This window comes from Schistocerca cancellata, chromosome 2 (assembly GCF_023864275.1).
Source record: "Schistocerca cancellata isolate TAMUIC-IGC-003103 chromosome 2, iqSchCanc2.1, whole genome shotgun sequence".
NCBI lineage: Eukaryota > Metazoa > Arthropoda > Insecta > Orthoptera > Acrididae > Schistocerca > Schistocerca cancellata.
This window is the reverse complement of record NC_064627.1, coordinates 1,054,512,641-1,054,789,790: the sequence shown is the minus strand read 5'-3', so window position 1 is coordinate 1,054,789,790 and position 277,150 is coordinate 1,054,512,641. Positions and strand designations below refer to the sequence as shown.

At 44.0% G+C, this 277,150-nt stretch overlaps 1 protein-coding gene and 1 pseudogene across 1 annotated transcript; both read right to left on the bottom strand.

Moving 5' to 3' along the window:
* Positions 1–46,107: 46,107 nt before the first annotated feature.
* LOC126163042 (sodium-coupled monocarboxylate transporter 1-like) lies at positions 46,108–187,803 on the bottom strand. Its single transcript, XM_049919925.1, has 15 exons — positions 187,367–187,803; positions 150,507–150,680; positions 137,559–137,887; positions 133,284–133,443; positions 122,324–122,441; positions 109,749–109,816; positions 104,202–104,356; positions 103,820–103,960; positions 92,327–92,435; positions 88,719–88,828; positions 81,373–81,559; positions 73,206–73,292; positions 69,925–70,145; positions 58,375–58,573; positions 46,108–49,000 (listed from the first exon to the last, which is right to left on the bottom strand). Exons 2-15 carry the CDS (start codon positions 150,564–150,566, stop codon positions 48,728–48,730), a joined length of 2,217 nt encoding a protein of 738 aa, XP_049775882.1. The 5' UTR covers positions 150,567–150,680; positions 187,367–187,803; the 3' UTR covers positions 46,108–48,727.
* On the bottom strand, positions 182,114–182,231 carry LOC126164322 (5S ribosomal RNA; annotated as a pseudogene).
* Positions 187,804–277,150: the final 89,347 nt, after the last annotated feature.

Below are 277,150 nucleotides of genomic sequence, written 5' to 3'. Positions count from 1 at the left end.
ATCTTCTTACCATACACACCGCATATGGTGACAATCTGGTGATGTACCTTTGAATTATACAAACTCACTACAAAAGATGAATACATGACCTGACCTGTATGGTAAAAATTAACATAATAACTAACTATTCTTCCAATTGTCTGATGAACCTGCTCCATGCTTCCGTTTGATTGAGGATGAAGTGGGCTAGTTCATAATTTATTCTCTCCCAGGAGCTGTCACAATTCTTTCATGAGGTCTGACATGAAGTTCATCCCATGAGTTGTAATTATTGTCTCTGGCATCCCAAACTTCAACATCCATGTACACTGAGGTGACAAAAGTCATGGAATAGCGATATTCGCGTATGCAGCTGTTGGAACTATTCCATACACAAGATATAAAGTGGCAGTGCAATGGCGGAGCTGTCATTTGTACTCAGGTGATTCATGCGAAAAGGTTTCTGATGTGATTGTGGCCACATGATGGGAATTAGCTTATTTTGAACATGGAGTGATAGCTGGAGCTAGAAACATGAGCCATTCCATTTTGGAAATCATTAGGGAACTTAATATTCTGAGATCCAAAGTGGCAAGAGTGTGCTGAGAATACCACATTTCAACATTACCTCTAACCACACGTAACACAGTGACCGAAGGCCTTCACAATGAGCGAGAGCAGCAGCATTTGTGTAGAGTTGTCATTGCTAATGAGCAAGCAACACTATGTGAAATAACTGCACAAATCAATGTAGGTTGTACAATGAAATGTACAATGAATGTATTTGTTAGGACAGTCTCACAAAATTTGTCATTAATGGGGTGTGGCAGCAGATGACCGACATGAGTGCCGTGGCTAACAGCATGACATTACCCGCAATGCCTCTCCTGGGTTTGTGACCAGATCAATTTGACCCTAGAAGACTGGAAAACTTTGGCCTGGTCAGATGAGTTCAGATTTCAGTTGGTAAGATCTGATGGTAGGGTACGAGTGTGCTACAGACCCCACCAAGCCATGAACCCAAGTTGTCAACAAGACACTGTGCAAGCTGGTGGTGACTCCATAATGGTGTGGGCTGTGTTTATGGAATGCTTGGAGTCCTCTGGCCAACACAACTCATCATTGACTGGAAATGGTTTATATTCAGCTATTTAGAGACCATTTGCAGCTGAATGATGATGCAATTTTTATGGATGAAAGTGCGCTTTGTCACCTGGCCACAGTTGTTTGTGATTGCTTTGAAGAAAATTCTGGACAATTCGAGTGAATAATTTAGCCACCCAGACTGCCTGACATGAATCCTCTTGAACATTTGTTGGACGTAATTAAAAGGTTAGTTCATGGACAGAATCCTGCTCCGATAACACTTTCGCAATTACTAATGCCTATAGAGGCAGCGTGGCTCAATATTTCTGCAGGCCACATCGAGATGCTGCGCTGCACCAGGCTAAAGGAGGTCTGACATGATATTAGGAAATATCCCATGACTTTTGTCACCTCAGTGTATTCACCAATGCTTTCACAGCTATGACTGCCTGCTGGTCTGGCATCAGCAACATCTCAATGTAACAAGAAAAATGGTCTGTTATAGTTGGCACAAAATGATTCCAGCAGAATGACCCTAGCATATCCACCCCAATAAAACAAAATTGTCCTGTCACTTCTGGCAATGTCTCCAGCAGGACTTTTTCCAACTCAAATATCCATTCTGTGCACCCTGTACACAGTTTTAGACATGCTGATTGACATCACTTTTCATTCCTCTATACCAGTACAATTCTGCCACCCTCTGATTCATCGCTCTGCACCTTCCATGGCCCAACAAAACATAATCATGCATTTCACCTAGCGCCTCTTCCCTTGGTTTCGCTGGTCCTGCCACTTGTGGCCCTAATCTCCTCCATACACAGTAATTTGTTACACATTTTGAACTGCTGCTTATTACTGTAGTGCTTGTATTCCCTGCCAGTGCTCTGTACTGCTTGCCACTCAGCAAGTTCTCGACCTAGTGACTTTATCAGCACTGCGTTGCTGCTTAGTGTGTTTAATTTCCATATTTATTCCATGGTTCATACTCAAAATTGTTGAGTTTTAATGCCAATTCATCAGCGTACTGGATGGGTCCTTCAACCCTAGTAATGACTTCAAACAGCATGGTCAGTCACTACTTTAAACTTCCTCCATTATAGGTAACATTGGAAATATGTACACCAGGCTAAGTCCTCTCTCTCTCTCTCTCTCTCTCTCTCTCTCTCTCTATGCATCTGAATCTGAGAGCATGGTTCGATGCTTCATATGATGATATAAATTCATTTCAAAAATCTGGCAACACCAACACTAGACTCGATGTCAGTACTTGTAACCTGGCAAATGCTTTCTGACACTCCTCAGACTGCATAAATTCAATATCTTTCCTTAGTAACTGCATAAGCAGACATGCTCCACCACAAATCCTCTCACTAATTTCCTGTAATAATTTAAGAGGCCCCAAAAAGAATGTAACTCTTTGCATGTTCCTGGTGCTGGAAAATCCCGCACCACCTATATCTTGGATCAGTCCTCACACCATTTTTACTAATTACATGACCTAAGTAATTTACTTTGTCCAAAACAAAGTGACAATTTTCAGCACTCAGTGTTAAATGAACTGCCCATTACCTCTTGAATACTTCCCTCAGTTGTTTCATATGTTCCTGCATATGTCTTGCAAAAAACACAATTATGTTATCCAGATACACTAAACATTGATGATCTTCATATATCCGTAATTGAAATGGACGACTTGGGACATCATCTTGTATAATATATGTTAGAAAATGACTACCACATGGAACACCCCTATCTCACCACTGACTACTAGTGTTAGACTCATATGGTTGCTGTCAACAAGTATGGGCCTGAAGATGACGATGTAACAACATCAAAACTAGTTGCCAATAAAACCAACGCCTTAATACAGCTGGAGGAATCTTGTCATTTTCTAACATAAGCATTGATGAGGCTTCAGTTATTTCAACACTCCATTCAACAAATGCTGAATTTTTGCTGGTACATTCTTTAAACTAAATGGAATTCTTCTATTCTGGTGGTGTCCCAAAGGCACTGAGCCACCTCTAATTGATGGCATGCACTCCTCAAGTCCACCATTGGAAAATACCACAACTGTCCAAGATTATCAATCATTTCCATGATGTTTTGGAATGGGGTAAGCACCTGTCATAGTTTTACTGTTGAAATGGCAGTAGTCACAGCAGATTTCATATTTCCTTACTGTCTGTGGACTTTGTCTGTACAGTTAAAACTGCTGCCCCTCCAAGGACTATTCTCTCTTCTGTTGTGTCAGCAGCCAACTGTTGACTGATAAACTCATTCAAAATCGGTTGCGAAGACGATGTTACTCTGTGCGACCTCTGGCACTCCGTGCTTCATTCCATCTGGGAATCCTGTGTTGCATCATGGGTAGTGTAGGTAACAGTCTTCACATAGAGATCAACTCTTGAAACAGTTCTTCCACCTGTGCCCTCTCTGTTCCTCTCAAATACAACACAACACAGTTTTAGTGACAGCCTTTGCTCTTTCATAGACTACACCTCCTGTGCTGCAATATTCCTTTTGTGGATTTCTAACATTGCCATTAACACTCCATTCAATGATTAACCACCTCAGCAGCAAAATTATTCACATTGATGGGTATTGCCTTCCCTCCATCCCTTTCCTGTACGCATATTATAGTAGTTCGTCTTACTAAACAACACCCTGTATCTAATACATCACTATCCTCCAGCAGTTCCACTATACACAACATGCCAACTGGTAAGTCAAGCTCTACATTCACCCACAGTGGCTTCCCAGTGCCACTCGACACATGATCACGTGAATTAGGTGGCTGGCCCGACCCGGTCTTGAACCATGGATGCAACTGGCAGTGCCTGCTCATCTCATCATCTAGTGTGGTGGTGGTGGTCTCTGAATGAACCTGCCTCAAAATTCACACCTTTTTATATTGCTTGTCCTATTACCCAGCCCCCAGTCATGTGGCTCACAACATGGGTCATGCCCGTGTGTGGTGACACCATCCAGCCTGTACAGTGCAGGTTTTGTCAAGCGCCGCTGGCCCATCTTGCAGTTCTTATGTGTGCATGTTATTCTGAGCAGATGTCACCACACTGTGCCTACAGGCCCATGGTTGCTACTGCAACACTTCACTGCAGCTTCCTCACAAACTTCACTAAAAACTGGGCAGCAACATTACATTGTTTATATGCCTCCATATTTTCTCTTTGAGTTCCTTCACTCTAGTCCTGAGTTCAGTTATATCTGTGACAATCCATTGCCTGCTGTAATTCTGTTTTTTCTGATAGGTTATTTTGGGGAAGACTAATGAAAATGGTGCAGTGGTGTGTTAAGAAATGCATCATACTTCTCATCTGGGCTTTGTGCTTGCTTTGTTTCAGTCCAATCTTCTTTCCTCCATGTTATTTTAAAAAAGACAGATAATTGACTTCCCTTCCATGTTACTTTACTTCTGTTTTCATTCTCCTGTTTTTGTAAATACAAAACATTAACCCATGATGATAAGAGATTGCTGTCAGCAGAACTTTTGCTTCACATTTACTATTTTCAGTATTAGTGATAATATCATTAATGGACTGACTTTGATCATTCACTTTTGTAGATACAATAGTAATATTATTATTATTTTCATATTACACTGTATAATGTTTCCTTTAATTCTTATTTTTTTCCAAACAATGGAAAGAAATGGGCGCAGGAGCAGATACATCGTCTCCCTCTCCCTCTCCCTCTCCCTCTCCCTCTCCCTCTCCCTCTCCCTCTCCCTCTCCCTCTCCCTCTCCCTCTCCCTCTCCCTCTCCCTCTCCCTCTCCCTCTCCCTCTCCCTCTCCCTCTCCCTCTCTTTTTTTTAATGAAAGGTATCAGTTTGTTACAGTTGGAATTGTGAATGAAAATATTTGTGACATCTCGTATATTTCGCATACTCATAGTAGCGGCTAAAATATATGCTAACAATCATCAATGTTGCTATGTAGGCAATTAATTCTGAGTAAATGTACTAGGTTGTGTTGTGACAATTTACTTATGCAGCCAACACATGGATAGCTCAAAAATATACATTGTTTGTTTAAAACCATAGTAGTTAATGTGTGATAAGTAACCATAGTTGCAGAGAGAAAAACAATATGATCACCTATGTAGATGCAATATTATTCTCAATGTTAGATAAATTCGTTGGTAAACACTGACCTTTTGTATTGGTAATTATGATTTGACTATTATTTACAGCAGCGAAAACAAGATTTTTACCAGTCTGCAATTTATTCATAAGCAAGGTTGAGCCTCATATTATTGTTTATTATCTTTGCATCTGTCTTTTATATTTAATGAAAACTTTTCTACAAAAAATATTTTCTCTTCCTGATAGTAAAATATTTAAAACATTTTTTCTTATTATCTTGTGGGTGAAGCCCGAAAATCATGTGAGTAATTATATTTTGTGTAATGGCTGCCAATGTGCCATTGCAAAAAAATAATGGCAGATGACCAATGATAAAACTGGAAAATTCTACCCATAATTAATTATTTCCACTTAATAACAATCACATGGAAGGAGAGGTATGAAATGCAGTTATAAGGATAAATACTTTTTATTCATATATTCTGAAAAAACTTAAATACAATTAACAAAATTGTGCATTCAGAAGCAACCTCATACGAAAGTGTCTAGTAGGTTTGAGAGCTGACACCAAAATGATCATTTTATACATACAAGTCTTTATCAGACAGTTATATAGAAATTCCATGACATTGTGTACTCATTGCCTTCATTATTATTAGTATTTGTTGCACAGAAATATGTTTATTATTAATGTTTTTATGTTCAACATACATAATTGATAGCACATTTACATAAAAACCATGCATAGTTTTTATTCAGTATTGACAGAGTTCACTTGTGGTTATTGTAACATGTTAATACAGTTTTTAGAAGACTTTCCAGGAGATGGTACATTCAATAGGGTGGATGAGGATATTGTGAAGGTTTTGTTGGCAGTGTAATACCACTGTGGTAGGGGTGGGAACTTTAGTGGGTAGGACATTCCTCATTTTAATATATGACGAGAGATAGTTGAAACCCTGGCAGAGAATGTGATTCAGTTGCTCCAATCCTGGGTGGTACTGAGGCACTAGGAGAATGCTCCTTTGTGGTCGGATGGTGTGACTTTGGTAGGTGTTGGCTGACTGGAGAGTTAAGGCATAGGAGATTTGTTTCTGTACAGTGTTGGAGGCTCATTCAGTCTGTGCGTCAGACCTTTGGTATATTTCAGGAGGGCTGCTTGTAACCACAGAATTGATGGCCATGGGTGGCTGGGCTGTGTGGGAGGGACTTCTTGGTTTGGAGCGGGTGGCAGCTGTTGAAGTGGAGGAATTGTTTGTGACTGATAGGTTTAATATGGATGGAGGTACTGATGTAGTTATCTTTGAGGTGGAGATCAACATCGAGAAAAGTGGTCCAATGGGTTGAGGAGGACCAATTGAAGCAAATATGGGAGAAAGTGTTGATTTTCTGGAGGAACGTTGACAGGGTGTCCTCACCCTCGATCCAAATCATGAAGATGTCATCACTGTATCTGAACCATGCGAGCGGTTTGGGCGATGTAGGGTTAGGAAGGATTCCTCTAGATGGACCATGAATAGATTGGTAGGAGGGTAGGCTGTGGGTAATAGGTGGGGTGTTGGTCTGCGACAGCAGAGATTCTCTCTGTGTGGGCAGAGGGGCACAATAAGTTGCCACAGTGGAGCATCTGGGTGGTTGGGTGTATGGACTTTATGAAACATGTAGATAGCAAGAGTGTGGGGAGGGGTAGGATTTTTGTGTGTGTGTGTGTGTGTGGGGGGGGGGGGGGGGAGGGAGAGAGAGAGAGAGAGAGAGAGAGAGAGAGAGAGTCCATGGAGAGGCTCTGGGATGGACCTAAGGATTTGAGGAGAGACTGGAGTCTTCTGGGATTTCTGGAATGGGGTCACTGTGGCAGACTTTGTATGTGGACAAATCTGACAGCTGGCAGAGTCCTTTTGCCAAGTAATTCAAAACCACAGTGGTGGACCCTTTGTTAACAGGTAGGATTATTAGTCAGAATCAGTTTTTAGATGATGGAGTCTGATTCTTTCTGTGAATGTTAGGTTAGCTTGAATGCTGAGGGGTTTGAAGATTGATGGTGAGGCAAGGATCAAAGTTAAGAAATTCTGGAAAGTTAACAGGAGGTGATTTGGGGGACAGTTGGGGTGGCTCATTGTTGGATGGAGGAGTTAACTGATACAGCCTTCAACATAGGTTTTGGGTTGAATATGGCTGGTGACAGAAAGTGCTTCCACTTTAGGGTCCGGGAGGAGGAGAGAAAATCTTTAACAATCCCAGCATGATAGAATTTGAGAATGGGACTAGAGGCAACGGCTTTGGAAAGGGCTGATACTTGTGTAGGACTAAGGGTTTTGGAGGAAAGGCTCATGACTGTGTTTCAGGTCTGTTTGTGTTCTGGTTTCTGTATGGTGATGGGAGGGAGTTTTTGAAGGTGTGGTAAATGCAGTAGGTCCATGAGACAGGGTTTGTCAGCTGTGAGATGATGGGAAGGTTTGGAGATGGTGGATAGTGGCAGTCCAAGGTGGGAGTTGGTGATGAACAGGATGGAGAGCTTTTTGAAGTAGTGTTGCTTATTCTGCTCTAGTTCCTGCTGTAGGGCAAGACTTTTCAGTTTGATAGTTGGGATACAGGAATTTGAGGTTACACCACAGGAGAATTTTATGGGTGGAGAGGAGGACAGCAAGGTGGTTTGAGCCTGATTTACATGGTTTTGCATGACTAGGTTAATGGGGACTAAGGATTGTCAGTATTTGAACAGATGGAGATAATTGTGGAAGGGAGGTTTGCAGCGAGAGATGCATAATTTGATGTTAAGGCCTTTTGGACGGACTCCATGAGCCAGGCAACAATGCAGGAACAGTATGTGGAACTGGGTTCTGACTAGAGATAATTAAATTTTTCTGTATTGGTGTAGATGGAAGGAGCAAAGCTCCATGGTGAAGGATAAAAATACACAAAAATACTTAATTCATATAGAAATAAGTATGAAAAAATTACAAAAAATGCAAAAAAATTGAGGGAAAAATCACAATAAGGACAGAACAGATGAAGTATGAGGAAACTAAAAACTGACCCTCATCTTATAATCCTACTTGCTAACAAACGTCCCAGCACTGTGATATTGAACTGCAAGAATTACTTGGTGGAAGGACTCTTCTAGCTGTCAGATTGGTCCACCTGCAAACCCTGCCATGGTCACTTCATTCCAGAAATCCAACAGGATCTCCAGTCTCTCCTCAAATCCTTAGGCCCATCCCACAACTTCTCCCCTGAGTCTATCTCTTTCCTCACCTCTACCGCTCCTGCACTCCTGTCTTCTACATGCTTCCTAAAGTCCATAAACTCAACCACCCACTACATCTTACTGTGACTGGTTACTGTGCTCCCACTCAGAGAATCTGTGCTGTCATAGACCAATGCCTTCAGCCTATTACCCTCAACCTACCCTTCTATATAAAAGACACCGACCATTTTCTCCTCTGATTCTCTGCAGTTCCTGTACCTTTACCATACGGTGCCCTGCTCATCACTGTTGATGTCACCTCCCTTTATACTAACTTCCCCAATGGCCATGGCCTTGCTGCTATTGAACACTATCTTTCCTAGTTCCCGACGGACTTCCTTCCTGGTCACGATGGCCAACTATATCCTAATCCATATTTATTTCACCTTTGAAGTAATCACCTACAAATAAATCTGTGGTATGCAAATGGACACTGGCATGGCACTATCCTAAGCCAACCTATTCATGGACCATCTAAAGGAATCCTTCCTGACCACCCAGAGTCCCAAACCCCCTCACATGATTCAGATTCAGTGATGACATCTTCATGATATGGATCGAAGGAGAGGACATCATATCCACATTCCTCCAGAACCTCAACACCTTGTCCCACATTTGTTTCATGTGGTCCTCCTCAAACCAACAAGCCACCTTCCTTGAAGCTGACGTCCACCTCAAAGATAGCTACATCAGTACTTCCATCCATATCAAATCTACCAACCACCAGCAAAACCTCCAGTTCGACAGCTGACACCCATTGCATACCAAAATTCTCTCTCGTACAGCCTAGCCACCCATGGCAGTCACATCAGCAGTGTCAAGCAGTCCATCTTGAAATATACCAAAGGTCTCACTGAGACCCTCACTGAAAGAAGTGTCCATCCCAACCTTGCTCAGAAACAGTTCTCCCATGCCCTCTCCCATGCCCTCTTTCCCCTCATGCCTTAGTACCACACGAATCTGGAGTAACTGAATCACAGTCTCCGCCAGAGTTTTGACTACCTCTCGTTGGGCACTAAAATGGGGAATGTCCTTCCCACCCCTCCTACATTGGTATTCCACCACCAACCAAATCTACACAATATCCTGGTCCACAAATGGTCCCAACAACTTGCCTAACAGCTCATATCCCTGTAATAGACATAGATGCAAGACCTGTCCCATACATCTTTCCACTACCATCAACTCCAGTCCGATCACAAGCATGACCTATTCCATCAAAGGCAGGGCTAAATGAGAAAGCATTCATCAGGTATACAGGCTAAGCTAAAACCACTGTGCTGCATTCTATGTGGACATGAGAACCAACAAGCTTTCTGTCCGCATTAATGGCCATTGATGAACTGTGGCCAAGAAACGCCTGGTTCACTCAGTTGCTGAGCGCACTGCACAACACGAAGTTCCTCACTTCAATGACTACTTTGGATCCTTCCTATCGACACCAGCTTTACTGAACTGCGCAGATGGGAACACTTCCTGCAATATATTGTATGTTCCTGTAATCTCGCTGGCCTCAGCCTTCATTGGTTGCTGTCCTTCATCACCTATTCCCTTCCTTGTTCCCACTCCAGCACTACACAGCTTTCTGTTCCACCAGTGCACCCACAGTCTTTTATTTCTCTCCTTCTCCGCTCACTTCCCTCCTCCCTGCCCTTAGTCTTACCTCCCAACTGCACTAGCTGACCTCTCCCATCCCCAACACATCCTTATAAACTCCCACAATCAGCACTTTACCTTCGTTGAACGCATAGTGCCTGTTCATTTGAAAGAACAGACACCATGCCGATCCTGCAACTGTGAAACATTATATCTAAATTGAAGGGGGTTCTGTGCTATCAGCTGCAGTGAGACATTTAGCAGAATCAGCGGCGATGAGCAAAAATGTGTACTGGACTGGGGTTCAAACTCAGGATCTTCTACTTGCTAGGCAGGTGTGGTAGGTGGCGCTTGATGGGAGTGTGGATTGGCCTTGAGGTGTACAAAGACAGTCTGTGCAGTTGCGATAGCACTGTGTCCTAGATGGCACAGTGGTAAATGTCTCGCTGCAGCTGATAGCAGTGATCCTCTTTCAGTTACATATAACTTTACCTTCCTCCACCTCTACTCTGCTATCTCTGCCCCAACCTCCTCTTTACCCTCACCACCCAGATTGCTTCTCCCATCATGCACAGTTGCTCACAGTCTGGCCTCGATGGCCAGAGACAGTGGTCTTGTGTGTGTGAGTTGTGCTTGTGTGAATGTGTTGTGTGTTGTCTACTTTGGATAAAGGCCTTTTGGCTGAAAACTTACCTTTTTCAGTGGTACTCTTTGTTTACCCAATCTATGTTATATATGTTACAACATCTTTCATTTTGAACTTCAGTAATATTCTTGCTAGTTTTCCCCCAAATGTATAGTACCACTTAGGGCATTGTATACATGGAAAATTATTAGTTCTTTACTTATTATGCCAGTAATTTCAAAATTGTTTTTAATGCATGCTGGAAGGATTATACATTTACAGTATACAGTAGACTACCAATTTTCTCCTTGTATACAGCAACACCTCCACCTTTATGTTCTTATCTACAGAAATAAGCAATCAGATCATAGTCTCTTAATTGTAGATTGCAGAGTTGTGCTTTGTTTGGGCCATGCTCATTAAGGCATAATACAGCTTGTTTTGTTTCACTCAGGAGCACCTGTACTTGTAGTCTTTTGTTGCCAAGGTATTGAACATTTTGCTACTAGACTTTAATGTTATTTTCCTTTTGGTGACCCTTGTGTTGTGGAAGATCTGTTGTAGTTGGAAAGTGAGATGTGACCACATCATTTTCATTATTATTTATCTTGTCCTTCTTCTCTTTCATTGGCTGTGGAATAAAAAGTCTTTTGGTAGGCGGTGGGGAACTGCTCATACTCTCTGCAAACTCTCCATTGGTTTCCTTTCTATTTGCACAACTTCTGAAGTCGGTGTTTGTTGCTTTTTCGCACCTTGATGTATTTCTTAGTCTTTAATGGAGTGCTGCATGTGATGGTTCAGTTATCTCAGTCAGTGGTGCACCAGCTGGTTCTTCTGTTAACACATTGTGGTCTTCCTGTTTTTTTGTGATGTGATGGTTCCCATACTACACTTAATGGCACATCTCCTTTTTCTGTTTTTAGATCCATGTGATCTCCCTCGTTTTTGGAATGTGATGGTCAAGGTTTCACATCTTTCTTGGTTTTTATTTTTGTAGGATATTTTTGTTGTAAAGTCACTGTGGTTTTTTCTGTGTTATATTGAATTTCAATTGTTATTGCACACTGTGATTCCCTGCAAAGTTTCATTCGTCTTCTTTTGCTTATATTCATTCCTTGGCATGTGAAATCCTGTCTTCGTAGTAATCCGTTTACATCAGCTTCTATGACATGGTTGTACTGTTCACTTGTTTTACGGTGCACTTGTTCAACTGATACATGATATCATTTGCCTGTACACTGTCATGCTGGTATGGAATTATACACAGTATCACCTTTTGTATAATGTCTTTCTGATTACTTCAGTTACAGCATTTCTATAAATATAGTTCTTCTTTCAATTACTACTTTTATTTGCTCTTCTTTTGCCCAGTGTTTGATTCTGTTATGAATATATCCAGTGACTTTGTTAAATACCCCACCTGGTTTAACAAAGGACATTACATAGAGAGTGCCTTGCAATAATTTATTTAAAGTGAATGGACACTTTCTGCCATTTTTGTCAGCTAATATGAGAATATTAATTTCTGGTACAGGTGCAGTACAGTGATTCCTAGTGTCATTTCTTGCTAATTCCATTGGTATTTGTCCTATATTTACATTTAGTGGGATGTCTGATGTATCACATTTATCAGTACTCTCATCAGTGTTGCCAGTGTGGTGTTTTCTACTCTTGCAAATTTGGCATACACTTTTCTATATCAGGATGAATCAATACACTGTTTGTCATAGTCACATAATTTAACTTTCTTTTAGAGTCTAAAACCATCATCAAGATGTGCAATTGCAGCAACTATTCACAAAATTTGGTCCTTCTCTGGTCCTCAGGAATCTCACCCTCAGTATCCATGTGTAAGATTCTGTCATTTGTTTGTTTTGTTGCTACCAAACAGTTTGACAGAGTGGTAGGAGCTGTGACATATTGTATTATTTCTGATCATTGATGAAAGGCCTAAAGACAGTTTTTTCCACACGATATTCTTCTTAATATGGTGCAATAAGAAGGAGACGATATACCTTTTTAATGTGTGAAGTGAGAATGTCCATTTGCTGTATCATCAGCTCTTTTTGCCTTCATGCGAACCACAAAATTGTCAGTAGAAGTGAGGTCACAGAGATTATCTACCTATAAAATATTCTGCAGTGGTCATATAATGGAATATGGAAACAGAGACTCCAAATTGAATAATAAAAATCATCAAATCCTTCAATCATAAATTATTTGGATGTGATGAAGCAAATACACTTTTCCTTCTCCCCCCAACTCTCTCTCTCTCTCTCTCTCTCTCTCTCTCTCTCTCTCTCTCTCTCTCTCTCTCTCTCTCCCCCCCCCCCCTCCCTCTCTCTCTATCCTTCTTTCTTCTCCCCCCCCTCCCCTCTGCCACTCTCCCACCCTCACCTTCACCCTCACTCCCTCTCCCGTCTCCCCCTCTAATTCCTTTTCTTACTTGAATAAGAGTACATCTACGTCTTTACTCTGTGAACTAGTGTGAAGTGCATGGCATATGGTACAACCCATTGTAGCAGTTTTAAGGGCCTTTTTTCCGTTCCATTTGAATATGGAGTGCAGGAAGATGATTGTTTAAATGTGCATATTGTAATTAATCTAATCTTGTTCTTATGATTGCTAAGGGAGTGATGTGTTTCATCCTAATGTGGATTTTTCAATCTCACGTTAATATAAGGATGGGTATGAAAAGTTACGTTTGTAACTAGTTAGTAGAAACTGTTGTATTTCCTGAGTGTCTAACGTCTGTTGCAGTGACATCAGTCCATGAAAAGGGATACTTGGACGTAACATTCAGCAACCAGTCCATCTGTCTCCTATTAGTTTCAGTAAAAGTGTTAACCATAAACACCATTGCAGACAATACGTATTTGCTCATCATAAGTCCCTGAAGAGGAAATGATCTTTTGTTGGTGACAGAATGTATATGATTATTGTTTTGGATTTGATCTTTAATATTACACATGACAGCCAGACCACTTGTGTCATGACTTGGTTACAACTTGGCAGCCTGGAGATGGTCTATGAATGAAACCAGCCATAACACAAAAAATGTGTAATACAAGTGAGATGGTTTGCATTAGTCATTAACAATACCTAAACAGCCTTCTACAGATACTTGCTTATCAACTTTACAAAATGTTCTTTCTACATGGTTCTAGAAAATTAATATATTTTTTTATCGTAGATGCGAGCACCATGAAATTAATGCCATAGGACTGTAGTTAGGGAAAATATACAAAGTATAGTAGCAATCCTGTTTATAAATCAGCATAGTGAAAAAATTTCTAAATGCAAACCAGGCAAAACTCAGGATTTGATTAATTTATCCACTTGGCAGAATCATCTTTGCTTATTATCTATTTGCATTCCTAGAATTTGCACATGGAGCCTCACCCATTATGTTCTATTATCTTGGAATGTTTCCCTACCTAACTTATGAGACTGAGTACAAAACAGTGAAATAAAACATGGTTGGTGCTACACAAAGAACAGTGTCCACAACTGGTTAAGAAACAACACATTTATTTGACAATTAAACTATTACAAAACATGAAAAAGTCTCAAAATTTGCAGATGTTGAAGAAAGTCACTTGTCAATGGGTTTGCACTAGGCAAAGGCATTGTGCATTAGGAATAGCAGACACTGAGTGAAGTCACAACATCATCCTTGACACCAATATTTTTCAATGCGAGGTGCAGAATTAATTGTGTCTGGCAGAAGACACGGCGTGAAACATTGACTTACATACCTAGTTGTGTAGAAAGTGCAGGCATGTCTTGATACTTCATGATAAGTGTCTCAGTACAAAGCATGTCTCCACATGCCATGCCTGTTGCAGCACAGACATGGAGCAACCCTGCACCAGTAGCCAGCAACCATAATGCAGTTGAGTGGCTGGATCTACAGCTTGGTATGGAAGGATATGCTTGAAGGAAGAAACTCACTGCCTTAGTGGACGACTATAGCTAACTAGGGATGCACAGAACTGCTGAGACAGATGTGTCACCCCCCCCCCCCCTGCCTCCCACCCCACTTGTGAGAGTGGCAATGGTGGCAATGGTGAAGTCTGGTATCGATGGAGGGATGTGTTGTACCAGTGGTGAGGATGTGGGCAGTGGCATCAAAACTGCAACTGCTAGTAATGTGATGGAAGCAGGTGCTGGCACCTGCAGGATGCTGGGTGTGAGTTGGGCCAAGTGGATGGCTGTCAGTAGTGCCAGTCTCCTGCATGACAGTGAGTAGTGGCATGGTACTAGCAGCAGGTGCAAGTGATGAGTAATCTGGTGGTGCGTGGGATGTGGGGTGCTGGTGTGGGCCTGTGTCCACTGCTGCATATGTGCGATGGTCAGGTGCTGGGTGTGGTTGCTAGCACAGTACTGCAGATGACTAACTATCTGTGAGGAGGGACTGACAGCCTGGAGACCACATTTGATAGCTGAAAGTGCACATACTGGGCGCTGTCAGTGTCAGTTTCTGGTGCCTCCAGTGCGAGGAAGGGCAGTAGCGAGTCTGGGATGCAGCTCTGGGAACACATGAAATATCACTGTTATGGAAGTGTCAGAAGGTACAATATGGCACTAGGGGCATACCTGGCTGTTGCCAGTGGCACAGGCAAAAATCACTGTGTCAGGCATAGGCTGCAGGATAGATAGAGGGGCCAGGGGTGTGAGCAACTTGCACTTCAGGGATGCCAGCGCCTGCATTGTCGATGACAGTGGGTTTTGGACAGTGCTGGCATAACATGATGGGTTTCCCTCAGCGTCCTCACTGTAAAGTGGTAGGCCAGTGTTTTAGGGACTTCAGCAGTGGGGGTGCTTGGTACAGTGTTATTGGTGGCATCTGTGGTAGTGGCATCATTGTCGTCTGCTTGTGTCTGCAGGGTTTGATAAAGATGGTAGTCGGGCTGGGTGGTGTGGGCTCAGGCAGCTTATAGGCAGGATTCAGCCTTTTTACTGAAATGCTGGTGGGAGTGCCATGGAGATGCAGGGTAAACATCTTGGAGTCCCATTTTATGACCTGATGTGGGCCAGAGTGGAGTGGGTGAAGTGGGCACTGGTGGAATTGATGCACAGCATAACATCGGTTTGTGATGCAAGGTCACCATCAATGAATGCTCTGGGTTTGCCATGGCACTGGTGAGGGGTGGGCTGCAAGTGAGCCATACAGCCCTGCAAGTTGCCAATGAAGTCAGGGATGACATCAGGTGTGGACAGTTGAGTGGGCTCCACAAAGTCGCCTGATACTGTGTGCCACTGGTCGTGAACAGCGCCAATGGCAGATGTCTCAAGACCAGCCCTGCGACTGACGCAGAGGCCGAGAAGTACCAGTGGCAGGGCAGCATTCCACCAGTTGTGGCAGATGAGGGTGGCCTTCGAGATACAGTGGAAGCATTCCACCATGTCATTGGTGACTGGATGGTAGTTTGATATCAGGTGCAGGTCAGTCCTGCAGATGTTTGGTGGCACGTGAAAAAGGAGAGATGTAAATTGGTGCCAATGGTCCATAGTGATCTAGCACGGGCAACTGAAATGGGCAGTCCACATGGAGATGAAGGTGGTGGCTACCATGGCAGTGATGGTGTTGAGTATTGGTGTTGCCTCAGGCCAGCGGGTGAATCTGTCCACCAAGGTGAGGAGATAGTGGCAACTGCCATAGGAACGTAGAATGCTGAGGATGTCCATGTGAACATCTTGGTAAGCGGTGATGGGAGCTTGTACACAGTGGCTGACATTGATGTGCTGACAGGTGAGGTAGGTGTGAGTCTGGGACCAGCAGTCTCTCTGAATACCAGGCCACGTGAAACACTGCATAATCAGGGTGATGGAAACGTGCATGCCTGGGTGCACCAGGTTTTGCAAATGGTCAAATGCGGCCCTGCAGAAGGCAGCAGGTAATAGGAACGGGTACAATGAGCTGGTGGATGCACTGCACTGGATACTGCTTTCTGATCCAGTACCTCATATACGTTGAAGTTGGAGTCTGGAAGTGGCATCCAGATGGTGACGGGTGAGTTCCAAATCATCCTCCTGGGTGATGCTAAGTGCTGTGTAGTTCAAGAACAATGTGACAGTGTAGCTGCAGCTGCTTTTGAGGAAGTCAGCAATGACATTGTCAGTTCTGGCAATGTGAAGTATGTTGATAGTAAATTCGTAAATTCGGAGATGAAAGACAGCTGCCAGAATTGATGTGAGGATCATTGGTCAACGTCTTTCATAAGGGCAAACATTACAGGCTTGTGGCCAGTGAAGACCATGATGTGACAGCCTCCAACAACAGCTGAAAGTATTTGATTGCCTCATAGATGGTGAGGAGCTCCCTGTCGTACATGTTTCAGCTCTGTTGAGTGGCAGAAAGCTTGTTGCAGAAGAAAGTGAGCAGCTGTCAGGTGTCTCATACATGCTGCTGCAGGACTGTGCCAGTGGTGGTCTGGCTGGAGTCAACCATGATGGCAAGTGGGAAGGTGGGTGAGGGTAGGCAAGCTGGGTAGCATCTGCCAAGTTGCACTTGTTGGCAGAGAAGCTGTCTTCCATTTGTGGCGTTTACAGCACAAGCGCATTGCCCTTTATTTTGTCATCATGAACGGCATTGATGAGTGGTTCCTGCATAGAGGTGGCATTCTTCAGATGGTGGCAGAAGAAATTTAACATGCCGAGAAAGCGGCACAGGCTGTTGAAAGTCTCTGGGTGTAGGAATGTGAGGATAACTTGTACCTTGTTGGGCAGGGGATGTGAACTGGTGGTGGAGATGACACAGCCCAGGAATATCACCTCACTGGCACTGAGAACATACTTTGCTGTGTTGATGATGATGCCAGTGTCCTGGAAGCATTCAGAAATACTGTGGAGGTACTCATGGTGTTCCAGGCTGAAGGTCATGAAGGCATTCTCATTGAGCCCCACATAGCATGACAATGGCAGTGTTCTGGATGTCCTAGGGTGTGACTGGAATCTAGCTGAAAGCCTTGTTGCAGTTGATCAGGCTGAAAATTGTAGCCCCAGCTAGTGTGTTGTTGTAACAGTGTTGGGGTGGCACCAGGTACCTGTCAGGGATGGCACAGTGTTTAACTCCTGGTAGTTGCCACGTGAGCACCAGAAGCCATTCTTCTTCTTGACAAGGTGAAGGCAGATGCCCACAGGCTCTTCAAAGAACACAGCATGCTAGCAGCGAGCAGCTCATCAAACTCGGTGTTGGCAAACTTGATTTTGTACGGTGGTAGGGGCAGTGGCCAGAAGAAGACAGATAGTCCATGGTTAGTGGTGTCACTGTAGGGGACAGTTGAATGGTGGACCTCCGAGGTGTGCTGGGTGAGTGTGAGAGATCAGGAAATTGTGCTAGGATTTCAGCATGTGGGCTGGAATACGCCACCTGCGTCACATTGAAGAGAACAGCAAAATGAGTGGTGCACTTTGCTGATCACCTGGTGTTGCTGTCAGTGAGGCACTGCCTGAAAACATCAAGTATTATGCAGTAGTGTCGATGAAGTCCGCTCCGATAATTGGTTCAGTGTCATGAAGGTTCTGTTACAGATTGAGGTCGATGACGGGATGATGCGCATCATGGGTGGTGGTCGAGGAGTTATTTGAAGCTGTCAGGAGGATGTCTGAAACAATACCAGGGTCCTGTACAAGCTGCCATGGGACGATAGACAACTCGGAGCTGGTGTCAATGAGGAATAGTGTGGCAGAGCGAGCGTCACAGATGAACAGGTGATGGAAGACTGAGGGCTTCCAGGTGCACCTAATCCTGATGGCTGTTGACATTCAGGTGTCAAGAGTAGGGCTTCCTGCATGTCATATCTTCTGGTCCAAAGTGCTTGTGGTACCAACAAAGGCCGGACATGATGCAAGAGGTGTTGGCAGAGTGGCTGGAGCTGTGGTGGAATTAGGCGTCATTGCACTGGTGGCTGGGGCTGTGTGGACAGTGGTGGCTGGATCAAGGTGGACCACCACTGTCTGCAGCATTGCCATATCTGCACTCATGTGTGTGAGGATGTCATATGCTCCTGGCTGCTGGGCACCTTGCTGCAGGCCAATTGGAAGCAGAGTGGCCAGTGACATCATTAGCAGTGTGTCGAGCGGTGAGGAGGAGTTTGTGGTGGGGTGGCTGGCAGAGTGTCGGCCAGCTGAATGCACCAGGTTGGGTGAGACTGGCAGATGGCAGAGGTGGTCAGAAGCAGAGAAGCAGAGAGGCCAACATCTCGTGCACCCTGTTGGCCATCCTGGTGGCGTCTTTGAGGGAGACGACAGCATATGTATCAGCGTCTATATCAGGGCTGGGAGGTGAGCCAATCAGTATTGTATAGGAAACCATCAGAGACCATATGTAGCTCAAGCAGGCTTTGCAGGTGGCACAGGAATTATGAGGGTTGTTAGACCCCACACTGCTCAAGGAAAAGGAAGACCCAAATGTGCCACATTTCGGATGCCCTGAGTTCCATTATGAGACAGTGCTGGAGTGTCTAGTTGTGGTCGGTGGTGATGAGATGACGTCACGAACTTCCATTGCAAATGTCAGTTTGAGCTGAATGATCACCACAGCAAACTTGCTGGCAGCCTGGGTGATGCTGCAGCTGCCAAAGATTGTGTCCATTAAGGAAAACCAAAGGTGAATGTCCTGCAGATTGAAGGTGTTGTGTCGTGAGTTCAAACAGTGTGGTTGCTGCAAGTGAGATGCGGCCACCGCCTTCTTAAGCACCATGTGCCAACACTCCAGTGGTGGCAGCATGGCATACTTCAAAGTGCTCACAGTGGGGGCACCACAAGAGATGCAGCAGTCATACCGCTGGAGTGGATGGAGCCAATCAGGGTGCAGCCCCATGTGATTAAGTCGCGTTGACACAGCCCAGAAGGCGAGTCATCTAGTGGGCCTCCTGGAGTATGGAACAGGTCTCCTCCCAGTCACGATGCTGTTACTGTTATAGAGCTTTTACAGGAGCTGAACTTTGGCTGCGGACATGGACACAAGTGATTATGTTTCACCTTGCTTTCAGACTAAATCTTCTAAGTTGCAATTAATTCCTACTTTCCATTTGGTAGATTGTATCTGGGACACAACAGAAGGGCAGCAGGTGAGATATGGCATGGTGGGATTGATTGTTGGTGGCATGCAAGGGATTGAGTGTCAGTGTGGTGGAGCTAGGGGAGATGGAAGTGGTGGCAGTAGAAGTAGGAACCTTTGTGGGTATTGGCATGGAGTATGGTGCTGGGGGTTGGTTTGCTGGTCGTTGCATCACTGCAAGTTGTGCACGCAGATTGGCATTGCAGCATTCCAGTTCCACGAGGTGCATGGTCAGCTCGATGATGATGTCATGGGGCAAAGGAGCAACAGTCATGTGCAGCAAGATGCCATTGGGGCTGGTGGCAGACTCAAGGTTCATTATGTTGCACAAAGGATGATGAAACACATGTAAGAGAAGCAGCTTGTGATGTAAAGAACACTGTTGTCTGTAGCACAAATACGGAAGTTGCTGATTGGGTGCACACATGGGTGGGAGTTGAAACAAGCACTAGCGGGAAAAGATGGCCAACAGCATGCCAAAATAGAAGATTAAGTCAACTGATTTTATCGTTGGTAGGAACATTGCCCTGCCTAACTTGTGAGACTGATTACAATACAGTGAAACAAGGCATTGTAGATGCCACACAAAGAACAATGTCCACATGTGGTTAAGAAACAACACATTTGTTGAATGACTATGTTACTACAAAAAACATGAAACAGTCTCAAAATTCACATATACCTAAGAAAGTCGCTCAGTGATGTGCTAGTTGTAGACAGTGGTGCAGTGTTGTAGGAATAGTGGCCAATTAGCAGAGTTGCAACCTTGTCCCTGATTATCACCAGCATGACACCAATATTTTACAATGTGAAGTGGGTAATCAATCATCTCTGGTGGAAGGCATAAAATGAAACACCAATTTACATGCCTGCTGCATAGCAGGCATAGAGATGGCGGAGCATGGACATGACTTGGAACATCATGATAAGCATCTCAGAATGAAGCGCATCACCATGTAGTGTGTCCATCACAATGCAGTCACAGAGCAGAAGCTGTTGTTGATGCTGAAAGGAGAAGGCAAAGAGTGAGAGTGAGGTTAGGCCCCTCCGGGGACTCAGCATTCATTTGCAGGGTATGGGCTTGGCGAACCCAGGGTCCCCAAGCTGTGGACTGGTGTGCGCTGTCAGTCCTCCGACACCGTAAGCTCTGGGCATGCTTCAGCGACCACCGTGTGGTGCAACGGTGGAACGTTGTGTGTCGCAGGGACCAGGGATCTTGGATTGATTGCCTGGATTGCGAGGATGGTACATACCTCAATAAAAAAAACCTTCAATCTTAAGGTGTGCTGGGCGCCGATAAGATGCATGGCTATTGAGGTGGAATAGTCGCTAGCAGGCGACCTCTGAGGAAACTGCCACATCTCAGCTGTATAAGGCTTACCCAGGCATGCAGGGCTCTGTCTGGGCAGACGTTTAGTTCCCTAGCTGCTCGTGGGACGCACATGGCAACCACGTATTTCCCTTCACCAACTTTGCAATCAGTAAAGCGCACGAGGGAGGCTAGTCCTCCAGATAAGCAGATAGAACAGAGTAACAGGGCTCATGGAGTCATAAATGACAATGTTTTCATCATGATTAAGAGGAAGGAGGGCTCATTTGAAAAAGTGTCTCCTTTCTATACACATAAAGGTTTAGAAGGACTCGCAGGTACACTGAAATCTATCAAACACCTGAGGAATGGTACCCTTTTAGTTGAGACTACTAGGGCAAAGCAAATGGAAAGCAAATTGAAAGTCAACCAAGTTAGGCGAGTATGATATTACTGTTGAGTTGCACAATTCCCTCAACTCCAGGAAAGGCGTTGTCACCTGTTGTGATTTAATGGATATCGAGGTGGAAGAGCTGAAGCAATAATGGGCAACACAGGGGATTGTAGATGTGGAACAACGGACACGTAGGAATAATGGAGTTGTAGAGAAATCTGCCACCTTCATTGTGACTTTCAATTCACCTGTCTTGCCTGAATACGTTCTAGCTGGTTTCCTCCGACTTAGGGTTAGGCCTTATATACCTAACGCTATGTGATGTTTCAAATGTCAACGATTTGGCCATACAACGATGAGTTGTGGTGGTGGTGAACCGACCTGCGGTCTATGTGGCAAGGCAGCTCATGAAGCTGGGACCAACTGCACATCTCCAGCACTGTGTATCAACTGCTCTGGGAGCCATCCCGTCTGGAGCAGAGACTGCCCCATCTTTGCGGAGAACAGAAAAATTCAGGAGATAAAGGTGACAAAGAGGATACCTTATGTGGAAGCCAAAAAAGAGTATAAGGTGACAAAACCCCCTGTCTTTGCCACATCCTATGCCTCCTTGGTGCAAAAAAGTGCGTCAAAAGTAGACGCTTTGACTCAGACCATGTCCAGTGTAGCAGTATCCTCCACCAATACCTGTACCTGCATTTGTACCTGCCAGAGCACAACCAATAAAGATATGGCTATTCAGGCTGCTCCGACTGAACCAAATGCTATTGCAGGGAAAGCTACAGTGATGACTTCGAAGGACCTCCAGAACCCGAGTGACCAGGGAAAGGGGCATCAAACCTGCCAAAGGCACCATCGGATGTCGTCATGGCATCCCTGACTGATGAGGAGGAAATCGTCATGGAGTTTGATACCTCTTCCCTAGAACCTGGCAGTCCCTCTGCTGCCACTCGCTCCACAAGTGTCTCACCAGCGTGGCGCAAAGACGGGGAAATCTAAACCGAAACGCTGATATGGCTCCCATACTTCAGTGGAATCTGAATGGAGTCAGAACTCGCTTTGAAGAATTGTGGCTGTTAGTACAGGAAAACCCCTTTTGCATCTCTTTGCAAGAGACACATTTTAAAGAGAATGACATGCCTGTACTTACAGGATATCACTTGTACAGGAAAGACGACCTGACTGGTAATAGAGCGCAGGGTGGGGTGGCAGTGTACATTAAGGACACATTCCACTCCTCACCTGTGCCCTTAACCACAACGCTACAAGCGGTTGCAGCTCGGATCCTGGCCCATGTTAATGTCACAGTGTGCTCCTTGTATTTACCACCCACTGAGCTCATTGACAGTGAAGCCCTCGCACAGCTCATTGATCAGCTACCCCGTCCATTTCTCATTTTAGGCTATTTCAATGCTCATAATGCATTATGGGGTTCAAACAAAACCTGCCCCAGAGGCCAGATGATTGAGCAGTTGATTAGGACTTTCGACATCATACTCCTGAACACAGGTCAGGCCACCCATTTTAGCACCGCTTCAGGTTCGTCCTCTGCCATAGACCTCTCTATTTGTTCACCTATGCTTGCGGACATTGCTCAGTGGGATGTGGACGACGACATTCATGGCAGCGACCATTATCCTCTCTGGCTCCATCTGCCAGTTGACATGGGTCATGTCGCAAAGCCGCCGAAATGGTTGTTCCAGAAGGGAAACTGGACACTCTACAGGCAGTTGGCTGTTTTTGAACAGTGTGAAGGCGTCCAGAAGTGGGTGGATCACATTACAGCGGTGATGCAACATGCCGCTGATGTATCCATACCAAAGTCAAAGGGAACACCTGTGAGGCAGCCTGTCCCTTGGTGGAATGACGACTGTCATACCACAGTCTGAGACAGAAGGGTGGCTTTGAGAAGATTCCATTGGTGCCCTACTGATGCGAATCTGGCAACTTTCTGAATATCACGGACGCGGGTGAGAAGAATCGTTAGAGAGAGTAAAAGTAGGTCTTGGCGAGAGTTCCTGAACTCCATCAATAGGTCCACATCTTCAAGCAAAGTATGGGTAGCCATTAGGAGGATCTTGACTGCCAATAGCAGCTATACGTGAGCGGGGGCATCGCCTAACATTTCCAAGAGACATCGCCCAGGCAATGGCAGAATCATTTCAAACTATTATGGCTGATTCTAGCCAGGACCCAGAATTTCATCGCTATCGGGGTACACAGGAGCGGGCTGGTTTTCATTTCCATTCAACCAACACTGAGGAATACAACCAGCTTTTCTCTTTGTGGGCGTTGGACTCTGCACTGTCAATATCTCGGGATACTGCACCTGGTCCAGATCTGATATCGTATAGCATGCTGCAACAGTTGGATCTGCGGTCAAAGGAAGTCCTCCTTCAACTTTTTAATGAAATTTGGAAGACAGGTGACTTTCCTAGTTCGTGGAAAGAATCGATTTTAATTCCACTTTTAAAACCAGGGAAGGATTGGACCGATCCCAGTAGTTATCGTAGCGTTAGTCTCATGAGCTGCGTAGGAAAGACATTTGAACGTATGGTCAATAGGCGCCTGATGTGGGTTCTCGAATCCAGATCCTTATTTACCTGCTGCCAGTGTGGGTTCAGGAGGTATCATTCCACCCTAGATAACCTGATCCTACTTGAAACAGCGATACAAAATGCTTTCCTATGTAAGCAACACCTTATTGGGGTTTTCTTCGATCTGGAGAAGGCGTACGATACTACCTGGAGGCATAACATTTTGCAGCAGCTTTATGAGTGGCGTTTCCATGGGCGTTTACCCACAGTCATCAGATCCTTTCTGTCGGACAGGTATTTTAGGTATAAGGTTGGGAATGCCCTGTCTGACCGTTTTAAGCAGGAGAACGGTGCCCTCGAGGAAGTGTCCTTAGTGTGACAGCTTTCGCAATTGCAATCAATAGCATTGCGTCCACGGTACGACGGCCTGTACAGTGCTCCTTGTTTGTGGACGATTTCTCTATTTTGTGTGTGTCTCCCTCCCTTACAACTGCGACACGCCAATTACAGCTGACAATCCTGCGATTGGAGGAATGGTCTAAGACCACAGGCTTTAAAGTCTCTTTGGAGAAGACTGTTTGTGTAGATTTTAACCATTCCCGTTCTCTTTTTAATCCCCCTGTTTTAAAACTAGGAGACACTGTTCTCACCTTTAAGGAAAAAGTAAAATATATCGGGCTTATTTTTGATGAGAAGCTCACATGGTTGCCACACCTAAAGGATCTAAAGGTCCGCTGTTTCAAGGCTTTAAATGTCCTTAAATGCGTCAGTCATAGGTCCTGGGGTGCTGACAGGGCACATCTGCTCCAACTTTATAAGGCCTTTGTGTGACCTCGACTGAAATATGGATGTCAAGCTTATGGATCTGCAAGACCTTTGTACCTCAAAATGTTGGATGTGATTCACCTTGAGGGTCTTAGGCTTTCAACAGGGCGTATCGCACGAGTCCAGTTGCTAGTCTATGTGTCAAGGCTGGAGAGCCTCCGCTGTCCATTTGGCATCTTCTCCTCATGGTATGGAAAGCATACAGGGCCAAGTCCACTCCTCTTTCATTGGCGTCCAACACCTTTTCACAGCCGGCACTGGAACGTCTCTTCCACCACCGTCCGAAGGCAACAAAGCCGTTTGGCATCCGTGCAAAGGAGAGTCTCGAGTCAGTACACCTGGAGGGCATTAAGGTCCTCCACCAGGGATGGAGTAGAGGATCTCCCTGGCTACTACAAAGGCCAAGATTACTTCTTGATCTGGCTGCTTACAAGAAGTATTGTACCCTGGACCACCTTTTTAAAATAAAATTTACTGAGATTTTAGACCGCCATTCAGATTTTATTACTGTTTACACGGATAGGTCTAAACAGGGGGATTTTATGGGCTGCTCTGCTGTGTTTCCCGATACTGTCCGTAGGATAGAGGTCCCAGAGCAGTTCTCAGTTTACTATGCAGAACTGTTTGCCATTCTGCAAGCATTAGAGCATATGCGACGATATCATGGCACGAAATTCATCATCTGTTCCAATCCCAAAGTGCTCTACACGCTCTTGAACAGATGTACTCAGCAGATCGGATGGTGCAAGAAGTGCAGGATGCACTCCTGCTCTTGCAAAAGCAGGGTAAGGATGCACTTTTCTGCTGGGTTCCAGGGCACATAGGGATTCCTGGAAATGAACTTGCGGATGCGACTGCCAAGGAGGCTTGCTCCATCCCACCTCCTGCTCGCTGTTCTGTCCCCCTGCAGGCAATAACATCATTCGTGACTTGGAAGGTCATGCGTTGGTGGGAAGCTCAGTGGCTGGAAGTAAGGGATAATAAGTTGCGAGTGGTGAAGGATTCTGTCTGACTGTGGCTCACCTCCTTCTGACAATGACGAGCTGAGAAAGTAGCCCTTACACGGCTTAGAATAGGACATTGTCCGTTCACGCATGGTTTTCTGTTACATCGTGAGGAGCCACCAACGTGTCAGACATGTGGGACACAGCTGTTGATATGACATATTTTAACTGAGTGTGTTTTATATGCAGGTTTGAGGGAAAATTTCAGTTTCTCACCAGACCTGCCCCCTATTTTAACTAATAATGAGGCGAGTGTCGCTAGAGTTTTACGTCTTCGTGTGATGTCTGGACTTCTTCCCAAAATATTGGGATTGAGATCTTAATGTGCTGTAAAGTGGTTTGGTCACCCATTATTTGTAAGTGGTCATTCAGCCACCATTAATTATTTTTACCTGTTTTGTACTGCTATTTTGTTTTTAGTTTTATCTACCTGTTTTGATGTGCTTTGTCCAATCTTGCAATTTGAGCTTTTACAATTCTCACAAAGATCGGCTCTGAATTGATCCTTGTTTAACAGATCTTGGTTGCACTCATCAACATTTCTTTTGGGAACCGGCGCTGATAACCTCGTTGTTGTGCGCCCTGAAACACTAATCATAATCATCATCATCATCATCATCATCATCATTGTGGGGTTAGGTTGGTAAAAACCTCACTCTGAACTGAGGTTGTCCTGTACCATAGTGAGCTATTGTAGCAAGCAGGTTTCTGGCCACGTGGCGTGATCGACACTTTGAGATGGAACTAAATGTGCGGAGGAAGATACCTGCAGCCTTAGCAGATGACTATAGAGAACTAGGGACTTGCAGAACTGCTAAGACAGGTTGCCATAATCTGTACTTCATGTTCCTGTAAGTCATTTTACATATTTATAATTACATTATAGATGTGGAATGGGTGTAACAGGCATTTATCTGCAGGACAACCAAATCATTTTGTGAAACGCCTTGACAGTGGCAGCTACCAACCAACAACAGTGCTCAGGGTGCGGCACAAGAGACTGAAGCTTTATGCTTAGAAAGTACAGTTGCTGAATGAATGAATGGTTTATTTGTCCATAATAACTTAACAGTCATGGACATAGCCAGTTTACAAATGCAAGAACATTAAAAACAGTTTAGAACTAAAGATAAATTATACACAATAAGATTAAAAATCATTGATAGAGTACAAACATTTATCAGTTAACAGCTGCTTTAATTTTGTCTTAAATATGTTTCCTTTTAATAATTTTATATTATTTGGCAATTTGTTATAAAAATATCTTCCAGCAGAAAATGGACTGTGATCTGTTGCTCTTTTGTTACTAAATTTTATGTGGTAATCCTCTCTTTGTCTTGTATTATAATTATGGATTTCACTATTGATTAAACTATGCTCCAAATTTTATTTTACAAAAAGTTTAGTATTGAGAACACACAATAAATACACTGTTAGTAAGTTATACTTAATGAAATATTCTCTACAGGATTGATGCTTATGAATATTAGTCATTATCTTAATTGCTCTTTTCTGTGCTCTAAAAGCCCTATCCATATACACTGTTGATGCCCACCCGAAATCTCGATACCATGTTGCAGGTGGGAGTGTATAATTCCAAAATAGATTTGTCTTAAAACAGGTTGCACTATTATGCTAGAAAGGCATTTTAGCAGGCACATGTTACAGCGGATTTTTTTTACACATGTAGCTGATGTGCTCCTTCCATGTAAGATGTTTGTCTACTATAATACCCAGGAATTTATGTTTATCAATTGTTTCAACTGATAGCTCTGGTTCTGTATCCACTTGTCTTGATTTATAATTTAGCAGAAACTCCATCAGAATTGTCTTGTGCTTATTTAGTGCCAATTTGTTTTTGATGAGATATTCTGTGACGAGGCTAATGTTCTCTGCAATATTTTGCACCACTAACTGTTTTGTAGAGCCCCAACTTATGAAGGAGGTATCATCAGCATAATTTACTGTGTTTGAATTTTGTGGAATTATTATATCATTGATGTACACAATAAACAAATACATGTGCTTCAGCCTGATGCAGGCCAAAGTGCAAAGCATTTGCAATTGAGATTCTGAGCCACATTGGTGATGGTGAAGACTATCAGAAAAAGGTAATGCTCATGGATGAAGCTTGATTCTGTGTATCTGGGAAGGTAAACTGACTCAATATGAGGACCTGAGGCTCTGAGGATCCCTACAATATGATGGAAATTATGCATGACAGTTCAAAGGAAAATATGTGGTGTAGTCTGCTTCATGACTGTATGGTTGGACTGTTTTTCTTAGCTTAGCCATCAATGGCCTCAATTGTTTATCTGAACATGTTGGAACCAATCATTACAAAGCCTTTGAACAACATATTTCCAGGGCACTGGATTGACAGAGGAGGACCCATTTCTTGGCCCCCAAGGTCTCTAGACATTACTAGATTAGTTTTTTTTCTTCAGGGCTATGTGAAGGATGCTGTCTAAGAGACCCTGGTGCAGGTCCTCAGGAACTTCAAGCTCACATCAGAGCAGCAGTTGCACTAATTAATGAGTACATGCTAGGCTGGATGTGGGAGGAACCAAAATTTTGTGAACACAAAAGTTCTGTCATAGTGCTATAAGCTTCAACAATTTCAGTGATTTGCAGCACTCATATCTGGCTTACCAAGCCACAACAAGACAGTTGCATCAACAATGAACAAGAGAGCATTTGTCTCAGGAAGTTGTGACAATTACTAACTACAGCTAGTGTGTAGGAAATAAACAGACACCTACTTGGTAAGAGGGAGATGTACCACAGAACAAATTAGTGTGGCCAACTGTGTGTCCGGTGGAGGACTGGCTGTCGCACTGTCTTGCAATATGTAGGTGAACCATCCCTAATTGTGTGCATGGAGCAGCAACCTGTCTGCAGGCTGCTGTAATACTTTCTTAGTCTGCTTGAACTCTGAAATATGTATGAGTTACATTGGAGTGCACCTTATCCTTTAAGCAATCACATATGAATATCAAGCAGAATGTGGCTTCCAGGAGTAGTTTTATCCAAAAACTGATGATATTATTTTGGGATGCACAAATAGAAACTGTAATGACTTCTGCACCACCTTTGTGCTGCTCTACAGCTGAATATGCATGCCAAATGGGGTACAAATCACATTATACCAGAGCAATGGATGTAGCAATAAAAATGCTGTATCACAGCAGGATGTCAATGGCCCACCCTTTTGGAGGAGCTATAGTATCTTCTCGAAATTGCTTCTCCTGACATTCAATGAGAGGTAGCGTCCATAAAAGAGAAGACCAAGACAACAGCATCAGAAGCTCACCAATGTTTAGTTTCCAGCAAGAATGTTCATAATTGAAGTTAAGAAAGAGTACCGTATTTACTCGAATCTAAGCCGCACTCGAATCCAAGCCGCACCTGAAAAATGAGACTCGAAATCAAGGAAAAAAAAAATTTCCCGAATCTAAGCCGCACCTGAAATTTGAGACTCGAAATTCAAGGGGAGAGAAAAGTTTTAGGCCACACCTCCAAATCGAAACAAAGTTGGTCCATTGTAATATGAGACACAATTTAGGTCGAATGAATGACAATACAGCTACAGTAGTTTGGTTCGAGTCGTAAGCTTAGCAGTTAAGCTTTACCACGTAGCCATTGCTATGCGTCAGGCGCTCCGTCCGTATTTATACGGGTACCCTTCCTTTTTCACGTGCTTCGTCTGGTTTGAATCGATTGCCTATTTTGCTTTGATCTGATAAGTGCCGTTTTGTTTGTTATAGGTGTTTGCATCACTCTTAAGCTGAAAATGCTTTACTGCACTGTGTCATGCATTGTTTGTCGCATTCTGATAGTGCGTGTTTACGGCCTGTCGCGGCTCGCGGCATGGCTTGCTTTTGTGCGCGCTACCGCCGCGTACAATTAAAACAAAAAAGAGAGGAATCGTCTCATTAGCGAAGCAATGGCAAGAGACTGCTATTTGTTGTTACTTACACTGCTGCTTTCTTTGAAAATGATCAACAAGAATCAAATAATAGACTGCGTATGATAGAACATCTTCTGAACGAGAGTTAGGCGAAAATTTTTCTCCGTTTGAAAATCTTTGCGGCCGCTTCTTTATTACATCAAATTCTGCACAGAAATTAGAGTCATCTTAGATTTAAAAATCTAGCCACTTGCCGTGCTTCATTTCAGACTGTATCATTATTAGGCATAAGAATAATACGAATATAAACATGACACGATACGTATATTCTTCCGCGTTTGCTGTTGTCTCACTCTAGTTTCGTAGTTTATTAGGCAGACAGGATTTAAATGAGATAGCAGCAGACACGAAAGAATACATGGCAAAATGTTTATATTCATATTATTCTTATGGTGAAGAGAATACTGTATGTGATTCAAATTTCATCAGGTTCCTATTAGCAACCATCTCTTCTCACAGATAGGAAAAAATTCAGAACGTGGAGTTGGCCATATTGACAAACATCCCAAACAGTCTTGCCAGTCAGATTTTTGTAGTACACTGAAATTGTGCTACATTCGAAGATGAACAATACGGAATTTGTATTTACTTCATTGGATAATGTATGAAAATGCAGTGGTCGAAACTCGTGGCGGAGAAAAAAAACTCGTTTTCCACTTTTTTTTTTAAAATTTATTTACTAATGCAGAGGTTGTGGCGCCAGTATTTATCTTTGTGCCTACAAAGCATGCCTGTGTCGCGCTACATATATTCGACGGCAGTAGTTAGTTGTGGCGGCACGTACCAACATTTTTCATAACTTCCGCTTGCTTTGCACTCGATTCTAAGCCGCAGGTGGTTTTTTGGATTACGAAAACCGGAAAAAAAGTGCGGCTTAGATTCGAGTAAATACGGTAAGATGCCTCAGACAAACATAACAGTGGAGACTATTAATTTCATGTGTTAGAGACCAGCATCTGGAAAGATGGATGATATCTGAAAAGTAAACTACATGCATCAAAAAAAGTTTTGCATCACCCCAGTTCCCAGAACTCCTGGAGATAGACATTGACTGTGGATATTGTGTCACAGACACAATCCCTTTGACTGTTCAGAGATGTCACTAACCCCACCCAAAGATATAACGAGCATGCATGATCAGCATGCAGAGGGGTCCGACAGCCGATCATTTCCAGTCATTCCACCAGGAACGAGGTACATGGCTCATGTTGTTTGTAGTTCAACTGTGTTTAGATGGTCAATACCATGGTTTGATTGCATCTGCATTATTACTTTGTGCTAGGAAGGGCTCTCAACAAGGGAAGTGTCCAGACGTCTCAGAGTGAATGAAAGCGATGTTGTTTGACCATGGAGGAGATACAGAGAGACAGGAACTGTCAATGACATACCTTGCTCAGGCTGCCCAAGGGCCACTACTGCAGTGGATGGCCGTTACCTATGGATTATGGCCTGGAGGGACCCTGACGGCAACAGCACCATGTTGAATAATGCTTTTCGTGCAGCCACAGGACTTTGTGATACGACTCAAACTGTGCACAATAGGCTGCATGATGCACAACTTCACTGCCGATGCCCATGGCAAGGTCCACCTTTTCAACCATGACACCATGCAGCGCGGTACAGAAGGGCCCAACAATGTCCCAAATGGACCACTCAGGATTGGCATCATGTTCCCTTCACCGATGAGTGTCACATATGCCTTCAACCAGACAATCGTTTGAGACATGTTTGGAGGCAACCCGGTCAGGCTGAATGCCTTAGACACATTGTCCAGTGAGTGCAGCTAGGTGGAGGTTCCCTGCTGTTTTGGGTGGCATTATGTGGGGCCGAAGTACACTGCTGGTGGTCATGGAAGGTGCCGTAATGGTTGTATGATACGTGAATGCCATCCTCTGACCGAGAGTGCAACCATATCAGCAGCATATGGGCGAGGCATTTGTCTTCATGGACGACAATTCATGCCCACATCATGCAAATCTTGTGAATGACTTCCTTCAGGATAATCACATCACTAGAGTGGCCAGCATGTTCTCCAGACATGAACCCTATCGAACATGTCTTGGGTAGATTGAAAAGTGCTGTTTATGTACGACATGAGCCACCATCCACTCTGAGGGATCTGTGCTGAATCGCCATTGAGAAGTGGGGCAATCTGGACCAACAGTGCCTTGGTCAACTTGTGGACAGTATTCCACGATGAATATAGGCATGCATCAGTGCAAGAGGACGTGCTACTGGGTGTTACGGGTACTGGTGTGTACAGCAATCTGGACCACCACCTCTGAAGGTCTCACTGTATGGTGGTACAATGTGCAATGTGTGCTTTTCATGAGCGATAAAAAGGACGGAAATGATGTTGATCTCTGTTCCAATTTTCTGTACAGGTTCTGGAACTCTCGGAACCGAGGTGATGCAAAACTTTTTTTGATGTGTGTATTTTTAAGCCACTCAGTCAGATCTGTTTTGATGTCACTAGGAGCAAAACTAATTTTCAGATATGGGACTTCACTATGATTAGGTGATTGGTTACATGTAGGTTTGAGTGAACGATTGCCAGCTCTGAGACCTCCACAGCCCCACCATAAAGAAATTTTAGAATAATTTTTGTGTTGAATTGGCTCAAATGGTTCAAATGGCTCTGAGCACTAAGGGACTTAACTTCTGAGGTCATCAGTCCCCTAGAACTTAGAACTACTTAAACCTAACTAACCTAAGGACATCACACACATTCATGCCCAAGGCAGGATTCGAACCTGCGACCGTAGCGGTCGCGCGGTTCCAGACTGTAGCGCCTAGAACCGCTTGGCCACTCCAGCCGGCTGTGTTGAATTCTAAAACTTATAGAATACTGCAATAGGTGAATAGGGCTGACAGATCACTGGGCTAAAGTAGGCTGATCCAGCCTCTCTGCAACAAACTAAAGCTTCCAGTGTAAAAGCTTAGACTGCAGTCCAGACACTGTGCAAAATTCTGAAAGTTTTCCTACACTTGTCATATCATCAACTAAAATAGAGGGCATATTGCCTCTTAATTTTTTTTTTCTTCTGATTAAAATATAAAACACATGCAGTTAAAATGTAACACATATTTATTTATAGACCACAGACCTCACAAACTGGGGAGTCTTCTTGTTCGAGTATGAAGCCATAAGTTGTTGCACTGTGTCCTGTTTGGAGGTGGATCAAGGTGACTTATTTAATTTTTATTTAATTTATTTTTGCTTACTGAAAGCCTACCTGCTTGTATGTCTGAAGCATATTCTGCAAAACATTCAGTACATGGAATATCTTCTGTGTATAAGTGTATTTTTTTAAAATTTTTAGCTCTACAAAATTATGAGACAGAATTGCTGATAAGTTCTTACCTTTAGGAGTTCAGATTCTTAGTACACATAAAGATAAATATAAGTTCTAAGTAAATGTAAAATGCAAGAAACTACCTATCTTTAAGAACTATTAGTTCTTTCCTTGGGGAAAAAAGAGGGATAGCTTGGGGAAGGTTTAAAGAGAAGGTCAAATGACTAAAGACATCATCAGACTGAGAGGGAGAGCTGTTATGAGGGTGAGGGATGTAAAAATCTTTATAGTATTTCCTTTTGTCTCCTCTCATTCTTACAACAAATTGAGCCCTCTCATCCTGGAATCTGAGTGGTCTGCTGTTTCTTTCTAACCTTCATGAACATATCTATCTGTCTATCTATCTATCTATCTGACAATGGAAACTCCAGATAGGAATACTTACCGTAAAGATGACATGTTAAATTGCAGACAGGAACAATTAAAAGACACTTACACATAACCTTTGGGCCACAGCCTTTCTCATTTTCTGATGAAGGCTCTGACCGAAAGCTTATGTGTAAGTGTCTTTAAATTATGTCTATCTGCAGCTTAACAAATCACATTTATGGCAGTTATCTGTCAACCTACCTGTATTTTCCAATGAAAGAACTAGTAGTTTCAAGAGCTATGATTATTTCATGTATGGTACTTTTATTTGTGTCTATCAGGAGTGCTAAAACTTTCTCTCCTAAAGGCAAGCACTGGCCAGAAATTTTGTTTCATTAAATTTAGTTTTCTCAAGTGAAGTTTTCTTTGGATGTGACACTAAAGATAGTTTGTAGTTCAACAGAAAGCAAATAAAAAAAATTGTGGGTAGTTAGGAAAAAATTGGAATGAAAGTAAATACTGAAACAGAAATGGAAGAGTTAATTTACTTTTCAAGTTTTCACCTACATATGTGGAATTGTTTTGGTACTCTTTGGTTTGCATCTACTGTGGTTTGTATTGAGTTTTGTCTACACTGAGTGGGAATTAGCAGATCAATGCATGGAGCACAGAAACACATAACAGAAAACAGCATTCATACTGTCTTTCGAGCACTAGCTCTTTTTCTAGCAACAGCACACACATTCCCCCACACATAGCCACACAGACACCCAAATGCATGGTCCTATGGCCATATGAGTGTGCATTTGGGTGTCCATCTGACTGTGTGTGCTATTGCTAGAAAAAGAACTAGGATTCGAAAGCTAATATGAATGCTGTTTTCTGTAATGTACTTCTGTGCTCCTTGCATTGATTCCCCATAGCTAAATGGTTGCCTTTCTCTTATTTTATGTATTGCTCCATCCAGGATTTTCCATGTTTGTATTTTTCTATGTTGTTCATCATAAGAATAAATCTGATGCAAACAAGTACAAAAGCAATGATTGGTCAGCAACCGTAGCACACATACACTGCTGTTGTTATGCTCTTGCAAGTAGGCTGTACTTCTGTATGGGATATCTTGTTACTATGTTATGGTAAATGAAATTTTATGATATTCTAATGCATTAATGGCCATTAACATTTTTGTTAAATATACTTAAGATAGTTTTTGTTTCATAAATCGATTACAGTCACAGTCTCTGTACTGTTGTGGACTATTGCACTGTTGATACATAGTGTGAAAATGGCTGATGCTGATTCCCGCTCTGTAGTGAAAGATGAACATGGAAAACCATTAATGAGAAACTAATTCTTGCCAAAGTTTTCAATAAGTTCACAGAAAAAAATCAGTTTTGAAGTTTTCTGAGGACATTATTCACTAAATTTAAGGTGTTACTGTAAATGCGATGCATCGTCGAATCAAGAGCATTGGAGAATTGTAATGTGGGATAGTCTAAAGAGAGATGGTTCTAAACCTCACGTTGGTATTCTGTCCGCAGCTCGTGGTCTCGCGGTAGCGTTCTCGCTTCCCGAGCACGGGGTCCTGGGTTCGATTCCTGGCGGGGTCCGGGATTTTCACCTGCCTCGAGATGACTGGGTGTTTGTGTTGTCCTCATCATTTCATCATCATCCAGGAAAGTGGCGAAATTGGACTGAGCAAAGATTGGGTAATTGTACGGGCGCTGATAACCACGCAGTTGAGCGCCCCACAAACCAAACATCATCATCAACATCATCACATTGGTATTCTTTTTTTTTCATTCAGTTTGCAATAGGTACATCTTATAAATATAAAATTCATCAAATATATGCTAATTAACACTCATGAGGGTCATTCTTAAAGTAATGCCTCCTATTTTTATTCATGGAAACTACAGGATATATATAAATCACAACAGCACAGCTAAATATAGCAATATTTTAGCTTCAGCCTGTTATTTTTCCCCGTAGTCACCACCATTTGTTATGCACTTTTGCCAACTATGAACCAGAGCTTGTATGCTGCACTTGTAAAAATCGGGACCACCTGAGGCTAACCAATTCCTTAAAGCTTTGACAACAGCATCTGAGTCTTGAAATGTTCACCAGGCAGTCCATCTGTCAGAGGCCCAAAGAGATGGAAGTCTGAAGGCACTACGTTGGGACTGTATGGTGGATGTGGTAAGACAGTCCAGCCGAATTTTGCAATGAGTTGTGTGGTCGCAAAACTGGTGTGGGGCCTGATGTTATCATGATGCATGTGAAAGCTGGGCTTCTGCTCTGGCCTTACACTGGAAATTCAGACTTTCAGCTTAGTCAGTGTCATCTTGTAGCATGCTGAACTGACAGTTCCTCCAGGCTCTAGGACATCCAAAAGAACCACACCCTGGCTATCCCAGAAGACTGTACACATCACTTTGCCTGCAGACAGTCTCTTGAGTTTCTTCTTTGACACAGAATACACATGTCACTGTTCCATGGACTGTCCTTTGGATTCTGGCTTGTAGTGGTGACACCACATCTCATCTCTGGTGATGATGCTATTTAGAAAATTGCCGCCTTCAGCTTCACATTAGTCCAGCAGGTCCTGACAAATTTCCATTCGGTGAGTTTTTTGTTCTTCTGTAAGCATCCGTGGGACCCATCTTACACACGCTTTGTAATAACCAAGATGTTCCAACATGTTTCCAAGGCATTACAGCTGACATTTAGCTTTGCACATAATTCTCTGTTTGTTATCCGCTGATCAGCATGGATGAGTTGATCAAGATGCTCTTCATTGCAAGGGACGGCAGCTGTGAAGGGTTGACTGGGCTGTGGCTTGTCATCCACACCCTTTTCACCACATTGAAAATGCCATACCCATCACCTCACATTGCTCACATCTGTTGTTTCGTCTCCATACACCTTTAGCAAGCATTGGTGGATTTCAATTGGCGCAATTTCATCAGCAGAGAGGAGTTCAATCACATGTCACTGTTTTATACATGCATCCATATCAGATTCCATTTTGGAACACTTCTCTGCTGGTGCCAACTACTGCAGAACAACAGAACCACCTGCAAATGAAAGAGGAATGTTCAAGCAGCACTACACCAATGCAGATGTCCAACGTTACCACAGAACGATAGGAGGCATTAATTTTGAAATGACCCTCATATCTAGTCATAATTTTTATGAAAAATGCATGTAATCTTGTTTCTAATTATGTGCTGCATGCAAAGTTCTAGTTTTAATTTCATAATAAATTCTTGATTGTCCGAGATTGTTTAAATTAAGAAAACATAACAAATTAAATTTTTAGGATAAAAATGAAAAATCAGATACTCTTTATTGTTTTATACTACAGATGTGGTTTCACATGAGCCAGAGTGGTAAGCATTGTAGAAATGTGGAAAACAATAATTTTTGTGGCATCAAGCACACCGTACAAACACTGCATTCTTGCACTTTCCACTATACCATTGTTGTGTGAACCCACCCAAACTGATCTGGGGCCATGTTAAGGGATTTGTCATGAGAAATAACAAGACATTTAAACTGTGAGACACACTGGAACTAATGCATGAAGCTTTGTCACCCATTACTGCCGAATGCTGGTGGGATACAGAAGATGGTGTCATGAAAGAAGAGGAGGAAATGTGGGACTTGGTTGGCATTATGGATTCCGAAGTATATCCTCTCGTTTCCAATATAGCAGGTTATAGTTCTGGTACTGAACTGTATTTTTTGGATTTAGAAATGGAAGGAGTTCAGAGATTATCAGACGAGTAACTGTAATACTTTCAGTGGCTATAATATTTAGCTGTAAGATGAAAGCCCTGCAATACGCTTTTGAGACACACACAGTCTGTGCAGAAAAATTACCCTGTCTTTAAGTTAGGAATTTTCATCTCTCTTGTTTTTAATTACAGTGTTATACTGTCTAAGAACAAGAGTGTTTTATGCTTTCCGTCTGGTCCCGCAAGGAGCATGCGGTATTGCTGGAGTTTTACCAAATATTTTTTCAGTCTGTTTAAAAATTAAATGACATTTGAAGCTATATTGTGTCTGCTTGTGTCTTTTTACATCTTAACTTCAACTGCTCACATCACTGCAGCTCAGTTTGACCAGATAGCTGGCCAGTCTGTGCTGTGCAAATTAAATGCACCGGTAAAGCTGTTGTATAATCACTCTATCGACATCCACATAATGTACTTCATAAAATGTATCCCTGTTATTGTACTTAACTGTAATTGAGACAACTTGGCTTCTGCTGCATGTGAAACTAAATCCAACAAAATTCCAGCAAACGCTGAAGAATACATAGTGTAATGCTTACATCAGGTTTATTCTTATGATGATGAATGGAGTATATTATGATAGCCATCTGGTTAACATGTGGCTTGTTAAATCTTGAGCCAGCCCAGTCTCATAGTGGTTTCATAGATGATCACTTTAATGGCAATGGCACGACACTTCCTTGTTGGTAAAGTACACTATTCTATTATTAGTTAGTAATTTATTTATAGTAAGCTTGTTTTACATACACCACTGTCGTGGCCGATCTTAACTGATCTTACAGTTTTCTACAATCCTGTTAACTTATATTCATGCAATAATTCACTGCCATGTACACTTAACATCATGACACCTTGTTCAAACTGCCTCTAGCTGCCTTACGAAGCTTAAGATATTTCCCTGGTGGCAGCCTGTAAACTGTCAGAACTACTAGCCTGTGTATTTCCACCAGCACTTTCATTTTTCTGTATGGTTATTAGTAGTTCATCTTTTTTATAATGAGGCCATGGTCAGTTTGATGGAAGATACTAAGTAAGTGTTCTTTAAGATTTATGGCTTCGTCAAAGCTGCAATATTTTGTTTTGCTAGTAGCTGTTTGAACTGCAGTTATATTTATTTGGCTGCTTTGTCTTTTGGATGAATTTCTCTTAAAAGGGCCTAGGAAACAGATTAGAAATCATTGGGATAGAATTGATTTTGCTTTGGTTTGACAGGATTCCTCTGATAATTAGCCATGCAGGTAATTTCATACTAGAGGTATTCAGATGCAAACCATGCTAGGTATCATATGACAGAATGAGGCATTTTCTGTGTTACACCCATGTTTGAACACCCCTGACTCTGAGAAGCTCTGCATTAATGTGTTCCATTGAGTGCTTTATCCAGGGCATATCGGGGATAAGAGTGGCCTGATCTTCACTCCACTACAAGTAGCATTTTCCATGAAGTGTTTTATGTCATCATCATCATCATCATCATCATCATCATTTATTGGTCCATTTCATACTTTAATAGCACATTTCATATAGAAAAAGACAAATTTGAGAAAAATGGGAGGAGGGGGGGATTAAAAATTACAACTTTAAAATGACAGTGCTAAATTACAAATAGTAAACTGCACAGTTCAAACATAATAAATTTAGTAAAGGCAATGTTGCATCAACAATGACTGAAACTTATCTTCAAAGGAATTTTTATTTTGTTATTGTTTTAAATGACAGCACAGTCTATTGAAAAATTTAACAGTTATGTGTGAAACACTCGTGTGATTCAGTGCTGTTCAGATTAATGTATCTGGAGTTCACTGTGTTCGACATACCACATTATGTTTGGGCTCAGAATGTATTATAGGATTCTACTACAAATAGATGTTGGTGAGATTGTGAATCACCTCTTGTACTCCGTTCATAGGTAAGTACCTTCTTCCAGTCACTGGGCACATTCAAAAAATGAATTATGTTATGCTTAAAATGGGGACCAAATCATCTGCAAATTCTATACAGAATATAACAGCAGTTTGGTTGGATCCATGAGCCTTGTGAAATTTCAGTTGTTTCTAAACACTACTGACACTAATAAAAGAAGGCATACCAGGTATTAAATTCAAAAGAGAAGCAGCATATGACCTAAGCTGTCTGACCTGGAAAAGAGCTAAAACACGGTAGAGCATAATTCACAAATGTCTTTCGGTGGCAGATGCGGGTGGCAGTCACATAGTCTCTCTATCACAGGTCCTGATTGGTTATTCAAAGAATGATGGCCTGTGCTGCATCTTAGTATAGGCTCTGTACTACATTTGGACTTTGGTCCAAAAATTCAGCATACCTATAACAGGACATGTGGCTGATAAGAGTGACTAATACTGAACGTAAAATCTGAACGGGATAGACAATAAAAATTATTAATTTTTGGAGGTCCACGTTTTGACTGACAACTGGGATTGTACACTTTTCTGTCTACACAATGCATGAAGAAATAATGTTAGATAGGAGTACTTGAAAATGGGAGGAGATTTAAAAGTGATTGTGGAGTCAAAAATATGTGTACAATGCAGCTGTGGTAATTTTATTAAAACAATGAACTTGTCAGAATTACATACAGCCACAGCACTATGGTTGCTACTTATAGACAGTTCCAGTTTTAAATGTGCATGCCTTGTGTATTTCAGGAGAAACTGCCTTCAGGTGAAGAGTAATACTGAGAGCTATTGAGAGCATAGGGTGAAACCTGCTGCAGATCAAAGTTACATTGGTGCCAATCTCATCTGTCTTTTGGTATCTGAGCTCATTTTCAGTTCTATCTGGAAACTGGAAGTAACGAAGACACTTTGCTGTCCGAGCACAGCTGTTGATACAATGCCATTCAAAGAACTGATAAGAGGTTTTTGGTTTGGAACCAATTGGAGTGACTGAACCAATTGGTTCATTGGCCTTGACATGCATTAGACTGCAGATTTCTTGACCTGAACTACAGAAAGGGAACTTCTACAGTTACACTTGACAGATCAGTGATGCCACATACACCAAAAGTCTGAGGTGGCAGAGTACATTGTTTTTAGAGAACATTGATTTTTAGATAAACTGAGATGCCAAAATCTTCTGGAATCTGCTGTCAGAGAGATGAATTATAAAAGGGGGTACGAGATCAAATATGGAGGCTCTACCACACCTACATATTGGATTGGCACATAAGTTAGTAGTGTTTTTCCATAAGTTTGATAAACACAACACATAAACACAACACATAAACACAACAGGTACTTTAGTCATCGATAATATATTTTCCTTTACTACTTACAACAGTCTGCCGACACTGGGGTAAGTTTTTGATTCAGCAACTGTAGAAATCACACGATTTTGAGGTGAAGAACTTGGTGAGCCATGGTCAGAGTGCATAAGGAAGTTCTTTGAAGGTTGTTCAATAGAGAGTGCAAAAGATGAAAATCTGTGGGTGAATAAAGTGAGTGTAGAATGACTTCCCAACCCAACTCCTGTATAATGTTTTTTGGAGGTCTAGGAGAATGTGTGTGGGCATTATATGAAGTAGCATCACATCACACAGTCTTTCTGGTCATTATTCTTAGATTGCTTGTGCAGGATGTCTCATTTGTTGACAGTAAACATCAGCAGCCATGGTTACATGTTGGGGGGAGCAATTCATAGCCCACTACACTGTCGCAGTTCCACCAGATGCCTGACAACTTTTTTTGAAGCATGCAGGTCTTTGTACTGGGAGTTGGTGCTTTTTTTTGTCTCAGCCATCCCTTTTTTCCCTTATGTTTGCATAAAGACACCATTTCTTGTCACCAGTAATGACACAGGATGGGAATGGTCAGTGTTCTTCATGAGCCCATTGGTGATGATCAGACAAAGATGCATGTGTGGCCATCCACTGATTTTTGTGATTTTGTCTTGGAGCATGCAGTACCCATACACCTGATTTTTGAACTGCCCCATTGCCTGCAAATATTGTACAGTGGTGAAGTGATTACAGTTTGTGACATTTGCCAGTTGTTGAGTACACTCATGTGGGTCATTGTGGATTAATGCATTGAAATGATCTTCATCTAATCCCGAAGGTCTTCATGAACATGGAGAGTCACTAATGTCAAAATGATCTTCCTTTAGATGAGAAAACCATTTTCTTGCTGTGCTCTGCCCAGTGGCATTATCCCCATTCATAGCGCAAGTGTTTATGGCTGCTTCTGCTGCTGTCACACCTTTATTGAAGTCCAACAGAAGAATATGTCAGAAATTTTCTGATTTCATCACTTGGCACTCCATTTTCTAGCATCCACAGTTTCACTCACTATCCCCAGATGACAAAATGACAATATGTAAACCCAAATCACAACAGTGGACTAAAAATAAAAAATGATGATCAATAAATAAACTCATAACAACTGAAATACCAACACGCAAACCAAAAATGCTACCAACTTATGCACCAACCTAATATTCTTGGATTAAATTGTGAAAAGCAAAGATTGCTACTCTCCATATAGCAGAGATGTTGAGCCACAGACAGACACAACAAAAAGGCTACTAACCATGTAAGCTTTCGACCAGGTCTTTTTCCGAAATAGACAACATACCGGTACACACACAAATTCATACAAATGAAGCTAAGATACACATGTTATCACTGTCTCTGGCTGCTGGGGCCAGCTTGTGAGCCACTGCACATGATGGGAGAAGCAATCTGGGTTGTGGGGGTAGTGGGGTGGGGAGGGGAAGGGAGAGCAAGGTATGGGTGGGGGACGGTGTAGTGCTGTTTGTGGAAGCATACAGGGATGAGGCAGAGAGACAGTAGGGCAACTAGGTGCTCTTGGGAGGTATAGGTGGCGTGAGGGGGGGGAGGGGAGGAGGGGGGCAGAAAAGGAGAGAACCTACACTATATCCACGTCCATCTCTACACAGCTGCAGCTTCCAGCCCTATTGCCTTATCATTCATATCACTGTAATACACCTAGATACAAGACTTGTCCTATATGCCCACCCACCACCATCTATTCCAGTCTGGTCACAAGCATCACCTATCCCACCAAAGGCAGGGCTACCCGTGAAACCAGTCAGAAGATCTGCAACCTCTGTGTTTTGTTCTACATGTGCATGACAACCAACAAGTCATCTGTCTGCAGGAATGGTCATTGGCAAACTGTGGCCAAGAAACAGCTGGACCATACAGTTGCTGAGCTTGCTGCCCAACACAAAATTCTTCATTTTAATGACTACTTCACAGCCTATGCCATCTAGACCCTTCCTAGCAACACTAGCTTCTCTGAACTGCACAGGTGGCAACTCTCCATGAAATATAACCTATGTTCTTGTAACCCTTGTGGCCTAATGCTTCATTAGTCATTGTCCTTCAGTCATCTGTCCCTTCTCTGTTCCCATTCCACAACCTTCTGTTTCACAAGTGCAAACTACAGTCTTTTTGCTTCCCTCCTTTTCAGCCCCCCCCCCCCCTGTCTGTACCTCCCAATTGCACATAGCTGCCCTACCCTCTCATCACCTCGTTCATATATACTCCCACAAACAGCATTACACGTTCCCCACCCGTAACCTGGTCTCCCTCCCCTTCCTTGACCCAACTACCTCCACATTTCCAGATTGTTTCTGCCATCATGCACATACGCAGTCTGATCCAAGCAGCCAGAGATAGTGGTCGTGCGTGTGTGTGTGTGTGTGTGTGTGTGTGTGTGTGTGTGTGTGTGTGTGTGTGTGTGTGTGTGAGAGAGAGAGAGAGAGAGAGAGAGAGAGAGAGAGAGAGTGAGAATGTGTGTGTGTGTGTGTGTGTGTGTGTGTGTGTGAGAGAGAGAGAGAGAGAGAGAGAGAGAGAGAGTCGCATTTGTGTTAATATGTGTGCTTATGTTGTCTATTTTGGGTGAAGGCCTTCTGGCTGAAAGTCTATGTCGTTAATAATCTTTTTGTTGTGCCTGTCTACAACTTAATATCTCTGCTATATGGTGAGTAGCAATCTTTCCTCTTCATAATATCATCATTATTCCATCCAGGATTTTCCATTGTTTTATTTTTGGGTTAAAGGAGACTACCCACTGAAATGAAGAAGTGTTGAGTCACTGATAGGCAAACAGTCAGTGGCTAGTTCTGGTTCCACAATTCACATTGTACATGGGTAAAAGGAAGCACACCTCCTCCTTTGTAAACCCATAAGGAAGAAGAATCACTGAACTACTAGGCAATGTCACAGATTTGGTTGATGTTCAGAGTGGCAGAACAAACGATGACAGATTTATTATTGTATCAGTGCTCACGAAAGGACTTACAGTATTGTTACCGGCATACATAATGCTGTCCAATAAATGTAGCTTGCAGATCATTAACACCTTCAGGTTGGATGTGCAGTGGATCACACAAGATTCTTTAAACACAAAAGCCGACTACACAGTCTCATGATCTTGGCAGATACACTTGTTACATGTATTCCACTGAGATGTAGTATTTCACTTTGGCTGAAGCAGGAATGTGAACAAAATGGTAGCACTATGCAGGATTCCACACAAAATGACACACTGAAATTAATCAAGCAACAAGGTCAGACATGCAGATGTTAATGGCATAAACTCCAGGCACATACTTTACTAACGCATAAGTGTTACTCAACTGCTGACTGGCCGTAAGCTCTGATGCAATCCGACATACAGTTGCTAGCGATATGTCAGCCAATCACAGGCTGCTGACTTTGGGGTAGGAGTGTTTATATCAAGACATGATGTGAATTTTCTGAAATAAGTAATGCTTTGAAATTCTGTTAGGTTAGATTCTGCTATTTGGTATGGACTCTAAGACTTTACTACTGTTTGATTTATGAAGAATGTTCCAGGTTAATAATCCACAAAAGTGTATGGAATATTACTATTGTGCTTCATCTGAGATACCCTATTTATGAGTATGGCGTCTATCCTGAACTAAATATTTTATGATTATGAATTATTCAAAATCTTGATTACAAATTGAATTAATTAATGAGAGATTCTGTCAGGTTTAGGAAAAAGCTATTCCAGCTGCAGTGGGGAAAATGTCAGACGGAATGGACCTCATTTCAGGGCATGATTTTAGAAGTCACAGGCTTGTTGAAGTAGCTGATTAATACATTCATTACCAGGACAGTACTGAGTTATAAGAAGTGTACTCATAAACTTTTTTTGGTGACATCAGCAGTACCATGATTAACTGTGATGGCTCAGGAAATCTACTTTTGAACTTGGCTTGTGGGATGGTTACGTAAAGTGAGGGCTGAGGTGAGAATGGTGGTATATTGCTGTAATGAATCTGCATCTGAACAAATATGTTTGTTTTGAATGCTAAGGCTATATTGGAGGGAATGTTCTACATGGAAAGAATGGCACCTGTCAAAGTATAAGTACTGTTGTTTGTTTGTAAGTTTGATGTGAGCAGGAGTGTGTAGCTGATCCTCAGTGAGGAAGAGGTCAACATCAAGGAAAGTGACAAGAAATTCGCAATAGGACCATGCAAAATATAATGGGAGAATGTATTTAGAGATTCCAATAATTTTAACAGATCAGCCTCATCATGAATCCGTATTGCAGAGATGTCATCATTGTATCTAAATCAAACCAGAGGGTGAATGCTTTTGGATCCCAGTGAAGCCCTCTACAGGCAACTTGTGAAATGGTTGGCATTTGGAGCCATCTTGGTTACCAAGGCTGTGTGGATGATCTGTTTGTCAAAGGTAAAGTAGTTGTTGTAAGTATAAAGTTGAGTAAGTTGAGCAGGAAGTATGTCATATAATCAGTTAGGTGCTGGTTGAGGTAATGTTCAACAGCAGACAGACTGTGTGTATGGGAGATGTTAGTATAGAGGGAGGTGGTATCAGTTGTGACAGCAAGGTGTGTGGTGAAAGTGGGACAGACACAGATTTCAGACAATCTAAGAAATGGTTGATGTTTTTAATGTAGGAGGGTTATCTTTATACTAGATGTTGCAGGTGTGATCAACTAAAGCAGAGATCTGTTCAGTGGGTACTTTGAAGTCAGCAACTATGGGACAGCCAGTGTGACTGGGTTGTGGTTCTCAGAAAGAAGTTAAAAGTTGTGTGTGGTTGCCTCACGTGAAAGGTAACTCTCTGCATGTTCTGATAGAAGAGACTGGATAAGAAATATCTATTGGCTGTTGAAAGTGACTTATTAGTTGAAACAAACCTAGCCACTAAAGGATTTATGCAAGTATTTGACTGCATAAACTTTATTATTAATAATTTTCTCAATACGTACAGGGTCTCTCTCCTAAGAGTTGTCAGACACATACCCAGTACTCCAGCAGCGACAGCATTGCCTTGCCCCCCCCCCCCCCCCTTTCCCCTCTCCCCACTGACTGCTACTGACATACAACAGCACACTGTTTGGTTGCTGCTGGAGTGCTGGTTATTTTTCATGTTTTACTGTTCTTGTTAATTCACAGTTCACAAATGACAAAATTAATATCACACTAGATTAATTTTGGGCCACTCTATTGAATGGGCACATTAAATTCCACATTGAAAATTACTTTGCTCGTAATGGAAAACAAACTGATGCTCTCTGTCAACACAGGGCATTGTATGGAGGGCATGATGAACAGTATGTGTGTGGGCTGACTACAGCTACACACTGCAAAAGATAAACTGCAAATATCTACTGAAACACCAGAGAAAATAAGCCTGATGACTCTTACGAGGGACACCGTGTATAAATGTTTTATAAAATATGGTTGGCAACACACTTAGACTATTTGCCATTAATGCCATTGGCCACAGGAAAGTGTCATCCCTCTATGATTATCATACCGGCACTACTGAATAGTGTAGGGAGTACCATAACAATAAAAAAGCAGCAGAGATTTTTTTTACTGGGAATCACAATTAAATAAACAGTGTTTACAGATGCTCTCTAAATTAATTTTATTAACTAATTTTTGTTACATACCTTTATGGTTGTACATTGTCTTATATAGTTTCATGCATACATATATTGATACTAAATGGCAAGACAAGAAAAGAGTGTGTAAACCTTAAGTTGACTTTATATTACTGTTTACATTTCTCTAATACTATTTCTATTTGCTTTGTACTCTTGGCTATCTAAATTATGTAGTGAGTATAGTCTTTCTAGACATAGTGAATGTTCTAGTGCAACAGCTACATGCTACATATATTAAAATGCAAGTATTCTACTAAATGCAAAAATCACTTCTAAATCTTCTAGATATAATTACATGTAACTTAATACTTTCCATTTTGTTCCCTTTGGTTATGGAGACAGCATCACATGTCAAACACATTATAGTATTTATAAAATTTCTTACTGTGTTTGTCTTGGAAGAGACACACAGATAAACTTGATCTTTTTATAACTTAATATCCTGAACAATTTATTGTGTTGTGTTATTTTGTTTTTATAACATGGCTAACATTCTTTGGTAATATATGCATATATTAGAGGAATTGTTAATGATGAATGAACATGGTTTGACAAGGAAAAAATAATGAAAGCTCAGGTGCATTATAGAATTTCAGAAAATTTACAAACTGTACAGCTGATAGTTACTTACATTTTCTATTAGTAAAAGGCAGTACTTCACAAAGATACACATATGGTAACATAGATGAGCGACAAGTGTATTTGTAGAGATAGTTCTTTGGCCTATTCTGCAATAATATTTTTAACAAACTATTAAAATCTTTCATAGAAAGAGAATAGAAACTGTTTTGATGAATTTCTGTTTCATTTATTTTAGAACTGTTTTTCTCACTTTACAAAGAATGCTCATGGTCTGGAATTGAGCAGCAATATGAGTGAGGCCAAGGAGATAAGTAGAACTGTTGTATAAATGTAAAGTACCTATGTACTGACATAGCCAATGAATTCAATTTTACCCTCTCAAACTGTGTAGTATGCCTGATTTTATAACTTATAGTAAGTTCAGTTTCTTCCATTTATATGCTCATAAGACATTTTTTTTTGTAAAGACATGAAATGATAACTTTCAATTTTATAATGAATCTATTTGACATTCTATTTGCAGTTATCACTGACATGTGTCCACTCTCTTTTACGTAGCAGTTCATATGAGTAACGACAGTGAAGCTAGCAGTGTTACCCAATGATGAACTTGCCTAACTCTATTACTACAGAATGCTAGGAACCAGTACCACTGACCAAGTTTCTTGGTTGTTAGAAACCACCCATCTATATCGACTGTAAGCTAGGAAATTTGTTATATCTATGAGAACCTTAAAATAATCTTAGAAATTATAAAAAAGTAAAGGAAAGTAGCAAAAATAATGACTGATACGAAACTATCACTTTGTTGTGTTATCCATATGGCAGTGAACAATGGGTACTAATAAAGAAGGGCACAAGCAAAGAGCTCAAGAGAAGCATTAGTATTAGAAATATAGTGAAATGGAACAGCTCAACATAGAGAGCTTGACATATAACATGATAGATTATAAACAAAAGTGATGGATGCCCAATGGAAGATACCTAAAACAATCCTCCATTACTGTTCATGAGGAAAATGAATTGCTGGTACTCAAAATAGGAAATAGATCTGAGAGGCACAAAGTTGAATCTGAAATAGACAATTAGTCTACCTCTTGATGAGAAAAGAATTACAACAAAAATAATTCTTTCCCAGTGAAATAGAATTGGAGAATACAACCTACTATGAATGAGTGTTCTAATTATGGTTTTAAGCAAAGGAGGAGTAATTACAAAAAGATGATATTTAGTTATGGATTATGATCAAATCACTGTTATTTCAATGTATAAAATTGTCAAATAGTCAAACATTACACATGTTTAGGAATTCAGTTTTTGTTCATGGCCACACAAGAGAAAATTGAACTACAGAAAATGACTCCTCATGTTCTTAAAGAAATATGTAAGTTACTTGAAGATGTATATGTATGTAAGACAAGTGACCCATGCAGAGTATATCTTGAAAGCATTTGTTATTCTTACAGAAATATTCTTATGAAAAAAAGATGTGTTGAAAACAAAACAGTTATGGCACATTTGGTATAAGAAGCTATTTGACATTTCTCACATACAGAGAGCCATGGTATACTTGAGACAGTAAGTTTTCATGAATGAATACAACTAAATTGATGTCAAACATTCTAATTTGGATCAGAAAGCATAAAAAGTGTCCCATGAACCATTACCACTGGCTCTGATGAGAACTAACAGGACCTGTAGAGGGAGAGCCAAATGCTGAGTGTAATTAGGATTAGGATGGTACAATGGAATTGCTACCTAGTAGAAACTAATAAGTTTTGTTAATTAGCAGTTTACAGGTGTGCTCAGAATAAAGCCAGTGCTCTGTTCAGTGTGTCCTCTCCCTCACTGTGGTCACGTGTCTTTTATATGTCAAGAGAGAGTGCACTCTCAGATGACAATTATACATGGTTCGCCTGACAGATAGTTGATTTTCAGTTAGCCCTCTAATGCTTGGGGTATATGATTCCATCCACCATCATTTTACTTTGGTGCTAAAGTTTAGCAAAGTACATTCCATTGTTGTCATTCGAAGATGATACTTTTTTTTGCGGTGAACCATCTGGCTGCATTTGCTGTGGCATTCCATTCAGATTGCCACCTCCCATTGAAGCCGGTGGTGGTGCTTGTGAGGAAGTTACAGTCGCTGAGGGAGGCACCACTGGCTTTTCATCATCCAGAGAGATACCAGCATTGATGATGCCACCACGGTATATGGACGAGACGCAAGGTGGTCGCACAGTGGAGAATCTGCGCTTGGACATGTCCTACAAGAGAAAGTTACATTGTCAAAATCAAGAAATAAAGATATACAATAATGTGACTAGAAGGAGTGTGACAAAATCAGAGTTTAATAAGTTGTGATTATAGACAGTGCACCATATTAAATGGGTGATGACAATTGTCGAGTTTGGGTGATCAGAATATGTGTCTTTTTCAAGACGTGTTTTTCTCTACATACACACTCTGGAGCCACTGGGCAATACTGGCCAAGTATACCTTGTATAATTCATCATGTATCTTATTTGTTCCATTCATGAATGGAGTATGGGAAAAATAGAATCATTCTGGACTGTTACAATCTGTTCTGGTGCTTGCAGAAAATAATGACCAACAGGATATGCCTAGCAGCAAGAACGCAGTTCAATGTTAGTAGATATCTAAACATGTTTTACTGTAGTTATAACTTCATAATAGAGTTTATTTACTTTCTTGACTATGTGGTGCTTTCATATGGGTTTTAATCTCTCGTGTATTGTTTTTACCATCATTTTGTGAGGTATATTCTAGTGGTAGGAGGACAGTTCAGTAGTTTGCTGGATTGTCTCAACTATTGTTTGTCTGATCTTTCCAAAGAGAATTCATGAGGAGGAAGTCATTTCTTCCAATGATCCTGTATAGTACCCTTGTTACCTCTGTAACAGTCTTACATTGACAGGATGTAGTGGTTATGAATACTGCACTGAACCTCTGAATTTATTTGATTCATTCTTTTAACATGACCTGGTTAAGACCCCAAGTACTTGAGCAACACTAAAGAATTGACTGGTCCTGGTACACTGTTTCCTCTGTATGTGTACTGCTGCACAATAGTGCTCTAGTAAATGTAAATCATCTATTTGTGCCCTTTTGCCCATAAAACTGATTTTATATCCTTGTCTCACTTCTTGCTAATTTGTACTTCTACATGTACAACAGATGTGTTGGAGTCATATTACTAATGCTGTACTCAAAAGCTAAGGAGTTTTTGCTAATGTCATTTGGGTTATCTTGCATTCATCCACATCTGAGGTTGTGGTTAACTTCTGAGAGTTAATGATTTATTGCCACATATTACATTACATTAATACTTGCATATATAGATATGTCAGATTCCCTAATATGTCCTGATCTTGGAACTGTTGGCAGCAAATAGGCAGTTAAGGTGTGGTAGTTGGGTTGGCAGGAGCACTGACAGTTCCGCCACTGTGTGTACCAAATAGTGTATTTTTGTGTCATGGTCCATGATGAAAAGGCAATGTCTGCTATTGTCAGGTGTAGCTGCTGCAGATACGCGCTCTGTATCACGTTTCCATTTGCATGGTGGCATACATTTCTGGGCATTGCTGCCAAACTTCTTATGGTACTGGCAGATATATGGCATGACAGGTGATTGATTGCAGCTTCGTGATGATCGATGACATAGCCAATTATGAGTGTGTGTCGTTTGCAGTGTTGTGATTTGTGTAGTCAGTTCAGCTAACTGCAACTGCAGGGATGAAAGAGTCAGTGCAGACATGTTATCTTATTGTGAAACTAATGTTGACATGCTTTTAGATGGATACATTTTCACTGCTGTCTGCTGTCTGTGCTAGCACATTCAAATCAGCAATGCAAACTGTTAAAATTTTCTGTGTCTCGGTAGGTAGTGAGGACAACTAGATGTATTATAGTACGTCGTCACTGACTGTATTACTCGCCAGTGTGGATAGGTGTCATAGGAGCTGCAATGGGTATGATAACCGAGCTATTCCTTCGCAAAAGTTTTTCCAGTTACTTCACTGATGATTGAGATATCCATGTCACTAAAGCATTTTTAACAGACACGTATCGTTCAGTGTTCAGGGGCGGAGCGAGAATGTCTTGCACTTCCGCAGCTAGATCTTCATTTGGTGGTGTGATGGCATAGCTGTATTTGGTTTTATCTGATGACATCTGTGATAACATGAACTGGCCTTCCAGTTGTGCGAACTGTAATACAGGGTTATTTTGCCAAAATCATGGGGTTTGATCACAATTCTGCTGATCCCACTGCTTGCAGCTGGTGCTACATTTATTGTTGAGTCTGGCATTTTGAGTGTGAAAATAAATGTGATGCAGCTGACTTGTTGCGATGTGATACAGTGCGTCGGAGCCAGCGTAATGATGTAAGATAATGTCGGAGTCACCGAAATATGTAGTTAACATCTGAGTGTTAATAATTTATTTTCACATATTACATTATATTAATGTATAGGTATGTCAGATTTCTTAATACATGAGGCATAGAATACTAAACTAACTTGAAAAATCAAAGAATAACACAACACATACATGTCACAGAATATTTATGCACACTGCCACTGGGCTTATTGTCATGGTGTGATGCTCTATAAGGTAAATTGCTCTTTATTTTACTGGCTGAACATTCTGCATAAAGTGTCTCCAATGTACTCAAAGTTAAATAAAAAAACTGCCTTGTTAAGAATATTAATTTTGTGCATACAGTTCAACTGTCATCAAATGATCTGAGTTTTTGTGCACACTATGTAGGATGTTGTTACAGGTTGTATCAGAAGTATGATTTACTCTTTCCAAAACAAGGAAAATAACTATATAAACAATCTCTGGAGGTACTGGTTCTTGATTTGCAACTTAATAATAAATGAATATTTTACTAAATTCTCAAGTTAGAAATTGATAACAAATGTTCAATGTCCCTCTCTCAGAATCTACACAAGCTTGCACCCTACAGAAGGGTGTGCCCCTGCAAACATGTGGTCCGTGTCTGATGTGACTCCAGCACTGTTTGAAATGCACTATATGTTACCTGTTGTAATGATACGTATGGAGGCGCCACCTGTTTTGTGGAGTGCATGTTTAACAGAATTTAACCATTTTTGTTGTTACCTATGGATAAAACAATTGGTTTATTCAGTAGACACTCCTATGCAATTACACTTCTTTGATATCTCATGGAAGACTGCAAAATCAGTCAACCGCATCCATTGGTGACTGAGGGGTGTGACAGTCCATGATCCTGTCATGTATGCAAGGGTTAAGTACACGGAGGACAGCTGAAATATTTGTTGCTGGTTTCTGACTTAACTACGTAACATGTTCTATTGTTGTTGTGGTCATGTCTGAAGTCTGGTTTGATGCAGTTCTCCACACTAGTCTATATTGGGCAACTCTCTTCATCTCTGAGTAACCACTGTAACCTACTTCCACTGGAACTTGCTTACTGTAGTCAAGTCTCCCTCTGCAGTTTTCACCGGTCACACTTTCCTCACCAAACTGATGATTCATTAATGCGTCAGTGTATGCCCTATGAACCAATCCCTCCGTTAGTGAAGTTGTGTCATAAACTTTTTTTTCTCCCAAATTTGATTCACTACCTCTTCATTAGTTATCCAATTTACCCACCAAATTTTCAACATTCTTCTGTAATTTCAAGATATTACATTCTCCTCTTGTCTGGACTGCTAATCATTCCCATTTCATTTTTGTACAAGGCTACACTCTAGGCAAAAATCTTAAGAAAAGACTTCTAAACACTTAAATTTATATTAGGTATTGAAATACTTCACTTTTTCAGAAGTATTTTTCTTGTTATAGCCAGTCTGCACTTGGTGTCTTCACCAGTCACAGTAAGTTATTTTGCTACCCAAATAACAAAACTCATCTACTGCTGTCAGTGGCTCATTTTATAATTCAATTCCGCAGCATCATCTGATTTAATTTAGTTGCACTTGTTTTATATTTGTTGATGGTCATCACATAAACTCCTTTGAAGACAGTATCTAGTCTGTTCAACTGATATTCCAAATATGTCGTCTTTTCCTAAAGAACTGCAGTGTCAGCAACAAACTCCAATGTTTTTATTTCTTCTCCCTGACCTACAATTCCATCTCCAAATATCTGTCTCATTTCCTTTACTGCTTCTCAATATACAGACCAAATAACTTCAGGGATAGGTTACAACCCTGTCTCACTATGCTCTCAACTGTTGCTTCCCTTTCAGTTTCCTCAACTTTCATAACAGGGGTCTCATTTCTATAAAAATTGTGTAATAATTTTTTTCTCCCTATACTGTTTCTCTGCTACATTCAGAATTTTAAAAGACTGTAGTCTAGTTGAAATTGTCAAATGCTTTTTGAAAGGGAAACTGCAAATGGATAAATATAGGTTTGCTTTCCTTCAGTCCAACTTCTAATATAACTTGTAGGATCACTATTGCCTCATGTGGTCCTACATTTCTCCAGAAGCCAAAGTAATCTTCCCTGAGGTTGGCTTCTACTAGCCATCTATGCTTTGGTAATTTTGCACTTTCTGTCAGTCTCAGTTTTTGGTGTCCTACATTTCTCCAGAACCCAAAATAGTCTTCCCTGAGGGTGGCTTATACTACCCTTCATTTTCTTCTGTAAATATTTTGCTACAATAACAAAGTAATTGTTTGGTAATATTCACAACTGTCAGCAGATACCTTCTGTGGAACTGGCATTGTTACATTGTACTTGAAATCTGGGGGTATTTTGCATGTATCATGTATCTTACACACTGGGAGGAATAGTTTTGTTATGGCTGGTTCTCCATAAGATCTTAATAATTGCAAAGGGATCCAATCTACTCCAGGTGGCTTATTTTGACTTAGATGCTTTAGTGGTCTCTCAGATTCTTTTCACAGTGCCATATCCACCATCTCATATTAATCCTCTTCTCATTCCATAATATTGTCTTCAAGTTCGTTCCTATGTACAGACATTTTATATAATCCTTCTAACTTTCACCCTCCCCTCCTTTGCTTAGTACTGCTCTGCTATCTAAGCTCTTGTTGTTCATACAGCTGCTCCTCTTTCCTTCTAAGCTCTCTCTTATTTGCCTATAAACGGCATCTACCTTTCATACATTCAAATATGTTTCTGAAGCTTTTCACATCCCTTCTAGCCATTCATTGTTTGTCATTTTGCCCTTTCTGTCAGTCTCATATTTTAGATGTCTGCCTGCTTGATTTACAGCATTTTTATATATTTCTCCTTACATTAATTAAATTCATAATCTTCAGAAAAGTGATCTTTCATTCATAATTAAAAAATCAAGTATTTTCTGGTATTTGTTTATATGTGTTTTTCTCTTTCATTACTGTGAGGAATGCAGCCCAGAGTTTATAAAGCTGTTTTTGTTACACCTGTTACTGAGAACAAGAGCTGTCCTACTTTCTGTGCTTCTTTCTAACAACCTCTCACATCTCACCATTTTGTACTGGACTTTATTACAGGGTCAAAAATTCTTCAAGTAGCTCAAATATATGTGAAGATATTTGATATGGCTGTGACTTTGATATACATTGACACTGTAGTACAATGCATATGGCATCTGCACACTTAAGAACTCTGTGTCTGAACCTTTTTATTGTTTTGTACCTCAGTTGGTCAAAATGGAACCCTTATAGGATCACTTTGTTGTCTGTCTGTCTGTTTGACTGTTCAAAACTCTTTTTTTTTGTGAACAGGTAGACATATCAAGTTGAAATTTATTTCGCATACTGAGATCTACGGTCGTGTGATGGTATAATAAATGTTTGGTTCTAAGTCAGTGCAATCAGAAGATACAGCTATTTATTTCACATATTTTGGTACTCGCAAACTCACTCATCAAAACCTATAGGGCATTCCCATCAGTTTAGAATCACAAAATTGGGCAAGAAGAAAACTTTCACAGTATAAGTAAATGGCTGTTTATTTGTGATTATACTACATGAAAAAGTATTTCTGTTGACCGTTGTTATCCTACTTCAAACATGAATTTAAAACATTCTTGCAAGTCTTGGAATCTCGCCATTATCACTGCCAATAACAGGAAAAAATCAATGAGACCCTAGATTCCCAAAATGGATGACCTATCTACATACATGATCAAGTTACTACAGAACCCACACTGTATGAGTCCTACTTGTACCTGGCCAGTTTTTCTACATCCTTAGTATGTGAGGTTTCATGAGTGAATAGCATAAACTGCTTTTAGAAAAGTTATACTTTCAAATTGTGTGCTCATTTTTTGAGAGAAGTTTTCTCTCTCTGGGTACCTGGTACATAATTAAAGCAGAGTTTGAAGTATGATTTACAAATGTACAACAGAACATTTTAATGATACTGGTCTATAATTTTGTACATAATGTTTATTAGCTATTTTAGTAGCAGGAGAAATCTACACTTTTCCAGTCACTTACTGGATGTTTGTGGGGGTTCATGATAAATGTAAGGTGAAATATAAATATGTGACATTGCTGGCTGAGATTTCAGTTTGGTATTCACCTGTCTGTATTGGAATGGTTTTGTTTTTTCAATTCAATGGTCAGTATTGATACTTGTGATTTGAGTGCCTTGCATTAATTATTACCATTTTATGTAAGTATTAGCTATGATTACAGAGAAGTGCCATGTTTGCTGTTTTTGATGAAGAAAGGAAAGAGAGAAGTTAGAGACAACAAGTGAGGAGGCTGTACAGCTTGCTCACATACCTTCCACTGCTCCATGCGGGATTCAGCCCAGGGCAGCGGCACTCAGTCTGGTGCTCAAAAACTTAAGGCACCATTTTTCCTGCCCTTCCTAGTCAGATACTCATGATTAAGATTTTTCCACAAACAGTATTCACTCTGGTTGCCTCTTGACCAAGTGTCTCCATCCTAACTTAACATCACCAGACAAAATGTAATTTGCCTCCTTAAAAGAGCACACTGGTTGACTGGGAGTGCTGCAACGATGTGGAGCTGGCATCATGCTTCTGTGCTACCCTCCACTGCTGAGCTAAGTCCTGACAGTGGACTAATACATGTGTGCCAGTCAGATGTGTGAAATCAGTGCAGTAAGACACGTTGATGTGGAGATATGACATAATGGCATGAAGGAATTATCATGTTTTGACATTGCAACTGATAGTGGCAGTAAGACTGATGAGAAATTTAGATATGCTCACGGGATTTTTCAAGCTAGAAAAAGCATAAAGCATCTGACAATGTGAAATACTGCAAGATGTTCAAAAGTCTGAGGGCAAAAGGGAAAGACAGAGATTAGAATGCACCCAACAAATAACTGAAGACATAGGTTGCACCTGCTACTCGGAGATGAGAAATTTGGCACAAGTGAGGAAGTCGTGGCAGGCCACATTAAAAATCATAACTGATGTCGACCAGAGATGAGTGTTACACCTTATCAGTGCTAATTAGTATCAAATCTGAGAGAATTTGTCATTGTCAGTGAATGCAAGTCCACTCCAATGAGTTTCCAATTGAAAATTGTATAGAGCACTGCATATGATGGGTATCTGGATCTGGGTATCTTGCAAAAGGGCTTTGCTTATAACAAGAGATGAAGCTGCACATTTCTGTTGGAACAAAGAGCATAGTAACCACACAGTAGCTGATTGGAGGTGTCCAGTGTGGTCTGATGAACCTTGATTTAGCACTTTTTTCAAATGATGCAAGGCGTACAATGCATAAACAGCGCAGTGTGCAGATAGTGTACTTCTGGTTGGATGTGGTTCTGTGAAGTTTCTTAGGCATTTTTCTCCCTATGACTTGGACCCACTCATTCAAATTACCATGTAAGTGAACCCGGGAGTTTATTGCAGTGTTATCAGTTGCCAAATGTTGCCCATTCTTCTACATCTTCGTGATGTGTTGTATCAAAGCAGGTGGATTCCTTCCAGCTATTATGTTTTTCTTCCCCCCAAAATTATTAATTTCTGCAAATTTTGTGGTATCTTCAGTATTTTCATTTATGTGGCATATTCACAATACCTAAAAATCTCAATTACTGATCCACAGCTTATCAAAACTAATTTTATTACTTATTACAGGCGTTTGGTTATCAGGAGTTAATGAGCTAATTACAAAATGTCAGTAATTTGAGATTTTGTTGCCATCATTCATATGTAAACATATACCTGATTACCAACTTCTTGATAAAGTAGGCGAAAAAGATACATAAATAATTAAAGTATCCCTACAAACAATGATGAAAATATGCTAGCAATGTCATGTTCAGTTCCACAGGAATTACTGTACCCCACAATCATGATGCAATCCAGGACAGAAAGGTCAGCATCAGTCGTAATTTCATCTGCCTTTTTTATTGTATTGCAGATCTAGATTTCAACTGATAGTGCAGCCATCATTAGTACATTATAAGCAGTCGTATAAACTCAACATAATTGTAACGATGTATGTTCCAGTCTAACTCAGGCATCGGAAGCAGCAAATTTAGCATCAGTTGGTGTCACAGTGACACAACAAACTGTTAGAAATCGGTTACTTCTAGGACAGTTCCAAGCCAGGCACCCTGTAATGTGCATTCCAGTGACCCAAAACTATCGCCATTTGCGACTTCAGTGACGTGAAGAGAGAGCTCATTGTAGGGCAGGGTGGAAATCTGTTGTGTTCTCCGATGAAAGCTAGTTCTACCTCGGTGTCAGCGATGGCTGTGTGTTGTTTAGAAGGAGGCCAGTTGATGGCCTGCAACTAACCTGTCTGTGACCTAGACACACTGGACCTACACTTGGAGTTACGGTCTGGGGTGCAATTTGGCCTCACAACAGGAGCACTCTCGTGGTTATCCCATGCATCCTGACTGCAAATTTGTACAGCAATCTGGTGATTCGACATGTTGTGCTGCCATTCATGAACAGCATTCTAGTGGATGTTTTCCAACAGGATAACGCTCTCCTACATACCGCTGTTGTAGCTCAACATGCTCTACAGAATATTGGCATATTACCTTGGTCTGGTCGATCACCAGATCCATCTCCAGTCGAGCACATAAGGGACAGCATCGGATGACAAACCCAGCATCATCCACAACCAGCATTAACTGTCCCTGTATTGACTGATCAATGTAATAAGCATGGAACTTCAGCCCAGAAACTGACATCTGCCACCAGTACAACACAATGCATGCATGTTTGCTTGCCTGAATTCAACATTCTAGCCATTACTTTTGTTATTAATGTACCAGTATTTCACATTTGCAATGACTTACCTTGCACTTACATTAAACAGTGATGTTGCAATGTTAATCAGTTGCATAAGTTGCTTAGACAAATGTATTCCTGCAGTTTCATTACTTTACATTAATTATTTTTTGTGTTCCGATTTTTTTCCGAAATTGTATTTGGGGTGGTGTGTTTGACTTAGCAATCAACATCTCACCAACTTGGTAGCTTCACAGAACTCACTCATCAATGAGGGGTCTCATCTGGACCTGGGATACCTGAAGAAATTTTGGTGTCTCTTCCTCTCACTAGATCATTATCAGGTCTAGAGGCATTATTAGGGGGCTATCTCCTAGGGTGACTAATCCCTCCCCTGGTGTGCCCGTGTTGGCGCCCTCAGGAGGAGGCTACTCACCCTGAGACTGAGGCGGTTGCGCAGGCTCTTGGGCAGGTTGTCGAGCAGGACGCGCACCGGTGGTGACAGCAGTGCCGGGTCCACAGTGGTGGGGTCACGCGGACCCGACACCAGGCTAACCACCAGGCCCACCACCACCGTCGTCACACAGCCGATGGCCGAGTACCACAGGTAGGACAGCCGGTACAGCACGAACACTCTGCAAACAGCATAGGTGGTTAATGACATGATCGACAAGAAGGAGCAAAGAGTCTGTGTGAAATTTTGTTTTCTGTTAGAGAAAACTGTAGCCAAGACCATTGGGATGCTTCAACAAGCCTTTAATGATGACGCTTTGGGGAAATCATAGGTCTACAAATGGCTTTCCCGTTTCATATCTGCTAACATATCAGCTGAAGACATGCCACGCCCCAATTGTCATTCGATAAGAAGGAATGACGAAAACATTGTCACAATAAAACGTACAACTGAGGAACATCCTCGAAGAACCATCGACCTAATTTCTGGGGAAACGAAAATGTCATGGAGCACGGTCCAGCCAATTTTAACCAAAGATTTGCACATGAGATGGGTGTTGGCGAAATTTATGCCTCACTTGCTCGCAGATGATCCAAGAGAAAACCACGTGAATGTTTGCCACCACTTGCAGAGCGAAGTACAGAACAATCCAAATTTTCTTAAAGAAATTGCAGTGAGAGTTGGTGCTACAGGTGCTCCAGAGTAGGAGCAACTGTCGGGCCAGTGGAAAACTCAAACGTCACCACGACCCAAGAAAACGCATCAAGTATGATTGAATGTGAAAACAATGTTGATTTGTTTTTTTATATGTCATTGGAATTGTCCACAAGGAGTTTTTCCCTCCAGGACAGACTGTGAACCAATATTTTTATCTGAATGGTTTAAGAAGGTTACGAGAGAGTGGGTGACGAAAACGGCTATAACGCAGAGAAATGGGAACTGGTTGCTCCACCACGAAAATGCTCCCCACACAGCTCTGACGGTCCGACAGTTCATGGCGGAAAACAACATGTGCTTGTGCATCATCCACCTTACTCATCCGATCTGGCTCCATCTGACTCTTTATTTTCACGGATTACGAATGAAGCAAGTTCTGAAAAGAAAGTGGGTCAGTGATTTGGATGACATCAAAGAAAACATAGTACCAGCTTTGAACAGTATCCTGCCTCAGGATTTCTAGAACAGTTTTCAGTAGAGACAAGGGCAGTAATGCACATGGACAATACTTTGAAAAGGGCTAAAATACTATGAATGTACAATTCAATAAATATGAAAAACAACAAAAGTTCCCGTTATTTTTGGGTGCCCCCTCATACTATGGAGGACTAATGTTCTTGGAATAAAGAATGTTACGAAGAAGTGCCTTAGACAGAAGAAATTTCCCTCAGATCCTAGGTTCAAGTTCGGATTCCGCACACAATTTTAATCTACCTGGAAGTTTCAAATCAGCGCAAATTACGCTGCAGAGTGGAAAGTCATTCCGAAATATATTCTTTGATATTTTCAAAATAACGGATGGTACAGGCGCTTTTTGGGGGGAAAAATAAATACCGTACATTTTGAGCTGAGAAACAAAATTTCACACACTGAAAGTAGAAACAACAATACACCACGCCCCAGATTATCGATGTACAGGTTATCCAGCTTTTGGATTGTCCAGCTGATTGATTATCCGCACATACTTTGAGGACTGAAAAAGCAATTAAAAGAATCCAAGCCTGAACTACTATGTTATAATTCGACCCAATACTTTCATGCAGAGTCCAATCTTCTGGTCGTGAAGACGTAAATGACGAAAATACTTGCGATTGGTTGAATAGTGATGCACATGAACGGGGATTTGAGTAACTAAGTGCACATATGGTGAACAAATTGTGTTTGGTAGAGGAAGAACGTGAAGACTAGGCGATCGAGGAACCCATTACCACGCACGTCGCGCCCCTGAGAAGCGTCGATCTATTCTCAGAGTGTGCAGGACAAAGTTCATGTGAAGCTACAGATATTTTGACTCTCCAGGAAAAATGAGAACCGTCGATGGAAGAAAAAAGAAGTGAACGAATAACAGAGTAAATTCCCGAAAATGAACTAACAGCAGGTGAAACAAATCAAAGCATGATGTAAGATTAATTTCGTGAATAAATTGTCAATTTTCGGCAAACAATGCGTTTAGTATTACAGTGGGCTTTCAAATGTGGCATCTAGCATATTTTATAAATCCAGTAGACAACAGGTCCGAGTAAAAATGTGCGTTTTTGGAGTACCCAAATTTTATGGTTATCTGTGCATTCTCAGGTCTGCACTAACCTGGATACAAGGGAAATTGCTGTACAAATTTTGTGCAGGTAGTTGTAGGAGTTATGGTAGTATTAATGGTGTTGTAGTTGTTGATGTAGGCGAAGGTTTTGGTTTAATGGGTTACGTTAGCTCTAGTGGTGATGGTGGTCCTGTCAAAAATGAAGTATATTACTACTACTATGACTACTAGCTATTCCCAGCCATTTATTGCTGTGGCTCAATCTGGTTAAATGGAAAAGAAAGGAGACAAAAATCATACATTTCTAATATGTACGGGAATGTTGGATATACGTTGTAATCTCCTTCCCCCTCCTCCTCCCCCCCCCCCCCGTTTTCTGTACATCACCTCATCCCCCGTTATTTGTCAATCTCCTGCTCCTACCCCCTCTATCTGCCCGTCACCTTCTCCCTCATTTCTCTGTCCTCCTCGCCGGCCGAAGTGGCCGTGCGGTTAAAGGCGCTGCAGTCTGGAACCGCAAGGCCGCTACGGTCGCAGGTTCGAATCCTGCCTCGGGCATGGATGTTTGTGATGTCCTTAGGTTAGTTAGGTTTAACTAGTTCTAAGTTCTAGGGGACTAATGACCTCAGCAGTTGAGTCCCATAGTGCTCAGAGCCTCTCTGTCCTCCTCCCTCCTCTCTCTCTCTCTCTCTCTCTCTCTCTCTCTCTCTTTCTCTCTCTGTGTGTGTGTGTGTGTGTCAGTCCCCTGCTTTCCGGTTTCTGTCTTCATTTCCTCGCACCTCTGTGTCCAACTCTTTCCCCCCCCCCATCCTCCCCTTTCTCTGACGTCGAGCCGTCTTAATTGTAATTGTTATTGTATATTCAGATTCTGTAATAGTATACTAATCATAAGCCGATAAGCCATATATACAACTTTCCTGTTTGATAACAACGTTCACTATTGTATATTTTACCTATATAAAGTATTTATATACTATATATATATATATATATTAAAAATATGTAGCTTATGTCCATCCAAATGGCTGTTAGAGTATCGTGTAAAAATTTAAAGTAATTTAGACAAGAAATTTTCGAGATTTTTGGTAATAAGTTTCCATATACAGGGTGATTCACGAAGATATGCAAATATTTTAATATGTTATTCTACAAGTAAAACTAAAGAAAAAAGTTCATCTAAACACAGGTCCGCAAATGTTTGGTTATGGAGCTACGGCTAATAAACGATTTTGACTGAAGTTTAGCAACTTCGCTAATATGATGCCATCAGAAAACCGTACGAGGTTAAAGTACGATTTCCATTTATTTTGTTGTTATTGATCTGGTGAATCTAATAAAACATGTCCAGACGTGTATCTGCAGTAGTTTTCCAGAACATCCAGAGAAGCAAAGAAGTAATTTCGCAAAATTTTTGATTTATTAACTACTTGGCCCTGTTTTTTTTTTTAATTTCCAGGCAATTGCACAAAGTTTTCAAGAGAAGTTGTAGAGAATATAATTTTGGAAAAATGATGGTAATAACGTTAACTGAAACTGTATGAATGTGTCAGATAATCAGCTTTTATTAATACCATAGCACACGTGAATTCATGTTAAACCGAAAAAAAAAACAAAGTTCAGCGTAAGGAAGTTGTACAGTGTACATACAATTTCACAATAAATGTTCAGAAATGTGTGCACGTGTATGAGCAGATTTTGTTGCTCGTTTCCGTTTCACAGGGTTGCTCTTATTGAATTCATAATGCGAGCAAGTAATGTCTCACAATCGACATTGTCATCATAAACTATGTCTTCCATTCATCCCCAAAAATCCGTTGGTATTAAATCGGGCGATATGGGCGGCCACAGACGTGTAGCAGCACGACCGATCCATTTCTAGGGAAAATGTGTAGTAATGGCGTTGGTGAAATGTGGAAGCGCGCCGTCATGTTGAAAACACATTTGCAATCGCGTGGCAAGTGGAACATCTTAGAGCAAGCGGGGGCATTTCTTCTTGAAGGAATTGTAAGTATGTTCCGCCAATTAGACGTCCTGGGAAAATGAATGGTCCAATAAAGCGTGTGTTGATTATACCAGACCACACATTTATACTAAATTGCTGCTGGAAATGCGTTGCACTGTTGCATGTGGATTTGCTTCAGACCATACGTGCTCGTTGTGTACATTGTTTACACCATCTCGAGTAAACTGTGCCTCATCACAATTTTAGGTTTGAAATGCCTAATCGTTGAGAGATACGTCGTGTTCAGCTACCTGGGCTACGTTGAACAGCATCCATAATTTCCTCATCATCGTCCTCACGTATCGAGCGCTCGTACTGATTATGAACGCTAAATAGACAACCTGTCTCTCGTAACATTCGAAATACTCCACTAACGGTTCGTGCATTCAGAATAACGTTGGATAACTGCAGCCGTAGCATTACCATCACATTTGCCATAAATAAACACCACATCGGCGTATTCCTCTGTCGTAAATATGAAAGGCATCCCTATTTCATAAATAATCTACAAACTACAACAGTCACTATGTGGTTTCACTTAAATACACTGTTATTATGTTCTTTCACTGAACAAGACAGAATACTAACTCGTTTCAAGGTTAGGAAACGACTGAAACAACTCGGTAACGGTTGCCAACATGACTTTAACGTTTCTATATTCTTATTGGAAAGTAAACAAATTTACTTGTGTAGTAATCTTTGCTTCTCTGGATGTTCTGGAAAACTACTGCTGATAGACGTCTGGGACATGTTTTATTAGATTCACCAGAACAGGAACAACAAAATAAATGAAAATCGTGCTTTACTTTAACGTCGTACAGTTTTGCGATGGGTTCATATTAGCGAAGCTGCTAAATTTCAGGCAAGATCTCCGTAACTAAACATTTGCGGACCTCTATTTATATGAACTTTTTTCTTTAGTTTTACGTGTAGAATAGCATATTAAAATATCTGCGTATCTTCGTGAATCATCCTGCCTATATTACACGTTTACTTACGGTGATTACAAAAACGTTTACAAACTGACACGGCACGTCGGGCATACAGCAAGGATCGGTAATGACATAGGAACCTGGCATCGCAAAGGCCATCCGGGAGTACGAAATGGCACTGCAGTTATTTAGTCACATGCTACAAATGGACGCCCAGTGCAAGAGATGCTCAGAGTTTTGTTCAGATGTACTGAGACACTGAGGCTGCACTGAATGGCGTACCATCTCAAAGTGACCTAGGGTATCTTGAAGACATCCTGCTGCCGCAGCAATCCTGCCCAATAGGTCCTCCGGCGTTGTAACAGGTGTTCCACGCGCAAGGCCCTTCAGGTACGCCCACAGGAAAAAATTGAGTAGGGACAGATCTGGAGATCGTGTTAGCCATTCGAATGGCCCGCTGCGACCAATTCAGCAGCCGAGTGAAGTTGCCTGCAGATGTGCCCTCACTTGTCTGCTGAAATATGCGGGGGCTCCGTCGTGCTGGAATCCAATGCGGCGATGAACAAGTACGGGAACATCATTCAGCATGTTCGGCAGAAGCGCTCGCAGCAGTACGATACACGTGCGACCATAAAGTCGGTCCAGGAGAACGTAGGTCAGATTAAACAGTCTTCGACGATGCCACTCCACACGTAACCATAGCACTCCCTCGTGTCGTTCGATCGTCGATTCCCATGTGTTTATTGATCTTTGTGGTATGCTCTATGTGCCACGTCAGTTTGAAAACGTTTTTTATTGTTCTGTATATTATATGCCGATGGGCCACGTCAGTTTGTAAACCTTTCTTATCATCTTATATATTACATATATATATTAAAAATAAGTATATGAAACACGCACGTATTAGAACGCAGCATTGTTTCATAATTTTGTAGCAATTCGTCAACAACTTTCCGAGATTTAACATTTTGAACAAACAAATATTTACATTTTTATATAGATTCCCTTATAATTGATACATACATGTTTATGTATTACATGTGCCGGTCTAGTAGGTATATAAAAACCCGCGCGTATTCGATCGCAATGTCGTGTCAAAATTTCAAAGAAATCGGGGAAGAACTTTCAGAGATTTAAGATTTTGAACACACGAACATTTATATCTTTATTTATATACATTATTATTGTTCAAAAAATGGTTCAAATGGCTCTGAGCACTATGGGACTTAACATCTGTGGTCATCAGTCCCCTAGAACTTAGAACTACTTAAACCTAACTAACCTAAGGACATCACACACATCCATGCCCGAGGCAGGATTCGAACCTGCGACCGTAGCAGTCGCGCGGTTCCGGACTGAGCGCCTAGAACCGCTAGACCACCGCGGCCGGCCATTATTATTATTATTATTGGTAGTTGTAGTGGTAGTTATAGGAGAAAGAGGAGGAGGCAGTGGATGAGGTGGAGTGGGAGTGGGAGGAGGAGGAGGAGGAGGAGGAGGAGGAGGAGGAGTGTAGTACGTCTATACAGAGGCAGGCCTGCTAACGAGAAGACAGTGAATATCGCCAGACAGCGCTGCCCCACGCAAGCCTGAACAGAAGAAGATCAACGACTCAGCGTGGAGTTTGCATATTCTCGGAGAGATATGAGCTTCACTCTGGAGTACTTTGACTAGAATAGTTGTTGGCAAGTGTGTGTGTTAGGATGGGAAAAGTGGGTATTACTCAGGATCAATAAAAATTTTGATTAATTACCGCTTGGCTGCTCTTGTAAATAATTTATTTAACGACCGGTTTCGTAGCTTAGACGCCACATCACCAGGTTAGACATATTAAATCATGATGTTGCGACACGGATGGGACAGAACATTTCTTGTCTATGAATAAATGACGCATTTGCTATTCGTCAGGTAAGCAGAAGGCATGGCTCCACGATTCCTCAAGCTTGCCTAAGAAATTTTTTAAATACATGAGTCCAGAAAGGACTACAGTAGGCCGAACATGATCGGTTAATCAGTAGATCGAGGGTCGCAGTCCATTAAAAGTGCCATAAATACAGCGGACCGCGATGCGTGGAGATACAAGCGAGAGAGTGCCCAGCTAAGGACTTAGCTACTAAGCCGGTCATTAAATAAATTATTTGAAAGAGCAGACAAGCGGTTAGTATTCAAGATGTCCACTTACCGCTGTGATTGTCCCTCATACAGGATTGTGAAATAAAAGTTGTGTACAAAAAATTCGACTCACGGAACAAATAAAATGCAATGACATGTCCACAGCGAATTCTGCAGAATTTCAAGGGAGAGAGAGGTTCTGATAAACTTGTATTGTGAGACACTTGACTGCTACACTCCTATGTGACACACATCAATTTATGCTGAAAAGTCGCTCAACAATTTGGTTGCGGGCGTAAATGGTGACCGCCGTACCTGTTGCTATTAAACGGCTGCTTCTTTCCCGCGGGGATGCAGCCAGGTATATGACAAATGCTGCCTGTCGTTTCTTAGGCAGAGAGTAAAAGCTACGAGTCATCAGCGTGACCACACTAACCACACGCCACTTGGCAATGAAATGCGCTAACATAGTCAAGTAAAATGCTGCGTGCCTATGTTTGTCTCAAAGTAAAAGTAACAAGCAGGAAAGCAACCCTGAGATTCTCAGTAATAAAATGAGAACATTTTTTTTAAATTAACTTTGATGCGTCATGGGCAGATGCAACTATTTTGGTTGAAGCACATTAGAGCTAAATTAATACTAAACTTCATAGTTGGTAACTAAAATCAATTTGGCCGAGGCCTCAGATTGACAACTCCATGGAAATAAGATTAATTACGATATACAGGGTGGTTATAAAAAAATTGACGGTGGAGGAGGAGATTAGTGTTTAACGTCCCGTCGACAACGAGGTCATTAGAGACGGAGCACAAGCTCGGATTAGGGAAGGATGGGGAAGGAAATCGGCCGTGCCCTTTCGAAGAAACCATCCCCGCATTTGCCTGAAGTGGTCTAGGGAAATCACGGAAAACCTAAATCAGGATGGCCGGACGCGGGATTGAACCGTCGTCCTCCCGAATGCGAGTCCAGTGTGCTAACCACTGCGCCACCTCGCTCGGTCTAAAATTGACGGTGTTCCGAGTACTGTAGTGCTGGCTGTATACATCGCAGGACGCTGAAACATCGTAGGTACGTTCATCAACATGTGTTTTGCACTGTCCACCACCAGGTTCAAATATGGTGCTGTAAACAGTCAGAATTTAATGAGAGTGCAGGAAAAGGGGAGGATTGACCAAACGCATGATAATGACGGTTCTGGTATATATGGTCACAAGTTACAGCATGTGTTGAATATGGTCTCCTGACTCAGCAATTAGCTGCACCCGTAACATGGCATGGTTGACAGTAGCTCGCAGCGTATGTGGTGTAATCACAACTAAATGCCATCATCGGAGGATCTGGAATGGGACTAGGGATGATGCGATCATTACCGAAGGTTTCTCCAAGAAAATCTTTCACCTGGCAAACGACATGTGCTGTTGCTCCACCGTGTCTGCAGCTAGTGGCCTAGTGGTTAGCGTTGCTGCCCCTGGATCACGGGGTCCCGGGTTCGATTCCCGTCCGGGTTTGGGATTTTTCTCTGACTGGGAACTGGGTGTTTGTGGGGTCCTCATCGTTTCGTCATCATCATCATAATCATTCGTGACAGTGGCTAGATTGGAGTGTGTAAAAAAACAGGACTGTGTAAAACTTGGGACTTTACACGGGCGCTGATGATCACGGAGTTGAGCGCCCCACAACCAAACATAATCATCATTATCATCATAATCATCATCATCATCATCGCCCCCTTCTTGCACGAAAACAGTGGTGTGGACGCAGTTGCGAAGGGAGCAGGAATATTGGGGTTAACGTCCCGTCGACATCGAGATCATTAGATACGGAGCACAGGCTCGGATTGCATCGAGGATGAGGAAGGAAATCAGCTGTGCCCTTTCAAAGGTACCATCCCGGCATTTGCCTGGAGCTATTTAGGGAAATTACGGAAAACCTTAATCTGGATGGTGTTCTCTCCTGGTGTCACACTATTAGACTTCATTTTGTGAGGTTACGACAAGGATGACGTGCACACAGCACCCGTCAATGATATTGCCACTCTTTGTCCATGAATCGATGAAGCAATAATGCTGACCAGTACACGGGCGTGTGGCCGTGCGGTTCTAGGCGCTTCAGTCTGGCACCGCGTGACCGCTACGGTCGCAGGTTCGAATCCTGCCTCGGACATGGATGTGTGAGATGTCCTTAGGTTAGTTAGGTTTAAGTAGTTCTAAGTTCTAGGGGACTGATGACCACAGATGTAAAGTCCCATAGTGCTCAGAGCCATTTTTTTAGTACACGGGCAGAACACAAATTTGCCTTGATTTCTATGAGGGGCGATCAAAATGTTTCTGTTTGAGGGTGTTGCTGCAGCGTATATGCATTTTAGCGCGATTCTGATGCGGGTATAAAAGCACTGACATGCAGACAAGGAAACAGTGTGGCATTCGTATATTTAGATTGTGTGTGTGTGTGTGTGTGTGTGTGTGTGTGTGTGTGTGTGTGTGTGTGGTAAATACGGAAATGTGAACTGTGGCTATATTATTATCAGATGCTTCCAAACAGGACCAATATGCTGTTATTCTTTTCTTGGCTGCCGATGGACAACTGTATGTAGAGAGTGAAGAATACGTGCAATCAAGGCGAAACGTTTGGGAAAACTCCGACAAGCAGTGCTACTGCTTCATGATAACACAAGTCCCCATATTGCAAATGTCATAACGGACAAGCAACGCCAACTAAAATGGGACACACTCGAACAGGTGCCCTATAGTCTTGGTCTCTTCCCATGCAATTATCATGCCTTCAGTACCTTAAAGAAGGTCTTGAAGGATCAACGATTCAAATTGGAAAAGGATGTGCTGCTAGCAGTTACGGACTTCTTCATGCAGCAGGATATGGTGTTTCACCAAATGGTTATCTTCAACCTCGTGCGTCAGTGGGGTGATTGTATAAGTGCTCACGGTAGTTTTGCCTGATTGGCATACCGAGTCTGTACCGTACAGACTTTGAATAGGAACTTTTTGTTGGCTTTTATGTGAGCAACGAATGGAGAGCATTACGATATTTATTCGCTGACCCCAGATACTTTGACATCAACTTTATTAGGTATAGAGATAGGCCTATTACTTGTTAGTGACACATGAATATTTATGCCGCAACGGGACTCGAACCTGGATTTCCCGCTTACCGTATGCGGACGCCTCGACCGCTTCGGCTCTCCCTGCACGCTTCTCGGACTGATCCGGACTTCCATATTCCATACAGCCTACATCCCTAATGCTTGCAACATTACATTGTATTCCTGCTATAGCGAGAATGAGACTACGTGTTCGACACTCGACTTCGTTGCTGAAGACGTTAACGCACGCTTGAGGGATGATACTCCGCCTGAGGTTCAGCAGGTTCGAATCCTGGCGCTGGAAAAACTTTCACTGCCAGTATCTGGCCGGCAAGGTGAGGAAATGTGATGGCGTAAAGTTCTTGATCATCAGACTTTGCGCCAATGTCCTGGTTTAAATACCAAATACTTCCACACTGTCTCATGAAGTGAATGCACGTGACAGTGTTGATGGTGCCCCATCTGTCGGATGGGGATATTAAGCTTGGTGGCCGCCTTGATGCTATTCTTGAGGAGTAGGCTATGTGCTGGCACCAGGTGTCACCTTCTCCCTCCTCTTATCGCCACCACCACCTTCACTACCACTACTACCACTGATGTCATCATGATGATCATCATTACACTCCACTCCACACACACACACACACACACACACACACACACACACACACACACACACACACATGTAGTATTGCGAATATGTAATGGAGCAATGTATTGGAGCATGATATAAATAAATAAAAAAAATAAGAAACTGCGTTTTCGATGTTATTTTTTTTTCGCTTCGTCCATGTACGAGACTGTAATGTTTTTTACAGCATCTGTTCCTTTAGACATGTAGAACGAAAAGACAGACAGACAGACAGACAGAGAGTGAGAGAGAGAGAGAGAGAGAGAGAGAGAGAGAGAGAGAGAGAGAGAGAGAGGGAGAGAGAGGTGAGGGGGGGGGAGGGGAGGCACATATTAAAAGAGTGGCAGAACAGAAAAAAAAACGCGTTGAGAGTTGCTAAACTTCTTCAAGAAATCACGACGCGCTCTGCCTCTAATAGTTTTGAAATGATAGGGGAACAGTACGGACACGCCGCTATATTCGAGGCTTGGATTTGCCGCTGGTCAGCAAGCAGTGTCACTCACGGCTCTTCTGGCGCTGTGGGCGACAGCGTGCTGGCGGCGGTGGTGATGCTGGAGGCAGTGGTGAAGTCGAGCGCCGCGTCGCCGGTGAGGTTGCAGACGGGGCAGAGGTCGGCCGAGGTGAACTTGGTGGCGTCGCCCGCCTGGTTGGCGCCCGACACCTGCGCTCCCACGCCGATCCAGGCGACCAGCGCGCTCGCCGTCAGCGCCCCGAGCATCGCGCCCTGAGGACGGCCACCACAACATGCAGCGAAACGCTCACTCACACCCTCCCACAAATCTGCGTGTGCAGCAGGCAGCAAAACTAATGTTGCCATTTCTCTTTACACGATATTTATACAACGCTGTCCGCCCCAGGCAGCTGAGTGGTCAGCGCGACAGAATGTAAATCCTAAGGGCCCGGGTTCGATTCCCGGCTGGATCGGAGGTTTTCTCCGCTCAGGGACTGGGTGTTGTGTTGTCCTTACCATCATCATTTCATCCCCATCGACGCGCAAGTCGCCGAAGTGGCGTCAAATCGAAAGAGTTGCACCTGGCGAACGGTCTACCCGACGGGAGGCCCTAGTCACACGACATTTTTATTTTACACATCGCTCCTGGCTGTCATCATTAGCAGTAGAACAAATCTTCCACTGCTCGCAGTTTGGACACCAACCAAACTGTGGACAGGATACGTTGCGCACCACTATAGTGACTTTTTGTTGGGGCCATTAAACAGTAAAACATTCAACAGAAATCCAAAACTAACAGAAAGCCTGTGCCGAACTGTAATAAGTTACAAGTAAAGAAAATGTCCCTCCACAAAAAGGGCTTAATATGCGACAATCTATGAGTAGGGAGAGAGCTTTGATCGAGAGTATCAGTGATGCTCTCGCACCCTGCTCCCCCCCCCCCCTTCCGTCCCAATAAAAATCTTCTCAAACCGAACTTACATTCTGCCCTGTCATACAGGCAGACGTATCAATTCAGTATCAGTCTGGAGAAACATAGGACATATGAAGGCTACCGACCAGTAGTAAGTGTAACCAGTGCCATTTGTTGTGAAAGCTCAAACCTGTTTTGTCTTTCAGTGTGAAAGTGGTATGAGTCGCCTGAGTATGTTCTTGGCATTAATATGTTGTCTGGTATCAATTAAATTATCCCCCTGTCTAACCTTTACTGCCTCCCTTGATTACACTGACCCAGCAGTTTGGTGCCTGCATCACGAAGTAGGAATCTTAGTATTTTATTTCATGATCATAGGTGGGGCGAAAGCTGATTAAAGCTCCACAACTGTAAATCATTTGGAAAACTCATACTTCAGAACCACTAAGAACTACTGATGAAATAATCCCTCGTTATTTTATTTTTGATGCCACGGTAAGAACGGTCCCGCGCAGTCTGTGTTTATGCCACGTGATGAGGATTCGTTGATCAAAATTGGTACTGGATGAATGTTTATTTCATCAGTACTTCTTCGTTGTTCTGAAATACGACTCTTTTTTCAAACAACTGATTTAGTCAGCCGTTCGAGAAGGGTGTAACTGTCGTTAAACAGTTCTTGTTGTCTTTCCAAAATACGACAGGCTACATTCGCAAGGTATGTGGTACAAATTCGAGTTTCAGAGCCATAAATTTTCTTTCTTACAGCTTAACGGACCGTTTCCTCTCCACGAATAATGCACCTTGTCGAAGTGTGGAGGCTCGCGTGCCTCAGCGATACGGATAACCATACCGTATGTGTAGCCACAACGCAGATGCCAGACTAACCCGTGGTTCTTGAAGCGAAATGGATACAGTCTACTCGGAAGGGATGCAGATACACTTGAACGGCCACTATCCCATTGTTTGGCGCCCATCCCGGGTCACTGAACTACACTTCGAGACACCCCTCAGACGTTGACAGATGGGCTAAGAGTGGCACAAATTCCGGTAAAACACATTGTTGAGAATTTGTCGCCATTACTCCTACCGCAGTGAACACCAGCCCCAAATTCAGAGGACTCGCAAAGTTCCAATAGTTGAACAATGCCACAATCAGGTCATATGTGTAGCTGATGTGCGTAGGTGAGCAGGGTCGCAGTTTCTGTCTTCGTGAGGAGATATATTCCTAGCTGTACCGGGAATAACGTTCTTCCAAAGATATTGTGACCAGTCCTCGAAGTGTTTTAAATTTTTTAAACCATTGTGGTTATTATTGTGGATATAGTAATTTATGGACCATGGTCAAACACTGTATGGCAATCAGAAATGTGGAACTGTTGAAGATTAAACACCTACATAGACATAGTGAAACATCGAATAGGGTTAAAAAAATCACTGTACCAAAGTTTTGTGCTGAACTAAACCGCGTGTCTAAACTTTGGGCGCTATAACTAAAGTATTAGTCACTATTTGAGCTTCAAGTAAATTCTGTGAGCACAGCCGGATAATGTTTTCGACATGGAAGAGTGGTATGGAACTCAGTTAATATATTAAAAGGTAGTCAATGGTGTAAAATAAATACACATGAGTCAATTCATGAATCTACTCATTCCAACAAGATAAATGTAAGCTAACATGCCACTAAAATTGAAATGGTACATTTTGGTTCCATATCGTTCTTCCAGTTCCTCCTCAATTCTGTTTCGTATCGTTATGAATGATGCTGTTTAAGTAACCTATTTCACTTTGTTACTTTGTAGTGATGACGATACAGTGTTATGCAAACGTTTCTCCTTTCCACGCTTCCCACCCTTCTCTATTTATAAACAATGGAATCATACCTTACATAGACTGATTGGCAATGCATATTTTCCTTCCTGTTAGTTAAATTGTGCACACAAAGAAGGGTTTATTTATTCGCTTTTAGCACAATTTTAGTATTGTTTCATGCCTATATTATTACCTCTAAGAGGAATGGTTTGTCACCTAGACTTACATATACCCCCATTTCATTCAAATGTCTGGTATTGATCTGTAATGGAAATAACCGTGTATATATAACCTTATTTGTACTTGTTTGTACCATATAAATTGCTAATGTCAAGGTAAATTGTATCTTAATGAAAATGAATGAAATGTGACTACTTGTAATGAAGTCATCCTTTATAAAATATGTTTATAATACTGTATATTTATTTTGTACAATAGCTCACAGACTACTGATGCCTCACATTGTTTGTTTTATGTATGGTGTGTTATATAGGGCCTGAAGATGGCGTTGACGCAACGTCGAAACTAGTAGCCAAATAAATATGAAAAGTACAGCTGGAGGAGTTTCATTCTTAATAAAAACTAGATAAATGGTCTCAGGGGGTCTTTACCTTGTTGTTGGCCCACGGGAAGAACATCCCCAGCGAGAACATGCCGAGCGTCACTCCGCCCACCATGCCGTTGAAGCTCAGCGCCACCTGTCACAACAGACGGAGAACAGGCGTTGTCAGTAAGCTGCAAAACAGTACCAATTTTGTACAAGGCTGCAGAATATCACTTTTACGTGTCAGAATTCGCTCACGTTTGGACAAAAGAAGGTGTTTCACATTTACTGTCCCAGCTGGCAAGAGCACACAGTGATCTTATCGGCTTCCAGTGACGAGTGACTTGACCAGACAATGGTCGAGCCTGGAGTAATGATGTGCCTCTTCTCTGCCGGCTAAAGCTTCAGTCCAAATGGCTCAAATGGCTCTGAGCAGTATGGGACTTAACATCTGCGGTCATCAGTCCCCTAGAACTTAGAACTACTTAAACCTAACTAACCTAAGGACATCACACACATCCAAGCCCGAGGCAGGATTCGAACCTGCGACCGTAGCGGTCACGCAGTTCCAGACTTAAGCGCCTAGAACCGCACGGCCACACCGGCCGGCTGCTTCAGTCCAGTTCGTTACACGGAGCATTCGAACCGATGGAAACCGATGTGTTACTGCTGTACGAAGCAGCTCCACCTGTCCCCTTGGACCATGTCGCGACACAGTAAATTGTCAGTATGGGTACATAGACTAGTTTTTTTCCTTAATTTATTTTAAACTTTGCTTTGACCTGCCTTAGTACATGCGCCACTGTGCAGTGAAAATTTTAATCAAGTAACAGATTTAAGTGATTTGTGAAAAGAACGGGACTTTGTGTGTAATTTATACAAATAGTAATATTCTATTTTTCTCCAGTAGTATAAGAAAAGCGCCATCTTGTCACAAAACGCATTTTGATTGGTGTTGGGTTCTCGGTAGTCTCTTACATGTCCCTGGACTTGACCCTCGTGCCAATCCACGGAGGAAATCTTCCAAATATGCGTTAGCAGATGGTGCTTGGTCTTTCCACCAAGATGTACGTACCTCTGGAGTTCCAAAGTTTAAAAGACATGAGACGCAGTTTTTGTCGATTACAGTTCTACAACTTAAAAATGCAATGCTGTATTTCTGTACTTGCATTATAGCAAATAAGACGTAATGCCACAGGATTAATGGCTCCGGGAACAAAAACATTTTCTCTTCTCTTTTGTCGAGGACTGACGTTTTTGAGACCGTGGCAGTGTACAAAATACACTGTCGGAAAAAATCCCAACACCAAGAAATAATTAATGTAGGGTAATGGCACTTCAGCAATACATTTGCCCAGGTGACATATTTCGGTGATTAACGTTGCAAGATGACAGGAAAATGTAAGGGCGAGAGAAGAGCCGCTGCGAATTTGAAATGCTGGTACATTAATAACCGCAGTAAAGGGCCAGAATGTTGAATGCAAGGATGAAAACATGCATTGAGTCGTACAGATGCCGATGTCAGTGTGCGGGATGGAGTTCAATGTCTGTTGCTCTTGATCGGTCAGCATAGAGCGCGCTGTTAAACAACCACATAAATTAATGCTGCTGTGGAGTTGTCGTCCAATGATGTCGCATGCATGTTCGATTGGAAACGGATCTGATGATCGAGCAGGCCAAGACAACAAGTAGACACTCTGTACAGCATGTTGGGTTACAACAGTGCTATATGGTCGAGCTCTATCCTGTTGGGAAACACCTCCTGGAATCCTGTTGAAGCGTGGCAGCACAGCAGGTCGAATCACGAGACTGGCGTACAAATCAGCAGTCAGGGTACATGGTATGACCACAAGAGTGTTCCTGCTGTCATACGAAGTCGCAGTCCGGACGATAACTCTAGTTGTAGGTTCATTGTGTCTAGGCCGTAGACAGGCTGGCTATAGGCGGTCTTTCTATGCATAGTGATTTGCCTAGAAATGAATAAATGATTAAAATGTACCAGCATTGCAGACTGTCCTTTTAAGTGTTTGGCTCCTCCTGTTGCCAGCTGTAACTTTAGGGAGAAAGTGAGAGCGTGCAATTTATGCCGAGATAAGAAAAAGCATTGTAGCAGAGAGAATTGCGAGGGAAGTCAGAAAGTGAGTTACTCGTTATTAAGACAGGCCAAGTAACTTTTATTCCATGCTGCGGTACACGTCAAAGTGATTCAGATACATGTCAACGTAATGAGCAAGTCGCTGTAAACAAAGGTCGGAACGTTCTAGCAACCGTTCACTTCGTCGACGACTGAAATCCGGTCTTCGTTACGGAGCGATTCGAGAACCACTGCGTGGACGTGCTCATGGTTGTAAAATCTTCCAGCTTGCCGAAAAGATAGAAATCACATGGTGTTACGGCGTAAAGTCAAGCGCCGGCACACCAGAATGTTAGAGCAGAGAGGGCTGTGAAGAAGACGTCAGCAAATTGCTCGCTGACTGTCCCCTCTCCAGGACGACAACGCGACGGCAGCGCCCTCTATGCAAACAGAACATAAGCGCTGCACCCGACTGGTCGCAGCCCAGTTCTACAGAAGCGCCAAGACGAACGACTTGGATAGACGCATCAATGTATTACTTCACTTGTATTGGAATCGTTATACTGGAGGACATTGATTGTACTGCATATCGCCATTTGCTTGCGACACATCTATGTATTTCTCAAAGTTAAGTATTGTCATTTATTTTCTGTAATGAAATTCATTAATACGATTTTCTTTAATTGTTGTCTAGCGGCCCGAGGAAGCAGGTTTCCGAGGCACCCCATGTTTGACGAGCAGGCAGGATACAACATACGGTGTTAGATCTGGACTTTCCTGCCGGCATCACTCACATCTGCGCAGTTTTGGCCATCTTGTCGGCATGTGACTACGGCTGGACGCTATACTGCATTTGGTGCACATACCGCCAGAATTTCAATGTGATTGTATGTGCTATTTAGACGTTTTGCCCTCAAGAATTGTACCGTTCCGCGTACTTTAGCTTTAGAGTACCTCTCCAGTTGCTCCACATTTTTACACACACACACACACACACACACACACACACACACACACACTTATACTGTGATGCACTTGTTTTCCGTAATGCAGGAGAACTGTGTCTGGAGTCAAACAGGAACATGTAGACACTTTGTGAATGTGTGCTACTCTTGGCACACAATGGTCTCCGCGTGGGACGACACGTGTAACGTAGTTTCTAAGTCTCTACGTACACTGAGCGACCTCATTACAGACAAACAGAGAACAAGATTATTTCATCAGCACGACTGCACTTCCAGCAAAAAGTGGCTAAAAGTGATTGTAATTTTGAGTGAAATCGCTTCAACTGAATTTAACTGACATATCTGCGGAAACTTAACTGTTGAAAGTTGCGAACAGATTTTGTAAAATAAAGCTAAGAATTTCGTGCCGAGATTGTTGTATTATTGATTCTAAAATTCAGTACATAGAGTTAGTGCTTTTCTCTCACGTAATAGATATGGCAATTAATCTGAATTTAAAGCCCAGCATAGTAATTTCTTACCCCTATAGGGACTGTGGCGGAGTGAAAATTCATTCTCGATAATTTTGCTAGAAATTTTTCGTTTATGTGTATTTTTTGTTTTTTGTTTATGGTACTGTAGTGTGCATATGTGGGAATGTCGTTCTTTAACACTGGCAGGTTATTTGTTATGAAACGTATTATACAAATAAAAGGGATTCGTAGACTTCTTTGTAAATCACTGATCACACCTCCGTCAGCGCTGATTATATTATATATCTTTCTAGTCTGAATGATTTTTTTTTTCGAAACAAGACACGCTAAAGAACCGTACTCCTTCAACGTGTGTTTGTCTTTCGCCTTTGGTCACCAATCCTTAGTAGGCAAGAAATATAAATTATAAAACTCGACGGCCGCGTTACAAGCATTTCACTTCTGCTGATCAGATATGCAGAAAGAAGAATGTCGCACGTTCATCAGAAACTGCCATGCTTTGAAGAACATCACTATTAACAAATTTTACTCAAGAGTAGCATCTGGAAGCATTAACGAAAGCAGTATAACAGACTATATATTCGCGGTAGTTAGTGTATACATTGCACTAGTAAATTTTTTTTACTTATTAATAAATCATGTAGAAGCTCTGTTCTGTTGTTTAACATTAACATAAAAAATAATACTTTCGCTACCGATTTATAAATCACTATCGACTCATGGACGCTGCTTGAGAACGTGCTTAAAAATGACAAATTGTTAAACTTCTCATTAAAAAGCAAGAGTAACAAACATATCGTTCCAAAATTTAGAAAGACGTAGGAAACCCTGCTTCCCTCCCACACTCATCACGCATACACATGCGCGCGTATACGCACATACTGATGGCATGGTGAAACTTGCACCCCTTGATCCACGGTTACATAAAATCGTTCCTGATGTGTGTGTGTTACTACTGCATGTTCCATGTACTGCAGACTGTCAAGCAGAGCCCGCTCACTGAGGTACCCTGGTAGACGCAGAGCGCCACAACAGCACGCCACGGAGGTGGGCAGTGCACAGTGTCAGACTGTTTGCTGCCGATGCTACTGTCTACAGGAAAATAATGTCGCAAGAAAATGCAGAGGCACAAAATTTCTACTTGTTGTAATGACTAACACCTCCGTTTAAACGTGGATAAATGCAAAATAATGCAGATAACTAAAAGAAAGAATCGGCCATTACACGACTACAGCATATGTGGAGAGTATATGGATCAGTTCACATCGTTTCAATGTTGAGAATTAATACTAAGAAGTGACATGCATGGACGAATAGATACGGGAGGACAAATGCCAGACTTGGATTTGTTGGGAGGTTCCTGACAACGTGCAGTACATCTGTGAAAGAAATCGTCTGCAAAATGGTAGGTCGACCAATTCCCCAGTGCTGTTCCAACGTTTGATTTCCTTGTCAAGTAGGCAGAGAGCTCCATGTCATATAGGCAGAGAGCTGAAATCGAACGAATTCTGAGCTACATGGCTAGGAACGTGACTGGCCGGAACCGCCCATGCGAAAGTATAACAGAAATTATTGAGAAACTGGAATGTGAATTCTTGAGGGAACGCGTAACACAACAACATTGACAGGACACCTAAAGATAACCGAAATTTACGATACCACCTTCTTTCGTAGTAATACTTTAACTACAATTCAGCTACAAATTATGTGACTCACATTTTACAGATATTTACGTTGTATATTGGTACATATGATGAGGCTTTCCATTCTTCCAAATTGGCACACAACATAACTATAACGTTGCTCATTTCTGTGAACTAATCTTGGGGGTAAGAAAACTAGTTATCCCATAAATTCTACTTCACCTGAGATACCAAAAGGCACGTACATTATTTCAGATTACTGACAATGGACAATTACGTAGTTGTTCATGAAAATGATTTATTCGTTAAGTATAAAACTGTTAGCCGCGCGGGATTAGCCGAGCGGTCTGAGGCGCTGCAGTCATGGACTGTGCGGCTGGTCCCGGCGGAGGTTCGAGTCCGCCCTCGGGCGTGGGTGTGTGTGTTTGTTCTTAGGATAATTTAGGTTAAGTACTGTGTAAGCTTAGGGACTGATGACCTTAGCAGTTCAGTCCCATAAGATTTCACACACATTTGAACATTTTTATAAAATAGTTATCATATACTCGAAACGGGCTTAATTTCTCATAAATACAATAACATGGTAGAAAAAGAGAAATATTCATTGTCTTAAGCACGTGACATATTTCGAATTCTTAAAATTTACTTTTAGTTAATTTAAAGCAAACTGTGTCACTAAATTTATCCTTGAATTTTAATAAACTCAAAAAAAAAGTAGCTTCGCTTAAATTACTGACTACTGAAAAATAGGAAATGGCAATATACTGTAATTTGAATCATTACCGTTTCTGTAAAATTCCAGAAATGATCTAAGATACAAAATAAAGTGCGCGCCACAATCGGCAGTCATTGTTGAGGTATGAGACTAGTGCGGGAAGCGTTTTCTCTTTGTCTCACATAGTTCTCCTGAAAGATGTATGTGAAAAGATTTCTTCTCATGTTTATATGCTTGATTTTGGAAACAGATATTAAAATGTAAAGGTTTTCTTTAGTGTGAAAAGAACTTTTTGTCAGAAATGCAGGAATGGCAATACGAATGAGATATGTGAAATAAATCAGTAAATCTTCAGGTCGAAGAAAAGCTTCTTTGCCATGGATCATCGAAATCTGGACTTATCCGTCGCTCCTAGACATCGAAGAACTGAGCCTCGTATCTGGAAGTGTTATACAGATGAGTACAACAACAGTCTTTCGTAGAAATTGCATTATGAGCTGTTAGTAATGTCCACCTTTCCGATAATATTATAAATGTGCTGTAGAAGACGTGTCTGTTTTTAAAAGGTACATGTTTTAACTGCATATTTAGAAAGGTGTTTATACTGCAGTAAACCGTAGGGAAGGGAACATTGTAAAAGGCGACATAGTTGTCGCGAAACCATGTTGGACAGATTTAGGGAATCCGTATTTGAGGAAGGCTGTGCAACATTGTGCTCCCACCATCCTCGTTTATCTGAAGTCTCGATCATGAGAAAAGACAGGCAACGCATTTGGAGAATCATACACTCTTGGAAATGGAAAAAAGAACACATTGACACCGGTGTGTCAGACCCACCATACTTGCTCCGGACACTGCGAGAGGGCTGTACAAGCAATGATCACACGCACGGCACAGCGGACACACCAGGAACCGCGGTGTTGGCCGTCGAATGGCGCTAGCTGCGCAGCATTTGTGCACCGCCGCCGTCAGTGTCAGCCAGTTTGCCGTGGCATACGGAGCTCCATCGCAGTCTTTAACACTGGTAGCATGCCGCGACAGCGTGGACGTGAACCGTATGTGCAGTTGACGGACTTTGAGCGAGGGCGTATAGTGGGCATGCGGGAGGCCGGGTGGACGTACCGCCGAATTGCTCAACACGCGGGGCGTGAGGTCTCCACAGTACATCGATGTTGTCGCCAGTGGTCGGCGGAAGGTGCACGTGCCCGTCGACCTGGGACCGGACTGCAGCGACGCACGGATGCACGCCAAGACCGTAGGATCCTACGCAGTGCCGTAGGGGACCGCACCGCCACTTCCCAGCAAATTAGGGACACTGTTGCTCCTGGGGTATCGGCGAGGACCATTCGCAACCGTCTCCATGAAGCTGGGCTACGGTCCCGCACACCGTTAGGCCGTCTTCCGCTCACGCCCCAACATCGTGCAGCCCGCCTCCAGTGGTGTCGCGACAGGCGTGAATGGAGGGACGAATGGAGACGTGTCGTCTTCAGCGATGAGAGTCGCTTCTGCCTTGGTGCCAATGATGGTCGTATGCGTGTTTGGCGCCGTGCAGGTGAGCGCCACAATCAGGACTGCATACGACCGAGGCACACAGGGCCAACACCCGGCATCATGGTGTGGGGAGCGATCTCCTACACTGGCCGTACACCACTGGTGATCGTCGAGGGGACACTGAATAGTGCACGGTACATCCAAACCGTCATCGAACCCATCGTTCTACCATTCCTAGACCGGCAAGGGAACTTGCTGTTCCAACAGGACAATGCACGTCCGCATGTATCCCGTGCCACCCAACGTGCTCTAGAAGGTGTAAGTCAACTACCCTGGCCAGCAAGATCTCCGGATCTGTCCCCCATTGAGCATGTTTGGGACTGGATGAAGCGTCGTCTCACGCGGTCTGCACGTCCAGCACGAACGCTGGTCCAACTGAGGCGCCAGGTGGAAATGGCATGGCAAGCCGTTCCACAGGACTACATCCAGCATCTCTACGATCGTCTCCATGGGAGAATAGCAGCCTGCATTGCTGCGAAAGGTGGATATACACTGTACTAGTGCCGACATTGTGCATGCTCTGTTGCCTGTGTCTATGTGCCTGTGGTTCTGTCAGTGTGATCATGTGATGTATCTGACCCCAGGAATGTGTCAATAAAGTTTCCCCTTCCTGGGACAATGAATTCACGGTGTTCTTATTTCAATTTCCAGGAGTGTATTTCCCTAGCTCGATATGGGAATGGAAGTAGTTTATATTGATACGAAATACTCTCCGTCCCACGCAGGTACACCGAGTTTCGATATGTATTTGCAAGTGGAGACCAGCGGGCAGTCCGAGCTAGACTCGGCGAGCAGCTCGAGGAATGGACTCACCTGGAGAACTCCGCCGAGGCGCTCGACGACGAAGACGAGGGCGAAGCTGATGGCGCCGAAGATGGCCGAGGCCCACTTGGCGGCGGTGCCGGCCTTCTCTGGTGCTATGCTGATGGCGGGGAAGGCGCCCAGCATGAAGTCGCTCACCGTGACCGCCGCCAGCGAGTTGAGCGCCGCCGCCACCGTGCTGCAACACACCGGACGTGCAGTGCCAGGGCTCTGCCGCCTCACTGGCAGGGGACGTCGTGTCGTGGTGTTAGCTGGGAACCCACGACTATTGGGCCGCGGTGTTGATTGGGGACGCAGAGGTGTCGCGTCTTGTTGTCGGCTGGGGCATGAGGCTATGGCCTCGTGTTATTGAGTGGAAACATGGGGATACAGAATTGTGGTGTTTGCGGGATGTACAAAGACATCTTATCGTTGTGTTTCTTGGGGACAAAAGGGATGTCGTCGTGGTGGTGGCCAGAGGAAACAGATATGGAGTCGTGTTGTTAGTCATGAACATGGGGTCATGGAGTCATCGTGTCAGGTGGGGACACAGACACATTGTTTCGAGGTGTTGTCTGGTAACACACAGACATGGGTTCAAATGGTTCAAATGGCTCTGAGCACTACGGGACTTAACTTCTGAGGTCATCAGTCCCCTACAACTTAGAACTACTTAGACCTACAGGGTGTTTCAAAAATGACCGGTATATTTGAAACGGCAATAAAAACTAAACGAGCAGCGGTAGAAATACACCGTTTGTTGCAATATGCTTGGGACAACAGTACATTTTCAGGCGGACAAACTTTCGAAATTACAGTAGTTACAATTTTCAACAACAGATGGCGCTGCAAGTGATGTGAAAGATATAGAAGACAACGCAGTCTGTGGGTGCGCCATTCTGTACGTCGTCTTTCTGCTGTAAGCGTGTGCTGTTCACAACGTGCAAGTGTGCTGTAGACAACAGGGTTTATTCCTTACAACAGAGGATTTTTCTGGTGTTGGAATTCCACTGCCTAGAACACAGTGTTGTTGCAACAAGACGAAGTTTTCAACGGAGGTTTAATGTAACCAAAGGACCGAAAAGCGATACAATAAAGGATCTGTTTGAAAAATTGCAACGGACTGGGAACGTGACGGATGAACGTGCTGGAAAGGTAGGGCGACCGCGTACGGCAACCACAGAGGGCAACGCGCAGCTAGTGCAGCAGGTGATCCGACAGCGGCCTCGGGTTTCCGTTCGCCGTGTTGCAGCTGCGGTCCAAATGACGCCAACGTCCACGTATCGTCTCATGCGCCAGAGTTTACACCTCTATCCGTACAAAATTCAAACGCGGCAACCCCTCAGCGCCGCTACCATTGCTGCACGAGAGACATTCGCTAATGATATAGTGCACAGGATTGATGACGGCGATATGCATGTGGGCAGCATTTGGTTTACTGACGAAGCTTATTTTTACCTGGACGGCTTCGTCAATAAACAGAACTGGCGCATATGGGGAACCGAAAAGCCCCATGTTGCAGTCCCATCGTTCCTGCATCCTCAAAAGGTACTGGTCTGGGCCGCCATTTCTTCCAAAGGAATCATTGGCCCATTTTTCAGATCCGAAACGATTACTGCATCACGCTATCTGGACATTCTTCGTGAATTTGTGGCGGTACAAACTGCCTTAGACGACACTGCGAACACCTCGTGGTTTATGCAAGACGGTGCCCGGCCACATCGCACGGCCGACGTCTTTAATTTCCTGAATGAATATTTCGATGATCGTGTGATTGCTTTGGGCTATCCGAAACATACAGGAGGCGGCGTGGATTGGCCTCCCTATTCGCCAGACATGAACCCCTGTGACTTCTTTCTGTGGGGACACGCGAAAGACCAGGTGTACCGCCAGAATCCAGAAACAATTGAACAGCTGAAGCAGTACATCTCATCTGCATGTGAAGCCATTCCGCCAGACACGTTGTCAAAGGTTTCGGGTAATTTCATTCAGAGACTACGCCATATTATTGCTACGCATGGTGGATATGTGGAAAATATCGTACTATATAGTTTCCCAGACCGCAGCGCCATCTGTTGTTGAAAATTGTAACTACTGTAATTTCGAAAGTCTGTCTGCCTGAAAATGTACTGTTGTGCCAAGCATATTGCAACAAACGGTGTATTTCTAACGCTGCTCGTTTAGTTTTTATTGCCGTTTCAAATATACCGGTCATTTTTGAAACACCCTGTAAATAACCTAAGGACATCACACACATCCACGCCAGAGGCAGGATTCGAACCTGCGACCGTAGCGGTCGCGCGGTTCCAGACTAGCGTCTAGAACCGCTCAGCCACTCCGGTCGGTGCACACAGACATGGGGTCGTGATGTTGGTTAGTGATGTGGGGTTATTGTGTCATGACGTTAGTGGTGCTATGGAGTTGTGATGTTGGCTGACGAGTCACAGAAATGGGGTTTAATGTCCCGTGGATGAGGAGGTCGTTAGTGATGGGCAGAAGCTCAGACTGAGGAAGAATGGATAGTGAAATCAGCTATGACCTTTGAAAAGGACCATCCTGATATTTACCTTAAACGATTTAGGAAAATCACAGAAAACCTAAATCAGGATGGCTGGGTGGGGATTTGAATATCTGTCCTCCTCAATACAAATCTGATGTGGTGTAGTGTGGTGTGGTGCGGTGCAGTGTGGTGTGTAGTGGTGTGGTGTGGTGTCATGTGGTGCAGTGTGGTGTGGTGTGGTGTAATGTGATGTGGTGTGGTGTGGTGTGTTGTGATGCGGTAGGGTGTGGTGTGGTGTGTTGTGGTGTGGTGCTGGTTGGCACAGGGGCTGCCAACGATGCTGACACCATCTACGGATGTAGACGAAAGGGCTGCTAGTACAAAGTAAAATTTCCATTGTATGTATTCCATGTCTATCTCGAACTCCACAGCGTGGAAGAATATATTAGTTTAAAAAGTGTCGAGACTGGGTTAATAAAGAATAGAGAATGATGATTTTACTGCTTCAGGTGTTCTACAGATTCTCTCCACCCAACCCCCCCCCCCCCCCCCGCCCTCCCTTGTGTACAATGTCCAGATCGTTCATGCAACAAAGTGAAACTGTCAGAAAGGTACTTATTTGAGATGCTGCTCAACTCACGTGTCACATTGGGTTGAACGTCGGTTATGTCGTCAAAATATTGATCTCTCAGTTGAATTTCTACAATGTCATTTTGTGATAGGTTTGTATTGATAACACGAAATCTCGTCACCCGTGATGATTTTATCCAGAAAATAATTCTTTGCATTTGAATTTCAATCGAGTCACGGCAGGCGTCGAGGCCTCGTTTTTGTTTGGGAGTCAAGCTGTCTGGAATTTTGGGCACAGCATTCTATTTTTCAAAATATTCTGCAGAATGTCCGGAACACTTGATTAGAGGTGTTGCTCCATTGTGATTTCTGCCACAAAAACACTGACATACCTCAGCTGCACTTCGACTACTTAGCACTTCCCACAAACAGCTGACTGGTCGAAAACGCATCTCTTGTTCGCAGTTGGTGGCTCAGCCTGCCATTACAGCTACTGCGCTGACGTCGCTTGTACGCCGGGAATAAAATCAGTCTCAGAACTTTTTATACGGACTTTGTATAGCAAATAATGGCTTGTACGAGGTATGTCATATAATGTAGAACGCTGATATCACGTGGTATTCTCTCTGTATGCTAATACAGTAACGCCCACGCGTATCAAGCCTACATGGATTTACCTCATTACTTCATAATGTAACAGCCATTTGAATTGAACTGTGAATATGTTTAGCTTCTAGCTAAATTATTCAAATATGAGTCCTATTGTAAATTTTAAGTAGTATCCTCATGAATCGAATCAGTTTAGAGGGCAGAGAGGAGACTGTTATGCGTGTTTTAAGTGACCAAGTTTAACTGCTGAATATAGGAGGGCAGGGAGAGTCAACGAAGGCTGAAGGTGGCGGTTTAAAGCTAAGTTTAACCTCCTGGCGCCTTGTTTGGAGCTTTCAGGGAAAGAGACACGAGTTGAAGAGGAAGTAGCTGCCTATTTCCCTTGTCAGGAAAGCTACTGGGAAAACGAGGCCATCATGTGTCCAGTAGTAGTGCTGCCTGTTGGTTTTCGTTGCCACACAATCGTTTTGGAAAACAAAAGTATTGTTTCGACTGTACAACGTTGCTCCACTAGGATCCTATTTAGGACGTCTTATCAAATGCAGAAATATTCTGTGTAGAAACGAATGTCAAGTTAAATAAGATCCAGAGGCGCTACATAAACTCCCACCCACGCACCAAGAGGTGAGAACGCAGCTGAGTGTGTATGAGGTGTCAGGAGCGTCACGTCAGTCCAGGCCACAAGGTGCCTGGACCACCAAGCCCTGCTGGGACAGAGCTGGACACGACTGGATGTGTGTGTGAAATCTTATGGGACTTAACTGCTAAGGTCATAAGTCCCTAAGCTTACACACTACTTAACCTAAATTATCCTAAGGACAAACACACACACCCATTCCCGCGGGAGGACTCGAACCTCCGCCGGGACCAGCCGCACAGTCCATGACTTCAGCGCCTGAGACCGCTCGGCTAGTTCCGCGCGGCACGACTGGATGACTGACGTGTATCAGAACTACTGACTTCTCACTTCTGCGCTCGTGTTTGCTTTTTACAGATAATCTTTCCACAGTGATCAGACAGCCAAGTGTCAAGGACAAAAGATCCTCAACTGCGAGCAAGGAGGTTGCAGTAAAATTAAAATTTCTTACGTTATCTGTGAGGGATGCGGAGCAGAAAGCGGGGTTGTTGACGATTCTGTTGCTAAGCTAAACTGCTTTATACTCCTGTGTTCAAAAGACGTATGTCGTCCTGTATAGATTTTCAGCCACTTGACGATTAGGGTACGTGCTACTGGAGCGTCACAGCACATTGTGTGCGTTAAAATCCTCTAAGGGAGAAGAATCGGGAGGTTGGTCCTAAACTTAGTGATTATTAAGGGGTTCATTTGGTGGTAGGTTAGCGAGCATACTAAAATGGAAGATGGAGTGCGACTGGTAGGAGTAACAGGCTGGGGTGATGGGCGATACATGGCAGCTGTTTCGGGCGAAGGCAGCGACTGTGCTTTTCGTCGTTTCGCCACAGAGGTAATTTTTTGTGTAGAGTCGGCAGTCACCTAATACAAGTGCATGGGAATCCTTAAAGTGAGTGTTTTGGAGGCATTAGCAGCTTCAGTTGTTTCACATCAGTCCTGAAGTCATTTACATTCCACTGTGCGAAGGGGATAATTTAACGGCGAGGATTTTGTCTTTTCATTCATTTTACCTTTCAATTTCGATGTAAAAACAAGCACGGGAGATGGAAGGCTAGTAAGATTAGGCGTTTAATTCATTGTGGCTTCGACAACTTCAGGTACTGATTCGTCGACATTAGGTTCATGGATGTAGTGAAAAGCGATGGTGGTGTCTTTTTCTCTACAAACCGGAATAGGGTTATAACATTTTATGTGGGAAATCTATGCAAATAATTTTTATTTTCATTTATAAGATTCACTTGTTCGTCCACCTAGTCTTATTAATTGCAGTTTTACGTGTCTAACCCCAGAATTTCGTTGAATGGGTTGTTATGAGTGCTTGTAGGTATGAGATATCGATACTGGACAGTCTGCCTGAGTTCTTGACGGTATCATGTGGTTGCTCGCGTACCGTGATTTTACTAAAATGTCGAAAACGTCCCGTGACTGATGACAAACTGTGACGTTCAACTTAACCCATAAAGACAAATGGCTCTAAGCACTATAGGACTTAACATCTGAGGTCATCAGTCCCCTAGACTTAGAACTACTTAAACCTAACTAACCTAAGGACATCACACACATCCACGCCCGAGGCAGGATTCGAACCTGCGACCGTAGTGGTCGCGCGGTTCCAGACTGTAGCGCCTAGAACCGCTCGGCCACTCCGTCCGGCTCCCATAAACACAGTTTCGCGAGAACTGTGGTCATTGATCGTATGCTTCCAGTCGAATTCTGTAACTGAATGTGCTGTGAACTGTGTTACGGAAGTAGACGAATAGTTTCGTGAGTGCTACGGAGTGGGAATATACGCACAATCAGGCTCCATAATTAACTACATGGCCTAATTTATGGTCACGCTGAGCCTGCCTTGAAAGCAGAAGCCTGTAATATTGAAGTATGGACGACAATAACAATGGGACAATAGTTGTAACATTACCTGAAACGGGCGGATGTGTAAAGAATTTCGACTCGCTATCTTCAAATTCAAGATGGCCGAATCGGCAGCCATTGCGGCTACGGAAGACTGGAATCCAACCACGAGGTAAAACGCAGCCAAACTGGTGTGACATATTGTTATGGAAAGCAAGCTCTGATATACGCAAATTGTGTAGTAACTGTTCTCTGTTTAAACATAGACAACGTTTCTTTTGTAATAAAACGATAATGGTGTTTGTGAGCATTGCTGATTTCGTAATTAATAACATTACTTTTATCTCTATCAACTAGCAGTGGGTACTGAAACTTAAGTAGTTCAGCATTGAGTCTTAAAATTAATTCTTTTCATGGTTCAAAACTGACAAGTAATAACTCTGCGAATATGTGAGCGTAATTCCACCAGTAGAACAGATCGTTAAACGCTTGTCATTAAAGTCAATTTGTATGAAACATTATTTAAAAATAATTTAGTGTCGCAATCAGGGACCAAACTGATACTAATTAGCTGATGTCGTTTATTGTCACTACTGTTGCGGGCTCACCAACAAAGCCCTTCACAAACTTAATGTTTTCACTCTTGCGTTTTATAGAATTTTTCTAATAATTTTTGTAATAGTAGCCACACCCACTAAATCTTACTCAGTGCAAATTACAAAATCGTCAGGTTGAAATTTTTAACATAGTAAATATTTCTGTAGTTGCTCCCCACCATTATACGTCGTGCACCCTAGCGTAACAAAATCTATGACACTTATCATTGTCTGACTGTGAGAGCTGAGCAAGCACAGTATTCAAACATGACATTGGTGGACCTCTGTCTTGCTGTAATATTTATATTTCACGCAACTTGTTATGTTTACAGAGTCAGCGTTCTCTCGTAACTTAACGCACTTATGAGTACACAAAATCATTGTGTTATATATTTGTGGGTTACTAAATATATCGAGTAAAAATGTCCTAACTTTTTGTTCCTTTTTTGCATGGTTGACGAACAGTTATGGCTCTTTAAGTAAGAATATAGGGCCGCTATACGAGTCACACAACAAATTATCAGATGAAATTTTCTTGTTTCCTTGTGTCATTCCATCCATTCGAGCTGATGTGCTGATGTGACATTGACGGGAAACTTACCCAAGAGAGGCACTGAATATCCCTGCGACGAAGAACCCGGCCACGCCCTTGAGATGGGCCATGTGCTGCATCACGTAGTACGGCAACAACTGGTCGCTGGCGGAGATGGCCTGCGGCGGAAGAGGGGTCCATCAGTGATAAACGTAAAAAAAATATAATTAAAAAATAGATGTATTAAAGTCCGTCAGCACGGCATACTAGAGCTACGGATACTGGGGACAAAGAGATTGGCAATCCATGTTTCACTCTGGTGTGAAATGTTTGCACGGAGCCACTGGCAGCGGTGCATGCATCATCGCTGACAGAGCTCACATATCAGGGAAAATATGATGCGTCAGGCAACCGCATCGTCAGCATGGTGGGCATTGCACCGTATAGGACTGCTGTGGGCTCAGAAATCCATGTACGATTATCCCAACATCAGATGGTGTCAACAGAATGTCGGATATTTGACCTTGCCCAAAATGGTCTGCAACAAGACAGCTGAGATCAACACAAAGGCATGGTCTAACTAGGTATTTATGCAGTGGAAGAATATCTAGACATATCTTCACAACTAAAGGTTTCAGAGCTAATGGAACGACATGGTCGAAGTTTCCATGATCCAGTGTAAGCTGGGGTCCTGTGTTATTTTCATGGGCATTAACGGTCATCCTCCCAGTACCACGAGCACTACTGAGGCAGAACAGAGACGATTTCCCTGGGCCATGCGTGGAAGGCGAGTTGAAAGGTACCATCATCTCTGAGACTTTGGGGTATACAAATAGCGCTGGGGAGGAATGGACCAATATACATACAATACTTCTTAATAACTTCAGGATGAGTGTCCCAGATATATACATATCGTGCACTTCTGTCTGTGGGTGGGTTGCTTCTAAATTTCTTAGCACGCATGAAATGCTAATTGTGAGTCTTCAGGTTTTCGCGGCGCAAAGACTGCTCCATTAAGTTTCGGGAATGCAGCCGCATGAATTCTGCTTCTTCTTCTAATATTTCGGCTGTATATCTTTCAGCCATCTTCAGAGAGAGCCGTATGACTGACGCTCCAGCGCTCGCTCCATCCTTTTAAACTCGCGGACCGCGCCACTGCGCATGCGGCCACAGATAAACAAGGCGCCAGTGATGTTGATCGGCGGCAAAGACGTACAATATGCATGAGTTACGTCTGTGGCTGCGCATTCGATTCATGCTGGGAAGTCGATGTATTACCGGGAGCTGAACTGTAGCGACGTCTTTGTAAGTTCAATATTGAAAGTGCCGGATTCCATGATTTATCTAATGTGAAACCGCTGTCTCTATTAATTAAATTCTTCGTCAAGCGGATTTCAATGGCCTCTTTTACTACGGAGTCCCAGAAAGATGACACAGGAGACAGAATTTCGACATTTTCATATACCATAGAGTGACCAGAATCAATACAATGCTCTGCCACAGCCGATTTACTGGGTTGTAAGAGCCGAGTGTACCTGCGATGTTCCGTACACCTCTCTTGGACTGTACGATTCGTTTGTCCGATATATGAGAGGCCACATTCACATGGTATCTTGTAAACTCTAGGCTTGCGGAGTAGTAAGTCATCTTTAACGGAACCCAGGAGTGCAGCCGTCTTCGCCGGTGGACGAAAAATCACTTTTACTTTATGTTTAGTGAGGATCCGTCCTATTTTGGATGAAAGGCTTCCCACATACGGCAGGAAAGCCATGGATTTAAATGTTTCCTCGTCATCTTCTGCATTCCTTATGGACACCTTAGATTTTATTTGTAGTGCCTTACGTATCTGTTGTGGAGAATACCCGTTGTCCTCAAAAACTCTCTTCAGATGTAAAAGTTCGTCTTTTAAACTACTTTCATCAGATATGACGTGTGCTCGGTGTACCAAAGTTCTTAGAACACTACTCGTCTGCGAAGGATGGTGACAGCTATTTGCATGTAAATATAAGTCCGTATAGGTCGGTTTCCGATATACTGCATGACCCAAAGTGCCATCTTCTTTGCGCCGAACCAAGACATCCAAAAATGGAAGACATCCCTCCTTTTCCACTTCGATTGTAAACTGAATTTGTCCATGGATGGAATTCAGATGGTTTAAGAAGTCCTGCAATTTGTCCTCGCCATGGGGCCACACTACGAAGGTGTCATCAACGTACCTCCAAAAAACTGTAGGCTTCAAACTAGCAGACTCCAGGGCCTTCTCCTCGAAGTCCTCCATAAATAAATTGGCCACCAAGGGTGACAAAGGACTACCCATGGCAACACCGTCAGTCTGTTCAAAAAAGTCGTTATTAAATAAAAAGTATGTGGAGGTCAACACATGGTGAAACAAAGCTAAAATCTCCTTATCAAAACTTTTTCCAATGAGATCTAAAGATTCAGAGAGAGGTACCTTAGTAAATAGCGACACTACATCAAAGCTGACTAATAGATCAGAGGTGTTCAGTTTCAAAGATTTTAATTTGCCAATGAAATCTGCAGAGTTCCTTGTATGATGATCACATTTTCCCACAAGCGGCCTCAATAGTGACGCCAGGTGCTTGGCACAATCATAGTTGGGAGAACCAATATTGCTCACGATCGGACGTAGAGGAACGTCTTTCTTATGGATCTTTGGGAGTCCATAAAGCCTTGGAGGCACTGCACCACTTGGTTTCAGTCTTCGTATGACTTCCGGTGGCAATGGGGAGGCATTCAAAAGCGACGCCGTCTTCCTTACCACCTTGTTGGTGGGGTCCTTACTGATCTTCCGGTACATACTATCATTCAGTAAGCTGTATATCTTATCATGATAGTCGTCACGTGACATTAAAACAGTGGCATTACCTTTATCAGCAGGGAGAACCATCGTTTCGGTATCTTGGCGGAGCATACGTAGTGCAGTCCTCTCTGCCACAGATATATTGCTTCTTTGTGGGCGAGCCTTCATAACAGCTCGACAAGTTTCGCGTCTTATTTCATCTGCAGATTAGATAAATCATGGAATCCGGCACTTTCAATATTGAACTTACAAAGACGTCGCTACAGTTCAGCTCCCGGTAATACATCGACCTCCCAGCATGGATCGAATGCGCAGCCACAGACGTAACTCATGCATGTTGTACGTCTTTGCCGCCGATCAACATCACTGGCGCCTTGTTTATCTGTGGCCGCATGCGCAGTGGCGCGGTCCGCGAGTTTAAAAGGATGGAGCGAGCGCTGGAGCGTCAGTCATACGGCTCTCTCTGAAGATGGCTGAAAGATATACAGCCGAAATATTAGAAGAAGAAGCAGAATTCATGCGGCTGCATTCCCGAAACTTAATGGAGCAGATAAAAATTGTCTCCAAGTGTGACTAGCTGAACTTTGTTGTCCAGCGTTATTCAGTGGTGGTAATTACTGTCATCATGCAGATACAGTCGGCGTCTTCTCGAGACCCTCACACGGTCTTTGGTGAAGCAATATTCTTGTAGAGGACAACACCAACATAGCATGCTGTTTCTGTTAACCCGTCTAGAGAGGCTCGCGTAGAATGGCACTGACCTTAGATAGCAGTCCCTTGTACACTCTCATGTGCTTATTAAGCTGGAAGCAGGAGAAAGCCTGTAGACTATATTCCGGGTTCAGAAGAGACTCACCTCAGTTTTGATGGGATCGCATCCATGGTAGTCAGCATAGATGACCATACCAGTATAGAAGTTGGCCGTGAAGATGATGGCCAAGGCGGCACAGCTCACCCACAAAGCCCTGACAAAACAAAGAGCCAAGAGTAACATTCACAACAATGGTTCTTTAAATCTCATGCGTCATAGTGTTAGGTAGTTGTTTATTTGTTTCTACCTCTTGGAATCGATGACACAGCATCATAGAAACAGTCATTACAGGTACAGAATTGAGTGATGCAACGTTGAACTATAAAAATACGTAAATAACCACAGCAACAATAATAATAGTAGTAGTAGTAAGAATAATACGGGGGGCGTTCAATAAGTAATTCAATACATTTTTTTCTGAAAACAGGTTGGTTTCATTCAGGATTCCAATACGTCGAATTATTCTCCATTCTTTGGGATACAAAACCATATACAGGGTGTTTCAAAAAGGATTTTACAACTTTAAAAATTCATATAAATATAGTGAAAGAAGATATAGAGCTGGATTTAGTGTTATTTTGTAGGGAAACACATCAAGTTTTTTTTACCTTAAACTAAGGATGTTGTATGTGGCTTCCGTTGGTTATCCTGCATACATCCCATTGAAAGTCGATTTCATCCCAAACTTGCTGTAGGAGTTCAGGCGTAACTTGCTCAGTGGCGGCGTAAATTCTTGCTCTAAGTTCAGGTAGAGAAGCCGACACAGGAGGTACAAACACGATATCCTTGATGAATCCGCATTAAAACAAAATCGAGTGGTGTCAGGTCCGGGGAACGTGGGGGCATGCAATTGGCGCATCACGGCCAATCCATTGACCTGGAAAGCGGTCCCTGAGAAAATCCCGGACGTCAGCTAAACAGTGGGTGATCATCATCGTGCATGAAGTAAACATTTCGTTCTTGGTCATCCTCATCGATCTGTGGTAACAAAAATTGTTGTAACATATCCTGATACACTATCCCGTTGATGGTTCTCTCACGGAAAAGAAAGGGGCCGTACACTTTATTTTTGCTCAATGCACAAAAAACGTTCAGTTTAGGACTACCACGAACATGTTGCAATGTTTGATATGGATTTTCGCTGCCCGAAATCCCACAATTACGTGTGCTGACCTTCCCACTTAAGTGAAAAGTCGACTCGTCAGAAAAGATGATTTTCTCCAAGAAATGTTCATCCTCATGTAATCGGTTTAACATACCCGTACGGAAGTTATTGCGAGCAATTTTATCAGTGTATTTTATTGCTTGTACGATCGTCAGTCTGTACGGTTTCAAATGCAAACGGTTTCACGAGACGGCCAAACAGTCGCGTGTGAGATTTGAAGTTCGCGAGATACACGCCGGGTCGATTTCGTAGGGCTGTCAGATGTGCTTGGACGACGTGATGATTGCCCATGTCTTACCGAGCACTCTGCTTCTGCAAAACATTTGTGCCACTCCTAAATTGTAGGCCTCCTAGGAGGAAAATTAACATACTCGGTATGGAAATTACGCTGAACTGTTGTCGCCGGTTTCGATTCTTCAAACCAAAACACACAGCTAGCACGCTCAGGTCCAGTGAAGGCAACCATCTTTAACACAACTGCCGCTAGCGCTCCTTACGGTGCGATTCGGCACTAACGAGCTACCCGAGAATAAACCTGATGTATTTCCCTATATATCGACACTACAATCACCTCTGTAGGTACTATGAATTAATTTATATGAATTTTCAAAGCTGTAAAGTCGTTTTTGAAAGCCCCTGTATTTCAACATAATCTACATTCAATGCGACAGTCTTACACCAACTTACTGGAAGGGCCTACATGCCCGCATGGTACCACTCTACTGGTCCACTTCGGCGCTAGTGTCTTGCTGCATCAGTAACCTCTCAATTGTCCACATAATGCGTCCCGTGGCATGCATCCTTCACTGGACCGAACAGACGGAAGTCGGAAGGTGCGAGATCCGCCGTGTAGGGTGGATGAGGAAGATCAGTCCAATGAAGTTTTGTGAGAAGCGCAGACTTGTGTGAGGCCTTATGTTGTCATGGAGAACAAGAACTTCCGTTGCATTTTTGTGGCAGCGAACGCGCTGAAGTCCAGCACTGTAGGAGTCACAGCTGACTGCGGCCGTCCGGCACATGTTTGCACCCTCTCATTGCTATGATGACAGACGCTTCGCTCAACAGCTAACCGTGCTTTTGTTCACTGCCAGGTCTCCATAGACATATAGACATTCTGCAAGCGCCTATGAAAATCTGCGATGCTCTGGTTTTTCACCAAAAGAAACTCATTGACAGATCTCTGCTTGGAACCCACCTCCGTTACAGACATTTTGAAGGCTAAGTATAGAGGCGTCAGCTAGCGGAACTTCACGAAACTACATGGCCTGTAGCCGGAATATTCTACGATGTCTCCTACCAAATTGCGCATTTTTTTTCAACCTAAACTAGTCGAGAAAAAAGTGATGCATGACTTTCTGAATGCTCCTCGTAATAATAATACTTATAAAAATTAATGTGTGTATGTGTGTGTGTTGTACATCTCCTCCTATACCACTTGACAGATCTCAACCAAACCTGGTACACATATCTGTTAGGGTCAGGCAACAATTTATGTCGGGGTAAGAACCATATACTTATCATAGTTCAGGAAATATGACGTCATAAACAATGAGTAAAAAAACTGTTGCATTTTGCATGACGTTTGCTTTTATTACTTCTATCTACTAACTCTACTCATCGTAGCCCCTGGACGTGTAACTACAAGTACCGTGTATAATCAAGTTCTGAGTCAAATAAACATTAGAGAGAATTTGTATTTTGCATGCAGTGTTTCGTGATGTATATACTGGACCTATACATTTGTACGTTATGCAGATTTCTTTTTACGACTGTTCCTTATTCGAAAGAGATTTTCACGAATACATGGAAATGAATTTTTTTCGATTTTATGCTAAAAAAACAGTTCTTTTTTGTTTTCGTTTCTAATAGGAAATTGGCAAAATGAATACCCGGCAATGCTGGGTTTGTGAGCTAGTAATAATAATAAATACAGAACGTAAGAATTGACTCCCTCTTTAGATATGGAGTGTTTCATGTGTTTTGCAAGCACAGCGCTGGTGTTGCGCATGAGTCAGTACCAGGGAGGCAGAAGCAGGCAGGTTCCCGCTGTGGCCAATTCTTGGCACTGTGGCAAGTGGCGCACCTGTTTTAACCTAACTCTGCGTGTTAGGAGCGGCTTTGGAAAGAAGCGCGAGAAAATCGCCGGGCTGTGTAGTACTTCAGGCTAGAGTGTCAGCAGCTCTTATTCACAAAGCTATCCACAAACTCAAACTGAAACCTTTCAAAGTAACGCATCCCTCAGTAAGCACTGCAGTAAGCACCTGTATGGACGTCAGATGTCACGTGATGCAATGAAAGACCTGTCGCTGACCAGGCCATATTTCGTGTAAAACAAGTTAACTGACGCTGGGAACCTAAGCAAACCTACTAGAGTGGGAAACCGACTAGAGTGATTTTTGTTACCTATGTGAAAACTGTCTGCAACTCGTGGTCTTGCGGTAGCGTTCTCGCTTCCTACGCACTGGGTCCCGGATTCGATTCCTGGCGGGGTCAGGGATTTTTCGTGCCTCGAGATGACTGGGTTTTGTGTGTCGTCCGCATCATCATCATTCATCCTCACGGAGGAAGGTAATGGCAAACCACCTCCACTAGGACCTTGCCTACGCTCCTCGGAGTATGGGACATCATCATCATCTGCAAACTAACAAACTCAAACTCTACAGGAGTGGGTGGAGGGGCGGGGGGGGGGGGGGTGAGGAGTTGAGAAAGAGATTGGAAGATAAATTGCGCCAGGTACAACTTGCACCATTGATGTCTGCTGTAAGAACGTTCTGTTTCTGACCAATGGCAGAAAAACGATGAATAGTGACCTACCAGAAAGTGCACAAAATGGAAAACTGAATAATTAAGAGGCTTTACACACAAAAGAAGAGAGATCGTAATGAAATGACGTGCCTGACATGACTCATCCGTAATCTTCACAGTCATCTAACATGGCTACATGCGTCATCACCCACTAGCAGTTCTTTGTGTGTTGTCATGCTCTGTGGACATTCAAAACGTGGAGAGAGAGAGAGAGAGAGCGATGGCTGACCCGCGGCCTGACGGCTTTACGACATCCTGGCTGATTCCAGCGACGTGTCGGACAGTTTTCAGCAGGAGAGTGGTGTTCCCCGGGGGAGTGCTTAAAGCGTCACCCTCTTTGCCCCCGCCAGTAACGCCATAATATCTCTGGTAAGGCGTTCTGTCCAGTGCTTCTTATTTGTGGAAGATTTTTCAGTTTTCTATTCCTCCTCCACCACTGCAACAGCTCGTCAGTTGCAACTTACAGTGAAGAGGTTGGAGAAGTGGGCACCAAAGACGGATCTTAACTTCCCTGCAGTTAAGTCTGTGTGTGTTTTGATTTCAATCGTTCCTGTCTTATTTTTATCTCACTTGCATATGAACGACAGCGTTCTTCAAATGAAAGACTCGATGCGCGTTTTTGAGCCTGATTTTTGATTCCAAACTGTTGTGGTTCCCATACCTGAAGGACCTGAAAATGAGGATCGAGGAAGCACTGGACATAGAAAGTGCCATAGGTCTTGCGGAGTGCACCGGCCACGTATGCTCCAGTTGTATACAGCAACCGTGAGATCGCGGCTGGACTATGGGTGCACAGTATATGGATCAGCGAGACCTTCTTACTTGAAGATCATTGATGGTATCTACCGTCACGCGGGTGGTTACAGGACCAGCCCCATACCCAGTGTCTGTGCTGCGGCTGGGGAACCATCACTCACCATTCGACGGCAAACCCTCTCGGTACGTCATGTCCTCGCTGCTTCCAACTCAGCAACATACCGTACTGTTGTCCATCCAGCTATGGGATGCCTTTTCTCCAATCGTTCACGAGGAAAAAAAAAACCGTTTGGGATCCGCGTGCAGTGTGTGTGCTCGAGTCACTTGGTGGGGGACGAGTTCAACACCAACTGCCACCTCTCGCTTCCCACGCCCGGGTTCCCGGGTTCGATTCCCGGCGGGGTCAGGGATTTTTCTCTGCCTCGTGATGGCTGGGTGTTGTGTGCTGTCCTTAGGTTAGTTAGGTTTAAGTAGTTCTAAGTTCTAGGGGACTGATGACCGTATCAGTTAAGTCCCATAGTGCTCAGAGCCATTTTTTGAGCCAACTGCCACCCAAGTTGCTGCAGAGGCGCACGATATATTTAGACAGCGGACGCTGCACTCCTGCATCTGTGTCCAATACAAAATTTTATGATATTTTAAATGAAAACTACAGCTGTACAGCTGTATTCTCGATGATTCTACACAGGAGGGGACTCCGCTGGTTTCTCTGTTTTCGCTGACCAGTTCCTCGAGATCCGGTTCCATCAACAATTCAGCATTTTCGATAGCGAATTGTACGGGATCCTGAGTGCACTGCAGCAGATGAGGTGTGTGGCGGCTGCCAAGTTTCTCGTCTTTTCTGACTCCCTGAGTGCACTGAACTCTCTACGACATTTGTAGCCAGCAGGTAAAGTAGTCCTGGATATCCAGGACCCTTTCCCACCCACATAGGCCGGAGATGGAGGTGTCTTTCTGCTGGGTACCAGGGCACATGTGTCTTAAGGGAAACGAACTGGCGGATGTAGCAGCTAAGAAGGCGTATTGCGATAATCCCCCCTCCATGCTATGGCTTCACTGTAGAGGTGCAGCATCATCGGTAGACGGGAAGAAGAGTGGTTGGAAGTGACAGACAAGAAGTTGCGCCTAGTGAAGTCCACAACACAAGTGCCTCCTTCCAGCCACGCAGACTGAATGACCGTGTTCAAACTGTACATAGCCCTATGACGCAGGTTCAAATTGCTCTGAGCACTATGGAACTTAACATCTGAGCTCATCAGTCCCCTAGAACTTAGAACTACTTAAATCTAACTAACCTAAGGACATCACACACATCCATGCCAGAGGCAGGATTCGAACCTGCGACCGTAGCGGTCACGCGGTTCCAGACTGAGGCGCCTAGAACCGCTCTGCCACACCGGCCGACTTCCTATGACACAGGGTTTCTTGTTCCCGTGGGAAGGGAAACCACTGTATGGTACGTACGAATTACAGGGCGTCACGTCTTTTGTTTTCCGACAAGAGAGGATCAGCCTATTTTCCGAGAGACTTGCCCTCTGATTTAAATGAAAATTAAACATATGTGGCAGAATTTTAATGTTTTGTGAAATGTCCGATTTGTTCCCAAAAATCTGAGGGAGGAGTTTTTAATGTGTTATCACGGTGACTCACTCATTCATGATTTTCTATAAGTGATCAGCCAGTCAACATTTCCTGTGTTATTATTTCAGCTTTCCACTTGTGTTACATGTCTTTTCATTGCCAGTTTTAGAAACATCTGCCCATTTTTACGCTTTTTAAAATATGTGACAGTGTTTGATTGTACGGATAGCAGTGATCAGGTTGGGAGAGAGTAAGTGTAATACTGTCGGACTTACTCTTACTTGTTTTATGAAGCTTTGGACATTTTAAGCACATTCGCTCCTAACAATTTTCATACGGTCTGTGACAACCACGCTGTTGAGCGCCATAAAAGCAAACTCACTCACTGACACACACACACACACACACACACACACACACACACACACACACAGACACCTAGCAATGTGACGGGCAATGAAGGCTACCTGTTGATACTATAATGGCTTTTCACCGGCGGTGACACCACTCTCCTCTGCACGACATACACAAGTCGTGTACCACTTGACTATGTAGGAGCTCTTATCGAATAATTGATATACATTTGATAACCTACATAGGGCAAATTACTCTGAGATGTCCCGGGTAATTCTTAAGAGCAGTGTAAATAACCTTTGGAGACACTGTTAAGAAGGCGATATTCCTCACCCATTATTTCAGGATCTGTTAAAAGCAGAGACTTGAAAGTTGTGCATTGCGTGCATTTAAGCATCTTATTGTTATTGACTTACTTTTCTAAAGATTTACATAGCAGAAAATGAGATAAATTTTTAAACTATTTTTTACCCTGGTTGTGGTAACTTTTCGTTTCGTTCGAAGGAGCTAAATCAAATGTACACCGATAAACCCTGAGTAACAGAGTGTTGGTGCCCCTTTGCAGCAGAACACAGCGTAGATTCTATGTAGCGGTAGGTTTTCGGAGGTATGTGGCAGCAGATGTCTATCTCTGTGCCGGCCACAAAATTCCCGTTAATTCCGTGCAGGTGGTCTGTGGGCGCGGAGCTGGCGCCCAATAGGATTTCAGATGTCTTCCATTGGGTTGAAATCAGGCGGTCATGAGGTCAACTTGAGTTCACTGTCATCCTCCTGGAACCAGTGTAGCACAATTCTGGCCCTGTGACGCCACAAGTTACCCTGGATGACGATGCCATCGCCGTCGGAAAGACATCAAGCACGAAGAGATGTAGGTGGACCGAACTGACGTTGAAATAGTCCACAGATCTCATGGTCCTTTCGATTACTACCACAGGTCCCGTGGAATGCCAAGTGGATGTCCTCCATAACATACTACTGAAACTACCGGCTGTGCCCGTGGCGTGGTGCATGTTTGTGGTGCATGTTTCGAGACGCCGTTCGTCTACAGGATGGCATACCCGGACACGGCCATCCATCTCTGCGTTCCAAGCTCTGTGATGAGGCGCGGGCTTCCGAAACCTTGTCGTCTGTTCGTGGTTTCACCGCACATCAATTATTGCCGTAGGTGTTCACGACAGCAGCTCGCGAACAACCGGCAACGTTCGCTGTTTCCGCGTTGGTCGTTCGCAGGCGCCGGCCCGTAACAGCCGGCAGTATCGTCGCTAGAATGAGTCCCCACTCGTCTCTGCTCCGTTTATATTCATCGCCGAGGCCCACAAGAAAGACAGGCCGCGACGCGTACATCACGGAGGTAGGCCTCAGCTCGCTCGATCGCTCAGCTCAGCAGACAAACAACGTTCTGCACCTGTTAACTCACAGCTGGGCGTGTACATACAAGCGAATATTGCATCTTCTACTGGTATCTGCTACAGAAGAATGCTGAAGATTAGATGGGTTGATCACATAACTAATGAGGAGGTATTGAATAGAATTGGGGAGAAGAGGAGCTTGTGGCACGACTAGAAGAAGGGATCGGTTGGTAGGAAATGTTCAGAGACATCGAGGAATCACCAATTTAGTATTGGAGGGCGACGTGGAGGGTAAAAATCGTAGAGGGAGACCAAGAGATGAATACGCTAAACAGATTCACAAGGATGTAGGTTGCAGTAGGTACTGGGAGATGAAGAAGCTTGCACAGGATAGAGTAGCATGGAGAGCTGCATCAAACCAGTCTCAGGACTGAAGACCACAACAACAACAACAACAACAACTGGTATCTGATAATACGAAGTCTTACTGATTGTTGTAGCTGTGGTCTTCAGTCCAGAGGCTGCTTTGATGCAGCTCTCCATGCTACTCTATCCTGTGCAAGCTTCTTCATCTTCCTGTACCTACTGCAACCTACATCCTTCTGAATCTGTGTAGGGTATTCATCTCTTGGTCTCCCTATACGATTTTTATCCTCCGTGCTGCCCTCCAATACTAAACTGGTGATCCCTTGATGCCTCAGAATATGTCCTACCAACCGATTCCTTCTTCTAGTCTAGTTGTGCCACAAATTTCTCTTCCCCAATTCTGTTCAATACCTCCTCATTAGCTATGTGATCTACCCATCCAATCTTCAGCATTCTTCTGTAGCACCACATTTCGAAAGATTCTATTCTCTTTTGGTCTAAACTATTTATCGTCCACGTTTCGCCTCCATACATGGCTACACTCCATACAAATACTTTCAGAAAAGACTTCCTGGCACTTAAATCTATACTCGATGTTAACAAATTTCTCTTCTTCAGAAATGCTAACCTTGCCATTGCCAGTCTACATTTTATATCCTCTCTACTTCGACCATCAGCAGTTATTTTGCTCCCCAAATAGTAAAACTCATTTACTACTTTAAGCGTCTCATTTCCTAATTATTACTGATTAACAAAATTTAATTTAAGATCAATGCTCGACATTAATGGTATAACGGCTTGTTTATGGCATTTAGTCTCTCCTGTTTAACACTCTTCATTTCATACAAGAAGTGGTGCCTTAAGCAACTGATAATCACTTTGGCACGATTTTAATTTTATTGTACCCCAGCACAGTCGTGACAAATTATAAGTAGGTCCATGGTCTTCCTATCATTGTAGGACTAATAACAATAAGACTCCATAATAGTTTGTACGTACATACGTAGTAACTAGTTAACAGGTGCAGAAACGTAGTTTGTCTGTTGAGTTGAGCGAGCGAGCGAGATCAGGCCTACCTTCGTGACCGCGGCCTGTCTTTCTCGTAGGCTTCGATTCTTCGCTTACCACGTCACATGCTAGCAGCGCCATGAGCCGGCATTCGGTATCGCGGCGGGCAGTGGGCATAATGCTCTCGCTCATGAGAGTACTTGTTCAGATGCGTGTCTGAAAGAACAGACACTGTTGATCCATAGCTGTACGAAACATTTTTCGAAATTAATTCGCTGGCTCTGAATTCCTTGACTTGAGCTGTATTACGTATAGATCTACTACCCAATAGTGACGTATGGTTGAGGCGACAGCCCGCGATAAGCGGGAAATTCGGGTTGGAGTCCCGGCCCGCCACAAATTTTCATATGTCGATCTGTACCTAGTATAGTGTACTTACTGTTCTTCACCCACAGAGCCCCATTAATGCTCGTAACTTATGGTAAAATAGTGGCCACCCCCGGTATCTGAGTGGTCAGCCGGCACGGTAGCTCAGCGTGTTCGGTCAGAGGGTTTAGCTACCCTCTGTAATAATAAAAAAAAACTGAGTGAAGGGATCAACGAACAACCTGAACGAGTGTCATCGGACGTCCGCCACGAACAAATTCAACGAACAATATAGGACAAAATGAGATAAAAAACAGTCATCGGCGCGTCAGAATGTCAATCCTAAGGGCCGGGGTTCGATTCCCGGCTGGGTCGGAGATTTTCTCCGCTCACGGACTGGGTGTTTTGTTGTCCTAATCATCATCATTTCATCCCCATCGACGCACAAGTCGCCGAAGTGGCGTCAAATCGTAAGACTTGCACCCGGCGAACGGTCTACCCGACGGGAGGCCCTAGTCACACGACATTTACATTTATTTTTATGGTAAAATAGTCATATGTCTAGAAACCGATTCAGTTAACAAATAAAAGCAATTTTCCGGAAGTAGCAATTGAAAAACACAAACAAAAATCATAGTTACAAGCACCAGAAACAGCTAAAATGCACCACCATTATTATCTATTAATTAGTGTTCTACGCTGACCAAATAGTCTTCTTCTGTCCGTGGATGTTGCCCACTAGGTCATATTTTATAGTTCTGTAGCTTTGCTCTTGTTAATGATTGCTGATTCCCAATCGTCAAGAAGTATCGCTGTATTCCAGACAGCCTTTGGTCGTAGTTGTTCCATCGCCCTTTTTCCCATCAATTTGTCTCGTTAAAGGCGATGGTAGAATTATGTACTTCATTCTTGAGTGTCTGATATCAAACAAATACGCTCTTGGAAGTCGTGACTAAGTAACGTTCTTGAAAGAATCAACGACTTTGTGAATTTTTACTGCCAGGTATTTTTAACGGATCAGGGTTTGCTCTATAAATGGGCTTCATTAGCTCCAAGCCAGCAACTGTAGGTTACAAGTTGTGAAGAGGATGCTTGTCAGTAGACGTTTTGTGCAAGCGTGTCATCTATAAAACTCGAGTCCCACGGGCCATTTGGTGTGTCACCCCGTGGGACCTGAATCCAGGTTGCATCCAGTCTGGTTTGACTGTTCTTAATATCTTCGTCACAGTGGTCTTACAATGAAAATGCAGTTCATTTACATTATTGAGCAAGAAAAAAGTAATATGCATTGTACAAAGTTTTGAGGAAATGGCGGCATTCAGAGCCAATACTCGCATCAACAGAAGACAAACAACCACTTAAATGGGCGCCAACATGTGCACATAAATGACTTGCGAAAGTACTGCCTTTTATATTACGTGGCACCAGAGACAAAACGTTTTAAGTGAGCAAAGGTGATTTTACATCAAGAAATGTCATTGTGCATCATAATAATAAACGATTGATTAAACGTAGTTCTAGCTCAGCAAAAGTAGTAAACCGCATGCAAAATTAAAGAGCAGATTCCATATTATAATTTGTAAGCAGAAACAAGAAATCGAATTTTTCACCCATAAAGCAATTTTCAATCCCCTTTATTTCCTTGTTTTATTGGAACTACAAATGATTGAAACATTTACTTGTAGTAATGTATGTGGTTCCCTATTGAGCACTGCACCACAAGACACTTGCTACGCTAGTTGGTGACCGCAATGAAGAAGTCGATTAAATGCAGAAGCTTGTACTCACGTCCTGGCCTGCTTGATGGTGGCCACAGACATGTACTTCTGGACAGAGGCCTGGTTGGAGCAGAACATGGTGGCCCAGTAGAAGCTGCCGCCCACAACCACGGACCAGAAGCTGTGGCGCACCGTCGGGTCCGGGTTCAGGCTGCCGGCAGAGTGATGCCGTGTTTCAGTACTGGCGGTAGGCACACTGGAGGTAGAAGTGGACGTGAAGCGCCCGATGGAGGAGGAAATGACGGACGTAGAGGAGAACGTGGTGCAGGTGGAAGCCAAGGGGAAGGAGGAAGATGTTAAACAAAGAGGAGAAGACACAATTCGAATTTCGGTGGGCTACAGTGTTGGCTAAGAGCGGCTAAGGAGACTGGCCGCACGCTATCAGGACTCACTTGAAGAACTCGAGGCGCTCGGTGAGGGAGCTGCGCTGCCAGACGACGGAGAGGCCGCCCACGCGGTCGTTGCCCAGCGCCAGCACCACGAAGATGGAGCCCATCAGCACGGCCGCCTGGAACGTGTCCGTGATGATGACGGCGCGCATCCCGCCCTGCAACATAGAGCGCTACGTCACCACACGGTAGCCCAGGCTCTGGAGGAGCTGCTTGTAAATCTGAAATCTCGATAAGTGGATTTTGTCCGGTGCATTAGTAACCCTAGCGAGTTTTGCCTCCTGACTGCGAGACTGTTATTCTAGTGTCGTGCAGTAATTGCTAACCATCTCCGCTTTCTACATCTACATCCATACTCCGCAAGCCACCTGACGGTGTGTGGCGGAGGGTACTTGGAGTACCTCTATCGGTTCTCCCTTCTGTTCAACTCTCGTATTGTTCGTGGAAAGAAAGATTGTCGGTATGCCTCAGTGTGGGCTCTAATCTCTCTGATTTTATCCTCATGGTCTCTTCGCGAGATATACGTAGGAGGGAGCAATATACTGCTTGACTCTTCGGTGAAGGTATGTTCTCGAAACTTTGACAAAAGCCCGTATCGAGCTACTGAGCGTCTCTCCTGCAGAGTCTTCCACTGGAGTTTATCTATCATCTCCGTAACGCTTTCGCGATTACTAAATGATACTGTAACGAAGCGCGCTGCTCTCCGTTGGATCTTCTCTATCTCTTCTATCAACCCTATCTGGTACGGATCCCACACTGGTGAGCAATATTCAAGCAGTGGGCGAACAAGCGTACTGTAACCTACTTGCTTTGTTTTCGGATTGCATTTCCTTAGGATTCTTCCAATGAATCTCAGTCTGGCATCTGCTTTACCGACGATCAACTTTATATGATCACTCCTAATGCCTACTCCCAGATAATTTATGGAATTAACTGCTTCCAGTTGCTGATCTGCTATATTGTAGCTAAATGATAAGGGATCTTTCTTTCTATGTATTCGCAGCACATTACACTTGTCCACATTGAGATTTAATTGCCATTCCCTGCACCATGCGTCAATTCGTTGTGATCCTCCTGCATTTCAGTACAATTTACCATTCCTACAACCTCTCGATGTTCTACAGCATCATCCGCAAAAAGCCTCAGTGAACTTCCGACGTTATCCACAAGGTCATTTATGTATATTGTGAATAGCAATGGTCCTACGACACTCCCCTGCGGCACACCTGAAATCACTCTTACTTTGGAAGACTTCTCTCCATTGAGAATGACATGCTGCGTTCTGTTATCTAGGACCTCTTCAATCCAATCACACAATTGGTCTTATAGTCCATATGCTCTTACTATGTTCATCAAACGACTGTGGGGAACTGTATCGAACGCCTTGCGGAAGCCAAGAAACACGGCATCTATCTGGGAACCCGTGTCTATGGCCCTCTGAGTCTCGTGGACAAATAGCGCGAGCTGGGTTTCACACGATCGTCTTTTTCGGAACCCATGCTGATTCCTACAGAGTAGATTTCAAGCCTCCAGAAAAGCCATTATACTCGAACATAATACGTGTTCCAAAATTCTACAACTGATCGACGTTAGAGATACAGATCTATAGTTCTGCACATCTGTTCGACGTGCCTTCTTGAAAACGGGAATGACCTGTTCCCTTTTCCAATCCTTTGGAACGCTACGCTCTTCTAGAGACCTACGGTACACCGCTGCAAGAAGAGGGGCAATTTCCTTCGCGCACTCTGTGTAAAGTCGAACTGGTATGCCATCAGGTCCAGCGGTCTTTCCTCTTTTGAGCTATTTTAATTGTTTTTCCATCCCTCTGTCATCTATTTCGATATCTACCATCTTGTCATCTGTGCGACAATCTAGAGAAGGAACTACAGTGCATTCTTCCTCTGTGAAACAGCTTTGGATAAAGACATTTAGTATTTCGGTCTTTAGTCTGTCATCCTCTGTTTCAGTACTATTTTGGTCACAGAGTGTCTGGACATTTTGTTTTGATCCACCTACCGCTTTGACATAAGACCAAAATTTCTTAGGATTTTCTGCCAATTCAGTACATAGAACTTACTTTCGAATTCATTGGAAGTCTTTGGCTATGTTTATGTTTGCTGTGAAGTTCCAAGATCTAACCAAACTCTCCCCTGATTGGCCCGCTACCTTTTGAAGGCTCTGCTAAAGGAGCTGAGGTCGTTAACAGACGCATGTATGGTGGCACTCTACTCTGATGCAGCGGGTTTTAGTACTGGAGGTGTAAGAACTTTTCACCTACAGTTTCCGCCGGAAAGAGGACAGATGGTCGCGTACAGTTCCTTATAATGAGAGTCTGTGCCAAAATCTGGGAAGAAATTCCAAACCTCTGCATAATGTCTCATGGCGTGAGGGCATGTGCCACTGTTGATGGTGATCCGTCCGTTGGATGAGGGCTGTAAGCCCGGAGCCTTCCTTGGTGTCACTCTAGAGGAGTGGGTTATGTACTGCTCTCCCTTCTCTCATCATCATCCAACAACATGTCACCATACTGTACATACTTTCATCGCTGTCATCTTCACTCAACAGATGCGCTTAAAACACAACTCTCACACAACACGAGGAGTGGGGCCATTCTGTGTCGTGGCAGGGACGCTAACCAATTAGGTGGCTGGTCCTGTCTCTTGGTGCCTCTCAACGAACGTTGCCAGACGAATCCCTCTTTCTACCCCGAGGAGAAGGCTATGTCGTGGTTCCATCCTGTCCCTTGTCAAGTGCGCACCATTGCAGCAACTCCAACACAACTCTACATTATCTACAAACCCATCACACTTGTCTCGTATCATGAGTTACGCCAAAGATATTTCCACTACTGGTATGAAAATATGGTGGCAGTTAGCTCGTGTGCCAATTCGAAGTCTTTTACACTGAAGCGCCAAAAAAACTGGTACAGGCATGCGTATTCAAAAACAGGCAGAATATGGCAATGCGGTCGGCATCGCCTATATAAGACAACAAGTGTCTGGCGCAATTGTTAGATCGGTTACTGGTGCTACAATGGCAGGTTATCAAGATTTAAGTGAGTTTGAATGTGGTGTTACAGTCGGCGCACGAGCGATGGGACACATATCTCCGAGGTAGCGATGAAGTACGGATTTTCCCGTACGACTGTTTCACGAGTGTACTGTGAATATCAGGAATCCGGTAAAACATCAAATTTCCGACATCGCTACGAGCGGAAAACGATCCTGCAAGAACGGGACCAACGACGACTGAATAGAATCGGTGCAACCCTTCCGCAAATTGCCGCAGATTTCAATGCTCGGCTATCAACAAGTGCCAGCGTGCGAACCATTAAACGAAACATAATCGATATGGGCTTTCGGGGCCCAAGACGCATTCGCGCACCCTTGATTACTGCAAGTCACAAAGCTTTACGCCTTGCCTGGGCCCGTCGGCACCGACATTGGACTGTTGATCACTGGGAACATGTTGGCTGGTCGGACGAGTCTGGTTTCCATCATGAACCCATGGATCCTGCATGGCAGCAGGGGACTGTTCAAGCTGGTGGGCTCTGTAATGGTGTGGGGCGCGTGTAGTTGGCGTGATATGTGACCCCTGATACGTATAGATACGACTCTGACAGGTGACACGTACGTAAGCAACCTGTATGATCACCTTCATCCATTCATATCAATTGTGAATTTAGATGGACTTCGGCGATTCCAACAGGACAATGCGACACCCCCCGCGCCCAGAATTGCTACAGAGTGGCTCCAGGAACACTCTTCTGAGTTTAAACACTCCCGATGGCCACCAATCTCATCAGACATGAACATTATTGAGCATACGTGGGATGCCTTGCAAGGTGCCGTTCAGAAGAGATCTCCACCCCTTCGTACTCTTACAGATTTATGTACAGCCCTTCAGGATTCATGGTGCCAATTCCATCCAACACTACTTCAGACATTAGTAGAGCCCATGCCACGTCTTGCTGTGGCACTTTCGCGAGCTCGCGGCGGCCCTACACGATATTCGGCAGGTGTACCAGTTTCTTTGGCTCTTCAGTGTATGATCCCTGCCAATTTGGCAGTCAACAGTGCATCACGAAATACCGATGTTGGACATAATAACACGAACGAAGTCTTTCAACTCTGAAGAACAGCGGAGGTTCTCCATCTGGTTGGACGGCCAATCGCGAGTTTCAGTAGTCCTACGAAAAACTTGTTACGAGTTTTTGTTGTTATGACGACGGATTTATCCAAAACAAGTTACATTATCGAGTAATTCATTACTGAAAAGAAATACAATACATGCTGTAAATTGAACAACATTACAAACGTGCTTCTTTTCTGACATGAATAATTAATCTGTACATGCATGTTGAGGTCTGTTTTCATTTCGTAGGATTTTATACGTATCCGGATCTCTATTGTTTATTAACTTCCTCGCGGTTAATTCTCTATGTAACATACATTTACCATCAGTTTAGAAAAATATTGTCAATATACGTAGCGTACCGCGTCAATTTTATAGCTGTTAATATCACAGAAAAAGCACAATTATAATTGCTTTTTTAAAAAATAACTGTAACAAAATAGAAAAAGGGATACATATTCAAAATTTCATAGTATATGTAACGATAAGAACTGGAATTTAAAACTGTACTTATTAGTCCAATGAAGTTGTCCGTTTTTGGAGTTACTAAATTTAACAATAACTATGTCAGAACGTAAGTTTAGTTTACATACTTTCATTTAGTAACGTTACAGACAGCAAATTCTGTGATAGTTCTGTCTTTAAACAAGTATATCAATTGGACGAAAAATGTGAGAATTATACTTGATCTGAAGCTAACTAGTCATATAGCAAGAGCTACAATTTACTTGTTTATGAAGTTTGTCGTTAGTAAATGGCCATTAATTAAAAAACGATGTTGTTTTAATTGCGGAAAGACAATTAGAAAAAATTCTTTGTTTCTGAGTAACAAAACACATACGACATTAAAACAAACAAGATTTACTTTGGAGGTATTAACAAAGTTCAAGAAGCGTATGTAACGCTTTTGATATATAGAAGATAGATTTTCAGTTCAACTTAAAAGAATTTAACAGCAAGAAACGAATGCAGGTGGATGCAAAATAGGACTGAATCTTATTCTGTTAATGTAAACCAGCATGCGGATAAGCTTTAATTAAAGAAACTATCCTATCTTCGGGCAGTAATTTGTAAGAGTAACATGATGTAGTGATAATTTATGTGGTATTTCGAAATCAGCTTGGTCGTTTCTGACAAAACAGTTGGTGGGAAAGTGTAAGAAGGCAAGTAGGGTGGTGGTTCGAAGAAAAAATAAAAGATTTGAAATAGTCTATAGATGATGAGAAGAAACGAGGTAAGAGCTGAAGGCAAAGAGAAAGAAATGGAGAAAAATAATAACAAGGAGAGGTGGAAGATGAGAAGGATAGAGGAGCAGAAGAAAACAGAATGAGTACGTGAGGAAGAAAATGAGAAAAGAAAAGGAGCAAACTGATTTTGTTGCACTTACAGCCTAAATACATTGATATGTAGACTGACCTGAGATGAGTAGATGATGCATACTGCGTAGACACACGTAACGGCCAGGTAGACGTTAAGTCCAGTCACTGAAACACGTGGACACCTTCATATTAGTACGGAAATTTGCCCGGACACACTTGTAACACAGCATAAAATTAAAATTTTTCTACTGATACGTTGTTACACATCAAGCAGCAGTTTTCCGCAAAATGTAAAGTTCTCGTAATTACTGCTACCTGGTGTACTTTGGAACAGGATCACTTCAGAGCTACCGTGTAAGCGCAACATGGGGTGCGTCAAGTACTCCTCCCAGTTAATCACAAACAACAAACCACGAACATCAAACGGGAGCTTTGAGTCTACCCTGAGGGGACCAATATCAGCAGCCTCCAAGAATGCAAGTCTCACATTACGTTGTTGTTCCTAATTCTCACTCTTAGTTTCTCCCTATTTCTACTATTTTTCATTCTCATCTTTTATCTGTCCTTCTCCCTCATCGTTCCTCACACGTCTTCTGTTACACTTCATTACCTGACAGCTATTCCTTTTTCTTCTTCTTTTCTTCCACTCTTAGTTACCCCACTCCTTCTCCTACTGTCTTTTCTTCTCTTACATCGATGCCTGCTCCCTGTATCCATCCACTTCTTCTGTCTCTACATACCTGTTCTCTTTCAACGCTTACTTTTCTGTTCTTTTCTTCCACTCTCATCCTCTTGCTTTTCGTGACCCTCACCTTACTTCTACACCATCCTTTTTTCGTCGATCCATACTTCTAATGATGTAGTTTTCTATGATTTTAATCTTTTTTCTCATCTGTCTCCTTCTCTTTTTTTCTCTTAGTCCTGCTCTAAAAGGCACAGTAGATTGAATAATTACATGATAAGCAATAGATCGCTGGTCTTTGCAAGAATTTTGAAAAACTGAAGAGCTCGGTATTTGGATTCCCAACGAGGTCACTAAACAACTCTCGATATGGATAATTTATGACGAGTAAAAACTGTTTGCCAGATTGAGACCCGGCCCTTGGACATGTCATTCAATGTAGCCGCCAGAACACCCTCAAGAACAGATTCGAACATAAGTGGTCAGACTGAGAAAACAAACATCTACAGAGAAAAGTATTAAGTTCTGTTCTTGTGAAAGTTGCTAGCTAGTTTTAAGAAAATGGTTTTGCTTTAGGCTTTAAAATGACCAGCTCGTGAAGTTTTGCTCTGGCAAAAATTTAACATCCTCGATTAATGTAGTATTCCAGCAATAGAGAGCAAACAAGGTAGGGATGTCTAAGTTACTTGCGCACCAGATTTCTAAGTTATTTGCACATCACTAATTGTTGAGGTGTTCGTGGCCCCATATTGGCTTTCCTGATGAGATCTCCGGTCGACGTTTGTTTAGTGATTTTTACGACGACCTGCCAGTGCCGTTTCTGAAGCTTTTATTGATGAATATTTGGATGAACAGTGTAGCAAACCTGCCAAAACGTTTACATATAAGTGATTGTGTCATAAGACTAGCTCTTAAAATTTGTGGACGTAGGAACCAGTACTAAGTTAATGTAGTTGTATTATTTGATTCACGGATTTTAAAAAGACAATATTTCTAGATGACACATACTTAGGAAAATAGTAGTCATTGCGAGCAACAAAGTAGTCAGATTACACAAGTTGATTACGTAAAAATCTGTTTGCCAACAGTCGGGAATATCTGTCACAACCACATGATACTTTTATTAACTAATGAGATTTGTTGGCAACAATTGTTTCAATTTTAAGGTTATAAAAATTTTCACAGATACAGTAGCTGATGGAAAAAAAAAATTCTTGTCCTCCAACGGACATAGCTTTTGCCCAGAAAGGAGTGATTTACACATCCGTAAAACAATTTAAGAAACTACTCATGGAAAACAGCAAAAAAAATTTCAAATGAAATCTCTTTGCGCTCTGCTTTTAGAACTTCATTACATATGACAGAGGATTTCTTGAATAGGGATGATCATTTGTTTTAGAGCCCCATAAATGGCTTGTCATTACCTTTTTTTAATATGTCTGAACAACTTTTGTTCAATCGATAGTTTTCGGTATCAATAGAGTGCATTATAATTGTTTTATTTCCAGCCGATATATCTGTTTGGAATACGCCTAGATTGGATGCAGCTTCCCTTTACAAAATTTAGCTGTACCAAGAAGGCACTGGGAGAGAAAGCCTCTTGATAATATCGTCCCAAACAGACACCCCTCGCTATAGAGTAATGCTGTTTGGGTAGGCCTCTGTAGATGCAGATGTGAGGGATCCGACACAGGGGTTGTTGTCCTGTTGGCGACATCTGTACAATGGAGACTGTTGAAGGCACCTGACAAGTTGAAGTCCCAGCCAGGAAATTGTTCTTTTGTAGGTGTCGCAGAAAGTAAACAAAAACAAGATTACATAAGAACGCTTTTAGAGCAGAACTTTATGGGCAAGTGTGGATCTTTTAGTGTGGGGTAAGAGAATTTCACGCAAAAACAACAAAAGTTTCTAACAAACAATTCAGTAGGCGAGAAGAAGAATCCCAGCTGACACACCAGACTCACGGACATGCAAATAGCAAAATTTTGCAGAACGGTAGGCGAGAGATGCTAGGTTTCATTCCGCTGCTATACATGATGTAAGGCACTTTTGTGTTTTCTGGGAGGCCGAGCAAGACTTTGATGGTGCGTGTAATCCGTGACTGCCGTATATGACAGCAGCCAGAGCAAAACTGCTGGGAGACGCGCCTCTCTCATCGCCACAAAGAGAAACATCGTACGATGACTGCGCCGCTGACAGATGAATTGTCGCACCTATTAATGCTATGCACTGAAGGACTCCAATAAACATCTGTCTAGCAATCTACTCTTTCTCTCAAAGTAATAAATAAAACTCTGGAAAGTTACATTGAGATTTGCGTTTTTACAATGGGCGTATTTTTTTTTTAAAATTGGAGTGTGTGACTGAAAAATATGAACTGTGCGAGACTAAATTTTATAAAGGGAAGGGATGGGTTGGATTGTTTGGGGAAGGAGACCAGACAGCGAGGTCATCGGTCACATCAGATTAGGTAAGGACGGGGAAGGAAGTCGGCCGTGCCCTTTCAAAGGAACCATCCCGGCATTTGCCTGGAGCGATTTAGGGAAATCGCAGAAAACCTTAATCAGGATGGCCGGAAGCGGGATTAAACCGTCGTCCTCCCGAATGCGAGTCCAGTGTGCTAGCCACTGCTATATAAAGGGAAGCTGCATTCAGTCGCTGCGTACTCCGGAATAGATAAATCGGCTAGAAACAAAACAATTATAGTGCACTCTATTCATATGCCTGCAGCTTGTAATGTGTTTGTTCTGTTTTCATGTGTGTCGTTTGTGCGCCTTATTCTTTCATTTGTTACTAGCTTAGGGCCGGCTGCTTCGCTCGCGTACACTGTATGGTCTAATTAAGGCCAATGACGCGTTATCTTTACCGGATGCACTTTTCACTAACAAGCGATTCTGGTAGGTGGAGTGTGAGGTCTTCGTTAATCCCGCCTTTTGAGATCATTTGGTGATATTTCCATTGAAACATTCATCCCCTAACACATATTTATTTACCTTTAAGCGAGATAACGAAATCTTTTCATGAAAATTTTCATCCCTATTTCACGCCCTCAGTGGTTGAATTTCCAAAAATGCTGAAATACGTATTTTTCTGACCGAGATATCAAATACCAGTTTTCGTAGTTCTACATTCAAAATTACGTAAACAGCGACATACTTAAAAAAAACTTTCATCCCCTTGTTCATCCCTTACGGGTTTAATTTCGGAAAATCCCTTGTTATGCGGTGCCTACAATATAGAGGGTTGAATGAAAAGTAATGCCTCCACCTTCGATAATTGGGTTTGGATGGGAATATTTTAATAAATCAAACGCAGAAATAATCCTTTGAATGTATCTTTAATTACCAATATTCACTTTTCCACATAATCACCAGCCAGTTGGATACATTTCTGCCAACGATGAAAAAGTTTTCTGAAGCCGTTACGGAAGAAGTCGACACTCTGTTTCCGCAACCAGAGTCTCACAGTTCTCTCAACGTCTTCATCAGAAGCATAATGATGTCTCCGCAGATCGTCTTTCATTATCGGGAACAAATTGAAGTCAGACGGTGCTAAATCTGGACTGTATGGAGGATGCATATGGTGGTGAGATTCAGTCTCAGAAGTTCTGCTGTGGTGGCACAGATCTTCCGATAGCCAAGCAAAGCAATAGTGTGACACACACGCTCTTGTGAAATGCCGATTGTGATTGCAGTTTCTCTCTGAGTGATACGACGATCGTCCTGAATCAATCTGCCAACATTTTGCTTGTGAAAGTCGGTGGTTGCTGTCACAAGATGCCCAACTCTTTGTTTGTCACGCAGGTCAGATGTTCCCGCGTCAGCGTCTTTAAACTTACTCGCCCAACGACGCACAGTCCTCACATCAACACAATCACCAAAAACTGCTTTCAAAAAATGGTTCAAATGGCTCTGAGCACTATGCGACTTAACTCCTGAGGTCATTAGTCGCCTAGAACTTAGAACTACTTAAACCTTACTAACCTAAGGACATCACACACATCCATGCCCGAGGCAGGATTCGAACCTGCGACCGTAGCGGTCGCTCGGCTCCAGACTGTAGCGCCTAGAACCGCACGGCCACTCTGATCGGCAACTGCTTTCATTCTCTGATGAACCTCCTTTGGGTTGACATCTTCTGCTGTTAAGAATTCAATGACTGCACGTTGCTTAAATCGCATTGACCGACCGTCTGCGCAGGATTCCATACCTCACACTGTAACAACACAACCGTTCAATACTAAGGCTTCCCGCCAACTGGAGCTGTCGAGAAGGGGCTACGGAACAAGCTAGTACCTGCCGCATACCAATGCTGCCAACTGTTGAAGAGTTACGAAGGTGGAGGCATTACTTTCCAGTCAACCCTCGTAATAGCTCTTCATTTCTAACCGAGAAAACGAAATATTTTCATAAAAATTTTCATCTCCTATTTCACTCTATTATGGGTCAAATTTCCAAAAACACTGAAACAGGCATCTTTTTATTTCTAGCCGAGAAGCTAAAAACCAATTTTCATACATGTAGCTTAAAACTGCTTTAGCGTTTCTTTAACAATGATTCATTTTTCAAAAAACTTTCATCCCATATTTCACCTCCTTAGATGTGGAATTTCAAAAAAACCTTTCCAGGGGGCAACTTTGCAAAAGCAACGAAACACGAATTTTTGTATTTCTAACTGAGAAGCCAGATCAAAATTTTCTTCGATTTTGCTTTAAAATGCTTTCAAAATCAAATATAATCTTCAAACATTTCATCCCCTATTCATCCCTCCTAGGGATTGAATTTCCAAAAACGCTAAACACGTATTATTTTTTATTTTTAGTCGAAAAGGCAAGTGCTATTTTTCATAGATGTAGCTTTAAAACGCTTTAGTATTTGCTTAGTAATGATTTATTTAAAAAAAAACTTTCACTCGCTATTTCACGAGCTTAGGAGTTGAATCCCGTCCGAACAGTCCTTGGAAGGCCCGACGGTAGCGACCGGTCGCCGTGTCATCCTCAGCCCACAGGCGTCACTGGATGCGGATATGGAGGGGTACGTTGTCAGCACACCGCTCTCCGGGCCGTATGTCAGTTTACGAGACCGGAGTCGCTACTTCTCAATCAAGTAGCTCCTCAGTTTGCCTCTCAAGGGCTGAGTGCACCCAACTTGCCAACAGCACTCGGCAGGCCTGATGGTCACCCATACGACAGCGCTTAACTTCGGTGATCTGACGGGATCTGGTGATACCGCTGCGGCAAGGCCGTTGACGCCTGAGGAGCTGATTTTCCAAAAATGCCGAAACTTTTTTTTTCTGACCCAGAAACCAAATACCAATTTTTGTACTTCTAGCTTCAAAACGGCATTTTTTAAAAAACCTTTACTTCTCTGTTTCACCACCTTACGGTTGGAATTACGAAGAATCGCTTCTTAAACGATGCCTACTGTGTAATATCAATAGACTCTCTAAATTGCAAATTTCTGTCCTTAGCGGTTTGGGCTGGGGGATGACAAGTCAGTCAGGACATTGTCTTTTATACATAGAGATAATTGCATGTACCGCGTCCATGTGCTATTATGCCACAACTAATGAACGTAATTAACATTAGTTAGCCTCAAACGTGGGTCCTTTTCAAACCCACTATTATATTAATGGCGTCTAAATAAGGGGCTAATTACATCATTCACTGCGTTGTTGGGAGTGAATGTTACTTGTGGCATACGAAAAAATCTTAATGTGCTCAGGAGAAAGTTGTGGTGGTATACACCTATTTGAGCAGTCCCTCAGTATTGTAGGAGGTGTAGAGCTGTCATGGACAAGTTGAGGCGTTCTTTCGGTGGTGGCACGGAAAAGGAGATGCTAGACTGCGATTCGTAGGAAGGAAACGTAATTCATCGGCGAAGGATGTGGCTTACAAGGCGTTTGTTTACCGATTCTTGAGCAATGTTCATCAATATGGAACCCTAACCAAGTAGGAATGCTAGAAGAGATGCAGAAGATCCAAAGAAGAGCGGCACGCTTCGTCACGCTTTCATTTGGTTGGCACGAGAACGTTACACAGCTGTTCAACAAACTCCAGTGGTGGACGTTACAAAAGAGGAGTTTTACATCACGGAGAGGTTTACTACTGACAGATAGAGAGAGCACCTTCCGGTAAGCGTCGAACAACATACACTCCTGGAAATTGAGATAAGAACACCGTGAATTCATTGTGGCACGGGATACATGTGGACGTGCATTGTCCTGTTGGAACAGCAAGTTCCCTTGCCGGTTTAGGAATGGTAGAACGATGGGTTCGATGACGGTTTGGATGTACCGTGCACTATTCAGTGTCCCCTCGACGATCACCAGTGGTGTACGGCCAGTGTAGGAGATCGCTCCCCACACCATGATGCCGGGTGTTGGCCCTGTGTGCCTCGGTCGTATGTAGTCCTGATTGTGGCGCTCACCTGCACGGCGCCAAACACGCATACGACCATCATTGGCACCAAGGCAAAAAGCGACTCTCATCGCTGAAGACGACACGTCTCCATTCGTCCCTCCATTCACGCCTGTCGCGACACCACTGGAGGCGGGCTGCACGATGTAGGGGCGTGAGCGGAAGACGGCCTAACGGTGTGCGGGACCGTAGCCCAGCTTCATGGAGACGGTTGCGAATGGTCCTCGCCGATACCCCAGGAGCAATAGTGTCCCTAATTTGCTGGGAAGTGGCGGTGCGGTCCCCTACGGCACTGCGTAGGATCCTACGGTCTTGGCGTGCATCCGTGCGTCGCTGCGGTCCGGTCCCAGATCGACGTGCACGTGCACCTTCCGCCGACCACTGGCGACAACATCGATGTACTGTGGAGACCTCACGCCCCACGTGTTGAGCAATTCGGCGGTACGTCCACCCGGCCTCCCGCATGCCCACTATACGCCCTCGCTCAAAGTCCGTCAACTGCACATGCGGTTCACGTCCACGCTGTCGCGGCATGCTACCAGTGTTAAAGACTGCGATGGAGCTCCGTATGCCACGGCAAACTGGCTGACACTGACGGCGGCGGTGCACAAATGCTGCGCAGCTAGCGCCATTCGACGGCCAACACCGCGGTTCCTGGTGTGTCCGCTGTGCCGTGCGTGTGATCATTGCTTGTACAGCCCTCTCGCAGTGTCCGGAGCAAGTATGGTGGGTCTGACACACCGGTGTCAATGTGTTCTTTTTTCCATTTCCAGGAGTGTATTACTTCATCCCGTATACATCTCAAGACATGACCACGACGAGAAAATTCGAGAAATTAGAACTAAAAAGGAGGATTACCGACATTCACTTCTCACGCGCTATTCGCAAGTGAAACAGGGAAGGGAGGATCACTTAGTGGTACCAGAATAACCCTCCACCACACATCGTTAGGTAGCTTGCGGGATATGATGTAGGAACGGTACAGTTGATAAGACTGATTCTACGGGGTGTTCAAAAAGTCTCTCCGCAGTGCCGTATGATTGTTAGCCTGCCTGGGTTACTTCCCTTCAAGTGGACTCTCCCAACATTCCACTGTTTCGTCAGTAGTATCGTTGGTGTGTGTCGTTACGTGTTGATGTGAACCTTCAAGTTTAGTTCCTTTGTTCGTTGGTTTCGTTTTTGTCACTGTTAAAATGCTAACCATTGAAGAACGTGTGTTCGAAACCGGCGGTAAATACACAGTTTCAGTTCGTCAAACATTTAATTCAGTTTTCCCGGAGACAACACTCCCGCATCGCGATACTGTGAGAGATTTTACTAACAAATTTCGAAGTACGGGTTCAGTGACAGATGCACCGAGAAGTGGTCATCCTAGCGTTTTTTTCTGAGGATAAACTACTCGATATTTCCGATAAAATGTCCATGAGTCCGAACAAGTCAGTAAGAAAACTCGCTCACGAATTCGACGTTTCTGTCGGAACGGCCCACACAGCTGTAAGGAAAACATTAGAACTTTTCCCAATCAAAGTGACAGTCGTGCAAGAACTGAAAAATACTGATAATGGTAAGAGACTGTATTATTGCCAATGGTTCAAAAATTTCGTTCAACAAAATGGAAGGGATATTCTTAATGAAACGTTTTTCACTGATGAGGCGTGGTTTCATTTATCCGGGTACATGAACTCGCAAAATTCTCGTATGTGGAGTACTGCGAATCCATTGTGTATTCATGAGGAATCACTTCATTCTGTGAAAATAGGAATTTGGATTGCAATTTCTAGACGTCGGATTGTGGGTCCCATATTTTTCAACGAAACAATAAACGCACAACGATACTGCAGTGGTATTCTGTACCCATTCATAGGAGAACTTGTGTTAAGCGAAATACTGAACGGTTATTTTCAACAAGATGGTGCAACCGCGCATACAGCTCGCTTTTCAATGTCACTACCTGCTGACGTTTTTGGTGATCGCATAATTTCACAGGGACTTTGGCCTCCACTATCGCCTGACCTAACACCACCCGACTTTTTCTTCTGGCGTGCAGCGAAAGAAACTGTATATAAAAACCGTCCAGAATCTATCGGTGAATTTAAAACTGCAATATCCACTTCACTGCTTCTGTTACAGAAGAAATGTTACAACTTGTGTTTGGAAACATGATTAGACGAATTGAATTGTATATTCAAGAACAGGTGGGACAGTTTCAAAATTGAATGTGAAAATTTGTAAGTAAAAATGAATATTCAATAAATTAATAACTCGTATTTCAGTTTCATTTCGGTATATTCACTGCGGCATACGGCACGCGCGGCTAACAATCATACGGCACCGCGGAGAGACTTTTTGAACACCCCGTACTAAAAGCTAGTTAGAAGGTTTGTGTGTCAATTTATTTTTTTGAGGTCTTCAGTGTTGTGACTGGCTTGATGCGGCCCGTCACAACTCTCTCTCCTGTGCCAACCGCTTCATCTCAAAGTAGCACTTATACCAAACGTCGTCTAGTACTTATTGGATATATTACAATCTCTATGTTCCATTAAAGGTCATTCCCTCTGCAGCTCGTTCTACAACCACTGAAGTTACTCCCGACTGTTGACACTCAATTTCTATCCTCCTGTCTGTTCTTATTTCTTTCGATCCCGCGTCTGTGGAGGACCTCCTCATTGATCAGTCCACCTAATTTTCAACATCCTTCTGTAGCATCCCAGCGAAAACGCTTCGAGTCTCTTCTTCTTTTCCGGTTTTTCAACAGTCCATGATTCGCTTGCATAAAATGCTTTGCTCCAAACGGAGATTCCGAGAAATATGTTTCTCAAATTAAGGCCGATGTATGTTACTAATGGACTGTTTTGGCCAGGATGTCTTCTCTGCCTATATTAGTCTGCTCTTCATGTCCCCCTTGCCAGGTCCGTCAAGTAATTTTACTTCCAAGGTAGTAAAATTATTCATTTCGTGTACTACGACGTCCCGAATTTTAATGTTAAGTTTGTCGCAGATCTCATTGCTGTTGCTCCTCAACATTTAGGTCTCCCTACGGTTTGCTCTCAATGTGTCCTCTGTGCGCGTTAGTCTGTTCATCTCATTCAACCGGCCCTTTAATTCTTCTTCTCTTTCTTTGAGGATAACGATGATAACGGAAGAAAATCGACAGATGTAAAGGTAATATCCGGAGTACCACAGGGAAATGTGATAGGACCGTTGCGGTTTAGAATATATACAAATGATCTAGTAGAAAGCGTCGGATGCTCCTTAAGGCTATTTGCAGATGATGCAGTTGTCTATACCAAAGAATCAACACCAGAAGATAGTAAGAATCTGCAGAATGATCTACGGAGAATTGGTGAATGGTGCAGACTCTGGCAGTTGCTATGAATGTAAATAAAGTAACGTATTGCGCGTACAAAGGAAAAGAAATCCGCTGCTGTACAGCTACACTATTGATGACAAACAGCTGAAGACAGCGTCTGCCGTAAAGTATCTAGGCGTAACTATCCAGAGCGACCTGAAGTGAAATGACCGTATAAAACAAACAGTGAGAAAAGCAGAGGTCAGACTCAGAATCTTAAGGAAATGTAACTCATCCACGAAATAAGTGGCTTATAAGGCGCTTGTTCGACGGATTATTGAGTATTGTTCATCTGCCTGGGATCCCTACCAGATATGACTGATAGAAGAGATAGAGAAGATCCAACGAAGAGCGGCGCGTTTCGTCACGGGATCGTTTAGCTGGATAGGGAGTGTTACGGAGATCCTCAACAAACTCCACTGGCACACGCTACAAGAGAGGCGTTGTGGATCGGGGAGAGATTTGCTATTGAATTTTCGAGAGAGCACTTTCCGGGAAGAGTCGGACAGCATATTACTTCCTCCTACATACGTCTCACTTAAAGATCCGAGGAGTTAGACCCAATACAGAGGCTTACCGACAATCCTTCCCACGCACTATTCGCGAGTGGAACAGGGTTGGAGGGCTCAGTGGTACAAAAAGCACCCTCTACCATACATCATTTGGTGGCTTGTGGAGTATGATGTAGATGTAGATGTCATCAGTAAATCTTATCATTTGTATCGTTTCACCCTGGCTTTCAGTCGCATTTCTAAACATTTGTTTCATTTGCTTCATTGTTTCTTAGATGCTCAAATTACTTGGTCTTCTATTCTTGTTGCCCCCTCTTAGCTCTTGTAGCTATCTGTATATTACCCGTGCTTCTGTATGTCTATTTTTTTCTGAGAGATTCAAACATCTTACATCATTTTACGCTACCGAACGCGTTTTCTAGGTAGACAAAATTTGTTTCTTACAAACTCACAGGACGTTTTTGACTCCTGTTTTATTTGTGAGATATGCACAAGAAAGACACATGCCGCATCTAGATGTCGTCGCGTCAGCCTGGTTAGATACCGCTCTCGTAGCTAGTCTATGTAGTCTATCCTGTGCATGTCTCTTCATCTAAGCATAACTACTGAGCCTGCTTACCGTATGCGAGACTCGGTCTCCCTCTACAAATTTTATACCTCGCCACCTTCCTCCCTCCCCCCCCCCCCTCCACCCCGCCATTACCAAATTCATGATTCCTTGATGCCTCAGGATGTGTCACATCAACCAGTCCCAACTTTTAGTCAAATTATGTCATAATTTTTTGTTTTCTGCAGTTTCATTCTGTATCTTCTTATCTGTTATTCAATCTGCCCATCAAATGTTGAACAGTCTTCTGCATTTAAAAAAAAAATGTTCAAATGTGTGTGAAATCTTATGGAACTTAACTGCTAAGGTCATCAGTCCCTAAGCTTACACACTACTTAACCTAAATTATCCTAAGGACAAACACACACACCCATGCCCGAGCGAGGACTCGAACCTCCGCCGGGACCAGCCGCACAGTCCATGACTGCAGCGCCTAAGACCGCTCGGCTAATCCCGCGCGGCTTCTGCATTTCAAATGATTCTATGATCTTCCGTCTTAACCGTTCATCGTCCACATTTCACTTCCTTATAAGGTTACTCTCCAGAGAGATACTTGCAGACAGATACTTCCTGAATTTATATCTATATTTGATACTAACAGATTCCTTTTTTCCAGAAATGCTTTTCTTGCTGTTGCGAGTCTGCATTTTATATCCATTTTACTTTGCCCATTGTCATCGTCAGTTATTTTGGTTCCAAATATCGAAACTCATCTGCTACTTATAGCGTCTCATTTTTTAATCTAATCATTCAGCATCGTATGATTAACTTCAACTACATTCAGTTATTCTTGTTTTACTTTTTTCGATTTCAAGTCACTATCCATCATGATCAACTGATCTACCTAGACATTTAGCCTCTCTTGGCGGACTAACAGTATCATGGAAAATCCTTATAGTTTTCATTTGTTCTCCCTGAACTATAATTCACTTCGTAAATGTCTCCTTGATTTCGTTTGCTGCTTGCTCAATGTACAGACTGAATAACACAGAAGGTAGGCTACAACGCTTCCTCGCTCCCTTCTCAAACACGGCTTCCCCTTCACGTCCTTCGACTCTTATAACCGCACAGTGCCTTGTGCACGAGTTGCGAAGAGCCGCTCACCTGCGCTGAGGGCCAGGGCGGGCGCGTAGACGGCGACGGAGGTGTAGAGCGTCATCTGGACGACGTACATGGCGGCCGCCAGGCTGCGCACGCCGCGCCCGAACCGCATCTCCAGGTACTGCAACACGCCCCACTTTAGTCTCTGGAAGCACACTTGGAAAGAAACACGTGTAAAACAACATAGGGCTCACAAGCGCACAGTCATATCAGTGCACGATGTCCGTGTAGGTACCGTACTCCCTCTGCAAACGCGAACTGAATTGTTGAAAGCAGCAGTTATGGTTATAAAGTAATGAATATTAGGGCGTGACAGCGACCGGACGTGATAACGCCTCAGGTGCTATGTCCAACGCGATCTCTTCCAAACAATCGAATCGTTGCGAAGGGATGTCACATTCAATTACTGGATGTGCGTGCTCCGTCTGAAATAAATGTGTGAACTGTTTCTTATTGTATTGTATCTTAATCGGGGACCTAGAAACGACGGAGAAGCTCCGTCCCCGCCGCAGCAGCAGTGGTCCACAACCCCACGACGACTGCCGCAGTCCACTTCACCCCTCCGCCGCCCCACACCGAACCCAGGGTTACTGTGCGGTTCGGCACCCGGTGGACCCCCCAGGGAACGTTTCACACCAGACGAGTGTAACCCCTATGTTTTCGTGGTAGAGTAATGGTGGTGTACGCGTACGTGGAGAACTTGTTTGCGCAGCAATCGCCGACATAGTGTAACTGAGGCGGAATAGGGGAAACCAGCCCGCATTCTCCGAGGGAGACGGGAAGCCGTCTAAAAACCATCCACAGGCTGGCCGGTTCACCGGACCTCGACACAAATCCACCGGGCGGATTCGTGACGGGCACCAGGCGCTCCTTCTCGCCCGGAAAGCCGTGCGTTAGAACGCACGGCCTGTAACGCCGGAAATGCATACCGTCCTATTTCCATCTATTGTACTATAAATTTTTTTCCTTATTTTGTTACCTGAAGATATGAAATTTCTGTGTCTTTATATATTGTAATTGTTTTACTATTTGTATATATATATATATTTATGCATTTACACTCCTGGAAATGGAAAAAAGAACACATTGACACCGGTGTGTCAGACCCGCCATACTTGCTCCGGACACTGCGAGAGGGCTGTACAAGCAATGATCACACGCACGGCACAGCGGACACACCAGGAACCGCGGTGTTGGCCGTCGAATGGCGCTAGCTGCGCAGCATTTGTGCACCGCCGCCGTCAGTGTCAGCCAGTTTGCCGTGGCATACGGAGCTCCATCGCAGTCTTTAACACTGGTAGCATGCCGCGACAGCGTGGACGTGAACCGTATGTGCAGTTGACGGACTTTGAGCGAGGGCGTATAGTGGGCATGCGGGAGGCCGGGTGGACGTACCGCCGAATTGCTCAACACGTGGGGCGTGAGGTCTCCACAGTACATCGATGTTGTCGCCAGTGGTCGGCGGAAGGTGCACGTGCCCGTCGACCTGGGACCGGACCGCAGCGACGCACGGATGCACGCCAAGACCGTAGGATCCTACGCAGTGCCGTAGGGGACCGCACCGCCACTTCCCAGCAAATTAGGGACACTGTTGCTCCTGGGGTATCGGCGAGAACCATTCGCAACCGTCTCCATGAAGCTGGGCTACGGTCCCGCACACCGTTAGGCCGTCTTCCGCTCACGCCCCAACATCGTGCAGCCCGCCTCCAGTGGTGTCGCGACAGGCGTGAATGGAGGGACGAATGGAGACGTGTCGTCTTCAGCGATGAGAGTCGCTTCTGCCTTGGTGCCAATGATGGTCGTATGCGTGTTTGGCGCCGTGCAGGTGAGCGCCACAATCAGGACTGCATACGACCGAGGCACACAGGGCCAATACCCGGCATCATGGTGTGGGGAGCGATCTCCTACACTGGCCGTACACCACTGGTGATCGTCGAGGGGACACTGAATAGTGCACGGTACATCCAAACCGTCATCGAACCCATCGTTCTACCATTCCTAGACCGGCAAGGGAACTTGCTGTTCCAACAGGACAATGCACGTCCACATGTATCCCGTGCCACCCAACGTGCTCTAGAAGGTGTAAGTCAACTACCCTGGCCAGCAAGATCTCCGGATCTGTCCCCCATTGAGCATGTTTGGGACAGGATGAAGCGTCGTCTCACGCGGTCTGCACGTCCAGCACGAACGCTGGTCCAACTGAGGCGCCAGGTGGAAATGGCATGGCAAGCCGTTCCACAGGACTACATCCAGCATCTCTACGATCGTCTCCATGGGAGAATAGCAGCCTGCATTGCTGCGAAAGGTGGATATACACTGTACTAGTGCCGACATTGTGCATGCTCTGTTGGCTGTGTCTATGTGCCTGTGGTTCTGTCAGTGTGATCATGTGATGTATCTGACCCCAGGAATGTGTCAATAAAGTTTCCCCTTCCTGGGACAATGAATTCACGGTGTTCTTATTTCAATTTCCAGGAGTGTATATCGATGTGTAACTGGTTTGTTTTGTAAATATTATTTGTATTTTTACGCTGGGTCTGGCCTAGGGAAAACTATGCTATCGAACGATTACATCGATAGGTTGTGTGAAGAACCAAAGTGTGTGGGATCTTTGGTAGTGTTAACTCTGCCGCGTGGAGCGCGGGCAGAGGGAGTCTGGCTGGAGTAGTGCGGTTGAGCAGGTATGTTGTGTGACGCTCCCGGGAGTTGCCGCGCTTTCGGGGTTTGGCACATGTAATTGCGCTCAACTTGCGATGATAGTTTCTGACACGGTGTCGCGGACGGGAAGCATTAGCTGGCGCACATCAAGAGCCCGTTTCGCCTGGTGACCGTGCCGAGAAGAAGGCGCGCCAACTTCCAGCTTCTGCAACAGTGACGGCCGACAATGAGTGACTGTCGCCACCTCCTCGAATGACGACTTCAAACCTTCAATGAACCAACAAGGAAGACTGGAAGCACGTAAAGTCTTAGAACTGTATGGCAGACCTCAGCTTTTAAAATTGATCCATTTGCCAGACAAAATTACAGTACCTTAGCATGAACCTTTGTTGCTCATTGTCCCAATTGCATTACCACGCAGGGTCCCTTCCTTTTCCGGAATGAACCCGAGTGTCGTTGAAATTCAAACGCCAGCATTAAAGTAATATCATTCCATTTCACTGCTTTAATTTCAAAGTTCAGTTAAGGTATTCATAGCTGGCTACAATATTTAGATTACACAAGCACAAATTAAGAGTGCCAGTTTTGTTACCGTATTTTAGCTTACCTGTGACTACAGCTCAGCTTGGTACGTACTACATTTTACTATTGTTAATTGTTCAGAATCATTTAATTCAAGTTCCAAGTTAAATTTCTTATTTCTAAATTGCGTAGATTCAAGTAGCTTTTGAAATGATTGTTGAGGTAGCCCAAGACTAACCTTATTTTATAAAATTTCGTAGTGCTTCAGAAACAAAGTTCACTATTAATTTCAGTCACTAAATTAATTTTCAATTTTCCGGTTTTATTAATTCTTTTGCTAAATTAAGTCAGAGTATAGCGAAATTTATTACTTCTGACAAACATTCAGTTTTTCACACAACACGTGTCAACCTTCAGTTGCCACGCTTTTCGTGCTAAATATATGTGCATTAATCTTTCATTTTCAGTTATTATAGTAGTTGTCCATGGGACTGGCGACCGTAATTTTCCCCAAATCTTAATTATCTAATTAACGCCAATTAAATGTTAACGTAACGACCGCACATTTACTTCCTTTATTAACTTTACCCCTTTTCAAAATTAATTTCCACCAATTTCATTTGCATTTTTCTTTTCATTTAGATGTAACCCTTTCCTCCCTCTTTATAGACAGATTAACTTCGGTGACGATTGCTTTTCCCAAATTTCCATTAGGTACACTCGGTTTAATTTTTACTGTCATTAAGGTCGATAAATGAGGGGGAGGTTACAGGCCAACCGGGCGGGGAACTGTTACTAAATACACTGCGGGACACAAAAAAGTGAAACCGTATTTCTGATAACTGATTTATGACACAAGGCCATGGTGCAAGGCATAATTCTCTGCCCTCTGCCTAACGTTTCGTCGTCCTCTACTGGAGACTTCATCAGAGGTTTCAACGGTTCAGAAAACAGCTACAAACGCTAGGCAGAGAATTCTGCCTTAGACCACGGCCCTATGCCCGTGAATCAAATAACAGCAATATCGCAGATAGCGGCCGTGGATGCTGACAAAAGTGAAGCTCGCGCAAGACATCGATGTCAATGTAGCTTCGTCCAAGTACACACCATCGACGGGTATTTGAGTGATTTGAGTTGCAGTTCTCTGTGACAGGTAGGACTGCCTTCACAGTAGATTAGTGAGGTGATCCGTGGCGGGACTGGTGCCAGGGATATCTTTGGTTAGGCACTATCGATTCCCTCTGGCAGATGTTTGTCTTTGGAGCCTGGGCCGGCACAGGATATAGCGGGCAGTACGGAGTGGAAAAGGGAGAACAACGTTGGGCACGGCATGCCGAAGTGTGCGTATTAGCGAAACGTTGGAGAGACGACAGCGAGCACGGTGTGCCTGAGTGCGGACGGCAGTTAGCGCTTGATCGTACTGGGGTCAGTAACAGCGGGCCGGCGCTGTGGCTTCTTGGCAACCTCGTGAGGCTATGCATGTGCTCGCTTCCGTGAAGGAACACGCTCTTACTATCGGACTAAGCAACGTCTGGCGTCTTCGCCACATCGATCCAGCAGCTGGCATCAAGTTAAGTACAGGGTTATTACAAATGATTGAAGCGATTTCACAGCTCTACAATAACTTTATTATTTGAGATATTTTCACAATGCTTTGCACACACATACAAAAACTCAAAAAGTTTTTTTAGGCATTCACAAATGTTCGATATGTGCCCCTTTAGTGATTCGGCAGACATCAAGCCGATAATCAAGTTCCTCCCACATTCGGCGCAGCATGTCCCCATCAATGAGTTCGAAAGCATCGTTGATGCGAGCTCGCAGTTCTGGCACGTTTCTTGGTAGAGGAGGTTTAAACACTGAATCTTTCACATAACCCCACGGAAAGAAATCGCATGGGGTTAAGTCGGGAGAGCGTGGAGGCCATGACATGAATTGCTGATCATGATCTCCACCACGACCGATCCATCGGTTTTCCAATCCCCTGTTTAAGAAATGCCGAACATCGTGATGGAAGTGCGATGGAGCACCATCCTGTTGAAAGATGAAGTCGGCGCTGTCGGTCTCCAGTTGTGGCATGAGCCAATTTTCCAGCATGTCCAGATACACGTGTCCTGTAACGTTTTTTTCGCAGAAGAAAAAAGGGCCGTAAACTTTAAACCGTGAGATTGCACAAAACACGTTAACTTTTGGTGAATTGCGAATTTGCTGCACGAATGCGTGAGGATTCTCTACCGCGCAGATTCGCACATTGTGTCTGTTCACTTCACCATTAAGAAAAAATGTTGCTCCATCACTGGAAACAAGTTTCGCCCTGAACGCATCCTCTTCCGTGAGCTGTTGCAACCGCGCCAAAAATTCAAAGCGTTTGACTTTGTCATCGGGTGTCAGGGCTTGTAGCAATTGTAAACGGTAAGGCTTCTGCTTTAGCCTTTTCCGTAAGATTTTCCAAACCGTCGGCTGTGGTACGTTTAGCTCCCTGCTTGCTTTATTCGTCGACTTCCGCGGGCTACGCGTGAAACTTGCCCGCACGCGTTCAACCGTTTCTTCGCTCACTGCAGGCCGACCCGTTGATTTCCCCTTACAGAGGCATCCAGAAGTTTTAAACTGCGCATACCATCGCCGAATGGAGTTAGCAGTTGGTGGATTTTTGTTGAACTTCGTCCTGAAGTGTCGTTGCACTGTTATGACTGACTGATGTGAGTGCATTTCAAGCACGATATACGCTTTCTCGGCTCCTGTCACCATTTTGTCTCACTGCGCTCTCGAGCGCTCTGGCGGCAGAAACCTGAAGTGCGGCTTCAGCCGAACAAAACTTTATGAGTTTTTCTACGTATCTGTAGTGTGTCGTGACCATATGTCAATGAATGGAGCTACAGTGAATTTATGAAATCGCTTCAATCATTTGTAATAGTCCTGTAATTCAAGTCCTACCAACGATTAGTGAAATATAATTGCTCTTGAGGCAGCAAAGCGTTGCAAGGACTGTGATGTAATATTTCATGCCTCTTATTAAGTGTTCGCAAAGAGATTAATTCATTTGTGGTTTTATATAACAAGCAGTTTGTAAAGTTTGCCTGAATGGCGTTTCTTAAAGAAATTATTATCTGATTTATGATTGTAGTTCTCTTAATGATTTATCTATGATGCAAATAAATATGTTGAAATGAAATGGTCACTGTATGGGTCAAGACCTTCCACTCCCTTTATATTAAAGGTTAATGAAATTGCAGTTCAAAATAGAAATAACGTTCCATGTGGTTCGTGTTTAGTGCTGTCACTAGGCCTGGTAGAGAATGTAAGAGAACTGAACAGTGTCAGGTGTTGAGTGATCACTGTGAAGGACACAAAGGTGCCTGGTACTCGTGTGAGACAGTGTTATCAGCATCTCACTCAGTTTCAAATGGGGCTCATTGCGGGTCTCCATTTGTCCAGCTGGTCGAATTGTACATCTAGATTTGTGGGGCATACAGTCGCCAAAGTAGCCCAATTCTGGACTGCCTGGGAGCGTTAGGGCAGGCGTACTCATCGCCGAGGTTCTGGTCGACCACGTCTCAGCAACACACAAGGGACGATCGCTGAAGAGTGCACCAAGTACATCGCGTCTTCTCATCTGCGGCTGCCGTCTGAGGACTCATAATGGGCGCTCAGCGACGTTCTGTGTCACCCCGCACCGCTTGTCGGAGGCGAGTAGCAGCCGGACCAGGGAATTACCGTCACAAGCGACGGCTGCCATCAACTCAACGACACACACTGCTGCGTTTGGAGTGGTGCCGTGAGCGGGAAGCATGAGTGGCGTCCACTGTATTCACCGTTGAGTCGCGGTTCTACACTATCCTGGATGATCAGCGTCGGCGAGTGCGACGGCGGCCCTGGAGACATGTTCATTCTTCCAGTGTTTTGTGGAGGCAGAGCGTTGTTACTTATGGCGTCATGGTGTAGGGGCCCCATTGGGTATGAGGTCAGGTCACGGCTGGTAGTGACTGAGGGAACTTCGGCGTCAAGGCCATCCTTTCATGCGACAGTATCGTGGTGCCATTTTTCAACAGGACAATGCTCGCACATTGTTTGTATCTCTATGAACTGTCTACTTGTTGTCGAGGTACTCCCGTGGCCAGCAAGATTCCCTGATCTGTCCCTTACAGAACAGGTGTGGGACCAGCTCGCACGTCAGTGCAAATAGCCAGCGTATCGAGGAGCACCAGTTAAAATAGTTGCGGGCCTCAGGAGAAGTTAGAATGGCTTTTCGGCACTCTTTCGAACCGGCCAGAGGCGTGCAACGTGTAGTGATCAGTGCGGTCATACAGCCAATTACTACGTAATTTGACTCGAGTTTCTAATCACTGAAAAAAGATCACATTCCCTGTAAAACCGTGAAATTAAAAAAAAAGAAAAATGTTCAAATGTGTGTGAAATCTTATGGGACTTATCTGCTAAGGTCATCAGTCCCTAAGCTTACACACTACTTAACCTAAATTATCCTAAGGACAAACACACACACCCATGCCCGAAGGAGGACTCGAACCTCCGCCGGGACGAGCCTCACAGTCCATGACTGCAGCGCCTCAGACCGCTCGGCTAATCCGGCGCGGAGTGAAATTTCATTTAGCCTCCAACTCTACTTATGCTTGCTTGCCTTCTTTCGTCAGACAATGTATGCAAAAAACTGCAATATTTGTTCAGAGAAGAAAAATGCATTGAGCAAAACAGGGTAAACTTCAGTGACGTGTTTTGAGGATATTGCACAAGATACCAGTCAGTTAAGAAAGGATATTACAAGTGAGGCACTTGATGAAACTAAATTAGTAAATAAAACAGTGTTGATTGTGAAAAGTAAAATTATAGGGTAAGTGAAATCACAGTAACTCAAATAAAGTAAAATCTAATTCTGAAATTAGTCTATGCGGGTTTGTTTGAAGTATCCGCAGTTAGAAATGATGAGTAAGGGAACTGTGCTTGATCTTTCAGTACCAAATTGTGTACGAGTATTATTGAAGTAATTCTTCTCCATCCAGTCTTACATTTAACGTTAATAACCATTATCTCTGACAGACAATTGACAGACTCTTTAGATGCACCTAGTTTAAAATTTTTGCTCTCGCAATATTTACAACGATATATATTTATCTTTCAAACCTACGATGGAGTGACAGCTGAAAAGCGCTTAGTTAAATAATAAATGATGTAGAATATTACACAAACCTCGCTCTGGTTTTTATTAATGAGAAATATTATTGTCTTTCGAGTACGTGTGCCATGTCGTCGAGATTGTGTTACCTGTGAGTGACAAGAGCACGTAAGGTCGTGATACTTCCATGCGAAATTTCGATGGAAGACAAAGTGTACGCTAAATGATAACATCTCGTGGTTGGCTGTACGTTTGCTTCATTATCATGTCGTGGAGCCTACATTCATCTCCGTCGCGACGGCCACGTACATTCTCGTGAAAAAAAGCTATTGTGAACGATGTCCAACTCGACGAAAAACAATCATATTGTTATGCCGTCGCTAAGGTAGCACCTGCGGGCCGGCAACACATCTAACACCACACAGGACCGAGGTTGTCTGTGCCCAAGGCGTAAGAAATGCTAAAAATCGGCTTTTTTGGAAACAAACATTCCGCTTACTACTTCCTGAAGAGGGAGTTCGAGATAGCCTGCAGGAAGTATTACTACACCAACCTCTGACTGGCTGGCCAATTGAATTTAAAGGCTAGAACTAGCACCGGCCGTCAGTTACCGCCGAATACCGACCTCAAGGACGTCTCCACGGAAGACTACGTCTTCGCCATCGGAATAGGACTTGGCAATGAGTGTATGTGTGTTACCTCGGACTCTTGTGGGAAACTTAGAAGTCATATTTTGTTGCCTCTAGTAGGAAATTGTTACTGGCTTTGTGATTGTGACTTTTCGTTGTTATTCAGTCATTTACATGTAGTCTCACTTAAATAGAAGTTCTCTTGTAAAAACTTTCAAATTGTCAGTTACAACACATATGCACTGCGAGATGATACATCAGGGGAGATGACTACTTGCTATCAGTTGTTATTATAAAACGGCGATGGTTAAGGCCAAGTAACAAATGACGCTAGAGTGTGAACTGTCCAGGCCTCCTTTCCGTGTATTTTTTGGTCTTAGCAGATGTGGAATTTTACTAGCGGTTCATGTGATTCATTCTGTAGTAAGGGCTTCCTCCAGATTTGTAGACGTTAAGTAATTATAGGAAATTATGCTGAAGGAAGTGAAGCAGGACTGTAGCCTGTCCCAAGTATTATTCAAATTGTACACTGAACAAGCAGTAAAGGCAACCAAAGAAAAATTTGGAGTGAGAATTGAATTCCATGGAGAAGAAATAAAAACTTTCAGATTTGCAGATGACACTGTAATTCTGTCAGAGACAGCAAAGGGCTTGGAAGAGCAGTTGAACAAAATGGACAGTGTGTTGAAAGGAGGATATGAAGTGAATATCAACAAAAGCAAAATAAGGATAATGGAATGTAGTCGAATTAAATCAGGTGATGCTAAGGGAATTAGATTAGGTAACGAAACATTTTAAGCAGCAGAGGAGTTTTGCTATTTGGGCAACAAAATATCTCATGGTGGCCTAATTACAGAGGATATAAAATGTAGACCGGCAATGGCAAGAAAAGCGTTAGTGAAGAAGAGAAATTTATTAACTCTAATATAGATTTACGTGTTAGGAAGTCCTTTTTGAAGATATTTGTACTGAGTGTAGCCACATATGAAAGTGAAAAATGGACAATAAGAAGTTTAGACAAAAAGAGAATAGAAGCTTTCGAAATGTGGTGCCGCAGAAAAATGTTGAAGATTAGATGGGTCGATCATGTGATTAATAAGGAGGTGTTGAATAGAATTGGGGAGAGAAGTAATTTGTGACACACCTTGACCAAAAGAAGAGTCGGTTGATAAGACACATTCTGAGATATCAAGGGATTACTAAGGGAAGTGTGGGAGATAGAAATCATAGAGGGAGACCAATAGATGAATACAGTAACCACATCCAGAAGGATGACGGTTGCAGTATGAGATGCAGTATGAGATGAAGAGGCTAGCACAGGATAGAGTAGCATGGAGAGGTGCATGAAACCAACCTTCGTAATGAAGACCACCACCACCACCATCACAACAACAACAGCAACGACACGCTGTAGGTGGAAGAAGAGTGCGTGGCTTAGCGTGTCGCAGCAGATGAGGTACGTGAACATCACAGACAGCCGCGCGGAATTAGCCGAGCGGTCTGAGGCGCTGCAGTCATGGACTGTGCGGCTGATCCCGGCGGAGGTTCGAGTCCTCCCTCGCGCATGGGTGTGTGTATTTGTCCTTAGGATAATTTAGGTTAAGCAGTATGTAAGCTTAGGGACTGATGACCTTAGCAGTTAAGTCCCATAAGATTTCACACACATTTGAACATTTTGAACATTACAGACACCAGTCATCAATACAGCACGTGTTCGCCATCCGTATTCCGCATACAGGTCATAGTAAGATGCTGAGTGAAACGAGTCTGGCAATCAAAAGAGTATCGTAGCAAAATCTTATCGTAAGACCTCTCACAGTTATTGCCTCTTGAGATCACGAAATTCGTATAGTGACAGAATTTTTTTTTCCCGCAATGTTGTCATAGATTTTACATACCCTCAGCCGCGTGTTCGGTGTGGTACACGTGCAGACTGATCTAAAGCTTTTTTTGAGATTCTAGATAATATCACGCCAACTGGTTAGGTCAGTGTAGATAGAGGTAGCTGGAGATGCAAATTACGAACCTCGTAGGCGGAGGTGACCTCGACAGCGCGGTAGACGGGCAGGTAGAGCTGCGAGGTGAGCGGCACGACGATGAGAAAGGCGAGGCACGACATCCAGAACTGCGTGCCGTGCAGGTACATCTCGGAGGTGTTGCCCAGCAGCTCCACCGCCGTCACGAAGCTGCGACGGCCAGCCGGCCACACGACAAACGCTCACACACCGTACGGCATACGTTTACACTTGTACAAATACACTATAACAATCTAAGACAAAAAAAGGCTCACTACGAAGGAATTATCCAAATGAAATGGAAATATGTGGGTATGGTGCACATGTTCAGACAAACAGACGATTACAATTTCAGAAAAATTGGATGATTTCTTCAACAGAAAGAGGTTCACAAATTGAGCGTTGGTCCACGTCTGACTCTTATCCGGCTTGGCATCGTTGATAGAGCTGTTGGCTATCCTCGTGAAGGATATCATGCCAAATTCTGTCCAATTGGACCATTATATAGTCAAAACCAGAGCTGGTTGGAGGACCATGACCATAACACTCCAAATGTCCTCAATTTGGGAGAGATCCGACGACCTTGGTGACCAAGGTAGGGCTTTTCAAGCGCGAAGACAAGTAGTAGAAACGCTCGCCGTGAGCGGGTGGCCGTTATCTTGCTGAAATGTGAGCCCAGGACGGCTTGCCATCGAGGGCAACAGATCGGGGAGGAGAATATCGTTCTGTCCAATTGGCGCGTTGCATTGTCAAAATCCAGAGTTGGTTGGAGGACCATGACCATAACACTCCAAATGTCTTCAATTTGGGAGAGATCCGACGACCTTGGTGACCAAGATAGGGCTTTTCAAGCGCGAAGACAAGTAGTAGAAACGCTCGCCGTGAGCGGGTGGCCGTTATCTTGCTGAAATGTGAGCCCAGGACGGCTTGCCATGAAGGGCAACAGATCGGGGAGGAGAACATCGTCGCCGCACCGTTATGCTGTGAGAGTGCGGCGGATGACAACCAAAAGGGCCCTGCTGTGGAAAGAAATGGCACCCCAGACCGTCACTCCTCGTTGTTGGGTCGTATGGAGGGCGACAGTCGGGTTGGTATGTTGTCTGGGGCATCACCAGACACGTCTTGGGCCTGGAATCTCATTGGCAGGAGTAGAATTGTCTACAGTAATGAATCCCGTTACGAACTGAGTCCTGATCACGAACGAAGACGTATCTGTAGACGTTCCAGACAGCGCTGGGATACTAACCTGATTGTCGCCGCCATACGGACCGACAACCAGGAGTGATGATCTGGGGTATAATTTCTATCCTTTGGTTATCTGAGGCGCCCTTACAGCACAGTGGTACGTCGACAATATTCTACTTTGATGCCCTTTATGGGAAGTCATGTTGGGCTTACATTTTAGCAAGATAATGCCTGCCCGCACACGGCATGAACGTCTACTGCTTGTCTTCCTGCTTGCCAAACCCACCTTGGCCAACAAGGTCGCCGGATCTCTCCCGATTTGAGAATGTTTGGAGAATTATGGGCAGGGCCTCCTACCATCTAGGTGTTTTGACTATCTAACGCGCCAACTGGACATATTTTGGCAGGATTGCCCTGTGGAGGACATCTAACAACTCAATCAATCAATGCCAAGCGGAATAACTGCTTGCATAAGGGCCAGAGGTGGACTAACGCGTTATTTACTTGCTCAAAAAAATGTTCAAAAGGTTGTGGATTTCTAAGGGACCAAACTGCTGTGGTCATCGGTTCCTAGACTTACACACTACTTAAACTAACTTAACGCTAAGGAAAACACTCACACCCATGCCCGATGGAGGATTCGAACCTCCGGCGGGAGGGGCCGGACGATTAGTGACATGGCGCCTCTAACCGAGCGGCCACTCTGCGCGGGTGGCTTGCTCGATTTAGGAAGCTCTTTCTCTTGAATAAATCATCTAACTTTTCTGAAATAGTTATCATTTGTTTCTCTGTACATGTACGTCACATCCACTGATTTCCAACCTATTCGGATAATTCCTTCGTGGTGCATCGTGTTTTTCGCCTTTGAGTGTAAAATCCTTTGTAAAATTTATGATGTCTGTAAAACAATTATTTATTGCGTTGTACTTAGTAGCTATTTCGACAATAAATGAAACAGTAGCAATACACCATCTCTGCCAACCACCATTCTTTAAGGAAAGTGATTGAAATTATGAAGTTTGATGAGTACTGTCTGCATATGTTGGTGTTTTGTGTGACTATGAACGATGAGTAACTGTACTTACACAGTTGCGTGAGTATATGGATTCTTCTTTTTTGTTGCCAGTTTTATTTTATAGAACCGTAATGGTTTTCAGAGCATTGCTTGAATATGTGATGCTGTTACGTGAATGGAGTGTGTCGTACGTCCTTGCACATGAAAGTTTCCTGAATGTTACGTCAGACGTCACAATATTATTTTGGTTGCGGATGAAATTATGTGAATGTTGATTCTGAAAGTGACTTGGGTGGTTGATCCTATCCGCCACCAGTGCGAGAGTCAGTCGTAAGAAATTTTAGGCTCTCCGTGCGGTGGTTCTGACGATAAAGCGTGTCATTGCCCTGCAAAAATACACAGTGGTTCGTAAACATCCATTCAGTTTCACAAGGGTATGTCTTCTACATGAACGAAGAGTCACTTGGCATGAATATTGACTTGCGTATCTAAACCAACACCCTTTGTTAAGCTCCCGGTTCATGTGATTGCAGGTTCCGTTCTACCTACCACGTCTCACTCCCTATCTCGCTCGTTTATTACCCAACTTGCGAAGGGTCAGGACGACGATAAAACAGCAACAACATGTGCCCTGCATTCTACGTTTCAATAGATGCAATTCAGCTAGAACTGTGCGGCGTGATTTTCGCCGAGAGTACTGCACTGCACTTTCTCTATGCCTCAGTTACTGACAGGCCGTAAGGGGTGTATGGATTCCGCTTTTAACCAGTGGTGTCCAACGTCCACTGTGAGTGGATGAAACCGTCTACCTGGCTCCACCCTGGAACAACTTTGGCTTAGCTGGGGCACTGCATGGCAAAGGAACTGACTCCAGACGTGCTCTCAAAAGTATGGAACGACTTTGACTATCGTCTGGATGTTCGTCAATAATGTAATACTAAAGCATTACAGGTAGATATGATTTTTTTGTTTCTTACGAATTACGGGTTGTTGTATTAACTGTGCATGTACGCTACTTGAGAAGACTGTGTTGCCTTGTCTTGACCGTTAATGTAACTAGTTAACACGCGAAAGTTTAATTTGTTGTAAATTATCATATTCAGATTTTGTTTGACGTGTATACATGTTGAATCATTTGTGACGAAAGTGTAGTAAGACATAGAAGGCTTTTATGTTCGAAAACATTTGTAAGCAACACTTGTTTTGCGACAGGTCTATAGAAAATTGTTGCTCTTTTGAAATGAGTGTTTGTTGCGAGTCAGAAGATTCCGGACACGCTCCGGTGGGAATACCAACACCCGAGCCGGAGGAGGGGGAGGGGGGGGGGCTATGGGAATGTTTCGTGGCATTCCCTGGCAGGTGTCGTCATTCTGAAAGACACAAAGGATCAACAGAAGTATGCATCTATCTTTGGGGATCATGTTCACACCTACATGTAGTCTGTTTCTCCCCGGCACGAAGCCATCTACCAGTAGGTTCAAATGGTTCAAATGGCTCTGAGCACTATGGGACTTAACATCTATGGTCACCAGTCCCCTAGAACTTAGAACTACTTAAACCTAACTAACCTAAGGACATCACACAACACCCAGTCATCACGAGGCAGAGAAAATCCCTGACCCCATCGGGAATCGAACCCGGGAACCCGGGCGCGGAAAGCGAGAACGCTACCAGTAGGATAATACAATGTGTCACACAACTTGCAGTGTAGATGCGTTGTTTGAAGAGCACAAGGATGAGTTTACCGTACTCTCCTGACCAGTAATCTCGTTAGATTTAAACCTAATCGAAAATTTACGGGACCGCCTCGATCGAACTGTTCATGCCACGAATCCTCAACCGATAAACCCAGCGCAGTTGGCCACGGCGCCGGAGTCGGCATGGTTCCACATCGCTGTAGGTACCTTCCGTAACCTCACTGACTGTCTACCTGCACATCTCAAAGCGGTCCACAGTGCAAAAGGTGGTTGTGTAGGCTTTTGACAGGTGTAATGTGACTGGACAGAGTAAATGTGTGATGAGGTGAATGGTGTTTAACTGAGGTCTCGTGTTGTCAGACAGAGAAGTAGTTGTGTTGCACACGGACCTGGCGGCGAGCGAGATCGCCATGGGCAGCGGCGGCATGGAGGAGCCGCCCAGAAGGAAGTCGGCGGCCGCTTGCCCCGCGTCGCCCGCGCCCGCCTCCGCCCCCGCCGCCCCCTTCTCGCCGGCGCTCGCCCCCGCATCCGCCTGCTGGCGGCGGCCGCGCAGCCACTCGCGCACGCCGTAGAAGATGCCGACGGCGCAGGACACGAGCAGCACCGTGGCGAGAACGCTGTAGTCCTGCCACGAGAAGAGCGCGTCGCCCTCGTCGCCCCCGCAGCTGCCGCCCCCGGGGCCCGGCCAGTCTCCCAGGCCTTCGTGGCCGGCCGGCACCTGGGGACACGACGGAGCGTAAGCCGGCTGTGCGCTCCGAGAAGGCTCTGCGCAATAAGGTGACTTGTTTCTTTCAACCTCCGATCGATCACGTATTGGAAACCACAGTCAAAATCAGTTTCTTTCAACCTCCGATCGATCACGTATTGGAAACCACAGTCAAAATCAAAAATATTTTGTGTACAGTACTTACCTTCACCTCCCAGCTACCTCTCTACATAGTCAACGCTCCGACTTAGACGTTTATCGTAACTTTGTACCAACTTTCCAAAACCCTCATCATAGAAAGCAGCCGCCTCTTAGTCCAAGCATTATGGAGAAGTGATTGCAAAACTTATTACTTGAACAGTAATTAAAAATAAATAGGGTTCCTGTTTCATGAAACTCGATGCAAGATGGCCAAATGGCCAAAAAGATCACCAAAGTTGCAGAAAACTGTTTTTCTCAGGTACGTAATCAACTATAGCTACAGCCGGAAAATGTTAAATGAGAATATTGAAGGGTTTAGAAAGATCTGTCGACTGTCTTATTATGACGTTTCGGCGTATACCGAAAAAACAGTTAAAAATCTCGTTAACGTTCGCCTTAATAATCTTGTTAACGTTCACTTTGCCATACTTGCTGTTTGCTTTAAGTACAGCCCGTGGTAAAACAAGAAAGGAAACTGTTTAGAAAACTAAAAGAGCTCAGCAGATGGCCTTACAATCGCAAAGAGTTATGGTACCGCTCTAGTAAATAATTTTTACCGTTTCATGTATTGTAAGGGTCAAAAAAGACTTCGAAAACATTGCTCTTTTGTTTTTATGGAAATTACTTTTAATGAAAGAAAGAAACTGCTGACATTCTTTCACGGATTAAAAAAAATTATATGATCTTCTGGAGCCAAGATAACTTTTTTTTCAAAATATCTAATGAACACAGTCAACATTTTACAGCGAGGTGCTTGAAAGCGGTTAATATTGAATGCTTTATATTTTCAAGCAATAAGTACTACGATGTTTAGCTGATCTTTAATATTAATAGTCCAGTAATAAATTTAAGCGTGCAAGTGCGGACTACGCCACTTGGAGCGGGCGGCAGAATAGGGGGAAATGGCATGAAGAAAATAAGCTGAAAATAGTCACTGTAGGGACATTTGTCGAGAAGGTCTACCCAGTTATCGACAGCGCATTTTTTTAAAAATCTATGTATCGTAAAAAAATAATTAATTTTTTAATTTTTCAAACCAGTCCGTTTTTGACTTACTGCGGCCTATACTTACTGTAAATAGCAAGTATGGGAAAGTGAACGCTAACGAGATTTTTTAACAGTTTTGCAGCATATCTCGAAATGTAACATATTAGTCGACATTTCTAAAAAAAATCAATCCATAGATCTTTTTAAGCCCTAAAACATTATCATTTAATATTTTCCGATTTTTACAATTTTGCAGATCTTTTTTTGCCTTATTCCTCATCTTCGATCGACTGTCACGATTAAGGAACTATACACTCATGTTTTTTGTTTACAGGTATGATTTTTGCAAATTTCTCATGAGGCCATCACAAAACGCTTCCCTACATTGGTCTGCAGAGTTTTGTATGTGCCAAAATGCTACCCTAACATCCAGCACAAAGAGGTAAAAATCAGAGGGAGCCAAGTGCAGGCCGTATGGTGGGTGATCCAATACTTCCCATCGAAAATACTGCAGGAGTGTCATTCTTGCACCTGCAAGTTCGCTGAGAATTTTCTTGAAGAAGGCAACGCATGACAGTAACGTTATGTGGGCTGCATGAAACCAGGCAAAACCCCTCAGCACACACTTCATACTTGGTGGGAGACACTACTGTTGTGGGCATCTTTACCTGCTCACTGTGCGCTCAGAACTGAAAACTGCGACGTTACGCAATAGACGGGGAGACTAGAAACTCTGCAACGCATCTGCACAAAGCTTCACCGAATTTTCACTGTGGTTTTAATTTCGTGACCGATCACACACTGAAAAAATAATAGACTTCGTACTAAGCGGTAATGGGTTTGACAGAAGGTAAACCAACAAAAACACTAAGCAACTGAATTTTAGAATCAATTTATAATACAAACAAATGAAGCTTATTCAGGGCTTAACACTATATGAATTTTTCTTGTAATTTTGACCAATATTATCTCTTGAAGATATATGTCACACTTCTTTGAAACACCCCACTTGTAAGAAGGCACTACAAAACGTGAGTTATACATTACTATGGCACGCCAAGTTGCTTTTATTGAATGCTGCAGTACTCTTCAAAATGACACGGATAGTGACACAACTTTTCAGCATAGTCACCAAGTCTCCGGAAGCAGCGGTCGGTGCGTTCTACACTCCTGGAAATTGAAATAAGAACACCGTGAACTCATTGTCCCAGGAAGGGGAAACACAGGCAACAGAGCATGCACAATGTCGGCACTAGTACAGTGTATATCCACCTTTCGCAGCAATGCAGGCTGCTATTCTCCCATGGAGACGATCGTAGAGATGCTGGATGTAGTCCTGTGGAACGGCTTGCCATGCCATTTCCACCTGGCGCCTCAGTTGGACCAGCGTTCGTGCTGGACGTGCAGACCGCGTGAGACGACGCTTCATCCAGTCCCAAACATGCTCAATGGGGGACAGATCCGGAGATCTGGTTGGCCAGGGTAGTTGACTTACACCTTCTAGAGCACGTTGGGTGGCACGGGATACATGCGGACGTGCATTGTCCTGTTGGAACAGCAAGTTCCCTTCCCGGTCTAGGAATGGTAGAACGATGGGTTCGATGACGGTTTGGATGTACCGTGCACTATTCAGTGTCCCCTCGACGATCACCAGTGGTGTACGGCCAGTGTAGGAGATCGCTCCCCACACCATGATGCCGGGTGTTGGCCCTGTGTGCCTCGGTCGTATGCAGTCCTGATTGTGGCGCTCACCTGCACGGCGCCAAACACGCATACGACCATCATTGGCACCAAGGCAGAAGCGACTCTCATCGCTGAACACAACACGTCTCCATTCGTCCCTCCATTCACGCCTGTCGCGACACCACTGGAGGCGGGCTGCACGATGTTGGGGCGTGAGCGGAAGACGGCCTAACGGTGTGCGGGATCATAGCCCAGCTTCAGGGAGACGGTTGCGAATGGTCCTCGCCGATACCCCAGGAGCAACAGTGTCCCTAATTTGCTGGGAAGTGGCGGTGCGGTCCCCTACGGCACTGCGTAGGATCCTACGGTCTTGGCGTGCATCCGTGCGTCGCTGCGGTCCAGTCCCAGGTCGACGGGCACGTGCACCTTCCGCCGACCACTGGCGACAACATCGATGTACTGTGGAGACCTCACGCCCCACGTGTTGAGCAATTCGGCGGTACGTCCACCCGGCCTCCCGCATGCCCACTATACGCCCTCGCTCAAAGTCCGTCAACTGCACATACGGTTCACGTCCACGCTGTCGCGGCATGCTACCAGTGTTAAAGACTGCGATGGAGCTCCGTATGCCACGGCAAACTGGCTGACACTGACGGCGGCGGTGCACAAATGCTGCGCAGCTAGCGCCATTCGACGGCCAACACCGCGGTTCCTGGTGTGTCCGCTGTGCCGTGCGTGTGATCATTGCTTGTACAGCCCTCTCGCAGTGTCCGGAGCAAGTATGGTGGGTCTGACACACCGGTGTCAATGTGTTATTTTTTCCATTTCCAGGAGTGTATAATCGTTTAATATGTCGACTATAAAAATTCTTTTCTTCTTCACGAGCATTCGACAACAGCTGTATTAACATTGTCTCTCTCTCTCAAGATGTTCATTTAGCTTTCCAAAATGATAGAAAGCGTATGTGCAAGATCTGGGTTACCCGACGACCAACACCCTCGGCCTCGGTGAAATTGTTGGCACCATTTCACTACTGCTGGTCACGACAGCTCACTTGTTCCATATATCGCCACAGTTTCACAGCGAATCTGTGTACAGTTTAAACGTTTTGCCTACGCGAATCGTACTACCCCTCTTACTTCAACTATGGAGTACGTTTCCAGTTGCCAGGCCACACTACGATCTACCTGTTCTGTTATCCATTCCGCAGCAGAACTGTGTCTGTAGGAAACTGGGAACATGTGCGATCATCTGACACTACGCCACTGCTGTTACACAATGTTCTTAGCTAGGGATGGCATGTGAAACTTACCACACTCCGTAATACCACAACTAGTCATTTTTATGGACTGCTAGTTTTATTATATTAATTTAATTGCGACGCATACTGATCCTTTGGGCCTCATTTTTAGGCAAAAAAGAAGTACAAGACACTAAAATACTGTTTACATTACTAAGAATGCTAGCATAATAGTATCTGATTACAAGTTAGTTGTGAATAGTTTGAGCATGTAACAGCATGCAGGTATTTAAGAATAACGCCAAGGAGCCATCTGAAATGAGATGATCATTCAAAGTATGTTTTAGGATAGGTGAATGTGAGATGTAAGATTATATTTCGACTAAAGTTCAGTCTTGATCACACCATTTATGTTTCAATGACATAGGTAACCGGTTTCGGTTATTTTTACACAACCATCATCAGACCCATGGCTCCCTTAGGATGGTATGCGGAGCTCTCCTCAGCTGCTACGAAGTCAACTGACTGATCACTGTTCAAGTATCTGAAGTCCTTATGAATTAGGCATGACATTACACATATAATGAAATGAGAGATACGCTGCTAGGAACGTAATAGGACGTTATGATCCATCTGAAAGTGAAACAGAGGCGCTCGGGGAACTTAAATAGGGTCATTTGGAAGAGAGGCGATATAGTTTTCGCAAAACGGAGTTGAGTTCTCAATATACAACCGAAACAGCTATTGCAGTTGTTCATAAGTGTAATTTAGGTATGGTTATGATTTCCATGTATGTTGTTGCAAATACCTTTGTTTCTCATCTGGGAAATATAATGAACTAAAAAATATTTCGAGTCAGCCTCATAATTTGCATAGGCCGTATTCTTTTGATCAGAAATCTCTTTCTGAGTACTTCATTGACTACATCAAACTGCTACATGCAGCCACCTGGGTAATGACAATGAATGTAAACCTACATTCTCAATGTAATTCTGTGTAGCAGACTATTTTCAGTCGTGAACGGGAAATTGCGGTTTGTGTTCTGTTCGGCCTTCCAAAACACATTGAAATGTCATTCAAAGGTCAGACCGTGCGCATATTGTTACTTTATGGCAAGAACCGTGGTCAGGAAGTGATGTTGCCTCGTAATTGGGTGGACACCACAGTGACGACATTCGTATATTTGACCACCGTTGTGAGACACATGGCATTGGAAGGCTGACTTGTTGTCAAAAACATCAGCTGACGACTGCAACCTACGAATTATGGCTCATTGGTACCCCCAGCAGAATGGAACAGAACTGCGTGCTCCCTTTTTGGAGGCAACTAGGAGATGTGTGTCGACCAGACAACGTGCAATAGTCTCCAAACGAACAATTTCGCTTCTAAGTCTCCATTATGCGTTGAGGGTTATTTAAGAACTGTTGACTAGTGGAACAACATCCTCAGGCCTATTGTCCAGCCGATACCGAACATTGTGGCTAAGATTTTTTCTTTCAAGATGATAAGGATGAATTTACTACGCCCACTTTGTGAATATCTGCGTCCACGAGGCATCAGTCAACCAAATGGTATGGTCTACGGCATCTGCCGATGCGAACAAGACTGAGTATGCCTGCGACCTGTTGAAAGTTGCTGTACATCGTAGCAGGAACATTCTTCACACAGTGGATGATTTCAGGAGAATGGGATTGATTTGACAAGAAACACCTTGAACAGTTTCTGGACAGTATGCCAAGGAGGACCCAACATGTTGCAACGCATGGAGCAGAGGAACACAGTGCTGAATGTTAACCAGTAGCAGAGTTTGATTCCACATATGATGAAGGGCGCGCTCCTTCGGACACACTGCTTTTATGAAACTTCCTGGAAGATTAAAACTGTGTGCCGGGCCGAGACTCGAACTCGGAACCTTGCCGCGAAAGGCAAAGGTCCCGAGTTCGAGTCTCGGCCCCACATACAGTTTTAATCTGCCAGGAAGTTTCATATCAGCGCACACTCCGCTGCAGAGTGAAAATCTCATTCTGGAAACATCCCACAGGCTGTGGCTAAACCATGTCTCCGCAATATCCTTTTTTTCAGGTGTGTTCATTGTGCAAGGTTCGCAGGAGGGTTTCTGTTAAGTTTGGAAGGTAGGAGACGAGGTACGGGCAGAAGTAAAGCTGTGAGGGCGGGACGTAAGTCGTACTTGGGTAGCTCAGTTGTTCAGTGGGCTCTCAGCCGTGGCAGCGTGCGAACGGCCCCGCGCGCCTGTCAGTGCTCCGCTGCCGGCGTTGTTTACTTCCGCGTCGTAGCTTTAAGGCTTGTGTCCGTCCACCGTGAACAACATGTCGAGCGCTTACCGCCGTGCGACCCTTAAAGTTTCCTTCCCAGCTGAACATGCGCGACCACGTGCACATGAAGTTGAAACGTTCCTACGTGAAGAAGTTCGTTTAGGTCCTAACCACGTTCTCGGAATCCATTTTTAATCACGAGTAGTGTCGTTTATATTAAAATGACAAACACCGAGGTGTGTGAAGATGTTATTCGCCGACATGCCAATGGACTTAAGTTCAAATACTCTGACGGCGACGTCGGAGCTGTAACACTTGAACTCGCAGAGTACGGTCAACACACGATTAGGGTGTTTGAACTACCTTTTGAAGTGCCGAAGGACGACGTTGTCTCTGCGTTACAACCGTACGGTAACTTCATCGGTTACGTAGAGGAAAAATGGCAAACCCTCACGATCTACCATGTCCTTAATGGTGTGCGTCAGGTCAAAATTGAACTTAAAAAACATATACCATCATACGTGACAATTGGCGAGGTGCGAGCCATTGTCATTTACGACGGCCAACCCCGAACATGTGCGGGTTGTGGACAAGAAGGCCACGTCAGATCCGTCTGCATGCGACGCCGCCTGATCCAGACGCCAGTCGGCGAGGAAGCGTCCCCAACGGTGATCACTCAGATCCCTGTCACATATGCCAATGTTGTCCAGGAAGGTAGCACATCTACACAGGGTCTTCCTGCTCCGTTGACGTCGTCTGATCAGGTAGATGCAACCGCTACTGAGATTGCTTCTGAGGTGCCACAGAAGCCAGATCCTGACCTGCCGAATCTTTGCAACACGGTGACTGAAAATGCTACTGAGATGGACGTTGATTCAAATGGTTCAAATGGCTCTGAGCACTATGGGACTTAACATCTATGGTCATCAGTCCTCTAGAACTTAGAACTACTTAAACCTAACTAACCTAAGGACATCACACACATCCATGCCCGAGGCAGGATTCGAACCTGCGACCGTAGCGGTCACGCGGTTCCAGACTGAAGCGCCTTTAACCGCACGGCCACACCGGCCGGCGATGGACGTTGATCCGGGAGTGGTACCTACTTCTGCTTTTTTTCAGACTGGTCCGGAGTCAGACGAAAGCCACCTGCAATCGGACTCTGAACGACATGTTCGAAAACAAGGATCGACACGAAAGAGAAAGAAACGTAGCCGTACACCCCCTGATGAATCCATTCTACGGATGGATACCAGGGATGCAGACCCGAAGATGGACGACAAACCGCTCTGATGCGAAGACCCGCCACAGGCGACCACTGGCAACGAACACCCCTCCTTACTGGCGCTGTCGCCCCCACAGGTCGGGGTTGAAGAGAGCCTATCCGCTGAGCCGAAAACTACGTCTCCTCTCCTCGTGGATGATGTGCACAGCCTATGCCCTACCGCAGTATCAGTCTTCTGGGCAGGCGACGTGGAGATCGAAGGGGCTGGGGTGGACGGTGCTGATGATGGAGCGCCCCCATCGGTTGCGCCCGCGCCCGCAAACTCTCCACAGCCTCTTCAGCGGACCGGCACGACAGACGACCTCTCGCTCTTGAAGAAGGAGCCCCACCTGTGCCCGTGGGACTCCAACACCAGCATTATAGTGTCGCAACGATTAACCTCGCGACCATTCGTGCGCCCCACAAACTAGCGCTGCTCCGCGATATGATTTATGATGCGGACATAGATATTGCGCTTTTTCAGGAAGTGCATGTCGCCGATTTTTCACCGCCACATTGCTTCACGACGCATCTTTCTCCCGCTTCGGACACCGGTAGCGGTGTTGCCATCATCTTACGAGAAGGTCTTCCTGCCGAAGATGTCCTATACCTCCCCAATGGCAGAGGTATGGCCCTTACTCTCTTTGGTGTACGCATGGTCAACATTTATGCGGCGTCGGGCTCCAGCTACCGTCGTGAACGCAATGCCTTCTTCGCGAATGAAGTTATACCCATTTTTATGGGACCACACGATGACTGGGTCATGGGTGGAGACTTCAATTGCACCCAGCGACCTCAGGATCAATTGCCGCGTCACTCACTATGCGCAGCTCTGGAAACAGTCGTCACGCGGCTACAATTTGTCGACACGTGGAGACATGTTCACGGTGATCTTTTGGGCTTTACGTACTACACTGCGCACTCCTCTAGCCGACTGGATCGCATCTACATCTCGCGATCCCTAAAACAACACACTCGACAGGCTGAAATCTGGCCTGTTGCTTTCTCAGATCGTGAGGCTTATTTATGTGATGTTGTTCTCACAAGACAGGCAGTATGGCACGGACGTGGTTTATGGAAACTGAACACGGCACTTCTTAATTCACCTGACTGTCGACTTCTAATAGAAGACAATTGGATCACATGTAATAGACACCGTCCCACGTATCCGTCTACCATATCTTGATGGATCCAGTGTGCAAAACCTGCTCTTCGAAAAACTTTGATCCGGAATGGCAAAGATGTTGTCGCCTGGAGGAAGAGCACTATGGACTTTTACTACAGGATCCTACGAGAATGCTCCACGATGCTAGCCTCCCCTGTGCTCTATAGAAAGATGAACCATGCTAAGGCCCAAATCTCCAATCTCATGCGAAGGCATTTGGAAGGAGCGATAGTACGATCTCGTACTGCTGATCGCATGCCTCATGAACATCCGTCGATGTACCATATCATCCAAGAACGCCAAAATCGACGCCGAAAATTGATTCACGTCCTAACAGACCAAGAAGGGCGTCGCTACGTAACCCAATCTGCAATAGGGAATGTGCTTCACGCCCACTACCAGCAGCTCTACGCCGCAATTCCACATTCCCCAGAGTTGATTGAGGAAGTCTCACAGCTCAACTTCGGTGGTATCCCAGGAGATGCGTGCGGCGATTGACTTGATGTCAGAGGTGACTGATGATGAAGTCCGCGATGCGATCCGGGCAGGAACCATCAATCGCTCCCCAGGACCCGACGGTCTTCCCCTTGAATTTTATCGCACCTTCCGTGACTTGTTGGAGTCCACCTTCACCTCCATCTGTCGGGAACTGATGTCTCCGGAAGTACCTGTGCCGGCCGCTTTCATGGAAGGAATTATTATTCCTGTACATAAACCGCATGGTGGCAACAATATCAGTGATTATCGGCCCATCACCCTCCTTAACAGTGATATGAAAATCTTCACTCGCCTTTTGGCGGCACGACTTAAAAACGTTGCCCGATATGTTGTGTCGCCAGACCAAGCATCTTTGGGAGGGGATAATAATATCCGCACGGCTTTATGCCGCTACAGGGATATGATCGCCGTTACCCAGGCACAACGCCTCTCCGGGGCACTCGCGTCTTTGGACTTTAGTCAAGCTTTTGATAGGGTTGACCATTCGTTCCTTACGGCCGTTCTTCACCATATGGGTTTCCCAGTCGCCGTTATCACGGAAGTGATGCGCCTTCTGCGGGGTGCCTTATCCAGGATTATGTACAATGGCAGACTCACTCCTCCGATAAAAATAGGTCGATCCGTACGTCAAGGTTGCCCTCTATCAGCGATTTTCTACTCCTTTTCCATTGAATCCTTGCTATGTGGACTAACACAACGTTTGGTAGGGTTATCCATAGATCGCTACCGATTCTGTTGCGCGGCCTATAATGAGGATGTAGTCATCTGTTTAGGCAATGCCGACGATGTTCAAGCTGTTTTGACGTGGGTAGCGACTTATGGTGCGGCGTCGGGTAGCTCTTTAAACGTACGTAAGTCACAAGTTATGTACATTGGCACGGGACTTCCCGTGGAGTGCGTTACACCTCTCACCACCGTTGATACCATTCGCTGTTTGGGAATAGATTTTTCATCTGATCTCCGGCGTTCAGCCACCATCAACTACCGACGCCTCCTTTTAATGATCAGAGCAGGTCTTATGGACCATCGCCTTCAATCCCTAGATATTATCCAACGAGCTCGATATGTCAATATACAGGGTGAGTCACCTAACATTACCGCTGGATAATTGGTTAATACAAACCATAAAAAAATGCACGGAAGTGTGTTTTTTAACACAAACCTACGTTTTTTAAATGGAACCACGTTAGTTTTGTTAGCATGTGCTAACCTATGTTTTTTTAAATGGAACCACGTTAGTTTTGTTAGCATGTGCTAACAAAACTAACGGGGTTCCATTTAAAAAAACGTAGGTTTGTGTTAGAAAACACACTTCCGTGCATTTTTTTATGGTTTGTATTAACCAATTACACTAGCCCATCTCCTCACGTTCGGTCTGTGGAATCGGTTCGTCAGTATTTGATGTGGTTTACGAAATATATCCAGAGGTAACGTTAGGTGACTCACCCTGTATATATCGCATCCCGAGTTCCCCATGTAGCACAAGTTCTACCTTTCCCGCTTACTGTGGCACGTCGCATGTTGGCAGCGATGGCATCTTTCGTCAGCTCTGGGCTGTTGTTCAAAGTTAACTATGGAACCCTTACTCTTCCCCGTGAACGAGGTGGGATAGGTCTGTTTCACGTACCGGATAGAGCTCGCGCCCTGTTTGTCAGCTCCCAGATGACGGTATGGACACGTTGCCCAACGAGCCTCACTGGTCTCACTGGTCTCCTCCTGTCAGCCTATACGCCGGTCTCACTGTCAGCCCCAGTGATGATCCCGGATATTCCGGATCAGTTCCATTATATAAGATACTTCTTTCTTGAACTCAGTAATCTACGCCTCACCTTACCAAGACAGCTTTTACTCAAGACAAAGGCAGTATACAGTGTCCTCCAATTAGGTCGTCCTCCTAACCCGATTGAACAAAAGTTCCCCCAGGTTGACTGGCGTCATTTATGGCGCGCGGTGTTCGCCTGTTACCTTGACACGAATGTTCAATCTGTCTGATACCTAACTGTCAATGGTAAGCAAATCAACCAATCTCGCCTTCATCGTATCCATCCCGCCCAATCACCTCTATGTTCCACGTGTGGAGTGCCAGACAGTGACGAACATCGGTTTGTTTGCGGAGCAGCGGCGAAGGTTTGGCAATTGATTCGTCGTATTGTGGCTTTTCTAACGCGGGACATTCCGGATCGGATTACTCCCCATTCATTATTATTTCCGTAACGTGACTATTTTCCTCGGACAAAGACCAATGCTGTGAATTGGATTCGCGGACATGCCATTCACTACTGTAGACTCTGTACTAGATTTTTGGACATTCCTCAATGACCGTCATTACGTCGTTGTCCGTCACCCAAAATACAGACAATTTTTCTCGAACTTCCTTGGGAGTGCTTTCCACGACCCGCCTCGCAGCTGGAATGTGTTAAGCCAAGAGAGAAGAAGCTTTCCTGTTTGAACCAATGAACATTTCCGAACAATTGAACGGTACACATCAATTTCGAGGAGACATGACTCAACATATTACCAGCGGGGCGCAGAAGGTCTCTGATTAATTACACAACAAAAATAAACAACAAAATAAAAATAAAAAATGAAAAAATAAAAATAAAAATAAAATTCAGAAACAGGAAGATTTTGCTTTGTTTGTAAGGATAGCCATCGCCTTGATTTCCCATATTTCCCCTGTTATATAGGCAGCTCTCTGGGATAGGATTAGTCAGGAGCCAACGCCTGAAGTGGACCAGATTTTTTTTGTTATAGGATGAAAAGTGGCGGTGGCACTTATTTTTTTTTAGTTCCATTTTCCTAAGGGGCTTTAAAATAATAGAGGAAAAATAATACAATAGAGAAAAAAAAGAAAAATAAAATAAAGGAAGGGAAAATGAAAAAAAAGAAAAAAGTTGTTAAGGCGTAAAAAGAGGGGTACGAGCAGCCCTTAGCGGCTCGCCATCTTATCTTATTTACAACTTTTTAAAAAAAAAAACAAAAAAATAAAAAACAAAAAAAGTTGTTAGAGAAAGGCAAAGGTCCCGAGTTCGAGTCTCGGCTAGGCACATAGTTTCAATCTGCCAGTAAGTTTCACATTAGCGCACACTCCGTTGCAGAGTGAAAATCTCATTGAAGACTGCTTTTATTCTGGTTATTGTTTTCTTTTCACCTCAGTGTTAAGCTATTTTTTAAGACTTGTTTCCCACCTGTCTAAGCCCACACACGCAAAACATTTTTAGAGTAGATTGTTGAAGGCAGGAACAGTATCACGGAAATCACGTCGCAGGCAAGTGTACTTATGGTCTAGATGCAGGGCAGTGAAGTGCGTGCGACATTACGTGCATGGCGGAAGCTCCCGCCTCAGAGCTGGACATGGTGGACTGCTCGGCTCCCAGCATGCCTAGCGGCCCTGGCAGTCTCTCCGCCGCTGTCGGTCAGATGAGGAGATGCGCCACGAGGTGAAGAGCGCGGGCGACGGCGCGCTCAGCTGCGGGGCCACGCTCTCCGGCTTCCTGCAACACGCCGCACACGTAAGCACCACTGCTCAGCGCCTCGGCGGTAGGCAACCGACACCACTGCTGCGCTCCGCGCCGCTGCCTGCTCTGGCCCTCGCAGGCGTACACAGCGACACACACACACACACACACACACACACACACACACACACACACAAACACAGACACACACACACATACACACACACACACACACACACACACACACACACACACACACGCACGCACGTGACATGAGGCGAATAAACAAACAAAATAAAATCTGAAAATCAGTACCTTGGAATAAAGAAGGTACTCTTTCACCTCCATTTGGTAGCTGCTATTTATCTATCACTGAAATCACTGAAATCTTAACACTACAGAAAAACTCTCGGGAAAGAGAGGCCTTTTAGGGTTATGCATTACCTCATCCAGATTCCAGACAAAATTTATCTCGAAAAATCACGTCGTGTGCATTTCGAAACGCTGGAAACACTGTCACATAGTGCAGGGCAACGGAATGTGCAGAGGAACGTGTATCACCTCGAATTACCATGTTATTGTGATGTGTCCTATATGTTTTCCTGTAGTCCATTATTTCGATGTTGCTATTACTTTAACACACACTGTATAATATGACGACGACTTCTGTGCACTTTAGATGCATTTTGCCGGTGTTTTTTTGTCGTACTCTGTACGCTATTAGGGTCACGCAACTGTGTTTTAGGTGGATAACTCTTTTTTGTTGCACCTGTATCGTGCTTTCATACAATGGCTGAAGGTTGCTGTTATTTTCTCCTGCCCAGTACACTGGCCGCCAGTATGGCTATATTTTGCATTGTTATTTATCTAGTCGCGTAGTATCACAAAACCCTCCATATAGTTCACAAAGTACAAAATAAAAATTTAAAAAGCTGAATAAAATGGGGATCCTCCATTCAATGCCACCCATAGTTTTACAGTGAGGTTCAAGCCTTCCGTCTTACAAGTTGGACCGACCAGCATATTAGTCCAATGGTTGGCTATGTCTCAGATCACGGTTCATCTCACTCTTGCGTCAAAGTTTGAAAGGTGTCCATATCGGCGTGCTTGGCCACTATTTCTGTTTGCGTAAAGCGTTTGTGTCACTTTTCATCGCATGGCCACAGAGACATGATTCAGTAGCATGAAGAGGAACAATGGGGACGCGACAAATGTGCATTTAGAAGAATAATCTCACACAAGTAGTGTTTCTGCGAAGGGAACAGGAGATTGCAAGTTCTCTATTGCTTGCATGTCCACCAAAGATCGGAGCTGGATTTGAGGCGGTTGGTGCCTGAGAGATCCTGGTGCATGTGAGGATGAGAGCTGTTCGTGTACACTGACCACTTACCTAATAGCCGGTGTCTCGACCTTCGACACGAATAACAGTGGCGATGAGTCGTGGCATTCAACCAATGAAGCCGTGGTAGGTCACTGGAAGGAGTTTGCACCACATATGCAGTCAAAAGTCACCTAATTCCAGTAAATTGCGCGGCGATGAGCTCTGACACCACGTTCAATCACATCCCAGATGTGTTCGATTGGGTTCAGATCTGGCGAGATGTGGGGCCAGCACATCCATTGGAACTCGCCACTGTGTTCCTCGAACCACTCCACCACGCTCCTGGCATTGTGACTTGGCGCATTATTTGTTTGAAAAATGCCACTGCCGTCGGGAAACATGATCGTCATGAAGGGGTGTACGTGGCCTGCAACCAGTGCACGATAATCCTTGACCGTCATGGTGCCGTGCACGAGCTCCACTGGAGCCATGGGATACGCACGTGATTATTCCCCAGAGCATAATGGAGCCGCCGCCAGCTTGTCTCCGTGCCGCAGTTAAGTGTCAAGGACCTGTTCCCCTGGAGAAGGATGGATTCGCGCCCTCGCATCTGCACGATGAAGAAGTTATCGGGATTCAGCAGACCATGCAACGCTGTGCCACTGCGCCAACGTGCAGTGCCTGTGGTCGCGTCCCCATTTCAGTTGTAGTTGCCGATGTCGTGGTGTTAACATTGTCAGTTGCATGTGGCGCCTGCTGCGGATGCCCATCGTTAGGAGTGTTCGGTTCACTGGATGCTCAGACACACTCGTACTCTGTCCAGCATTAAGGGGCTCCGGAACGCCCTATACTTGCAATGTTAAAATAACGCTTATAAATTACATCTTTCCTCACAAAGTATTTGAGGTAGGAAGTTGAACTTTTTACAGATTATTTATTGGAATATGGGCTACAACTTAACACAGGGATTTTACAAAATTTTAGTTCAGTTATTAAAGATGATTTTCTTTCAATTGTAATGAAAATTCACAACATTTTTTTTGCAATTTTTTATTTATATATTCAAAAATATACAGTTTTTTGGAAAAAGGCTGTGTTAAATTATGCAGAAGGTACTGTGTAACATTTACTGAAAGTTTGAAACAAATATGTTTGGAAGATCCTTAGAAAACATGTAATTAGTATGAGAAAATAAAAGTTTTGGGAATCGAGCGACAAAGATTAGATTAACTTTTCAGTGCATTCCAGGTCCATAGGATGGATTATCTTCATCCTCTGCAAACTCCTCCTCCAGCTTCCTCTTGTTCCTCCTCCTGTTTACTCTTGCTTGTATTTCTAGACTCTTTACAGCCCTGTCTGCAGCCCGAAGGCGTTCCTTGTCTAAAGCAAGCATCGCTCGTACCGTGTTAGAACCTATCTTCATTCCCATATTTCTAAATACCTTGCACCTTACAATGTTGCCATCATTGAAAGTCGCAACAGCATCATACACACCAAAGTGAAGTGTTTCTATTCCAACAAATACAGTCTTGGGGATTCTCGACCATATAACACTATTTACACTTTCATTGGGGTTTTGAGTTTTTCCGTGAATACACTTTTTCAACAGTTCAGGTGCTGCTAAGTCTCTGAAAATAGGTTTTATCACCTCCATTATTGCATGAGGCAGACTATGCTTATGAGTGTACACTTCAGCAGTTAGCAATCATTAATAATAACACCATTTGACAGCAGTTTAACAGCGCCACAGTGGGTCACGCCCATGTAGAACACATTTCAAACAAAATTTAAAAATAGTTGTAGTCTTCGGAATTGAACAAATTATATATCTATTAAAAGGTAATAGTCTGCAGATTCAGAAAACGCAAAAAAGTAAAAATTGAACTTTTCATGATTTTGAGCCTTTCCGGAGCCCCTTAAAGTCCGATTTTAGTTCCGCCTGTCCTATTTTATCAGTCTGCTCAGCCTAGACGTCCGAAATCTGTAAGGACGGGTGGCCGCCCAAGCTACGTCGTCAAGATCGCCTTGGCGTGGAGTCACCTTGGCTTCGCCACGTGCTGAAGATACTCACCACGGTAGTCCTCGAACACCCCACAGGTCGTGCAGTTTCCTAAACGCTCTTGCTGAGCCTCCGGGTTACCACAATCTGATCTCGGGCAAACTCAGATACATCGCTGACCCTCCCCATTCTACACACGGACAGCACGCTCACTAATATTAATTGCACCGTGCCTGTGTCTGACTAACAATCATTTCTCGTCACGTGACGCTGCTATCGCCTGGACGGGTTTATATCGATGGTAGGTCGGTGGCCATAATGTTCTGACTGATGAGTGTATACTTTAGCTGCTTCTAAGGCTCTCAAAAAATGTTCAAATGTGTGTGAAATCTTATGGGACTTAACTGCTAAGGTCATCAGTCCCTAAGCTTACACACTACCTAAATTATCCTAAGGACAAACACACACACCCATGCTCGAGGGAGGACTCGAACCTCGGATCAGCCGCACAGTCTATGACTGCAGCGCCTGAGACCGCTCGGCTAATCCCGCGCGGCGGCTCTCAAAACTTCAGTAGGTTCGACGTGTCCTTATCCAGGAAGCCATGTGCAGTGTGTAGGCCACATTATTCTCAGTAACTCCCTTAGTGAGACATCTCCTCTACTAGCTACAGGGGCCTGTTATACCAAATTGATGAACAATATTCTGTCACACTTCCAGCAATACCACAGCCGAAGTACCCAACGCGTTTGTGTCGCAGCATCTGAAGTACTTACCAGTATGGACAAAATAGAATTACGGCTCTCCAGATTCCACTTCGCCCATTCAAGGCGAGATCTGTACGACAGCATTTGGTCCAGCATTATTGTCGATATCTGCCTTATACACTGCCCACTTGCAGGCAGCTATGAGTGTTGTAATTGGATTAGGATGGAGTGTCCATGCAGTCTAATATTTCTACAGAGTATCAAGGTCTTTATTGAGTTTAACCTGAATTTCTTCAGAGGTTTTGCCTTGGCACACTGTAGTCAGATCGTTCTTTCGTACCTGCCCTGCCTTTGAGCTGAGCGACAGGCGCCATCCTGCGCAACTCTGCTGTGACCCACACTGTAAACAAGATGTCTGGCTGAAGCTTCCGCGTCGCCGGACGTCCTCACCTTGTCCACACACTGTCAACAACAAACACACCAGCTTTTCGCTGTTGCGTGAGAACCGGAAATTTCCGTAGATCTTCGGCTGCTGGCGGAGAGTCCTCAGCAATGTAGGTAGTAGATTCAGTAATGAATAAAAACTCTGGATTACATGTTCCAAGGGGGCGGCAGGGGCCACGAGTGCCCTCTTGCTGCACCTTGCGGAGACCTATGCTTGTACAGTTAGGTACCAACAGCCCAGGGATGGAACTGCAGTTAAACAGGGACTAAGTGAAAAGTTATTTATTTGTTATATTTTCCTTATTTTGGTGTTATCAAATGGTTCAAATGGCTCTGAGCACCATAGGACTTAACATCTGAGGTCATCAGTCCCCTAGAACTTAGAACTACTTAACCCTAACTAACCTAAGGACATCACATACACCCATGCCCGAGGCAGTATTGTAACCTGTAACCGTAGCGGTCACGCGGTTCCAGACTGTAGCGCCTAGAACCGCTCGGCCACTCCGGCCGGCTTGGTGTTATCTTTATATTGTTTCCGTTCTGGACGTATGGCTTGTAGCTCTCACATATCTACAATTATTCTGCTAGTTACTGTCGGGTATTACTACACTAGTTACTCTCAAGGGCGTGGCACATGATACTTGTTCTGGTCCCAGTAATTGTGTATTATCTAATTCTCCACTATCGTGTGAATGATGAGAAGAGTGAGTGGTAACGTGCCAGTGCTGCTAGTCTAATCTCACCTCAAGCTGCAGCCTAGGTCTGTAACGCACCCTTGTGCCGTGGCATTCGAGTCGGTGGCGGCCAGTTCGAATCTTGGCAGGGCAAGAAATTTTTCGTCGCTAGTATTTGCCCGGCAAGGGGAGGAGAGCTGGGGGCATAAAGTCCCTGATGACCAAAGTCTGACTCAGCACTCGTCATTAAATTCCCAACCTGTCCTCAGTGTCTCGGGGTGTAAGGGCACGTAACACTGGCGACAGTAATCCGTCCGTCGGATGGGGTCGTTAACCCCGGTTACCCCTCCTGTGCTATTTTATTTTATTTTACATGTCTAGTTCTGTAGGAGAGAACTGAGTAGAAAATGCCCATGGTCATGCAACAAATCAGTGCATGAAACTAACACTAGAAAAGGTAATATTAGATAAAATAAAGTGAACACGAATCCAGTACAGACGACGTGACGCTGAGTGTATACTAGCACAATCAAAAATATGAGGCAGGAATTAGCTTACTTTTTGTCCAAGAAGTCTCTGGCAGAATTGAAGGAGTGAGCCATGAGGAAATTCTTCAGTTTAAACGTGGAGGTACGAGGAGGACTGCTAAGGTTAGCTTATTGAAATGCAGCAGAATACTGCACACCTTTCTGCTCAAAAGTCAAGGAGGTGCGACCTAAACTCAGCTTGGATTTCGCTGCATCAAACTTTTCCACTTTTGTACCAAACTGTATTTTGTAGATGTCGACTTCGGTAGTGCTACAATTTTAAAGGAAGGAAGGGAGATTAATTTAACGTACCGTCGTCAGCGCGGACATTATAGACGGAGCACAAGCTAAGATTACGAAAAGATGGAGAAGGAAATCGGCCGTGCCCTTTCGAAGGAACGATCCCGGCATTTGCCAGGAGGGATGTAGGGAAATCACGGATATCCTAAATCTAGATGGCCGAACAGGGTTTTAAACCATCGTCGTCCCGAATGCGAGTCCAGCGTGCTAACCACTGCCTCATGCCGCCTTGCTCTGTCTCATACTGGAGAACAGTTTGTAACAGATGACGAAAAACATCCGCGATATTTTGAAAACGTAACATACACGTTTATCTATCTTTTTCATTGTACAGCACAAATTGAACGAGAACGTATTTTCTTTATCAGATGTTAATGTGCTACGGAAACGAAGGTTTGTCACAACTTTACAGAAGTCGTATGCACCTGGTTACGCTCAGGTGTGGCTCTGAGTATATGAAGAGCGAACGTTTTGCGCTGTGTCGACTAGCAAAAGGTGTCGAAACCTAGGTTTTAATACTTCTTATTCCTCTGCGCTGGCTAATCACGTCTGTAATCGCGAATTTATTATTCAATAATGTCATATGGAATAACGTTTTGGTGTACTCATTTTTGAAAAAGAAAGTCTGAACTGCCCAGAGACGTATTGTAAGAATAACACGTGGTGCTCACTCACGATCGTCTTGTCGACCTGTTTAAGGAGTCGGGTATTCGGACTACTGCTTCACAGTGTACTTATTCCCACATGAAGTTTGTTGTAAATAATCCACTACAGTTCAAAGGGAAGAGTGATATACGTAATTACAGTACGTTCTACGGATCGGAGCGTGGAATGTCAGATCCCTTAATCGGGCAGGTAGGTTAGAAAATTTAAAAAGGGAAATGGATAGGTTAAAGTTAGATATAGTGGGAATTAGTGAAGTTCGGTGGCAGGAGGAACAAGACTTCTGGTCAGGTGACTACAGGGTTATAAACACAAAGTCAAATAGGGGTAATGCAGGAGTAGGTTTAATAATGAATAGGAAAATAGGAATGCGGGTAAGCTACTACAAACAGCATAGTGAACGCATTATTGTGGCCAAGATAGATACGAAGCCCACACCTACTACAGTAGTACAAGTTTATATGCCAACTAGCTCTGCAGATGACGAAGAAATTGATGAAATGTATGATGAGATAAGAGAAATTATTCAGATAGTGAAGGGAGACGAAAATTTAATAGTCATGGGTGACTGGAATTCGAGTGTAGGAAAAGGGAGAGAAGGAAATGTAGTAGGTGAATATGGATTCGGGCTACGAAATGAAAGAGGAAGCCACCTGGTAGAATTTTGCACAGAGCAGAACTTAATCATAGCTAACACTTGGTTTAAGAATCATGATAGAAGGTTGTATACATGGAAGAACCCTGGAGATACTAAAAGGTATCAGATAGATTATATAATGGTAAGACAGAGATTTAGGAACCAGGTTTTAAATTGTAAGACATTTCCAGGGGCAGATGTGGACTCTGACCACAATCTATTGGTTATGACCTGTAGATTAAAACTGAAGAAACTGCAAAAAGGTGGCAATTTAAGGAGATGGGACCTGGATAAACTGAAAGAACCAGAGGTTGTACAGAGTTTCAGGGAGTGCATAAGGGAACAATTGACAGGAATGGGGGAAAGAAATACAGTAGAAGAAGAATGGGTAGCTTTGAGGGATGAAGTAGTGAAGGCAGCAGAGGATCAAATAGGTAAAAAGACGAGGGCTAGTAGAAATCCTTGGGTAACAGAAGAAATATTGAATTTAATTGATGAAAGGAGAAAATATAAAAATGCAGTAAATGAAGCAGGCAAAAAGGAATACAAACGTCTCAAAAATGAGATCAACAGGAAGTGCAAAATGGCTAAGCAGGCATGGCTAGAGGACAAATGCAAGGATGTAGAGGCTTATCTCACTAGGGGTAAGATAGATACTGCCTACAGGAAAATTAAAGAGACCTTTGGAGATAAGAGAACCACTTGTATGAACATAAAGAGCTCAGATGGAAACCCAGTTCTAAGCAAAGAAGGGAAAGCAGAAAGGTGGAAGGAGTATATAGAGGGTCTGTACAAGGGCGATGTACTTGAGGACAATATTATGGAAATGGATGAGGATGTAGATGAAGATGAAATGGGAGATACGATACTGCGTGAAGAGTTTGACAGAGCACTGAAAGACCTGAGTCGAAACAAGGCCCCCGGAGTAGACAACATTCCACTGGAACTTCTGACGGCCTTGGGAGAGCCAGTCCTGACAAAACTCTACCATCTGGTGAGCAAGATGTATGAGACAGGTGAAATACCCTCAGACTTCAAGAAGAATATAATAATTCCAATCCCAAAGACAGCAGGTGTTGACAGATGTGAAAATTACCGAACAATCAGTTTAATAAGCCACAGCTGCAAAATACTAACACGAATTCTTTACAGACGAATGGAAAAACTAGTAGAAGCCGACCTCGGGGAAGATCAGTTTGGATTCCGTAGAAATACTGGAACACGTGAGGCAATACTGACCTTACGACTTATCTTAGAAGAAAGATTAAGGAAAGGCAAACCTACGTTTCTAGCATTTGTAGACTTAGAGAAAGCTTTTGACAATGTTGACTGGAATACTCTCTTTCAAATTCTAAAGGTCGCAGGGGTAAAATACAGGGAGCGAAGGGCTATTTACAATTTGTACAGAAACCAGATGGCAGTTATAAGAGTCGAGGGACATGAAAGGGAAGCAGTGGTTAAGAAGGGAGTAAGACAGGGTTGTAGCCTCTCCCCGATGTTATTCAATCTGTATATTGAGCAAGCAGTAAAGGAAACAAAAGAAAAATTCGGAGTAGGTATTAAAATCCATGGAGAAGAAATAAAAACTTTGAGGTTCGCCGATGACATTGTAATTCTGTCAGAGACAGCAAAGGACTTGGAAGAGCAGTTGAACGGAATGGACAGTGTCTTGAAAGGAGGATATAAGATGAACATCAACAAAAGCAAAACGAGGATAATGGAATGTAGTCTAATTAAGTCGGGTGATGCTGAGGGAATTAGATTAGGAAATGAGACACTTGAAGTAGTAAAGGAGTTTTGCTATTTGGGGAGCAAAATAACTGATGATGGTCGAAGTAGAGAGGATATAAAATGTAGACTGGCAATGGCAAGGAAAGCGTTTCTGAAGAAGAAAAATTTGTTAACATCGAGTATAGATTTAAGTATCAGGAAGTCATTTCTGAAAGTATTTGTATGGAGTGTAGCCATGTATGGAAGTGAAACATGGACGGTAAATAGTTTGGATAAGAAGAGAATAGAAGCTTTCGAAATGTGGTGCTACAGAAGAATGCTGAAGATAAGATGGGTAGATCACATAACTAATGAGGAAGTATTGAATAGGATTGGGGAGAAGAGAAGTTTGTGGCACACCTTGACCAGAAGAAGGGATCGGTTGGTAGGACATGTTCTGAGGCATCAAGGGATCACCAATTTAGTATTGGAGGGCAGCGTGGAGGGTAAAAATCGTAGGGGGAGACCAAGAGATGAATACACTAAGCAGATTCAGAAGGATGTAGGTTGAAGTAGGTACTGGGAGATGAAGAAGCTTGCACAGGATAGAGTAGCATGGAGAGCTGCATCAAACCAGTCTCAGGACTGAAGACCACAACAACAACACCAACAGTACCAGAAGAGAAAACGACATTTGCGATGTGAATGTAAAATGTCTCGTTCCACATTATTAACTATTTATAGTGCAAATGATCCATAGTACATGAAACTAACTAAGTAACGCACATCAGCCGAACACTAAGGCATCGCGCAGCTCTCGTAAATACTTCGGCGAGTTCTGTGACTTGTGTTGGTAACACTGACCCAGCTTTACATCTTTCACAACAGGGACTAGTTAGCACCTCTTGATTATTTTTCGACTCCTATTCCTCTCGTCTGGGACTAAAATCACTCGCCTTTCTTTGTACTGCACCGCATATCTCCAACGGATTTCTAACAGTTTAGTCCACATCACGCAGGCTATAGTTTTCACAAGTTCCACAAATGGTATGCAGGTTGCGTACCTCTTCTGTACTCTGCCTCACGGTCAGAACTGCTCTTGTGTCCTACTATTACGTCCGAATACAAATAGTGCTGGCAGTTTACAAGCTTGAGATATCAGAATGGTATTTCGGTGGCACTTCTCTGCCACGTGGCGTCATTCGCATGCGGTGTGGAGGTGCACGGCGTTAACACAGAGCTCTCCCGGCCGTCGTAAGTTTCGCAGACGCAGGAGCTGCAGTTTTTGCTGTCTCAACGCTGAGTGGACCACGTTGTCCTTCCAGCATGGAAGTACCGGGAACGGAACCCGGGTCCTCCGCATAGCAACCAGACGCATTGACCATTCAGTTATGGAGGCACATCTGTGTTGATAATACTTAGTAGGCAATCTGATTGTAAGTCTTCTGTGTTCAACAGATTTTGTTCAGCAACTGGGAGTAACCTACAATTACTATACGCCCTAGTACTTTTATATATTCCGAAAGCATTTCGTCGACTCGGGCTAACCGTAATTGAGTGGGTAGCCTCAAATCTTTAGGTGCCCTGTTAACCAGTGTGCGTATTACTGGGAGACCTGCTCCTCCTTCATGGACATCAGTCTCCCCCACCCCCCACCCCCCCACCTCCCTAATTACGATTCACAGCCCTTCTTCTCCGTTGTACGGATCGTCCAGTTGCTTTTCCCACGTGCCGGCCTTTTCTTCAGAGCCCGCCGCTGTGGCCGAGCGGTTCTGGGCGCTTCAGTCCGGAACCGCGCTGCTGCTACGGTCTCAGGTTCGAACCATGCCCCGGGCATGGATGTGTGTGATGTCCTTCGGTTAGTTAGGTTTAAGTAGTTCTAAGTCTAGGGGCCTGATGACCTCAGATGTTAAGTCCCATAGTGCTTAGAGCCATTTGAACCATTTCCTTCAGAGTTTCAAAATGTGTATCGCTTCAGTTAACACTACTGCTTTCCAGCTACTCGAAATTTCATACGCAGAGTCAGTCGCTACTTTTGCTACTTTTACATGGCATGTGAAACCTTGCTATCTGCAGTATCTAATTTATTAAATTATGAATACACCAGTCCAAGAAGAAATAATTTAAAAAGCGAGGCCGGTGGTTATGAAGAAAGAAAGTTTTGGAGTAGGGAAGGTATCTTATATTGAACGAAAATGTGCTAAAAATGTAGGCAAGTAACTCTATCCGGAAACTCATTGACCAGCTTAATCTATAAGGGGCAGTCGAATGAAAACGAGACTGCTGGGAAAAAGCAAGCGAACTGTTTACTATTTCAAAAGAAATCGCCTTAACTGTTTATACAATTATTCTTCTGTGAGGCAAGACGCTCAGTGCTGTCATGGAAAAATGTCTGCAGTTGCCTAATGAACTATGATTGTACCCAGGCGTTATGGCGATTACTTTTGAAATAATAAACATTTTACTTGCTTTGTTTCCGCCTGTCTCGTTTTCATTTGAGTGTCTCTTATACTTCCCTGCAATATACTCGCAATCACATCAATGTCTGTGGGTGTTGACGGAAGAGAGAGACTGTGTGAGGTTTAGCTGATAAAGTAAATAAACTACATTGGTTTCCGTGTTAAGGGAGGTTTATTTCAGTGAAACTATTGACCTACGTAGTTTTGAACTGTTAGCTTCTTTTGTTGTTGCCGAATTTCTGCAGGGATGCAATTGCAGGCGCTGTGCTGAGTGCTGGCGGTGTACGTTTTCCATTTCAGTGATCCGTCGGTGGAGTCTTTCTAAGATCGGTTACGTAGCTGCAGGGTTGATATCACTGGCGAGGAGCGGAGGCTGCCTTAATCCTGCGTTGCAGGTCAAGTCGAGGCCGGCTATACCCTTAAGGACAGTAATCTAGGAGCCTCGCGGTGTAGAGAATTGATTCATGTCTGCAAGGGCGCGTTTTCGCAAATGTGCAACACGTCGTGTAATTTGTCTGGCGTATCGCACATCGCTAGAGTACGCATGACTCTGCTGCGGTACGTACCCTACACCACACTCCATCCGGGCGTAAACGTGTATAGCTATATACGGCACCTCACAGGTGTATGTAACACCTCATTTACAGAACTTTCCGCATCTACACTCCTGGAAATGGAAAAAAGAACACATTGACACCGGTGTGTCAGACCCACCATACTTGCTCCGGACACTGCGAGAGGGCTGTACAAGCAATGATCACACGCACGGCACAGGGGACACACCATGAACCGCGGTGTTCACCGTCGAATGGCGCTAGCTGCGCAGCATTTGTGCACCGCCGCCGTCAGTGTCAGCCAGTTTGCCGTGGCATACGGAGCTCCATCGCAGTCTTTAACACTGGTAGCATGCCGCGACAGCGTGGACGTGAACCGTATGTGCAGTTGACGGACTTTGAGCGAGGGCGTATAGTGGGCATGCGGGAGGCCGGGTGGACGTACCGCCGAATTGCTCAACACGTGGGGCGTGAGGTCTCCACAGTACATCGATGTTGTCGCCAGTGGTCGGCGGAAGGTGCACGTGCCCGTCGACCTGGGACCGGACCGCAGCGACGCACGGATGCACGCCAAGACCGTAGGATCGTACGCAGTGCCGTAGGGGACCGCACCGCCACTTCCCAGCAAATTAGGGACACTGTTGCTCCTGGGGTATCGGCGAGGACCATTCGCAACCGTCTCCATGAAGCTGGGCTACTGTCCCGCACACCGTTAGGCCGTCTTCCGCTCACGCCCCAACATCGTGCAGCCCGCCTCCAGTGGTGTCGCGACAGGCGTGAATGGAGGGACGAATGGAGACGTGTCGTCTTCAGCGATGAGAGTCGCTTCTGCCTTGGAGCCAATGATGGTCGTATGCGTGTTTGGCGCCGTGCAGGTGAGCGCCACAATCAGGACTGCACACGACCGAGGCACACAGGGCCAACACCCGGCATCATGGTGTGGGGAGCGATCTCCTGCACTGGCCGTACACCACTGGTGATCGTCGAGGGGACACTGAATAGTGCACGGTACATCCAAACCGTCATCGAACCCATCGTTCTACCATTCCTAGACCGGCAAGGGAACTTGCTGTTCCAACAGGACAATGCACGTCCGCATGTATCCCGTGCCACCCAACGTGCTCTAGAAGGTGTAAGTCAACTACCCTGGCCAGCAAGATCTCCGGATCTGTCCCCCATTGAGCATGTTTGGGACTGGATGAAGCGTCGTCTCACGCGGTCTGCACGTCCAGCACGAACGCTGGTCCAACTGAGGCGCCAGGTGGAAATGGCATGGCAAGCCGTTCCACAGGACTACATCCAGCATCTCTACGATCGTCTCCATGGGAGAATAGCAGCCTGCATTGCTGCGAAAGGTGGATATACACTGTACTAGTGCCGACATTGTGCATGCTCTGTTGCCTGTGTCTATGTGCCTGTGGTTCTGTCACTGTGATCATGTGATGTATCTGACCCCAGGAATGTGTCAATAAAGTTTCCCCTTCCTGGGACAATGAATTCACGGTGTTCTTATTTCAATTTCCAGGAGTGTACATCTGCATTCCACAATTATCGTGCAGTGTTTGGCGTAGGGAAAATACTGTACTAATATCATATTACCATCACCATCTTGCACAGTGACTTGTTCCGGTTGTCTAGTGTCCAAGCGATATTGTCACGAGCGTTGTTCGTGGTGAGAGGTAATGCCTGAAATTTGGTGTTCCCGGCACACTCTTGACGCTGTTGGTCTGGGAATATTGAGTTCTCTAACGATTTCCGAAATAGAATGTCCCAGGCGTCTAGCTCCAACTAACATTTCGCTTTCAAAGTCTGATAATTCCCGTCGTGCGGCCACAATCACGGGGCAGGTTCCTCTACAACATACCTAAGACTCATCAAAACCCGTGATTAACAAGTCTGATGGTCGCCGTGTGAAGTAAAAAATCTGTTAGCTGCCCCATCCGTTCTGTATTCATACCGTGTTCCTTTAACGTCGGATGGCATTCTATATAGAGGTGCACTGCTGTTTGGTGAACAGAATACGAGGTTACCGAGTGTGGAACCAGAAATAGATTCAGAACTTGCTAGCAGATGGAGATGGGACTCAACACGTCCTTCGTAATGAGAGGATATATTATATACAACGTGTTAAGCTCCGCGAGGGTTTCCACAGACAATGCTGTTGTCTGCAGGGTCAACCACTGATGCACGGACTGCAAGCTGACACCGAACCTGAATAAAAGTAATGAACTGCGCATAGATAGGTGAAGAGATCCGCTACTGTTCGATTACGCTGTCGACTGTAAATCACTGGAAATATAAGCTATAGCAAAACACGCAGATGTAAGTATCCGAAGTGACGTCAGATGGAATGATCACATAAAACTAATCATAAGAAAAATGCGGGGTAAACAAGAACTTCACTGGCAAAATGTGAGCGGTTGCTCTGGGATATTTTCTGAGTATTTTGGTTCAAAGGACCCGCGTTTTGTTGTGGCTCCTTACAGAAGGGTTGCATTTAGTTGAATTCTTCCCACTTGCAGCGGTGTTGCATTGAATATATTGTATCTGCACAGAAATGCAAATGTCGACGGTACGCGCTGTGCGTTTGTTCGGAGAGAAACTTGTTACATTCAGTCACAGTACTTGCTCTTCACAACTGTAAGGCCTGCTTTAGTCGTAGTTCAAATGGTTCAAATGGCTTTGAGCACTATCGGACTTAACATCTGAGGTCATTAGTCCCCTATAACTTAGAACTACTTAAACCTAACTAACCTAAGGACATCACACACATCCATGCCCGAGGCAGGATTCGAACCTGCGACCGTAGCGGTCGCGCGGTTCCAGACTGTAGCGCCTAGAACCGCTCGGTCACTCCGGCCTGCCCTTTAGTCTTGGTCGTTAAGCCCGCATTCGTTACGGCTCGGTCCCGTCTCGGGTTTGATTTTTCGACAGTGTTGTTACACGTTAACTGTGATACACAATGGAACGGGTCGGTTTACCTATAAAGAATCGGCCGATACGCGTTCATCTATCAATGCACTGTTTCCAGTGGTGCTACGCTCAGCTGTTATCGCAGGCAATCACGTCACAGTAGTTTTGCGTCTGTACATAGGCGCCCACGAATAACCACACTCTTTCGTGTAACTACGTTCCGATGGCTGCCTAAAGGCTTTGTCGCTGTTGTGAAAGTATTTTCACAGAAATAAAGATAATTATGGTAACAAAGTCGAATAAATCGTAATTAAAAATTACTCTATAAAGAACAACGGTAAACGATAGGTCCCTTACACGAAAATATTGAGCAAATATCCCTCAACAACTTCTGAAATTTTGTCGGAGGAGTTCTGTTTCTCGCTATAGGTGTCAGAGTGAGATACGCTGGGGTAAGAAGAATTGTATTTAATACATTGATGAAAGAAGTGGCTTAGAAAACAATGGTTCAGCCGCATTCTGATTTTTACTCGTCGATCTGTGATTCTTCCAGATTAGATTAATGGAAGAGTGAGCGAGAGAGATAGAGAGAGAGAGAGAGAAAGAGAGAGTGAGAAGAGCGGTGCGTCTCATCTCGGAATCGTTTCGTTACCGGGAGAGCGTTACAGAAATGCTCAACGAACTGCAATGGGACACGCAACAAGAGAGTTGTAGTGCATTGCAGAGACGTTTATTGTTAGAATTCCACACATCGCAAGAAGAGTAGGGCTACACATTGCATTGTTGTACATACAGCTATCGGAATGCCCACGACGATAAATTAGTAAAAGTTAAAACTGATGCGGTGACTTACTTCCACGCACCTTTAACGAATGGAAAACGAAAAGGGGGAAGGCGACACTACTACACAAAGTACCCTCCGTCACACACCGTAAGGTGTCTTGCGGAGTATAGCTGTAGGTGGAGACATAGTCTGAGCTTTTCTAACGAAATGCTGTGGTGAAGACAGTTGTCGCATGTGAGAAGGATCCGAATACGGCTGATATGGTGGACGCTCGGAAAATGACGAAAGGAAGCGAGATGAGGGTCTGGCGTACACAGAGCGCCAACCGGACAGAGCGCGTGTGGAAATGCGTGCGCCCTGCTCCAGCGTGTCTGGCCTCAATTGCTTTGTTTACGTCTCGAGATGCGTGTCGTTCGCGCCGCGCACGCGTTACGCGTGAATAGGGGGAGGAGAAGTTCCGCGCGACTGGCGATGCTTGAGTAACGGACAGCGGCAATCCATACGAGTGCACGGGTCACTAGCTGCAGTAAAGCTCCTTTTACACGATCAACTTTCTTGTCCCGACTTGACTGCTCGAGACAAGAGCGTCTACCGCAGCGTTTAGTTCCCGTACCGTCTCTCGCCTGTTTTGAGTGGTCATTTTCGTTTACACGTCAGCGTCAAAATTGTGAGAGCTTTGAATGGGGAAAGTGAGATTACGAGAGGCTATATTTTTTACGGAAAAATCGAAACGTAGTGAGAAAACGTGTTGTTGTTGTTGTGGTCTTCAGTCCTGAGACTGGTTTGATGCAGCTCTCCATGCTACTCTATCCTGTGCAAGCTTCTTCATCTCCCAGTATCTACTGCAACCTACATCCTTCTGAATCTGCTTAGTGTATTCATCTCTTGGTCTCCCTCTACGATTTTTACCCTCCACACTGCCCTCCAATGCTAAATTTGTGATCCCTTGATGCCTCAAAACATGTCCTACCAACCGATCCCTTCTTCTAGTCAAGTTGTGCCACAAACTTCTCTTCTCCCCAATCCTATTCAATACCTCCTATTACGTGATCTACCCACCTTATCTTCAGCATTCTTCTGTAGCACCACATTTCGAAAGCTTCTATTCTCTTCTTGTCCAAACTAGTTATCGTCCATGTTTCACTTCCATACAAGGCTACACTCCATACAAATACTTTCAGAAACGACTTCCTGCCACTTAAATCTATACTCGATGTTAACAAATTCGTCTTCTTGAGAAACGCTTTCCTTGCCATTGCCAGTCTACATTTTATATCCTCTCTACTTCGACCATCATCGGTTATTTTACTCCCTAAATAGCAAAACACCTTTACTACTTTAAGTGTCTCATTTCCTAATCTAATTCCCTCAGCATCACCCGACTTAATTTGACTACATTCCATTATCCTCGTTTTGCTCTTGTTGATGTTCATCTTATATCCTCCTTTCAAGACACTGTCCATTCCGTTCAACTGCTCTTCCAAGTCCTTTGCTGTCTCTGACAGTATTACAATGTCATCGGCGAACCTCAAAGTTTTTACTTCTTCTCCATGAATTTTAATACCTACTCCGAATTTTTCTTTTGTTTCCTTTACTGCTTGCTCAATATACAGATTGAATAACATCGGGGAGAGGCTACAACCCTGTCTTACTCCTTTCCCAACCACTGCTTCCCTTTCATGTCCCTCGACTCTTATAACTGCCATCTGGTTTCTGTACAAACTGTAAATAGCCTTTCGCTCCCTGTATTTTACCCCTGCCACCTTCAGAATTTGAAAGAGAGTATTCCAGTTAACATTGTCAAAAGCTTTCTCTAAGTCTACAAATGCTAGAAACGTAGGTTTGCCTTTTCTTAATCTTTCTTCTAAGATAAGCCGTAAGGTCAGTATTGCCTCACGTGTTCCAGCATTTCTACGGAATCCAAACTGATCTTCTCCGAGGTCGGTTTCTACCAGTTTTTCCATTCGTCTGTAAAGAATTCGCGTTAGTATTTTGCAGCTGTGACTTATTAAACTGATAGTTCGGTAATTTTCACATCTGTCAACACCTGCTTTCTTTGGGATTGGAATTATTATATTCTTCTTGAAGTCTGAGGGTATTTCGCCTGTCTCATACATCGTGCTCACCAGATGGTAGAGTTTTGTCATGACTGGCTCTCCAGAGGCCATCAGTAGTTCAAATGGAATGTTGTCTACTCCCGGGGCCTTGTTTCGACTCAGAAAATGTAGGAATGAATAATGACAATAGAGTTTATTAATGAGCAAAGCAGAATTCATAGAGGACGTTCGTGGCGAAGGTCGTGTGGTAAATTCTCTATCGCCTTGCCCGCCTGCTTAGCTGCGTGGTAACATGTTTGCCTACATTACAGCGGGCGCTGGTTCGATTTCGGGCTGGGTTGGAAATTTTCTCCGCTCGTGGGCTGGGTTTTGTCCGGCTGGTCCAGGCGGAGGTTCGAATCCTCCCTCGGGCATGGGTATGTTAGTTTGTCCTTAGGATACTTTAGGTTAAGTAGTGTGTAAGCTTAGGGACTGATGACCCTAGCAGTTAAGTCCCACAAGATTTCACACACATTTGAACATTTGGGTGTTGTGTTGTCCTCGTCGTCCTTTCGGCATCGTCACCGACACGCAAGTCGTCCAATGTGGCGTCGACTGAAATAAGACTTGCAACGTGGCGGACGAACTTCCCCGGTTGGGGCCTCCCGGCCGAAAAAGCCACACGTCCATTTCGTTTCTACAGTTTTGTACACTCCTGAGAACTGAAAGAATAGGAAAAGTGTCACCCAACCATTTTAGAAAATATACATGTGTTTTCTCGAGAAAATGTACACTTGCAAACGCATCATACTATATGTAGTACGCTGTAAACAGCGCCCTTTTGCTTTATCATCTGTATCTTGTTTTCTTGCTAAGTACCAAATAACAACGAAATTATTTTTTTCGTTCACTAAGTCTGACTTTTTCACAGTTGAAATAATTTTCGATAAAAGACGTTTATATATTTACGTTCTTATTCGTGCATAGTGCAGGTTTTTTTCCTCTGTAAAACGTAAATGCTTTCTGCTTCCGGCTCTCTTGTATGAGAACGCTAATAGGTAGGAAAAAATTTGAGGACGTTGTGTAACTTTTTAATGTGCTACGAAAACAAAGCAAACAGCATAACAAAGATTAAGAAAAGACGAAAGCATAAAATCATTTCTATAGTACGAGTGAGCTCGACCAGAATAGGTTATAAATTCCCGTGTTAGCAGACGCCGCTGTAGTCCTTGGGATGCGCAGCGTGCAGCAAACTCGGAATCTTAGAACTCCGCACTCGGCACGATGTACGGATCATTGACATCACAAACACACTCGCGTCGCAGCTGGTTGCTGGTTTACACTCGGGCACGAAAGTCGCACGCACTTCGAGTAGGCGATTTTGACCAGGAAGTCGCTCGTGTAAAACGGACTAAAGCAGACTGAGAAAAGGTGAAGCGAGGTCGCGCAGAGGCGCTGCTGACAGCTGGGCACACGTTCCGAACAGCTGGCGCACGCACCAGGCACGCGCCTGCGTGAGGAGTCGAGGCCAGTTCAAGAGCGCGCCGGAACGCGGCCCGGCAGGTAGCGGAAAGGTGCGGCGTATCGCTTCTCTACGGCTGTACATATGCAGAACAGTACAATCTAGTATTGAACAACGCGGGTGGTTTTCTACAAACACTGACCGCTCTCCAAAAAGCAAGGAAAAATAACAAGGAAGTGGGTTTGTGTGATAGAAGACAGAACGTTCGGCAAATAGTTAAAATGGCTCTAAGCACTATGGGACTTAACATCTGAGGTCATCAGTCCCCTAGACTTAGAACTACTTACACCTAACTAACCTAAGGACATCGCACACACCCATGCCCGAGGCAGGATTCGACTCTGCGAAAGTAGCAGCAGCGCGGTTCCCGACTGAAGCGCCTAGAACCGCTCGGCCACATCTGCCGGCGCGGTCGGCAAAAATCACCCCTTATGTAATCTAAAGATGGATGTGCGGGGATGAGAAATGAAAGGGAAGGAACAAACGATATCAGCTGCTGAGGCAACGAGTGAATACGTGTGCCGGACCGGGGTCGAACGCTGGATCTCCTGCTTGCTAGGCACTTGCGTTAACCACTGTGCGATCGAGACACAGTGTTCACCAGAAATGCTCGGACTACCTCGGCACGCTCCCCTGCCGACCCACGTTCTCGACCCAACGCCAACTATCCGCACTCCCCCCCTCCCACCCCCATTTTCTCCTTGCTTGCTAATTTTAGGTTCCAGCTGGAAGTCGAACGATATTGTACATCCGCACTGAAGGTTCTGCATTCCTTGTCCATCGACGCGAATCAGTTGTACGAATGCGTGGTGTCTGCTCTTTCGGACACCACGCAAGCTGTTATACAGCGTTTTTAGAAGTGATGGTCAATATTCAATGGTATGCAAGGAATGATCATTCGAAAAAAAAAGAACAATAAACATGGGCTCTAAACCGCGTAGCTTAGGAGCTATGAGCAGTTCTTGAACTTCAATACTGTGAAACAAATCTCGCCGGACGCTGTGGCCGAGCGGTTCTAGGCGCTTTGGTCTGGAACCGCGCTGCTGCAACGGTCGCAGGTTCGATTCCTGCCTCGGGCATGGGTGTGTGATGTCCTTCGCTTAGTTAGGTTTAAGCAGTTCTAAGTTCTAGAAGACTGCTGACCTCAGTTGTTAAGTCCCATAGTGCTCAGAGCCATTTGAACCATTTTGTCTCGGATTCAGCTGCGTGTGTCTCTGTTGCGTCTTACAAAGTGACACTTCCAGTTGTGATCCGACGGTCGGATGGTTATATTAACCTTGCCACTTACCTTGCTGCCATTTGAGAGGAGTACGCGTGAGCCGGAACCGTGTTGCAACCTCTCCTTTCTCTCCCGTCGCCATGAAATACGACACTTAAACTCCACATACAGCCTTCAATGTTGCCTACTGTAGACAGATACGCCTAAGAAACAAATGGTTCAAATGGCTCTGAGCACTATGTGACTTAACATCTGAGATCATCAGTCCCCTAGAACTTAGAACTACTTAAACCCAACTAACCTAAGGACATCACACACATCCATGCCCGAGGCAGTATTCGAACCTGCGACCGTAGCGGTCGCGCGGTTCCAGACTGAAGCGCCTAGAACCGCTCGGCCATACTGGCCGGCGCCTAAGGAACAACTCTCAACTCTGCGAAGCAAATCTACCAGGTTGCGCCAGAAAAGAAACCTTGCCATCAGGCGGCTGAGCCTACCAGTACGGGTCTCCAGTCAACAATGACGTCGATTCCTTGTTTCTACACACGTTACGTCACACGTATCCTTTGAAAACGGACAACGTGTGACACTTGCAACGAATAGACATGGTGAAGAAGGATATTATGAAACCGAGGCAATGCTGATACCCTTTTCACAACACGGATCTGCTACGGCCCACTTGTATCTGCTACGCCTGTAGACCTAAGAAACATCTGTGTTACGGTAACCGCCACATCAGGCACTACCATTCCGGAAGAAAAACTCAGTCCCATTCAAGGCAACAAGTCGACGTACTGTGATATTTCTGTATTTGCAGCCATCATATTCAGGTACAAGAAGATCTTCTTAGAGCAGTTGAGAAGGCAGCAGTGGGAAGATGCCGTCATGTGGTATAAGGTACCGGCGACAGATGGCTTATTCGGTACGAGTATCGTGAGAACGACCGCCTAAATTGTGTACCTGCTCTGCGACTGGCTGCTGCGCTGGGAAGTTGCGCCCCAAAACGATAATCTTCTACCATTAATATTAGAAAAACTAAGCAGCGTATTCACTTGGATGTCATACAGTATTAAAGCATCTCTCAGTAGCTTGCAACCATTCTACACTCCTGGAAATTGAAATAAGAACACAGTGAATTCATTGTCCCAGGAAGGGGAAACTTTATTGACACATTCCTGGGGTCAGATACATCACATGATCACACTGACAGAACCACAGGCACATAGACACAGGCAACAGAGCATGCACAATGTCGGCACTAGTACCGTGTATATCCACCTTTCGCAGCAATGCAGGCTGCTATTCTCCCATGGAGACGATAGTAGAGATGCTGGATGTAGTCCTGTGGAACGGCTTGCCATGCCATTTCCACCTGGCGCCTCAGTTGGACCAGCGTTCGTGCTGGACGTGCAGACCGCGTGAGACGACGCTTCATCCAGTCCCAAACATGCTCAATGGGGGACAGATCCGGAGATCTTGCTGGCCAGGGTAGTTGACTTACACCTTCTAGAGCACGTTGGGTGGCACGGGATACATGTGCATTGTCCTGTTGGAACAGCAAGTTCCCTTGCCGGTCTAGGAATGGTAGAACGATGGGTTCGATGACGGTTTGGATGTACCGTGCACTATTCAGTGTCCCCTCGACGATCACCAGTGGTGTACGGCCAGTGTAGGAGATCGCTCCCCACACCATGATGCCGGGTGTTGGCCCTGTGTGCCTCGGTCGTATGCAGTCCTGATTGTGGCGCTCACCTGCACGGCGCCAAACACGCATACGACCATCATTGGCACCAAGGCAGAAGCGACTCTCATCGCTGAAGACGACACGTCTCCATTCGTCCCTCCATTCACGCCTGTCGCGACACCACTGGAGGCGGGCTGCACGATGTTGGGGCGTGAGCGGAAGACGGTCTAACGGTGTGCGGGACCGTAGCCCAGCTTCATGGAGACGGTTGCGAATGGTCCTCGCCGATACCCCAGGAGCAACAGTGTCCCTAATTTGCTGGGAAGTGGCGGTGCGGTCCCCTACGGCACTGCGTAGGATCCTACGGTCTTGGCGTGCATCCGTGCGTCGCTGCGGTCCGGTCCCAGGTCGACGGGCACGTGCACCTTCCGCCGACCACTGGCGACAACATCGATGTACTGTGGAGACCTCACGCCCCACGTGTTGAGCAATTCGGCGGTACGTCCACCCGGCCTCCCGCATGCCCACTATACGCCCTCGCTCAAAGTCCGTCAACTGCACATACGGTTCACGTCCACGCTGTCGCGGCATGCTACCAGTGTTAAAGACTGCGATGGAGCTCCGCATGCCACGGCAAACTGGCTGACACTGACGGCGGCGGTGCACAAATGCTGCGCAGCTAGCGCCATTCGACGGCCAACACCGCGGTTCCTGGTGTGTCCGCTGTGCCGTGCGTGTGATCATTGCTTGTACAGCCCTCTCGCAGTGTCCGGAGCAAGTATGGTGGGTCTGACACACCGGTGTCAATGTGTTCTTCTTTCCATTTCCAGGAGTGTATTATTTCACAAGTATTAATAACCAGCAGAATAATAAACTACTGCTAAATGAAAAGGCAGACGAAGCATTTCGGTGATCTTCGGTTCTCGCCTAATTTGGATGGCGGACGAAGTGGCTCGGCTGTAAGATCAGAGCTGGTTCGGCAGCCTCGGAGGACGGATATGTTATCTGCCGCGGTCGGAGTCAGTTAAGACTTTATTACCAATTTATCGTTATTTGGACATATCGTTGAGAATACTGTGATACTTATTATGGAAATACGCTGTTCATTATTTTGTTTAAGAATGGAAATTATTTGTGACTCTAAAGTGGAATTTAATTGTGCAGTTTCTCGTATGCTGCTAATAAAAAGCAAGTGGCATCCCGTATAAACAAACTAATTGAAAATTTAATTAATTCTGACGTATCAGTCCCTCGCTAAGAGTTTCTTACAGCTTCAAGATGACGTATTCACGGCCTGCGTGCCTTTTTCTGCGCAGGGGACAACAACTGTAGAGGACTGCAGATTGGTGAACCTTTATTAGAACTTACGCATTCCACTCAAGGCGGTGGAAGCAAATTGGCACCAGCCCTCGTGTGCTCCAATCTTACTACGAATGAGATCAGTGACATGTCGTCTGTGGTAACACAGAGGAGGTATGAAGGAGATAAATTTTCGAGGGAAGGGGTTTATCATAAGTACATACAAATATCTACGTCACACCCTCTCTCTCCCTTTCCTGTTGAAACCGTTTACAAACTTAGTCAAATAATCCAAAGGCTAGAATCAAAGACAAGCAAGCTGCCGTTCTGGTCTCTGCACTGTGGGTATTCTAGTCCCTCGTCCTGAAAACCTTATCTTCATTAATTACGTTTTTCTATTATTCCTGTTTTGTTCCGTGTATATCAGCACATGTTCAGCTAGAATTTAGTATAATTTTAATGTGCTCTTTTTGCTGGATTTATTCTCAAGAGATTTATGTGTATTTCCGCCCATCTGTTGACACTTACGGAAACTGTCGTCATGGGAAATGGAAGACACCGGATACGCAAAACAATTTAATCACGTTGTTGTGTATTACTACCTTGTATAAATTTATATGTTTATGTCTCAGTGCAATAGAATTTACTAAGGGAGATGGGAAGATAAGTTACACATTATCATAGGGGGCCAAATAACTTTTATGGAGTGCTGCAGTACAATCCAAAGAGACGCAGTGACCTCACACTATTGTTCAAAGCTCTACGAATCGTTGAATTCCTCGAAGACAGAAGGCCGCTCTTTGGTCACGAAGCCATTCGAAAACCGCTGTGTGAACGTCCTAATTGTTGGAAACTCTTTCCCCCGGATGTTCTCCCAGCTTGCCGAAAAGATGGGAGTAGCGTTGTGCGAGATCTGGACTGTGTGGCGGGTAAGTATCAGCCACGTCTGAGCGGTCAAATTTGTTGGCACTACAATATTTTTGGTCAAAAGAAGAAATTAATGTTTTTAAGCTGGTAATATTGAACTCGTTGTTATTGAACTAGTGTGTGTAGTGTCTCTGTCTGTATGTCTGTGAAGGACACTATCCTGAGCGGCGGCGTCGACTACTCCCACAGCATACGTAATTTCGTGCAAGTAGACAAGTTACCCTCGTGGTGTAGAGGCAGCCGCCGACTCCAGCGGTTGCCTGTAAAATTCTTGATACGTAAGAGAAAGAAAATTTTTATAGGGTCTTCTCGAACTGGAATACTGCATTCGCATATGGTCATTCAATGATTGTCTGCGAGTGAAATGAGGTCGTTTTAGAAGAGAAAACTTTCTCTATGCTTTTGACCGTGTTACTGAATCAGGTTCTACAGCAAACGTCGACCACCAAATTTTCGAATCCTATGCAAGCTTGTCGTACATCACAGTTCATCACAGAATCTTTTGATCAAAAACAAATACGCGAAATCACCTTTGAAATGCAACAGAATGTATTATGGCTGTTACTGAACTTCACATTAACGTTACATATCGCTTGTGAACCTCGAAAAACTCAAATTATACAATATGGCGGCTAACAATGACCGTTTCATCGCACACACTTCATCATACACGTCCTCTCGTTATCCTGTCTCGCAACAAAGTCCCGTCACATCCCGATTTTCTTACATTTTCTTCGCTCGCTGTGGAGCAACGTTAAGTCAAGGAATAAATATTTCGCTTGCGCAGGCGAAACGCGCCACCTTGCGGTATATATTAACTTTAAAGTTATAATAATAGAATTTTCGTTGAACTAATTAGTTGATTGATTTCACGATTCTCACACGCCACTACGGGCCAAGGGACATAATGGCATTCTGGCCGCCAGCACGGGCCAAGGGTCATTATAGAATCATGCTACCCTTGCTTGAAGCGACATTGCGCTTGAACCAAACACCATCAGAGCTTCACGGTGAAACATTATCATCAGGATTTCCTTCCAGCGAGCCGGATAGGAACTTGGCGAACAATATTCCTCCATTGGCGCCTACTGGAACCGCGCGACCACTACGGCCGCAGGTTCGAATCCTGCCCCGGGCATGGATGTGTGTGATGTCCTTAGGTTAGTTAGGTTTACGTAGTTCTAAGTTATAGGGGACTGATGACCTTAGAAGTTAAGTCCCATAGTGCTCAGAGCCATTTGAACCATTGGCGCCTGCCCCGGCACAGCCTCCCCGCCCTCCTCCCCAACCAAACCCCATGCCATTCCCCTCCTCTTGAGATCCTCTTAACCCGGCTTGCCCATACCCCTCTAGGCCGCATAATTGGTCTCCTTCCTGGCAACCCCATCTCCAAGTACTGGCGTGGGGTTCGAGTCGGGTGCATTCGCTTCACATGACCAAACCACTTCAGCAACAAAGCACTCATCCTCTCCTCTGTAATCAATGTCACCTGCTGGTCTCTCCTTACATAATCATTGCTGACTCTGTCTCTCCTAGTTTTTTGTACAGCTGGCCTAAGGAACTTCATTTAACATGCTTGTATTTGACTCTCTTCTCCCTTCTTTATGACACAGGCCTCTTCACAGATTCACGGTGAATCTGCGTGCAATTTAGCCGCTTTGCCCACAGGAATTGTAGTGGCACGCATACCTCAACTTAGGAGCACCCCGTCAGTTGCCGCGCTATTCCACTCGCAAGCTGTGATGCACCCGTTCGTTGTCCGTACCGCAGCACGACTGTGTCTGCAAGATACCCGCAGCATGTAGTCTCCTCTGACAATGTGTTACTCATGCTGCGTGGGACGACATGTTCTGAAGTCTCTACGTGTATTAGGGACTGACTTTTTAGATTCTAATTTTCTGCTGGTTTTTTATTGAACATGCGTGACGTTCTGAAGGTTGTCTTCAGTTGCCGGCATTATCTCGCTAGTTAACACGGGGGCGAAAAAGCGTTCACCATTGCTTTTTGCGTGAGTTGTGAGAATTCGTCTAGATAAGAAAGGGCGCAAGCATCTCGACTGGGCAAAAAGGCATTTGGAGGCTTGTGTGTGAGTATGTAGCTTTGTGCGTACGTACTCTGGATGAGTCGCAAAGATGTCTTTGATTTCTTAAACAATTCGAAATATCAGAAACGAGGTTTTCAGAAGCAGTAGTACGCAATGGGGCACAGTGGTCGAGCGGTTCTAGGCGCTTCAGTCCGAAACCACGCTGCTGCTACGGTCGCAGGTTCGAATCCTGCCTCGGGCATGGACGTGTGGGATGTCCTTAGGTTAGTTAGGTTTAAGTAGTTCTGAGTCTAGGGGACTGATGATCTCAGATGTTAAGTTCCATAGTGCTTAGAGCCATTTGAATCATTTCGAGTGGGGCACACAATTTTGTTTTATGGTTCTACACATCTGTTCCGCAAACCATTGTACAGTGCATTGCGGATGGTTTATCGTATCAATATTATCGATTTCATGTCCTACTCCGTTCGTGTGTTAGGCGAGGGAAAAATGACTGACTGTATGTCTGTCTACGCAGTGTGATGTTTCATATTCTCATGGTCGCTATGCATTGTATACGATCATGGAAGCATAGTGGTCACAGAGCCGTACTCCAAAAGAGTTCCGCGAAATTTAATCAACACGGTTCAGCGAGAACTACGCCGTCTTTCTTCCAAGGATCCCATTTAAGTTACCCGAGCATTTCTGTTACACATTCGGATGGTCCATTCGGAGCTGTTACGATCCTAGAAGCGCGTCTCGGAATTCCTCCGGTGTTTGTTGTCATGGTTACTTGATAAAGACTCGAGACACAGGAAAAATACTCTACGATTTGTCGTTCTGGGGTCGTCGGTGCTTCTTGCTTAACAGACGCACTGAATTTTCGCAGAACCGTTCTGACAAATCGAAGTCTTTCAAGCGCTTTCCATAGTAGTGATTTTGCTTGATTGCCCTTTTTTATGTCGCTTCTTAACATTCTTAAATACTTATACGCCGTGACGCACTTCAAGTGTTCACTGCTAGTCTTGTAATGAGATGCCGTACGGCTCTTTACGTTCTAGGCTTTGCCTTATGCAGTATATATCCATATTTAAACAGAATGGCTATTCAGTATGACACGTGCAAATTTTGCCCATATGAAATTCCTTACGATGGTCCAAGTACGATACTTTCGTGGACAGAACGGGATCGTCAGCGAACAATGTCTCTGATGAATCGTTCATAGATAATGAGAACATCAGAGGTCCTGATATGCTTATTTGAACCACACCCGATATTAGTTTCGTTTCTGCGGAACGTACGCCGTCCTGTATAACGTATTGGAGTCTATTAGTCAAACATTCACTGAGGCACTTACGTATTTCCGAATACACTCCGTATGATGTATGTTATTAGTACTCTTAAATTCTTGTAATAACGCAGATATTAAAACCACTGACGCGTTTAAGAAAAATATAACTCTACAGCTAATGTAACAGCATTCGAAAGTTGTTCAAAGACAAGAATCGTGATTTAACACATGTTAATTCTGGTGCTGAAATTTTACACAAAATTAGCTGCGAAATGCGCTCCAAGATCTGAATCGGTTACATCCCAGTGAAATGTTTGTAGGACTGTCTGCGAGCGTATTTAAATTTAACATTCCTGGGATAATGGAAGGTTCCACAACGGAAGTTTCTTCGATGACTCACCCTACGTTTATTCTCCAGGACCGTTCGCGATGTACCTGACGAGGGATTAGTTACACAGCCAGTAATGCAGTTTGCGTAAATTTCCATTAGCGCGGTTCGTCAGTGTTGCTTCATCGGTAAAGAGCTCACACATAAAAAATGTAGTGCTGTCTCTCAGGAGCCCCAGCGCGTGTCGAAAAATTCTGTACGACGTTTGAGAACCTGGTGCATTAACAGATGAAACGGAGGAATATGTCCAATCAGGTAACTACCTCAAGGGAGTGTAATAGAACTCATACAGTTTACAATACACAGGGTGTAAATTTTAAGTCGACAAACCAGAATAACTTGAAAAATAAGCTTCAGACAAAAAAATGTGTAGGATCCAAAAGTTGATTATTTTCGAGGGTGACATCTGGTGGTGCTAAATTTAGCCTGCCACCCCAGCCCCCCCCCCCACCCCCCGCGGTTGGGGCGGGAGGCAACTTTAAAAATTTCAAATGGGAACCCCCATTTTTTTATTGCATTCTTGGTAGTTGGCGCTTAATTCAAGAAAATCCATGTTTTCAGTTTTGCGTGGAAAATGGTTACGGATAAATAAAAAATACTTATTTACTTCGTAAATTTTGATTCGCTAAAACTAAAACTCTCCCTCCCTCCCCATAGGGTGGGGTTTGAGAGAGAGGAATCAGAGTTTTACAAATGTTGACCCAAAAACTGTATTACTTTTTTCCGCAGATTCAAAAAAAAAAAAAAAAAAAGAGTTTCAAATGGCTCTGAGCACTTAACTTCTGAGGTCATCAGTCCCTTAGAACTACTTAAACCTAACTAACCTAAGGACATCACAAACATCCATGCCCCAGGCGGGATTTGAACCTGCGACCGTAGCGGTCGCGCGGTTCCAGACTGTAGCGCCTAGAACCGCTCGGCCACACCGGCCGGCTCCGCAGATTCAGATAAGTTTCGTTTGTTTCGTGGTCATGAGGCCACACAAATTTTAATTAACAAATCATCTGACTAGCTGACTAACTAACCAGGCATCCTACTTACTAACGAGTGAACTCATTTTTTATTTATCCGTAACCATTTTACAAGCAAAAATGAGAACATGGATTTTCTTGAATTACAACGCGAAATACCAAGAATCAAAACAATTTTTTTAAGACAAAATGTACGTAGTTTTTTTATGTAGAATCTGATTCTACAATAAAAAATGGTGGTTCCCGTTTGAAATTTTAAAGTTGCCTCCCACCCCACCCCCATGAGGCTGGGGTGGCGGGCTAATTTTAGCGCCGTTAGATGTGCCCCTAGAAAATAATCAACTTTGGATTCTACACATTTTTCCGTTTGAAGCTTATTTTTAGGGTTATTCTGGTTTATCAACTTAAAATTTACACCCTGTATACAGGTTGTCTCAGAAATGTTGTGACAAACTTCTACGGAAGGTGGGGTACGTCATAAGGATGAGAATTGCATAGAAACCCATGACCGGATGTTGTGACAAACTTCTAGGGAAGGTGGGGTACGTCATAAGGATGAGAATTGCATAGCAACCCATGACCGGATACGACGACGTGCGCCGTCGGGTGGTGCTGTACACGAGAGTTCTACAGGGAGACGCCCCCTCACTCATCGGATTTACCGTACCCTGATTTGTTTCCGTGGGGAGTCATGAAATCTCTCGAGTCTAGTCTGGAACGGATCTCGTCGCAAGAATCGTCTGCGCAGCTGCAGCTGCTATAATCAAAGAACCTCCCGGAGTGTTCGAGTGTGTCCGTCAGTCAATGCTTCATCGGTGACAGGCATTGTGTGGCGTATGATGGTGCGGACTTCGAGCTTCTGTTGTAACGTTAGAGCTGTATTCTTGTCGTACACCATGTGAAACGTCCCCTTAGAACAATTTTACACGACTGTGCTGATAAACCTCTTACACTATTTGCTTTTCAAACAGCTGAGCAAAACTGACACACAATATTTTTTTAGCGCAACGCAATCTGACTTTCAAAAATCCCTACAAAAGAATGGCCCTGACTAACATTAACCTATACCTTTCACAAATCACTTACGTCACAAAAATCTTCATTACTCGAACTACTGCAATACAGCGAGCGCCACTACTGCCAGCTAAATAAAAGATTCAAACTACGGAAGGCACTAACTACTGATAGGCATAGTTAGCAAATGAAAGATTTTAATAGAGAACAAGCAATGTATTTACCTTAATATCATCAAAAGTCATAATATATGTAGCAGTTCATAACATCCAGTATAACAGATTTCAAAACTCCGCCATCTCTCTCCCCACATCCACTACTGCTGGCGGCTCACCTCCAACTGCGCAACGCTACGCGCTGTTCACATCCAGCTGCCGCTGCCCAACACTACAATGGCAGGCAACAATGCAAACTAGCCACAGACTGCACACAGCACAGCCAGTGATTTTCATACAGAGCGCTACGTAACGTTGCCAATAAGAAAACATAAACAGCCTACTTACACATGTGTACTCATTATGTCCAAAAAAAAAAAAAAAATGTTTCAAATGAATCACTCTCCCGTTTCCTTTCCGATCTTCGACCTTTGCTACCAGTTACCCCTGACTTTTGCGGCCATGGGTTGCTGTGCAATTCTCAATTCTTACGATGTGCTCCACCACCCCTAGAGGTTTGTCGCAACGTTTATGGGACACCCTATATAAATGACGTCGTAGGTAACGTCGGAAGTCCCTTGAAGCTCTTCGCAGACGATGCTCTTGTATACAGACAAACTACAACGATAGAAAATTATAGCGAATTCTGGGAACAACTGCAGAGGGTCCACAGTAGGTACAGAGACTGACTGCTAATCCCATACCGAGCGAGGTGGCGCAGTGGTTAGACACTGGAGTCGCATTCGGGAGGACGACGATTCAATCCCGCGTCCGGCCATCCTGATTTAGGTTTTCCGTGATTTCCCTAAATCACTCCAGGCAAATGCCGGGATGGTTCCTCTGAAAGGGCACGGCCGACTTCCTTCCCCATCCTTCCCTAATCCGATGAGACTGATGACCACGCTGTCTGGTCTCCTTCCCCGCAACAACTAACCTAACCAACCTAATCCCATACATAATCAAACGCAGCGTATTGCGGATAAACAGGCACAGTGAACCGTACTGTATGATTAAGCAGTTGACGATCAGTTACTTTTAAAAAAAGCACTCCGTCTTCAGGCCACAAGTGGCCCATCGGGACCATCCGACCGCCGTGTCATCCTCAATGAGGATGCGGATAGGAGGGGCCTATGGTCAGCACACCGCTCTCCCGGTCGTTATGATGGTTTTCTTTGACCGGAGCCGCTACTATTCGGTCGAATATCTCCTCAGTTGGCATCACGAGGCTGAGTGCACCCCGAAAAATGGCAACAGCTCATGGCGGCCCGGATGGTCACCCATCCAAGTGCCGGCCACGCCCGACAGCCCTTAACTTCGGTGATCTGACGGGAACCGGTGTATCCACTGCGGCAAGGCCGTTGCCAGTCACCTTTAAGCTCCTACCTTAATTAAATATCTGGGACTATGCACACCGAACGATTTAAAATAGGAGGACCACATAAAAATAATCATAGAAAAAGGATATGCGAGACTGAGATTCAATGGAAAAATTTTCAGGAATTGTAGTCTACTCGCGAAGAAGGTTACTAAAAAAAAAAAACTCTTGCCAGACCGATACTTGAACGAGACTCGTCACTATGGGATCCTTACCAGTTTGGATTAATAGATAAAACAGAGAAGATTCAAAGAATAGCAGCCTGTTTTGTTACGATTCTTTTAGCAAGCGTGAAAGCGGCACGAAAGATACTCAAGGGACTTTACCGCCAGACGCTCCAGCAGAAGATTTATGCATGACGGCGTTGTTCCTGTTAAAATTCCGACAGCGTACGTTCTTCAAAGAGTCAACCGATATATAGCTTCCACCTACATATATTCCGCTATAATGCCACGGAGGCGAGATTAAGAGAGGTTCGGGCCGGTAAGAGGCTTCCTGCTAGAGTTCTTTCCGCGCACAAGTAGCGACTGGAACAGGAAAGGAACGAAGTAGAGAGCTGCACAAAGTATCCTCAGCCACACACTACGAGGCGGCTGGTGAAGTGTAGATGTAGATGCTGGCTCATCCCACATTCCTTGGCGAAACGTCTCGAGCCACAGTGCGCATCGACAAGCGACGCAGACACAACATGTCCTCCGTGTCCCCTGTCTATTGTAGTCGTCTTGCTCGTCCTCTGACGTCATCCAGCACGTCACACTAGTGTCCTGATAGTGCGTGCACGTGCCTGGAGCGCTGGACACCCTCGTACTGTTCTGGCACAATTTCTCTGACAACCAGTTTACGCAAGTAGCATGCCTAACTTCTCGTTCTTGTTGTGCATGTCTGCCCGGAGAGAACTTCCAGACTTTAATGAGCTGTCATACGATGCACGGTACGTCGACACACGGCACGATTCTTGCTAATTCTGCAGAACGAAGGCCGTCCACTGTAACCGAGCGGTTCTAGGCGCTTCAGTTCGGAACCGCGCTGCTGCTACTGTCGCAGGTTCGAATCCTGTCTCGGGCATGATTGTGTGTGATGTCCTTACGTTAGTTAGGCTTAAGTAGTTCTAAGTCTAGGGGACTGATGACCTCAGATGTTAAGTCCCATAGTGCTTACAAGGGAACATCCCCATCGCACCCCCCTCAGATTTAGTTATAAGTTGGCACAATGGATAGGCCTTGAAAAACTGAAGACAGATCAGTCGAGAAAACAGGAAGAAGTTGTGTGGAACTATGAAAAAATAAGCAAAATATACAAACTGGGTCGTCCATGCGTAACATAGGCAATATTAAGGGCAATGTGAGGCGAGGAGCGCCGTGGTCCCGTGGTTGGCGTGAACAGCTGCAGAATGAGAGGCCCTTGGTTCAAATCTGCCCTTCACTGAAATTTTGCTTTCTTTATTTTCGCAAAGTTATGATCTGTCCGTTCGTTCATTGACGTCTCTGTTCACTGTAATAAGTTTAGTGTCTGTGTTTTGCGACCGCACCGCAAAACCGTGTGATTGGTTGACGAAAGGACGTTCCTCTCCAATGGGAACCGAAAACATTTGATCGCAAGGTCATAGGTCAACCGATTCCTCCACAGGAAAACACGTCTGATATTTTGTATACGACACTGGTGACAGCATGTGCGTCACATGACAGGAATATGTTGTCGACCCACCTAACTAGTACACTTGGCGAATGGGTGAAAAGTCTCTTCTACCTTGCCCGATTTAGGTTTTCTTGTGGATGTAATAATCACTCCAAAAAAGTGATGAAAACATGAGTTTTTATAAACTGAAAGTAAAAAGTTAAAATTTTCGGTCGAGAGAAGATTTGAACCACGGACCTCTCATTCCACAGCTGTTCACGCTAACCACAGGACCACAGAGCTCCTCACTTCACAGTGCCCTTAATATTGCCTATCTTACACATGGACGACCCAGTTTGTATATTTTGCTTATTTTTTCATAGTTCCACACAACTTCTTCCTGTTTTCTCGATCGATCTGTGTTCAGTTGTTCAAGGCCTATCCACTGTGCCAACTTATAACTAAATCTGAGGGGGGTGCGATGGGGAGGTTCCCTTGTTAGAGCCTTTTGAACCAGTTTTTTTTGCAGGACGTAGGCGTAAACAGACGGAAGGCTTCACGCCACGATGAACGCCAACGTGACAGCACCACCGGCGGGTGTTTGCTCCATAGCAGCGGGATCCATCGGCACTGTACCTCAGTATCAGTACATATTTCGGGTGAGAACTTTTATAAAATCTAGGAACAACGAATCTACTTGATTTCTTCGGAGTCGTCCCGGCTTAATTGTCGCACCCGTACAAAGGTGAGTGATAACTATATTAGTTTCAGCAGCGTTTAGAAACATCTAATCTCACTAAAATAAGTAAAGATCCAAAACTCGATAGAATACCTGTCAGATGTTACACAGAATTCGCGGCTGACTTAGGTTCTCTTTTAAACGTAACGTACCATAGATCCACTGAACAAAAACCAGTGGCCAGTGGTTGGCGGAAACCACGTTTCAAAAATGGTTCAAATGGCTCTGGGCACTATGGGACTTAACATCTGTGGTCATCAGTCCCCTAGAACTTAGAACTACTTAAACCTAACTAACCTAAGGACATCACACACATCCATGCCCGAGGCAGGTTTCGAACCTGCGACCGTAGCAGCCGCGCGGTTCCGGACTGCGCGCCTAGAACCGCTAGACCACCGCGGCCGGCAAAACCACATTTCACACAGTGTTCAAGAAGAGTAGCAGAACTGATCCACAAAACTACCGCCCAATATAACTGAAATGCGTTTGTTGTAAAATATTAAAACATTTTCTGAGCTCAAACGTAATGAGGTATGTCACACAGAATGACGTCCTCGTACCGACCAACAAGGATTCTGAAAACATCGACAGTGCGAAACATAACTTGCGCTTTTCTCATATATGCTGAAACCTACAGACAAAGCCAGTCAGGTGGATGCAGAATTTCTCAACTTCCGGAAAACATTTGACTCAGTGCCACACTTCAACTTAATGTCGAAAGCATGATCACAGGGGGCAAGAACCGAAATTCTTGATTTGACTGAGATGGACGCAGCGTATTATTTTGGCTGGAGAGTCGCGGCAACTTTAGAAGAAATTTCACGTGTGCCGTAGGGAAATGTGTTTAGATCCTTGTTGTTCACACTGTATATCAGTGTCCTGGGCACAATGTTAACAATAACCTCAGACGTTTTGGAGGTGCTACTATTATCAACGATGAAGTAGTGTCTAAAAAAGCTGCAAAAAATTAAGGTATATGTTCTTACGATTTGAGAGTGGTGCAAAGACTGACAACCTGATTTCAGCCTACAGAAATTTTTTTTGAACTTCACAAAATTAAAATCTTGGTATACTACAATCAAAATATCATTGAGTTACAATTGTTGTCGGCTCGTAGAAATAACTGCGTCGAACAATATGTACGGATATGAAATAAAATGACCACATAGGCTCAGTCGTTGATAACATATATGGCTGATTCGTCTCAGTGGTAGACAGCGCAGAAACACAGTCGACAAAGCAAATTGCTTACAAAGCACTAGTGCGACGCTTCTTAGAACATAGTACAGCTTGTGGGATTCATACCAAATTGGACAGACAGGCGATATCGAAGGCATACGAAGGGTGGCATCACGAATGCTTGCCGGTCTGTCTTGCCCATGGTAAGCATCACTGACGTCCTGCAAGACCTTACCTGGCAGAGAAATACATCAATTGTCCCGCGGGATCCTACTTACTATGGAACCGGAAGCAACTCTAAGAAGTTCAGTGGCAAGTACCCACTGCCTTGCACTTCAAAGTGGCTTGCAGAATATGGATGTAGATGTAAATAGAGCACCGGAGCAGGAGCGGAATTGTCAAAATGACTTGGACGACAGTATTAGGTGTAATTATTGAGATTTGCAGATAATTCGTGAGAAAGTTTCATCCGTTCAAACAGTAGTAACATGCTGTCGGATCTAGAGGCATTATCAGTTCGGAGGAAATGTTAACTGTAGTAGACCCTGACTGCAGTGATAATCTCGTTTTGTTCACGAGTCTGATGAAGTTGTAGATTTCGGTGTGCGAGTGAAAGCACCGTTTAATGACTCAAAAAAAGAAAAAAAGAAAATGCATCCCTGATACATTTGTTTTCTAAACAAAATGCGTGCTTAAACAGCTCCAATAGGAGTTAACGGTGTCTTGCAAATTATTAAGGATTAACAGTACTATGTGAAGTGTATCGATCACCTGTACTCGGCTGTAGGTAAAGGAAACAGCAGAATTCAGTTTACTGTAGCAAACTGAAAAAAAAAAAACTTGCGTTTTGTGTTCGAATGATGTTACCTGCACGTTGTATACTTGGTTTGCGCTCTAGTGTGTTTATTCACACTGCAGGCAGGACTTACACGGGGCTTTGACCACGTAAGACTTTCGGAGGTACGATCTCCCATCTGGTCGTTTGCTTCACGGGAAAGAGAAACGACAGTTCAGAGAAATCGCAGCTAGCAGATATTCGAGGATTGTCTAATATCTCCGGACTCCTACTCACAAAGCTGAAAGACCGACTTTTAGCGAAGAATCTACTACTTTTTTCTATCCGTACAACTCGTGTTAGTAAAATTAGATCAGTAGCAAGTGTCACAGAGGCACATACTGTTTTTCTTCATACTTCTTCTGTGAACCGATCGATGAGAATCTTAAATTCATGTTACAATAAACAACGACGTAGCCACTCACTTCAGAATGATACGTGTTGATGTAAATACGATGTAGAATGTAGACCGAACACAAAATTTCGAAAAAAGCAGCTTGGCTGCAATGCTATTTAGTTAGTACGTTCGAGTCTTGAAATACATGAGCAGTCTCATCCGTTTAGTTTTTACTTCGCACCGTCCTGATTTTCGAAGATTTTAGCGAATGGTCAACTTTACTCTACCGTTCAAAACACCACACAGAGGCGAAGTTAAATATCCGAATGGAAGTTAATATGGTTTCATATTAAAAATAAGAACAAAAGATTTATAAAACTTTGTTAACTTAAAATGAGTGAAAAACAGTCGAAACTTACCACAGGATCTTGTCAGTCGTCTCTTTGCAGCTGGCAAACTCTTTATAATGCATTCACGTAGGTCTTGGACGGGTAACCTCTTGAGAGACGAAAAACTGGTGTCTATAACTTTCTAAAACTAAACTTATGTCAGGGAACTTGAAACACGATCATTCACGTGCTTGTCTCAAAAAGGGCTAGCCGAAATAATGTTTTTAACTGAAAGGAGAGTAAAGACAATATGTTTAAAAAATAGGGCGCGATAACCTGCCTCTTTTGTTACTCCTTCGTGAGGAAACGCGCAAGAAAAACGGACCGAGGTAACGACCAGCGGGGGTGGGCGCGACACACGCTGGAGGCGCAGGCAGCTGAGGAGAGAGAGCAAAGCCTCTGGGCCGCTCCTTCACAGAGACGTCACGCGTGCGTCGGTTTCGCGACTAGTCGTCGGCGATGGGGCACGCAGAACTGTGTAGCATCCGGACAGGTTCGGGCATTAAGTATCTCCCGTCTTTGCGACGCTCCCCCCCCCCCCCCTTCCGTGACGCCGCCGTGGTGGTGGGGGAAGACGGACCGGTCAGCGGCGACTAGCCGGCTTCGTCCTTTTTCGCTCTTTTCCGTCACCCCTCGCCTAGTTGCAACCTTCGTTTATTGTCCCGGCTGTTGGCTTCTGGCGTGGTTTAATGCCGCTATCCGCACCGTAGTTAACCAAACACCACGGCGTAATCCGCGGGCAGCATTAAGCGGTTCCATCTCGCACGCAACCTGTACGAACCGATTGCGTTTATGTTACTGGAAGGACGTTTATGTCCTTTTGTTTAATGAAAGCGATTGCAGCACACACGGGCAGGCGTACTCTAACAAGGGATTTACACAAGTTGCGAACTGGTACAACGGAGTAAAAGCGATTATTTTAATACAACAGTGACCTCGCATTTGTTTACTTAATTGAACTACTGCGCGCCTTGAGAGTATGGTTAAAATTCGATGTTAAATCCTAAATACGAGTATTTGGTAAACACGTTACAACGAAATCCTATCCACACAGATTTTGCATTCCATTTATATTCATTCCTTCCGCTACTGTTAGTTTGGTGGATGATAGATCACGGAACTCCTTTCTTTTGTCTTATGAGTACTGATTTCTTATTTCCGAGCTAAGCGTTCCGGGGAGTCATCTTTCGTGTTATTTTCTACAATATAAGACAAATTTCATGAATTTAGTGCGTACAGAAAATTTGACAAGGTTCATATTTCGAAAGAGAACAGTTTTTTACGTGCTTCCAAGAATTATTAGTAGTAAAATGTAAACATAGTGTAAATATTGCTGCAGATTTAAAATTGCTAAAAACACTGCTAGTTAAAGGTAGATCGTATACGGTTAACGGATACTTTTAGCCTCTGCCTCAGGTGTAGTAGCGGCGGAACATTTGAGGAGAAACTTGGAGGACATTTCATGTCATTTTCCTGGTCATGCTGTAGTATCAAACTGTTTTTCAGGCGATTAACAGCAGCATCGATACATTTGGAGAAATGCATGGTATACACTGCGCTGTCTTACAATGTATTTATTCACAACCGGTGTAGTAGCGGCGGAACATTTGAGGAGAAACTTGGAGGACATTTCATGTCATTTTCCTGGTCATGCTGTAGTATCAAACTGTTTTTCAGGCGATTAACAGCAGCATCGATACATTTGGAGAAATGCATGGTATACACTGCGCTGTCTTACAATGTATTTATTCACAACCGGTTCCGTTCATTGATCATCTTCACAGTTTAAAAGTATCTATTGTGACAACTTCACATATCATACATGTTATTTAACCTGAAAAGAAATGCTATGGCTGATTTGCAAACGTCAGAAAATAGATACTAAACGCCATAACTTGAAGTGAAAAGTTTGTAGCAAACAAAAGACAGCATGTCATTCTCAAAGGAGAAAAGTCTTCACACAGAAAAATGACTTCAGACGTACCTCAAGGGAGTGTTATAGGACCATTACTTTTGACCATAGCAGACAACATCCGAAGTTCGCAAGACTTTTCGCGGATGACGCTGTTGTCTACAGAGAAGTCGCACTATCCGAAAATTACCTCGAGCAATTAAACAGAGAACCGACTCGTGGAGATAACATCTTGGACCCACTGATAACAGACAGACCCGAACTTTTCGACTCTGTAAGCTCAGAACAGGGAATCAGTGATCATAAGGCCGTTGCAGCATCCCTGAACATGGAAGTAAATAGGAATATAAAAAAAGGGAGGAATTTTTATCTGTTTAGCAAGAGTAATAGGAGGCAGATTTCAGACTACCTAACAGATAAAAACGAAAATTTCTGTTCCGACACTGACAATGTTGAGTGTTTATGGAAAAAGTTCAAGGCAATCGTAAAATGCGTTTTAAACAGGTACGTGCCGAATAAAACTGTGAGGGACGGGAAAAACCCACCGTGGTTCAACAACAAAGTTAGGAAACTACTGCGAAAGCAAAGAGAGCTTCACTGAAAGTTTAAACGCAACCAAAACCTCTCCGACAAAAAGAATCTAAACGATGACAAAGTTAGCGTAAGGAGGGCTATGCGAGAAGCGTTCAGTGAATTCGAAAGTAAAATTCTATGTACAGACTTGACAGAAAATCCTAGGAAGTTCTGGTCTTACGTTAAATCAGTAAGTGGATCGAAACAGCATATCCAGACACTCTGGGATGATGATGGCATTGAAACAGAGGATGACACACGTAAAGCTGAAATACTAAACACCTTTTTCCGAAGCTGTTTCACAGATGGAGACCGCACTGCAATTCCTTCTCTAAATCCTCGCACCTGACGGGATACCAGTTCGATTCTACACAGAGTACGCGAAAGAACTTGCCCCCCATCTAACAGCCGTGTACCGCAAGTCTCTAGAGGAACGGAAGGTTCCAAATGATTGGAGAAGAGCACAGGTAGTCCCAGTCTTCAAGAAGGGTCGTCGAGCAGATGCGCAAAACTATAGACCTATATCTCTGACGTCGATCTGTTGTAGAATTTTAGAACATGTTTTTTGCTCGCGTATCATCTCATTTCTGGAAACCCAGAATCTACTCTGTAGGAATCAACATGGATTCTAGAAACAGCGATCGTGTGAGACCCAACTCGCTTTATTTGTTCATGAGACCCAGAAAATATTAGATACAGGCTCCCAGGTAGATGCCATTTTCCTTAACTTCCAGAAGGCGTTCGATACAATTCCGCACTGTCGCCTGATAAACAACGTAAGAGCCTACGGAATATCAGACCAGCTGTGTGGCTGGATTGAAGAGTTTTTAGCAAACAGAACACAGCATGTTGTTATCAATGGAGAGACGTCTACAGACGTTAAAGTAACCTCTGGCGTACCACAGGGGAGTGTTATGGGACCATTGCTTTTCACAATATATATAAATGACCTAGTAGATAGTGTCGGAAGTTCCATGCGGCTTTTCGCGGATGATGCTAGGTATACAGAGAAGTTGCAGCATTAGAAAATTGCAGCGAAATGCAGGAAGATCTGCAGCGGATAGGCACTTGGTGCAGGGAGTGGCAACTGACCTTTAACACAGACAAATGTAATGTATTGCAAGTACATAGAAAGAAGGATCCTTTATTGTATGATTATATGATAGCGGAACAAACACTGGTAGCAGTTACTTCTGTAAAATATCTGGGAGTATGCGTGCGGAACGATTTGCAGTGGAATGATCATACAAAATTAATTGTTGGTAAGGCGGGTACCAGGTTGAGATTCATTGGGAGAGTCCTTAGAAAACGTAGTCCATCAACAAAGGAGGTGGCTTACAAAACACTCGTTCGACCTATACTTGAGTATTGCTCATCAGTGTGGGATCCGTACCAGATCGGGTTGACGGAGGAGATAGAGAAGATCCAAAGAAGAGCGGCGCGTTTCGTCACAGGGTTATTTGGTAACCGTGATAGCGTTACGGAGATGTTTAGCCAACTCAAGTGGCAGACTCTGCAGGAGAGGCGCTCTGCATCGCGGTGTAGCTTGCTCGCCAGGTTTCGCGAGAGTGCGTTTCTGGATGAGGTATCGAATATATTGCTTCCCCCTACTTATACCTCCCGAGGAGATCACGAATGTAAAATTAGAGAGATTCGAGCGCGCACGGAGGCTTTCCGGCAGTCGTTCTTCCCGCGAACCATACGCGAGTGGAACAGGAAAGGAGGTAATGACAGTGGCACGTAAAGTGCCCTCCGCCACACACCGTTGGGTGGCTTGCAGAGTATAAATGTAGATGGAGATGTAGAAAATTGTAGCGAAATGCAGGAGGACTTGCAGAGGATCGGTTTATTGTACAAGGAGTGGCAGTTGACCCTCAACACAAACACATGTAACATATTGCGCGTAAATAGACAGAAAGAGTGATTATCGTATGGTTACACGATTGTAGGACTATCATTGGAAGAAGCTATTTCCACAAAATATCTAGCAGTATGCGTACGCAGCGATTTAAAGTGGAGTGATTATATACTGAAGCGCCCAAGAATCTGGTATAGGCATGCGTATTCAAATAGACATGTAAACAGGCAGAATACGACGCTGCGGTCGGCAACGTCTATATAAGACAAAAAATGTCCGGTGCAGTTGTTAGATTGGTTACTGCTGCTACAATGGCATGTTATCAAGATTTAAGTGAGTCTGAACTTGGTGCTATAGTCAGCGCACGAGCCATGGGACACAGAATCTCCGAGGTACTGATGAAGTAGCGATTTTCCCGTACGATCATTTCACGAGTAGACAGTGAATATCAGGAATCCGGTAAAACAAAATCTTCGACATCGCTGTGGCCAGAAAAATATTCTGCAAGAATGGGATCAACGACGACTGAAGAGAATCGTTCAACGTGACATAAGCGCAACCCCTCCGCAAATTAATACATACACTCCTGGAAATTGAAATAAGAACACCGTGAATTCATTGTCCCAGGAAGGGGAAACTTTATTGACACATTCCTGGGGTCAGATACATCACATGATCACACTGACAGAACCACAGGCACATAGACACAGGCAACTGAGCATGCACAATGTCGGCACTAGTACAGTGTATATCCACCTTTCGCAGCAATGCAGGCTGCTATTCTCCCATGGAGACGATCGTAGAGATGCTGGATGTAGTCCTGTGGAACGGCTTGCCATGCCATTTCCACCTGGCGCCTCAGTTGGACCGGCGTTCGTGCTGGACGTGCAGACCGCGTGAGACGACGCTTCATCCAGTCCCAAACATGCTCAATGGGGGACAGATCCGGAGATCTTGCTGGCCAGGGTAGTTGACTTACACCTTCTAGAGCACGTTGGGTGGCACGGGATACATGTGCATTGTCCTGTTGGAACAGCAAGTTCCCTTGCCGGTCTAGGAATGGTAGAACGATGGGTTCGATGACGGTTTGGATGTACCGTGCACTATTCAGTGTCCCCTCGACGATCACCAGTGGTGTACGGCCAGTGTAGGAGATCGTTCCCCACACCATGATGCCGGGTGTTGGCCCTGTGTGCCTCGGTCGTATGCAGTCCTGATTGTGGCGCTCACCTGCACGGCGCCAAACACGCATACGACCATCATTGGCACCAAGGCAGAAGCGACTCTCATCGCTGAAGACGACACATCTCCATTCGTCCCTCCATTCACGCCTGTCGCGACACCACTGGAGGCGGGCTGCACGATGTTGGGGCGTGAGCGGAAGACGGCCTAACGGTGTGCGGGACCGTAGCCCAGCTTCATGGAGACGGTTGCGAATGGTCCTCGCCGATACCCCAGGAGCAACAGTGTCCCTAATTTGCTGGGAAGTGGCGGTGCGGTCCCCTACGGCACTGCGTAGGATCCTACGGTCTTGGCGTGCATCCGTGCGTCGCTGCGGTCCGGTCCCAGGTCGACGGGCACGTGCACCTTCCGCCGACCACTGGCGACAACATCGATGTACTGTGGAGACCTCACGCCCCACGTGTTGAGCAATTCGGCGGTACGTCCACCCGGCCTCCCGCATGCCCACTATACGCCCTCGCTCAAAGTCCGTCAACTGCACATACGGTTCACGTCCACGCTGTCGCGGCATGCTACCAGTGTTAAAGACTGCGATGGAGCTCCGTATGCCACGGCAAACTGGCTGACACTGACGGCGGCGGTGCACAAATGCTGCGCAGCTAGCGCCATTCGACGGCCAACACCGCGGTTCCTGGTGTGTCCGCTGTGCCGTGCGTGTGATCATTGCTTGTACAGCCCTCTCGCAGTGTCCGGAGCAAGTATGGTGGGTCTGACACACTGGTGTCAATGTGTTCTTTTTTCCATTTCCAGGAGTGTATTTCAATGCTGGGCCATCGACAAGTGTCAGCGTGCGAACCATTCAGCGAAACATCGTCGTTATGGGCTTTCGGAGCCGAAGGCCCACTCGTGTACCCCCGATGACTGCACGACACTAAGCTTTACGCCTCGCCTCGGAACATGAACACCGAGATTGGACTGTTGATGACAGGAAAAATGTTGGCTGATCGGACGAGTCTCGCTTGAAATTGTATCGAACGGAAGAACATGTCATGAGACAATCCCATGAATTCATGGACCCTGCATGTCAGCAGGGGACCGTTCAAGCTGGTGGAGCCTCTGTAATGGCGTAGGGCGTGTGCAGTTGGAGCGATGTGGGACCTCTGATACGTCTAGATACGACTCTTAATACGTGACACGTATGTATGCATCCTGTCTGATTACCTGCACCCATTCATGTGCATTATACATTCCGACGGACCCGGGCGATTCCAGCAGGAAAATGCGACACCCCACACGTCCAGAATTCCCACAGAGTGCCTCCAGGAACAATCTTCTGGGTTTAGACACTTCCGCTGGCCACCAAACTCCCCAGACATGAACATTATTGAGCATATCTGGGATGCCTTAAACGTGCTGTTCAGAAGAAATCTCCATTCCCTCCTATTGTTACGGATTTATGGTCAGCCCTGCAGGATTAATGGTGTCAATTCCCTCCAGTACTACTTCAGACACTAGCCGAGCCCATGCCAGGAATGCGTTTAGAAGCAAGAGATGTTATGGGAATGTATTTGTAATATCCAAGGAATTTGTAATATCCAAGGAATTGTGCAGATTGGAAAAGAGGGTGCATGGTGCCCCAGGATTATTTTCTCCCCATAGTCGGTAACCCGCTACATACGTCTTTCTTCATGTTCAGTACGTGACATGTAAGTTAGAGAAAGGGATGTGTTCCATCCATAGCATCTGAACGTGATCTGTGGGAATTTTGTGCGTTAACGCAACACAACGTCTCTCAGCGTAAATTTATGAGCATCTGTAAGACGTTCTCGCGCCGACTAAAAACTCTTAACAACTTGTGCTGGTTCTTCTTTGAGCCTTCTCTATGTCGTAAACTAATATGAGTTGGTAAGTGTACCAAAGATATAATATTAAGTAACTGCTCTAATGGTGGTTTCGCATATTGCTTACTTCTTATGTGAATTGAACATTCTTGTTTATAGTCGCTGCGCTCAACCAAGACTGCCCAGGAATTACATAATGGATTTTTCTCCGAATTTTCATAGCCAAACGCAGAGTGGTAAATGGATAAATGAAGTATGAAATTGACCAGCGCGAGTTCTAGTTTTGCAAAGAAACATGTAACTGCTCGAAAACAAGTAATAAAGAAAAACTTAATTAGCGATTTGGGGAGAAATTTATATATTAAACAACACTATGTAAATGAAGTGTGAAAAAGTTCATCTCTTCAAAGGCCAAACTATTTTGCGTGGAAAAATTTTCATTGGTTAGAAACTGTGAAATTTTTATTTGAACTTAAAAAATGAAATAGATATTAAATTACAGAATAAATTGAAACTTTTCTGCTTTCTCTTGATCTGTATGTTCTCAATAATTATAAATGCCGATCGATACCTAAATATATTGCATTTCATGCTTTCTGAAAAGAACTTGAAAATAAAATAAAAATTAGAGAAAACTAGTCAAATACTTTTTGAAGTGATTTGTCTAAAAGTAAGAAATAAAACAGAGAAACGTTAGATGCACCATATTTGCTGTACATGATTTCGAGCATCATTGAAAGGCACATCAAATGTTTCTCTAATGTATTTTATTTCTTACTTCTAGAAGAATTATTTCGCAAAATATTTAGCCGTTTGATTTAAAATTTGTTTTCCTCGATAAATCCCATACTGGCATAAAGCCCTTACTCACGGCCACATCTATGTAACGAGCAAACACTCCGTCTTCAGGACACAAGTGGCCCATCGGGACCATCCGACCGCCGTGTCATCCTCAGATGAGGATGCGGATAGGAGGGGCGTGTGGTCAGCACACCGCTCTCCCGGTCGTTATAATGGTTTTCTTTGACCGGAGCCGCTACTATTCGGTCGAGTAGCTCCTCAGTTGGCATCACGAGGCTGAGTGCACCCCGAAAAAAAGCAACAGCTCATGGCGGCCCGGATGGTCACCCATCCAAATGCCGGCCACGCCCGACAGCCCTTAAATTCGGTGATCTGACGGGAACCGGTGTATCCACTGCAGCAAGGCCGTTGTCCCTACATCTATGTGGTCGTTCCATTTTTAATCGCTGCGGTCAGAAACTCCTTGACGACTGTGATTGACTCTAGCTACTAATCGCTGGTTGCGTAATCAGACAATATGACTCCTTCTCACTTCTTAAGCTCGTAGGTTAATTGTACTCATATTAAGAACTAGGTACCAGTGTTTGCACTAAGAGGTGGTCATAAAGTTTCTTTTTGTATTTCTTAACGACGGCCGGCCGGTGTGGCCGTGCGGTTCTAGGCGCTTCAGTCTGGAACCGCGTGACCGCTACGGTCGCAGGTTCGAATCCTGCCTCGGGCGTGGATGTGTGTGATGTCCTTAGGTTAGTTAGGTTTAATTAGTTCTAGCTTCTAGGCGACTGATGACCTCAGAAGTTAAGTCGCATAGTGCTCAGAGCCATTTGAACCATCTTAACGACGCGACCTCCAAGTATACCAACAGGTCATCCGAAACAGTAGTTACTAGATCATTTACATATAGTGCGTATTAAAAACCACGCTAAATATGTTGTGCGGGACTATAATTTGCCATTTTTCGAGAAGAAATTTTTCTCTGGAAATGCATATTTTAGGCGCTGCCGCGTGTCGGCACTTACGAGCTGTGGCGTCAAAGTTTCTTCGGGTTGTGCTTGCTACCATAAATACAGGGTTATTACAAATGATTGAAGCGATTTCACAGCTCTACAATAACTTTATTATTTGAGATATTTTCACAATGCTTTGCACACACATACAAAAACTCAAAAAGTTTTTTTAGGCCTTCACAAATGTTCGATATGTGCCCCTTTAGTGATTCGGCAGACATCAAGCCGATAATCAAGTTCCTCCCACACTCGGCGCAGCATGTCCCCATCAATGAGTTCGAAAGCATCGTTGATGCGAGGTCGCAGTTCTGGCACGTTTCTTGGTAGAGGAGATTTAAACACTGAATCTTTCACATAACCCCACAGAAAGAAATCGCATGGGGTTAAGTCGGGAGAGCGTGGAGGCCATGACATGAATTGCTGATCATGATCTCCACCACGACCGATCCATCGGTTTTCCAATCTCCTGTTTAAGAAATGCCGAACATCATGATGGAAGTGCGGTGGAGCACCATCCTGTTGAAAGATGAAGTCGGCGCTGTCGGTCTCCAGTTGTGGCATGAGCCAATTTTCCGCGGGCTACGCGTGAAACTTGCCCGCACGCGTTCAACCGTTTCTTCGCTCACTGCAGGCCGACCCGTTGATTTCCCCTTACAGAGGCATGCAGAAGCTTTAAACTGCGCATACCATCGCCGAATGGAGTTAGCAGTTGGTGGATCTTTGTTGAACTTCGTCCTGAAGTGTCGTTGCACTGCTATGACTGACTGATGTGAGTGCATTTCAAGCACGACATACGCTTTCTCGGCTCCTGTCGCCATTTTGTCTCACTGCGCTCTCGAGCGCTCTGACGGCAGAAACCGGAAGTGCGGCTTCAGCCGAACAAAACTTTATGAGTTTTTCTACGTATCTGTAGTGTGTCGTGACCATATGTCAATGAATGGAGCTACAGTGAATTTATGAAATAGCTTCAATCATTTGTAATAGCTCTGTACAACAGTAATGCAGTCCATCAGCAGCCAGTGCAAGGAAGAGAGACAGGGAGCACTTCCGCATTCGTTCGCATGTGCTACGGCTACAGAAAGTCGCTTATTCTCGCCATCATTTCATAGTTGCGTTGTGTACCAGTGCAGTAACGTTCTCGACAGCGTTACAAAATCCACAAGTACACGACTAACGAAATAATGTTTTCATACGGCTAAACTGACGTTAGCAGCTGAGCTGCTGCTCAACTACCGAGCGAGGTGGCGCAGTGGTTAGCACACTGGAGGACGACGGTTCAATCCCGTCTCCAGCCATCCTGATTTAGGTTTTCCGTGATTTCCCTCAATCGTTTCAGGCAAATGCCGGGATGGTTCCTTTGAAAGGGCACGGCCGATTTCCTTCCCAATCCTTCCCTAATCCGAACTTGCGCTCCGTCTCTAATGACCTCGTTGTCGACGGGACGTTAAACACTAACCACCACCAACCACCACCGCTGCTCAACTAAAAGTCGAAGGATTTCCTAAAAATAAATACTGCACACCATGCGACATCCGCAGCAACTGAAAGAAGACTAAAGCAGATCTGAAAGTTACAAGCAGGTTCCGAATTTTCGTCTTGGAATTTTTTCAGCACTGTAGTGTGTATTTACGGCATAGTATATTTTCTGCCGTTGTTACAGTTTCCTGTATGAACTGTAGTATTGCGTGGTACTGAAAAATTTACAGTATATATGACAGTAGTTTTGAACACTTAACCATAGTACAGTATTTCCGTTCTGTCAAAAACATACGATGACTCTAGCTGGGCCGGCCGGAGTGGCCGAGCGATTCTAGGCGCTACAGTGTGGAACCGCGTGACCGCTACGGTCGCAGGTTCGAATCCTGCTTCGGGCATGGATGTGGGTGATGTCCTTAGGTTAGTTAGGTTTAAGTCGTTCTAAGTTCTAGGAGACTGATGACTTCATAAGTTAAGTCCCATAGAGCTCAGAGCCATTTTTGAACTCTAGCTGGTAGTTGATATCTTACCCATCAACAAGTGCATTAGGTCATATTGAGATAGTATCATACGGCATCGCTACTCCGCACCTTTAGTTAATCTTTTAACTGATACTGAGTCACAGCGTGGCCATACCAAATGAACTTTATGATGAATAAGACATCGATCATTACGCGATGTGTCTGGAGATGGAGCCTTTGCGGTCTGAAATCGATTCCAAACGGTCAAAAAACAATAACCACAGGTGACTAAGGATAAAATATTGATACATATGAATAAACTGTCTTATCTATGGTGGGTAGTCAACTGAAAACCGAACAACTGCCACCATGGGATCGTGGAATGGTTCCATTCGGAAGTAACCACCACACATTTTAAAACGTTTAACCCACTGGGAGACAAGACGATCAGTTCCTGTTTCGTAGCAAGCGGTAGGCTGCTGACGGATCCACGACTCTCGCGCACTTCCTCGACCGACTGAAACCGACGTCCACACATCTCTTTCGTCAGGTCGTCAAGGATGTGAAAATCAAACGGTGAAAAATCCGGGTTGTATGGAGGATGTAGCAGTGTTTCCCAACCAAATCGCTGAAGCATAGCCTTCGTCTGACTGGCAATGTGGAGGTGGGCGTTATCGTGCGACAAATGATTCCGTCCGACAGCATTCCTGACCGCTTGGCTTCACGGCACGACGCAGTTTCTGCAAAGTGTCTTCACAGCGCTGCGCATTGATTGTGGTTTCGCTCTGGAGGAACTCGACGAGCAGAGAGGCCCTGCAGTCGAAGGAGGAGGTCACCACGATATTACTGGAGATTATTTGAACAGCTTTTGATTTCTTTGGCGGGAGACATTGAGTGTTTCCAGTGTTGGGTTTGCCATCTGCCCAAGGGGTGTCGAAAAGCTGTCGGTCCGAATCGCCGTGTTGTACGATAACGACCGTCCCCTTACTGTCGATCGGACGAAGGCTACGCTTCGGCGATTTGGTTGGGAAACACTGCTACATCCTTCCTTTATCCTGGATCTTCCGACGTGTTATTTTTACATCTTTGGCGACCTGAAGAAAGACATGCATGAACGTCGGTTTCGCCAGCCGGTGTGGCCGAGTGGTTCTAGGCGCTTGAATCTGGAACCGCGCGACCGCTACGGTCGCAGATTCGAATACTGCCTCGGGCATGGATGTGTGTGATGTCCTTAGGTTAGTTAGGTTTAAGTAGTTCTTAGTTCTAGGGGACTGATGACATCAGATGTTAAGTCCCGTAGTGCTCAGAGGCATTTGAACCATTTTGACGTCGGTTTCAGTCAGAAGAGGAAGTGCAAGTGTGGATCCGTCAGCAGCCGACCACTTTCGGCGAAACAGAAATTAATCGTCTCATTTCCCAGTGGGATAAGTTCAAATGGTTCAAATGGCTCTGAGCACTATGGGACCTAATATCTGAGGTCACCAGTCCCACAGAACTTAGAACCACTTAAACCTAACTAACCTAAGGACATCACACATCCATACCCGAGGCAGGATTCGAACCTGCGACCGTAGCGGCCGCGCGGTTCCAGAGTGTAGCGCCTAGAACCGCTCGGCTACCCAGGTCGGCAGAAAAATTAAAAAAAAATATATAAACAAAGCAGAACATACCTGTGATATGAAGTATGAAGCCACAAGTGTTGGAATGGAGGTCTCTGAAGCTGTTGAAATTTTTTGGTTGTACACTGAGTTCTTAGGTGATGGGGACTCGAGGGCATAAAACAGCATAGTAGCTGTTCGACATTATGGTGATACGAGAATCACAAATCTCTAATTTCTGGGCCTCGTCCAGAAGATGGACACCAGATTGAAGATGTGTGTGATGGTAAAACCATAAGGGGCAAGCTGGCAGACGAAATTAGTGATGAATTACACCAACCCTGTGGGATGGCCATTAGAAATAACGCTGATAATTTGTTGAGAATGTGTAGGCGGTATGGGCTACCTTCTCCCACAAGCCGTCAACAGATGTCAAAGCAATACATCAACTTTGCCCTCCTAGACCAGATTCATGGTACAAGTATAGCAAATTCATACAGTCATAAACATTCAGTCCCAACAGCAGTCATAAAACTCACAATGGCCATATACAGAGACCTGACACATTCTGACTTGTTGAGAAGTGTCTACATGGACAGACGTAGAATCGAAATTAGTCTTTCAACAGTATCCTATCTACTCGAATTTTTTTTTTGGATGAAGACACTAAAATGTTGGTCTGTGACGATGTTATTGCTTTTATTTATAGCAGCATTGGTAGAGCAACATTGGCATGGGTATTAATACTGGAGCATCTTGCATCAGTGAACTTCAACGGATGGACAAATGTGACAGAGCACAGCACCCAGCAGAAATAGCCACTAAGGAGTCCGGACGGGAGAAAAGAGATCCTTCGAAAATGATCAACAGGATGATGTCGAGCATGGTGTAGCGTGATTCTGAATGAGAGAAAATAGGAAATGAAACATTCATTAAGTAAGTATTAGCCATTTCAAACATTGGTAGCTGTTTCTGAAAATTTACGTTTTCAATACAATTTTCCCTTAATTTTAGAAACTACTTGGAGGAGAGTATTCAGGTTTTTAGGAAGTTGCAACATACATATGCAGAGTCTTCTGTAAAGTATAATTAAACATATTTTGGGGAAAGTACGATGAATTATACAAAATTTTAACTGTGTGGTTAAAAAAGTTTGTTTCCCAACTCAGAGCCTGAATGTTACAATTTTGGTACAGTGCACTAAGAACATAACGTGTGATGTCCAGTGAAACTTTTATGTCCATTGCTACACTGGCTTCTGAAATGCAGGCAGAAATTAACAAAATTTAACATGATTGACATAGGGCATTCCAACTCCCCTGAAGCGTTCTGCAATTTGAGAGTTTTATACCACACGCGTCTCGCTTTTATTTAAAAAAAAATGGTTCAAATGGCTCTGAGCACTATGGGACTTAACATCTGAGGTCATCAGTCCCCTAGAACTTAGAACTACTTAAACCATATCGTACCCGTGGTCTAGAGGCAGCGTCTTTCATTCATAATCAAAACGTCATCGGTCCCGGGTTCGATCCACGCCGCTGCCTAAATATTGATAAATAATCAGCATTGGCGGCCGAAGACTTCCGGCATAAGAAGTCAGCCTCATTCTGCCAACGGTCTTGTCAAAGAGGGCGGAGGAGCAGATAGAGGTTCAGGGCACTCTCTTGTCCTAGGGGAGGGAAATTGCCCCTAAAGGCGGAAGAATCAGCAATGATCAACGACATGAGGATGCAGAAGGCAATGGAAACCACTGCATTAAAGACACGTAACGTGTATCCACAGGACATATGGCCTGTATTTGAAGAAGTGTCATGATGATCTCTCCATTGGAAAAAGATTCCGGAATAGTCCCCCATTCGGATCTCCGGGAGGGGACTGCCAAGGGGGAGATTACCATGAGAAAAAGATTGAATGATCTACGAAAGGATAACGTTCTACGAGTCGGGGCGTGGAATGTCAGAAGCTTGAACGTGGTAGGGAAACTAGAAAATCTGAAAAGGGAAATGCAAAGGCTCAAACTAGATATAGTAGGGGTCAGTGAAGTGAAGCGGAAGGAAGACAAGGATTTCTGGTCAGATGAGTATCGGGTAATATCAACAGCAGCAGAAAATGGTATAACAGGTGTAGGATTCGTTATGAATAGGAAGGTAGGGTAGAGGGTGTGTTACTGTGAACAGTTCAGTGACCGGGTTGTTCTAATCAGAATCGACAGCAGACCAACACCGACAACGATAATTCAGGTATACATGCCGTCGTCGCAAGCGTAAGATGAACAGATAGAGAAAGTGTATGAGGATATTGAAAGGGTAATGCAGTATGTAAAGGGGGACGAAAATCTAATAGTCATGGGCGACTGGAATGCAGTTGTAGGGGAAGGAGTAGAAGAAAAGGTTACAGGAGAATATGGGCTTGGGACAAAGAATGAAAGAGGAGAAAGACTAATTGAGTTCTGTAACAAGTTTCAGCTAGTAATAACGAATACCCTGTTCAAGAATCACAAGAGGAGGAGGTATACTTGGAAAAGGCCGGAAGATACGGGAAGATTTCAATTAGATTACATCATCGTCAGACAGAGATTCCGAAATCAGATACTGGATTGTGAGGCGTACCCAGGAGCAGATATAGACTCAGATCACAATACAGTAGTGATGAAGAGTAGGCTGAAGTTCAAGACATTAGTCAGGAAGCATCAATACGCAAAGAAGTGGGATACGGAAGCACTAAGGAATGACGAGATACGTTTGAAGTTCTCTAACGCTATAGATACAGCAATAAGGAATAGCGCAGTAGGCAGTACAGTTGAAGAGGAATGGACATCTCTAAAAAGGGCCATCACAGAAGTTGGGAAGGAAAACATAGGTACAGAGAAGGTAGCTGCGAAGAAACCATGGGTAACAGAAGAAATACTTCAGTTGATTGATGAAAGGAGGAAGTACAAACATGTTCCGGGAAAATCAGGAATACAGAAATACAAGTCGCCGAGGAATGAAATAAATAGGAAGTGCAGGGAAGCTAAGACGAAATGGCTGCAGGAAAAATGTGAAGACATCGAAAAAGATATGATTGTCGGAAGGACAGACTCAGCATACAGGAAAGTCAAAACAACCTTTGGTGACATTAAAAGCAACGGTGGTAACATTAAGAGTGCAACGGGAATTTCACTGTTAAATGCAGAGGAGAGAGCAGATAGGTGGAAAGAATACATTGAAAGCCTCTATGAGGGTGAAGATTTGTCTGATGTGATAGAAGAAGAAACAGGAGTCGATTTAGAAGAGATAGGGGATCCAGTATTAGAATCGGAATTTAAAAGAGCTTTGGAGGACTTACGGTCAAATAAGGCAGAAGGGATAGATAACATTCCATCAGAATTTCTAAAATCATTGGGGGAAGTGGCAACAAAACGACTATTCACGTTGGTGTGTAGAATATATGAGTCTGGCGATATACCATCTGACTTTCGGAAAAGCATCATCCACACAATTCCGAAGACGGCAAGAGCTGACAAGTGCGAGAATTATCGCACAATCAGCTTAACAGCTCATGCATCGAAGCTGCTTACAAGAATAATATACAGAAGAATGGAAAAGAAAATTGAGAATGCGCTAGGTGACGATCAGTTTGGCTTTAGGAAAAGTAAAGGGACGAGAGAGGCAATTCTGACGTTACGGCTAATAATGGAAGCAAGGCTAAAGAAAAATCAAGACACTTTCATAGGATTTGTCGACCTCGAAAAAGCGTTCGACAATATAAAATGGCGCAAGCTGTTCGAGATTCTGAAAAAAGTAGGGCTAAGCTATAGGGAGAGACGGGTCATATACAATGTGTACAACAACCAAGAGGGAATAATAAGAGTGGACGATCAAGAACGAAGTGCTCGTATTAAGAAGGGTGTAAGACAAGGCTGTAGCCTTTCGCCCCTACTCTTCAATCTGTACATCGAGGAAGCAATGATGGAAATAAAAGAAAGATTCAGGAGTGGAATTAAAATACAAGGTGAAAGGATATCAATGATACGATTCGCTGATGACATTGCTATCCTGAGTGAAAGTGAAGAAGAATTAAATGATCTGCTGAATGGAATGAACAGTCTAATGAGTACACAGTATGGTTTGAGAGTAAATCGGAGAAAGACGGAGGTAATGAGAAGTAGTAGAAATGAGAACAGCGAGAAACTTAACATCAGGATTGATGGTCACGAAGTCAATGAAGTTAAGGAATTCTGCTACCTAGGCAGTAAAATAACCAATGACGGACGGAGCAAAGAGGACATCAAAAGCAGACTCGCTATGCCAAAAAAGGCATTTCTGACCAAGCGAAGTCTACTAATATCAAATACCGGCCTTAATTTGAGGAATAAATTTCTGAGGATGTACGTCCGGATTAGAGCATTGTATGGTAGTGAAACATGGACTGTGGGAAAACCGGAACAGAAGAGAATCGAAGTATTTGAGATGTGGTGCTATAGACGAATGTTGAAAATCAGGTGGACTGATAAAGTAAGGAATGAGGAGGTTCTACGCAGAATCGGAGAGGAAAGGAATATGTGGAAAACACTGATAAGGAGAAGGGACAGGATGATAGGACATCTGCTAAGACATGAGGGAATGACTTGCATGGTACTAGAGGGAGCTGTAGAGGGCAAAAACTGTAGAGGAAGACAGAGATTGGAATACGTCAAGCAAATAATTGAGGACGTAGGTTGCAAGTGCTACTCTGAGATGAAGAGGTTAGCACAGGAAAGGAATTCGTGGCGGGCTGCATCAAACCAGTCAGTAGACTGATGACCAAAAAAAAAAAAAAATAATCACACACATCCATGCCCGAGGCAGGATTCGAACCTGCGACCGTAGCGGTCGCGCGGTTCCGGACTGAAGCGCCTAGAACCGCTGGGCCACCAAAAGCCGGCTGTTATCGTTTTATTCTCCGCCTTAATATATAGTTTTAGCGAAACTTTCTGGCTGATTACAAGCTTGTGGCGTGCCAGGGCTCTAGCCTGGGACCTTTGCATGGCGGGTCGTGAGACGCGCTTGGATAACGCAGCCGGCAGAGCACTTGCCTCTGAAAGACGAACGTCCCACCTTCGAATCCCGAGGTGGCATCCAGTTTTAGTCCGCCAGAAAATTCCAAATCGGTGCACACTATGCTGCGGAGTGATAATTGATTCTGCGAGATTCTAGCTACTGTCCCATTCTTACCAGCATTACGGAAGCAGCTACACTACTGGCCATTAAAATTGCTACACCAAGAAGAAGTGCAGGTGATAAACGGGTATTCATTGGACAAATATATTATACTAGAACTGACATGTGATTACATTTTCACGCAGTTTCGGTGCATAGATCCTGAGAAATCAGTACCCAGAACAACCACCTCTGGCCGTAATAACGGCCTTCATACGCCTGGGCATTGAGTCAAACAGAGCTTGGATGGCGTGTACAGGTACAGCTGCCAATGCAGCTTCAACACGATACCACAGTTCATCAAGAGTAGTGACTGGTGTATTGTGACGAGCCAGTTGCTCGGCCACTATTGAGCAGACGTTTTCAATTGGTGAGAGATCTCGAGAATGTGCTGGCCAGGGCAGCAGCCGAACATTTTCTGTATCCAGAAAGGTCCGGACAGGACCTGCAACATGCGATCGTGCATTATCCTGCTGAAATGTAGGGTTTCGCAGCGAGCGAATGAAGGGTAGAGCCGGCCGGAGTGGCCGAGCGGATCTAGGCGCTACAGTCTGGAACCGTGCGACCGCTACGGTCGCAGGTTCGAATCCTGCCTCGAGCATGGATGTGTGTGATGTCCTTAGGTTAGGTTTAAGTAGTTCTAAGTTCTAGGGGACTGATGACCTCAGCAGTTAAGTCCCATAATGCTCAGAGCAATTTGAACCATTTGAAGGGTATAGCCACGGGTCGTAACACATCTGAAATGTAACGTCCACTGTTCAAAGTGCCGTCAATGCGAACAAGAGGTGACAAGACGTGTAACCAATGGCACCCCATACCATCATACCGGGTGGTACGCCAGTATGGCGATGACGAATACACGCTTCCAATGTGCGTTCACCGCGATGTCGCCAAATACGGATGCGACCATCATGATGCTATAAACAAAACTTGGATTCATCCGAAAAAATGACGTTTTTCCATTCGTGCACCCAGGTTCGTCGTTGAGTACACCATCGCAGGCGCTCCTGTCTGTGATGCAGCGTCAAGGGTAACCGCACCCACGGTCTCCGAGCTGATAGTCCATGCTGCTGCAAACGTCGTCGAACTGTTCGTGCAGATTGTAGTTGTCCTGCAAACGTCCCCATCTGTTGACTCAGGGATCGAGACGTGGCTGCACGATCCGTTACAGCCATGCTAATAAGATGCCTGTCATCTCGACTGCTAGTGATACGAGGCCGCTGGGATCAAGCACGGCGTTCCGTATTACCCTCCTGAACCCACCGATTCCATATTCTGCTAACAGTCATTGGATCTCGACCAACGCGAGCAGCAATGTCGCGATATGATAAACCGCAATCGCGATAGGCTACAATCCGACCTTTATCAAAGTCGGTAACGTGATGGTACGCATTTCTCCTCCTTACACGAGGCATCACAACAACGTTTCACCAGGCAATGCCGGTCAACTGCTGTTTGTGTATGCGAAATCGGTAGGAAACTATCCTCATGTCAGCACGTTGTAGGTGTCCCCACCGGCGCCAACCCTGTGTGAACACTCTGAAAAGCTAGTCATTTGCATATCACAGCATCTTCTTCCTGTCGGTTAAATTTCGCGTCTGTAGCACGTCATCTTCGTGGTGTAGCAATTTTAATGGCCAGTAGTGTAGATTCAGCAATGTTTTTACTGTATATGCTGTATAATGGTTTGCAGTAACAGTCCTGTGACATTCCTTGAGTTATACTGGACGTTATTTTTGCTTCTGATGAGGTCCCTTCATAAAGAGCTGTATTCTGTTCTACATAAAGTCTTCAGATCAATTGCTTACCTGCTTAGAATTTTCGTAAACTATTTTTTTAATTTCTAGGAGCCTTTTGCAGATCTGTATCGAAATCGTACGGATAATCAGAGCTGGAGAACTGTATGTTGAATCCTACAAATAAGTTTTGAGTCATTATAACACTCACCGCACGGTAACACCTGAAGCTTGCAGCGAAAATATTGCGGAAATGGAAAGTGCTATTGATGTCCGGTTTTCACAGAATGGATTGGTAGTCAGGGGCCCGTACTGTTAGCCAATAAACAGATTATAAAAACGTTTGGAAAGTGTATTTTTTGTGCAAACGTACACTTTTTCAAATGGAACAATGCCTATTGACACTAAGAAAGGTAAAGTAGGGTAAATTAGAATGGCGGCTGTGTTTGTTGCAGGATTCTACTGTGAGTCATTTACGACATATCATATCTTGAAAAGTTTTCACACCGAAACTTGTTTGTGCTATTCAATTGCTAGATACGATTTTTTTTATATTTGCTTACAGTGTACCTGTGTGTTCCTTGAGTACATTGCGACTTGCCAGTTAGTTACTGCCTGACAATCCAAGCAGTACAATGTTACATCATAAATGAACTAAAAAGTAGCCCCAATTTGTATTAATGCTTGGAAATATTATAAATCATTTAACACATATATAAATAAATTTCTGTATTAATTGAAAGAAACGATCTACCAATGAGATGATGTATTTTTAATTATTCATGACTTATTTTCTAAAGAACTATCTTTGGATTAAAAAGTGTAAAGGAGACACTGTGAAACAAAGTGTAGGTACATTCGTTTGTCTAGCGCTATAAAAAAGCGGAACGCGACTCTCGTTCGCGCTCTCTCTCTTTCGTCCTCCGCTATCGAGATAAGCTGTGTAAGTGTCACTTGTCCGCTTTTGTTGAATAATTATGTTACTTTGATGTTAAGTAGCCGTGTTTCATTTGAAGATTCCTTCTCTTGCTATTCATGTTAATGCCATTTTATTGTGCATTTTTATAGTCCAGTTTCAGGCTGCATCGAAGAGAAGTTGCTGGCGCCTTGTTTGACGGTCACGGCCGAACGCTTTAATCCATCAGATTATAATTTATGCGTCCCTGAGATAATTTTTACCGATCTTTTGCTCTCAAAATCTGGGCAATGTTATTGCTCAAACCGTGTAATATTCAGATCGGTCTTTGGCCTCCAAATAACATCGTCTACCAACGCACTTGCCGGTCTGACGTAATGACGATGCTGGAGGCAGAGTTCAGCTTAGTTATAAAAGGGAGTAAAATTTTTTCTGTGACACGTTTCATCATTTCAACAGTACTGCCTCCAGCAAAGCGAGAAACATTCATGTAGTGTTCTCAACCAGTACTTACCAATTATTCAATGCTTTCTTAACAGTCGTGTTTATTAGCAGAGATAAAATCTATTAACATTCCATTTTAATTAATTAAATCATATCTGTATAACCAATAACAACATGAAATACCTTATTTTTTATTTTTTACTGAGAAACGCTACAGATGGGGTTTACCAATGCAGAGAAAAAAGCTGACATGGTCATGGTGTATGGAGAGTATGGGATGTATGCCGTGCTTCCATGTGGCAAGATATCCCAATAAATGTCAGCCATCTTAACGATTATCTATCATCCACTTTAACCAGTACGTGAAAGTGGTAGTGTAATATCTTGACAACGTAACAGAAGGAAGCAAGTGACGGCAGAAGAGGGTGGAAATTAATGTTCTTGCTGCTGTTGCAGTTGATCCGCACGTTACCTTCCGCGCAATGGTACGAGGAAGTGGCGTGAGTCAAGTAAGTGTCCTATGCTTCATACTTCGAAATAGGTTCCAGCCCTATCACGTCTCTCTGCATCAAGAGCTGAATGGATACGATTATGGGCATCGTGTTTACTTCTTTACGTGGGCGTTGAACAGTATACTCCATATGTATCATACATTTTATTTAGTGATGAAGCCACATGTACCAATCATGGCCAGGTAAACCGCCGAAACATCCGATATTGGTCAGCTGACAATCCCAGTTGGCTTCGTCAGGCGTAACGTCAGCGTCCATGGAGTGTAAACGTGTGGTGTGGGACAGTGAGCCATCAGCTCAAAGGCGCGTATTTCACACACGGAACACTGAATGCGCACAAGTATCGCAGCCTTCTAACAGTCCCGCTTCCACGGATGCTAGAAGAGGTTCATCTGCAGACTAGGACGAACTTGTGATAGCAACTGATGGCTGTCCAGACCATAGTGCACGAAGTACTATAGCATGTTGTCACAAATTGTTTTCAAATCGTCGGATTCGACACAGAGAACCTGTACCTCGGCCGGCCCGTTCCCTTGACGCCTGTTGACGCTTTTTCCGTGGGGAAAGCTGAAAGACCCTGTCTACAAGGAGATACAAACTACAACCGACGATATGCAACGACGTATTACTGCAGCCTGCTCGCACATTTCCGATCAAATACTACCACGTATGCAGCAGTCGTTCCATAACATACTAGAAACGTGTATTGTCGCAGCCGGTAGTCATTTTGAACACAACCTGTGGTGATTAGATGTCTCGTTACTGGTGCAGAATCCACATATCTAGTGTACGCATTTCTGTTGTTCTTTTGTACGTGCTACCACACGTACTGTACAAGTGTCTGCGTAGAAACTTATCAAAATACCTTATTTCGTGAACGACTCGCACTCGAGTCCTGTGACAAAAACCACGGACATTCGCTACTTTTAGTTTTTTAACGTCAGTAGGTGTTTTTCCATTTAAAAGCGTATGTTTGCACAGAAAATACACTTTCTAAGTATTATTACAATCTGTTTATTGGTTAACAATACGTGCCCCTGACTACCAATCCATTCTGTGAAAACCGCACATCAATAGTGTAAGTAGTCTGTTTAGGTTTTAATGTTGGTAACGCCACGTAGCGCTCTATATGAAAATCACTGGCTGTGCTGTGTGAAGCCTGTGATTGGTTTGCATTGTTGGAGTATATGCTATTGTAGTGTTGGGCAGTTGGCTGTTAACAGCGTTTTCTCTGCCTCGTGATGACTGGGTGTTGCGTGATGTCCTTAGGTTAGTTAGGTTTAAGTAGTTCTAAGTTCTAGGGGACTGATGACCATAGATGTTGAGTCCCATAGTGCTCAGAGCCATTTGAACCAATTGTTAACAGCGCGTAGCGTTGCGCAGTTGGAGGTGAGCCGCCAGCCGTGGTGGATGTGGGGAGAGAGATGGCGGAGTTTTGAGAGCGGATGATCTGGACGTGTGTCCATCAGAGACAGTAAATTTGTAAGACTGGATGTCATGAACTGATATATATATTTTGACTTTTGAGCACTATTAAGGTAAATAAATTGTTTGTTCTTTATCAAAATCTTTCATTTGCTAACTGTGCCTATCAGTAGTTAGTGCCTTCAGTAGTTAGAATCTTCTATTTAGCTGGCAGATTGGCGCTCGCTGTTTTGTTCGAGTAATGCAGATTTTTGTGAGGTAAGTGATTCATGAAAGGTATAGATTATTGTTAGTTAGGGCCATTCTTTTGTAGGGATTATTGAAAGTTACATTGCATTGCGCTAAAAATATTGTGTGTCAGTTTAGTGATGATCAGAATAAGTAAAGAGAGAAATGTCTGAGTACGTTCAGTTTTGCTCAGCTGTTTGAAAATCAATTAACATAAGATGTTTATCAGCACAGTAATTCATAAATTTTTCTAAAGGGACGTTTCATATGTCGACCCTTAGTCGAGGATACCTCACTGGAATCTTCTGATTTTTTCTTGTAGTTTGTGTAATTAGTGTAGCTATTGTTTATTGCTAGCGTGTAATTATAAAGAGAATTTCCTTTGTAGTTGTAGTTTTTCATTGTTGTATAGTAAAACAGTTGTGGCATGGATGTAGATTTGCACCAAGTATTTCGCAGCTGCGCTTGCAATTATGAGATATTATTTTCAGTTCTATGCTAATGTGTTTTCTTGTTTTTGCTCTTCAAATTGTGCTTTTTTGTAATCGTGTGAAATACGTGATAATTATGGCGTGTGAAAAACATAACACTAGGCTCCAAAGTAAACTGAGAAATGACAGTGACGACGATTGTAGCTTATCAGCACCACCGTGTAATGAATTAACAGACATTCAACGTAGTAATTTGGTAATTGTGCATAGGGAAATGGAGCGGGCGGCAAATAATGGTGTAGACAGTGAAACAATTAGTGAACAGGGAAGCATTATCGATCGATCGGTCGGCAACAGCTCGCCTCGGGAATCCGAAATGACAGGACACAATATTGCAAATACTTTAGATTCAGGTTTTGGGTCCTCACCGTTTTCTCAAATAAGTCAAGACACATTTTCTGCTTGTCAAAATGTGAATGTTGCCGGTGCAAATGCACTGCCGAAAAGCATGGAGGAACAGATTCCAGACACTAATACATTATTATTGCAATTAATACAACAAATGAAACAAAATCAGAGACAAACACAGCAACAGTTAGACACAATGGAACAAAATCTTCAAAAACAGTCACAGCAACAAATGGAACAAAATCAGAAACAAATTAAAGAAACATTTCAACAAACACGTGAAGATTTAACTACTGAGTTACATAACATCGAATCGAAATGTCAAAAAGTCTGTAATGAAGTAAAAACACAAATTTGTGAGCATTTTCAACCTATTTTTTCGCTGCATGAAAATGCATTGCAGAATCACGAAGCAGCCATAAAAGAACTGCAGACTATATTGTTCATGAAAATCACGAGACCTTGCGAGCTAAAATTGACTCAGTTGCATCTATCGATTCGGCTACACAACTTGCAAAAAGTAAGCAGAACTTAAAGGACACAGTAGATACTCTGAAAATTGGTCAGAAAGACACATGGAGGAAATTAGTACATTATCAGAGAAAGTAGTCGAACTTTCGGATCAGCTAAATAATTTATCCACGAAGGTAGATGATACTCTGAATGACACAAGACCGGTAGTCTTTAATGACACAGAAGAGTATGCACAAATTAGAAAATTCAATCAAAATCAGAATCAAATCAACACACAGTACAAAAGAGAAATCCGGGAAGTACAGGATCAGTTGGCACAAGTAATACAAGAATTACATATTTCAGAGGACATTCGCGCTCCAATACGGGAAGAGGGACATAGAAATTCGGAACAGCCACAAAATAATAACACAGGGCATTTCGGAAATTATGAAAGAAATTGGCAAGGTACACCTGAGATGGAACCGCCGACACATCGTAACAATGACCGACATGTGACTCGCCGACATGATGTTTTTCACTACAAGCTGTTTATTACTACACGTAAAGTCAAAACATTTAAGAATTCTGGCAACGACATTAATCCACAAGCGTGGCTTCATCAATTCTCTCATTGTTTTCCTCCCAACTGGTCATTAGAGCACAGATTACAATTTATGTGTGGCTATTTAGAGAATGAACCAGCTGTAAGAATGCGATCGGTCATTCACGATTATCACAGTTAAGGAGAATTTTATCATGCCTTCCTCTCAGCATTTTGGTCTCAAGCTACTCAAGATCGCGTAAAACATAGCATCATAATGATGAAACACTTTGAACAATCTGAATTTTCCAGTCTTGTGAAATATTTTGAAGACATGTTGCACAAGAATCAGTCCCTGTCAAACCCATACAGCCCCTCAGAACTTATCCGCATTTGCTTAATCAAATTGCCTGAACATTTACGACATATTATTTTGGTAGGACGTTGCACAGACGACACTGAAGCTTTTCAGGGACTCTTACAAGAATTGGAAATCGACACTGACAATTGCGGGACGCGGAAACTGGAACACAACAATTACAGGTCACATCCGTCACAATTCCGCAATGAAAGAAATAATAACTGGACACGACAAGGCTATTCTTACAACGCAAATCGTGACCAAAACAGACACCGCCCATATAACACCCACTGGGAGAGTAATAATAATCACAGAGAAAGATCGCATTTCCGTAGTAATGAATATGACAGAGTTAACCATAAAAACAGACAATATGGGAACGAAAACAATTATTATCAAGGGATACAGAATAACCTCAGATGCAACGCTCCACTGCGCAGTTACGATTCCGGGAGAAATTCTCCACCACATGACCGACAAACAAGAAACTATGTAAACTACCGACAAAACGACAGACCTGAATTTCATCAGAACTGGCGGGATTCAAACAGGGCAGGGCCCACTCGACAAGGAGAATTTGTAGAAGTTAGGTCTCCTATATCTAATAACGACGCGCACCAACAAAGAGACAGACAATGACTCGCACCGCAGGCAGCCACGTGCGCCAGCTGGTTCAGAGAAAAATAACATAAGCTTACCTTGAGAAAAATTCCAGTATTCTTTACTGACGTAACCGCATGATGATTGCGTTCACGTTGAAACTCTGAGCACTAGGAAGAGTAAAGGATTCCACCACACTTCATATGTAAAATCGTTTATTGAAAGATAATGTGCTTTTTAACTTAGTCTTTCCCATAAAACTTTTCACTTCACGTTACTAGTATGCTTTGTCAGACTTAGAAACTGTTAACAAGCAACAATGTTTGTAAATATCCAGTCAAGAACCAAGAGAACTTATTTAATCAGAAATTACGAATGCATTGTTATAGTGAACATACAACACATTGTTGTTATTTGTACATTCTTGCTTGTTAGTTGCACGATTACGTAAGGAATATATGGCTTACATACTTAGAACATATACTGCTAATGAGATTTTAATGCAACATTTTGGTTTACTTGAAAATACATTATGGATTTAAAGTGCTTTGTGAGAGATATCAGATGACTCAGTGGTTAGTTTATTTGACAGCTACACGATTATATCACGACGCTGCTAATGTGTGACACAATTTACATTGTTGCTTTTGCGGTGTATCTGTTTTATATCTGCACAGTTTTTCTGAATTCTTCTGGAAAGTAAAACATGTTCTAGTAGTAACTTTTGTGGTATAGCTACAATGAGACAGCCTTTTTTGTAGCACAACAATACGTTACAGTATAGTACTTTCTTGATCACGGTAATGTACGTAAGAACTACGATATCTATACGCATAGCATTTCGCTTTTGTTTATTGCGAGGTAAGTACATTGACTTCCACAGAACTTTGCTTACGAACGACGATAATTACGACACTTGGCACATTTTTTACCCTTAAGTAATGACAGAGATTATGTTACAACAAGATGCACAGTTTAGCGCTACAGTACACGTATTTGAGTGATTAATTTTGTACTTAAAACATTTATTTTTAAAGATTTTTGAATTACAATGACACAAAGGTTTTCCATGATACATTTCATTCCATTGCTGTAATCTGTAACACCTGAGGGTATAATTACTTTAATCCTCAGGGGGGCACACGCCTACTTTGTGTACCATGTGTGTAGCAAGCACAAGGAGCCCTAGCTAATATGGTATTTGCTTATACAACTATACACATCGGTACCATATTTCTCTAACACAGAATTACACAGCTATCTGATTATTTTACAGAGATACAAAAATTTTTTTACAACGTCAGTGACACATGTTTACGCAATTACAAAAAAAAAAAATGGCTCTGAGCACTATGGGACTCAACATCTGAGGTCATAAGTCCCCTAGAACTTAGAACTACTTAAACCTAACTAACCTAAGGACATCACACACACCCATGCCCGAGGCAGGATTCGAACCTGCGACCGTAGCAGTCGCGCGGTTCCGGACTGCAGCGCCAGAACCGCTAGACCACCGCGGCCGGCACGCAATTACACAGTTGGATAACTTCACACTCATGAAATTGTATTTTGTCTGTCCTTTGTGAACTATTCATATTTTTTCGGAACCATTGTGAAACTATGAGAGCTTTGAATGATGTATTTGGTATGGGATCATGATTTTTAAAGTACGTTTTGGTAGATGACACTACTGAAATGGGCAGAGAATTTTTTTTTTTGGTTTTGAAATTACTGCAGAAAGCTACGACGTTTTTGAGATTTGACTGAGGTGCTATGATGTTATTATTACGATGACGATGTGTATTATGCTGTTGAGGTATGTTTATGATCAATAAGCTGATGCTATATGAGGAATTTATCATGATGAAATATTGAAGTGTCGACGAATATGCACAGGGTGATACAAAAAGGTATGTCCAAACTTTCAGGAAACATTCCTCACACACAAATAAAGAAAAGATGTTATGTGGACATGCGTCCGGAAACACTTAATTTCCATGTTAGAGCTGACTTTAGTTTCGTCAGTATGTACCGTACTTCCTCGATTCACCGCCAGTTGGCCCAACTGAAGGAAGGTAATGTTGACTTTGATGCTTGTGTTGACATGTGACTCATTGCTCTACAGTACTAGCATCAAGCACATCAGTATGTAGCATCAACAAGTTAGTGTTCATCACGAACGGGGTTTTGCAGTGAGTGCAATGTTTACAAATGCGGAGTTGGCAGATGCCCATTTGATGTATGGATTGGCACGGGGCAATAGCCGTGGCGCGGTACGTTTGTATCGAGACAAATTTCCAGAACGAAGGTGTCCCGACAGGAAGACGTTCGAAGCAATTGATCGGCGTCTTAGGGAGCACGGAACATTCCAGCCTATGAGTCGCGACTGGGGAAGACCTAGAACGACGAGGACACCTGTAATGGACGAGGCAATTCTTCGTGCAGTTGACGATAACCCTAATGTCAGCGTCAGAGAAGTAGTTGCTGTACAAGGTAACGTTGACCACGTCACTGTATGGAGAGTGCTACGGGAGAACCAGTTGTTTCCGTACCATGTACAGCGTGTGAAGGCACTATCAGCAGCTGATTGGCCTCCACGGGTACACTTCTGCGAATGGTTCATCCAACAATGTGTCAATCCTCATTTCAGTGCAAATGTTCTGTTTATGGATGAGGCTTCATTCCAACATGATCAAATTGTACATTTTCACAATTAACATGTGTAAGGTGTCAGGCAAATCCAACACCTTCCATGAAAACCCTGACATGATAAGCAAATCCAGCAGTATGTCACATAGCTCCGAATAAATCGTTACATTAAATTAACCGAAGTAACACGAGTAACGAGTGAGCAAATGGAATACCACAGACTAACACAAGAATGCCTAAATGCATGTCATACCTTCCCACCGTTAGACAGAGGCAGTTCCGAGGGGAGAAGCGAGAACAGAAGCCGAGAGCAGAACCGTGTTAAGTTAGAAGGCCCTACGATAAGGGACGGACACCCACGTCGCCAACTAACCGTTAGGACCACCCCCAGCCCATGTTAAAAGCTAGAGCGTTAGTGTGAGACTTTTTCGCGTCTCTGTTACGTAAGGACCACCCCCCAGCCCATGTTAAAAGATAGAGCCCTCCAGAAGGACAGTATAGATCTTACGATAACGCTAAAAGGACCACACCAGCTGCAAGTTTTAGCGTGAGACTTTTTCGCGTCTCTGTTACGTTGCAACTTTAAAAACATTGCCCCACCACGAAAAGTATAACGTTTCTCATTGGATAGACAGAATTTTTGTAGGTGGAGCTTAAGGTTAACATTGAGACCCTGACTGGTCAGATGAAAACACAGCCAGATTGTTTTTTAAACCAACTTCGGTAAATTGTAGTAAGGAGAAGTTAGGAGAGAGTTGCTTCCCAGACGGCGAGGTGAGCGGAGCTGTGCTGCCTGCCGCTCCCTGACGAACACCGACAAGGTAACGAACGCACGTGATGCCGCATAACAGCGCATAAAGCTTCACTCAGAATTGCAGAAGTCTCATCTGTTACACCCCCTTTTTGCGTAATACTAGTGTCGATCGTCAATTAAAGCTCATGGTGTTCACATTTGCCACATGAAGTAAAAATCTAGAACGCGATGATTTTCTGTTATATAGTTATTGAGAAGCCACATCAGCCACTGTAATTTACGACAAGTTAGATAAGTAATTAAAGACAATTGAGGGTCACTGTAGACCATTTTGATAGTTTCCTCTTTTGTGAAACCTAATTTAAACCTAGATTATAGATGTGATATGGCATAGGTAGATCCATTGTAGAACTTGGAAACCCATTAAGGGAATATTCGTTCACATTTTTGTTGAACGCAGTTGGTTTTTACCATCCAGTATTAAAACATTTCCTTTTATCAATAGTGCAGTTTATAAACAATGTTTTGTGAGTAGACTACAATTTCCAATGGTAAACTTAACTGCTTTTTCGACGTTATTTTACCAGCTAACTAAAAATAAGAAAGCCTTGAACCCCTTCCACTAAATTTAGTTAGTATTAAGATTCTTTTACAGGGAGTGCAGTGGAGCTGACGCTGAAATCATTAAGTATTTGGTTATATCATCGCTAGTCTCACTGAACTCTTCTGAATTCTACATGTCATGTGTGGTCTGGCGTCTCCTTACCAGCAACAAGTCCCAGGTTCAAACTAGTCAATTCCCTAAAAACCACGCTCAGAGCGTCATTGTGCGAAAGTGGTAGGGAGACACGATATAGAACAAACAGACACCACGCATAATGTTAGAAAATGGCGACCCTGCCAGGATGGTAAAATACCATGATTGAAGGTCGACCACATGCCTAACTAGATCAGAAAAATATCCTGTTGAAAAATTTTCGTAATAAAAAAAAATTTTTGAGCGTTATAAATAGTCGAAAACAGTAGCTGCAGCGGTAGATAGTAAAAAAGTATTCAATAAACGTGAGACATTCTGGCAGAGACTATAGCACAATTAAGTTATGAATTTTAATATTGTTAGAATTAAGTTTTCTCTCCAATGCAAACGCACAGGTGGCGGATACATCGTTGACAAGTTGGTTCTGACCCAACAAGTAAGTAACGGTTTGTCAAGTCGTATGAACAAAAAGTTTATGAAACGCGTGAGATCGTATGAGCGCATGTTGACGCGAAGTAGGGCGCGTGAATTGCTTTTAAAAAAGAAAATAAGGGATTCGGAAAGATTAGTAATGGCAGATCGAGACCTTGACCGAATTGAGGTAGAGACCCAGCATGAAAATGGACAGAGAATACAGTACAACAGACGATGCAGTATCGCGAGAAATAGGACATATAACGCACCATAACGACGATAATGTGCGCCAAGGCATAGAAATCGTAAGTCAGCATACGACAGAGGAGCAGGAAAGTAGAGAGACAGTCGATGAGGATTCTAACATGCGTCTTGAATACGTAGAATCCATAGTACAAGTAATCAGAGCTCCCTCACCACAGAGTACAAGGAATGCGAACAGAAGCGTGTCACAGCACAGTTCAATGCAATCGGTTGTGAACCAACTCTTGGACGAAAACACAGAGCGTAGGACGTCGGAAGAAAACACAATAGGACCCACCAATCTGGCAGAATTATTACAACAAATTACGGAAACCATGACAAGACAAAATAAAGAAATTGCGAACCAATTTAAAATTCAGAATGCAGAAACCACGAGACAAATGCGTGAGATTAAAGCACAAAACAAAAAAATTCAGTTACACCTAAGTCGTATTGAAGACGAGACAAAAGAATCTCGAGAAGTGATAGGAAACTTAATAAGAGGTCACAATCAATTGAGAACAGACATTGACAAGGTACAAGTGGACGTACAAACATTGCGTAATGACGTTCAGGACGAGATCAAAACATTACGTAACAACACCCAGGGAGAAGTCAAGAAACTAGAGAAACAGACAAACGTAATTACTAGACAAGCAGCAGGTACAGCGCGTGAAGTTGTTGAAAACAGTGTGTTACACAAACGTATCACAAAATCAGCGCTGAAAAGATATGATAACCTCATAGTCAAAATAGAAGCGCAAACGAAGCGACGATTTCAGAAATTGCGAACAGAGTTGTTGCAAACCATTGAAGAGCGTAGTGAACAGGATCGAACAAGCACAGAGTCTGCAACCACATCCGTATCTGTAACAGCACCGGAAAAACAAGCAATTAACGAAGATATTACGCATTTGCGATTCCAATCACAGGCGGAAAGTAACATACGTGAAATCAGACAGCCTGCACAGCAACAAACACGGTTCGAAATTCTTGATGAACAAACGTCATCACAAACACATGCGGAACCACAAATGTATGTTTCAAGACAGTTTGGATCGTGCAATGAAGCAGCAAGGTTAGCCAGACAAGATACCAAACCAATACCTGACAATGGGAAGCCAGGTCACGAAGAGTACAGTGCAATGCATTCAGCTACACGTTCACAACCGATGGAAGAAAATTATTGCGTACCACTCCAACGATACTACGCAAGGGTAGGCGAAAGTTACAGTGGACAGTATCCAATGGATCTACCACAACCGGAAAGAACGGCGGGAGAAATGATCAGAAACAAAAGTGGCGAAGAATCGCGAATTTCATATGGAACTATGACGAAGTACGACAACGATCATTTCCTCAGTCAGAAAATTTCAGCACTTTCGAGAAGGAAACTCATTACATCCACGAACTTTTATTGATCAATTCCGAGTAGGATTAGCAGAACACTGGACGCTAGCACACAAATTACACTTTATATGTGCACACATGTCAGGAACAGTCACAGAAACCATGCAGAATGTTGCAGCGACATGCCGACCGTACGAAGATTTCAGAGAGAAGTTTCTCTCACGATATTGGTCCAGCGAAGCACAGAACTGAGTGAAGTACGAATTATTACAGAATCCATAGTTTGAAAATTCAGGAGAGAAGAGTCCCGTGAAATTTTTCGAATTAATGGCAAAGAAAAATCAATGCTTAGATGTACCATACAGTGACGGAGAGTTGATTAAATTATGCGCGATGAAGTTACCATTGAAATACCAGCAATCATTAGTAGGTCGCGGAGGCAATGACGTCGAAGCATTTAAAGGTATTCTAAGGGAACTAGAGTTCATATTTTCGGAAGATGACGCAAGAAAAAGACGAAGCGCACGTGAAAACGAAAGCAAAAAGCAGTGGAATCCACAAGACACAGTACGAAGAAACAATAATTACGAACCATGTGATAACTTCGCACCAAGAAACGACAATAGATTTCAACAAAGAACCGGTTATGGATTTAGAAGAGAATATGGCAATAACTATAATTCACCCAGGAACGGCAACAACAATTCAGAGTGAATAACGACAACCGGAACGGGTACTGGAGAACCAACAGACCGACAAATTGTCAACAAAGAAACCACTATCAACAAGCTGAACAAGAAAAGAGAATACAGATAGAAGAGGTGGAGGTAAGACCACCAAACCCATATAAACGTTCGAATTGACAGCTAAGCGCCCATGCCAAAGAGTATGACGCACCGACCCAGGACAATCACAGCACCTTGAACAGAGAAGTAAAAATCTTATCACGAGAAGAGAAGAAGGAAGAAACAAATCCGCAGGGACCAGATGAAAACGAAAACAAGAAAATAACAATATCGTGTTGGGATGAAATTAACTGGGAGAATACTGACGAGGAAGATGAATTACCAGAGGCATGCACAACGAATGTAGAAGGAAAGGACGAAGTAATGAGTATTGCAGAGCTATTTGAGATGGAAACCAGGGAAAGCGAATTCAATGAGGATAATGTGCAGTCGACAGAAGTTGAAAATAAGTTACGAGTGGGCACACAACCCAACGTATATAATGAAGGAAGTTATGAAGCGATAATTAGAGCATTTAGATGTGATTATATGGAAGTAGCGACGAAGAAGGATAAGATAGACGAGGATGAGGAAAAAGTAGAGGACGTTGAAGAAAGCGTAAATGAAGGAAGAAATAGAGAAGAGGAAATAAAAGAGAGAGAAGTAGCAGTCGAAGCTTATCCTACAGAAAGTTCGAATTCACAACGGAAATTCCTGAAAAGACTCATGTATGATTCAGTGGAGGATTCGTTGATGCAAGAAGAAGAACAGAACCAACCCTTTCAAATTCAACCAATTGTGAAGGCCATGGTAAAGCATATCCCAGTCAATATTGTAATTGATAGCGGAAGTGAACTGACTGCAATCTCAGAAAATTTATTCATGCAGTGTAATGCCAATGAGGAATTGCCAGTTCTGAAAACACTTAAGATTAGAGTAAGAGGTCCTATTAGAAACAATGCTGCAGAAGTTACGAGACAAACAAGGTTAACTCTTTTGCGTCAAGGTCAAAAGATCGAAGCCAACTTCGTGATTATACCTAAACTAACTGTAGTTTTGATTATAGGTGCAGATTTTTAAATGAGACACGAGCGATAATAGATATGGGAAAAGGTAGCGTAACATTCGGGCATGTCACACTTCTCTTTGACCAAAAGCTAAAATTAGAGAAATACCAGTTATAAACAAACAATTAAGAATGACGCGAGATAAAGAGGATGAAGAATTAGAATGGTATGCACAAAAGGGGGAATCGCCTCAACTCACGTTAGAAGTCGATAAAGAAATCGACAAAAAATTGCAAGAAGTTCAAGGTATTTCTGAAAACAGTAAATGAGAATTAGAGGGTATTTTACGAGATAAAGCAGAGGTATTTTTACCTAAGACTGGCAGTATTAAGCACTTTCAGTACAAGTTTGAAGATTCACAATATTTCAAGATTATGTTGCAGATAAGATCATCAGGGGAAAGAAGAATGAAGAGAGAGGAAGGTGGAAAAAAGAAAGTAGTTTCAATAAAAACAAAAACAAAAATAACACCAATAGTACCATAGATTAAGGTGAAGGGATAAAGTGTAGATAGTCTAACAGCATGAAATACTAAAATGCTATACACCATGACACTACACAAAAAAATAAAAAAAACGAATTTGAGGATTTTTGTAGAAGTTAAGACTCAAAATATCTTAGAATTGCAACATGGAAAGGGCGCCGAAATTTGTAAAGCATTTAAGAAGGCGTAAAACAATGTAGGTACTAGACATATGTTAGATGATTATAAGTAAAACTTTTTGTAAGAACCATTGTAAAAACTACAGCAAGGACAAGATGCAACGACCCACTAACTGCAACGAGAGAAGTATCAAGAAAGAAAAGGACGTAATTAGCAAGACACGATTCCTACAAGGCAGAAGAGTTGAGAGAAAGGAAAAGACAGCGAGACCAACAGAAAGCCCATGTATCGGAAGTGGGCCGTAAATCTGCCCCGTTAAGCAGAACCCTGCTGGGACAGAACACGGAACCACACGGTTGCGGAACTCTGCAGAGACACGGCAGGACACTGAACGCCAGAAGGGACCGGTGCAGGGACTAACAAGCAAACACTGGACTTTCACCGCTCGTAAACTCCCAAAGTTCCCGACTCAGCAGAGCGAGCAAATAATGGCCCAATGAGAAGACCGCTTGGGCGAGCCACCACTGGCAAAAAAAAAAAAAAAAAAAAGTATGTGTATAAGTCACACTACTGCTATTAAACAGCACGCTGATGCACAAAACTGAAGAAAACTCCCACAAAGTAAAAATGATACACCAAAACAAATTATCGAACTGTTTCTAAGAGGAGAACTTCAAAGCGACTAGTTATCAATAAATATTTCCATATCTTGCCCAGAGAAGAACCAAGAAGCAAGTAAGAAGCAGAGAAAAAGCACGAAGAACAGAAGTTGAAGATTCGCAAGATTGAGACCAAGAAAGAAGATGGGTGAAGAATAGATGACATACCTTTCCTAATCCCTATCCTATTGTAAACTAGTCGTCTGCGATGTATTACAACGAAAAACGACCGATTTCAGTGACACATAACGATGACTTTCACGCATACAAAGCCAGTAAACCATGAGATTCTGCAGTCACAGCTCCATTCCATTATGGGACCTCCACAACGGCAACACACACTTGCAAAGCCAACAAGGAACGATGAACAAAGCTGTACATCAACTACATGCCCACATCCATCTCGCTCAAGTCCATCACCTTCATGCAAAAAACATTCGCCAACCTCATGCTTAAACATTCATAGGATTGTGTGAATGTGTGATATCAAATTATGTGATGTAGGAATTGTGCAAAAGAAACGTGTAAAAAACTAAATACGTTAAGCACACCAGACAGCTAATAAACTACAAAATAGCAGTCATTGACTATGGACTTAAGTAAAAAATAGACTATCGATAAAAATAAGTCATTAGTTCTTAAATGGACAGTATATAAAGAACAAAAGTAAACTATATGCCACTTATTTTATCCTCATAAAAAATAAAAGAATAACTATATTTTACTTATTTTCTCCTTATAAAAACAAAGAGTAAAAAATTATCTTGTTGGATGTTTTCCCTTTTTTTTAACATTTGTAACGTTTGTTAGGATAATATCTCAATACTTGTGTATGTACACATCTGGAAATTGAAATAAGAACACCGTGAATTCATTGTCCCAGGAAGGGGAAACTTTATTGACACATTCCTGGGGTCAGATACATCACATGATCACACTGACAGAACCACAGGCACATAGACACAGGCAACAGAGCATGCACAATGTCGGCACTAGTACAGTGTATATCCACCTTTCGCAGCAATGCAGGCTGCTATTCTCACATGGAGACGATCGTAGAGATGCTGGATGTAGTCCTGTGGAACGGCTTGCCATGCCATTTCCACCTGGCGCCTCAGTTGGACCAGCGTTCGTGCTGGACGTGCAGACCGCGTGAGACGACGCTTCATCCAGTCCCAAACATGCTCAATGGGGGACAGATCCGGAGATCATGCTGGCCAGGGTAGTTGACTTACACCTTCTAGAGCACGTTGGGTGGCACGGGATACATGCGGACGTGCATTGTCCTGTTGGAACAGCAAGTTCCCTTGCCGGTCTAGGAATGGTAGAACGATGGGTTCGATGACGGTTTGGATGTACCGTGCACTATTCAGTGTCCCCTCGACGATCACCAGTGGTGTACGGCCAGTGTAGGAGATCGCTCCCCACACCATGATGCCGGGTGTTGGCCCTGTGTGCCTCGGTCGTATGCAGTCCTGATTGTGGCGCTCACCTGCACGGCGCCAAACACGCATACGACCATCATTGGCACCAAGGCAGAAGCGACTCTCATCGCTGAAGACGACACGTCTCCATTCGTCCCTCCATTCACGCCTGTCGCGACACCACTGGAGGCGGGCTGCATGATGTTGGGGCGTGAGCGGAAGACGGCCTAACGGTGTGCGGGACCGTAGCCCAGCTTCATGGAGACGGTTGCGAATGGTCCTCGCCGATACCCCAGGAGCAACAGTGTCCCTAATTTGCTGGGAAGTGGCGGTGCGGTCCCCTACAGCACTGCGTAGGATCCTACGGTCTTGGCGTGCATCTGTGCGTCGCTTCGGTCCGGTCCCAGGTCGACGGGCACGTGCACCTTCCGCCGACCACTGGCGACAACATCGATGTACTGTGGAGACCTCACGCCCCACGTGTTGAGCAATTCAGCGGTACGTCCACCCGGCCTCCCGCATGCCCACTATACGCCCTCGCTCAAAGTCCGTCAACTGCACATACGGTTCACGTCCACACTGTCGCGGCATGCTACCAGTGTTAAAGACTGCGATGGAGCTCCGTATGCCACGGAAAACTGGCTGACACTGACGGCGGCGGTGCACAAATGCTGCACAGCTAGCGCCATTCAACGGCCAACACCGCGGTTCCTGGTGTGTCCGCTGTGCCGTGCGTGTGATCATTGCTTGTACAGCCCTCTCGCAGTGTCCGGAGCAAGTATGGTGGGTGTGACACACCGGTGTCAATGTGTTCTTTTTTCCATTTCCAGGAGTGTATATTTCTTTGTCAAAGCAATTCTTGGAAAAAATTCTTATTTGTTTGTGTAACAATGTTGAAATGAGTGTCTAGAAACAAAAACATTTTACTTGTACATGATATTTAGAAATTGTGTTATGAATAGATTTTACTGAATTACTACATTTATAAAAAAATATTTCTAAGAAAATCGATGTGAAAGACTCCTCACTTTCGATAACAAACTTCTTAAAAAACAAACTTCACACTTAAATAAAGAAAGAAAATAATTAAAAATTAATAATAGCATAAAAATATTCTTCTCTTGTCATTTTTGAGAATAATGTAGAAGAATATAAAAATATAAATTAGTAATACAAATAAGCATAGAACCAGAATAACGTGGCTGAACAGTGGGGAACAGAATTTAGATAAAGGAATAATATTTCACTGACGATTCAATCATTGCCTAAATTCAGTGCAAAAATGAAGTTCGAAGGGTGGTGATATGTAAGGTGTCAGGCAAATCCAACTCCTACCATGAAAACTCTGACGTGATAAGCAAATCCAGTAGTATGTCACATAGCTCCAAATAAATCGTGACATTAAATTAACCGAAATTATACGAGTAACGAGTGAGCAAATGGAATACCGCAGACTAACACAAGAATGCCTAAATGCATGTCACACCTTCCCACTGTTAGACAGACGCAGTTCCGAGGGAGAAACGAGAACAGAAGCCGAGAGCAGAACCGTGTTAAGTTAGAAGGCCCTACCATAAGGGACAGACACCCAAGTCGCCAGCTAACCGTTAGGACCACTCCCCAGCGCATGTTAAAAGCTAGAGCTTTAGCGTGAGACTTTTTCGCGTCTCTGTTACGTAAGGACCACCCCCCAGCCCATGTTAAAACATAGAGCCTGTAACCTCCCCCTCACTATCTCGCTCGATTTCTCATGAGCTTTTACAAGTACTAAGTCTCCGATTGCAAACTTAGCAAAACGCGCTTTAGCGTCATGACGACGTATGCGAGCATCGGCTTTTAGCTTCATTACTTCTCGCAAACGATCTTTTTTCACACCAATACTAATGTCAATCCGTGGAGGGAATTTGATTATCTCTTCCAATTCACTTTCTACACCTTAGTCAATGCCGAAATTCCTCACGTTACGGCACTTCAAATTCATTCCTACGTCAATGTCATCCGGCCAGTTAACAATGTGTATAGGCTGGTATTGCCTATGCACACCGTCTCCTGCCTCATCAAAACCGACTACCATTGTTTTATCTAGTGACATACATGTCAAAGTTTTGCTTTCGCAGTTAATCACTGCACGGTACTTTAATAGCCAATCTAACCCGATAATTACTTCCGCAGTTAGGTCTGGCACGACGACAAACTCTTGTTCAAATCGTGCCCCACATATCTCGAAGTGGACAAAAATCTGTTTTGTGACCGGTTTACTGGCCTTCCCAGTAGCACCGATAATTTTCACTCCTCTTACTGGCATAACTACGATGCCAGGTCTGTCTTTCAGTAACTCAAATATTTTCCCAGATACAGCACTCAATTCTGCACCGGTGTCAATCAACACGTTTAGTTGTAGGTCGTGCATATTAACAGACACTACTATCTGTCTACACTTGTCCTCGACTGTATCTTTATTTTCCCACAGTAAATCCTCGTCTATATCCAGGTCATTCCAGAAAAAACCATCCGGCTTTGATCCTAAATCCGGCTTATCTGGCGGCCTTTTCAGCCTCTGTTCACAGTTTTAATTTCAACACGTTTGTCCTGAGGCTTAGTCTGTAGCTTCGCCTCCAATACCGAAACCTTTTCCTGTAACTCGTCAACTAGTGAGTGTTGCTTTGCTATCAATTCATTAATCGTCACCTTCGTTGATTCCTCTTTGGTCAGACTGATCTCATCTGCCAATCTGCCTGGAGGAATGTGCCCAGTAGTTTCTGCAATTACTTCCGCTAGATCTGCGCAACCCACACTGCTATCGTCTGACCGTATAATGTCAGCTCTAACCTCATACACGCTGTAATCTATGTGCTTTTCTACCAATCGTGTCCGGCTATCACTAAAATATTCGCAATCTTTCTCCTTAATACTCTCGCAATGTTTAAACTGGAGGTTTGCGTCGGATGGGTCGGCTACTTCTACCACTGAAACTTTCGGTAAGGTCTGCCGGTTAGGGCCAGAACTTTCCGTTACTACTTCAACATCCAACCCTTGCGGGACGAAACACGACGAATCTTGCTCGTGCTCCCCATTAACATCAACTATTTCTGGTAAAGTCTGCCGGTTAGGGCCAGAACTTTCTATCACTTCACAAACACTATCTTCCTGCGGGACGAGACGCGGCAAATCCTGCACGCGCTCCCCATAAACACTTCTCCCATACCGACCCCTATAATCTCTTAGTTCGTCGTATAAGCGACCGAACTGCCTTAACCAGACCTCATCCCTCTCTGCATCCCCTCGCTCGATGACGGACGTGTTGTCCGACATCTGATCTTCTCTCAACAATTGCGAATCATTCTTAAACTCAATCTCCAGTTCTGCTGTGGGTATTACAGCTGCCACTTTATAATCGATTTCCGGATTTCCGATTGTTCTCACTGACAGTGAATGTACTACCTACTGCCGTGTATACAGCTGATCTACTACTTGTGGGCGCACTCCTTTCTCCTAACACTGGCACACTCTCCCGTCGTTGATTATTCCACACGGAATTTTCATAATGACGATACCTGGGTTTTCTCCTGTTATTGGGCCGCCAAAATTTCTCCACGCCCGCTCGGCCCCTCACCGGCGCGGCTAATGGTTTCCCTGTCTCGTCCCAGCAGATACGCTGCCCGGATGCTGCTGAGGCGGCTGATCACACCCTCTGGCGTTATTACTATTCTGTGAAGCCCGTATCACGTTAGAATGATACTGGTCTCTGTCATTCCTGTTATTATTTGCATTGTACCGATTGTTATTACGGTCCGAACCATTATTGTTATTGCTGCGGTATGCATTATTCCCACGGTTATCGTTGTTATGGTTGGGATGGTACCCGTTGTTGTTACCACGGCCTCTACCACTGACGCGATTATTGCGCCAATTGTCCTCGTCCTCAACTCTTTCCAGGAAATCATTGATTGTCCTGTAATTGCTTCCTACGTAGCGTTTTGTATCTTCTGGAAGCTTCTTGTAGAGTTCCCAGACTATTTCGGATTCCGTACGGCGATCACGCAAATATTCCAACTTGCGGATCCAGCCCTCACAAAACTCCCTCATCGAACCGCGCGAATTCGCATCGAAAGGCCTCGATACGACAAATTCGCGCCAGACACTTTGCTGTTTTTGCTCTGACCAGTATTCAGCCAGAAACAAATTTTTAAACTCGTCAAAAGTCAGGTTCGTAATGTTGAGGCTTAAGCCCCAACGCTTGGCATCACCAGCCAGCACATCAATAACCGCATTAATTTTTCTCTCATTAGTCCATGATCTGGGTAAAACTCTTTCACAATTTTTAATGAAATCCGTCGCGTGTATACCGCCTTTTTTCAAGGGGTCGAACCGCTCCTCTTTCGTCAACAATTCCGAACTATGTGCACAGATTGGCACATAGCTCTGTTTTTCGTCAAGTTTCTTTTCTAATTCCGACACTCTCGTAATTACTTGGCAAGTGGTTGTCGCAAGCGTTTCCACTTCCCTCTTTTTCTCTTCGCAGGTATTAGCCTGCTCCCTCACTTTAGTGTCTACTTCGGACACTAAAGCCTTTAAAGTTTCCACCTTCTGTTGATCCTCTTTTTTCACTAATTGAATTTGTTCCGTCACCTTATTCTCGATGATCGGAGCAACTGCTTCTCCTACACTTTTCTCGATTCTGCTAATTTCGGAATCAAAACGAGTATTTATGCTCGCAATTTCCGCCTGAACGCCTATCATTTCCTGTTTAAGATTACCGATTTCGGTATTAATTACAACAATATCTTCTTTGATTTTATCAACTTTTGTATTAACAACTCCAACATTGTGGTTAACAACATTAATAGCTTTGTTCTGATTGTCTAGCTTTCGTTCAATTTTTTCAGACTGAGCTTCTTGCTTGGCAGACTGAGCTTCTTGCTTGGCAGACAGAGCTATAATTTCTGCCGATTGACTCTTGATTTCATTAATCAAAACATTCAATAAATCAGTTAAATTCCCGGAGACTACCGGTTTTACTTCCGTAGCTGGTTCCTCTATATATGTTCCCCCGTATTCATCATCAAGGGGTACAGATTTGATTTTCGCTTCCGATTCCGAAACATTTTCTAAAGTTTGGAATTCCATTTCTGCTCTTTGTTGCGTTTCGGCGGTCGCGTCTTTCATGCTAGCCGCCTGCCCCTGAACAATGGGAACCGCCGTGCGCGTTTCCCACTGTTCGACCGATTGTTCCGTATCCAAGTCTACCAAATTTTGGTAATTGTTGCCTTCACTCATTTTAATAATTTTCAATATAAATGACAAATCTCAAATATAATTAGGATTACTCCCACTACTTATTCTCGCTGACGTAACGGCCTGTACGTAACCAGTACTTTGTTACGAGATTTGCACAATGCAAAATTCATGTCCAGAACAACCTCAAATCCGAAGATTGTCCTGTCACCAGGTCGCCACGTGTAACCTCCCCCTCACTTACCGACCTTAATGACAGTGAAAAATGAAACCGCGTGTACCTAATGGGAGTTTTGGAAAAGCAATCGTCACCGAAGTTAACCTGTCGGTAAAGAGGGAGGAAAGGGTTACATCTAAATGAAAGGAAATGTGCTAATGAACTGGTGGAAATTAATTTTGAAAAGGGGTAAAGTTAATAAAGAAAGTAAATGTGCAGCCGTTACGTTAACAATTAACTAGCGGTAATTAGGTATTTGAGATTTGGGGGAAATCACGGTCGCCAGTCCTAAGGACAATTACTATAGTAACTGAAAAAGAAAGGTTATTACACATATAATTAGCACTAGAAGCGTGGCAACTGAAGGTTGACACGTGTAGTGTGAAAACTGAAAGTTTGTCAGAAGTAATAAATTTCGCTACACCCTGACTTAATTTAGCAAAAGAATTAATAAAACCGGAAAATCGAAAGTTAATTTAGTGACTGAAGTTAATAGTGAGCTTTCTTTCTGAAGCACATCGAAATTCAGTAAAATACGGTTAGTCTTGGACTACCTCAACAATCATTTCAAAAGCTACTTGAATCTACGCAATTTAGAAAGAAGAGATTTAACTTTGAACTTGAATTAAATGATTCTGAACAATTAACAATAGTAAAATTTAGTACGTACCAAGCTGAGCTGCAGTCACAGGCAAGCTAAAATACGGTAACAAAGCTCGCACTCTTAATTCGTGCTTGTGTAATCTGAATATTGTAGCCAGCTATTAATGCCATAATTGAACTTTGAAATTAAAGCAGTGAAAACGAGTTAGCTATATTACTTTAATGCTGTCGTTTGAATTTCAACGACACTCGGGTTCATTTCGGAAAAGGAAGGGACTCTGCTTGGTAATGCAATTGGGACAATGAGCAACAAAAGTTCATGCTAAGTTGCTGTAATTATAGTGACGAAAATGGAACAGTTTGAAAAGCTGAGGTCTGCCATACAGTTCTAAAACTTTACGTGCGTCCAGTCTTCCTTGTCGGTTGATTGAAGGTTTGAAGCCGTCGGTCGAGGAGGTGGCGACAGTCACTCATTGTCGGCCGTCGCTGTTGCAGAAGCTGGATGTTGGCGCGCCTTCTTCTCGACACGGTCACCAGACGAAACGGGCTCTTGATGTGCGCTAGTTAATGTTTCCCGTCCGCGACACCATGTCAGAAACTATCATCGCAAGTCGAGCGCAATTACATGCTGCCAAACCCCGAAAGCGCGGCAACTCGCGGGAGCGTCACACAACACACCTGCTCCACTCGCTACTCCAGCCAGACTCCTTCTGCTCAGCCCGCGCTCCACGCGGCAGAGTTAACACACTACCAAAGATCCTACACACTTTGATTCTTCATACGACCTATCGACGTAATCGTTCGATAGCAGTCTTCCCTAGGCAAGACCCAGCGTAAAAATACAAATAATATTTACGAAACAAACCAGTTATACATCGACATAAATGTATAAATATATATATACAAACAGTAAAACAATTACAATATACAAAGAGACAGAAATGTCATATCTTGAGGTAACAAAGCAAGGAAAAAAATAGTACAATAGATGGAAATAGGAGGCTATGCATTTCCGGCGTTACAAGCCCTTCAGAAGAACGGTATAGATCTTACGATAACGCTAAAAGGACCACACCAGCTGCAAGTTTTAGTGTGAGACTTTTTCGTGTCTGTGTTACGTTGCAAACTTTAAAAACATTGCCCAGCCACGAAAAGTATAACGTTTCTCATTGGATAGACAGAATTTTTGTAGGTGGAGCTTAAGGTTAACATTGGGACCCTGATTGGTACGGTGAAAACACAGCCAGATTGTTTTTTAAACCAACTTCGGTAAATTGTAGTAAGGAGAAGTTAGGAGAGAGTTGCTTCCCAGATGGCGATGTGAGCGGAGCTGTGCTGTCCGCCGCTCCCTGACGAACACCGACAAGGTAACGAACGAACGCGATGCTGCATAACAGTGCGTAAAGCTTCACTCAGAACTGCAGAAGTCTCATCTGTTACACCCCCTTTTTGCGTAATACTAGTGTCGATCGTCAATTAAAGCTCATGGTGTTCACATTTGCCACTTGAAGTAAAAATCTGGAACGTGATGATTTTCTGTTATATAGTTATTGAGAAGCCACATCAGCCACTGTAATTTATGACAAGTTAGATAAGTAATTAAAGACAATTGAGGGTCACTGTAGACCATTTTGATAGTTTCCTCTTTTGTGAAACTTAATTTGAACCTAGATTATAGATGTGATATGGCATAGGTAGATCCATTGTAGAACTTGGAAACTCATTAAGGGAGTATTCGTTCACATTTTTGTTGAACGCAGTTGCTTTTTACGATCCTGTATTAAAACATTTCCTTTTATCAATAGTGCAATTTATAAACAATGTTTTGTGAGTAGAATAAAATTTCCAATGGTAAACTTAACTGCTTTTTCGACGTTATTTTACCAGCTAACTAAAAATAAGAAAGCCTTGAACCCCTTCCACTAAATTTAGTTAGTATTAAGATTCTTTTACAGGGAGTGCAGTGGAGCTGACGCTGAAATCATTAAGTATTTGGTTATATCATCGCTAGTCTCACTGAACTCTTCTGAATTCTACATGTCATGTGTGGTCTGGCGTCTCCTTACCAGCAACAAGTCCCAGGTTCAAACTAGTCAATTCCCTAAAAACCACACTCAGAGCGACGTTGCACGAAAGTGGTAGGGAGACACGATATAGAACAAACAGACACAATGCAGAATGTTAGACATGTGTGGGCTGACGAGAATCCGCATGCAGTTGTGCAATCACGTCATCAACACAGATTTTCTGTGAACGTTTGGGCAGGCATTGTTGGTGATGTCTTGATTGGGCCCCATGGTTTCCCACCTATGCTCAATGGAGCACGTTATCATGATTTCATATGGGATACTCTACCTGTGCTGCTAGAACATGTGCCTTAACAAGTACGACACAACATGTGGTTCATGCATGATGGAGCTCCTGCACATTTCAGTCGAAGTGTTTGTACACTTCTCAACAACATATTCGGTGACTGATGGATTGGTAGAGGCGGACCAATTCCATGGCCTCCACACTCTCCTGACCTCAACCCTCTTGACTTTCATTTATAGGGGCATTTGAAAGCCCTTTTCTACGCAACCCCGGTACCAAATGTAGAGACTCTTCGTGCTCGTATTGTGGACGGCTGTGATACAATACGCCATTCTCCAGGGCTGCATCAGCGCATCAGGGTTTCCATGTCACGGAATGTGGATGCATGTATCCTCGCTAACGGAGGACATTTTAAACATTTCGTGTAACAAAGTGTTTGAAGTCACGCTGGTACGTTGTGTTGCTGTCTGTTCCATTCCATGATTAATGTGATTTGAAGAGAAGTACTAAAATGAGCTCTAACATGGAAACTAAGCGTTTATGGACACATGTCCACATAACATATCTTCTTTCTTTGTGTGTGAGGAATGTTTCCTGAAAGTTGTCCGTACCTTTTTGTAACACCCTGTATATGTGTAATAAGGTAAGGAGTTATGAGTAATGGCTAGGGACTCTGATTTGTGAAAAAGGATGTTGGAAACCAAGAATCACTTTAAGAGTTATGAAATGTGTGTAAATGCGTGAATGTATCACAACGCCGGCGAAAATTTTTTGCACACTGTTATATTTATAAGATTTTGTTTCTACACATTTCTACTGTAATTTCTCAACATGTGAAATTTTATTTGTATCAAACTGTCATTGTAGCGGAAACTTCTGTTGTAAGTTTTGGTAAGAAAGATAAGTGACCTTGACATAATGCATTGTGGGCCCCCAGCTGAGCGATAGTCGCCTGAAAAAAGAAAGCCATTAGGTGAAAAAAATAGGCCACTATTCTTGCTATTGACATTCCTTTGTAGAAAGCATCGCAAATACGACATGCTCATTACTTGGAAACATATCGTACTTTGTGCTACTTACTGAAATGCTTATGAATTGATGGGAAATATTCTTACATCTGCACACCTGATTATGACAAGTGTCTTTCTACGAGAATTGAGAGAATTTCTACTGATTTATGAAATGCCACATGGCTATTGAATGATATTTTTATGGTTTGCTTTACATAGTTGCTTATTTCATTTGATATCTGGCTTCCAACTGTGTTGCAGCATTGGTTTTATAAAATAAAATTAAATGCATTTACTTATGTGAACACTTCCTGTCAACAGATCCATTAAATAATAATTTTATGATCCACATTCTTCGAAAAAGGAGAACTTGGAAAGGAAAGAACAATAAGAAGGTATTAATAACAGTAACTGCAGACATAGTTTTCTTTTCAACCACTTGGTAATTTTTTTGGTAGAATAACTTGTTGTGGCGCATCACTTTAATGACATAGACACTAAGATGTGAATAGACGTTTCCCTTATCTGCAAAGTTGTCTTTAGTGAACTATTTTTTCTGCTTAAGCTATGTCATATTTAGGTAAAGTTATTGCATTTGCTGCTGCTGTTTGCCAGGCATAGTGCTACTGAATGTCACTTTGTATTACTCTGTTAAGCCAGTTTTACTATTGATTTATTTTTCTTGTTGCTGCACATTGGCTCATATTAGTTGTAATGTTGCATTTGCTTGGCTAATTTAGATATACTGCTGCTTGCTTTGCCAATTTGCATTTTTTTGTCATTGCTGTTTGTGTTAATTGCTGCATTGCCTCATCCCTTAGTTTATGTATCTGAGCTCAGTAGACTTAAGTTAGCTTAAGATGGGGTAGGCTATACAAGGGAACGAGTTGTGATGAATTGGAAGAAATGCATTGAGAAACAATAATAAAATGGTCTGGCCAAAAAAAGTAGTGTACAGTGGGAAATAATTATTTTGAAAGAGGATATGAATAGAATACAGAAAGCAGGTATAGACAGAACTTTTTGGGAGTAATGATGAACGAAGGGAGATCTCCAGGAAGTAAAGAAAGCTTTGTTTGGAAAATACTGCAGTAAAACACACCCTGTCCTTTCCTTTTGTGTTATTCCTCTATGTGTTTGTGTACCCTTGTGTATTTGTGTTCTTCCTGTCTTTATGTGTTTATCTGATCTGAGTTATGGTGTAGAATTCTTCTAATACTATGTTATTTACTTTGTAAAGATGTTTAGACATTATTTATTCTGTTCTGTTTTAATGCCCATGTGTGAAATTAATGTATCGAAAACTATTTTCATTATTTTATTTATTTACTTATGTCATAATTCCTGTAACACTGATGTATATGATTATTTCTATTCTTTTGTAAAGCCTGTACTACTACAAATGTTATCTGTATTGTTATGTTCTTTAATGCTGTATTTTGTACCTTTGTGATTGTATTCTTATGTTGTAAATTTATAATTGTATAGACACCAGTTCTTCAAATTAGGTTTCATTTCACTGTACACGTTTTTGTTGGTCATAGTACATGCACAATATGTGAGAAAGAAAAGGGGACTGTTACGATTTGCATGTGTGTTGAAAATACAGCAAGGGACTGATTAACAGCACTGCTGGTTCTAAGGACATTCCAAAAAGTTTGTGAGTGCACAAATGGTGGTTTATGGACTTGCTATATTGTCTGCAAGACTCTTAGATGGTGATTGTGCACCCATACAGTCGCAAGAGACGGCTGCTGTCCATCTCTACAAGGACTGCAGTGGGTCTGCACCTTTCATGGCCCACCAATACCATACTCTCTACCAGGACTACAGTGGGTCTGCTCTGTGATGACGTACCTACCAATATTCTTCAAAACTTCGACTGACTCTGTTGTGGGTTTGCTCTGTTGTGGCCCATTACCTGTCTGCATGTCAAGAGACAGCACTGTCTTTCCATTGGAAGGACAACACTACTTCTTCAAGACTGCATGGAAATCCACTATTCCATGTTCATTTTCTTTTACTGCACAGACTTGTGGAAAAAAAAGGAAAATTGTAATTACTATTGTGATGAATGATCAGGACTTTCTTTATGAGAACAATTTTAGCTTTTGACCAACATTGCATCAATAATCAATAATCAATTGATATCTTGGTTATTGTAATTATGAAAAATTTTATCAAATCATTATTGGCCACTGCCCAAAACAATTTGTAAATTTTTTGTGGGGAGCACGGGGTCTATGTAAGTAGGCTGTTTAGGTTTTTATGTTGGTAACGCCATATAGCGCTCTATATGAAAATCACTGGCTGTGCTGTGTGAAGGCTGTGGTTGGTTTGCATTGTTGGAGTATATGCTATTGTAGTGTTGGGCAGTTGGCTGTTAACAGCGGGTACCGTTGCACAGTTGGAGGTGAGCCGCCAGCCAAGGTGGATGTGCGGAGAGAGATGGCGGAGTTTTGAGAGCGGATGATCTGGACGTGTGTCCATCAGAGACAGTAAATTTGTAAGACTGGATGTCATGAACTGATATATATATATATATATATATATATCTATATATATATATAATGACTTTTGAACACTATTAAGGTAAATAAATTGTTTGTTCTCTATCAAAATCTTTCATTTGCTAACTATGGCTATCAGTAGTTAGTGCCTTCAGTAGTTAGAATCTTCTATTTAGCTGGCAGTATTGGTACTTGCTGTATTGCAATAGTTCGAGTAATGAAGATTTTTGTGAGGTAAGTGATTCATGAAAGGTATAGGTTATTGTTAGACAGGGCCATTCTTTTGTAGGGATTATTGAAAGTCAGATTCCATTGCGCTAAAAATATTTTGTGTCAGTTTAGTGTTGATCAGAATAAGTAGAGAGAGAAATGTCTGAGTACGTTCAGTTCTGCTCAGCTGTTTGAAGATCAAACAATGTAAGAGGTTTATCAGCACAGTAATTCACTAATTTTTCTAAGGGGACGTTTCAATAGGACTTTCCATTTCCACAATATTTGAGGTGCAAGTTTTAGGTAGTTCAGTCTGTATACAAACATCTACATCTGTACTTGACAGTGTGTGGCAGAGGGTACTTGTGGTAGCACGATGGTTTCCCCACTTCGCTGCTCCTTTGACACCGAGCGAGGTGGCGCAGTGGTTAGCTCAATGGACCCGAATTCGAAAGGACGAAGGTATGCTGGCTGCTGTGGCCGAGCGGTTCTAGGCGCTTCAATCCGGAACCGCGGGACTGCTACGGTCGCTGGTTCGAATCCTGCCTCGGGCACGGATGTGTATGATGTCCTTAGGTTAGTTATGTTTAAGTAGTTCTAATTCTAGGGGACTGATGACCTCAGATGTTAAGTCCCATAGTGCTTAGAACCATTTGAAACAGTTGACGAAGGTCCAAATCTGCGTCCGGCCATCCAGGTGTAGGTTTTCCGTGATTTCTCTAAATCACTCCACGCAAATGCAGGAGTGCTTCCTTTGAAAGGGCACGGTCGATTTCCTTCCCTGTCTCTGAAACGTTCATAGCTTGTGCGCCGTCTCTAATGACCTCGATGTTCAAAGAACATAGAACACTGATCTTCCTACCTTGCTCCGTTCACGAATGGCGCGTCGGTAAACCTCCGCATTCTAATTTCTCCTCGTAATCATTTCCCGAGACATGTGTGATAGGAAACTTATATATTGACCGACTTTTTCCGGAACTTGCTTTCTCGTTATTTGAAGAGTAAACCTCTCCGTGATACTCAACGGCTCTTTCTTAGCATCTGACAGTACATTTTGTTGATCATGCTTTAACGCTTTCACTTCGACTAAACGATCCAGTTACGAGACGTACCGCTCCTCAGTCATACTCGAGAATCGATCGAACAAGTGTTTTGTAAGACTCTTCTTTCGAGGATGAATTACACTCCTGGAAATTGAAATAAGAACACCGTGAATTCATTGTCCCAGGAAGGGGAAACTTTATTGAGACATTCCTGGGGTCAGATACATCACATGATCACACTGACAGAACCACAGGCACATAGACACAGGCACTAGTACAGTGTATATCCACCTTTCGCAGCAATGCAGGCTGCTATTCTCACATGGAGACGATCGTAGAGATGCTGGATGTAGTCCTGTGGAACGGCTTGCCATGCCATTTCCACCTGGCGCCTCAGTTGGACCAGCGTTCGTGCTGGACGTGCAGACCGCGTGAGACGACGCTTCATCCAGTCCCAAACATGCTCAATGGGGGACAGATCCGGAGATCTTGCTGGCCAGGGTAGTTGACACCTTCTAGAGCACGTTGGGTGGCACGGGATACATGCGGACGTGCATTGTCCTGTTGGAACAGCAAGTTCCCTTGCCGGTCTAGGAATGGTAGAACGATGGGTTCGATGACGGTTTGGATGTACCGTGCACTATTCAGTGTCCCCTCGACGATCACCAGTGGTGTACGGCCAGTGTAGGAGATCGCTCCCCACACCATGATGCCGGGTGTTGGCCCTGTGTGCCTCGGTCGTATGCAGTCCTGATTGTGGCGCTCACCTGCACGGCGCCAAACACGCATACGACCATCATTGGCACCAAGGCAGAAGCGACTCTCATCGCTGAAGACGACACGTCTCCATTCGTCCCTCCATTCACGCCTGTCGCGACACCACTGGAGGCGGGCTGCACGATGTTGGGGCGTGAGCGGAAGACGGCCTACCGGTGCGCGGGACCGTAGCCCAGCTTCATGGAGACGGTTGCGAATGGTCCTCGCCGATACCCCAGGAGCAACAGTGTCCCTAATTTGCTGGGAAGTGACGGTGCGGTCCCCTACGGCACTGCGTAGGATCCTACGGTCTTGGCGTGCATCCGTGCGTCGCTGCGGTCCGGTCCCAGGTCGACGGGCACGTGCACCTTCCGCCGACCACTGGCGACAACATCGATGTACTGTGGAGACCTCACGCCCCACGTGTTGAGCAATTCGGCGGTACGTCCACCCGGCCTCCCGCATGCCCACTATACGCCCTTGCTCAAAGTCCGTCAACTGCACATACGGTTCACGTCCACGCTGTCGCGGCATGCTACCAGTGTTAAAGACTGCGATGGAGCTCCGTATGCCACGGCAAACTGGCTGACACTGACGGCGGCGGTGCACAAATGCTGCGCAGCTAGCGCCATTCGACGGCCAACACCGCGGTTCCTGGTGTGTCCGCTGTGCCGTGCGTGTGATCATTGCTTGTACAGCCCTCTCGCAGTGTCCGGAGCAAGTATGGTGGGTCTGACACACCGGTGTCAATGTGTTCTTTTTTCCATTTCCAGGAGTGTATAATTCCTTAAGATTCCTACAACGAACATCAAATCTGCTTTTTCTACATTCAGTACTGTTTAGGTAGTTGCAGATGGTTACTCCTGGATATTTTACGGTAGTTACTGCGTGCAGTCCAACATTTATATACGTCTTCGCCTATTTATACGCAGTACGTTACACTTATTTGCGGCCAAGGTATAATGCCAGTCGGGGCACGAATAATGGATCCTCTTCAAGTCTTTCTGGAGTTCGCTACAATCATCTGGGTCTGCTGCCTTTTAGACAACTCCATCATCTGTGGACACCCTCATGAAGCATCGGACGTGATCCACTAGATCATTTTGTAACAGGAAGGTGGATGTAAAGGCGCGGAGTGATTGATTGAGGTGGAATACCATTTTGAAATAAGTTTATTACATATACCAAGTTGATACAACCTTAGGAAAACACCAATAAAATGACACATTTTATGAAAACAGAATGGACCCGAAAAGACCAATGCATCAGAATGAATACCCGAGCCGATATCAAAATACGGTAACTGCGAAGGGAAATTACAATGTCTTTGCCCCTAATTTTTTAGCCGAACTATGGCTGTAAATGCGAAGTCAACATATCTGTTCCCGGCGTTGGACGTTTCTTGGTCCGTGCTGGCCGTATCTTCCGGTAGCTCCGCCACGCGGCGCTGCTGTCAGTTGTTAAAGACGGCGGTTGTGATTCACACGTCACGGCGTTAGAGCAACGAAGTGTGATTAGTTTTCCAAGGAGCACGGGACGAAAGCCCATCCAGATCTACAGGGAAATTCAGCCCTCATATGGGGAAAACTGTCACGATTTTAGAACTGTGAGGTTTTGGTGTTGTGAGTTCGACTATGGACATGAAGTCTTGCATGACAATAGCGGTCGGGGTGTGTTCGTCGCTGACTGACGACATATCCCGCGTGGATGCGATGGTGAAAGCAGATCGGTGTGTGCACATCACGGCAATTTCCCGGAACTTGGCATATGGCATGGGAGTGCTTACGACATCGTCCACACCGGAAGCTTTCATGTCAGTGGGTGCCTAAGCAGTTGGATAACATGATGAAAGGCAAGCGAATGATGTCTTCACATAATCATCTGGAATGGTTCCTGGACCGCATTGTTACTGGCGGTGAAACGTGGATTCTGCATTTCACCCCGGAATCCAAGCAGCAGAGCATGGTGTGTTTGCCACGCGGGGTAGCCGAGCGGTCTGGGGCGCCTTGTCACGGTTCCCGCGCCTCCCCCAGTCGGAATTTCGAGTCCTCCCTCAGGCATGGGTGTGTGTGTGTTGTCCTTAGTGTAAGTTCGTTTAAGTTAGATTAAGTAGTGCGTAAGATTAGGGACTGATGGCCTCAGCAGTTCGGTCCCATAAGACCTTACCACAAATTTCCATGGTGTGGAAACATACAAGTTCATCTGTGACAAAAAAAAAATCCATTCAGTGCCATCTGGTGGGAAAGTGATGTTAATGGCCTTTTGGGGTAGACATGGACCCCTCCTGCTGGATTTCATGCCGCAGGGTGTAACCATCAATGCAGACAGTTATTGTCCCACACTGTCAAGTCTGAGGGTTGCCATCAGGTGGAGGCGCTGAGGGACTCTCGATGTGGACAATGTGATTTGCTCAACGACAATGACAGACCACACGCGTGCCATCAGAACTGCCGAAAAGCTCCGTAAATTCACTGGGAGCTCCGGAAACGTATCCATACAGTCTAGATCTCGCTCCTAGTGATTTCAGACTGCTGGAGAAGTTCCTGGTGGGCCAGCAGTTCACAAGTAACTGAAAAGTGGTATTTACTGGCATTAAGGAAAACATGGAAGGGAGGACCCACCAAAGTAACTTTTTTTCACACAATCCGTTTATTTAACAATATACATAATCATAAATTTGTTTTCTTTACTAATTAACAAATTTGTGAAATAAATACGCTTTTACAAGAGAAATCAAAACAAGTACAACATGACAATAATTACATGGGCTCGGACCTGCAGCTTGCCCGTTATCGGGTGAAACAGCGGTGTTTACTACCGCGATGGTCACAGTTTCTCTTATTAAATGCCCTCCTGCAACACATGAAAACATAAATAATCTTGATGACAAGAGTGTTTCAATTACTCAAACAAATGACGAATTTTTTTTTCATTTAGAAACTATGTCGAAAGGTTCTGGGTTAATATGCACACCTATGCTTAAAGATTAAACAAATTAGGAAACAATTGTGACAATGATAAGGCTTGCGTCAAAGCGAGCAACCTTTTTAGTTCAATCAGCAACACTGTGCGACTGGATCCCAAGCCGTCGATTTTGACAGTCTTATTCTAACTAAAGCCCTGGTGACAGTTGGCTGTTGATATGTCAAAAGTTAAATTGCTTCTCGGTTATGAAGGCTGCTCTGAAGGAACGTTTTAAAACATTAAGTATGAGCACTTATTACAAGAGAACTCACTCGGTGGAACCACAAGATTCAGTTAAAAATGACCCGGTATTTCAAAGGCAGGAACGCACAGCTTAGTACAACAGGTAGTTCAGATTATCTCAAATACAATTACAATCAAGGAAATGAACCGGTTAACATCTAAATGTAACCTCAAGACACCTGTTTGTTTAATGGCAACCTGTGCCTTGGTACAATTGTTCCGACTGTATTTCTGACCGCGAGCTGATTCATTAAAACATTAATGATCGGGTATGAACTAGAAAGGAAGGGCAATATAATATTAGAACAAATTTTCAAACGACAAATAGTGTCTAGTACAGTACTACAGTCTATATTTACGACCTAAGAGCCGGCCGAGTAAAACTATGAGGGTCGGGTACAAACTAGAAAATAATTAGGATGTCGGGTACGGACGTGTTCTACTTCGGGGGCATCTCATATATAGTGCTGCAGTGGGACAAATGTATGAACCGGTGTGGGAACTATGTGGAAAAATAGTGTAAGGTACGTAGAATAGCATGTACATTTGTCATTAGCTGCATATACCTTACTTCGGCTAATACAAAATAGGGCCAAAGACTTTCTAATTTTCCCTCGTAATAACCACTGATATAGCAGATCCAAACGATCTGTCATTGTGTCAATCATAAACTCTCTGAGTAACGCCAGCAGCAGCAGACAATTAAGCATTAACTGGCATTAACAAGAAACTAGCCAACAGGCCATAAAATTGCTTGAAACCTGGTAGTCAAGGGAAGGCAGGATTCGGTTACGATTTTGGACGGGACCGTAATCAATTACTATTGGTTGCCTTTTACAGTTACACACAGTTTATTTTAAACCAGTAATTCCAGACTCAAGAATAAATAAAAATACCACAGGTTATTAATGAAGGAATAAACACCTGTGTAAATAATAGTGTTTTCAGTGAGTTACAATTTAGCAAATCACCATTATATACAAATACAGCAGATAATGTCTTAAAAGCAAGCCACTGTGATCTGGGCAGAAGGCCTTATACTCCAGGAATGGCAATAAATTAAGAATTGTTTAAAATTCGCTGAATCTTACCAATTACAGGTACTGAAATATTAAAGACAAGTGGCCACAAACACAGCAGAAGGCATCATACGCCACGAATGGCAGTAAATAAGGTTTTAAAGGCTTACTGCGTTAATACAAAAACCAAATTAGAATTTTAAGGCAAATGACCACAATCACGGCTGAAGGCGTTACACGCCAAGAATGACAATAAATTAAGAATTGTTTAAGAACTCGCTGCAATTTGCAACTTACAGGTATTGAAATATTAAGGTAAGTGGCCACAAACACGGCAGAAGGCATCACTGAAGGAGCATTACACTGAACTACTGGCCATCAGACCTCCTTTTAGAACACACATGTCTTATAAGTACCAAAGGGCCACAGACGATACTCCAGGAATAGACCTCCGAGAAGGTCCGGCAACAGACACTTTCGCGAGCGATGAGATAGGCAGTCAAGAGTTGCATCCACTTCACGAGATGGTAACTCAGACTAGTGGTAGTCTGACGAATGACTAATGATAATCTTGCTGAAGCTGCCTGACGTCCTATAAACCAAATGCAACGATGGAACAATACGCCAAAGCTGGAACCGGCGGTCTGCACTACGTCCCCAGAATACTGTGCTTAGAGAGCCCGGAATGAGAAAGGAATCACTACCACCAGAGTAGAAGAATCACCAACTGGCCCCCAGGGCGGGTCACTGGGGCGTTAGCGGCCACCAGGCAAGAAAAATCACCGCTGGTTGAACTTAACAAATTGTAACAAGTTGAACGCAGTAAATAGCAATAAGAAGTCGAGGAAAGCTAATCAGATCCGCCTTCCCCAAGCACTCCACTCGCTACTCTTCGCCTCAGCGACACTACGAGCAGCAACTCGAACGCAAGTCACTGGAGAATCGCGAGATATCACAATGGTGGGGGTTTCTCTACTTGGATAGGAATGCACTCATCTTAAAGCTTGCTGGATCCGGTTTACGACGAGGTCGTGCACCCTCGTGACCACAGCCCTTCCATCCGGCAGTCCATGCGCGCCGCAGCGGTCCCGGCGTGTTCTGGCACTGCGCGGACTCCTCTTGAGTCCCCGACCGAACCGGCCCACTCACACGACTCGTAAAAACAACGACGTCGCCCCAAAGATGGGGCAACAGTTACTACATATCGGTAACCACCACTGCTGCCACTAGCGTACAGGCAACGCTTGCGAAACCGAGAGGCGCCAATCAACACGAGAAGAAGAAAAACAACCGCAACCATGCCAACTAAACGATACCGTCTGGCCTCCAACAGAGGGCGGAAACCTACAAACAACACCAACGCGAGCCGCAGCACGGCTCATTGCTCATTCCTCATGTCAGCATTAATCTCACAAGCATGAGAAATGGATTAACGAAACGTTTGAAATGTAACTATTCTCAGTGTGGAAAACTAATAATTAACATCAATGCATTAGAAATACTCTGACAGGAAAATGATCATGTCAAGTACTCAGCAAATCAGCCTCAGCCAAATATTCGTACATTGCTACCAACACGTTGAAATACTCTGCCTTCAAGAATCCATGACAGGCAAATAACTCAGGCGCGTTAAAATGATTCTGTCAAATACATCGTCACATTGAGTACTTCATTAATTGGACCTTGCACAACAAGCGTACACTAAAGCAGTGCCTTAAGTTTAAAAGACAAAGGCTATCTTCTCTTATTCTCTGCGCGGTGATAAGAGGCCAAGTTAATCTCTCAACCACACAATCATAACATGTCCGTACCAGTCATGCCGCACAGAAGCCACACAACTGCCGACACTTCTTGTGTTTCCACTATGACTTACGTCCACCACTGGCAAGTCTGAAGGGGGACAGAGTGTTCCATCGAATAAGCAATATCAATTCGGTTAGGGCTTTTGCACTCCTCCGAGTACAACAGTCACATTCAGATCATCTACATCTACATACATACTCCGCAATCCACCATACGGTGCGTGGCGGAGGTACCTCGTACCACAACTAGCATCCTCTCTCCCTGTTCCACTTCCAAACAGAACGGGGGAAAATGACTGCTTATATGCCTCTGTACGAGCCCTAATCTCTCTTATCTTATCTTTGTGGTCTTTCCGCAAAATGTAAGTTGGTGGCAGTAAAATTGGACTGCACTCAGCCTCAAATGCTAGTTCTCTAAATTTCCTCAGTAGCGATTCACAAAAAGAACGCCTCCTTTCCTCTAGAGACTCCCACCCGAGTTCCTGAAGCATTTCCGTAACATTCGCGTGATGATCAAACCTACCAGTAACAAACCTAGCAGCCCACCTCTGAATTGCTTCTATGTCCTCCCTCAATCTCCTTTACAGATGAACCACATCTTCTCAAAATTCTACCAATGAACCGAAGACGACTATCCGCCTTCCTCACAACTGCCATTACATGCAAAATATTTAATCGACGTGACTGCGATCAAACGCTTGTCAAGCGCTACAATACTAATGGAGTATTGAAACATTACAGGATTCTTTTTCCTGTTCATCTGCATTAATTTACATTTATCTATATTTAGATTTAGCTGCCATTCTTTACACCACTCACAAATCCTGTCCGAGTCATCTTGTATACTCCTACAGTCATTCAATGACGACACCTCCCCGTACACCACAGCATCATCAGTAAACAGCCGCACATTGCTATCCACCCTATCCAAAAGATCATTTATGTAGATAGAAAACAACAGCGGACCTACCACACTTCCCTGGGGCACTCCAGATGATACCCTCACCTCCGATGAACACTCACCATCGAGGACAACGTACTGGGTTCTATTACTTAAGAAGTCTTCGAGCCACTCACATACTTGGGAAGCAATCCCATATACTCGTACCTTATTTAGGAGCCTGCAATGGGGCACCGAGTTAAACGCTTTCCGGAAGTCAAGGAATATAGCATCCGTCTGATACCCTTCATCCATGGTTCGCAAGATATCATATGAAAAAAGGGCGAGTTGCTTTTCGCAGGAGCAATGCTTTCTAAAGCCGTGCTGATGCATGGACAGCAACTTCTCTGTCTCAAGGAAATTCATTATATTCGAACTGAGAATATGTTCGGGAATCCTGCAACAAACTGATTTTAAGGATATTGGTCAGTAATTTTGAGGTTCCGTCCTTCTACCCTTCTTATATACAGGCGTCACCTCCGCTTTTGTCCAGTTGCTCGGGGCTTTACGTTGCGCAAGAGATTCGAGATAAATGCAAGCTAAGTAAGGAGGCAATGCAGTAGAGTACTCTCTGTAAAACCGAATTGGAATGCCATCAGGACCTGGCGATTTATTTATTTTCAACCCATTCAGCTGCTTCACAACCCCACGGATGTCTATCACTATGTCCTCCATGCGGCGGTATGTTTGTACGATCCTCCTGCGTGAAAGATTTCTCAAGTGCTAAATTTAAAATTTCAGCTTTCGTTTTGCTGTCTTCCGTTGCCAGGCCAGACTGATCAGTGAGTGACTGGATGGAAGCCTTCGACCAGTTACCAATTTTACGTAAGACCAGAATTTCCTTGGGTTTTCAGCAAGATCTTTTGCTAAGGTATGACGGTGGTAGTGGTTGAATGCTTCGCGCATAGCTCTTTTTACAGCAGCACGAATCTCTACTAACTTTTTCCTGTCCTCATTCTCCCGATCTTTCTTGTGCCGTGAGTACAACTCCTTTGCTTCCTGTGCATTCTCCGAATTGCGCTGTTAAACCACGGTGGGTCTTTTCCGTCCGTAACCCACTTTTTCGGCACATACTTGTCCAATGCGTGATTTACAATGTGTTTAAAATTTGCCCATAATTCTTCCACGTCCATCGTACCGGAAGTAAATGAAGTCGATTCATTTACTAAGTGGGACGCTAACAACTGCTTATCTGCTCTTTCTAGTAAGAATACTCTCCTAGCCTTCTTGACAGACTTTTTAACTTTCGTAACCATAGTCGTAATGACAACATCATGATCACTAATCCCTGTCTCAACACTGACACCGTCGAGGAGGTCTGGTCTGTTCGTGGCTACCAGTCTAAAATATTTCCATTACGCGTTGGCTGTCGATTTAGTTGCTCAAGACAGTTTTCGGATAATGTGTTCAAAAGTAATTCACACGACGGCTTGTCTGTACCACCTCTAATGAATCCATACACATCCCAGTCTATACTAGGTAGGTTGAAGTCGCCTCCGACTGATATAGCATGATACGGGTACTTCCGCGATACAGAATGTAGACTCCCTTTGAATGATTCTAGAACTGTCACGTTGGAACCTGGTGGCCGGTAATAACACCCCACAATTAACTTTATTTCCCCTAGCCCTGTTAAACGTGTCCAGATAACTTCACTCCTACAGTGTCTAATCTGTCTTTCCGATACACGTTCCAACCCTCACTTCTTGGAGCTGAAAGACAGCGTGGGCACATGATTCCAGAGACCGGCAGTACGGGCACACCGCACGGTCGACAGTCCACCCAAGTTCGCTGCCCCCTCGTAACCGTCCAACTTCGTCCTCCACGCTCGACGCGCCACCGCACCCTCTGGCACATGCTTGCCCCACGTCAGCCCGTCGCGCCATCGGGTGGCACAGACTAAGAACTCATCCTCACAGATTGAGGAAGATAGGAAATAGGTGGCACCAGTGCCGACACGGCACACTTTGCATGTACACTCCTGGAAATTGAAATAAGAACACCGTGAATTCATTGTCCCAGGAAGGGGAAACTTTATTGGCACATTCCTGGGGTCAGATACATCACATGATCACACTGACAGAACCACAGGCACATAGACACAGGCAACAGAGCATGCACAATGTCGGCACTAGTACAGTGTATATCCACCTTTCGCAGCAATGCAGGCTGCTATTCTCCCATGGAGACGATCGTAGAGATGCTGGATGTAGTCCTGTGGAACGGCTTGCCATGCCATTTCTACCTGGCGCCTCAGTTGGACCAGCGTTCGTGCTGGACGTGCAGACCGCGTGAGACGACGCTTCATCCAGTCCCAAACATGCTCAATGGGGGACAGATCCGGAGATCTTGCTGGCCAGGGTAGTTGACTTACACCTTCTAGAGCACGTTGGGTGGCACGGGATACATGCGGACGTGCATTGTCCTGTTGGAACAGCAAGTTCCCTTGCCGGTCTAGGAATGGTAGAACGATGGGTTCGATGACGGTTTGGATGTACCGTGCACCATTCAGTGTCCCCTCGACGATCACCAGTGGTGTACGGCCAGTGTAGGAGATCGCTCCCCACACCATGATGCCGGGTGTTGGCCCTGTGTGGCTCGGTCGTATGCAGTCCTGATTGTGGCGCTCACCTGCACGGCGCCAAACACGCATACGACCATCATTGGCACCAAGGCAGAAGCGACTCTCATCGCTGAAGACGACACGTCTCCATTCGTCCCTCCATTCACGCCTGTCGCGACACCACTGGAGGCGGGCTGCACGATGTTGGGGCGTGAGCGGAAGACGGTCTAACGGTGTGCGGGACCGTAGCCCAGCTTCATGGAGACGGTTGCGAATGGTCCTCGCCGATACCCCAGGAGCAACAGTGTCCCTAATTTGCTGGGAAGTGGCGGTGCGGTCCCCTACGGCACTGCGCAGGATCCTACGGTCTTGGCGTGCATCCGTGCGTCGCTGCGGTCCAGTCCCAGGTCGACGGGCACGTGCACCTTCCGCCGACCACTGGCGACAACATCGATGTACTGTGGAGACCTCACGCCCCACGTGTTGAGCAATTCGGCGGTACGTCCACCCGGCCTCCCGCATGCCCACTATACACCCTCGCTCAAAGTCCGTCAACTGCACATACGGTTCACGTCCACGCTGTCGCGGCATGCTACCAATGTTAAAGACTGCGATGGAGCTCCGTATGCCACGGCAAACTGGCTGACACTGACGGCGGCGGTGCACAAATGCTGCGCAGCTAGCGCCATTCGACGGCCAACACCGCGGTTCCTGGTGTGTCCGCTGTGCCGTGCGTGTGATCATTGCTTGTACAGCCCTCTCGCAGTGTCCAGAGCAAGTATGGTGGGTCTGACACACCGGTGTCAATGTGTTCTTTTTTCCATTTCCAGGAGTGTATTTTTAGTCACGCAAAACATGTAGGCCTATTATAATTGACTGCATTTTTAAGCTCTTATTTCTTTAACAGTTCGTGCATGCTGGTAGCATCACAAGCTTTTCTGAAGCCAATATCTGACAGTACTTGCTGGAAACGGAAAGTTTCTGTAATTGTTGTGCCATGCTCATTTGACGTTATAGTGTCAAACTCCGAATCAGAACACTAGGAATTATTTTGGTTTCAGTATTATTGCCCGACTGTTGACGCAGGCAAGTTGTAAGCACGTTTTCCGCAGTTGTCGTGGTTGCTCAAACATTATTCGTAGAAAATAATTGAAGGTACTCTTGAAGACAGTTTTTAATAGGCCTACTTACTGTGGGGTAGAAGGGATACGGTAGTTTTCTTGTTATGTTTGGTCGTTATTACAGTAGTCTACATTTAACATTACCTGATTTTTGTAATCTCTTTCGTTTGTTATCTACGAGAGGTATGAAAAAAAGTCGTAAGTAATTGTTTACTTGTGTCATGCGAAAAGTTTGAAGACGTGACAAGAAGTACTAATACGTCTCACACTTTTTGCATGTCACAAGTAAACAACTGCTTACGACTTTCATTCATCTGACGTAATACAGGTAGGTTAAATCTTTAGCGTTATGCACTTCCGATACAAAACAAATGCTGTACACAATATGTTTTTATTTAAGTTACTTTCACTTTAATTGCAATATGTCTAGTAAACGAACTTTAAAGGAGATAAATGCAAGTAACGAATAATTTTTACAGCCACTGTATCAAATTTTCCTGTGCTGTACGTAGTAGGCTACTATGAGTATATTATTGCGAATGATTTCGCCATGTTGTCTTGTGCTTTTGATTCGGTGAGTGTGTACTCCACTACTCCACTACTGGCCATTCAAAAGTCCCGCCCGCAGTTTGGCAGAAAAATTGCCGCCGTATCGTGCGGTTGGCCACTCTCTCCCTCTACAGGCTCTCTACGATATCCCGTAGCTCGTATTTTGTTCACTGAACGACAGTGTGGAGGTCGTCGTCGTCGGCTGCAGCTCGATTCCGAGTACGGACAGCTTCTTCCTGCAAAGAATGAGCATTTCAGCTCGACGTATGGATGTGTTATTAGCGGATGAAAAGATCAATCCTGGCACAAAACATGCGTCCACACAAATCACCTGATTGGTTGGAGGAGGGCGGTGTTGTAACTAACAGAGCTTTCTTACTTTCTACCTGTTGCTGTCTGCGGCGTTCTCCTTCAGCGGTGGATGTAGAGTTCCTCCAGAGTAAGCGGCCACACACACTCATCACATGTTTATATGTTTATGCCAGTAGTCTTCATGATGTGTTTTAGCTGCTCCTTACAGCGCTTGAGAAGGCCTCCTTGAGGTACTGCCAGAGCACAGTTCACCATAAAGGGTTCGCGGGGAAGCATTGTATGACTTTTGCGATGAACGTGGCCTTTGCCATCACAGTTGATGATCGATGATGGTTGTCTCAATGCCGTTTAGATCCACTTTCTCGAGAACTGCAGTGTGGGACACATGATCCTCCCACTTAATGTTCAAGATGTATCTCATTTTTTGTTGGTGGAAGCGCTCAAGTTTGTTATCACAGCGATAAAGTGTCCAAGTGTCACAGCCGTACAGGAGCGTAGAAACGACAGTATCTCTGTGCACCATGAGTTTGGTGTGCAACTCTAGGTCATTATTCATGAAGACTCTGTTATTAACCGTCCAAATGCTGCATGGACAGTCCCAATTCTTTTATCAACATCCTGTTCGCTGGTACACCGTGTAGACAAGATGCTTCCAAAACATAAAAAGTGCCCAACCTCCAAGTGGTAGAGCAGGAGATGAATTGTTATCGGCATACTATAATTCTGTCAACCGGGTAACCTAGGTACGTCTTTGCTAACCACGTCTTGTCAGGTTAAAGAGACTTCCATTGAAACAAAATTTAATCTCCATGCCTTGGGTGTTTGCAGATTATTCATATATCAAATGCTACATACATGTTGCATAATAGCTTTACGAAACGTGGCGGTCAGATTCGTCAGTTATACGAAGTCCGTTCAAAGAATTCCGTAACAATCGTAATCTCGCGCCAGTGGTGTGTTGGAACGAAATGTGGTTGGCATCTCTGCACACGCCTGTGTTTGATGTGTAGCTGCCGGAGGTTTCATTGTTGTATGCCTGTTAGTTATTGTTCAGTGCTGTATTGAGTAGAACGTTGTGCCGCACAGTTCACGATCTTCAAAAATTGTTCAAATGGCTCTGAGCACTATGGGACTTAACTTCTGAGGTCATCAGTCCCCTAGAACTTAGAACTACTTAAACCTAACTAACATAAGGAGATCACACACATACATGGCAGAGGCAGGGTTCGAACCTGCGACCGTAGCGGTCGCGTGGTTCCAGACTGTAGCGCCTAGAACCGCTCAGCCATCCTGGCCGGCTCGCGATCTTCGAAATGGCAGGCAGCATTAGAGGAGCAACTCCCTTACATTAATTTAAAGGCTACCACCTAGCAAATGTGGTGTCTGGCGGTGACACCACAGTTGTTATCCTGCAAACGTCCCCATCTGTTGACTCAGGGATCGAGACGTGGCTGCACAATCCGTTACAGCCATGCGGGTAAGATGCCTGTCATCTCGACTGCTAGTGATACGAGGCTGTTGGGATCCAGCATAGCGTTCCGTATTACCCTCCTGAACACACAGATTCCATATTCTGCTAACAGTCATTGGATCTCGACCAACGCGAGCAAGAATGTCGCGATACGATAAACCGAAATCGCGATTGGCTACAATCCTACCTTTATCAAAGTCGGAAACGCGATGGTAGGCATTTCTGCTCCATACACGAGGCATCACAACAACGTTTCACCAGGCAACGCCGGTCAGCTGCTGTTTGAGTATGAGAAATGGGTTGGAAACTGTCCTCATGTCAGCACGTTGAAGGTGTTGCCACCGGCGTCAACCTTGTGTGAATGCTCTGAAAAGTTAATCATTTGCGTGTCACAGCATCTTCTTCCTGTCAGTTAAATTTCGCGTCTGTAGCACGTCATATTCGTGGTGTAGTAATTTTAATGGCCAGTAGTGTATTTCTGTACTCAATGAAGTGGCTCTGGCGGTTTTGTGCAAGCGTTGGAGTAGAATTATCAGTAGGTTCCTTACAGAAGAAGAAGTTTTTTCTGTGCCCTTTACGATTAAGGGTGAAGGAGAGTTTTGCAACGAAGAGCAATAAGTTTTTTGTGAGGGACTAAGCTTGCTTGAGTTTTAGATACGTTTCCCACCTATATTCTGCGACCACTTTAGTTAAAACTAGGGCCATCTTACGATCCCTGTTGTATTTTGTACTGGGGAAGTTCTGTTTCGCGAGAGAGCACCACCATATTTGTCAACTCTGATTCCCGGAGCTTCGGCCTCTCCACTTCAACAGGCTTACGACTCACAGGGCGTCTTGTTTCGCCGCGGTCCCACAATAGAGCGCACGCCACGTCTGCGAGCCTAGGTCGAAACAATTTCCGGAGGTTAACGCGCAGTGACGCAAAGAAAGGCGACCGCTCCTTTCTCACGGCTGGTCTGGCACGCGCGCGACTGCCGATGGCGGTTCTGCTCCGGATGATCTCCTGCTGATGGCTATCTGGCTCCTGCGGCGGCGGCGGCGCCTTTGCGTGACGAAACAAGTGCGAAGACAATTGCCATCGGCACACAAGATAAGCGATCTCGACAACTGTTTCTCGACCGCGCAGTGTCGAGAACAACGTAGATGTAATAAAATGGATAGACCAGCATTCACTATACTCCGTTCATCATAAGAATGAACCTCATTTAACATTTGCAATATATTTTCTTCCGCGTCTGCTGGAACCTTCAAACGACTCAATGGACTCGCTCCATAAAGCTATTGCCTGTGACGATGTGTCACGGACACCTTCGATGTCGTATTTCACTGAATGTTTCCCGCACTCCCTCGAGGAGGCTGAGCAGGACGCAATAGATGAGACTGTACATGTTTGACGCCAGTATAGGTTGTCGTTTGTGAACGTTACCCAATGATCAAGTTGAAATTTCATATCATAATTACATTATGTAGATATATGTTCCCTGTGTGGTGTCACCGTCAGACACCACATTTGCTAGGTGGTAGCCTTTAAATCGGCCGCGATCCGTTAGTATACGTCGGACCCGCGTGTCGCCACTATCAGTGATTGCAGACCGAGCGCCGCCACACGGCAGGTCTAGTCTAGAGAGACTCCCTAGCACTCGCCCCAGTTGTACAGCTGACTTACTAACGATGGTTCACTGTCTACATACGCTCTCATTTGCCGAGACGACAGTTTAGCATAGCCTTCAGCTACGTCATTTGCTGCGACCTTGCAAGGCGCCATATTCAGTTACTATTGATATTGATATTGTGAATCATGTACCGTCAAGAGCGACGTTCATCGTTAATGGATTAAAGTTAAGTATCAAACTAATTACGTCCGCTTTCTGAATTCTAATTCCTTGTCATGTTCCAGACCTCACGTCAGTATAGTTCTTCCCTCCTCCCGCCAGCCTGCATGAGCTAAAACGCGTGCATTGCGGCCTCCCTTCGTAACACGCTGTTGGCTCTTCTGCCAACACAACACCCTCCTCTCTCAGTGTTAGTAGGTATTTATGGCCTGAGAATGAATAATTAGTTTATTGTGTGTTTTGATGTCATTGGTGGCGGCTGTCGTGGCCGAGCGGTTCTAGGTGCTTCAGTCCGGAACCACGCGGCTGCTCCGGTCGCAGGTTCGAATCCTGCCTCGGGCATGGATGTGTGTGATGTCCTTAGGTTAGTTAGGTTTAAGTAGTTCTAAGTTCTAGGGGACTGATGAACTCGGATGTTAAGTCCCACAGTGCTTAGAGCCATTTGAACCATTTTGAAGTTATTGGTAGCCGTAATTAGTAGTGGTCGTGGATACAGAGTCGTCTGCCCAGAGCAGACGGGAAGCTGCTTGTCTTCTGCTCTGGAGCAGGATGGCCAACTTTCAGGCTCTCAGTCTCTCCGTTCTGGACAGAGAGGTCAACCGCTTTCAAGCTTCAGGTGTTATTGTTAGGTTCGTCGAGGAAGCTGTGCCTCTGAGTGGTTCCGGCGTTGGGTGGTGGCAACATCGGTTTTGGGCAGAACGGGACCGCAGTCAGCAGTCGTTGTCTGTCCTGAGGCTGGTGAGTACCTATGTTAAGGGAACGCTCTGATTCGAGCATTGTGTTAGGCGCCATTGATCATAATGTAAATTCATAGTGAAATATTTAAGTCACTTGAGATTAACTGAAGGTTTACTATTCAGTCCCCGAATAGTTGAAATTCGTAATTCGATATGAATAGCTTTAGAGCTACCCCACCAAACGGAACTTCTCAGGTCCAGATAAAGAAGCGGAAAGGATTAGTTAGCGTTAGGCGGGCTTGGTGTATTAGCAGTTACCTTGATTAGGCGTGAGTGTGGTGTGAATGAATTCTTGTACGTGTATTATCTTCCTTGTCCCGTTGAATACTTGTAGAAAATTCTGTGATACGGAAATACGTGTTTCCCCTCGTGTTATGTAGCGCATCAGGGTCTGATATCTTTCATTAAATTGGGGTGTGATTTGATTTAACTAAATTGCCTTCCTCATGATTAACTGACCGCACCCAATTTTCATGTCCTTGTGCACTTTCCTGGGGGCCCTCGATTAAGTAACAGCCGACTAAAGAGACTAAAGAGAACCACCATGACTTGCGCTTATGATTATGTATTAAACTGTAGTAGTTGTCCTATTGTATGAAAGTTTGTGAACGTGTCCTAATTTCCGTTCCTTTATTCCAATCGGACTTCAATAAATGTTAGTTGCACTTCACGCTAGTAGTGAGCAGCCACTAGCGTGTAAACCGCACATGTACACCCCATTTACGTGTGAACTTAGAAATAAATCATATCAAATGTAATCTTTCGTCTCCCGCCTATTTACACTCCTGGAAATTGAAATAAGAACACCGTGAATTCATTGTCCCAGGAAGGGGAAACTTTATTGACACATTCCTGGGGTCAGATACATCACATGATCACACTGACAGAACCACAGGCACATAGACACAGGCAACAGAGCATGCACAATGTCGGCACTAGTACAGTGTATATCCACCTTTCGCAGCAATGCAGGCTGCTATTCTCCCATGGAGACGATCGTAGAGATGCTGGATGTAGTCCTGTGGAACGGCTTGCCATGCTATTTCCACCTGGCGCCTCAGTTGGACCAGCGTTCGTGCTGGACGTGCAGACCGCGTGAGACGACGCTTCATCCAGTCCCAAACATGCTCAATGGGGGACAGATCCGGAGATCTTGCTGGCCAGGGTAGTTGACTTACACCTTCTAGAGCACGTTGGGTGGCACGGGATACATGCGGACGTGCATTGTCCTGTTGGAACAGCAAGTTCCCTTGCCAGTCTAGCAATGGTAGAACGATGGGTTCGATGACGGTTTGGATGTACCGTGCACTATTCAGTGTCCCCTCGACGATCACCAGTGGTGTACGGCCAGTGTAGGAGATCGCTCCCCACACCATGATGCCGGGTGTTGGCCCTGTGTGCCTCGGTCGTATGCAGTCCTGATTGTGGCGCTCACCTGCATGGCGCCAAACACGCATACGACCATCATTGGCACCAAGGCAGAAGCGACTCTCATCGCTGAAGACGACACGTCTCCATTCGTCCCTCCATTCACGCCTGTCGCGACACCACTGGAGGCGGGCTGCACGATGTTGGGGCGTGAGCGGAAGACGGCCTAACGGTGTGCGGGACCGTAGCCCAGCTTCATGGAGACGGTTGCGAATGGTCCTCGCCGATACCCCAGGAGCAACAGTGTCCCTAATTTGCTGGGAAGTGGCGGTGCGGTCCCCTACGGCACTGTGTAGGATCCTACGGTCTTGGCGTGCATCCGTGCGTCGCTGCGGTCCGGTCCCAGGTCGACGGGCACGTGCACCTTCCGCCGACCACTGGCGACAACATCGATGTACTGTGGAGACCTCACGCCCCACGTGTTGAGCAATTCGGCGGTACGTCCACCCGGCCTCCCGCATGCCCACTATACGCCCTCGCTCAAAGTCCGTCAACTGCACATACGGTTCACGTCCACGCTGTCGCGGCATGCTACCAGTGTTAAAGACTGCGATGGAGCTCCGTATGCCACGGCAAACTGGCTGACACTGACGGCGGCGGTGCACAAATGCTGCGCAGCTAGCGCCATTCGACGGCCAACACCGCGGTTCCTGGTGTGTCCGCTGTGCCGTGCGTGTGATCATTGCTTGTACAGCCCTCTCGCAGTGTCCGGAGCAAGTATGGTGGGTCTGACACACCGGTGTCAATGTGTTCTTTTTTCCATTTCCAGGAGTGTATTAATTATCACCAGTCCAATTTTTGCCATATTACATGTTTCGTAATTTCAGTAATTGATCTTTACTAAATTGTATTAAGTATTCAGTCAATAGTCAGATTGGCTGAGCAGTTCCAGTTTGCTCTAGGAAATCTAGGAAGAGCAATATGGTCGCGACCCTGTTTCTTCTCGTTTAGGTTTGCAATCTTAGCTGGCTTAACCACACTCATAAAAGGTTCTGTGAGCTTGGACAGGGTACAATAAGTAACACTTACCAGCTCAGGGCTAAGTATAGGTGCTTAGATGAACTGGGGTTATGCAACCTCACTGAACTTCGTTTCACGGAAGTCAGACTGTCTCGAGTACAGTCAAGTACTATAATGAGGATACGATTTGTGCTGTGCTTTACGCGCACATCGACTGAGCGATAGTGTGGGCAACAGCTTTCCCGACGCACTTAACTTGGACAGCACTTGCCAGGCAAGTGATCCAACTAAACTGCAATAATGTGAACAATTGCGATAGAGACGTAAAAAGAGAAGAGCAGAGAACAATGTAGCTCTGACTGTCTTTTAATTTTTAGACAAAAGGAAATTATATATGGTAAAACTCAGGCCATATTCTTCCTAGGTGACCAGACGGAAAACATAACATGCTATCCATCTTAGCTAATGTGGTATTGTAATAAAAAAAGTGATGAAAATTTTGCCTTTAACGAGGGTAATTTTTTTGCATGAGCTTTGTGTGACGTAAAAGCGCACTGCTGGGATTTCACCATGTAGTTAAGTATTGAAGCCACTGAAGATATTACTTTCAGTCGTGTGGTAATCTCTGAACTCCTTCCATATGGGACTCCGAGGAATACATTTCAGTGCTACTACGTTGAAAACGAGGCGATCAGCAACAGAATCCCAAGCCACCAAGAAATCAACATTTATTCCTCCTCTTTTAAGACGTGCTGTTCTGCATTTCGTCATCGTTCGGCAGTGACGTATCACAAAGCTTCGTTCATTAGTTACAGTACGTGTGGCAGCTTAAATTTCTTGTTATTTCTCGCGACAAATCCCTTAACTTGGCTTCAGATAAATTCTATTGGGTTCAGATTGCAGTGATAAGGTGACAACTATAAAACTGCAGCATTTGTACAGTGTGCTTGACGCAGTAAAAATTACTGTTTTGCATGTTTCTACGAGTCTTATCACTCTGTCTTATGTGAGACCACAAAACTATGGGCATATTCAAACAAAGAGTATCTGATTTTTCATTTTTCTCCGAAAAATTGTGTAATGTTTCTTAAATTCAACAATCTTTAACAATCTTTTACACAATATCGATAATTAAGAATTGTGCTTGCATGGAAAACCAGAAGCCGGCCAATGTGGCCGAGTGGTTCTAGGCGCTTCAGTCCGGAACCGCGCTACTGCTACGGTCGCAGGTTCGAATCCTGCCTCGGGCATGGATGTGTGTGATGTCCTTAGGTTAGTTAGGTTTAAGTAGTTCTAAGTTCTAGGGACTGATGACCTCAGAAGTTAAGTCCCATAGAGCTCAGAGCCATTTGAACAATTTGAAAACCAGAATTTTGCGTAATTGCAATTATAAACTAGAAAACGTGCATTTTTCTTTAATAATGATGGTTAATTATGAGTTAGTCATCATATATTTGATGAATTTCATATTTAAATGGCTTAGGTATTCAAACGGAACAAAAAAAGTTATAGACCACAACCAGTTTCGAGCAGCCGACCGCCAGCACACATGACACTGCCGACTACGCCGTACATATAATTAAAATTCCCCCCCTTATTTTTATTATATGGTGTTTCTCAAAAAACGTCAAAGCTGTAATCTTGTGAAAAACGTTAACAACTTGTTTCTTGCCATTAACGGCATTCCGCTTGTGTGTTTCACTACGAAACAGGAAGAAGTGTCAAATGTTTCTGAGCACTATGGGACTTAATTTCTGAGGTCATCAGTCCCCTAGAACGTAGAACTACTTAAACCTAACTAACCTAAGAACATCACACACATCCATGTCCGAGGCAGGATTCGAACGTGCCACCGTAGCGGTCGCGCGGCTCCAGACTGTAGCACCTAGAACCGCTCGGCCACTCCGGTCGGCGAAAAAGTGTCCTCCATTTTCACGGTACGTATGAACAGCGAGATAATCAGAGCACAAGAAGCGTTTACAGAATCCGTGACGGTCACAATTTTTTAAATAAAAATTCCGTAGCTAATGTATAATTAAGAAGAACGTTGCTGGCTTTTAATACATCAGAATGTCTGTAAGTTTCATTTAGAGTGACATAGTAATATGATGACTAATACATAAGTTGTTCCTACTTCCAAGAGCGGAGCAACAGTGTACGAGAGTTACGGCTGCTGACGAATCATCGCGTTTGTGTTTGTTTACATCAGGTTTATTCTTATGTTGAACGAAGTATAGTTGCTTTCTTACTCCCTGCAGCACCGAGCTGAAAGGTTTTTCCCGGGAACTACGTCTGACATATAGGTAGAAGACCTATCAGCGACTTGAGAATTGGTCAATTAGGACAGCTAAAAATCTAAGACTGCGGAACAGTATTTTTATTATTTTCTTGCCAAAATTAGTTGAGCTGGTTGTTTACTCGAGACATTTCTCTGTGTGTGGCATTTCAGTCGGATTCGGAATTCCTCAGAATAGAGCCGACGCCGGTCGTCTTATCTGTTTTTACGTTCGCCGTTTTCTGGAAGATGAGCCTCTTTTCTAAGACTTCTTTTAATTTTTTTAAACGCACAGTAAAAAATTTCTTGATTAATCTGTTGCTGTTCGATCTATGAAGATCTCCATTTAAAGGAAATGTCCGGATGGTACCTCTGGAAAGGGTTACCTTCAGCAATCTGAGCTTTTTTCCACCTCTGATGACCACTTCATCAACGAGTCGTTAAACTCTAATTTTTTCTTTCTTTTTGAAGTTACATTTTCGGTGACGATAATGCCTCACCTTGCACCACTAGGATTGTTCTAAAGTGATTTGTTGAGCATTTCGACGAAACGTCAGCTCTCGCCGAGTTTAAAAAATAGCGAGATTTTAAAACTGTAGAGCCAATGCGCTACGTACTAGAACAATAATTGTGGCCCGTCATCCACCCCCAGCATTTCTTAAATCGTTGGAGCAGTTCATTCGTCATTCGCTAGGAATCCTAACTATACTGAACAACACTATTTCGATGCATCGATCCATGTGGGACTGAGGGTGCTATGCAACCTAACCTACGGTATGAGGATTTTCACCCTCATGTGAGTCTGCACCCAATTTATTTCTTCATAATTTTATGCCGTCTTCGCTGCTTCTATAGGAATAATGCCTAGTGCTCTGTATTATTTTTTTAGATCCTTCGCTAAACCTGGTTCTTGAAATTTTGTAAATAGGCTTTCGCCAATAGTTGCCTATCTTCAGGCATCTGGCAGTTCAATGTCTTCAGGATCTCTATGACACGGACCAAAGAAACCTCGGACTATCCGTACCGCCCTTCTCTGCATAAGTTCAATATCCTCATTTAGTCCTATTTGGTGTGGGTCTGAACGATAATTGAGGATGGTTCGCATCTACATCTACATGGATATTCTGCAAATCACACGTAAGTGCCTGGCAGAAGATTCATCGAACAACCATCACAGTAATTCTCTATTATTCCACTCTCTAACAGTGTGCGGAAAAATGAACACGTGTGTCTTTCCGTGCGAGCTCTGATTTTCATTATTTTATTGTGACGTTCGTTTCCCCCTATGTAAGTGGGCGTCAACTAAATATTTACGCACTTTGAGCAGAAAGTTGGTGATTGAAATTTCGTGAGAAGATTCCGCTCCAATGAAAAACGCCTTTGTTTTAATGGCGTCCATGCCAAATCGTGTATCATGTCAGTGACACTCTCTCCCCTATTTTGCGGTACTACAAAACTTGCTGCTCTTATTTGATCTTCCTCGATGTCCTCTGTTAATCCTATCTGGTAAGGATCCCAGACCGCATAGTAGTACTCCGAAAGAGGACGGACAAGCGTAGTGTAGGCAGCCTCTTTAGTAGATCTCTCACATTTTCTACGTATCCTACCTACAAAACGCAGTCTTTGGTTTGTCTTCCCCACAACATTTTCTACGTCTTCTTTCCAATTTAAGTTGTTCGTAATTGTAATTCCTAGGCATTTAGTTGAATTTACGGTCTTTAGATTTGACTGATTTATCGTGTAACCGAAGTTTAACGGATTCCTTTTAGCACTCATGTGGATCACCTCACACTTTTCGTTATTAGGATCAATTGCCAATTTCCGCAAAATACAGATGTCTTTTCTAAAACGGTTTGGAATTTGTCTTGATATTCTGATGAACTTACAAGACGATAAACGACAGCATCTGCAAAGAACTTAAGAGGACTACTCAGATTATCTCCTAAATCGTTTATACAGATAAGGAACAGTAGAGGATCTATAACACTACGTTGGGGAACGCCAGAAATCACTTCTGTCTTACTCGATGGCTTACTACGAACCGTGACCTCTCTGATAGGAAATCACGAATCCAGTCACATAGCTGAGATGATATTCCATGAGGACGCAATTTCACTACAAGCCGCTTGCGTGGTAGTGTGTCAAAAGCCTTCTGGAAATCTGGAAATACGGAATCAATTTGAAATCCCTTGTCAACAGCACTCAACACTTCGTGTGAGTAAAGAGCTAGTTGTGTTTCACAATAACGATGTTTTTTAAATCAGTGTGGTCTCTGTGTCAACAGACCGTTCTCTTCGAGGTGATTCATAATATTCGAACACAATAAATGTCCCAAAATCCTGCTGCATATGGACGTTAATGATATTGGCCTGTAGTTTAGTGGATTACTCTTACTACCTTTCTCGAATATTGATGAGACCTGTGCAACTTTCCAGTCTTTGGGTACGGATCTTTCGCCGAGCGAGTGATTTTATAGGATTGTTATGGAGATATTGCACCACCGTACTCTGAAAGGAACCTAATTGGTATCCACTCGGTACCAGAAGACTTTCTTTTACTAAGTAATTTAAGTTGCTTCACTACTCCGAGGAAATCTCTCTCTGTTACTCATGTTGGCAACTGTTCTTGGTTCGAATTTTGGAATATTTACTTCGTCTTCTTCGGTGAATGATTTTCGAAACAGCGCTGTCGTCGATAGTATTCACACTTTATCGCGCAGAGAAGGCATCGATTGTGTCTTGCTGCTAGCATACTTTACATACGACCAGAATCACTTTGGAGTTTTTGCCAGATTTCGAGATCAAGTTCCGTTGTGGAAACTATTATAAGAATCTTGAACTGACGTCCGCGCTAAGTTTCGAGCTTGCCAATCTTGGAGATTTTTGGTACGTTTAAATTTGACATGCTTTTTTCGTTGTTTCCGTAACAGTTGAAACGTACCCTTTGGAAAATTATGAATTACTGTGCTAGTAAACCCCTTAAGTTATTTGATTTTTAAACAGCTGAGCAAAACTGAACGTACTCAGACATTTCTCTCTTTACTTATTCTGATCAACACTAAACTGACACACAATATTTTTAGCGCAACGCAATCTGACTTTCAATAATCCCTACAAAAGAATGGCCCTGACTAACAATGACCTATTCCTTTCATGAATCACTTACCTCACAAAAATCTTCGTTACTCGAAGTTACTTCGTAACTCTCCCCGATGTTATTCAATCTGTATATTGAGCAAGCAGTAAAGGAAACAAAAGAAAAATTCGAAGTAGGTATTAAAATTCATGGAGAAGAAGTAAAAACTTTGAGGTTTGCCGATGACATTGTAATTCTGTCAGAGACAGCAAAGGACTTGGAAGAGCAGTTGAACGGAATGGACAGTGTCTTGAAAAGAGGATATAAGATGAACATCAACAAAAGCAAGACGAGGATAATGGAATGTAGTCAAATTAAGTCGGGTGATGCTGAGGGAATTAGATTAGGAAATGAGACACTTAAAGTAGTAAAGGAGTTTTGCTATTTAGGGAGTAAAATAACCGATGATGGTCGAAGTAGAGAGGATATAAAATGTAGACTGGCAATGGCAAGGAAAGCGTTTCTCAAGAAGAGAAATTTGTTAACATCGAATATAGATTTAGGTGTCAGGAAGTCGTTTCTGAAAGTATTTGTATGGAGTGTAGCCATGTATGGAAGTGAGACATGGACGATAACTAGTTTGGACAAGAAGAGAATAGAAGCTTTCGAAATGTGGTGCTACAGAAGAATGCTGAAGATAAGGTGGGTAGATCACGTAACTAGTGAGGAGGTATTGAATAGGATTGGGGAGAAGAGAAGTTTGTGGCACAACTTGACTAGAAGAAGGGATCGGTTGGTAGGACATGTTCCGAGGCATCGAGGGATCACAAATTTAGCATTGGAGGGCAGCGTGGAGGGTAAAAATCGTAGAGGGAGACCAAGAGATCAATACACTAAGCAGATTCAGAAGGATGTAGGTTGCAGTAGGTACTGGGAGATGAAGAAGCTTGCACATGATAGAGTAGCATGGAGAGCTGCATCAAACCAGTCTCAGGACTGAAGACCACAACAACAACAACAACAACTCGAACTACTGCAATACAGCGAGCGCCAATACTGCCAGCTAAATAAAAGATTCTAACTACTGAAGTCACTAACTACTGATAGGCATAGTTAGCAAATGAAAGATTTTGATAGAGAACAAACAATGTATTTACCTTAATAGTGTTCAAAAGTCATAATACATATATCAGTTCATGACATCCAGTCTTACAAATTTACTCTCTCTGTTGAACACAAGTCCAGATCATCCGCTCTCAAAACTCCGCCATCTCGCTCCCCACATCCACCACTGCTGGCGGCTCACCTTCAACTGCGCAACGCTACTCGCTGTTGACATCCAACTGCCCAACACTACAATGGCGAATATTCCAACAATGCCAACCAGCCACAGACTGCACACAGCACAGCCAGTGATTTTCATACAGAGCGCTAGGTGACGTTACCAACATAAACTTACTTACACAGTGTTCTGGCACGTTTTGTGTACCAAGGGGGATCAGCTCCACTGTTTGTTAATTTATTTGATATAAATTTCTCAACTGCTGTCGATACTGCTTCTTTGTATTGAAGCCACATCTGGTCTACCCTTACACTATTAATTTGGAGTGAGTGGAGATTGTCTCTCAGGAAGGCGTCAAGTGAATTTTTATCCGCTTTTTTTGGTAGCTTGTCTCCTTTGTAGACTGTTTGTATTTTCCTAGTATCGTACAAATTAAAGGAAGTCTGTTACCCGTGAGATTACTGCGTTTCATATCCCCACAAATAGCTACACTCAGCTAAGTGCTGCTGGCCGACTGACTGCTGTAGCTTCCGCCCCGGCAGAAGGCAGCAGAGGTGAGGCAACGCGCGGCGCCCCGGCTGTCTGTGTTTATTGGGCCCTTCTGCCCAGCAGCCAGCGCCCGTCTGCGTCAGTGCAGCCACTGTGCACCACGACCGTCTGCCGCGAACTGGACCGAACCTGACGCTCAGTTCCGGGAGCTTAGCAGCGGCAAAAGTGACGCAGTTAATTAGCAGGGAGTCCTCTGCAATGACGAAAGCGCAAATCTCGTCTACACCGGAAATGGACGTGGGTGTGCTTACTGGAAAGGCAGCAGTCACGTTTCTCAGGAAACTCACGTTGTCTAATGAAATAACGTCTACGCCTTCTGTGTTTGAGGTACAGCTCTCCTTAATCCGAAGACTGGTTTGACGCCACAGTACTTTACTAGACTTTGTCGTGTTGGAGGTGATTAGCCGTGCCTTCTTCCGACTTGTGGCCTGATTTACCCAGCCAGTAGGAGGGAGCCCTACAGTTTAACTTCGGCTCCGAAACACTGTGCAACTCGCCATTCCTCACATTAACAGACATAGACAGAGACGACAGAACTGGTAAGTGACAGACATAAATACTACTGACCGGGTATCTGTTTCCAGACTTCTGAGCCACCGTTTATGTGTGTTGCTACACAATGGCCACTACTATATGTCAAGAATATACTGAATGATAAGACCGTTATCCTCTCTCGATCCAGATGAGATCCTGAATTCCTCATATACACTGAAGGACTAAAGAAACTGGTACATATCTACATCTACATCTACATCCATACTCCGCAAGCCACCTGACGGTGTGTGGCGGAGGGTACCTTGAGCACCTCTATCGGTTCTCCATTCTATTCCAGTCTCGTATTGTTCGTGGAAAGAAGGATTGTCGGTATGCCTCTGTGTGGGCTCTAATCTCTCTGATTTTATCCTCATGGTCTCTTCGCGAGATATACGTAGGAGGGAGCAATATACTGCATCACTCTTCGGTGAAGGTATGTTCTCGAAACTTTGACAAAAGCCCGTACCGAGCTACTGAGCGTCTCTCCTGCAGAGTCTTCCACTGGAGTTTATCTATCATCTCCGTAACGCTTTCGCGATTACTAAATGATCCTGTAACGAAGCGCGCTGCTCTCCGTTGGATCTTCTCTCTCTCTTCTATCAACCCTATCTGGTACGGATCCCACACTGCTGAGCAGTATTCAAGCAGTGGGCGAACAAGCGTACTGTAACCTACTTCCTTTGTTTTCGGATTGCATTTCCTTATGATTCTTCCAATGAATCTCAGTCTGGCATCTGCTTTACCGACGATCAACATTATATGATCATTCCATTTTAAATCACTCCTAATGCGTACTCCCAGATAATTTATGGTATTAACTGCTTCCAGTTGCTGACCTGCTATTTTGTAGCTAAATGATAAAGGATCTATCTTTCTTTGTATTCGTAGCACATTACACTTGTCTACATTGAGATTCAATTGCCATTCCCTGCACCATGCGTCACTTCGCTGCAGATCCTCCTGCATTTCAGTACAATTTTCCATTGTTACAACCTCTCGATACACCACAGCATCATCTGCAAAAAGCCTCAGTGAACTTCCGATGTCATCCACCAGGTCATTTATGTATATTGTGAATAGCAACGGTCCTATGACACTCCCCTGCGGCACACCTGAAATCACTCTTACTTCGGAGGACTTCTCTCCATTGAGAATGACATGCTGCGTCCTGTTATCTAGGAACTCCTCAATCCAATCACACAATTGGTCTGATAGTCCATATGCTCTTACATTGTTCATTAAACGACTGTGGGGAACTGTATCGAACGCCTTGCGGAAGTCAAGAAACACGGCATCTACCTGTGAACCCGTCTCTATGGCCCTCTGAGTCTCGTGGACGAATAGTGCGAGCTGGGTTTCACATGACCGTCTTTTTCGAAACCCATGCTGATTCCTACAGAGTAGGAATATCGTGTCGGGCCCCCGCGAGCACGCAGAAGTACCCGTAACACGATGTGGCATAGACTCGACTAACGTCTGCAGTAGTGCTGGAGGGAATTGACACCATGAATTCTGCAGGCCTGTCTATAAATCCGTAAGGGTACGAGGAAGTGGAGATCTCTTCTGAACAGCACGTTGCAAGGCATCCCAGATATGCTCAATAATGTTCATGTCTGGGGAGTCTGGTGCCCAGTGGAAGCCTTTTAAACTCAGAAGAGTTTTCCTGGAGCCACTCCATAGCAATTCTGGACGTGTGGGGTGTCAAATTGTCCTGCTGCAATTGCCCAAATCCGCCAGAAGTTACAATGGACATGAATGGATGCAGGTGATCAGAAAGGATGCTTACATAAGTGTCACCTGTCAGAGTCGTATCTAGACGTGTCAGGGGTCCCATATCCAGTTGCACACGTCCCACACCATTACAGAGTCTCCGCCAGCTTGAACAGCCCCCTGCTGACATGCAGGGTCCATGGATTCACGAGATCGTCTCCTTATCCATACACGTCCATCCACTCGATACAATTTGAAACGAGACTCGTCCGACCAGGAAACAGGTTTCCAGTCATCGACGGTCCAGTGTCGGTGTTGACGGGCCCAGGCGAGGCGAGAATCTCTGTGTCATGCAGTCATCAAGGGTATACGAGTGGGTCTTCGGCTCCGAAAGCCCATCTTCATGACGTTTCGATGAATGGTTCGCACGCCTACACTTGTACATAGTCCAGCACTGAAATCTGCAGCAATTTGCGGAAAGGTTGCCCTTTTGTCAAGTTGAACTTTTCTCTCCAGTTGTCATCGGTCCCGTTTTTGCAGGATCATTTTCCAGCCGAAGCGACGTGGGAGATTTGATGTTTTACCGGGTTCCTGATAGTCCTGAAATGGTTGTACGGGAAAATCCCCACTTCATCGCTACCTCGGAGATGATGTGTCACATAGCTCTTGCACCGATTATAACAACACGTTCAAACTCATTTAAATCCTGATAAGCCGGCCGGAGTGGCCGAGCGGTTCTGGGCGCTTCAGTCTGGAACCGCGCGACCGCTACGGTCGCAGGTTCTAATCCTGCCTCGGGCATGGATGTGTGTGACGTCATTAGGTTAGTTAGGTTTACGTAGTTCTAAGTTCTAGGGGACTGATGACCTTAGATGTTAAGTCCCATAATGCTCAGAGCCATTTGAACCATTTTTCATCGCGTAAAGACGAGGATGATGCATGCTTCGACATGCTTACTCTTGTCTGAAGAACGTCTCTGTTTCATTGACGAAAGGATTGTTTCACACAACAGGAACCCCAGCGACATTTATCAGATGACGCTTACACTATACTCTGTTCATCATAAGAATGAACCATAATGTAAACATAACACTATGTATTCTACGGCGTTTGATAGAACATCGGTGGATTTCGTTGCATGTGGAGCGGAAGCAAAGCTATCTGGAGTACAGTCAAGTACGATAATGAGGATATGTTTTATCCTGTACGTTACACGTTTATTCAACGACGATATGGGGCATCAGCTTACCGGAGCATTTAACTTGGACAGCACTGGCCAGGCAAGTGATCCAACGAACCTGCAGTGTCGTGGTCAGCTGCAGTAAAGACGTAAAAAGGTGCCAGCAGAGAATAATATACCTTTGAATCTCATTTAATTTTTAGACAGAAGGAAATTATGTATGGCAAAAACCGGTCGATATGCTTCTTAGGTGACCTGACGGAAACAACTTCTCCTCGATCTTTGCTAACATAGTATTGTAATGAAAAACAAGAGTGATGAAAGTTTCTGACTTTAGCAAGGGTAATTTGCTGCATGAGCCACGTGAGGCGTAAAAACATACTGCTGATTTCCCATGAAGTTAACTACTGAACTCCTTCCATGTCGGACTCCGAAGAATACAATTCAGTACTGCTACGTTGATAACAAGGCGATCAGCAACAAAATCCCAAGCCGCCAAAAAATCCACATTTGCTCCTCCTCTTTTAAGACGTGTTGTTCCGCATTTCGCATTCTTTAAGTAGTGACGTATCGCAAAACTTGGTGCATTAGTTCCAGTACGTTTGGCAACTTAAATGTCTTATTATTTCTCACCGAAATTCCCTTAACTTGGCTCTAGATCAGTTCTATTGGGTTCAGATTGCAGTGATACGATGACAACTGTAAATACACTGCATTTGCACAGTGTGCTCGAGGCCATAAAAATTGTTTTCCATCTTTCTACGATGATTGGTTCATGTGAGACCACTTCTATCCTACAAAACAATGGGCATATTCAAATAAAGAGCATTTGATTTTTCACTTTTCTCCAAAGGAATTCTTAACTTCAGCAAACTTTAAATGTCTCTTATAAAATGTTGATACTTAAGAATTCATATTTGCGATGAAAACCAGAATTTTGCGTGCGATATGTAATCAGAATCTGGAAGACGTCCATTTTGCTTGAAAAAAATGGTGGTTAAGTAGTGGTTAATTAACATATATTTGATGAATTTCGTTTTTAACTCATCTAGGGACTGAAAACGAAAAAAATTGTAGAGTTCATAGAGATTCTAACTGTCGCCCCCTAAGCATACATGTTTGTCGTTCTACGACGTTGGCGATAGCGCCGCGCACACGATTTAAGTACAACTTATTATTTATTACGTATTCTTTCTCGAAAAATGTCAGAGCTGATTTGTCTCTGTAAGCTTTGAAAAATATCAACAACATCTTGTTTCTCGCCATTAACGGTGTCCTCGCGCATGTTTCTCTACGAGGCAGGAAGCTGTGTCATCCATTTTCACAGCACGTATTAACAGCTAGATAATGAGAGCGCAAGTAGCGTTTACGCAGACTGTGACTGTACACGATTTTTTAAATAAAAATTACTTAGCTGAAAATATACAGTATTTAAGAAAAACGTTGATGGCTGTTAATACATCAGAAAGTCTTAAAGTTTCATTTAGAGTTACATAGCAATAAGATATCTAATACATGAGTTGTAGCTTCTTCTAAGAGCGGAACAAAAGCAGTGTACGGGGATTACGGCTGCTGACGAATCGTTGCGCTTGTGTTTGTCTATATGAGGTTTATTCTTATGAGGATTGAAGGATAGGTAGTGGAACTATTCCAGGTTGATGTACAACTCCAAATACGATTTGGAGAGCTTCGAGGATGTTGCTGACTGCGGGGTCGCGAGCCGCTGGTAGAAGACGCAGCTCAGCGCCACCAGACAACCCAAACTCAGTTTGGCTTCCTCGCAGTGGGTCTGCCCTTGTCGAGTTCGTAGAGCGTCGTCGCGGTGTTATTGCCACATTAGTCTAGCTCCGCAGATACAGGGTGTTTCAAAAATGACCGGTGTATTTGAAACGGCAATAAAAACTAAACAAGCAGCGATAGAAATACACCGTTTGTTGCATTATGCTTGGGACAACAGTACATTTTCAGGCGGACAAACTTTGGAAATTACAGTAGTTACAATTTTCAACAACAGATGGCGCTGCAAGTGATGTGAAAGATATAGAAGACAACGCAGTCTGTGGGTGCGCCATTCTGTACGTCGTCTTTCTGCTGTAAGCGTGTGCTGTACACAACGTGCAAGTGTGCTGTAGACAACATAGTTTATTCCTTAGAACAGAGGATTTTTCTGGTGTTGGAATTCCACCGCCTAGAACACAGTGTTGTTGCAACAAGACGAAGTTTTCAACGGAGGTTTAATGTAACCAAAGGACCGAAAAGCGATACAATAAAGGATCTGTTTGAAAAAATTTCAACGGACTGGGAACGTGACGGATGAACGTGCTGGAAAGGTAGGGCGACCGCGTACAGCGACCACAGAGGGCAACGCGCAGCTAGAGCAGCAGGTGATCCGACAGCGGCCTCGGGTTTCCGTTCGCCGTGTTGCAGCTGCGGTCCAAATGACGCCAACGTCCACGTATCGTCTCATGCGCCAGAGTTTACACCTCTATCCGTACAAAATTCAAACGCGGCAACCCCTCAGCGCCGCTACCATTGCTGCACGAGAGACATTCGCTAACGATATAGTGCACAGGATTGATGACGGCGATATGCATGTGGGCAGCATTTGGTTTACTGACGAAGCTTATTTTTACCTGGACGGCTTCGTCAATAAACAGAACTGGCGCATATGGGGAACCGAAAAGACCCATGTTGCAGTCCCATCGTCCCTGCATCCTCAAAAGGTACTGGTCTGGGCCGCCATTTCTTCCAAAGGAATCATTGGCCCATTTTTCAGATCCGAAACGATTACTGCATCACGCTATCTGGACATTCTTCGTGAATTTGTGGCGGTACAAACTGCCTTAGACGACACTGCGAACACCTCGTGGTTTATGCAAGATGGTGTCCGGCCACATCGCACGGGCGACGCCTTTAATTTCCTGAATGAATATTTCGATGATCGTGTGATTGCTTTGGGCTATCCGAAACATACAGGAGGCGGCGTGGATTGGCCTCTCTGTTCGCCAGACATGAACCCCTGTGACTTCTTTCTGTGGGGACACTTGAAAGACCAGGTGTACCGCCAGAATCCAGAAACAATTGAACAGCTGAAGCAGTACATCTCATCTGCATGTGAAGCCATTCCGCCAGACACGTTGTCAAAGGTTTCGGGTAATTTCATTCAGAGACTACGCCATATTATTGCTACGCATGGTGGATATGTGGAAAATATCGTACTATAGAGTTTCCCAGACTGCAGCGCCATCTGTTGTTGAAAATTGTAACTACTGTAATTTCGAAAGTTTGTCCGCCTGAAAATGTACTGTTGTCCCAAGCATATTGCAACAAACGGTGTATTTCTATCGCTGCTCGTTTAGTCTTTATTGCCGTTTCAAATATACCGGTCATTTTTGAAACACCCTGTACATTGCAGGAGTGGCGACGATAGTTTGTGTGACTGGATGTCCCGCTTTCGGCTGCTATGACGTGGAATCTGCGGAAGCAACCACTCGTTAGTTCCAAAGTGCTACCACTAATCCAGCTAGCACAATGACAGTGCGTAGGGAGTTGGAAAGAATTGGGTACAATTGTCGAGCAGCTACTCACGTTGTTGTTGTGGTCTTCAGTCCAGAGACTGGTTTGATGCAGCTCTCCGTGCTATCCTATCCTGATCAAGCTTCTTCATCTGCAACCTACATCCTTCTGAATCTACTTAGTGTATCCATCTCTTGGTCTCCCTCTACGATTTTTACCCTCCACGCTGCCCTCCAATACTAAATTGGTGAACCCTTGATGCCTCTGAACATGTCCTATCAACCGATCCCATCTTCTAGTCAAGTTGCGACACAAATCCCTCTTCTCCCCAATTCTGTTTAGTACTTCCTTGCTAGTTACGTGATCGATCCATCTAATCTTCATCATTCTGTAGCACCACATATCGAAAGCTTCTATTCTCTTCTTGTCTAAACTATTTGTCGTCCATGTTTCACTTCCATACATGGATACACTCCATACAAATACTTTCAGAAAAGACTTCCTGACACTTAAATCTATACTCGATGCTAACAAGTTTCTCTTCAGAAACGCTTTCTTTGCCATAGCCAGGCTAATTTGCACCCCAAACGGCAAACCTGTTCTACTACTTTAAGTGTCTCATTTCCTAATCTAATTCCCTCAGCATCACCTGATTTAATTCGACTACATTCAATTATCCTCGGTTTCCTTTTGTTGATAGTCATCTTATATCCTCTTCCCAAGACACAGTCCATTCCGTACAACTGCTCTTCCAGATCCTTTGCTCTCTGGCAGAATTACAATATCATCGGCAAACCTCAAAGTTTTTATTTCTTCTCCATGGATTTTAATTCCTACTCCAAATTATTCTTTTTTTTTTCCTTTACTGCTTGTCCAATATACAGATTGAATAACATCGGGGGTAGGCTACAAACCTGTCTCACTCCCTTCCCAACCATTGCTTCCCTTTCATGCCCCTCGACTCTTATAGCTGCCATCTGGTTTCTCTACAAATTGTAAATAGTCTTTCACTCCCTGTATGTTACCGCTGCCACCTTCAGAATTTGAAAGAGAGTATTCCAGTCAACATTGTCAACAGCCTTCCCTAAGTGTACAAATGCTACAAACGTAGGTTTGCCGTTCCTTAATCTATCTTCTAAGAAAGCCACACATTTCTGCAATCTGTGCCAAGCGAAGTCTAAGAGGATGTGAAGAGTGACGTCGCTGGACATTGGATCACTGGAAACGACTGGTTTGGATAGATGAATCACGCTATCCGATGGTAGGCTTTGGATTTGGCTAGTGCCTCGAGAACGATACCTGCCTTCATGTTTAGTGCCAACAGCGAAATACGGTGGAGGTCGTGTGACTAGGGCCTCCATCGGGTAGACCGTTCGCCGGGTGCAAGTCTTTCGATTTGACGCCACTTCGGCGACTTGCGCGTCGATGGGGATGAAATGATGATGATTAGGACAAAACAACACCCACACCCTGAGCGGAGAAAATCTCCGACCAAGTCGGGAATCGAACCTGGACCCTTAGGATCTACATTCTGTCGCGCTGACCACTCAGCTCTGGGGGGCGGACACGGTGGAGGTGGTGTTACAGTATTGGGGGTATGTTTCGTGGTCAGGATGTGGCCCACTTACTGAGCTTAAGAAAAAGATAAAGTCGGAAAGATATGAACACATTTACCAGCATTGTGTACTGTGTGCAGTGGAAGAACAGTTCATAGACGATGATTGTATCAGGATGACAATGCACCTTTCATCAAGCAGCAACCATGAGACAATGGTTTGTGAACAATAACATGCCTAATACGGACTGACCTGCCCAGAGCCCCGACCTGAACCCAACGTAACACCTTTGGGAGGAGTCAAAACGATAACTTCGCCACGCACCCCAGCATCGAACGTCATCACTACCTGCTCTGGTTTCGGTTCGTGAGGAAGAATGGGCTGCCACTCCTCCACAGACATTCAGACTCCCCGCTGAAAGTGTCTCCAACAGGGATCAGGCAGTCATAAAGGTGAAGACAGGACACACTCCATACTAATGTCCACTAATTTTTGATCAGTGTTTAAGTCGGAAGCGCAATGTCTACAGAAAACTCGTTGGCCAGATACACGCTGAAAAAATGGCTCTGAGCACTATGGGACTTAACATCCTAGGTCATCAGTCCCCTAGAACTTAAAACTACTTAAACCTAACTAACCTACGGAAAGCACACACATCCATGCCCGAGGCGGGATTCGAACCTGCGACCGTAGCAGTCCCGCGGTTCCGGACTGCAGCGCCTAGAACCGCACGGCCACCTCGGCCGGCTACACGCTGAAGCTCCAAAGAAACTGCTATAGGTATGCGTATTCAAATACAGAGATATGTAAACTGGTAGAATAAGGGGCTGTGGTTGGCAACGCCTATATAAGACAACAAGTGTCTGGCGCAATTGTTAGATCGGTTACTGCTGCTGCAATGGCAGGTTATCAAGATTTATGTGGGTTTGAACGTGGTGTTATAGTCGCCACACGAGCGATGGGACACAGCATCTCCGAGGTAGCGATGAAGTAGGGATTTTCCCGTACGACCATTTCACGAGTGTACCGTGAATATCAGGAAAGCGGTAAAACAGCAAAGCTCCGACATCGCTGCGACCGGAAAAAATCCTGCAAGAACGGGACCAACGACGACTGAAGAGAACCGTTCAACGTGACAGAAGTGCAGCCCTTCCGCAAATTGCTGCAGATTTCAATGCTGCTTGCAAACCATTCAACGAAACCTTTGATGACTGCATGACACAAAGCTTTACGCCTCGCCTGGGTCCGTCAACACCGACACTGGACCGTTGATGACTGGAAACCTGTTGCCTGGTCGGACGAGTATCGTTTCAAATTGTATCGAGCGGATGGACGTGTATGGATGAGGAGAAGACCTCGTGAATCCATGGAGCCTGCATGTCTTCATGGGACTGTTCAGGCTGGCAGAGGCTCTGTAATGATGTGGACCGTGTGCAGTTGGAGTGATATGGGACCACTGATACACCTAGGTATGACTCTGACAGATGACACGTACGTAAGCATCCTGTCTGATCACCTGCATCCATTGATGTCCATTGTGCATTCAGACGAACTTGGGCAATTCCAGCACGACAATGCGACACCCCACACGTTCAGAATTGTACAGAGTGGATCCAGGAACACTCTTCTGAGTTTAAACACTTCCGCTGGGAAAAAATTATCTCATCTATAACTATTTCTGATACGTTAAACTATGTGCCATCTATAGTACGTATCAATGCTGTCAACAGAAGTGGTGGGGTTAATCCCATCACTTGGATTTATCATGTATTTGCAGACTTTTGAAGCACTGTGCACAGACATCACCATTCTTCGTTGTCTAGCACGAAATCCAACGGTGTGTGTGTTTTAATGGTTATTTCCATAGTAATGTAGATAGAAAATGCATGCACCGCAGTAACTATAGATACTGCCATTTGGCGTATCCCAAGGGAGTTTCTCATACCTTTCAAAGTAACCGCAGTTCCTTCTATTTCGTGACAGGCAGAAATGTTACGTATACAAACTATGGCCAAATACTTGGTCATTTGCTGGGAACTTCGTACTGAGACCCTAAGCCGCTTACAAACCACTGCACGTGACAACTTTACCAGGATCTGCAAGGTCTCTTCCGCTCAGTTTAACTCATTGATCGTCAAGTTCCCTGAGTTCATGTTAGCCAAAGCTACTTAATCACGAGACGAATCAGTACATACAGTGGTGTCCAAAATTAAAGCATCAGAACAGTATAAACAGGTGGCACTAAATTGGAAACAACGTAAGGAATACAGAACCTTATGAACTGCAACATGCATAACGGTGGACCTAAATGTTCCTAATTTTTTTCCGACTTAACGGATTTACACGCATTTCGACAAGTGGTTAATGCTCTCAGCATGGGGAGTAACCACCCCTGGCACCAATACAGGCCTGACAACGACGGGACATGCTGCGAATGATGTCTTCAATCTCATGTTGAGACAGTAACGCCCATTCTTCCTGCAGAGAATCTCAAAAGTCTTGGAGAGAGGTTGGTGGATGCTGACGTGATGTAACCCATCTCCCTAGCGCATCTCAGACATGTTCTGCTCTTTGAGGTCGACCAGTATCGTCCATAAATACGAAGTCTGGGCCTACAGCACCTCGGAACAATCGCGCTTGAGATTCCAAGATCTGCTCAAGTTACCTGACAGCAGTTAAATCCTGCTGATTCACCCGCACAATTTCATGAAGAAGTGTTCGTCTGGTCAACATAATCCCTGTTCACACCATTAGGGATCCTCCTCGATATCGGTCTCTTTCCACAATGTTTGGGTCCCGGAATCGTGTTCCACGTTCCCTTCAGATGCTATTCCGTCGAGAACCTCTCTCGAGACCAAATCGGTACCCATCCTTGATAAGAACATTGGCCCATCGTTCAACCGTCCAGGTGGTATGGTGACGTCTCCACTTTAGACGTTCCCTTCTGTGAAGACACGCCAGAGGTAAACAGACAGCAGATCTCCAACATTTAAGTCCAGTCTGCTGAAGGCTTCTGTATACCGTTTGCCTCGCCAGAACACGTCCAGGTGATGCTGCGAGGTCAGATGCAAGTTGCACTACAGTACTAAGGCGGCACTGCCGTGCCCGTACAGCCAAAAGCGGTCCTCTCTTTCTGATGTCAAACGTGGTTGGCCCTGTCCTGGACTCTGCGATACAGTTTCGGTCTTTATAAAACTGTCGCCTCTTCCGAGAAACAACAGAACGATGCACATTAAGCTATCGGGTTACATCACTTTGCGACTCTCTTGATCTATTCTTCCCATGGCCCTCCACAGCAGAGAGTCTGCAAGCGTCTTCTCTGTGCCATACTGCACCGCCTGTGATTGCGTACCCAGCGACTGTGGATGTGGGACTAACCTGCGAACGCCATCCCGCTTGATAAGTGCCCTGATGTTGCTGGCGTGGTTGTCCGTTGATCGGAATGCCATCTTCAGTGCAGAACACGATCGTAACGACACCCGTTGACAGTTTGTACTATTATATCGTGAATTAAACACAGGACGGGGAAATAGCAGTGTAATTCATAGATGCCAGAAAAAAAATTTAAAAACCGAAACAAGAAGTCTATAGAAATTAAAAACACTGAAAAGGTTTACAGTAGTATACAAGAGACTCCTTTTTCCTTTTTTCCTGGACTTACTCCGTATCTTCACGGGGTCAGCATGTTATTTTCTGGATTTGCCAATGTTTGTTTTGACACAGCATCGTCGGATAGACTTCGTTTCTCACCCCACCCCCCTGGGATGGAGAGCGTGTCCCATCTGTCTGCGTCTAGTGTTATCCCTTGGGAAAGTGTGAGAATGTATTCGAAATATTTGTGAATCGTGCAATAGAGGCGGGACGTGGGGATCAGTCTGTTATTCCCCTAATGGGATGTGGGAAACCGCCTAAAAACCACATCCAGGCTGGCTGGCCGGAGTCGGCCGGTGTGGCCGTGCGGTTCTAGGCGCTTCAATCTGGAACCGCGTGACCGCTAGGGTCGCAGGTTCGAATCCTGCCTCGGGCACGGATGTGTGTGATGTCCTTATGTTAGTTAGGTTTAAGTAGTTCTAAGTTCTAGGGGACTGATGACCTCAGATGTTAAGTCACATAGTGCTCAGATCCGTTTGAACCATTTTGAACGTGATGAAAGGAAGAATATTTACTGGTAGTACAGATGAAAAGTAGAGTTCTGATTTAAAGCGACTTATGTGGTTAAAGTTAACAAACGCGTGTGAGTAGTGTGAAATAGTGGCTGTCATAAACAGGGTGAGAATATTGAACTCGACCGAGCGAGGTGGCGCAGTGGTTAGCACACTGGACTCGCATTCGGGAGGACGACGGTTCAATCCCGTCTCCGGCCATCCTGATTTAGGTTTTCCGTGATTTCCCTAAATCGCTTCAGGCAAATGCCGGGATGGTTCCTTTGACAGGGCACGGCCGATTTCCTTCCCCATCCTTCCCTCACCCGAGCTTGTGCTCCGTCTCTAGTGACCTCGTTGTCGACGGGACGTTAAACACTAATCACCACCACCAATATTGAACTATATGAACGAAAACGTAATTTAGTTACAAACTACGCCCTGTACACACTTTATTCGACATGTAAACGTCATTACATACATTCGAATTTAGGTTATCACATGTTAGATGTGCCTCACATCATTGGCGATGATGTGGCGCAGACGAATAGCGGAATTCCTCATGACCTGCTAAAGTGTATGAATATCAATGCCGTTGATGACCTCCTGAATGGCTGTTTTTAGCTCAGCAATGATTTTTGCCTTATTGCTGTACACCTTGTCTTCAACATAGGCCCACAAAAACGAGTGGCATGCGTTCAGATCCGGAGAATATGGTTGCCAATCCAGGCCCTTGCCAGTGGCCTCTGGTTTCCCCCGGAGCCACAGAACGCGGTTCCCAAAGTGGTCTTCCAGGACATAAAACACTCTCCTGCTTCGATGTGGGCGAACTCCGTCTTGCGTGAATCACATCTTGTCGAAATCAGGGTCACTTTGGATAAAGGGAATGAAATCATCTTCCAAAATCTTTACATACCATTGTCAATTTTGTTTATTGACGAACCCATTCAAATTAAAGTGGAGTTCGTCGCTAAACCAAACCATATTCACATTACTAATTCCCATCATGCCCCGCGGTCAACTGTGCAGTTTGAACATCCTAACGCGAACCGTTCAGGAGTCATGACGATTTCATTTCATATAGTTCAATAATTGTCCCCCGTACAAGGTTTCATCTAAATTTTTGTGAGTTGAATGGGAGAAAATCTAAAATGACATTGACGATAGTGAAAATGGTATTGTAACAATAGTGACAAATGCGAGTTCTAATTTGAACTGTTGGCGGTAAAATGCTTGTCGAACAAACAGCAAATATATTTACGTATACTGTTCGCTCTGATTGACTGAATACATGGTGTTCGTAAATTACCGTTACAGAATTCTAGGACTTGTAGAGAGGAGTAATTACATACCATTTTGAATAGAAATCCATGTCCGGAACGTAACCTTTCTGTGCAACACCCGTTTCAAAAGTGTTTGCTAGGTAGGTTTGCAACAGGGTAATTATGGGGCGGGGGGGGGGGGGGATGCTTACGTCGGCCTGGCTGATGCCATTTGACATCTATCCTACCTCTCTCATCTGGCTCGAGCCTCATTCACGTCATTGTAAGTGTTGGAGCAGCATGGT

Bases quoted from the DNA above. Each gene is read 5' to 3' on its own strand.
- LOC126163042 (XM_049919925.1), bottom strand. From the start codon at position 150,566: ATGCTGGGAGCCGAGCAGTCCACCATGTCCAGCTCTGAGGCGGGAGCT. The intron at 133,444-137,558 runs GTCCGTGTGCAA...TGGCCGTCGCAG, and splicing joins GCGATCTCGCTCGCCGCCAG to CTTCGTGACGGCGGTGGAGC. The intron at 92,436-103,819 runs GTGAGTACAAGC...TTGTTTTGTCAG, and splicing joins ACCATCAAGCAGGCCAGGAC to GGCTTTGTGGGTGAGCTGTG.